Source organism: Macaca nemestrina, chromosome 14 (genome assembly GCF_043159975.1).
Source record: "Macaca nemestrina isolate mMacNem1 chromosome 14, mMacNem.hap1, whole genome shotgun sequence".
Classification (NCBI taxonomy): domain Eukaryota; kingdom Metazoa; phylum Chordata; class Mammalia; order Primates; family Cercopithecidae; genus Macaca; species Macaca nemestrina.
Genome location: NC_092138.1, coordinates 110,584,807 through 110,868,154, shown reverse-complemented (window position 1 = coordinate 110,868,154; position 283,348 = coordinate 110,584,807). Strand labels below are relative to the sequence as shown.

General features: G+C 48.8%; 6 protein-coding genes, 1 long non-coding RNA gene, 2 other non-coding genes and 1 pseudogene across 23 annotated transcripts in view; 3 read left to right on the top strand and 7 right to left on the bottom strand.

Annotated features, from left to right (window-relative positions):
- Positions 1–3,705, bottom strand: part of LOC105463990 (protein kinase N3) — a 16,824-nt gene extending 13,119 nt beyond the window's left edge. Inside the window, exons 1-4 of one of the 4 annotated variants that reach the window (XM_071078427.1) lie at positions 3,516–3,687; positions 2,300–3,357; positions 885–1,125; positions 550–695 (exon numbers count right to left, since the gene is read on the bottom strand). In XM_071078427.1, coding sequence (XP_070934528.1) covers positions 550–695; positions 885–1,125; positions 2,300–2,314 — 402 coding nt within the window. In that variant the 5' untranslated portion in view covers positions 2,315–3,357; positions 3,516–3,687. Of the gene's footprint in view, positions 1–549; positions 696–884; positions 1,126–2,299; positions 3,358–3,515 lie in introns of all 4 variants that reach the window. The other 3 variants (XM_024787420.2, XM_011711555.3, XM_011711553.3) reach the window with 3 other exon arrangements.
- Positions 3,706–10,228: 6,523 nt separating this feature from the next.
- LOC105463993 (SET nuclear proto-oncogene) lies at positions 10,229–23,706 on the bottom strand. 2 transcript variants are annotated; one of them, XM_011711556.2, is made up of 8 exons: positions 23,478–23,706; positions 15,995–16,052; positions 15,198–15,340; positions 14,451–14,554; positions 14,245–14,358; positions 12,822–12,992; positions 12,584–12,730; positions 10,229–11,986 (listed from the first exon to the last, which is right to left on the bottom strand). In XM_011711556.2, exons 1-8 carry the CDS (start codon positions 23,587–23,589, stop codon positions 11,963–11,965), a joined length of 873 nt encoding a protein of 290 aa, XP_011709858.1. In that variant the 5' UTR covers positions 23,590–23,706; the 3' UTR covers positions 10,229–11,962. The 2 variants fall into 2 exon arrangements, with proteins under 2 accessions (XP_011709858.1, XP_011709859.1); XM_011711557.3 differs by lacking the exon at positions 23,478–23,706 and adding an exon at positions 17,560–17,997.
- Positions 23,707–53,971: 30,265 nt separating this feature from the next.
- DYNC2I2 (dynein 2 intermediate chain 2) lies at positions 53,972–78,412 on the top strand. Its single transcript, XM_071078426.1, has 9 exons — positions 53,972–54,172; positions 70,804–71,052; positions 75,071–75,180; positions 75,649–75,806; positions 76,305–76,414; positions 76,814–76,983; positions 77,155–77,388; positions 77,694–77,851; positions 78,091–78,412. Exons 1-9 carry the CDS (start codon positions 53,987–53,989, stop codon positions 78,327–78,329), a joined length of 1,614 nt encoding a protein of 537 aa, XP_070934527.1. The 5' UTR covers positions 53,972–53,986; the 3' UTR covers positions 78,330–78,412.
- On the bottom strand, positions 78,410–164,379 carry LOC105463988 (spectrin alpha, non-erythrocytic 1). 9 transcript variants are annotated; one of them, XM_071078416.1, is made up of 58 exons: positions 164,259–164,379; positions 149,214–149,453; positions 146,657–146,782; positions 140,759–140,903; positions 139,904–140,046; positions 138,136–138,269; positions 137,819–137,963; positions 137,586–137,740; positions 136,845–136,980; positions 135,047–135,148; positions 133,786–133,923; positions 132,664–132,774; positions 131,695–131,772; positions 131,402–131,557; positions 130,967–131,171; positions 130,276–130,457; positions 129,720–129,963; positions 129,402–129,524; positions 128,297–128,514; positions 126,284–126,376; positions 124,738–124,872; positions 122,664–122,812; positions 121,248–121,307; positions 119,921–120,119; positions 115,291–115,395; positions 114,816–114,839; positions 113,700–113,735; positions 110,352–110,399; positions 109,538–109,629; positions 108,778–108,922; positions 108,485–108,666; positions 105,345–105,444; positions 104,999–105,196; positions 104,770–104,916; positions 104,071–104,174; positions 103,764–103,926; positions 103,349–103,363; positions 101,218–101,349; positions 100,819–100,956; positions 99,570–99,674; positions 97,232–97,440; positions 95,312–95,432; positions 94,967–95,088; positions 94,136–94,268; positions 91,819–91,917; positions 87,913–88,072; positions 87,217–87,293; positions 86,405–86,614; positions 85,713–86,009; positions 84,589–84,701; positions 84,140–84,157; positions 82,882–82,944; positions 81,702–81,756; positions 79,749–79,945; positions 79,588–79,641; positions 79,354–79,500; positions 79,120–79,267; positions 78,410–78,861 (listed from the first exon to the last, which is right to left on the bottom strand). In XM_071078416.1, exons 2-58 carry the CDS (start codon positions 149,448–149,450, stop codon positions 78,736–78,738), a joined length of 7,497 nt encoding a protein of 2,498 aa, XP_070934517.1. In that variant the 5' UTR covers positions 149,451–149,453; positions 164,259–164,379; the 3' UTR covers positions 78,410–78,735. The 9 variants fall into 9 exon arrangements, with proteins under 9 accessions (XP_070934517.1, XP_070934515.1, XP_070934519.1 ...); XM_071078414.1 differs by lacking the exon at positions 164,259–164,379 and adding an exon at positions 161,515–161,534; XM_071078418.1 differs by lacking the exons at positions 82,882–82,944; positions 164,259–164,379 and adding an exon at positions 161,515–161,534.
- A 145-nt stretch (positions 164,380–164,524) lies between these two features.
- On the top strand, positions 164,525–175,543 carry LOC139358227 (uncharacterized). Its single transcript, XR_011612884.1, has 3 exons — positions 164,525–164,588; positions 173,732–173,851; positions 174,519–175,543. It is a non-coding gene; the product is annotated as an uncharacterized lncRNA (long non-coding RNA).
- Positions 173,438–173,499, bottom strand: LOC112423516 (U7 small nuclear RNA). Its single transcript, XR_003013999.1, has one exon. It is a non-coding gene; the product is annotated as a U7 small nuclear RNA (small nuclear RNA).
- A 257-nt stretch (positions 175,544–175,800) lies between the features above and the next one.
- Positions 175,801–213,992, bottom strand: LOC105463985 (GLE1 RNA export mediator). 3 transcript variants are annotated; one of them, XM_071078425.1, is made up of 17 exons: positions 213,399–213,465; positions 212,532–212,774; positions 208,825–209,046; positions 202,319–202,429; positions 195,597–195,745; positions 195,063–195,123; positions 194,558–194,812; positions 192,377–192,608; positions 190,525–190,637; positions 190,287–190,356; positions 184,807–184,949; positions 184,516–184,706; positions 181,640–181,769; positions 180,041–180,145; positions 178,409–178,491; positions 177,778–177,841; positions 175,802–177,017 (listed from the first exon to the last, which is right to left on the bottom strand). In XM_071078425.1, exons 3-17 carry the CDS (start codon positions 209,026–209,028, stop codon positions 176,949–176,951), a joined length of 1,980 nt encoding a protein of 659 aa, XP_070934526.1. In that variant the 5' UTR covers positions 209,029–209,046; positions 212,532–212,774; positions 213,399–213,465; the 3' UTR covers positions 175,802–176,948. The 3 variants fall into 3 exon arrangements, with proteins under 3 accessions (XP_070934525.1, XP_070934526.1, XP_070934524.1); XM_071078424.1 differs by lacking the exons at positions 212,532–212,774; positions 213,399–213,465 and adding an exon at positions 212,290–212,516 and having other exon boundaries at positions 175,801–177,017; XM_071078423.1 differs by lacking the exon at positions 212,532–212,774 and having other exon boundaries at positions 213,399–213,992.
- Positions 213,993–217,730: 3,738 nt separating this feature from the next.
- Positions 217,731–264,240, bottom strand: LOC105463984 (outer dense fiber of sperm tails 2). Its single transcript, XM_071078413.1, is given in 22 exon segments — positions 217,731–218,552; positions 220,110–220,235; positions 220,677–220,839; positions 222,620–222,684; positions 222,686–222,877; positions 224,579–224,737; positions 226,457–226,561; positions 226,726–226,836; positions 230,891–231,026; positions 233,071–233,180; positions 233,657–233,842; positions 234,487–234,603; positions 235,670–235,741; positions 236,921–236,992; positions 245,733–245,864; positions 246,433–246,562; positions 248,283–248,443; positions 250,814–250,984; positions 258,630–258,755; positions 259,031–259,147; positions 260,041–260,131; positions 264,077–264,240. Coding segments are annotated over 22 exon segments (2,895 nt in total). The 3' UTR covers positions 217,731–218,363.
- On the top strand, positions 240,989–241,059 carry TRNAG-GCC (transfer RNA glycine (anticodon GCC)). The gene has a single exon. It is a non-coding gene; the product is annotated as a tRNA-Gly (tRNA).
- A 10,441-nt stretch (positions 264,241–274,681) lies between the features above and the next one.
- Positions 274,682–277,578, bottom strand: LOC105464095 (protein PAT1 homolog 1 pseudogene; annotated as a pseudogene).
- Positions 277,579–283,348: the final 5,770 nt, after the last annotated feature.

Here is a 283,348-nt window from a genome sequence, read left to right as displayed (position 1 = left end):
GGTGTCATGCCTCTCCCATCAGATCAGGGCTGGTGCTAACTCTTCCCCATCAGATCAGGGCTGGTGCTAACTCTTCCCCATTAGATCAGGGCAGGGGCTAAGCTAAGCCTCCCCCATCAGATCAGGGCAGGGGCTAAGCCTCGCCCATTAGATCAGGGCTGGTGCTAAGCTAAACCTCGCCCACTAGATCAGGACAGGGGCTAAGCTAAGCCTCCCCGATTAGATTAAGGCTAAGGTCCTGCCTCCCTCATCATATCAGGACCACAGCCAAGCCTTCTTGTCATACAAATACTGAGGCCCAGTTCCTGACATCATGCTGGGAGCTGGGACTGGGGCTGAGCTAGGATCCCATTAGACCAGGACAAGGCCTTCTGTGTCACACTAGGGGCTACAGCCATGCCTTCCTCACCCAGCTGGGGTTTGGGGCCATATTTTCCCCATCAGACTGCAGGCTAGGATGGTGTCTCCTTATGGGCTCAATGGCTGAGCTGCATTTCCCTGTCGGACCAGGGGCCAGGGTGCCCCTGCCATCAAACTGTGGGGCCTTACCTTGGGGGTGCCACTGGCACACGTGTGGGTCATGTTCTCAGCCCCCTGCTTCACCTTCAGCTCCACATGCAGCTGCCTCCGGAGAGCCTCTAGGTGCCGAGCCCTGAGCTGCTCTGCCCACGGCCGGGGTCCTGAGGCCACAGGCTCTGTGCACGGGGGTATCAAGCACATAAGTCCGTCACTCAGAGCCGATACCCCCACTGTGGCCTCTCCTCCTTCCCCGACTGATCTATGGGCAGGAAATGAGGTGGTCTCGCCACAGTGGCCAGGGCCAAGGCCAGGGGCCAGATCGGCCTGGAGCCTTCTGTCCAGAGGGGTCTCGGCTCCTCACTCACCAGCCGGGTCAGGCCCAGGGCCGGGCAGCAGGATTCGGGCATGCAGCTCCCTCAGCTCTCCATGCAGCTGCTCCAGGCGGCGGTTGGAGGACTGCAGCAGCTGCTGCACATGGCCCAAGTGGCGGCGGTCTGTGGCCACCCGCCGCAGGTTCTCCACCCCCTCCTTGATCTTCAGCTCCTTCTGGATGGCCCGCCGGATCACCTCTTTCTCATCCTCCGGGGGCCACTGGGTCGGCCCAGGCTGCAGGGCCGGTGGAAAGCAGAGGGTGGAAAGCAATCACGGGGTGCAACGGCCACCGGCAGCCTCTGCTCACTGCAGATGGAGGCGGAGGAAGGGACGGCACCCAGGACTGACAAGCACAGGGTTTGGGAAGCCTCTCTCCCTTTAGAGCTCAGGCCTGAGCCAGATGGAAACTCCGAGGCCACTCATCTAGGCCAGGCTCCTGTTCTCTGCCCGTTAGAGAAGGGTGGGGCAGGGGGGATAGTTCACACGGTACACGGGTGCCAGGTTCTATTCTAAGAGCTTTGTATAGATTACCACATCACTCCTCCCAGCAACCCCACCCAGTAGCAGCGGTCATTACCCCCATTTTCTTTTCTTTTTCTTTTTTTGTTTTTTGAGATAGAGTTTTGTTCTTGTTGCCCAGCATGGAGTGTGGTGGCACCATCTCGGTTCACCACAGCCTCTGCCTCCTGGGTTCAAGCAATTCTCCTGCCTCAGCCTCGTGAGTAGCTGGGATTATATGCACACGCCACCACCCCTGGCTAATTTTGTGTTTTTAGTAGAGACGGGGTTTCTCCATGTTGGTCAGGCTGGTCTCGAACTCCCAACCTCAGGTGATCTGCCCGCCTCAGCCTCCCAAAGTGCTGGGATTACAGGTGTGAGCCACCACGCATGGCCTATTTATTACCTCTGTTTTCTAGTGAGGAAACTGAGGCCCAGAGAGGTGAAGTAACTTGCCCACAGTCAAGACACAGAGAAGGAGAGACCACCATCTCTCAGGCCCCAGCTGCCCCTGGCAGCCCTGGGTAATCAGGCTGCTCTATGTCTGGGATCCAAAGTAGAGTCCAGGAGCCAGAAAAGCTCAACGCCGAGTAGGAGTTCACACAAAGCCATATGAGAAGGCAGCCAGGAGTCTGGGAGCCAGGGCTTGTTCCCCTAATGTCCCAATGCCACAGGTAGCAAAGCGGAGGCACGGAGAGGGACTGGGGAGATCTCCGGGTGCCCACCCACTGCTCAGCTCCTGGGAGGAAGTAGAAAGCTCTCTCACGGCTTCACCCAGGTTGGAGCCAGGAACAGGAACACCTCCTTTCCAGCCGCCAACATTTCAAACCAACCGGTGCCAAAGGTGACCTCAGGCCAGGGTAACCCACGATGCCCCGCAACACGGGTTCTTGCAGGGACCCCATCTTACCTCTCTGTGTTCCATCTTCTCCTGAGCCCAGTGGAAGGGGCCGCAACCCCAGACTCAGGGACCACCCCCCCTCCTCCCGCCCCAGACCTCAGCGGGGGCCTGCTGGCCCAGCTGTCAGAGGGCAAGGGCGAGGCTCAGGAAATCCTCTGACCGCCCTAGGCCACAGGGCCAGAGCCAAAGACCGGAGCAAACAAAGGTCCCATGGAGCTGGGGGCCCGGCCACCGGGGTCCTGAGTCACCCAGCTGCCGCTGCCGCTGCAGGGTGGAGCCCCGCAGGAAATCGGAAAATGTGTACAAGCTACGTCTGGAACAGGCGGAGGGACCTCCAGAGGAAGGGGGTGGGAAGGGGCAGACCAAGCCCCAGCCCTGAAGGCGGCTTAAGCAACTGGCTTGGGCACTCAAGGAGTCTACACGCACCCCCAAACACCCCTATGGTCCTGTCTGCCCCGGGTTGGAACTCCAACATGGACACACACACCACCTCCTTTCTGCTCTTTGCGGGGACCCACTCCTGTCCGCAAATGCCCCCCTCCCCACCACTGGCTCCGGGGCAGGACACCACCTCTCCCTCCCCAGTAGCAGACAGACACGACCTCGGTCCTCCGGGCCCACGCGCACCAGCACCTACTGCCAGCTCTGGCAGGAAACCCGGCCCCCTCCAAGTTCTAGAACCCACTATACGTACCCAAAGGTTCCCGCCCCGGGGCGGGGGAGGCCGCTCCCCTCTCATCCACGCTCCCCTCGAGCCTCGTGCGCTGCGAGAGGGACTCCCGCCACTGCCAAGCGCGCACAGACTGCGCCCCGCGCAGCGCGCACATTCTAATCCCCCCAGGCCCGTGTGGTCCCCCCTTCTCTCCCGGCTAATTCCAGTCGGCCTTGGAGCCCCACCGGGGAGAACCGACTTAAGGACACTCTGAGGACCACCCTCGTGGCACACACTGCGGACTCAGCCGTCCTCGCTCACTGGCTGGTTGAGGTACAGGCTCCGGCTCAGCCGCGGGCTAATTTGGAGACGCTGCAGGGTCCAGGAACAACCCAACCCGGAGCTCAGGTCTGCTCTGCAAGGGCGTCGCGGGGCCGGGGCCAGGGAAAGGGCAGGGAAGGGGCGCGGGTGAGGGGCGGGTTGGGGGACGCGGCCTCGGTTCGGGGCTCCGGGGCGATGACCGAGGCTTCCCCGCACCCCAGCAGCCCCGCGGGCCCCTCCCGCGCCGTTCACCTGCCGCGGCGCCCCCTCCTCCATGGCGCCGCTCCGGCCGCTTGGGGCCCTCCTCTCCGCCACTCCGGTCCCGGAAGCCGCAGCCCCTCCGCCAAGACTTTCAAACTTGAAACTTCCCGGGAAGCGGCGCCGGAGACGCGGGATCGGGCGCCCCCTCCCGAGACCCGCTGGCCCCCGGGGCCAGCACCGCCTCCTGTCCACGCCGGTCCAGCGCCGCCTCCCGTCCGCGCCGGTCCAGCGCCCCGGACCCCACGCCCGAGGTCCCGCGCTCCAGCGCCTCCCTCGGATCCAAAATGCCGCGGGATTCCGGGTCCAGCACCCGGGCTTCGGCGTCCGCAGTTCCCGCTGGGCGTGACCGCGCCGCACCCCCGGGTTGGACGCGCGGGAGGTTCATCGCCGGCGCCCAGTCCTCTGGCCTTCCCCGCCGCACGCCGGCAGGAGCCGGCCAGTTGGGGATTGGGATGGGGGATGGACAGCGCCCCCTGAAGGTCGCCGGGTCGCCCAGCCGGATTCAGCCCTTAGAGCTGGCCGGCCGCCGCCTCTAATTTTGAGCCCCTCCACAACCTAGCTCCCGCCTCTAACGCGCAGGGCCTCCTCGACCAAGCCCCTCAAGTCTCTTTGTCTCGCATGTTGTTAGTGTAATGTGGGCTAATCCAAAATTGCCCTTCTCCTCGGAGTGGGTGGCCCAGAGGAGATATTAGTCACTACAAGAACGTATACTAGGCCAGGCGCAGTGGCTCACGCCTGTAATCCCAGCAGTTTGGGAGGCCGAGGCGGACGAATCACGAGGTCAGGAGTTCAAGACCAGCCTGGCCAACATGGTGAAACCCCGTCTCTACTAAAAATAGAAAAATTAGCCTGGCGTGGTGGCGGGCGCCTGTAATCCCAGCTACTCAGGAGGCTGAGGCAGGGGAATCGCTTGTACCCGGTAAGCGGAGGTTGCAGTGAGCCGAGATCCTGCCACTGCACTCCAGCCTGGGCGACAGAGTGAGACTCCGAGACTCCGTCTCAAAAAGAAAAAAGCTTTAAAAAAGAAAGAATGTCTGCCGGGCGCGGTGGCTCACGCCTGTAATCCCAAAACTTTGGGAGGCTGAGGCGGGCGGATCACCTGTGGTCGGGAGTTCGAGACCAGCCTGAACAACACAGAGCTACCCCGTCTCTACTAAAAATACAAAAAATTAGTCGGTCATGGTGGCGCATGCCTGTAATCCCAGCTACTCAGGAGGCTGAGGCAGGAGAATGGCTTGAACCCGGGAGGCAGAGGTTGCGGTGAGCTGAGATCATGCTGTTGCACTCCAGCCTGGTCAACAAGAGCGAAACTCAGTCTCAAAAAACAAACAAACCAAACCAAACAAACAAACAAAAAAACACGTATACTTGTGGAAAAAGTAAATCCTCACCCCAAATTATGGTAAATTACAAATTACAGATGAATGAACCAGACCTCTCTTGGGCCCATCTCTTAATCAGACTGAGCTTGCTGGTTCAGCCCGTGCCACTTTTTAGGGCTTTACCCTAAAAAACCCATCCATCCACATGTGAGAAAAGACACAGCTGGTGAAATAGCCGCCATTATCTCAGCCCAAGGGAGGTGTGCTAGTCACTGCCTAGTCTACAGCAGGCCATTCAGTCCGTCCTGGCATCTTGCGTTTATGGGAGGTTGTGCCAGGACTTTGTGGAGGAGCGTCCTCCAGGAGGTGGAAAGGTGATGAAGGATCAAGTACTGACAGTGACTTGGAACAGACAGGCTCCGGTGCTCTTACTGAAGGAAGCCACATGTTGTGCTTTGCACTAATCACTTCCCTCACAATGGACTGGAAAATAAGTGAAATTGGTTGAGCCATGGACAATGCTGGGTTGTCCCGCTATGGGAAGTCAACCAAGTGGTATTGACATATAAGCAAAGGCAACCTGGCTCTGTGAAACATGCCCAGATTTAATAATCAGAGGCAAAATGTGACATTTGCACATTAGAATTGTTGAGGTCTAGACATTAACACAAGCACCTGGCACATAGTAGGTTCTTTAACATGGGGCTTGGCTGGGCATGGTGGCTCATGCCTGTAATCCCAGCACTTTGGGAGGCCGAGGACAGCAGATCACGTAAGGTCAGGAGTTCAAGACCAGCCTGACCAACATGATGAAACCCTGTCTCTACTAAAAAAATAAAAAGGCTAGCCGGGCGCAGTGGCTCACGCCTGTAATCCCAGTACTTTGGGAGGCCAAGGCAGGTGGATCACAAGGTCAGGAGTTCGAGACCAGCCTGGCCAACATGGTGAAACCCCGTCTCTACTAAAAATACAAAAAAAAAAAAAAAAAATTAGCTGGGTGTGGTGGTGGGCGCCTGTAATTCCAGCTACTAGGGAGGCTGAGGCAGGAGAATTGCTTGAACCCGGGAGGTGGAGGTTGCAGTGAGCCAGTCACGCCACTACACTCCAGCCTGAATGACAAGAGCAAAACTCCATCTCGACAACAACAACAACAAAAAAAAAGAATAAAATAAAAAATTACAGCCGGGCGCGGTAGCTCACACCTGTAATCCCAGCACTTTGGGAGGCCGAGGCGGGTGGATCACCTGAGGTCCGGAGTTCGAGACCAGCCTGACCAACATGGAGAAACCCCCGTCTCTACTAAAAATACAAATTAGTCGGTCGTGGTGGCGCATGCCTGTAATCCCAGCTACTCTGGAGGCTGAGGCAGGAGAATGGCTTGAACCTGGGAGGCAGAGGTTGCTGTGAGCCGAGATCGCGCCATTGCACTCCAGCCTGGGCAACAAGAGCAAAACTCCATCTCAAAATAATAATAATAATAATAAATAAAAAATAAAAAATTACAAAGACTAGCTGGGTGTGGTAGCTGGTAGCGCACACCTGTAGTCCCAGCTACTTGGGAGGCTGAGGCAGGCAAATCGCCTGAACCTGGGAGGCAGAGGTTGCAGCGAGCTAAGATCACGCCACTACACTCCAGCCTGGACAACAGAGCAAGATTCTGTCTTGAGAAAAATAAATACAATAATATAAAATGGGGGTCAAAGAAATGCTATTATCCATCATTTAGAAGCAAGAAGGTTGATCAAGCCCAGTGGCTCATGCCTGTAATCCTAGAACTCTGGGAGGCTGATGAGGCAGGAGGATTGCTTGAGGCCTAAGAGTTCAAGACCAACCTGGCCAACATAGTGAGACACCATCTCTTAAAAAAGCAAAATAAAGGAGTAAAAAAGCCCTCAACTTCTCACCTCAGCTGATCAAAAATCCAGGAATCCAACTAACAAGGCTTCCGCACCTTTTAGGAATTATCCAGTGGTGTAGTCAGTCCAGCCAGCTAATTAACCCTTTAAAATGTGTATTTGCGGCCGGGCGCGGTGGCTCACGCCTGTAATCCCAGCACTTTGGGAGGCCGAGACTGGCGGATCACGAGGTCAGGAGATCAAAACCATCCTGGCTCACACTGTGAAACCCCGTCTCTCCTAAAAATACAAAAAATTTAGCCGGCCGCCAGGGCGGGCGCCTGTAGTCCCAGCTACACGGGACGTTGAGGCAGGAGAATAGCGTGAACCCGGGGGGCGGAGCTTGCAGTGAGTGGAGATCGCGCCACTGTACTCCAGTCTGGGCGACAGAGTGAGACTCCGTCTCAAAAAAAAAAAAAAAAAAAAAGTATATTTGCCGTGATGGCTAAATGTTACTTCTGGAAGCCAAGAGTAATCTGAGATAACTCTCCGTAGGAGGGTGCTCACATCTCAACTCCTGGCTCATTTATCCACTCAGTGCAGGCAGGAAGCTGCATTCGATGGTTTTCCAAGTTTGGTTGGAAAGTGGCTTTTTGTTTTTGGTTTTGGTTTTTTGAGACAGAGTCTTGCTCTGTCACCCAGGCTGGAGTGCAGTGGTGCCAATTTTGGCTCACTGCAACCTCCACCTCCCAGGTCCAAGTGATTCTCGTGCCTCAGCCTCCTGAGTAGCTGGGACTATAGGCACGTGCCACCACACCCAGCTAATTTTTTATATTTTTAGTAGAGATGGGGTTTCACCTTGTTGGCCAGGCTAGTCTCGAACTCCTGACCTCATGTGATGCACCTGCCTCAGCCTCCCAAAGTGCTGGGATTACAGGTGTGGTCCACCGCACCCGACCTGGGGAGTGTTTTTCACAGGGGAGCGTTTACACAGGGAAGCCAAGTCCTGGACTGTTGGGTGAGTTTGACCAGGTAGCTGCATCTTACTTCTGATGGTGATAATACTTCATAAGACTGGAGTTCTTAGGCCGGGTGCGGTGGCTCAAGCCTGTAATCCCAGCACTTTGGGAGGCCGAGACAGGCGGATCACGAGGTCAGGAGATCGAGACCATCCTGGCTAACACGGTGAAACCCCGTCTCTACTAAAAAAATACAAAAAACTAGCTGGGCGAGGTGGCGGGCGCCTGTAGTCCCAGCTACTGGGGAGGCTGAGGCAGGAGAATGGCATAAACCCGGGAAGCAGAGCTTGCAGTGAGCTGAGATCTGGCCACTGCACTCCAGCCTGGGCAACAGAGCGAGACTCCGCCTCAAAAAAAAAAAAAAAAAAAAAAAGACTGGAATTCTTAGGAAATTAGTGTTCAGCATTCAGTGGACTGTGAATAGTGCAAACCAACTTTCTAGCCAGTTGGCCTTAAAAGACTATAACTTGCCGGGTGCGGTGGTTCACGCCTGTAATCCCAGCACTTTGGGAGGCTGAGGCAGGTGGATCACCAGAGGTCGGGAGTTCAAGACCAGCCTGACCAACATGGAGAAACCCTGTCTCTACTAAAAATACAAAATTAGCCTGGCATGGTGGCGCATGCCTGTAATCCCAGTTACTCGGGAAGTCGAGGCAGAATCGCCTGAACCGGTGCTGTGAGCGGAGATCGCGCCATTGTACTCCAGCCTGGGCAACAAGAGCAAAACTCCATCTCAAAAAACAAAAAACAAAAATTATAACTCAACTGAAAGGAACCTAAAACTTGTCAACAGACTGCATGAGGAAACATTTTCCCCCTTCCATGCATACAGCTTTTTCCTTCTCAGTGTTGCAACCAGTCAATTTTTGGTTTTTTTTCTGAGACACCATTTCAATCTATCGCCCAGGCTGGAGTGCAGTGGCATGATCTCAGCTCACTGCAACCTCTGCCTCCTGGGTTCAAACAATTCTCCTACCTCAGTCTCCCAAGTGGCTGGGATTACAGGCTCATGCCACCATGCCTGGCTAATTTTTGTACTTTTAGTAGAGTTTCACCATGTTGGCCAGGCTGATCTCAAACTTCTGACCTCATGATCTCCCCACCTCGGCCTCCCAAAGTGCTGGGATTACAGGCGTGAGACACCACACCTGGCCCTACAACCAGTCCATTTTTATCTTGGTTTGTCTGGGTAGAATCTGAGCACACAATGTCACCAACTACAGTTGGCCCATACCCTCCACTTTAGAAGTCCTTGCTATTCTGCAGCCCTTTGCCTCAGGCCTATTAAAAAGTAAACTACTGCTGCTCTGCCACCCAGGCTGAAGCACAGTGGCAAAGTCATAGCTCAGTGCAGCCTCAAACTCCTGGGCTAAGGCGATCCTCCTGCCCCTGCTTCTCAAGTAGCTAGAATTAGCCTAGTGCCACCACACCCGTTTTTTTTTTTTTTTTTTTTTTTTTTATGGTAGTGATGGGATGTCCCTGTCTTCCAGGTTGGCCTAGAGCTCCTGGGCTTACACAATGCTTCAGCCTGGGCCTCCCAAAGCACTGCAATTACAGGTATGTGCCACTGTGCCCAGCTTCTATTTTCTATTTTCAAATGTCCTTGAGAAAAGGAGCTGAGCCCGTTCTAATACACACTAAAGACCAGCCCAAGAATTCGTCTTGCAATTGGACACAAGGTATGCCGGCTACTGTGTACTAAATTTTTTGGTACATTAAGGTTGCCATTTTGCTTTCTCACAGCCTAGTTCTCTTACAGATTCACAGATATTAGGAGCACCTCAGGAGATCACAACAGTTGAGAGTGAACTACTACCTTAAAGGGCTCCCAATTTTTGACATTCCCCAAAATAAACATTATTTGTGACCTATAACCTGACAGCCCTAGAATCTCACCAGCATGTAAAATCACTAGTTGAAGTTTCACTGTTAAGTGTGTGAAAAAGTATTACAGGCTTGTGGATATTCATTCAAATGACTACAGTAGCCCCACTTATCCAAAGGAGATACATTCTAAGATGCCCCAGTGGCTGCCTGAAACCACAGGAGTACCAAGCTCCATACAATTTTTCCTATACATGCCTATAAAACTTAACTTCCAAATTAAGCACAGTTAAGAGGTTAACAGTATAGGACCATTTTGACAACTATTATATACTGTAACTGTATACATTCACACATGTAAATGTATACCATCTCAAAATATCTGAACTGCAGCTGACTATGTGTAGCTCAAGCTGCAGATAGCAGCACCCACCTTACTGGATTTTCTTGCCAGTGAAAAAGTCCTTTTGAGACTTCAAAATGAAAATGCTATACTCGCCCTCTCAGAAACTGTATCCAAGTAAGATATTTGAATTTATCCTTTACTTGTACACCGACCAGCTCAAAGCTTTCTAAACCAATGTTATACCATTAGTGCTAGCCCACGCTTCCCCAGTCACTAATGATGTGAAGACAAAAAAAATACAACTTCTAAATCCAATAGCAAGTAACATTCCTCTACAAAACAAGGAGAATGACCCCAGTCCAAAAAAAATCTTTATGTTCCTTTATTGGAGCAAGATTCCTGATCGGTATACAGTGATGTATTTACTAAACAGAGACCTGTGCAGAAATTACATACTATCCATCTAGATAGGTTGTTACACTTTTGCCTATTGATGGAATAGTTCCATTTATCAAGTTTTATACATCAAAAAGCTTTTGAATTTCACCAGACTGTCCATTAATTCACCTCTGAAAAAGTGGCATTTAATTTCAGCAACTATATTTTACAGCATTAAAAAGCTTATGCATTAGGGTGCTTCTCTGCACAATGGCATTGAGCAGACAGAGCCGAGTCCCTTATCCCACCCAGATTCACAGTCACATTTGAGAGCTTTATACCAGAGAGCAGGGACAGTTACTGCTAACCATCACAGACTTCTTACTCTGAGAGCCTATCTTCTTGGCCACATTTTATACAGCCAATGAAGACATGCCAGCAACTGTCCCATGTATAACTTTGCATTAGAGCACCAGGTCTGTTGGATGGTGGTGGCAGGCACTATTACTTTATATCCAGGTAAAAGGCCAATTTTAAAAACTGCCACTTGGAGATAAAAATCAAGGGCACAATATACCCAGAAAAGTATTGAGCAATCTGGTATCCCAAATGATGTGAACACTTTCAGAAACCAATGGTAAATTGAACCCACGTTTCCCAGCTATGGAGATATTAATACATTGATTCAAATCCCATTACTCAATCCACATAGCCCTGAGGTCATCCTGCAAAGTGCGTATCAAAAAATACGAAGTTAGGGTGACAAAGTTTGACAGTGATGTTATACAAGTCAAACCTGGAAGGTCATAGTAAGCATACCTATGCTGAGAGAAAAGCATCAAATCCTTTGTGTACACATTTAGTTTTATTGTAACAAAGCAACTTGTACACTTTTAACGTTTAAAACTGAGCATCATCTTTCCTTTCCAGTGAAACAAAAAGAAAATTTAAAAATAAACAGGAACAAAATTACAATAGAGAATGTCAATTCCAAATAAGATCCTACAGGTTCTGCTGATTCTCCCATTGAGTGGCAGGGCTCAAGTCATCATTAGGAGAGAATTTATTTTTAAAAGTGTCATCTTAAACTGCAAGGATGTCTGTCAAATATCACAATTAAACATGCCAAAGGAGAAGCCATGTTGTCAAAATGCCCACTTAACCCACCCAAACATCTCAAACCCACCCTTTGCTGACCTTCTATAACCCCATTTTTTTAAGTTTTTTTTCTTTTTTTAAACAAGAGAAAGTAGACAGATACATGTTGGTAAATGCTAACTGTCCATATTCACATAGAGACACGGTGTACTCTCTGAGCCCAATATACAGAGAAAGGAGGAAAAAAGCTAGAATTCTATGCACTACTACACAGGGGCCCGGCACCCTCCAGCCTCCAGCAGAGCGAAGGGAGCAGGGTTCTTTTTTCCCACAGAGCTCGGTGGTGTTGATTCCATACAGTTTTTGTTGAGACAGGAAGGGATAAAAATGAACTTCGAACAGAAAGGGGTAGAGACTCTTTTCCCATTGTATTCTGCTCAAGGTATTTCCCCCCAAATAAGTTGAGAACCATGGAGTAGAGAAAAGAGACCTCAAGAACAGGGTGACTGAGCACAAGAGGAAAAAAAAAAAAAAAAAAAAAAAAAAAGACTGCAACTTGCTCCCAGGGACTGGAGAAAATTTAAAAAAAGGAAGGTTGGAATCCATCAGTGTTCTATTAGTCATCTTCTCCTTCATCCTCCTGAAAGAAAAAGTGGGCAGTTAATCTTCACAATTAATGCTGAGACTTGCTTTCACATGGACCACAATGGACCCCATAGAACATATGCCCTGGGGGCACTCCAGTTTCTAAACCTGTAAGTCAGCTGCATCTGTTCGAAGGAAACACCCGTGTTGATGTTGCTTATTAGTAACTTTTCAGTTCTAACCAAATCAGGCACATTTCAGATCAAATAATCCAAAATAAAACCAACCTATCCTAATTCGACTATTCAGGAATTGTGCAGTTTGTCGAAAATATGTGAAGCTTTATTATTTCAGAGATGTCAGAATTTGACCAGCTACACTGCCTATATTGCTTAAGTACTGGCTAGAGAAAAACTAGCTTGGGTGGTCATAAGACTAACCAAAACAAACAAACAAACAAAGAAAACCCAACTAGTTAAACATTAGTACCACATGCTTATCAAACATTTCCTTAATTCTTGAACAACAAAATGGCTTATTTTTTCCACAATCAGTTCTGGTCAGTTCTACCACACTATATATACAACCCCCAAAATAACATGGTGAATTCTTTAAAGGTTATCTTTGCGGGGTTAGCCAAATTTTCTTTTACCTCTCCTTCCTCCCCTTCATCATCATCTTCATCTTCTTCACCTTCATCCTCATCCCCTTCTTCATCAATATCTTCTAATCCTTCCTCCTCTTCATCATCATCATCATCTTCTTCTCCTTCTCCTTCTTCATCATCCATATCAGGAACCTTAAAAAAACACCACAGTGTAAGGACTCGTAAGGACTCATTTTTAAACTGAGACAAGTCCAACTTTGAATAAATGAGTATTTCAACTCACCAAGTAGTACTGTAATGGGTTTGGCCAAATATCATCTTTGATGACCTCTCCTAACTCATCAGCACCTGCATCAGAATGGTCAGTAAACCAGGTAAAGAAGCTCTCTGGTTCCTCATGCTGCCTCTTCCTGCTGGCTTTATTCTGCGTTTGACTTGAACGTTTCGTCAAATCCTAAATGAATACCGGAAGAGCTTTTGATACAATCTCTCTATAACACCAAAACTCCCTATAATTTAAAAAAATTTTCCCCAAAAGCTCAGCAAAAAAAAAAAAAAAAAAAAAAAAAAAAACGCAGTATACTATATACACTATTATTATTACCTAAGAGCAATTATAAAACTGTACAGCAGGTAGAAATAGTATCAACTAAATTTGGTTTTCCATAAAATTTCTTCCACTGTAACAGCCACTAGCACAACACAGCTCAAATATCTAAATTATGTCTTACTACCTAAATACGGATGTAAATGATTTTGAGAAATGGCAAGCCATTTGAAGAGCTCAGTCACCATTGCAGAAAAAACAACAACAAAAAATTTAGTCCAGTTTTTTTTTTTTTCCTTTGAGACGGAGTCTCGCGCTGTCACCCAGGCTGGAGTGCAGTGGCCGGATCTCAGCTCACTGCAAGCTCCGCCTCCCGAGTAGCTGGGACTACAGGCGTCCGCCACCTCGGCCGGCTAGTTTTATGTATTTTTTAGTAGAGACGGGGTTTCACCATGTTAACCAGGATGGTCTCGATCTCCTGACCTCGTGATCCGCCCGTCTCGGCCTCCCAAAGTGCTGGGATTACAGGCTTGAGCCACCGCGCCCGGCCTTTTTTTTTTTTTTTTTTTTTTTTAAAAACGCAGTCTTGCTCCGTTGCCCAGGCTGGAGTGCAGTGGCACAATCTCAGCTCACTGCAAGCTCCGCCTCCCGGGTTCACACCATTCTCCTGCCTCAGCCTCCTGAGTTGCTGGGACTACAGGTGCCCCCCACCACGCCCAGCTACTTTTTTGTACTTTTAATAGAGACCATGTTTCACCATGTTAGCCAGGATGGTCTCTATCTCCTGACCTCGTGATCTGCCCACCTAAGCCTCCTAAAGTGCTGGGATTATAGGCATGAGTCACCACGCCCAGCCCCAGTTCTCAATTCTTAAACTTGGGCTAAATTTTCTCTTTTTTGTTGTTTCTTTTTTTTTGAAGATAAGGGTCTATGTTGCCCAGGATAAACTCCTAGGCTCAAGAGATCTTCCTGCCTACATCTGTAACATCTAATGAGAACTTAAACTATTCTAATATTTGGCTTCAGCACACTGGAACGTTTTATATTTTAAGGTTTTCTATTTAGCCACATTACCAACGTATCAAGCACTTGTAAGCGCTTAAAACTAAAGTGAAATAGGTAAAATGCTATTTTTGTCAAATAATTCCTCAAAGCATACCTTTCCAGATTTCCATTTGATTTCGGTGGACTTTGAAGATGGATCACCACTCTCATTCAGATGAAATTCTTTGGAGAGAACTTTATTTTCAAAGTAAGGATTTTCATCAAAATACTGAAATTGAAAGATTTGAAATATGAACAGGTCCAACCAAAGCTCACATTAAATTCCACAGTGGCAAACAAGATTAAATTAGAGATACTTACAAAATCTATTCTGTAACCTGATTTAATATCTTCAAATTCTGTCACTTCAACTCTGGTCAAATAATGCAGTGCCTCTTCGTCTTCCTCCCCAAGCAGTGCAGACACTAGGCCAGAAAATTACAGGTCAGTTGAATTTTCAACAGGCATACACTAACAACAATTTAACTGATCCCTTTAAAATTTTTCCAAACTTAGAATCTTTGGTTTTATAAACCCATTATTAACTAAAGGCAATTGCTCAATGTCAGACTGTCACTATCTTTCATCAAGCAATTAGAATATAGCTTCTCCTAAACAGAATAGAAAGCAGTAGCTGCAAGTCTTTTCCCATCTTCTGAGTTTTTTTTTTGAGACACTGTCTGGTTCTTGTCACCCTGGCTGGAGTGCAATGGTGCACAATCTCGGCTCACTGCAACCTCCCCCTCCTGGGTTCAAGCGATTCTCCTGCCTCAGCCTCCCAAGTATCGAGTAGCTGGGATTACAGGTGTGCGCTACCACGCCCAGCATATTTTTTTGTATTTTCAGTAGAGACAGGGTTTCACCGTGTTGGCCAAGCTGGTTTCCAACCTGACCTCAAATGATCCGCCCACCTCAGCCTCCCAAAGTGCTGGGATTACAGGTGTGAGCCACTGCACCCAGCCTGTCTTTGTTGCATGTGACCCAACATGTTGGACTAAGTCTTCACCAAGCTTCCTCCATTCTAAGAAACACCATTTATCCTTTAATAATGCCCTGTCCAAAACATACCTTGTGGATGGTTGACAAATGTTGTTACCCAAAAATTTGGGATTTTGGCGATCAATTCTGACCTCTTCTGAAAAAATGGTTGGCGGAGTTTGTTATATTTCTGTTCTACTTTCAAAATCTCCTCACTGGCTTGTTCATTAAGTCTGAAGCAAATGAAAAGAGATGTTGATAATGATAGTATTTAACAAATTAAAAAATTGCTTCAGATTACAGATGTGTATATTTACTTACTAGCTTTGGAACCATGCAAAATACTAAATTACAATAACCATTATCACCTAGTTTAAACACTCAAATCAAAACTAAGATGGCAATTTTGTCTGATTTATCAATAAACACTCAGTAATAATGACTATTAAGAGTGCCCAAACTCAACACTCTGGTAACATTGCGTGTATTTACTTCACCCATTCTATTTCCAGTCCCATTTCAATTGTTTCCCTCAAGCACAATTTCTAAATAAAGTGGCTAATTCCGTAACAAAGTTGTAAGGCAAGTTAGAGCAACCACTGATGCCACACTGCTAAACCATCAGAAGACCTACACTGCAATTCAGACCTACACTGCAATTTTTAGTCTTTGAAAGCAAACCCAAACCTTGTAAGGTCAATGTACTTTCATCAAACACTTTGTACAATCACTTCACCAAAAAACACTGAATCTACGTAAGTATTTCCAACCAAGTTAGAATCATTTCCCCTTTGACAGTGGATAGATTTGACCACAGCTTCAATGATTACCGGGCCATTAGACACATCTCAGAAAATTTATCCAAAGTATATTAAGAAAAATGTTACCTGTCTATTTCATTTTGTACTTCATCAATGTGTTCAATTGCTTCTTGCTGTTCTTTTTCTGCAAAAAAAAGGAGCAAAAAACTTAAAATTCTACAATAAATGTACCTAGTTTTCCAGATGTCAATACTATAATATTCCAAAAGCCATTAAAACAAAAACGCCTACTACAAAGGTAAGTGTTCCACATGTTCATGCTTGTAGCTGACAAATTTCTATTTAATTAAAAGACCATTCACAAGTCATGCTGTCTGCTGGGTTACTCAGAAATTGGTTTTCTATAGCGCCTTTTTAAAGAGTTTCACTACAACAGACCGATCCTTAAGGTTTCTACTATGAAAGATACAGAATAACCTTATTCAGAAGTCTTCACGTTTATTATTTCACATTATACACTTTCAAGAGAACAGTAGCAGCTGCTAACTAGAATATGGAAACTAAAGCCATGACAATGATACAAATTAGGCCACGACTACCACCTATCAAGGCAAAACTACCTTTCATAGAAAGTTGACGACTCTGCTATTACAATGAAGACACCAGACACGCCTACAAAGACTGGAAAGGCACCGGGCACCATCCTACACACTGGCCCTCACCTTCTCAAAGCAGGAACCCCTCCAACCCAATTCAGGCGGGCGGACCTCAGATACGGCCCCACACGACTTTGGAGCACTTACTGGGAGCAAATATTAGATCAGAAAGCAGTGAGGCACAGAAGGGAGAGGGAAAAAAGGGGGTGTGCTCTGGAATAGGTGCCCTTTTGTCCTGTAAAGACTACAACCCCCCTACAAAGCTAAGTGGGTGTGAAGGGGCCAGATCGCGCGGTTCATTTCCGGTAACCATCCCGGGATTGGCAGCCCCCCTGCCGAGAGCCTCCTTGGCAGAGGCCAGCTTTCTTAGCCATTTCCAAGACCCCCGATACACTGGTCGCGGCGCCAGGTTTCTCCGCACGCTGGTGCGACGGGGCGGCCGCCCCACGTGGGGAGTGCGCCCAGGCCGGCCAGAGCATCCTCCCGGCCGGCCAAGGCCCAGCGCGCGGCCGGCCGCGTGCTCCCCGCGCCCCCACCCAGCCCCAGCTCCAGGCAGAAGCCCCGCCGGGGCCAGCCTCTGGGCGGGGGTGCCGGGGGCGCCGCCGCGGGCCGGGCGCGAAGCGGAACCGCGCGGGAGGTCGGGCGCGGGGCCGCGTCCGGCCGCACCATGTGGCGGCGGCGGCGGCTGATGGGAGCGAGGCATCATGGCGGAGCACAATAAAGAGAGGCTTCTCGGGAGGGAGGGAGGGGGAGGAGAGCGAGGGAGGGGGGAGAGGAAGGGGGGGTCTCCTCCGCCCGCGCCGAGCAGGCCGCAGCGCCCCCGCCTCGCAGCGCCGGCCGCCGCCGCGGCGCCACCCAGGCCCCCGGCCCGGCCTCGCACAAAAAAGGGCGCCGAGTCCGCGGGCCCCAGCCGGCCGCGCCGCACCCCCCCGCCCGGCGCCCCCCGCGCGCGCCCCGGGCCCCGCCGGCGGCCTGCGGCCGGGGCGGGCGGCGAAGATGGCGGCGCGGGCCGGCCCCCAGGCTCGCTGCTCTCACCTGAGGTCTCGTCGGCCCCGTCGTGGTTGGAGTTGAGCTCCTTTTTACTGACTTTGGCCGCCGGCGCCGACATGGTGCTGCTCCGCGGTCGGGGGGGGAGCGGGGAGGGGGAGAGAAGGGAAGGCGAAGGGGGCGGGCAGGCGGCTTCCCCTCACGCCACACGCGCGGGCGCCCGCTCGGTCCGGCCGCCTCCTCCCGGCGCTCGCTCGCTCTCCCTCCCCCTCGCTCGCTCGCGCGCGCTGCCCTCGCGGCCTGACGCCGAGGGACGGGCTGGGGCGGCGTGCCGGGCCCCGGCCCGGGCTCCTGTTAGCGGAGGGGAGGCGGAGGCGGCGGCGGCGGCGGGCGGCTCGGCTCCCTCACTCGCGCTCGGCGCTCCAGCCAGCTCGCTGCTAGCTCTCCCGAGCCGCCTCCTCCTCCACCTCCTCCTACGGCGAGGGGCGGGCGCAGGGCGCAGGCGCGCCAGGCCCCGCGCGGATGCTCCGCCTCCGGCCGGGGAGGCTCGCGCCGCGGCGCCATTGGCCTGGGCGGCGGGATGAGGGGGCGGAGTTGCGGCGCGGAGACACAGGGCCGGGCGAGAGGCGGGAGGAAGGCGCGCGGCGACGCACGGCCGCCCCCCGCGCCGCGTCCCCTCCCCCGCTCTCCCCTCTCAGGCCCGACCCAGGACACTGGCGCGCGGCGGGCCGGGGGGCGGGGCCTCGCGCGGAGGCGCGGGTGCCCCGGCCGGGGCGTCACGTGGTGAGCGAGCAGTTTCCCTGCTCCACGGGGCACCGGGAGCGGGGCGCCCACCACCCCGAAAGTACAGGCCCGGCCTCGCGTGGGGGCCCCGAATTCCACCCGGCCTCTTGGCGCCTTCCACTTCGTGGAGAAAGCAGGGGGCACCCCATCCTGGATGCCAGATGGGGAACTGCCGATCGGACTCAAACTCGGGCTCGTGTGGGAAGCCCCAGGCTGTGTAGTCCGCGCGCAGGGCCATTCCTGGGTTTTAGTCCAAGCCCTGCCCAGCAAGCTTGTACCCTTGAGCAAGTCACCCTTCCTCTCTGAACCCGTTTCTGTTATGAAATGATAAACGTTACGACACTGAAGCCACATTAAACTCGAAGTCCTGTGAAGGCAGGGAGTACCACATTAGTCCGCAGTGCCCAGTGCCTGCAAGAATCAGACTGAGCGTTAAGTGCCACTTTCAGCAGCGCATGGCACGGTTATCTCACCGAGGCCCCACAACAGCCCCATGCGATAGGCGGTATTCTGTTCCCAGAGATGAAAGGGGCCAACAAGGTCTATTTGAGAGTCAAAGCTCTGCACCACTAAGGAGGGCAGAAGCATTTTGTTTAAATAATACTTTTCAAGTAATGCGGATGCCCCACACTCTGTCCCTCTAACGCCCCAAGACATGAACCACAAAAAGCCTGAAAAAACCCTGATTAGTAGCATTTGTTTGTTTTGAGACGGTAGTAGTCTTGCTCTGTCCACCAGGCTGGAGTGCAGTGGCGCAATCTCGGCTCACTGCAAGCTCCGCCTCCCGGGTTCAAGCAATTCTCCTGCCTCGGCCTCCCGAGTAACTGGGGCTACAGGCACGTGCCACCACGACTGGCTAATTTTTGTATTTTTAGTAGAGACGGATTTTCACCACCTTGGCCAGGCTGGTCTACGACCTGAGGTGACCCACCCACCTCGCCCTCCCAAAGTGCTGGGATTGCAGGTGTGAGCCACTACTCCCGGCCAGCACCATTTGTTGATTTTAGTGATACGCTGGCCAGTTTCAAATCCTGGCCACGCAGTGGCTTACTCCTGTTATCCCAACACTTTGGGAGACCAAGGCAGGAGGATCCCTTGGGTCCAGGAGTACCAGTCTTCAGGGAGCCCCAATGCAGCCACTGCACTGAAGCCTGAGTAACAGAGCAAGACCCTGTCTCTAAAACAAAAACAAAAAATACCTGAAATCTCTCTTTGGACTTTTTTTTTTTTTTTTTTGAGACGGAGTCTCGCTCTGTGGCCCAGGCTGGAGTGCAGTGGCCGGATCTCAGCTCACTGCAAGCTCCGCCTCCCGAGTTTACCCCATTCTCCTGCCTCAGCCTCCGGAGTAGCTGGGACTACAGGCGCCCACCACCTCGCCCGGCTAGTTTTTTTTTTTTTTTGTATTTTTTTAGTAGAGACGGGGTTTCACCGTGTTAGCCAGGATGGTCTCGATCTCCTGACCTAATGATCCGCCCATCTCGGCCTCCCAAAGTGCTGGGATTACAGGCTTGAGCCACCGTGCCCGGCCTCTTTGGACATTTTTAACCAGAACGTGGTGTTGGAATTCTGCCTTCCAGACTCAGACTTTACTATTGGCTCTTTTTTTTTTTTTTTTTTTTTTTTTTGAGACTCACTCTGTCTTCCAGGCTGGAGTGCAGTGGCGCCATCTCAGCTCACTGCAACCTCCATCTCCCGGGTTCAAGTGATTCTCCTGCCTCAGCCTCCTGCGTTGCTGGGATTACAGATGTGTGTCACCACGCTCTGCTAATTTTTGTATTTTTGGTAGAGAGGTTTTCACCATATTGGCCAGGCTGGTCTCAAACTCCTGACCTCAGGTGATCTGCCTGCCTCTGCCTCCCAAAGTGCTGGGATTACAGGCATGAGCCACTGTGCCCGGCCCACTATCAGCTCTTAAAGTTCAAGCAACATCTTTTATGTTCAAGACAGCGCATGTCTTAGACAGGAGGCTAAGTGAGGGCCTTAGCCTCCTGAGTATCTGGGATTACACGCGCCCACTACCACAACAAGCTAATTTTTGTATTTTTTAGTAGAGACAGGGTTTCACCATGTTGGCCAGGCTGGTCTCAAACTCCTGACCTCAGGTGATCTGCCCACCTCAGCCTCCCAAAGTGCTGGGACTACAGGCATGAGCCACCCACCGTGCCCAGCATAAACTAAACTTAGTTGCAAGTGACAGAACCAAGATTCTAAACCAAGTAGCAATGGACAAAGCCCTTACCTTAAAACAGTTTTTCTATTTTTATTTTATTATTATTATTATGAGACAGGGTCTCTCTGTCGCCCAGAACCTTGGCTCACTGCAGCCTTGACCTCCTGGGCTCTGGGGATCCTTCCACCTCAGCCTTCTGAGTAGCTGGGACCACAGGCAAGCACCACTGCCACCTTGCCTAGCTAATTTTTTATTTTATCTTTTGTACAGACGAGATATCATCATGTTGCCCAGGCTGGTCTCAAACTCCTGAGCTCAAACCATCCTTCAGCCTCAGCCTCCCAGAGCTCTGGGATTATAAGAGTGAGTCATCGCACCCCGCCTCAATTTTTTTTAATGTGACCAACAGTTAGTTAGAAGTACTTTTGACATCATGACCTAGCACACACAAAGCAAAACTTACCCTTACCAAGGGTGGTGTGATTCTAATTTCCTATTTAAAATGCAGGGCACACCCCACCAAAGTGATTTCACGACCCACTCCTGGGCTGAGTCTGTCTGAGAACACTATGCCAAGGGCTGCTGCTTCCATCCTCAAAGCCTGACCCACAGGGTCACTCCTGACCCACAACATCTCCTGAGTGCCTGATCTGCCTGTTTCCCAAGCACCTGCAGGGGTCCCAGGGAACCCTGTAATGCCTTCTGACGGGGGAGTGGGCTTTCAGTTTCCCTTTCTAGCCTCCCAACCCTCCCTGCCCCTCTTTTCCTGCCCTTCCCCACACAGTGCTTCTCAAGATAAATGTGAGGAGCACACTAGGAAGTTGAAGAGAAAGAGAAAGCAAAAGGGCCAGGGGTGTCAGTAAACACCGACGAGCTGGGGGCACACTGAGAGGTTATTCATCCACACTTAGGACTCTGCTCTCTCCCCGTCTCCAATGCCAGTAGCTCTGCATTCTGTCTCCTTGGCCTCCCCCCTCACTCAGAATTCCTCCCTCTCCTCTCTCCTCCCCTTCCTGGCCCCTCTGGTTGTTTTCTTTTGTTGTTGTTGTTCTTGTCGCCCAGGCTGGAGTGCAATGGCACGAACTCGGCTCACTGCTCACTAGGGAGTTCAAGCGATTCTCCTGCCTCAGCCCCCCAAGGGGCTGGGATTACAGGCGTGCGCCATCACGCCTGGCTAACTGTCTTTGGTAGAAATAGGGTTTAGCCATGTTGGTCAGGCTGGTCTCAAACTTCTGCCCTCAGGTGATCTGCCCACGTCGGCCTCCCAAAGTGCTGGGATTACAGGCATGAGCCACCGCACCTGGCCCCCGGCTCCCTTTGAAGAGGACAGAACCCCACCGCCAGAAACACTGGAACAGAGAGAGGCTGGCATTCCCCACAGTGCTGCAATGTCCCAGGCACAGACCAACAAATCTCCAGAGCCTGGAACATCTCCCCCTACAACACACACATCTCTTTGAGCCTCCTGTTCTGATCTGTAAAATTGGGATGTCCACAGCATACGGCTGTCAGGATAGAGAAGTGCTTGGCACAGCTCCTGGCACGCCATCAGTGCCTACTAAGCAGCAGGAGCTGTTATTTGGGTTTAGATGAACCCCCTCACACCTTTCCATCCCTTCCAGTCCTGTTAATGCTCCCAGGAAGCTCACTGGAAGGAGACTAGGAAGACTCATCCACATTTTGCTGCGCACAGTGCGCTCTAGAGCACTGATGATGTGCTAGGCGCTGTCTAGTGCTTCCCCTTAGATTTCAAATCACAGCAAGCCTGGAGATCGGTACTGTGGATCCCATTTTACAGAAGAGAAAACAAGCACAGGTTGTTTTACGTGACTCACCCAGCAAGGTAGGTTTCAAGCTGGGCAGGAGGTCTCCGCATCCCATGTGGAAGAAAAGGGTCCACACTGAGCCCTGAGGCAGGACTCTTAGTCAGTGCTTCTTCCATAAGAGTCGCCTGCCCTCAGCCAATCAAAGCTTCCTGCTTGCTTGCAGGCCCTGGGCCTATCCACACCCAGCCCACGAAGTCTCCACCACAACCCTCCCCTAGGAGCCAGACCTGATCACCAGAACAGTCAACTGTGTATCCAGCTCCAGCTATGTGTCCCAAAATGCAGCCCTCACCTCTGAGTTTAAAGGGGGGAAGGGCACGCATGAAACTGCTGGTTATAATGTAATGACAAGAGGGTAGGGCAGCCTGACTCTGGGACTCCTAACTCCCAAGTGCTGGGGCTCACACGATGCCCGCAGGAAGTGACTTTCCAGCAGAGAGCTGGAGGTGGTACACAGGTAAGGAGAGGAAAGGACAAGTGGGTATCTAGGCCCCGAGGTCAGAGGGTAGAGTCCCAGGAGGTCAAGGTGAAGGGTACCACATTGAGGGAGGCCCCCAGGTGGGGAGTCTCAGGAGTGTGAACCCAGAGAGGTCGGCGGGGACCAGGTGGGCGGGCCCCAGAAGTTTCTGAGCACCTGGAGGACGTGGGGAGGCAAGGGAGGGGTTTAAGCCGGGGAGTGGGCCACGTGATTGGCTATGCTCAGGCTGAAGGGGAGGAGGAGGAAGCTGGAAGCCAAGATGAGGAGGTGGCAGAGATTCAGGCCAGAGTTGTGGGCCGCCGTCGGCAGCAAGAACAGAGAGAGAGGTGGACAGATCTGAGAGATACTGAGGTAGAACCACCAGGAATCGGGCATTTGACTGGATGTGGGGGGTGAAGGAGGGGCCTCAGGCTGGCTGGCAGTGCCCCTTGCCAAGAAAGGGACCCCCAGAGGAGGAAGTTTGGGGGCTGGGGAGACAAGCTCAGGGGTCAGTGTTGAGTTGGGGGCAGGGATGAGCTCCCGTGCACTCCCGTTCTCCCAGTCTAGTCCCTTCTGGTTCTTCACGTAAACTTAATCCACCATCCCAGGCTTAAAACCCTTCAGGGGCGCTTAGGGGTCACATCTCAAGAGGGATTGGGGGGGAAAAAATCAGAGAGTCAATCCTTGCAAATCCCTTAAATCTCCAATAAAACTTAGCGCAGAAACATACCTCCCTTCTTCGGCAAGCCTGCAGAGGCTGATGTCTCCTCCGGTCCCAGAGCAGGCGGTGGTCTTGGTTTCTTCTTTTGAGGCAGGAGTGGAGACTGGCGTTTAGGGGCCATGCTGTTAGGGAAGTCCTAGAACCAGACCACGAGTCTCCTCACCCGTCCGGAAGCAGGCTGAACTCTGAGACTGCCCCAGGTGCCAGCGGTTTAAATCTGCACTGGAGCCGCCCTGCCTGGAAGGGATATTTACATGACAGTGGGACACACACCCCAGCCCCCTCCCCCAGCCTCATCCCACCCACCCTCCAATCAGGAGAATTTCTTTTAGTTGCTCTCTGCCTCGCTCTGCAGGGGCACTCTTGGCTTTGGGGGAGGGGGCAAGTTCTTCCTTGAAAGCAGTCCTGTGCTTTCTATACCTCCTGGTTTCATGTAAACCCCTGCAGCCTATCCCCCAGTTCGTTCCCAAACCCCCAGGTAGACAGGCCTGCCCCAACTGAGAACTTATCCTCTTTTTTTTTTTTTTCTTTGGCCTCCAGAAGATTTAAACACGTGCTGTTGCCTCACCTAAGCTTGGAACATTCCTCAGTAAACCACACCCCCACCGCCCGGTCTAGCTAACTCCTTCCTGACCTCCCTTGTCTCTGCTTGAAGGGATAGATTAATGTTGAAAAAAAGGTTTCCCAATCAAGAATTACAAAGGAATTAGATGCCTGCATTAAAAAAAAAAGAAAGGAAGAAAGAAAGAAAAGAAAGAATTACAAAGGAAGAGGGAAAAGCAGGAATCTTTGGAGGCTTGGAGTATTTATTCACTTTTCACTTGTTTTAGAAAGGGATACAAGTTAAGAGTTAGAAGAGGTTTATTTTAGCTGGGCTTGGTGGCGGGCACCTGTAATCCCAGCTACTGGGGAGGCTGAGGCAGGAAAATCACTTGAACCTGGGAGGCGGAGGTTGTAGTGAGCCGAGATTGTGCCACTGCACTCCAGCCTGGGCGACAGAGCGGGACCCTGTCTCAAAAAAAAGACTTTTTTTTTTTTTTTTTTTTTTGAGACGGAGTCTTGCTCTGTCGCCCAGGCTGGAGTGCAGTGGCCGGATCTCAGCTCACTGCAAGCTCCGCCTCCCGGGTTCACGCCATGCTCCTGCCTCAGCCTCCCGAGTAGCTGGGACTACAGGCGCCCGTCACCTCGCCTGGCTAGTTTTTTGGTTTTTTGTTTGTTTGTTTGTTTGTTTGTTTTGAGATGGAGTCTCGCTGTGTCTCCCAGGCTGGAGTGCAGTGGCGTGATCTCGGCTCACTGCAAGCTCCGCCTCTCGGGTTCACGCCATTCTCCCGCCTCAGCCTCCCAAGTAGCTGAGACTACAGGCGCCCGCCACCACGCCCGGCTAGTTTTTTGTATTTTTAGTAGAGACGGGGTTTCACCATGTTAGCCAGGATAGTCTCGATCTCCTGACCTCGTGATCCACCCGCCTCGGCCTCCCAAAGTGCTGGGATTACAGGCTTGAGCCACCGCGCCCGGCCTAGTTTTTTGTATTTTTTAGTAGAGATGGAGTTTCACCGTCTTAGCCAGGATGGTCTCGATTTCCTGACCTCGTGATCCACCCGTCTCGGCCTCCCAAAGTGCTGGGATTACAGACTTGAGCCACCGCGCCCGGCCGATTTTTTTTTTTTTTTTTAAGGCAAGGTCCCATCCTGTCTCCGAGGCTCAAGTACATTAGTGATCATGGCTCACTGCAGCCTCAACTTCCCAGGCTCAGGTGTTCCTCCCACCTCAGCCTCCTGAATAGCTGGGACTACAGATGTCGCCCTATGGGTGGCTAATTTTTTGTATTTTTAGTAGGCACAGGGTTTGGCCACGTTGCCCAGGCTGGTCTCCCAACTCATGGTCCCAAGCCAACTGCCCACCTCAACCTCCCAAAGTGCTGGTATTACAAGCACGAGCCACCACACCAGACCACAAGAATTTTTACTATTTATTTATTTATAGAAAGAGTCTCACTCTGTCGTCCAGACTAGAGTGCAGTGCCATGATCCTTGGCTCACCTCCCAGGTTCAAGCTGTTCTCTTGCCTCAGCCTCCTGAGTAGCTGGGGTTACAGGCGCCTGCCACCACGCGTGACTAATTTTTGTATTTTAAGTAGAGATGGGGTTTCACCATGTTGTTGAACTCCTGACCTCAAGTGATCCGCCTGTTTCAGCCTCCAAAGTACTGGGATTACAGGTGTGAGCCACCGCGCCCAACCCAGAAGAATTTTTAGAAAGCCACTTGTCTGGGGGTGGCAAAGGCCACTGTCATTGGGGGTCTGTCAGGGCATAAAAATGAGTAAGGCAAAATCAAAAGCACAACAGCTAATAGAAGGTAGAACGGTACAACTGCAGCAGAAAACTGCATACCACGACTACCCAAGCTGAATGTGTGCATGCTTTGTGACCCAGCAATGGTACTCCTTGCTACATCTCCAACAGATATACATAACATATTGGTACAAGAATGTTCACAGCAGCAAGATTCCTAATAGACAAACTGGAAACAATGCAAATGTCTGTACAAGGTGGAATAAATACATTGTGAGACATTCAAGGAAAGGAATGTTACAAATAAATGAAAGTAAATGGGCCGGATGCGGGAGGCTCACGCCTGTAATCCCAGCACTTTGGGAGGCCGAGGCAGGTGGATCACCTGAGGTCAGGAGTTTAAGACTAGCCTGGCCATGTGGTGAAACCCCGTCTCTACTAAAAATACAAAAATTAACCGGGAGTGGTGGCACACACCTGTAGTCCCAACTACTCGGGAGGGTGAGGCAGGAGAATCGCTTGAACCCAGGAGGCTGAGGTTGCAGTGAGCTGAGATTGCCCCACTGCACATCGGCCTGGGTGACAGTGAGACCCTGTCTCAAAAATAATCATAATAGGCCAGGCATGGTGACTCATGCCTGTAATCACAGCACTTTGGGAGGCCGGGGCGGGCAGATCACAAGGTCAGGACATTAAAACCATTCTGGCTAACACAGTGAAACTCCATCTCTACTAAAAATACAAAAAATTAGCCAGGCGTGTTGGCGGGCGACTGTAGTCCCAGCTACTCAGGAGGCTGAGGCAGGAGAATGGCGTGAACCCGGGAGGCAGAGCTTGCAGTGAGCCGAGATCGCGCCACTGGACTCCAGCCTGGGCAACAGAGCAAGACTCCGTCTCAAAAAAAAAAAAAAAAAAAAAGCTGAGGTTTCTCTGGTGGAAGAAAAGGTGGAGGATGTGCCATCACCACCCATGTCCCTCATTGCTTCCCTCTCTGCTTTTTGAGCTGCTGAGACTCTGGGCGCCTTCTAATGCATTTTTGAAAGTCACAGGTGTCTTGATTTTACAAAGGGCAAGCTGAGCCTGAGAGAAGTGATTTGCCTAAGATCATGAAGAGAATAACCAAGTTCCATTGAGAACCAGATTCGAGGATCACCTCATCATAGGGATGTGCTTGCTATCAAGCCTAAGTCTCAGTGTATACATCTGTAAAATGGATAATAATACCTGCCTCTTTGTTTTATTTATTTATTATTATTATTATTTTAATTTCTTTTTTTTTGAGACGGAGTCTCGCTCTGTCCCCCAGGCTGCAGTGCAGTGACACAATCTTGGCTCACTGCAAGCTCCACCTCCTGGGTTCACGCCATTCTCCTGCCTCAGCCTCACAAGTAGCTGGGACTTACAGGCGCCCGCCACCACACCCGGCTAATTTTTTGTACTTTTAGTAGAGACAGAGTTTCACCGTGTTAGCCAGAATGGTCTTGATCTCCTCACCTCGTAATCCACCAGCCTCGGCCTCCCAAAGTGCTGGGATTACAGGCATAAGCCACCACTCCCAGCCCTCTTTGTTTTATTATAAGATTACCTGGCAGGGCACGGTGGCTCACACCTATAATCCCAGCACTCTGGGAGGCTGAGGCAGGTTAATCACTTGAGGTCAGGAGTTTGAGGCCAGCCTGGCCAACAGGGTGAGACCCCATCTCTACTAAAATTACAAAAATTAACTGGGTGCGGTGGTGGGCACTCATAATCCCAGCTACTCAGGAAGCTGAGGCAGGATAATTGCTTGAACCTGGGAGGTGGAAGCTGCAATGAGCCAAGACCGTGCCACTGCACTCCAGCCTGGGCCATAAGAGCAAGACTCCGTCTCAAAAAAAAAAGAAAGAAAATTACCTGTGGTCTCCACACATGAGCATTGAAAATGAAAAATTAATTTTTTTGCACCTGGCCTCTTAAAAAAAAAATTAGGCTGGGCGTGGTGGCTCACACCTATAATCCCAGCACTTTGGGAGGCTGAGGTGTGCAGATCACCTGAGGTCGGGAGTTCGAGACCAGCCTGACCAACATGGAGAAACCCCATCTCTACTAAAAATACAAAATTAGCCAGGCGTGCTGCACATGCCTGTAATCCTAGCTACTCGGGAGGCTTAGGCAGGAGAATCGCTTGAACCCGGGAGGTAGAGGTTGCAGTGAGCCAAGATTGCACCACTGCACTCCAGCCTGGGCAACAAGAGCACAACTCCGTCTCAAAAAAAAAAAAAAGAAAGAAAAAGAGAAAACTGTAGCTAAGGCGAAGGGAAAAAAGCAAAGTCCAAACCCACGTGGTAGTATGTTACCATTTGTGTAAAAGAGGGGTAGATAAAAATACTTTGCCAGTATACCTTTAACACAGCTATTGAAGGATTCCCAAGAAACGAATCACATGGCTGTCCCCGGGGAAAGGACTTGGTGGTCAGAGGTGAGAGGACAAGGATAGGTGGTAGAAGTGTTACTCTACCCTGCCGTGCATTTATTTTATTTTATTTTTTTGAGATGGAGTTTCCCTCGTGTAGCCCAGGCTGGAGTGCAGCAGCATGTTCTTGGCTCACTGCAACCTTCTGCCTCCTGGGTTCAACCGATTCTCCTGTCTTAGCCTTGCGAGTAGCTGGAATTACAGGTGCCTGCCACCACGCCAAGCTAATTTCTGTATCTTTTTTTTTTTTTTTTGAGACGGAGTCTTGCTCTGTCAGCCAGGCTGGAGTACAGTGGCGCGATCTCAGCTCACTGCAAGCTCCACCTCCCGGGTTCACGCCATTCTCCTGCCTCAGCCTCCCGAGTAACTGGGACTACAGGCGCCTGCCACCACGCCCAGCTAATTTTTTGTATTTTTAGTAGAGACGGGGTTTCACCATGTTAGCCAGGATAGTCTCGATCTTCTGACTTCGTGATCTGCCCACCTTGGCCTCCCAAAGTGCTGGGATTACAGGCGTGAGCCACCGCGCCCGGCCTTTTTTTTTTTTGAGTAGAGGTGGGGTTTTCCCATATTGGCCAGGCTGGTTTTGAACTCCAGACCTCAGGTGATCCACCCACCTCGGCGTACCCAAAGTGCTGGGATTACAGGTGTGAGCCACCGTGCCTAGCCTGTGCATTTTGTTTTCTTATTTTTGCTTTTGAGATGGAGTCTCACTCTGTCACCCAGGTTGAGTGCAGTGGAGCGATCTCAGCTCACTGCAACCTCTGCCTCCTGAGTTCAAGCAATTCTCGTGTCTCAGCCTCCCTAGTAACTGGGAATATAGGCACAAGCCACCACGCCTGGCTGATTTATTGTATTTTTTGTAGAGACAGAGTTTCACTATGTTGGACAAGCTTGTCTCCAATTCTGCTCTGCATTTTGAATTTGGAGCCTTATGAACTTTTTTTTTTTTTTTTTTTGAGACAGAGTCATAGGAGTGAGCTATGGCACCTGGCCCTTTGTGAACATATGACATTAAAAATAAAACTGGCTGCCGGGCGCGGTGGCTCAAGCCTGTAATCCCAGCACTTTAGGAGGCCGAGATGGGCGGATCACGAGGTCAGGAGATCGAGACCATCCTGGCTAACCCGGTGAAACCCCGTCTCTACTAAAAATACAAGAAAATTAGCCGGGTGAGGTGGCGGGCGCCTGTAGTCCCAGCTACTTGGGAGGCTGAGGCAGGAGAATGGCGTGAAACCGGCGGGGCGGAGCTTGCAGTGAGCCGAGATCGCGCGCCACTGCACTCCAGCCTGGGGCACAGCAAGACTCCGTCTCAAAAAAAAAAAAAAAAAAAACTGGCTGGGCACAGTGGCTCACACCTGTAATCCCAGCACTTTGGGAGGCCAAGGCGGGTGGATCACGAGGTCAGGAGATTGAGACCATCCTGGCTAACACGGTAAAACCCCATCTCTACTGAAAATACAAAAAATTAGCTGGGCATGGTGGCGGGCGCCTGTAGTCCCAGCTACTCAGGAGGCTGAGGCAGGAAAATGGCGTGAGTCCGCGGGGGTGGAGCTTGCAGTGAGCGCCGAGATCGTGCCACTGCATTCCAGCCTGGGCAAAAAAGAGCTAGACTGCATCTCAAACAAACAAACAAACAAACAGAAAACAGCTGGGGCCAACTATAGTGGCTCAGGCCTGTAATCCCAGCACTTGGGGAGGCTGAGGTGGGCAGATTACTTGAAGTCAGGAGTTCGAGACCAACCTGGCCAACATGGCAAAACCCTATCTCTGCTAAAAAATACAAAAATTAGCCTGGCGTGGTGACAGGCACCTGTAGTCCCTGTCTCCAGTAGCTACTCTGGAGGCTAAGGTAGGAGAATCACTTGAACCTAGGAGGCAGAGGTAGCAGTGAGCTGAGATCTCACCACCGTACTCCAGCCTGGGTAACAGAGCAAGATTCCATCTCAAAAAAAAAAAAAATTTCAAGCACCTAAGACCTCACTTTTCCTGTTTGTTTGTTTGTTTGGACTGAGTCTCCCTCTGTCGCCCAGGTTGGAGTGTAATGGTGGGATCTCGGCTTACTGCAACCTCCGCCTCCTGGATTCAAGCGATTCTCCTGCCTCAGCCTCCTGAGTAGCTGGGATTACAGGAACCCACTAGCATGCCCAGATACTTATTGTATTTTTAGTAGAGACAAGGTTTCACCATGTTGGCCAGGTTGATCTTGAACTCTTGACCTCAGGTGATCCACTGACCTCGGCCTCCCAAGCGCTGGGATTACAGGCGTGAGCCACCGTGCCTGGCCCGTTTGTTTGTTTGTTTGTTTGTTTGTTTTTTGAGACAGAGTCTCGCTCTGTTGCCTAGGCTGGAGTGCAGTGGTGCGATCTCGGCTCACTGCAAGCTCCACCTCCCAGGTTCACGCCATTCTCCTGCCTTAGCCTCCCGAGTAGCTGGGACTACAGGTGCCCGCCACCACACCTGTATTTCTTTTTTTTTTTTTTTGTATTTTTAGTAGACACAGGGTTTCACCGAGTTAGCCAGGATGGTCTTGATCTCCTGACCTTGTGATCTGCCTGCCTTGGCCTCCCCAAGTGCTGGGATTACAGGCGCAAGCCACTGCGCCTGGCCTCGTTTGTTTTTTAATATTTTTTCTTTATTTTTAAATTGATACAGAGTCTCGGTTTATTGTCCACGCTGGAATGCAGCGGTGTGATCATAGCTTACTGCAGCCTCCACCTCCCAGGCGCTAAGTGATCCTCCCTCCTCAGCCTCCTGAGTAGCTAGGACTACGGGCATGCTCTAGCAAATCAGTTAATTTTTGTATTTTTTTGTAGAGACAGGGTCTTGCTATATTTCCCACACTGGTCTCGAACTCCTAGACTCAAGTGATCCTCCTGCTTCAGCCTCCAGGGTAGCTGGACCTGGCCCACCTTTCCTTTCCTCTCCAGCTTCTAAAGTTTGAGCTTCCTGGACTCCCAGGGGCATTACTAGGCAACTATGGCAACTCTTCCTGATTCTAGAATGGGGCTACAGGGCAGCTGGGGGCAAAGCAAAAGTCGTCCCTGCACTCCACCCAAAAGTTGACAGGCTCAGGGAGTACCAGATGTTCCATAACCCTGAGGCCAGGCTCCCTCTGGGAACCAGAAGTTTCCAAAACATTGTATTGTTTCATTATCTGTTCGCCTGTCTGCTCAGGATGGCTGTAGATAGCTACCATTTATGGAGAATCAGCTGGACCTACATGTGGCGCTGACTAAGCATTACCCTTTTGAATCCTCCCATACATCTTAATAGGATAGTATTATGCCCTTATTTTACAGTTGGGAGAATCAAACCAAATGAAGAATCAAGGCTCCACCAGGCTCGGTGGTTCATGCCTATAATCCCAGCACTTTGGGAGGCTGAGGCGGGCGGATCACCTGAGGTCAGGAGTTAGACTAGACCAGCCTGGCCAACATGGTAAAACCCTGTCTCTACTAAAAATACAAAATTGGCTGGGCATGGTGGTGCATGCCTGTAATTCCAGCTACTTGGGAGGCTGCAGCAGGAGAATCGCCGGAACCCAGGAGGTGGAGGTTGCAGTGAGCCGAGATCGCGCCACTGCACTCCACCCTGGGTTGGAAAAGCAATACCTCGTCTCAAAAATAAATAAATAATAAAGACTCAAAGACATAACTTGCCCTAAAATCAAAGGGCAAGGAGTAGAAGGGTCAAGATTCCAACACCTGTCTTTCTGGCTTCCCTGTACCAACATAGCCTTAGTGTAATGAAAACAGAGTGCTCAGGAAGGCTGACAGTGAAGCAAGGCTGGTCTCTGAGTCCCCTGGGAGACTAGCTCTGACAGGGCCCCAGGAATCTCCTAGTAGAGTTTCTCTACCATAGAGATTTGTCTTTCCTTGCCCCTCGCACTGAGCTCTGGCTCCACAGTATTCCTTAAAAAGTTTTTGGCCGGGCGCGGTGGCTCAAGCCTGTAATCCCAGCACTTTAGGAGGCCAAGACGGGCGGATCACGAGGTCAGAAGATTGAGACCATCCTGGTTAACACGGTGAAACCTCGTCTCTACTAAAAAAAATACAAAAAACTAGCCAGGCGAGGTGGCGGGCGCCTGTAGTCCCAGCTACTCGGGAGGCTGAGGCAGGAGAATGGCGTAAACCCAGGAGGCGGAGCTTGCAGTGAGCTGAGATCCGGCCACTGCACTCCAGCCTGGGCGACAGAGCGAGACTCCGTCTCAAAAAAAAAAAAAAAAAAAAAAAAGTTTTTGGCTGGGCATGGTGGCCCACACCTGGATCCCAGCACGTTAGGAGGCTGAGACAGGCAGATTACTTGAGTCCAGGAGTTTGAGACCAGCCTGCACAACATAGTTAACTCCATGCTTAGAAATTTTTTATTTTTTTTTGAGACAGAGTCTCGATCTATCTCTCAGGCTGGAGTAGAGTGGCGTGATCTCGGCTCACTGCAACCCCTGCCTCCTGGGTTCGCGCAATTCTCCTGCCTCAGCCTCCCAAGTAGCTGGGACTACAGGCACGTGCCACCACGCCCAGTTAATTTTTGTATTTTTAGTAGAGACAAGGGTGTTACCATATTGGCCAAGCTGCTCTTGAACTCCTAAACTTGTGATCCACTGGCCTTGGCCTCCCAAAGTGGTGGGATTACAGGCATGAGCGACCATGCCAGGACAAAAAAATTTTTTTTTAATTAGCTAGTGACGGCCGGGTGTTTTTAATTAGTTAACTCACACCTGTAATCCCTGCACTTTAGGAGGCTGAAGCAGGCAGATCACGAGGTCAGGAGATCAAGACCATCCTGGCTAACATGGTGAAACCCCATCTCTACTAAAAATACAAAAAATTAGCTGGGCGAGGTGGTGGGTGCCTGTAGTCCCAGCTACTTGGGAGGCTGAGGCAGGAGAATGGTGTGAACCCGGGAGGCGCAGCTTGCAGTGAGCCGAGATTGTGCCCCTGCACTCCAGCCTGGGCGACAGAGCAAGACTCCATCTCAAAAAAAAAAAAACACAAAAAAATTAGCTAGCGATGACCAGGTGTGGTGGCTCATGCCTATAATCCCAGCACTTTGGGAGGGTGAGGTAGGTGGATAACCTGAGGTTGGGAGTTCGAGACCAGCCTGACCAACATGAAGAAACCTTCGTTTCTACTGAAAATACAAAAATTAGCCAGGCGGCTGGCGCATGCCTGTAATCCCAGCTACTCAGGAGGCTGAGGCAGGAGAATTACTTGAACCTGGGAGGCAGAGGTTGCGGTGAGCCGAGATTGAGCCATTGCACTCCAGCCTGGGCAACAAGAGTGAAACTCCATCTCTAAAAACAAAACAAAACACAGCTGGGCATGGTAGCTCATGCCTGTAATCCCAGCACTTTGGGAGGCTGAGGCGGGCGGACCACGAGGTCAGGAGATGGAGACCATCCTTGCTAACATGGTGAAACCGCGTCTCTACTAAAAATACAAAAAAAATAGCCGGGCTTGATGGTGGGTGCCTATAGTCCCAGCTACTCGGGAGGCTGAGTTAGGAGAATAGTGTGAACCTGGGAGGTGGAGCTTGCAGTGAGCCGAGATCGTACCACTGCACTCCAGCCTGGGTGACAGAGTGAGACTCCATCTTGGAAAAGAAAAAGAAAAATTAGCCAGTGAGGTGGCGTGTACCTGTGGTCCCAGCTATTCAGGAGGCTGAGGAGGGAGGATCCCTTGAGTCCTGGAGGCAGAAGTTGCAGTAAGCCCAGATTGCACCACTGCACTCCAGACTGGGCGACAGAGTGAGACTCCTCGAGAACAAACAAAAAACAAAACAACTGTTTCTTACTGTATTTTTTAACCATTAACAAATTTTTTGACAACTTTTTGCCATTATGTATAAATAAGAACATTTTGTTATTGACAGCATTTTTTAATCCTGCCTTATTTTTGTTGGGTAAAAGTGCTATAATTTATTTAAGCCTCAAAGATGAAAATTTAAGCTGCTACTACTGTTTGATCATTATAAGCAACTCTGTGATAAAATCTGAGCAGCTAAGTCCTGACACAGATACATGATTGTTTCCTTAGAGTATGTTGCTAGAACTACAATTGTTAAGTGAAAAAGTATGTAAAATAAAAAGTTTTTTTTTTTGTTTTTTTGAAACAGAGTCTTGCTCTGTAGCCCAAGCTGGAGTGCAGTGGTGCGATCTCAGCTCACTGCAAGCTCCACCTCCTGGGTTCACGGTGTTCTCCTGCCTTAACCTCCTGAGTAGCCGGGACTACAGTTGCCCGCCACCACGCCCAACTAATTTTTTGTATTTTTAGTAGAGACGGAGTTTCACCGTGTTAGCCAGGATGGTTTCCATCTCCTGACCTTGTGATCCGCCTGCCTCAGCCTCCCAAAGTGCTGGGATTACAGGCGTGAGCCACCGCGCCCAGCCAATAAAAAGGGTTTTTAACATGTTCCCAAATTGTCCAGTTGCTCTTCTGTAGTGTCTGTGTATATTTCAATATATTTCATTGAACTTGGCTTCTTTCCATTTTGGCAGGTGGAAATTTTTTTCCTTTATTTTTTCTCTCCAGAAGCATAGATTTAAATTGCCCTGAATAGACACTCCTGGTAGGTGGAAAATTTTATCTCACAGCAGGTATTATTAATGAGATTAAACTTTTTTTTTTTTTTTTTTTTTGAGACGGAGTCTCACTCTGTCACCCAGGCTGGAGTGGGCCCGATCTCGGCTCACTGCAAGCTCCACCTCCCAGGTTCACACCATTCTCCTACCTCAGCCTCCCGAGTAACTGGGACTACAGGCACCCACCACCAAGCCTAGCTAATTTTTTGTATTTTTAGTAGAAACAGTGTTTCACCATATTAGCCAGGATGGTCTCAATCTCCTGACCTTGTGATCCACCTGCCTTGGCCTCCCAAAGTGCTGGGATTACAGGTGTGAGCTACCACGCCTGGCATTTTTTTTTTAGAGACAGGGTCTTAGGCTGCATGCAGTGGCTCATAACTATAATCCCAGCATTTTGGGAGGTTGAGGTGGGCACATCACCTGAGGTCAGGAGTATGAGACTAGCCTGGCCAACATGGCTAAACCCCGTCTCTACTGAAACTATAAAAATTAGCCAGGCCTGGAGAATCACAAGGTCGAGAGATCGAGACCATCCTGGCCAACGTGGTGAAACCCTGTCTCTACTAAAAATACAAAAATTAGTTGGGCGAGGTGGCGCGCACCTGTAGCCCCAGCTACTTGGGAAGCTGAGGCAGGAGAATCACTTCAACCTGGGAGGCAGAGGTTACAGTGAATCGAGATCAGTCACTGCCCTCAGTGCCACAGCCTGGTGACAGAGCGAGATTCTGTCTTGAAAAAAAAAAATTAGCCAGGCCTGGTGCATGTGCCTGTAATCCCAACTATTCGAGAGGCTGAGGCAGGAGAATTGCTTAAACCCAGGAGGCAGAGGTTGCAGTGAACTGAGATCAAGTCACTTCACTCCAACCTGGGTGACAGAGCAAGACTCTATCGCAAAAAAAAAAAAAAAAAAAAAAAGAGAGAGAGAGACAGGGTCCCACTCTATTGCCCAGGCAGGAGTGCAGGATCACAGCTCCCTGTAGTCTTGATCTCCTGGGCTCAAGTGACCCTCCGACCTCAGCCTCTCTGGTAGCTGGGACAGGTGCTCCTCACTGTGCCCAGCCGAAGTTCTTCGTGTGCTTCTTGACTGATGATGCTACTGCTTTTGTAAACTGCCCATTCATGTCAATTTGCCCAATTTTTTCTTGGAGTGTTTCTTTTTTTTGAGATGGAGTTTCACTTTTGTTGCCCAGGCTGGAGTGCAAAGGTGCAGTTTTGGCTCACTGCAACCTCTGCCTCCCAGGTTCAAGTGATTCTCCTGCCTCAGCCTCTGAAGTAGCTGGGATTACAGGCATGTGCCACCACGCCTCTCTAATTTTGTATTTTTAGTAGAGACGGGGTTTCACCATATTGCTCATGCTGGCTGGTCTCCAACTCCTGACCTCGGGTGATCCACTGCCTCGGCCTCCCAAAGTGCTGGGATTACAGGCCTGAGCCACCACACCCAGCCGCGTTTCTCTCTCTCTCTCTCTCTCTCTTTTTTTTTTTTTTTGTTGTTGTTGTTTGAGACGTAGTCTCACTCTGTTGCCAGGCTGGAGTGCAGTGGCGTGATCTTGGCTCACTGCAGCCTCCTCCTCCCAGGTTCAAGCAATTCTCCTGCTTCAGCTTTCTGAATAGCTGGGACTACAGGCATGGGCCCCCACACCCAGCTAATTTTTGTATTTTTAGTAGAGATGGGGTTTCACTATGTTGGCCAGGATGGTCTCGATCTCTTGACCTCGTGATCTGCCCTCCTCAGCCTCCCAAAGTGCTGGGATTATAGGTGTGAGCCACCGCGCCAGGCCCCTCTTTTTTTTTTTTTCTAAGATGGAGTTTCACTCTTGTTGCCCAGGCTGGGGTGATATGGCACAATCTCAGCTCACTGAAATCTCTGCCTCCCAGGTTCAAGCGATTCTCCTGCCTCAGCCTCCCGAGTAGCTGGGCTTACAGGCATGCACCACCACACTCGGCTATTTTTTTGTATTTTTCTTGGAGACGGGGTTTCTCCATGTTGGCTTGGCTGGTCTCAAACTCTCGACCTTAGGTGATCCGCCCACCTCAGCTTCCCAAGTGCTGGGATTACAGGCATGAGCCACCGCGCCCGGCCTACTTTTTATATTTTTAATAGAGACAGAGTTTCACCATGTTGGCCAGGCTGGTCCCAAACTCCTGACCTCCAGTGATCCGCCCCTTGGGCTCCCAAAGTGCTGGGATTACAGGTGTGACCCACTGGTGGTGTCCAGCCTTGTTTTTTCCTTTGAGACAGAGTCTCGCTCTGTCACCCATACTGCAGTACGGTGGCAGGATCTTGGCTTATTGCAATCTCTGCCTCCTCAGTCAAAGCAATTTTCATGCCTCAGACTCCCAAGTAGCTGGGATTACAGGTGTCCACCACCACGCCCAGTCAATTTTTGTATTTTTAGGCCAGGTGCGGTGGCTCATGCCTGAAATTTCAGCACTGTGGGAGGCCAAGACAGGTGAATCACAAGGTGAGGATTTCAAGACCTGGCTGGGCAACATAGTGAAACTCTGTCTCTACTAAAAATACAAAAAATAAGGCCGGGCACGGTGGCTCAAGCCTGTAATCCCAGCACTTTGGGAGGCCGAGGCGGGCAGATCACAAGGTCAGGAGATCGAGACCACAGTGAAACCCCGTCTCTACTAAAAATACAAAAAATTAGCCGGGCGCGGTGGTGGGCGCCTGTAGTCCCAGCTACTCAGGAGGCTGAGGTAGGAGAATGGCGGGAACCCGGGAGGCGGAGCTTGCAGTGAGCCAAGATCGTGCCACTGCACTCCAGCCTGGGCAACAGCGTGAGACTCCGTCTCAAAAAAAAAAAAAATAAAAAAATAAAAATAAAAATAAAAATAAAAATAAAAATAAAAATACAAAAAATAAGGCCAGGCGCGGTGGCTCAAGCCTGTAATCCCAGCACTTTGGGAGGCCGAGATGGGCAGATCACGAGGTCAGGAGATCGAGACCATCCTAGCTAACACGGTGAAACCCCGTATCTACTAAAAAATACAAAAAAACTAGCCAGGCAAGGTGGTGGGCGCCTGTAGTCCCAGCTACTCAGGAGGCTGAGGCAGGAGAATGGCGTGAACCCGGGAGGCGGAGCTTGCAGCAAGCTGAGATCCGGCCACTGCACTCCAGCCCAGGCGACAGAGCGAGACTCCATCTCAAAAAAAAAAAAAATATATATATATATATATATATACACACATACACATATATATATATATATATAACCGTGCATGGTGGCACACACCTGTAGTCGCAGCTACTAGAGAGGCTGAGGTAGGAGAATCCCTTGAACCCGGGGGGCAGAGGTTGCAATGAGCCAAGTTTGCACCACTTATCTCTAGCCTAGGCAACAGAGCGAGACTCCATCTCAAACAAACAAACAAACAAATTTTTGTATTTTTAGTAGAAATGGGGTTTCACTATGTTGCCCAGGCTGGTCTTGAACTCCTGACCTCAAGTGATCCACCCACCTTGGCCTCCCAAAGTGCTGGGATTACAGGCATGATCCTCTGTGTCCAGCCTTTTTCTCTTTCTTCCTTTTTTTTGTTTTGTTTTCTCTTTGAGATGAAGTTACGCTCTTGTTGCCCAGAATGGTGTGCAATAGTGCAATGTCGGCTTACTGCAACCTACGCCTCCTAGGTTCAAGCGATTCTCCTACCTCAGCCTCCCAAGTAACTGGGATTAGAGGCATGTGCCACCACGTCCGGCTAATTTTGTATTTTTAGTACAGACAGGGTTTCTCCATGTTGGTCATGCAGGTCTTGAACTCCCGACCTCAGGTGAGCTGATCGCCTCAGCCTCCTGAAGTGCTGTGACTGCAAGTGTGAGCCACCACACTGTGCCTTCTTTTTAATTTTTTTAATTTTTTTTTTTTTTTGAGACAGAGTCTCACTCTGTCACCCAGGCTGGAGTGCAGTGGCGCGATCTCGGCTCACTGCAAGCTCCGCCTCCCGGGTTCATGTCATTCTCCTGCCTTAGCCTCCCATAGCTGGGACTACAGGCGCCTGCTACCAAGCCCGGCTAATTTTTTTGTATTTTTTAATAGAGACGGGGTTTCACCGTGTTAGGCAGGATGGTCTCAATCTCCTGACCTCATGATCTGCCCGCCTCAGCCTCCCAAAGTGCTGGGATTACAGGTGTGAGCCACCGCATCCGGCCTAATTTTTATTTTTATGGCATGTAAGTTTTTTGTTGTTGATGTTGTTTGTTTTTTTGTTTTGTTTTGGTTTTGAGACAGAGTCTCACCCTGTTACCAGGCTGGAGTGCAGTGGTGTGATCTCGTGTCACTGCAACTTCCGCCTCCCGGGTTCAAGTGATTCTCCTGCCTCAGCCTCCCAAGCAACTGGGATTACAGGCCCCTGCCACCACGCCCGGCTAATTTTTGTTTTGTCTTTTTTTGTTTGGTTGGTTTTTTTTTTTTTTTTTTTTTTTTTTTTTTTTTGAGACGGAGTCTTGCTCTGTGCCCCAGGCTGGAGTGCAGTGGCGTGATCTCGGCTCACTGCAAGCTCTGCCCCCCCGGGTTCACGCCATTCTCCTGCCTCAGCCTCCCGAGTAGCTGGGACTACAGGCACCTGCCACCTCGCCCGGCTAATTTTCTTGTATTTTTAGTAGAGACGGGGTTTCACCGTATTAGCCAGGATGGTCTCGATCTCCTGACCTCGTGATCCGCCCGTCTCGGCCTCCCAAAGTGCTAGGATTACAGGCTTGAGCCACCGCGCCCGGCCTGTTTGCTTGTTTTTTGAGACGGAGTCTCACTCTGTCACCCAGGCTGGAGTGCAGTGGCACCATCTCGGCTCACTGAAAGCTCCGCCTCCCTGGTTCATGCGATTCTCCTGCCTCAGCCTCCCCAGTATCTGGAAGCAGGCACACACCACCATGCCTGGCTAATTTTTTGTACTTTTAGTAGGGATGGGGTTTCACTGTGTTAGCCAGGATGGTCTCGATCTCCTGACCTCGCGATCCGCCCTCCTCAGCCTCCCAAAGTGCTGGGATTACAGGCGTGAGACACCACGCCCGGCCAATTTTTGTATTTTTAGTAGAGATGGGTTCCACCAAATTGGCCAGGATGGTCTTGATCTCTTGTCCTCATGATCCGCCCGCCTCGGCCTTCCAAAGTGCTAGAATTATAGGTGTGAGCCACCGCGCCCAGCCTGTTCTTTTGTTTTCTGACAGACTTTTGCTGTTGTTACCCAGGCTGGAGTGCAATGGCCTGATCTTGGCTCACTGCAACCTCCAACTCCCAGGTTCAAGTGATTCTCCTGCCTCAGCCTCCCCAGTATCTGGAGGCAGGCACCACCACCCCTGGCTAATTTTATATTTTTAGTAGAGACAGGGTTTTGCCATGTTGGCCAGGCTGGTCTCAAACTCCTGACTTCAGGTGATCCACCCGCTTCAGCCTCCCGAAGTGCTGTGATTACAGGCATGAGCCACTGCACCCGGCCATATGGCAGGTTAGTTGTTATACACTCCTTAGAAGATTTTGACCTCCATATACACTGTCCTGGTAAGTATTTTATTTCTGTGTATTCAAGGCACTTGATCTTTCCTTTTTTGCTTTGTTTTGTTTTTAGACAGAGTCTCACTCTGTTTTCCATGGGTACAGTGGCATGATCTCAGCTCACTGCAACTTCCACCTCCTGGGATCAAGTGATTCTCATGCCTCAGCCTCCGGAGTAGCTGGGATTACAGGCGCATGCCACCATGCCCTGCTAATTTTTGTATTTTTAGTAGAGATGGGATTTCGCCATGTTGGCCAGGCTGGTCTCAAACTCCTGACCTTATGATCCGCCCATCTCAGCCTCCCAAAATGCTAGGATTACAGATGTGAGCCACCGCGCCCAGCCTTTTTTTTTTTTTTTTTAATGGTCTCACTCTGTTACCCAGGCTGGGGCTGGAGTGCAATGGCACAATAATCATGACTTAACAACCAAATGCAGTGGCTCATGCTATGGTGGGCGGATCACAAGGTCAGGAGATGGAGACCATCCTGGCCAAAACTGTGAAACCTGTCTCTACTAAAAATGCAAAAATGAGCTGGGCATTGTGGCCAGACACAGTGGCTCACGCCTGTAATCCCAGCACTTTGGGAGGCTGAGGCGAGCAGATTACAAGGTCAAGAGATCGAGACCATCCTGGCCAACATGGTGAAACCGCCTCTCTATTACAAATACAAAAATTGGCTGGGCATGGTGGTGCACACCTGTAGTCCCATCTACTCGGGAGGCTGAGGCAGGAGAATCACTTGAACCCAGAAGGCAGAGGTTGCAGTGAACCAAGATTGCGCCACTGCACTCCAGCCTGGCAACAGTGAGACTCCCTCTTAAAAAAAAAAAAGAAAAAGGAAGAAAGAAAAAAAAATTAGCTGTGCGTGGTGGCGAATGCCTGTAATCCCAGTAACTCGGGAAACTGAGGCAGGAGAATCGCTTGAATTAGGGAGGCGGAGGTTGCAGTGAGCTGAGATGGAGCCATTGCACTCCAGCCTGGCGTCAGAGCAAGGCTCTGTCTCAAAAAAAAAAAAAAAAAAAATAGAGGATGAGGCAGGCGGATCACAAGGTCAGGAGTTCAAGACCAGCCTGGCCAACATAATGAAACCCTGTCTCTTCTAAAAATACAAAAATTAGCCGGGTGTGGTGTCACGTGCCTGTAGTCCCAGCTACTCAGGAGGCTGAGGCAGGAGAATCACTTGAACGTGGGAGGCATAGGTTGCAGCAAGCTGAGATCACGCCACTGCACACCATCCCAGGCGACAGTGTGAGACTCCATCTCAATAAAAAATAAAAATAAATAATCACAGTTTACTGCAGCCTCAACCTCCTAGGGCTCAGGTTATCCTCCCACCTTAGCCTAGTAGCTGGCACTAAAGGCACATGTCACCACTCCTAGTTAATGTTTTTTTTTTTTGAGATGGAGTTTTGCTCTGTTGTCCAGGCTGGAGTGCAATGGCACAATCTCAGCTCACTGCAACCTCTGCCTCCCGGGTTCAAGCAATTCTCCTGCCTCAACCTCCCGTGTAGCTGGGATTGCAGGTGCCTGCCACCACACCTGGCTAATTTTTGTATTTTTCATAGAGATGGGGTTTCACGGTGTTGGCCAGGCTGGTCTCAAATTCCTGACTTCATGATCCACCCTCCTCTGCCTCCCAAAATGCTGGGATTACAGGAGTGAGTCACTGCGCCTGGCTTAATTTTTGGTTTTCTTTTTTTTTTTTTTTTTTTGAGACGGAGTCTCACTCTGTGGCCCAGGCTAGAGTGCAGTGGCCGGATCTCAGCTCACTACAAGCTCCGCCTCCCAGGTTTACACCATTCTCCTGCCTCAGCCTCCCGAGTAGCTGGGACTAGGCGCCCGCCACCTCGCCCGGCTAGTTTTTTGTATTTTTTAGTAGAGACGGGGTTTCACCGTGTTAACCAGGATGGTCTCGATCTCCTGACCTCGTGATCTGCCCATCTCGGCCTCCCAAAGTACTGAGATTACAGGCTTGAGCCACCGCGCCCGGCCTAATTTTTGGTTTTTGTAGCAACAGGGTTTTGCCATTTTGCGCAGGCTGGTCTTGAACTTCTGGGCTCAAGTGATCTATCCACCTTAGCTCCCGAAAGTGCTGGGATTATAACAGGCATGAGTCATCATGCCAGCCCTTATCTTGTTTTTTTTTTTTCCCTGAGATGGAGTCTTGCTCTGTCGCCCAGGCTGGAATGCAGTAGTATAATCTCAGGTCACTGTAACGTCCGCCTCCTGGGTTCAAGTGATTCTCCTGCCTCAGCCTCCGGAGTAGCTGGGATTATAGTCACTCACCACACCCAGCTAATTTTTGTGTTTTTTTGTAGAGATGGGGTTTCATCATTTGGTCAGGCTAGTCTTGAACTCTTGACCTCAAGTGATCCGCCCACCTTAGCCTCCCAAAGTGCTGGGATTACAGGCGTGGGCCACCATGCCCGGCATTGCCTTCATTTTTAGCATTCCAGTTTATAAACAACCTGAATTAATTTTGTAGTATGACGTGTGGATGTATTTTGGCTTTTTTTTTTTTTTTTTTTTCTGAGACAGGATCTCACTCTATCACCAAGGCTGGAGTGCAGTGGCACAATCTTGGTTCACTACAACCTCCACCTCCCAGGTTCAAGTGATTCTTATGCCTCAGCCTCCCAAATAGATGGAATTGCAGGCGCCCGCCACCACGCCCACGCCCAGCTAACATTTGTATTTTTAGTAGAGATGGGTTTTCTCCATGTTGGCCAGGCAGTTCTCGAACTGCTGACCTCAAGTGATCTGCCCACCTTAGGCTCCCAAAGTTATTTTTCCAAATTATTTGTCAATTGATCCAACGCATTTTTTTCTTTTTTCTATTTTTTTTGAGATGGAGTCTTGCTCTGTCTCTCAGGCTGGAGTGCAGTGGCAACATCAAGGCTCACTGCAACCTCCGCCTCCTGGGTTCAAGCGATTCTCCTGCCTCAGCCTCTCAAGTAGCTGGGATTACAGGCACGCACCACCATGCCTGGCTAAGTTTTGTATTTTTAGTAGAGATAGGGTTTCACCATGTTGGTCAGGCTGGTCTCGAACTCCTGACCTCATGATCCACCTGCCTCGACCTCCCAAAGTGCTGGAATTACAGGCGTGAGCTACTGGGCCCAGCCTTTTTTTTTTTTTTTTTTTTTTTTTTTTTGACACAGAGTCTCACTCTGTCGCCCAGGCTGGAGTGTAGTGGTTCAATCTTGGCTCACTGCAACCTCTGCCTCCCGAGTTCAAGCGATTTTCCTGCCTTAGCCTCCCAAGTAGGTGGGATTATGGGCTTGTGCCACCATGCCTGGCTAATTTTTGTATTTTTAGTAGAGACAGGGTTTCACCATATTGGTCAGGCTGGTCTTGAACTCCTGACCTCTGGTGATCCACCTGCCTCAGCCTCCTAATGTACTGGGATTACAGGCGGGAACCACTGCTCCTGGCCCCAATACATTTGTTTTATTTAATACATGTTAAGTACTTTTTAAGAGAAAGCCCTAGTTTAAGGTCATGGTAAATATAACGGTGAGACTAACATGACCCATCTCTGGCTGAGTAATTTTGAAATTCACAGATTTGGCCGGGCTGGCATGGTGGCTCACGCCTGTATTCCCAGCACTTTGGGAAGCCGAGGAGGGCGGTCAGGAGTTTGAGACCAGCCTGACCAACATGGTGAAATCCCGTCTCTACTAAAAATTCAAAAATTAGCTGGTCATGGTGGCGGGCGCCTGTAATCCCAGCTACTCAGGAGGCTGAGGCAGGATAATTGTTTAAACCCAGGAGGCAGAGGTTGCAGTGAAGCCAGATTGCACCAATGCAGTCCAGACTGGGTGACAGAGAGTCAGTCTATCTCTAAAAAAAAAAAAAAAAAAAGAAAAAAAAAAAGAATTTCACAGTTATAATTTTACCCAAATAACTGTTTATGTGTTATATTTTTCTTGTTTTAATTTTTATTTTTATTTATTTATTTATTTTTTTTGAGACGGAGTCTCGCTCTGTCGCCCAGGCTGGAGTGCAGTGGCCGGATCTCAGCTCACTGCAAGCTCCGCCTCCCAGGTTCACGCCATTCTCCTGCCTCAGCCTCCCGAGTAGCTGGGACTACAGGCGCCCACCACCTCGCCCGGCTAGTTTTTTGTATTTTTTTAGTAGAGACGGGGTTTCACCGTGTTAGCCAGGATGGCCTCGATCTCCTGACCTCGTGATCCGCCCGTCTCGGCCTCCCAAAGTGCTGGGATTACAGGCTTGAGCCACTGCGCCCGGCCTTTTATTTTTGTTAAAAAAAGAGATGGGATCTTGCTATATTGCCCAGGCTGGTCTCAAACTCCTGAGCTCAAGTGATCCTCCACCCTTGGCCTTCCAAAGTGCTGGGATTACAGGTGTGAGCCACCTCACCTGGCTAATGTTTTTCCAACAGAATTGGTGCTGCATGTATAATGTTGAAAAACGAAATACTGATGGGGTGCGGTGGCTCACGCCTGTAATCCCAGCACATTGGGAGGCTGAGGTGGGTGGATCACCTGAGGTCAGGAGTTCGTGACCAGCCTGGCCAACATGGTGAAACCCCCGTCTCTACTAATAATACAAAAATTAGTTGGGCGTGGTGGCAGGTGCCTGTAAAGTGAGCTACTTGGGAGGCTGAGACTGGAGAATTGCTTGAACCCACGAGGCGGAGGTTGAAGTGAGCCAGGATCGTGACATTTCACCTCAGCATGGGCGACAGAGCAAGACTCTGTCTATAAAAAAGAAAAATGGGCCGGGCGCGGTGGCTCAAGCCTGTAATCCCAGCACTTTGGGAGGCCGAGACGGGCGGATCACGAGGTCAGGAGATCGAGACCATCCTGGCTGACACAGTGAAACCCCGTCTCTACTAAAAAATACAAAAAAACTAGCCGGGCGAGGTGGCGGGCGCCTGTAGTCCCAGCTACTCGGGAGGCTGAGGCAGGAGAATGGCGTGAACCCGGGAGGCGGAGCTTCCAGTGAGCCAAGATCACGCCACTGCACTCCAGCCTGGGCGGCAGAGCGAGACTCTGTCTCAAAAAAAAAAAAAAAAAAAAAAAAGAAAAATGAAATACTGGAATTGACATATTTAGAACAATTGCCTACACAGAACCATATTCATTCTTTTAAACAATACTTACAGAGGGTCTAATATTTGTGAGGCAGCAGTGATTGTAATCAGTGCTTTGAGTAAAATACACAAAATAAGGTAATACCTCCCTAATGAGTTGGCTTTTGAACGGAGACATCAAGGGCTTGGAGGAGGCATTGTGACCATCAGGGGAAGAATATGCTAAACAGGCTGGGACTGGTGGCTCATGCCTGTAATCCCAGAACTTTGGAAGTCTGATCACCTGAGGTCAGGAGTTCAAGACAAACCTGGCCAACACGGTGAAACCCTGTTTCTACTAAAAATACAAGAAAAAATTAGCCAGGCGTGGTGACGGGCACCTATAATGCCAGCTATTCAGGAGGCTGAGGCAGGAGAATCACTTGTACCGGGGAGGCGGAGGTTGCAGTAAGCCAAGACCACACCATTGCACTCCAGCCTGGGCAAGGAGAGCAAAACTCAAAAAAAAAAAAAAAAAAAAAAAAAGGGCTGGGTGCAGTAGCTCACACTTGTAATTCCAGGTTTTTGAAAGGCCGAGGCAGATAAATCACTTGAGCCCAGAAGTTCAAGACAGCCTTGGCCACATGGCGAAACTCAGTCTCTACAAAAAACACAAAAAATTAACTGGGCATGGTGGCGTGTACCTGTAGTCCCAGCTACTAGGGAGGCTGAGCTGGGAGATCGCTTAAGCACTGGATGTTGAGGCTGCAGTGTGCCATGATGGTGCCACTGCATTCTAGCTGGGGCGACAGAGTGAGACCCTGTCTCAGAAAAAAATAAAAAAAACTGTAATAGATATGAACAAAACTTTATTGGACTACAGAAAATGGAACAAATACATCTACTTCCAGGTTAAAAGGAGCCCAAGCCCCATCTCATTCTAGCACACCGTACTCCACTGTCCTGGCAGCAGCAGGTACGGCCATCTGCGGGGGTGCTTGGCCTCAAAAACGTCCCCAGCCAGCCTGTGTCTTTGTCACTCCATGGAGCTCACACCCACTTTTCTTCCTTCCTCTCCTTCCCTAGCCCCTGCAGTAGATCAGACAGTCCTGTTTGGGGTACAGGAAACAAAGCAGGAGGGGTTTGAGGTCCCTACACTGCAGCAGAAGAAGAGGAAGGAGTGGGGCCTGACTTGACCATAAAGGATGTAAGGGCCACGTTGTTCCACTGTAATGTCAAGGAGGGGGCGGCCATTGTTCATCCCAGCCTGGGGCTCCCCCTCTGGTTTCCTATTTGTAGTTACTAGAATTAAAACAAACAAACAAACATGTATTTTCCAGGATAGATAAATAAATAATCCACTGGCAGAAATCAGGTTTAATCTGGATCATTAAGAATGAATTGGGGCCGGGCGTGGTGGCTCACGCCTGTAATCCCAGCACTTTGGGAGGCTGAGGTGGGCGGATCACGAGGTCAGGAGATAGAGGCCATCCTGGCTAACTCAGTGAAACCCTGTCTCTACTAAAAATATAAAAAAATTAGCCTGGTGTGTTGGTGGGCGCCTGTAGTCCCAGCTACTCAGGAGGCTGAGGCAGGAGAATGGCGTGAACCCGGGAGGTGGAGCTTGCTGTCAGCTGAGATGGCGCCACTGCACTCCAGCCTGGGTGACAGAGCGAGACTGTCTCAAAAAAAAAAAAAAAAAAAGAAGAAAGAAAGAAGAAAGAAAAGAAAGAAAGAAAGAAAGAAAGAAAGAAAGAAAGAAAGAAGAAAGAAAGAAAGAAAGAAAGAATTGGCCAGGATTGGTGGCTTATGCCTGTAATCCCAGCACTTTGGAGGCTGAGGTGGGTGGATCACCTGAGGTCAGGAGTTTGAGACCAGCCTGGCCAATATGGTGAAACCCCAACTCTACTAAAAATACAAAATTAGCCAGATATGGTGGCCAATGCCTGTGATCCTGGCTACTTGGGAGGCTGAGGCAGGAGAATCTCTTGATCCCAGGACGGGGAGGTTGCAGTGAGCTAAGATTGTGCCATTGAACTCTGGCCTGGGCAACAAAAGCAAAACTCTGTCTCAAAAAAAAAAAAAAATAATAATAATAATGAATTAGTGGGCCAGGCGTGGTGGATCACGCCTGTAATCCCAGCTCTTTGGGAGGCTGAGGCAAGTGGATCACCTGAGGTCAGGAGTTTGAGACCAGCCTGGCCAAACTCCATCTCTACTAAATATACAAAAATTAGCCAGGTGTGGTGGCCCACGCCTGTAGTCCCAGTTACTCAGGAGACTGAGACACAAGAATTGCTTGAACCTGTGAGGCAGAGACTCCGTCTCAAAAGGAAAAAAAAAGGCTGGGTGCGGTGGCTCATGCCTGTAGTCCCAGCACTTTGGGAGGCCAAGAGAGGTGGATCACCCGAGGTCAGGAGTTCGAGACCAGCCTGGCTAACATGGTGAAACCCCGTCTCTACTAAAATTACAAAAATTAGCGTGATGGTAGTTATCTGTAATCCCAGCTACTCGGTAGACTGACACAGGAGAATCGCTTGAACCTAGGAGGTGAAGGTTGCAGTGAGTCAATATCGCGCCACTGCACTACAGCCTGGGGGATAGAGTGAGACTGCCTGCAAAAAAAAAAAAAAAAAAAAAATTAGCCATGAATGGTAATGGGTGCCTGTAATCCCAGCTACTCGGGAGGCTGAGGCAGGGAGAATTGCTTGAACCTGGGAAGTAGGTTGCAGTGAGCCAAGATTGCACCATTGCACTCCAGCCTGGGCAACAAGAGCAAAACTCCATTTCAAACAAAACAAAACAAAACACCCAAGATTGTAACACTTGTGTTGTGGAACTATGAATATCCTGCTGCTTTACGTCTGGTATCCATCTGTAGGGCACACCAGCCTCCCAACATACAGCTCATGGGCAGATGGCACTTTCATTATGGCTACCATTGATTGAGCCCCCTTCAGATTTCAGGCTTTTTTTTTTTTTTTTTTTTTTTGAGACAGTCCTTTTTTTTCCCCCCCAAGACAGAGTCTCGCTCTGTCGCCCAGGCTGGAGTGCAGTGGCACAATCTCAGCTCACTGCAACCTCCGCCTCCTGGATTCACGTGATTGTCCTGCCTCAGCCTCCAAAGTAGCTGGGACTACGGGTACATGAAACCATGCCCGGCTACTTTTTTGTATGTTTAGTAGAGATGGGGTTTCATCGTGTTAGCCAGGGTGGTCTCGATCTTCTGACCTCATGATCCACCTGCCTCAGCCTCCCAAAGTGTTGGGATTACAGGCATGAGCCACCGAGCCTGGCAATTTTTGTATTTTTGTGGAGAAGGGGTTTCACCATGTTGGCCAGGCTGGCCTCCAACTCCTGACTTTGTGATCTGCCCGCTTCAGCCTCCCAAACTGCTAGGATTACAGGTGTGAGCCACTGTGCCCGGCCGGCCTCTTTTCAATCAAATATTCAGTCTGTCTAAGAAGAGAATCTTCCATTTCAGACTTAATAAAAGACAGTCAATGTCTGGCAGAGCTGGAAGACAAGCATTCCAGGCACAGGAAACTGCAGCGCAGAGATGGACAGGAAGGGCATAAGGTCATATGGCAGACTGCACAGAAGAGCCAAGGTTTGAAACTCCAATGCCAGACCCCTGATTTCAATTCGTGATTTTTCCTTTTTTTTTTTTTTTTGAGACGGAGTCTTGCTCTGTTGCCCCGACTGAAGTTCAATGGCACGATCTTGGCTCACTGCAACCTCCGCCTACCAGGTCCAAGCGATTCTCCTGCCTCAGCCTCCCTAGTAGCTGGGATTACAGGCGCTCACCACCATGCCCGGCTGATTTTTGTATTTTTAGTAGAGACGGGGGTTTCACCATGTTGGCCAGGTTGGTCTCGAACTCCTGACCTCAGGTGATCCGCCCACCTCAGCCTCCCAAAGTGCTGGGATTCCAGGTGTGAGCCACGGAGCCCAGACGGCTTTTTTTCAGACATTCATCCCCTGAGGATGAAGTAAGTGTGATTGTTATTAGGACCTGCTGCATGGGAGCCTCCGAAGTAGCTGGGACTAAAGGTGCCTGACACCATGCCCGGCTAATTTTTAGTTTGTCTTTTTTTGAGATGGAGTTTCACTCTTGTCGCCCAGGGTGGAGTGCAATGGCTCGATCTTGGCTCACTCCAACCTCCACTTCCCGGGTTCAAGCGATTCTCCTGCCTCAGACTCCCGAGTAGCTGAGATTACAGGCATCCGCTATTTCACCCGTCTAATTTCTGTATTTTTGTAGAGATAGGGTTTCACCGTGTTGGCCAGGCTCGTCTTGAACTCCTGACCTCAGGTGATCTGCCCACCTCGGCCTCCCAAATTGTTGGGATTACAGGCGTGAGCCACCATGCCAGGCTTTTTTGTTTCTTTTTGAGATGGAGTCTCGCTCTGTTACCCAGACTGGAGTGCAGTGGGGTAGCGATTCTCCTGCCTTGGCCTCTGGAGTAGATGGGATTACAGGCATGCACCACCACATCTGGCTAATTTTTGTATTTTTAGTAGAGACAGGGTTTCACTATGTTCGTCAGGCTGGTCTGGAACTCCTGACCTCCGGTGACCCACCTGCCTTGGCCTCCCAAATTGCTGGGATTACAGGCGTAAGCCACCGTACCCGGCTTAAATTGATTTTGTCTTAGAGACGAGGTGTCCCGATGTTGCCCAGGCTGATCTCAAACTCCTAGGTGTGAGCCACCACACCTGACCTTAATCAGTTTTTAAAAGTCCCTTTGTCGGCCGGGAGCAGTGGCTCACGCCTGTAATCCCAGCACTTTGGGAGGCCGAGGCAGGCGGATCACGAGGTCAGGAGGTCGAGACCATCCTGGCTAACGTGGTGAAACCCCGTCTCTACTAAAAAATAGAAAAAAAAAAAAAATTTAGCCGGGTGGGGTGGCGGGTGCCTGTAGTCCCAGCTACTCGGGAGGCTGAGGCAGGAGAACGGTGTGAACCCGGGAGGCGCAGCTTACAGTGAGCCGAGATCGCGCCACTGCACTCCAGCCTGGGCCACAGAGCCAGACTCCGTCTCAAAAAAAAAGAAAACAAAAAACAAAAAACAAAAAAAGGCTGGGCGTGGTGGCTCACGCCTGTAATCCCAGCACTTTAGGAGGCTGAGGCAGGCGGATCACGAGGTCAGGAGATCAAGACCATCCTGGCCAACATGGTGAAACTCCATCTCTACTAAAAATACAAAAAATTGGCCAGGCGTGGTGGCGGATGCCTGTAGTCCCAGCTACTCAGGAGGCTGAGGCAGGAGAATGGCGTGAACCCGGGAAGCGGAGCTTGCAGTGAGCCGAGATCGCGCCACTGCACTTGAGCCTGGGCGACGTAGCGAGACTCTGTCTCAAAAAAAAAAAAAAAAAAAAGTCAGGCATGGTGGCTCACGCCTGTAATCCCAGCACTTTGGGAGGCCGAGGCAGGTAGATCATGAGGTCGAGTTCAAGACCAGCCTGGCCAACATGGTGAAACCCCGTCTCTACTAAGAATACAAAAATTAGCTGGGCATGTTGTGTGTGCCTGTAATCCCAGCTACTCAGGAGGCTGAGGCAGGAGAATTGCTTGAACCCAGGGGGCAGAGGTTGCAGTGAGCTGAGATCGGGTCACTGCACTCCAGCCTGGGCAACAGAGTAAGACTACATCTAAAACAAAAAAAAAGTCCCTTTGTCTTCAGTCCACCTTTGAGGAGGGGCCTTTCTAACTGGTGGTAAACTGAGGCCTGAGGGGTGGGCTGGAGGCAGAGGCCATGAGGTGGAACGAGGGTGGGAACAGGGAGGGAATCTTGGACCCTGAAGGGATTGAATTGTGTTTTCAAATATCATCTGCTTTGGCCTGGGGAGTGGCTTAGCCTGTATTCCCAGCACTTTGGGAGGCAGAAGTGAGCATTTCACTTGAACTCAGGAGTTTGAGACCAGCCTGGGCAACATGGGGAGACCCCTCCCCCAGTCTCTACAAAAACACAAAACTTAGCTGGGGATGGTACTGCACACCTGTAGTCCCAGCTGCTTAGGAGGCTGAGGTGGGAGGATGACCTGAACCCAGAGAGGTTGAGGCTGCAGTGAGCCATGACCATACCACTACTCCAGCCTGGGTGACAGAGCCAGACCCTGTCTCAAAAAAAAAAAAAAAAAAAAAAATTTAGGCCAAGTGAGGTGGCTCACCTGAGGTCAGGAGTTTCAAAGCAGCATGGCCAACATGGTGAAACCCCATCTCAACTAAAAATACAAAAAATTGGCCAGGCGCTGTGGTGGGTGCCTGTAATCCCAGCTACTCGAGAGGCTGAGGCAGGAAAATCACGTAAGTCTGGGAGGCGGAGGTTGTAGTGAGCCGAGATAGTGCCACTGCACGCCAGCCTGGACGACAAAGCAAGAATCTGTCGCAAAAAAAACCAAACAGGCTGGGCGCAGTGGCTCAGGCCTGTAATCCCAGCACTTTGGCAGGCCAAGGCGGGCAGATCATTTGAGGTCAGGAGTTCCAGACCGGCTTGGCCAATATGATGAAACCCTTCTCTGTTAAAAATACAAAAATTAGCCTGGTGTGGTGGCATGTGCCTGTAATCCCAGCTACTTGGGAGGCTGAGGCATGAGAATCGCTTGAACTGGGGAGTGGAGGTTGCTGTGAGCCGAGATCACGCCACTGCACTCCAGCTTGGGCGACAAAGTGAGGCTCTGTGTCAAAAAAAAAAAAAAAAAAAAAATAGAAAAAAGAAAAAGAAAAAGTAGCATCTATCCTTCCAGATCATTTTTTAGAATTTTAAAAATTTTATTATTTTGTTATTATTATTATTATTTTGAGACAGGGTCTCACTCTCTTGTCTAGGCTAAAGCACAGTGTGGTTCAATCAGGTCTCTCTGCAGCCTCAACGTCCCTGACTCCAGGGATCCTCTCACCCTGGCCTCCGGAGCAGCTGGGACTACAGGTGTGTGCCACCATGCCTGGCTAAGTTTTAAATTTTTTGTAGATAGGGAGTTTTGCTATGTTCAGCCCAGGCAGTTCTCAAACTCCTGGGCTCAAGTGATCCTCTTGCCTTGGCCTTCCGAAGTGCTAGCCATCTCGTTTGGCTTATTATTATTTTTTTAGAGATAGGGTTTTGCTCTATCTCTCAGGCTGTAGTGTATTGGTGTAATCATAGCTCACTGCAGCCTCAAACTCCTGGACTCGAGGGATCCTTACACCTCAGCCTGCCGAGTAGGTGGGACTACAGGCATGTGCCACCATGCCCAGCTAAGTTTTGAAACTTTTTTTTGGTAGAGACTGGCTCTCACTATGTTGCTCAGGCTGGTTTCGAACTCCTGGCTTCAAGCGATCCTCCTGCCTTGGCCTCTCAAAGTACCGGGATTACAGGTGTGAGCCACCGCACCCAGTCTATTTGTTTATTATTTATTTTTATTGTTTTAGTCCTCAGGTTGGAATCTCCAGGGTTTTTTAATTGCGGTGGGGCGTGGGGAATGGCAGAAGGAGGCAATACTGTATCAAAAGCAATTCCTGGCCGGGCCCGGTGACTCACGCCTGTAATCTCAGCACTTTGGGAGGCTGAGGTGGGTGGATCACGAGGTCAGGAGATCGAGACCATCCTGGCTAACACGGTGAAATCCCGTCTCTATTAAAAAATACAAAAAAAAAAAAAAAAAAAAAAAAAGCAATTCCTTCCTCAGGGAGAGAATTTAATAAGAGAGGTTCTGGACTTTTTGCCCGACATACAGTAGGCACATTATTTGGTTATTTGCTTTAAATTTCGATTTAATAAGCATTTTTCTGTAGAAGACCTCATTTAGGCCTCCCAGCTTTTCTTTTTTTTTTTTTTTTTTTTTTGAGGGGACGTCTCACTCCGTTGCGGAGGCTGGAGTGCAGTGGGGCGATCCGACTCACTGCAACCTCCGCCTCCCGGGTTGAAGCGATTCTCCTGCCTTCGTCTCCTGAGTACCTGGGATTACAGGCCCGCACCACCACACCTGGCTAATTTTTATATTTTTAGTAGAGACGGGGTTTCACCATGTTGTTGGTCAGGCTGGTCTCCATCTCCTGACCTCGTGATCCGCCCGCCTCGGCTTCCCAAAGTGCTGGGATTACAGGCGTGAGCCACCGCGCCCAGCCTGGGCCTCCCAGCTTTTCAACCACATTTAATCTCCGTAGGGATATTTTTCATCATCATTCTATTGAGACAGAGACTGAGGATCAAAGGGAGATCACTTGGCTTCGAGGTGACAGCCTGTTCGAGTGGCGCGGTTCTCGGATCTTCTGGAAGCATCAGTGGCTTAGCCAGATCGGCGCCCCCAGGCCCAGAACTCGCGGGCCCGCCACGGCCGCAGGCTCCAGCCCTCGCCTGGCCTCTGCGCTTGGCCGCTCAGCGCCATCTTTGAACCTGGCACCAATGCCTCACTTCCACAGTTTTCCTCGCCTAGGAGTAGTCAGGCCTTCCTCGAGCCGGCTTTTTCTAGGGACAGGGTATGCAAAACCGGTCATGCTTCTTTCTCTGGCCAAGAAGAATCATTACTTTTCTTTCTTTCAGGCCTTGCAGGTGGCGCTGCGACCAATTCAAACATGGCGCCGCCAGCCTCACGTTCCCCGTTTCCGCTCAAGGCGGCGTAGGGGCGGAGGTCGCGCCTGGCTGCGTCGGCACGAGGGGGCGGAACCGTCTCCATGGCAACCCGCGCGCAGTCCAGGCCACTCAGCCAGGCGGGAAGCGCTGGTGTTGCGGTGCTGGCGACGGGCGGGGTTGCGAGCGGCCCGGGGCCGGGGCGGCCAGGGGCACTGCAGGACGAGACCTTGGGTGTGGCGACCGTGCCCTCGCAGTGGAGGGCTGTCCAGGGCATCCGCGGGGAGACGGTGAGGGCTCGGGCCCAGCGCGGAGAGACGCGGGCGGGAAGGCGCGGGCGCAGCGCGGCCGCCGGGCGGGTTCGGGCGTCCCACCGTTTGCCTTTATGGTTTATTCCACATAAACTGACCCTGAGGATGCTCTTGGCTCATTTTTTAACAACAAAAAGTGGAATAAAACACCTACAAGGATCCCACTTTTTTTTTTTTTTTTTTGAGACGGAGTCTCGCTCTGTAGCCCAGGCTGGAGTGCAGTGGCCGGATCTCAGCTCACTGCAAGCTCCGCCTCCGGGTTCACGCCATTCTCCTGCCTCAGCCTCCCGAGTAGCTGGGACTACAGGCGCTGCCACCTCGCCCGGCTATTTTTTGTATTTCTTAGTAGAGACGGGGTTTCACCGTGTTAGCCAGGATGGTCTCGATCTCCTGACCTCGTGATCCGCCCATCTCGGCCTCCCAAAGTGCTGGGATTACAGGCTTGAGCCACCGCGCCCGGCCGAATCCCACGTTTTGAAGGATTTTGTGTGAACTGCAGTTTTTAAGCATTTAAAACAACTTTTTTTTTTTGTTTTGTTTCGCTTTTTTTTGAGACAGGGTCTCGCTCTGCCGCCTAGGCGGGAGTGCAGTGGTGCGATCTCGGCTCACTGCAGTCTCAGCCTCCGGTGCACGAGCGATCCTCCCACCTGCGCATCCAGAGTAGCTGAGACTTAAGGCGCGCGCCACCACGGCGGCTGTTTATTATATATAGAGATGGGGTCTCCCTGTGTTTCCTTGGCTGGTTTCCAACTCCTGGGATTAAGCTGTCCCTATCTCGGCTCGCTGCAAACTCCGCCTCCCGGGTTTACACCATTCTCCTGCCCCAGCCTCCCGAGTAGCTGGGACTACAGGCGCCCGCCACCACGCCCGGCTAATTTTTTTTTTTGTATTTTTTAGTAGAGACGGGGTTTCACCGTGTTAGTCTGGATGGTCTCGATCTCCTGACCTCGTCATCCGCCCGCCTCGGCCTCCCAAAGTGCTGGGATTACAGGCGTGAGCCACCGCGCCCGGCCCAGGCTAACTTGTAAATGACCAAACTGCATCGTAAATTCTAGATAAGCCAGTTTTCCAGGTGTTTAATCAAACGCGCAGAAAAGGAGGTGCTCTCATGAGATGAAGGGCGGGGCTGCTGCGTGCTCAAGGCCTCTCCCAAGGGGTGTGTGCGGACTTGGAGTACCTGCCGTGTGCCAGGAGCTGTTCAAGGGTTGGGGACTCATCAGAAAAGAAGACAGACATCTGTCCCTCCTGGAGCTTACATGGGCAGTGGCAGGGGCTGTAATATTAACAGTATGTTTAATAAGTAAATTATGCAGTGTGTTAGAAGGTGAACAGTGCCGTGGACAAAAGAAAAAGCTGAGAGATTGGAAGGACTGGGTTGGGGATTGAGAGTGTGGTTTGCCGTGTGGACTACAGTGAGAGGGTGACATTTTAGCAAAGATTTGGAGGAGTGAGCTTGGGCTAAGTGGATACCTGGGGTAGAGTCATCGAGGGAGATGAAAAGTCAAGTGCAAAGTAGGGTGCGTGGCATTGTGCCTGTAGTCCCAGCTACTTGAGCAGCTGAGGCGGGAGGATCCCTTGAGCCCAGGAGTTCAAAGGTGCAGTGAGCTATGATTGCACCACTGTGTTCCAGCTTGGGTAACACAGTGAGAGACCCTGACTCTACAGGGGAAAAAAGATCAGTGCAAAGGCCCTAGGACAAATCTGTCTGTTTGAGGAGGCAGATGGGCCTGGAGAGGAGTGAGAGATTGCGAAGAGTGGTCCCAGGTGAGGTCAGAGAGGATAAGGTGAGGAAAGGCAGGTCAGGTGGGGCCTCTCAGTATTGTAACGACTTATGCTTTTCCTCTGAAGATGAGCAGCCTTGGGTGCTGCACATGTCCCAGAAGAGAATACTGAGGCTTAGCTTGCTGCATGAACCTGCAGAGAGCCCAGATCTTCCCCAAGGCCAGTGAGGTTTCCATGAAGTCTTATCTTGAGGACAGATTTCTTACCTTAGACCTAGAAGTCTGCACAGCTGAAGCCAGGATCTGATCTGGCTTGCAAGCACTCCCCGCTTTGCTGTGCTGCCTGGGAGCAGTTCTCAGGGAAAGCCAGGGCACTGGGTGGTTTAGTTAACTGTCTATCCTTATCACAGGTCAACTGATGATTCAGATGCACTGGCTTTTAAGCAGTACTCGGAATAGGTCTTGCTGAACATGAACTTTTTTTTTTTTTTTTTGAGACGGAGTCTCGCTCTGTCGCCCAGGCTGGAGTGCAGTGGCGCGATCTCTGCTCACTGCAAGCTCCGCCTCCCGGGTTCACGCCATTCTCCTGCCTCAGCCTCCCGAGTAGCTGGGACTACAGGCACCCGCCACCACGCCTGGCCAATTTTTTGTATTTTTAGTAGAGATGGGGTTTCACCGTGTTGGCCAGGATGGTCTCGATCTCCTGACCTCATGATCCACCCACCTCAGCCTCCCAGAGAGCTGGGATTACAGGCTTGAGCCACCGTGCCCGGCCTTGCTGAACATTTTTAGAAGACTCTAGGTTGGTGCTGGGTGTGGTGGCTCACACCTGTAATCCCAGCACTTTGGGAGGCTGAGGCTGGTGGGTCACCTGAGGTCAGGAGTTGGAGACCAGCCTGGCCAACATGGTGAAACCCCATCTCTACTAAAAGTACCAAAAATTAGCCGGATGTGGTGGTGCACACCTGTAATCCCAGCTCCTCTGGAGGCTGAGGTGGGAGAACCGCTTGAACCTGGGAGGCGAAGGTTGCAGTGAGCCGAGATTGTGCCACTGCACTCCAGCCTGGGTGACAGTGAGACTCTGTATATAAAAAAATAAATAAAAAAGTAGACTCTAGGAATCATTGATTCAGTTTAATACTTTTTTTTTTTCTTATAGAATGAGATTGAGTCCGGTTAATTTTCTTTTAGATAGCTTTAAGAATATCTAAAGTAGAATCCCAAGAAAATGATTCTAATACTTGGGTGTGAAGGCTTTCATCTGAGGATGGTTCACTTGAAACAGCCAGCTCTCTTACCTAAGGAGATTCTTTTATATGGTAAGAATGTTTCAAGGGCCAGAAGAAGGTAAGTTACTTTTTTCATCCCTTCCCTTTCTGTTGTCCCCTTCCCACTCTTCTCTTCCCTTCCCCTCCCTCCCTCCCTTCCATCCATCCATCCATCCATCCACAGGATCTTGCTCTGTCTCCCAGGTAGGAGTGCAGTAGTGTCATCTTGGCTCACTGCAACCTCCAACTTCCAGGCTCAAGCCGTCCTCTTGCCTCAGCCTCCTGTGTAGCGGGGATTACAGATACATACCACTGTGCCCAGCTAATTTTTAAATTTTTTTTTTGTGAGATGGAGCCTCTTGCCAGGCTGGAGTACAGTGGCGCCATCTCGGTCCGCCTCCTGGGTTCAAGCGATTCTCCTGCCTCAGCCTCAGTCCTGAACTGGGACTACAGGCACGCGCCACCACGCCCAGCTAATTTTTGTATTTTTTTTTTTTTTTTTGAGACGGAGTCTTGCTCTGTTGCCCAGGCTGGAGTGCAGTGGCACGATCTTGGCTCACTGCAACCTCTCCCTCCCAGGTTCAAGTGATTCTCCTGCCTCAGCCTCCTAAGTAGCTGGAACTACAGGTGCATGCCAGCATGCCTGGCTAATTTTTTGTTTTTTTTTTGGTAGAGGTGGAGTTTCACCGTGTTAGCCAGGGTAGTCTTGATTTCCTGACCTCGGCCACCCAAAGTGCTGAGATTACAGGTGTTAGCCACTGTGCTCAGTCCATTTTTTTTTAATTTTAAGTAGGGATGGGGGTTTCGCCATATTGGCCAGGTTGGTTTTGAACTCCTGACCTTTCACCATATTGGCCAGGCTGGTCTCAAACTCCTGGCCTCAAGTCATCCGCTTACCTCGGCCTCCCAAGGTATAGGTATTTTTTTTTTTTTTTTTTTTTTTTTTGAGACGGAGTCTCGCTCTGCCGCCCAGGCTGGAGTGCAGTGGCCGGATCTCAGCTCACTGCAAGCTCCGCCTCCCGGGTTTATGCCATTCTCCTGCTTCAGCCTCCCCAGTAGCTGGGGCTACAGGCGCCCGCCACCTCGCCCGGCTAGTTTTTTGTATTTTTTAGTAGAGACGGGGTTTCACCGTGTTAGCCAGGATGGTCTCGATCTCCTGACCTTGTGATCCGCCCGTCTCGGCCTCCCAAAGTGCTGGGATTACAGGCTTGAGCCACCGCGCCCGGCCAAGGTATAGGTATTACAAGCCTGAGCCACCTCGCCTGGGCTACTCTTGGTAGTTTCTTTTTGTGCGTGTGAGACAGAGTCTCGCTCTGTTGTCCAGGCTGAAGTGCAGTGGTGCAATCTCAGCTCACTGCAACCTCCACCTCCCGGTTTCAAGTGATCCTCCTGCCTCAGCCTCCTGAGAAGCTGGGACTACAGCTGCGCACCACAACGGCTGGTTAATGTTTGTATTTTTAGTAGAGATGGGGTTTCACCATGTTGGTCAGGCTGGTCTTGAACTCCTGACCTCAAGTGATCTGCCCACCTCAGCCTCCTAAAGTGCTGGAAGTACAGGTGTGAGCTACTACCCCTGGCCCTTCTGGTAGTTTTGAAGCTTAGACATCATGGGGTTACGGAAAGATAGAGGTGCATAATGTAGTTCCTCCTCCATCTCTGCCAGCTTTTTATTTCCTTCCTGTTGCTTTTCATCAACATCTCTGATCAGCTTCTCTTTGGTCCCCACTGCATCCAGCAGCTGCTTGGGCACCCCTTGTAGGCCTTCCTGGAGACAGTGAAAGATCTCATGCAGCTTCCCGACATGCTCCAAGGAGGGGGCAGAGGTGGCCATGGCACAGGCTGTGCTGAAGCAGCGACCACTGAGATTCTGGGTGCTGGGTGTGCTCCTAGCCTGGCAGAACCGCGCCCAGCCCCTCAGCCATCATGGTGACCACTGCGCTACTGCCGCCTGGTGCTTTTTGAGTTAACTTTTTCTTCTTTGTGGAGGTAATCTATGGGCCGGCGTGGTGCCTCATGCCTGTAATCCCAGCACTTTGAGAGGCTGAGGCGGGTGGATCACTTGAGGTCAGGAGTTCGAGACCAGCCTGGCCAACATGGTGAAACCCCATCTCTACTAAAAATACAAAAATGGGACTGGGCACGGTGGCTCACGCCTGTAATCCCAGCAGTTTGTGAGGCCGAGGCGGGCGGATCACCTGAGGTCGACTGGTAGTTGAAGACCAGCCTGACCAACATGGAGAAACCCTGTCTCTACTAAAAATGCAAAATTAGCCGGGCGTGGTGGCGCCTGCCTGTAATCCCAGCTACTCGGGAAGCTGAGGCGGGAGAATCGCTTGAACCCAGGAGGTGGAAGTTGCGGTGAGCCAAAATCACGCCACTGCATTCCAGACTGAGTGACAGAGTGAGACCCTGTCTTAAAAAATATATATATAGGCCGGGCGCGGTGGCTCAAGCCTGTAATCCCAGCACTTTGGGAGGCCGAGACGGGCGGATCACGAGGCCAGGAGATCGAGAGACGATCCCGGCTAACACGGTGAAACCCCGTCTCTACTAAAAAATACAAAAAAACTAGCCGGGCGAGGTGGCGGGCGCCTGTAGTCCCAGCTACTCGGGAGGCTGAGGCAGGAGAACGGCGTAAACCCGGGAGGCGGAGCTTGCAGTGAGCTGAGATCCGGCCACTGCACTCCAGCCTGGGTGACAGAGCAAGACTCCGTCTCAAAAAAAAAAAAAAAAATATATATATATATATATTTATATATATATTACTATATATAATATATATATATATTACTATATATAATATATATAACATTTGTGTATATATTATATATATATATTTTTATATATATGTAGTTTTTGGCCTGACTTGACTTTTCTTGCCACATCCCTATCTGTTTAGAGGAACGGTGTCCTGGACCTTAATTTTCGATCTGAGTTTGAGGGTGCAGATCCTTTTTATTAGTGGCTTGGCCCTGGACTAGTAACGCAGTCTGTCTTCTGTGAAGTGCGATTGTTAGGATACTTCTTATGGGATTGAATGGGACTGTTGACCAGAAAGCCAAGTGAAAGCCAGTGCTGTTCATGTGGAGTTTCTGAGTGTCAGTGACTGGCCCCACTGTCTCAGCTGAGGGGTACCTCATCCCTCTTCTCAAAGGTAGTCAACAGTGGAATGCCCTGGAAAGTGTTGAAAAATGTGAACTCCTGGGTTCTACTTGCAGTTACTGTGGCTTACTTTGCATGTGGTATGACCTGGGAATCTGGCTTTACAAAATCTCCCTAAATGATTCTAATGCATAGCGAAGTTTGAGAACCACTAGAACCACTAGTTTAACCCAGCTGCTTTCCAGTAGAGTTACTTAAAAAAAAAAAAAATTATTTATTTATTTTTGAGACAGAGTCTTGCTCTGTCATCCAGGCTGGAGTGCAATGGTGCAATCTCAGCTCACTGCAACCTCTATCTCCTGGGTTCAAGCAATTCTCCTGCCTCAGCCTCCCGAGTAGCTGGGATTACAGGCACATACCACCATGCCCAGCTAATTTTTGTAGTTTTAGTAGAGATGGGTTTCACCATATTGGTCAGGCTGGTCTTGAACTCCTGACCTTGTGATCCGCCCGCCTCAGCCTCCCAAAGTGCTGGGATTACTGGTGTGAGCCACTACACTGGCCCAGTTTTTTTTTTTTTTTTTTTTGAGATGGAGTCGCACTGTCTTCCCTAGGCTGGAGTGCAGTGGTGCAATCTCGGCTCACTGCAGTCTCTGCCTTCTGAGTTCAAGCAATTCTCCCACCTCAGCCTCCCCAGTAGCTGGAATTAGAGGCGTGTTCCACTAGGCCTGGCTATTTTTTGTATTTTTAGTAGAGACTAGGTTTCACCATGTTGGCCAGGCTGGTCTCGAACTCCTGACCTCAAATGATCCACCTCGGCCTCCCAAAGTGCTGGTGGTCTAGTTCTGTCTCCCAGCCTGGAATGCAATGATGTGATCAAAGCTCACTGCAGCCTCAAACTCTTGAGCTTAAACAATCCTCCCAGCTCTGTCTCCCGAGTAGATAGAATTACAGGTGCACACCATCACGCCTGGCTAATCTGGAAAATTTCTGTAGAGTCAGAGGTCTTGCTTTGTTACCCAGCTGGTATTGAACTCCTGGCCTCATGTGAGCCTCCCACTCAGCCTCCCAAAGTGCTGAAATTAAAGCTGTGAACCACCATGTCTGGCCCGTTTTAAGCATTTTTGAAAGTGTGCAGTTCAGAGGCATCAAGCATGATTCCAGTGCGCCATCCTCACTGCGATCTATTGAACTGTTTCCCAGTGGGGTGCATTTTTTTTTTTCGGTAGACGGAGTCTCGCTCTGTCGCCCAGGCTGGGGTGCAGTGGCGCGATCTCGGCTCACTGCAAGCTCCGCCTCCTGCGTTCACGCCATTCTCCTGCCTCAGCCTCCTGAGTAGCTGGGACTACAGGCGCCCGCCACCGCGCCCGGCTAATTTTTTTTGTATTTTCAGTAGAGACGGGGTTTCACTGTGGTCTCGATTTCCTGACCTTGTGATCTGCCCGTCTCGGCCTCCCAAAGTGCTGGGATTACAGGCGTGAGCCACCGTGCCTGGCCCAGTGGGGTGCATTTTTAACATTCAGGTCTGTCTCCCTTGATTTAGCTCCTTGAGGGCAGGGGTGAGTCTCCTGTAGTTTTCCGTGTCCCAGAGGTGCCTAGGAAATGCTGAACTGAATGGTTTCTTGTGTACTTTCACCCCCTGGCAGGCCTCTGCTCCATCCCTCTTCTGAATTCACCTCGCTGCCTACCTCTGGGCCTCTACGTGAGTGCCTTTTCTGGACTGGCTGTAGTTTCCGGCCCGGCAGATTCTCTCTCTCTCTCTCTCTTTTTTTTTTTTTTTTTGAAACGGAGTCTCCCTCTGTCGCCCAGGCTGTAGTGCAGTGGCACAATCTTGGCTTACTGCAACCTGCACCTCCTAGGTTCAAGCGATCTTCCCACCTCAGCCTCCCTAGTAGCTGTGATTACAGTCGTCTACCAACAGACTTGGCTAATTTTTCTTTCTTTTTTCTTTTTTTTGTATTTTTAGTAGAGAGAGGGCTTCACCATTTTGGTCAAGCTGGTCTCGAACTCCTGGCCTCAAATGATCTGCCTGCCTCAGCCTCCCAAAGGGCTAGGATTACAGGCCTGAGCCACCATGCCTGGCTCTGCCTGCTTGGCTTGGCTGGGCCTGGCTTGGCCCGGCCCGGCCCAGGAGATTCTCTAGCATATGGCACCCCCTGTTTGAGACGAAGTCTGGCTCTGTTGCCCAGGCTGGAGTGCGATGGCGTGATCTCAGCTCACTGCAACCTCCGCCTTACTGGTTCAAGTGATCCTCCTGCCTCAGTCTGCCGGATAGCTGGGATTACAGGCGTGTGCCACCACACCCGATTAATTTTTGTATTTTCAATAGAGGTGGGGTTTTGCCATGTTGGCCAGGGTGGTCTCGAACTCTTGGCCTCAAGTGATCCTTCTGCCTCGACCTCCCAAAGTGCTCGGATTACAGGTGCGAGCCACTGTGCGCGGCCAGTGTTCAGTTTTCATTCAGTCAGAGAAGTCAGGCTTGGGGCCTAGCTTGTGGCTTGGGTAGGAGGTTTTCCAAGAAAAGGGGTCCTGTGGGGCAGGTGGACTTTGCAGGAGGCATCTCCTCATCTTTCTGGGCCTCAGTTTCCTTCCTCTGAGAGGCAGGAGTGCTGATGTTCTGGGCTTCTCATGGCTGCAGGCTCTCTTGGGGAAGAATTGGCCTTCAGGCTGCAGAGGGACCCTGGGGCCTCAGACTCTCAAGAGGGTGGACCCTACTGGTCTTGATTTGGTAGTCACTCTTCTCTGATTCCTTCTGAGGACGTCCTGGTGTGATTACATAAAGTCTGGCCCAGCCCTTTGTACTCCCCTGAACACACCTTTTTTTTTTTTTTTTTTTTTTTTGAGACAGAGTCTCGCTCTGTTGCCCACGCTGGAGTGCAGTGGTGTGATCTCAGCTCACTGTAACCTCCACCTCCCAGGTTCAAGCAATTCTGCCTCAGCCTCCCGAGTACCTGGGATTACAGGCGTGTGCCACCACGCCTGGCTAATTTTTTGTATTTTTAGTAGAGACAGGGTTTCACCATGTTGGCCAGGATGGTCTCGATCTCCTGACCTTGTGATCCACCCGCCTTGGCCTCCCAAAGTGCTGGGATTACAGGCGTGAGCCATAGCGCCTGGTCCCTGGATACACTTTCTAGGTGTGGGAGGCTGACCCGGGGCCCAGCTTCCTCAACACTCCCCTCTGAGAGTGACCTAGGAAGCGAGGATTCTGACTCCCATGCCTCATTTCTTTCTCTGACTTCCTGGGGGCTGCTTATTGGAGCCTTACCCTCTTGCCAGTCACACACTGCCTGGCATAGTGGCAGGGTATGGACTTGGGCCTCATCCCCAAAGGGATCTCAAACCATGGGAAGCTGATTTAGGTATCCCGGAGCACAAAGAGTAATTGTGGCTTCTTACCAATTCACAGGAAATTTGCAGATGCCATATTAATGTTTGTTTTTTGAGACAGAGTTTCGCTCTTGTTGCGTAGGCTGGAGTATGATGGCGTGATCTCAGCTCACTGCAACCTCTGCCTCCCGGGTTCAAGTGATTCTTCTGCCTCAGCCTCCCAAATAGCTGGGATTACAGGTGCGCTCCACCATGCCTGGCTGATTTTTGTATTTTTAGTAGAGATTTTCACCGTGTTGGTCAGGTTAGTCTCGAACTCCTGTCCTCGTGATCAGCCCACCTGGGCTTCCCAAATTGCTGGGATTACAGGCGTCAGCCACTGTGCCCAGCTGACCTGGCTAATTTTTAAATTTTTTGTAGAGACTGGGTTTCCCCATGTTGCCTAGGCTGGTCACAAACTCTTGGACTCAAAAATAATCTACCTTCCTTGGCCTCCCAAAGTGCTGGGATTACAGACATGAGCCACTGTGCCTGGCTTAGCATAATTTGTTAGGGCCCTAGGATTTTCTGGGTATAAATGAACTTTGGCTTTTCCTTGAAGTCATCAGCTGCATTATCCCCTGACAAGAGAGTCAGCCTGTCTTTTGAAGCTTTGAAGCCAGGCATTGACTTCTTTCTAGTTTCCAAATTCCTAGATGGCATGTCCTTCCAATGTTTCATCTACTTTGAAAATCTGGGCCGGGTGTGGTGGCTCATGCCTGTAATCCCAGCACTTTGGGAGGCCCAGGTGGGCTGATCACCTGAGTTCAGGAGTTTGAGACCAGCCTGGCTGACATGGTGAATCTCTGTCTCTATTCAAAATACAAACATGGCCGGGCGCGGTGGCTCAAGTCTGTAATCCCAGCACTTTGGGAGGCTGAGACGGGTAGATCACGAGGTCAGGAGATCAAGACCATCCTGGCTAACATGGTGAAACCCCGTCTCTACTAAAAAATACAAAAAAAACTAGCCGGGTGAGGTAGCGGGTGCTTGTAGTCCCAGCTACTCAGGAGGCTGAGGCAGGAGAATGGTGTAAACCCGGGAGGCGGAGCTTGCAGTGAGCCGAGATCCGGCCACTGCCCTCCAGCCTGGGCGACAGTCAAAAAAAAAAAAAAAAATTACAAACATTAGCCAGGCATGGTGTCGGGCACCTGTAATTCCAGCTACTCGGGAGGCTGAGGCAGGAGAATTGCTAGAACCCAGGAGGCGAAGGTTGCCGAGATCACACCACTGTACTCCAGCCTGGGTGACAGAGTGAGACTCTGTCTCAAAAAAAAAAAAAAAGAAAATCTGTTTAGTGCGGCCACCTTCATCAATAATCTGAGCTAGATCTTCTGGAGAACTTGCTGCGGCTTGTCCAGCAGCACTTGCTGCTTCATCTTGTATTTGTACATTATGGAGATGGCTGCTTCCCTTAAAGCTCATGAGCCAACCTCTGCTGGCTTCCCGCTTTTCTTCTGCAGCTTCCTCACCGCTCTCAGCCTTCATGGAGTTGAAGAGAGTTAGGGCCTTGCTCTGAGTTATGGTATGTCTTAAGGAAATGTGGCTGGATTGATTTTCTATCCAGGCCACTAAACTTTATCCCTATCAGCAATATGCTGTTTCACTTCCTTATAATTTGTGTGTTCCCTGGAGTAGCACTTTTAATTTCCTTCAAGAACTTTGCGTTCACAACTTGGCTGTTTGGTGCAAGAGGCCTGGCTTCAGCCTGTCTCAGCTTTCAACATGCCCTCTTCACTAAGCTTAATCATGTCTAGCTTTTGAATTAAGAGACCTGCAACTATTCCTTTCCCTTGAACATTTAGAGGTCCCTGTAGGGATATTAATTGGCTTAGCTTTTTTTTTTTTTTTTTTTTTTTTTTAAACATGGAGTCTCAGTTTGTTGCCCAGGCCAGAGTGCGGTGGCATGATCTCGGCTCATTGCAACCTCCGCTTCTTAGGTTTAAGTGATTCTTCTGGCTCAGCCTTCCAAGTAGTTGGGACTACAGGCACCCGTAACCACGCCTGGGTAATTTTTTTTTTTTTTTTTTTTTTTTTTTTTTTTTGAGACAGAGTGTCACTCTTGTTGCCCAGGCTGGGTTCAAGCGATTCTCCTGCCTCAGCCTCCTGAGTAGCTGGGGTTGCAGGTGCACACCACCATGCCCAGCTAATTTATGTATTTTTAGTAGAGATGGGGTTTTGCTGTGTTGACTAGGCTGGTCTCGAACTCCTGACCTCAGGTGATCCGCCCGCCTTGGCCTCCCAGAGTGCTGGGATTACTGGCATAAGCCACTACGCCCACCCAATTTTTGTGTTTTTTTAGTAGAGATGGGGTTTCACCACATTGTGCAGGCTGGTCTCGAACTCCTGACCTCAGGTGATCTGCCTGCCTTGGCCTCCCAAAGTGCTGGGATTACTGGCATGAACCACCACACCTGGCCTAATTGGCTTACTTTCAATGTTGTTTTGTCTCAGGGAATAGGGAAGCCCAAGGAGAGAGAGAGATAGGGAACAGCTGGTCAGTGGAGCAGTCAAATCACACACAACATTTATCGATGAAGTTCACTGTCTCACGTGGGTGCAATTTGTGGTGCTGCAAAACAGTTATTGTAGTAACATCAAAGATCACCCATCACAAATCACTGTAACAGATATACTAAGAATGAGTAAGTTTGAAATATTGTGAGAATTGCCAAAATGTGGCAGAGGCATGAACTAAGCGCATGCTGTAGGGAAAATGGCTTGATAGGCTTGTGCAGTGCAGGGCGCCGTGATTCTTCAGTTTGTGAGGAGTGCTGTATCTGCCAAGTGTCTGAAGCGGAGTGCAGCGACACTTGGTTGGCCCAGCCTCGTGCGTGTGTGGGAGAGCACTATGGCTGGGATGCAGTTTACTGTCGTCAGGTCAGACTGTCTAGTGGCAAGTCAGGTTGGCCGGATGCGGTGGCTCACACCTATAATCCCAGTACTTTGGGAGGCCGAGGAGGGAGGATCATTTGAGCCCAGGAGTTGGAGACAAGCCTAGGTAATATAGTGAGACCCTGTCTCTATAAAAAAATTCTTTTTTTTTTTTTTTTTTTTTTTTGAGGCGGAGTCTTCACTCTGTCGCCCAGGCTGGAGTGCAGTGGCACCATCTCGGCTCACTGCAAGCTCCGCCTCCCGGGTTCGCGCCATTCTCCTGCCTCAGCCTCCGGAGTAGCTGGGACTACAGGCGCCTGCCACCGCGCCCGGCTAATTTTTTGTATTTTAGTGGAGACGGGGTTTCACCGTGTTAGCCAGGATGGTCTCGATCTACTGACCTCGTGATCCGCCCGCCTCGGCCTCCCAAAGTGCAGGGATTACAGGCGTGAGCCACCGCGCCCGGCCAAAAAAAATTTCTTTTAAAAAATCAGCCAGGTAGTCCGGGCGCGGTGGCTCAAGCCTGTAATCCCAGCACTTTGGGAGGCCGAGACGGGCGGATCATGAGGTCAGGAGATCGAGACCATCCTGGCTAACCCAGTGAAACCCCGTCTCTACTAAAAAATACAAAAACCTAGCCGGGCGAGGTGGCGGGTGCCTGTAGTCCCAGCTACTCGGGAGGCTGAGGCAGGAGAATGGCGTAAACCCGGGAGGCGGAGCTTGCAGTGAGCTGAGATCTGGCCACTGCACTCCAGCCTGGGCGACAGAGACTCCGTCTCAAAAAAAAAAAAAAAAAAAAAAGCCAGGTGTAGTTTTTTACCTGTAGTACCAGCTACTTGGGAGTCTGAGGTGGATTGCCTGAGCCCAGGAGGCAGAGGTAGATTGCAATGAGCTATGACCACTCCATTGCACTCCAGCCTGGGCAACAGAGTGAGACCCTGTCTCAAAAAAAAAAAAAAAAGGCTGCCTGGGTTCAAGTTGATCACCTTTTGCTGTGTGACCTTGGGTGAGTTCCTCAGTTTCTCTGTGCCCCAGTGCCAACATTAATAATATGAACATAGGATTTACTTCGTAGGGTGGTTGTGAGGAGGAATGAGGTGATGTGGGTGAAGCTCTTGGCACAGTGCCTGGAAGTGAGCTCTTACCAAGTGGCACTGTGGTCAGAATTGTGGCTTTCACAGAGTTTGAGATTCTCCCTTAGTCCCCTTGACTCGGCACATGCACTTTGTGATCCCCTGGCGCATTCATTCATTCCTTGATGTGTATGCTCCCTCGGCAGCCTCCTCCAGCTCTGTGGCTTCAAGTCACATGTCTGGTCAGAAGCTCTCCAGAGCTTTGTAACCTCCCCTGGGAATACTTGATGCCTCCCCGTGGGTGGCTGAGGCATCTGAGTCCAAAGCAGGCCCCACAGAACTGCCCTGTGTTCTCTGAGTGTGACCTCACATCTGGGGATGCCCTGTCCACGGGTTCTCAGTGCAGATCCCAGGGTCACACTGGATTCTCTTCTTTCCATGATTCCCAGAGTCCAACACATCTTCTTGGGCTTTACTTGCTCTGTTGCCCAGGCTGGAGTGCAGTGGCACAATCAGCAGCTCACTGCAGCCTCCACTTCCTGGGCTCAAACAATCTTCCCACTTTAGCCTTCTGAGTAGCTGGGGACTACAGGATGTGCCACCATGCCTGGCAATTTTTTTTTTTTTTTTTTTTGAGATGGAGTCTCCCTCTGTCACCCAGGCTGGAGTGCAGTGGCATGATCTTGGCTCACTGCAACCTTTGCCCCCCAAGTTCACGCGATTCTCCGGCCTCAGTCTCTCAAGTAATTGGGATTACAGGTGCCTGCCACTGTGCCCGGCCAATTTTGTATTTTTAGTAGAGACGGGGTTTCACCATCTTGGCCAGGCTGGTCTTGAACTCCTGACCTTGTGATCCACCTGCCTTGGCCTCCCAAAGTGCTGGGATTACAGGCATGAGCCACCATGCCTAGCTTCTGGCAAATTTTTAATTGTTTTGTAGGTACAGGGTTTCTCTCTGTTGCCCAGGCTGGTCTCAAACTCCTGGACTCAAGTGATCCTCTTGCCTCGGCCTCCCAAAGTGCTCGGATTACAGGTGTGAGCCACTGCGCTCAGGCAATTTTCCTCTATAACATTTTATTCTGGCCCACGACACTCCTTCCTGAAGCTTTCCACTTGGCCGGCTCCTTCGTGTCCTTCACCTCAGCTCAAATGCCTTCTCCCTAAGAGGCCACCCTCGCTGTCCCCAGACAGCCTCCCTGGCTGTTTGCTTCTGTTCTCTTGCCTCTGGATGTGCTCAGTGCTGTGTGGATTTGGTATTTCTTGTTTTTTCATCTCTCCCCACCCCTGTGTAAGCACCTGGGGCACAAGAATCTTGCACATTTTCTTTTCTGCTGTATCTTCATTACCCTGTATGCCTGGCAAGTAGATGCTCAGTAAGTAAGTTTTTTTTTTTTTTTGAGACGGAGTCTCGCTCTGTGTCCCAGGCTGGAGTGCGATCTCGGCTCACTGCAAGTTCTGCCTCCTGGGTTCACGCCATTCTCCTGCCTCAGCCTTCCCGAGTAGCTGGGACTACAGGCACCCACCACCACACCCAGCTAATTTTTTTGTATTTTTAGTAGAGACAGGGTTTCACCGTATTAGCCAGGATGGTCTCGATCTCCTGACCTCGTGATCCGCCCACCTCGGCTTCCCAAAGCGCTGGGGTTACAGGCGTGAGCCACCGTGCCTGACCTCAATAATTTTATTTTATTTTATTTTTTGAGACAGAGTCTCCCTCCATAGTCCAGGCTGGAGTGCAGTGGTGTGATCTTGGCTCACTGCAACCTCCGTCTCCCAGGTTCGAGTGATTCCCCTGCCTCAGCCTCCTGAGTAGCTAGGATTACAGGCACGCGCCACCACACCCGTCTAATTTTTTTTTTTCTTTTTTGAGATGGAGTCTCGCTCCGTTGCCTAGGCTGGAGTGCAATGGCGTGATCTCAGCTCACTGCAAGCTCCGCCTCCTGGGTTCACGCCATTCTCCTGCCTCTGCTTCCTGAGTAGCTGGGACTACAGGCACTCACCACCACGCCCGGCTAATTTTTTGTATTTTTAGTACAGATCGGGTTTCACCGTGTTAGCCAGGATGGTCTTGATCTCCAGATCTTGTGATTCACCCGCCTGCCCACCTCGGCCTCCCAAAGTGCTGGGATTACAGGCCTGAGCCACTGCGCCAGCGTTTTTTTTTTTTTGTGTGTGTGTGTGTGTGTATAAATGAATGTCTGCTTTGTGCCAAATACCGTGCAAAGTGCTGGGGATTCAAAGATCAGACAGAGTCTTATGCGAGGGGACTTGCGGTTCACTAGGACACAGACAAGCAGAGGGAATTGAGTGGCCTGTGGAGATGAGGGTGGGTACCAGTGCTGAGGCCTCTCTGTTCAGAAGAGAACTGTCCTGGTGAGTCCGGCCCCCTTCCTTCCTCCGGGCTTGCCTCCTGGCCCAGCTCGAATCCTGCATGAGATGGGAAGGAGGGAGTGTGGCAGTCCAGGGCCCTGTCATTGTCCCTTGGCCACCTGGGGGAAGCCCCTCACAGCAGCAATCATTGCTTCTGCCCAGAGAGCCTTCGTTTGGTGAAGATTGGGCATGTCTGTAAGATAGGGAGGCTGGCTTCTCCTTCCCTTTCTGATGTTTGTACCTGTGCCAGGTACAGCTAAGCAGGGGACCAGGAGTAGTAGGCGTGGTGGCAGGGTGGAGAGCAAGGCCTCTGGGGGCGGTGCTCTGCCTCCCGCCCAGCAGCTCATAGTGGATGCCGGAGCTGCCATTGCTCGCCCGGGTGCTGGGAGGGCTGCCTGCTGAGGGAGGCAGCTGGGGTGGTGTGAAGCTGGGGTGTTCATGGGCATCAGACCATGTGTCTGCCAGGGTGCTGGTGTGAGCCGACGTGGTTCTGCCTGCCCTCCATGTCTTCAGAAATGGAGCCCTCTGGCTCTTCCGAATTGTACCAAAAGTTTGGGGCAGGGTCTCACTGGCCTGTGTGGGTCCCTTGGCCAGCCCTGAATTGGTCCCTGGGGCTGAGGTGCGGACACAGTGCTCTGGTTGGCTGGCATTGATTGACTGTGGGACATAGGAGAGTCAAGGGGCCATCTCCAACCCAGACCTCCCTGAGAGAGGCCCCTAGCCGGAGACCTTCACACCTAGGAGGAGGTCCAGCAGGAGAGGCAGGCAGGGGGCTGGGCGGGGGCTGGGCGAGAACAGCCGGGTGGTGATGCTTGTTTTCACCCTCCCCCCAGAAAAGCTGCCAGACGGCCAGCATTGCCACTGCCAACGCGTCCGCCCAGGGCCGGAGTCATGTGGACGCCCAGGTGCAGACAGAGGCCCCTGTGCCCGTCAGCGTGCAGCCCCTGTCCCGGTACGACATGCCTCGGCTCGCAGCCTTTCTTCGGAGAGTGGAGGCCATGGTCATCCGAGAGCTGAACAAGAACTGGCAGAGCCACGCGTTTGATGGCTTCGAGGTGAACTGGACCGAGCAGCAGCAGATGGTAGGGGATGGGCTGGTGCAGCCTCGGGTGGAGCCCCTGCCCCACTTCTGTCTCCCGTTGTTTTCCTTCCCACAAATAACAGCCGTGCCAGTCGTCGTCACGGTCAGCAGTCACCAGGCTCTAACGTCCTGCCTGGTACTGGGCTAGGTTCCCTAAGAATAAGTCAGTGAGTCTTCACTGCTGGCCTTGAGGTAGGTTTTGTTCTGTCCACTTTACGGTTAGGGGGATGGACATCCTATGTGGAAGTAACGTCCAGGGTGAAACTGAGCAGGTGAGCAGTGGAGGCAGAGGCTGGAGCCCGGGTGGCCCGGCTGCTCTGCCTCCCCATGTATGGTACAGTGAGGGCCTTCTTTGGGCCAGGCCCAATTTAAGAATGTCTCCTGTGGTATCTTACTCACTCCTCAAAGCAACTGTATGGGGCCGGGCGCGGTGGCTCATGCCTGTCATCGCAGCGCTTGGGAGGCCGAGGTGGGCGGATCACCTGAGGTCAGGAGTTCCAGACCAGCCTGGCCAACATAGTGAAATCCCGTCTCTGCTAAAAGTACAAAAATTAGCCAGGCGTGGTGGTACACGCCTGTAGTTCCAGCTACTCGGGAGGCTGAGGCAGGAGAATTGCTTTAACCCGGGAGGTAGAGGTTGCAGTGAGCTGAGACTACACCACTGCACTCCTGCCTGGACAACAGAGCAAGACTCCTTCTGAAAAAAAGACAAAAAAAAACAACTGTATGAGGTAGTGCTATTATAATCTTCAGTTTATAGATGAGCCTGAGAGAGGCTAAGTGACTTGTCCAGGGCCACACAGCTATACCCTGGCTGAGCCAGAACTTGAACCCCAGTCTCTCTGGTTTCACTACCATGCTCCAGGTCATCTGCCCTCCAGGTACAGTCCAGAGTCATGACCCTGTAAACACTAATGGGCAGTTGGGCAGACAGCATTGGGTTTGAGATGAGGGAGCTTGTGTCTTTGTCTTTTTTTTTTGAGATGGAATCTTGCTGTTTCACCCAGGCTGGAGTGCAGTGGCATGATCTTGGCTCACTGCAACCTCCGCCTCCCAGGTCCAAGCAATTCTCCTGTAGCTGGGATTACAGGCACCCGCCACCACACCTGGCTAATTTTGTGTTTTTGGTGGAGACAGGATTTCACCATGCTGGGCAGGCTGGTTTCGAACTACTGACCTCAGGTGATCCACCTGCCTCAGCCTCCCAAAGTGCTGTGATGACAGGCGTGAGCCACCGCACCTGGCCAAAAAAATGTTTTTAGAGTTAGGGTCTTCCTGTGTTGCCCAGGCTGCACTTCAGATGGGCTCGAGATGCTCCTGCCTCAGCCTCCTGAGATGATTTTTTACAAAGTGTAAACATTTCTTGAACCAGAACACAGATCAACAAAGTGAACATTACCAGGCCTGCAAGAGCTTCCTTCTACCTCCTAGCCCACTGTATAGCCTTTTTTTTTTTTTTTTTTTTTTGAGACGGAGTCTCGCTGTGTCTCCCAGGCTGGAGTGCAGTGGCGTGATCTCGGCTCACTGCAAGCTCCGCCTCCCGGGTTCACGCCATTCTCCCGCCTCAGCCTCCCAAGTAGCTGAGACTACAGGCGCCCGCCACCACGCCCGGCTAGTTTTTTGTATTTTTAGTAGAGATGGGGTTTCACCATGTTAGCCAGGATAGTCTCGATCTCCTGACCTCGTGATCCACCCACCTCGGCCTCCCAAAGTGCTGGGATTACAGGCTTGAGCCACCGCGCCTGGCCAATGTATAGCCTTGTTTGAAAATAATGGGTTCATGCACGTTGTGGCTTGGATTGGTGCTGCATTCCTTTTTACAGCTGCATAGTGTTCCATCGACAGACCACATTCATTTAGCCACTCATCAGCTGATGGACGTTTGGGCTGTTCCCCTTTTTGGGTATTGTGAGTCATGCCCCTGTGTCCGGCGGACATGAGTTTTCATTTCTCTTGGGTCTAAACCTAGGAGTGGAGTTGCTAGTCCTGGTCTCCTGCCAGCTTGTTCTCCACAGCAGAGGCACCTCTTGCACATGCTCCAGCCCTGCCCGGGGTATGGCTGTGGAGTGGGGAGTCTTTCCAGTGGATAGTTTTTTTTTTTTTTTTTTTTTTTTTTGAGATGGAGTCTCACTCTGTTGCCAGGTTGGAGTGCAGTGGCGCGATCTCGGCTCACTGCAACCTCTACCTCCCAGGTTCATGCTTTTCTCCTGCCTCAGCCTCCCGAGTAGCTGGGACCACAGGTGCCCGCCACCACGCCTGGCTCATTGTTTTGTATTTTTAGTAGAAACGGGGTTTCACCATGTTGGCCAGGATGGTCTCGAACTCCTGACCTCGTGATCCGCCCGCCTCGGCCTCCCAAAGTGCTGGGATTACAGGTGTTGAGCCACCAGGTCCGGCCTTTTTTTTTTTTTTTTTTTTTTTTCTGAGACACGGTCTTGTTTTGTTGCTTAGGCTGGAGAGCAGCAGTGCAACCTCTGTCTCCTGGGTTCAAGTGATCCTCCCACCTCAACTTCCTGAGTAGCTGGGATTACAGGCTCTGGCCCCCATGCCCAGCTAATTTTTGTATTTTTGGTAGAGACGGGGTTTCACCATCTTGCCTGCGCTGGTCTTGAACTCCTGAGCTCAAGCTATCCTCCTGCCTCAGCCTCCCAAAGTGCTGAAATTACAGGAGCCATTGCGCCCAGCCTTCAGTGGATAGTTTCTTTATGTAGAATCATGAGGTCAACAGATCTGAAACGTCAGAGGATCTGGGAGGCTGTTTGGATTCCTGGCACACACTACTTCCTGGGCAGCTGGTGCCTACCCCTGGCTAGGCTGGTTGTCAGCCTCCTCACTTGTGGCTGTGGCCGGCTGGGAACTGAAAGCAAGATGCCAGAGCTAGACAAAAAATTGTGTGCAGCTGGGCACCGTGGCTTACGCCTGTCATCCCAGCACTTTGGGAGACCGAGGCAGGCGGATCACCTGAGGTCAGGAGTTCGAGACTAACCTGGGCAACATGGTGAAACCCCATCTTTGCTAAAAATACAAAAATTAGGCTGGGTGCAGTGGTTCATGCCTGTAATCCCAGCACTTTGGGAGGCTGAGGCAGGCGGATCACGAGGTCAGGAGATCAAGACCATCCTGGCCAACACAGTGAAGCCCCATCTCTACCAAAAATACAAAAAATTAGCCAGGCGTGGTGGTGGGTGCCTGTAGTCCCAGCTACTCCGGAGGCTGAGGCAGGAGAATGGCAGGAACCCAGGAGACGGAGGTTGCAGTGAGCAGAGACCGCACCACTGTACTCCAGCCTGGGTGACACAGCAAGACTCCATCTCTTAAAAAAAAAAAAAAAAAAAAAAAAATATATATATATATATATATATATATATATATATATATACACACACACACATACACACACACACAAACATACACCCAAAAATTAGCCGGGTGTGGTGATGCTTGCCTGTAGTCCCAACTACTTGGGAGGCTGAGGCATGAGGATCACTTGAACCTGGGAGGTGGAGGTTGCAGTGAGTGGACATTGCACCATTGCACTTCAGCCTGGACCACAGAGTGAGACTCTGTCTCAAAAAAGAAAACCAACCAACTCACCACCACCACCACCACCAAAAAATCATATGCGTGTAGCACAGTATGACGTTGGATGGTTTGCTTGACCCCTTGTCGAGTGTCCCACTCGGCCATGTTGGGCATTTTTATGCTGCTGGCAGCCATCCCTACCTTCCTGCTACAGCCCCTGAGGCTTGGAAACTGTGGAGTGCGCCTGTGAGGGCAGCTGCCGCTCTGGGCAGGAGCGCGGTCGGCCTTGCTTCTCAGGCCATGCCTTCTGGGCTGTTGGAAGCATTCTGCTGGGACAGATGTGGGGATGAACACTCCACGTTTTCCTCTAGGCCTGGCCAATGGACTTGAGGGCCTCTAGGGCCAATGTGGCCTGGCCTAGGTGGGGTTTTTGGTTAGGCAGTCACGAGGCCCTCTGCTGGTGGCTTTGGGACTCAGGGTTGGGGACGTCTCCGCAGGTGTCTTGTCTGTATACCCTGGGCTACCCTCCAGCCCAAGCGCAAGGTCTGCATGTGACCGGCATCTCCTGGAACTCCACTGGCTCCGTGGTGGCCTGTGCCTACGGCAGGTGAGTGGCAGTGGGGCGGGTGAGGGCAGCGTGCCACTCCAGGACCCTCGCTGGGCCTTGTCTCTGTAGCTGCACAGGGAAGAGTTGGTTCTAAGAGCTTGGCCATCCTGGGAGTCTCTTCTTAAGGCTTCCTGGGTGGGGGTGACAACAAGTGGCAGGAGAAGAGCAGGCAGTGGGGCTGAGTGCCAGGACCGCCCTCCCCCCTGCCCGGCGGCCCTGGGCCTGCCTGCCTCGCTGCGTCCCCATCCTGCATGGCATGGACCATCCTTGGTGCCGGGGGACCGTTTTCCAGAGAATGTCACGCCCTTGGGGTGCTAGAGTGGAGCGTGGGCCACTTCAATACCCAGAGTAGTGTCTAGTGGTGACAAGGACACAGCAAATGTGTCGAGGGCTAGTGGGGAGAGAGGTGGGGTGGGTGATAGGAGCCCCACCCAGGGGCACAGCCGGCTAAGGTGTGTCCGTGTGCAGGCTGGACCATGGGGACTGGAGCACGCTTAAGTCCTTCGTGTGTGCCTGGAACCTGGACCGGCGAGGCCTGAGTCCCCGGCAGCCGTCGGCCGTGGTGGAGGTCCCCAGCGCTGTCCTGTGTCTGGCCTTCCACCCCACGCAGCCCTCCCATGTCGCAGGTGAGCTACCTGCTGCCTCTGCCTCCTCTCCTCTCAGGACTCAGCTTCCCGCCCTGCAGAGGCACACAAGGGAGCTTTTCATGGGCCCTTTGGCCCGGAGACAGAAAGGCAGGCCCTGACCCCCTCAGCCTGGAGCCCAGGTGAAGGTCTGTGGTGAGGCCTGAGGGGGTGGAACTCGGAGGAGGAGTCTGGAAGGGGTCCACGGTCGGGGCTAGGGGGCTGTGGAGAGGCCAAAAGAGGCAGGTGCCCTTGGGAGGCCATCAGTGGTGCGGGGCAGACAACGCTGGAGGGAGCTGCCAGGTGCAGGGCAGGGGCGTCCGGCAGAGCTCCCTGGGGTACAGCAGGGGAGCTGGGGGCTAGGACTCTCCCTCTGTGGGGATGACTTCCAGCCAAGTGGCTCTGCCACGTGGCCCTGTGGGTGGGCCAGGGCGGGTGCTTGGCCAGGAAGCCAGGCTGAAGGTAGGGCTGAGCCTCTGCCCAGGCCCACTATCCCTGCAGGAGGGCTGTACAGTGGCGAGGTGCTGGTGTGGGACCTGAGCCGTCCTGAGGACCCGCTGCTGTGGCGCACAGGCCTGACGGATGACACCCACACAGACCCTGTGTCCCAGGTCAGGGCAGGGGCTGCCGGGCGGGGTGGGCCCTGAGGCAGAGCTGGGCAGAGGGCGCCCACTCTCCTAGGAAGGTCACCCGGGCGTTGGCAATTGGACAGTTGCCTCCTGCATTCTCAGAGCTCCCACAGCATGAGTCACCCCCCCTCAGGAGCCACTCCCAGGGCCCTGTGGCCATTCCCAGCCTCCTCTGCAGGCACCGAGTGAGCGGCACTGGGATTCTGGGACTGGAGAGGGCCCTGGGAACCCTCTGGGCCTGCCCCCTGGTGGGTGAGCCTGGCTCTTGGGCCTCCCTGATAATTCTTTTTTTCCTGGAAGAGAGGGAAGGTAGGGGTGGAGCGTAACACCTGGGCCAGGTGTTCCTTGTCTCCATCCTGGCCCTGCACACCGTCATCTCAGGTGGTGTGGTTGCCCGAGCCCGGGCACAGCCACCGCTTCCAGGTGCTGAGCGTGGCCACCGACGGGAAGGTGCTGCTCTGGCGCGGCGTCGGGGCGGGCCAGCTGCGGCTCACGGAGGGCTTCGCCCTGGTCATGCAGCAACTGCCACGGAGCACCAAGCTAAAGAAGGTGCGCGGGGCGCCCGGAAACTGCCTCGGCCTGCGCTGGAGAGCCTCGGGGGGCGGGAAGGTGTGGCCAGTGGGCCCGACTCGCTGTGGTCGTCCCTCCTGTTCTCTGGCTCTGTTGGGACAGTGCCATCTGATGCATTTGGCTCTGACCCTGCTGCTGCCATTTCTCCACAGCATTCCCGGGGGGGAGACCGAGGTGGGTGCCACGGCAGTGGCCTTCTCCAGCTTTGACCCTAGGCTGTTCATTCTGGGCACAGAAGGTGGCTTCCCGCTCAAGTGTTCCCTGGCAGCTGGAGAGGCAGCCCTCACGCGGATGCCCAGCTCTGTGCCCCTGCGGGCCCCGGCACAGTTTACCTTCTCCCCCCATGGTGGTCCTGTCTACTCTGTGAGCTGTTCCCCCTTCCACAGGTAGGCAGGGGAGGCCTGGGCCCGAGGCTTAGTGGGGCCAGGGCATCCCTGCGCTGCGGGTCTCTAGCCTGCCAAGCCTCATGACGAACTGCTTCAAGTGCTTGCCTTCTGCCCACCTGAGACCCTGTCCAGGTCTTTGGTGGTTTGCCCAGGCATCGTCCCTCTAAGAGAGGACCAGCTCCAGGCTCAGGGACCAGGGAGGCTCTTCATGAGCTTGGTAGCCCAGGAGGGGTCTGGTGTTGGGGGCCAGCACCACCCAGACCCCAGCACTGATTCCCTTGCCTGGCCCCCTGCATCCCATCTAGGAATCTCTTCCTGAGCGCTGGGACCGATGGGCATGTCCACCTGTACTCCATGCTGCAGGCCCCTCCCCTGACCTCGCTGCAGCTCTCCCTCAAGTATCTGTTTGCTGTGCGCTGGTCCCCAGTGCGGCCCTTGGTTTTTGCAGCTGCCTCTGGGGAAGGTAGGAAGGGGCCGCCAGGCCTGGATCTCTTTTAAGGGGTGGGTGGTCTGGCCCCTGCTTGTACCTGGGGTTCTGGGTTGGGGAAAGACTGCACGTGGGGGGTAAGGATGGCTTCCCTCCAGCAACCCAACTCAAAGCGACCGCGGCTGCACACGACAGGATTGAACCCAGGTGGTAGCCTCCTCCTTCCATGTGGTGGTCTCTAGAGTTTCTCTTACTCCATGTATCTGTCTTTCCAGGTGATGTGCTGCTGTTTGATCTCCAGAAAAGCTCCCAGAAACCCACAGTTTTGATCAAGCAAACCCAGGATGAAAGCCCTGTCTACTGTCTGGAGTTCAACAGCCAGCAGACTCAGCTCTTGGCCGCGGGCGATGCCCAGGGCACAGTAAAGGTGTGGCAGCTGAGCACAGAGTTCGTGGAACAAGGGCCCCGGGAAGCTGAGGACCTGGACCGCCTGGCAGCGGAAGTGGCCACCTGAGGGGTCCCGGAGGCGGGTGCAAGCCTTCGCTGTGCCGAGCCTTGTGTTTCTGACAACAAGCTGAATGAAGAAAAGCAAAGTTTTGGGGGAAGTCATCATTTATTTGTCTTTTACATGAAAACAGATTTGGGGAGAGGGCGGGAGAACAAGGGGAAGAGCCAGCTGCTTTGATTTTCTGAAGTCGGAATGAGGGCAGCTGCTTCAAGACGTGGATCTGGGTCCCCACAGTGACATGGTGATTGTGACTGGACCGGAAGCGGGTTAGTGAAGCACCATTTTCTACTAAGTCTTATTCCAAGCTAAGCAGGCTTAAGGTTACAGTGGAAAGTGAGAGCACACAGAGGAGCGGACATGCAGCAAGGCGACGCGGGGCAAGCAGCGAGGGGTGGGTGACCCAGGGAGTGGCTCAGTTCACAAAGAGCGAGCGGGTGAACTCCACGTAGTCAAACGCAGTGGGGAGCTCACGGCCCTTGCCGTCCACGTAGGGCTTCATGTGGGAGACGCAGTAGTCAGCTTGTTCCCGGGTCAGGTTCTACGGGGTAAGAGACCACACCTAGTGTCTGAGCCAGCTGCACCCACTTCAAACCTGACCTCCCAGGTCTCAGGATGCTGGGGGTTCAGAGCTGCTGCTACGAGCAGATCCAGGACTTCAGTCCATACTGGGTTTGATTTGTAAATGGGGAGAAAACTGTACCCAGCACAGGGCCTGTTGCCCCAGACTCGGCTCTGCCACAAATGTGGCTTTAGTTTTCCAAAGGACACCTCTTCACCCACCTCCTGAGGCCCATACCTGGTAGAGTTCCTCCTTGGTCACGTAAGGCTTTCCCTCTGAGCTGAGGGCCCGGAAGGCGCTCTCGATCTCCTCACTGGACTTGACGTTCTCGGTTTCACGGCTGATCATGAAAGCCATGTATTCTTGCAGGGAGACGTGGCCATCTCTAGGAGAGGAGGAGCAAGAGCCTGAGCAGGGAGGGGCAGGTGGGTGCTCAGGGTGCAGGCTCACAGCACCCGGCCTAAGGCTTACCTGTTTGGATCCACCGTGTCCAGGATTGCCTCGAACTCAGGGTCAGGTTCCCCTTCCTCCACCATGGGCAGGTCATAGCCCAGGGAGCGCAGGCAAGATTTGAACTCCTGATGGTTCAGCCTGCCAGACTTGTCCTTGTCAAAGTGTCTGCAGCACAAAGCCGAGGGCAGCTCAGCACACAGCCCTGCTGCCGAACACCCCCCACCCAGCCAGGGCGAGTGGGGCTGAACTCACTTAAACATCATGCTGAATTCTTTGAGGGCCTCCTCAGTGACACCTGTTGTGTTCCTGAAAGAAGAACAGAAATTAGGGAGCAGACCCTCCACACAGCAGGTGAGCATGTCTTTTCCTCCCTGGGCTCCAGGCTGAGCCTGGCCCACAGCCCTCCCGGGTACCTGGCCTGGATCTGCTGCTCCAGGTTGTGCTGCATGCGCATGCCCAGCTGGTCCAGTTGGTCCCACTGCTGGGCCAGGCCCACGGTGCTGTGCTCCGTGTACTTGTTGTCCAGGATGAGGGCCTCCTCCATGGCGGCCCCCAGGTCCTCAATCTTTTTGAGCTGACTTCTCATGGCTCGGATTTCCTGGTGTTTGCGCTGCAGGGGCGGGGAGCACAGATGCTCAGACAGGGGCCCTCAGCTCAGTCACCAGCCCAGGAGCCACTTACTGCCCTCTGGTTCCTGCTTCAGGCCTGGCCTGAGACCTCTTAAAACAAGAACATTTTAGAATAGGAATAGTGGGATGGGGTGAAGCTGAAGAAACCCCAACCACCTCAGCAGGAGGAGAGACTTTCAATGTGAGGGTTCTAAAGCAGCTGGTAGACCTGCCAGGGGGCAGTGCACACTGAGGATAAGTGCGGTGAGGACTCCAGGAAGCAATGGCCAAAGATTTTTAATTTTTTTTTGAGATGGAGTCTCACTCTGTCACCTAGGCTAGAGTGCAGTGGGGCAATCTCAGCTCACTGCAACCACCCGGGTCCAAGTGATTCTCCTGCCTCAGTCTCCTGAGTAGCTGGAATTACAGGTGCCCACCACCACACCCACCCAAATTTTTGTATTTTTAGTAGAAGTGAAGTTTCACTGCATTGACCAGGCTGGTCTTGAACTTCTAGGCTCAAGTGATCTGCCTGTCTTGGCCTACCCAAAGTTCTGGGATTACAGGCATGAGCCACCGCACCCAGCCTTATTTTTAAGACAAGGTCTTGCTACATTGCCCATGCTGGACTTGGGGCAGGTGTGGGCCACTGTGTCCAAAGACTTAATTTTTTTTCAGATGGAGTTTCGCTCTTGTCACCCAGGTTGGAGTGCAATGGCCTGATCTCGGGTCCTGCAACCTCTGCATCCCAGAATCAAGTGATTCTCTTACCTTAGCCTCCTGAGTAGCTGGGATTACAGGTGCCTGCCACCACACCCAGCTAATATTTAGTATTTTCAGTAGAGATGGGGTTTCACCATGTTGGCCAAGCTGGTCTCGAACTCCTGACTTCAAGCAATCCACCCGCCTCAGCTTCCCAAAGTGCTGGGATTACAGGCGTGAGTCACCACACCCAGCCCCAGACTTTCTTTAAAGTGAAGAGCCCTCGGTAGGGAGTGGTGGCTCACGCCTATAATCCCAGCACTTTGGGAGGCCGAGGCGGACAGATCACTGGAGATCAGGAGTTGGATGGCAACTCCATCCTGGCCAATATGGCAAAACACTGTCTCTACTAAAAACATAAAAATTAGGCCAGGTGTGGTGGCTCACGCTTAATTCCAGCACTTTGGGAGGCTAAGGCAGATAGATCACCTGAGGTCAGGAGTTTGAGACCAGTCTGCCTGGCCAACATGATGAAACCCTGTCTCTACAAAAAATACAAAAACGGCCCAGGTGTGGTGGTGGGCGCCTGTAATCCCAGCTACTTGGGAGGTTGAGGCAGGAGGATCACTTGAACCCAGGAGGTGGGAGGTTGCAATGAGCCAAGACCATGCCCACTGCACTCCAGCCTGGGCAACAAGAGTGAAACTCCATCTCAAAGGATAATTAAAAAGAAACAAATTCGCCGGGCGTGCTGGCACATCTGTAGTCCAGCTGTTTGGGAGCGGCTGAGGCAGGGGAATCGCTTGAACCCAGGAGATGGAGGTTGCAGTGAGTCAAGATCGCACCACTGCACTCCAGCCTGGGTGGCAGAATGAGACTCCATGAAGAAAGAAAGAAAAAAGGAGAGAGAGAGAAGAGCCCTAGACTGCTTTAGACCAAGGGAAAAGAGTACAATAGCACATCTGGTTCCTGACTTTAAACCAGGAAGGGAAGGGGTAGCCTGGGGGGTGGCTGGGTGAGGGGTCTCTGCTGGGCCACAGCCCCATGGGCACTTACTTTGGTAGCTTCAAGCTGGGATTCGAGGGTCCCCGACTCCTCCACCATGCAGGACCTAGACACAGAAGGACAGTAAGGAAAAGGGCCTGCTCCCAGCTGGCCGAGAGCTCAGAATGAACCTTCTCTCAGAGCAGTGCCTGGCAACCTCACATTCCTTTTAAGGGAACTGAACCTAACTGCAATTGGCCATCTTTATCTAATGGGCCCCAGGAATCCAGGGAGGGCAGGGAGCATTTCTCCCGTTTTAGAGATGGGAAGCTGCTGCCTTGGTGTGGGCTAGGGCTGAGCCCACTCGTCTTGCTCCCAAGGCCAGGATGACTCAGGAATGGAGTTTAAATTCCCCCATGGGTACAGGGCAGCTGCAAGCCTGTCTGAGCATCCTCTCTGCAGCCTTGGAGGGGATGGGACACCCTGACACCTGACAGACGGGAGACCTCAGGGCAGAGGGGAGGCTGAGAACCTGACAGCCTCCCCATAGAAACCCTGGAGTGTCCTGGCAAGGTTCCTGAGGAGGGAGCCCCATTCTAGGGGGAATGAGAGCACGACCCTGCAGACAAAGGACACAAGTGGAGTGCTGGGAGATCACAACCAACTGTGCCAAAAGGAGGGATGGCTGTGACTAAGCCCCAGATCCCGGTTTCATCCTCTAGACACAGTCAGGGAGGCAGCCTCCTCTCTAGGATCAAGTTCTGAGAGCAGATGGGCTTTGGGGAAGCTCCTTCCCAAGAGAACACAGTGCCAGGTCACAGAGGCTACCAGTAAACAAAGACGACAAACAAGTTAGGGACGTGCAAGGATGGATTCACACAGGGTGTATGGCCTTGGTGGGGTTTTAGCCCAAGCTCCCCTGTACCCACATTCGCCCCAGCCTACCCTTTTAAAACCCAGTGAGCTGGGGTTAGCTCTGCAATCTCCCCAAGTTCAGAGTGCTCTAGCAAGGCAAGGCACCAGGCTTCCTCCTACCCCAGCAGGTCAGACTCACAGTCACGCCATGTCCCCCCGGGGAAAATGCCCCCCAGGACCTGGGGGCAGGAGGCTGGGTGCCGGTGCAGTGGGAGGACAGACCCCTCCTTCCCAAGCGGCCGAGGGCGGCAGGTTAGTCAGGGTGGAGCCGCCTGGGGATGTCAAGAGTGCATCAGTAAAGCCACAGTGAGGTAAGAAGAGAAATAAGGAGAAAAACCTTCCAGACAGATCATCCCCAACTTCATACTGATAGACACGAATGACTCGACGATATGCTATGCTAGTCAAAGAAAAGAAACCAAATGAATACACCAAAGGGAGGGGAGGCAAGAGCACACTGCAACAGACATACAAGGCCCAAGCTGGCAGGGCGCAGGCAAGGGCAACCTGGTGCCTGGCGGGTACCTGGAGGCAGCAGGCCCAATGGCTCACCCCAGGCACCTCACACTAGGAATGGGCAAGAAGGGCAGGGCTTGGAAGGAGCCATAAGGTGAGGGGAGCGTGGCACCTCATGACCTCATGGAGACAAGAACAAGACCAGCAGACACAGCCATGGGGCAGGGAGGGGAGTCAGGTGGCCAGGGTGTCCTACGGGCACAGGCCGGAAACTGCGATCCCTACGTCCCCAGCTGCTCTGCCATCAGAATGTGTGGCCCGGCTGGAGGGGTCTATTTTTCTCCTGGCTGCCTATACAGGCTTGATATGCCTGTGTGCTGAGCCTCAGGAGTGCAGACTAAGCCACTCCAGTCCCACCAGCCCTGGCTTTCACAGCGGGCTTGGCAGATGACAAAGGTGACCCGCCCAGGGAGAGGCCCCAGGCTGAGCAGAGAAGCCCCCGCCGGGACTGGGTGGGACAGCTCTGCTCCTCCCTGGGGCTCCTCCCACGTCCTGTCTATCACATCATAACGGGGGCATTTTTGCCTTCTATTAGGGCGGTCAGTTCTTACCCTTCCTGACCCCAGGAAAGTCAAGTGGCAGCCTCAGCTACTTGGGAGGTGTCAGTGCCCAGCCCTTCTCAGCTGTGAACTTACTGTACCCTGCCTGAGCCCCCAACATTGCCATCTGCTTCATGCCCACTGACCACTGTTGGACACGCTGTGGAAGCAGCGCTGAGAGCCCAACAGAGCCCGGGGACTGGACAGGCGTGGGGGTTCTCAGGGCCCCTGGACTCCAGCTCTGGCCTTCGTGCTTCATCACCTTCACTACCCAAAGTGAGCCCTTGGAATCGCTCAGTGAGGCAAGGGTAGCTCCCTCTGGCTTGAAGGCTCTATCGGGGACCCGGGACCATGGGCTATGGGGCAAGGAACACGCTCCTTGTCAGGTGACGGGAAAGGTGGGAGGGGAAGTGCAGCCTGCCCTGGGCAGGAAGGCCCATCCCGGGATCCTCCACAAGCCAGGCTACAGGACAAGGGCAGAGGGGCAAGCGCACGAGACCCCACACGACAAGCCCGGAGAAGGAAGAAAACAATATTAACCCATCGAGGAGGTATGTCCTGTGGAGAGCAGATCCAAGCAGCCAGGAGACAAGGTGGTATCCGGACAACAGCAGCAATCGGGAGGTGGGGGACAGAGAGAAGACAAAAGAAAGAAAGGAAAACAAAAGCAACAACATCAGTACTCAATGCATAGACCCTGCATCGTCTGTCGCCAAATCACTGCTGGGGCTGATCACACACCCTGTGTGGCCCCACTCAATCCAGGAGCTCCAGCAACTTGGTCTCTGGGACATGCAGCACTGGGAGGCTGCTCTACCTATGCTCCCACTCCCGGCTCCAAACACGACCAGGCATTGCCAGCCCAGCTTTATTCCCAGGCTGCCTCTGGTTTTACACAAAGCACCCCCACCTCCTTGGGGCTGGAGGCTCTCCAGGGCTTAAGCATAGCAGGGACATGCTGCTGCCCCCTGGCCCCAGAGGGCTGGCACCTGGTCTCTTGGATCCACTGGTGGAAGGCATTGGCGTGCTGGGCAAACTCCTGGCGCAGCTTGTCGTTCTCCTCCTGCCGCCGCTGTTCCTTTTGCAGCTCCAGCTCCCTCTCCTGAGGGCCAAAGGGGGGCAGATGCTATGCACTGCTGTGGCAGTGACACCAGCCCCTCCTTCACAGATGGGCTCAGGATGGATGGAGGTGGCCTCCCTGCAAGGAACCTCCCCAAAGATGAGAGGGGAAGGAGGCTGGGAGACATGAGGCCGGCTCAGAGCACTTGGTAGTTCTTTCTCTGTTCCCACCCCTCAGGTGCTTCAGGAAGGGGTGGACCTGGCGGGGAAGCGACTGGCCAGTCAAGCAGGGAGTTGCTGGACTGTCAGAAATGGAAACTTCTGGCCGGGCGCGGTGGCTCACGCCTGTAATCCCAGCACTTTGGGAGGCCGAGACGGGTGGATCACGAGGTCAGGAGATCAAGACCATCCTGGCTAACACGGTGAAACCCCGTCTCTACTAAAAAATAAAAAAAAAAACTAGCCAGGCGAGGTGGCGGGCGCCTGTAGTCCCAGCTACTCGGGAGGCTGAGGCAGGAGAATGGCGTGAACCCGGGAGGCGGAGCTTGCAGTGAGCTGAGATCCGGCCACTGCACTCCAGCCTTTGAGACTCTGTCTCAAAAAAAAAAAAAAAAGGAAACTGGAAACTTCTGGCTGGGTACAGTGGCTCACACCTGTAATCCCAGCACTTTGGGAGGCCTGGGCAGGAGGACTGCTTGAGGCCAGAAGTTCCAAGACCAGCCTGGGCAACATGGCAACACCCTGTCTACAAAAATTAAAATAATTAGCCAGGCGTGGTGGCATGTGCTTGTAGTCCCAGTTATTTAAGAGGCTCAGGAAAGAGGACCACCTGAGCCTGGGAGGCTGAGGCTACAGGGAGCCATGTTGGCACCACTGCACTGCAGTCTAGGTGATAGAGACCCTGTCTCAAGAAAACAGAAAGAAATGGAAACTTCTGATGAAACCATGCTCCTTCCTCCTGCCCTGTCCTGTCGTTACTCAGTGTGGGCTCTGAGCAGGGCCCAGCAAGGGCTCTGGGAGGCCGAGCAGCTCCTGAGGGCAGCGGGAGGTGTACCTTGATGATCTTCTGTAGGTTCCTCCAGGTCTCCTCCAGGGCCTCCATGGTGAACCAGGTGTAGGGGTTGGAGGCTACACGGAAGCTCTTGATCTGGCGGTCCAGCTCGGCCAGCTGATTGAAGTCGGCCTGGGCAGAGCTGAGGGAGGAGCGGAAGGCGTCGTGGGCCTCACGCAAAGCTTTGATTTCTTCCAAGGAGTTGCAGCGCACAGGGTCTGTTAAGTCCTCCTCTGCATTTTCAAACCAGCTGTTGAAGGCAGAAGCCTTTTTGGCAAAGGTCAGGAAGAGGTCCTCCACCTGGAAGCAGAAGTGACTGAGTTAGCGGAGTCGTCAGGGCTGGACATGCCGACCCAGTGCAGGAGGTGGGGTGCGGGGCGGTTCCTGGGAATCAGAGGCGCACACAGCTCCCCTCTGCTCCTGTCTCCTGCTCCCCCTTCTTCAAGTCTTCACCAGCCTTTTTTCCCCTTCCTACCCTTTGCCCTTGTCTTCAGTCTGTCCTGTGTGCTTCTGAATGTCGATCTCACATGGCCCTCTCATTTGCCTTGGTTTTAACTGACGCCACACCCATGTTCGAAAGCTCTGCACTGAGCTCACAGCTTCCTCACGGGGGAGGGGCAGAGTTGGGCAGACAGAAGGTGGGCTTCCTTCCCTGAGCTGTGGGCCAGCTAAGCTTCACGTGGCCCCATCCTCACCTTGCGGAAGTGACTCTGAGCCTCCAGAAGCTTCTTCTTGCGGGTGGCTGAGTTGGCCAGAAGCTGGCTCCACCTTTTCATGAGGGAGGCGTGCCGGGCCTCGATGGCCTTGGACTGAACATGCTTGGCAGCAAGAAGTTGATCTTTGAGGGCAGTGATGTTGGCAATGCCTTCCTGCTGGAAGGCCTGGAGGCCAGCATCAAAAGTTTCCTGAACAAGGAGTGACAAGCCAATTTGTGGTGACTCCACAAGACTGGAACTAGCTCTTCCTAGGTGCCTCGACTCAGATGGCGCCAGCATGTCCCCCAGATGCCCAAGCCAAACTGTCTGCCTGGACACTGCTGATACTGGGTCACACACGCCCCCTTTCCTGCTCTCCTTCAGCCCGCAGATCACTGCGGCAGCCTTCTCCCACCTCCCTGACCCCAGCCTTCAGCTCTTCTGCCCCAGGGGTCCCTGCCAGCTCTGCCTAGAACACTCGCCCTGCCTCTCTCCCTGACCGTTTTCATTCACCCCTCATGATTTCGCTTAGGAGGGCTTGCCCCTTCAACCCTCGCCTGCTGAGAACTGAGGGAGTGCCCCTGCAGTGCCCATCCCATCAGCACCCAGCAGGCTGCTGCAGAGATGCCTGGTTCTGTGTTTGCTTCCCCAGTTAGTCTGGAAGCTCTCTGAGGACCAGGACAGGATCTTTATCCTGCTGATCCCCAGGGGCTAATAGAAGATAGTTAAATGCGTCAGTGAAAGACGTCCCCAGTCATCTCGCAGGAGATGCTATTTGCATACATTTCAACCAATGAAGGGGCAGGGCAGACCTGTTTGGTGAGGAGCGTCTGCACAGAAGACAGGTCTCGGCCATAGTCATCTGTCTTCAAGCTGTTCTCCTTTTCACCTAGAAAACCAAGTGTGGAAAATATACCACCCTCCTCAGTGGAGTGAGATGGATTACAAAAGAAAAAAGCCAAAACCCAGACAAACCATTTTTTGTGTACACATAAATTCCAATATTCCTAACTGCAGCCTCAGAACCCACATTAGCGGGCCCCTCCCTGCACCCAGGCCTGGCCGCCATCTGTGCCATGAGGAGCTCCTTGTAGCCTGTTCTCTAGTTCACTTGCTATTATTACAACCCAGGACTACCGAGGACACGGGGACCCCGATATCAGGACCCAGTTTCCCCTCACCCAGGAGCTGGGTGGTGCCCGACCAGGGCAGCTAGTGGTGCCTTTGCTGTGCCCACTCTGTTCATGTCATGACGTCACATTATGCCATCTCTGCTTGCAGCAGCATTTACAGGCTTTTATTAACCCTGGTGCCAGCCCAGTTCCGGCAGCTCTGGCCTCAGGACACTGTCTCCTCCTAGCTGGCAGTCAGTGGTCTACCCTGGTAGTAGGTTCTCTGCCATGCCCACAATTGATCAGTTTCTTCTCTGAAGAAGAAAACCAATGACATGGAAGGAGACAAAGAGCAGCTCTGGGAAGGCTCTTCTGGGCCTTTCCGACAGTGCTCACCGATCCAGGACTCCACCACGTCTGCCTTCCAGTTGAACTGAAGGAAGGCCGAGTTCTCATCCAGCTTCGCCTTCCTCTGGGCTGCAGCTTTCTCCAGGTCTGACACTTTCCCATTCAGGCCCTTCATCTTTGAAGATATGTTCTCCTCATGGTGATTGTTCTAGGCCATGGAGAGAGGCACACACTGGTCAGCCTCACCTGCTGTGGTTACCTGACTATGCCCTCCCTGGAAAGGCTCTAAACTTCTATAAAATGGGCCACTTGCTCCCCTGTCCACTGCTGGGTAAACAATGATAGGTGAGGCTTTTGTAAGAGCAACACAGTCAAAGGCTTCAGATGAATACACTGTACTGGCAATTCTACTTTTAGGAATTCTTTTTTTGTTTTTTGACACGGAGTTTCACTCTGTCGCCCAGGCTGGAGTGCAGTGACGTGATCTCAGCTCACTGCAACCTCCACCTCCCGGGTTCAAGAGATTCTCCTGCCTCAGCCTCCCGAGTAGCTGGGACTACGGGAGACCACCACCATGCCCAGCTAATTTTTTATTTTTAGTAGAGATGGGGTTTCACCATGTTGGCCAGGCTGGTCTCGAACTCCTGACCTCAGGTGATCTGCCCACCTCGGCCTCCCAAAGTGCTGGGATTACAGGTGTGAGCCACAGTGCCCGGCCAGTCCTAGGAATTAATTCTAAAGAAATATGGGCCAGGCACAGTGGCTAACACCTGTAATCCTAGCACTCTGGGAGGCTGAGGTACGCCAATCACTTGAGGCCAGGAGTTCAAGACCAGCCTGGCCAATATGGTGAAACCCTGTCTCTTCTAAAAAATACAAAAAAAAAAAAAAAAAGAAAAAAAGAAAAAAAGGCAGATATGGTGGCGCGCATCTGTAATTCCAGCGACCCAGGAGGCTGAGGGATAAGAACTGCTTGAACCTGGGAGGCGGAGACTGCAGTGAGCTGAGACTGTGCCACTGCACCCAGCCTGGGCAACAGAGCAAGACTGTTTCAAAAAAAAAAAAAAAAAGGAATGGGCTGAAATTTGAAGTTACAATGATATATTCACTAGTATTATTTTTGATAGAAAAAAATTGAATATTATCACTTAAAATACTACACATATAGGCCGGGCGCGGTGGCTCAAGCCTGTAATCCCAGCACTTTGGGAGGCCGAGACGGGCGGATCACGAGGTCAGGAGATCGAGACCATCCTGGCTAACACGGTGAAACCCCGTCTCTACTTAAAAAAAATACAAAAAACTAGCCGGGCGAGGTGGCGGACGCCTGTAGTCCCAGCTACTCGGGAGGCTGAGGCAGGAGAATGGCATGAACCTGGGGGGCGGAGCTTGCAGTGAGCCGAGATCAGGCCACTGCACTCCAGCCTGGGTGACAGAGCGAGACTCCATCTCAAAAAAAAAAAAAAAAAAAAAAACTACACATATAGGGCTGGGTGCAGTGGCTCACTCCTGTAATCTCAGCACGAGGCGAGAGAATCGCTTGAGCCCAGGAGTTGGAGACCAGCCTGGGCAACACAGTGAGACCCAGTCTAAAAAAAAAAAAAAAAAAAAAGAAAGAAAAGAAAAGAAGCCAGGTGTGGTGGCACCCACCTGTGGTCCCAGCTAACTAGGGAGGCTCAGGTGGGAGAACTGCTGAAACCTGGGAGGCAGAGGCTGCAATGAGCCACGATCACGTCATTACACTCCAGCCTGGGTGACAAGAGTGAGACTCCATCTCAAATAATAAAAATAAAAAAATTGGTTGGGTGCGGTAGCTCACACCTGTAATCCCAGCACTTTGAGAGGCCGAGGCAGGCGGATTATGAGGTCAGGAGTCCGAGACCTGCCTAACCAACATGGTGAAACTCTGTCCCTAATAAAAATACAAAAATTAGCCGGGAGTGGTGGTGGGCGCCTGTAACCCCAGCTACTCAGGAGGCTGAGGCAGGAGAGTCACTTGAACCCAGGAGATGGCGGTGGCAGTGAGGCAAGATTGCGCCAGTGCACTCCAGCCTGGGCGACAGAGCGAGACTCTGTCTAAAATAAATAAATAAATAAAATTAAAATAAATAAAATTTAAAAAAAATACATAAAATTAAAAAAAAAACAACATACTACAAGTCACATTAAATTTAAAGAGAAATTCTTTAACACCTGTGAAAAGGGGAAAAAGAAAAAGAAAAAAGAATTGAAAGAGAAATTCAAGGAGGAAACAGGCTGTTGCTGAGGACAAAGCAGCTGGCTCGCTGGCCGGGCACAGTGACTCACGCCTGTAATCCCAGCACTTTGGGAGGCCAAGGCGGACAGATCACCTGAGGTCGGGAGTTTGAGACCAGCCTGACCAACATGGAGAAACCCCGTCTTTACTAAAAATACAAAATTAGCTGGGCGTGGTGGCACATGCCTGTAATCCCAGCTACTAGGGAGGCGGAGGCCGGAGAATCGCTTGAACCTGGGAGGCGGAGGTTGTGGTGAGCCAAGATCGCGCCACTGCACTCTAGCCTGGGCAACAAGAGTGAAACTCTGTCTCAAAAAAAAAAAAAAAAAAAAAAGCAGCCGACTCATTGCTAGAAGGCCGAAGGACACTCACACCGGTGATCTCCTGGCTTGAAGAACTGGGAATGTTGTCTGGGTGTGTGTTGGGGGGTTAAGTGCGCAGGAAACACGTCTACATCTACACATGTATCTGAAATTAGTTTCGTGCATCTGAAATTAGTTTCGTGCTAGTTTATTTGCAGATCAGAGCAAGGAAAAAAAGCTCTCCAGTGAAATGGATTTTAGCTACATTGTTGCTGCCTATGGATCAAACCCTAGTGTCAAGGCCATGACTGCTGAGTGCAACCTCTGTGATGAGAAATCCTTCTCATGATGTGTGTGTCACAGGAGACCAAAGCTGTTAAAACCTCTGTCCTTGGCCCGATTTGGTGGCTCATGCCTGTAATCCCAGCACTTTGGGAGGCCAAGGCGGGTGGATCATAAGGTCAGGAGATCGAGACCATCCTGGGTAACATGGTGAAACCCCATCTCTACTAAAAACACACAAAAAATTAGTGGGGCGTGGTGGCGGGCGCCTGTAGTCCCAGCTACTTGGGAGGCTGAGGCAGGAGAATGGCGTGAACCCGGGAGGCGGAGCTTGCAGTGAGCCGAGATCGTGCCCCTGCACTCCAGCCTGGGCTACTCAGCAAGACTCTGTCTCAAAAAAAAAAACAAAACACCTCTGTCCTAAGGCACTCCAGGTGCGCCACTGCACCTGAGTGACTGCTGGTAAATTCCAGACCCATGGATGCACAGCCTTCAGTCTAGAGCTTCCATGTGGGAAGGATGTGGCTTCACTGTTGCTGGGAAAGCACCAAGTCCTTTTATTTTGTTTTCTCCCAAAAGGGCTGCGAATGAAGTAGATTCATTTCTAAAATGCCCTGTACAGGCTCCAGGTTTTTGATAATTAATGGAGTGATATGATCCTATTAAATGGGAATCTCTGGGGCTGTTTGATCTAGTTGGTAGCTCTATACCTGTGGAGAGAAAAGGTCTGGCAGGTAAGACACAAAGATCTAATGTGTAGTCTCTGGGTGGGGTTTTATGGGTAATTTTTATTTTATGCTTTGCTTATTTGCATTTTCTACTGTCCCTATAAAGAGATTGTACTGCTTGAGAAATAAACTAAGAGCAGCATTTGGGAGTGCCAGTGTCTCTGTTGCTTAACGCAGAAAAAATAAGCACTGCAGAATAACTTTACTGGCTTTAAAAAGGGGGAAACATCCAACTTGTCACGAAACACAGGAATGGAATTGCTACTGGTTTCCACGCAGACCTTGGTTTGAACATCCCAGGAAGTGAACTTTGGGGAACCTCTGTGGTACCAACATGTGGGTATCCCAGTGGGTGATGGAGGTCTTACCGATGGGCTGGACTCACCTTCTTAATGAGGTCTTGTCCATTGGTGCAGACGTCATTCACGCGATCTTTGTGGACGGTGAAGTCTGTCTCAAAAGCTTCATGTTTCTTCAGTAAGCCCTGGAGTAGAAGCAGCCAAGGCCCACTATTGAGAGCCTGCTATGTGTTATGGGCTAGGCCCCAGGGACAGAGAGTGACAAAACCGCTATGGTCCCTGTCAATGCACACATTACAGGCTAGCTGGGGAAGAGGACAATAAAGAGGAATATTAATAAAAAGAGAATCATAAAAGGAAGGAAAACACGAGGCAGTGAGAGTAACCAGCGGTGTTGGGACAGGCCTTGGCAGGGACAGTCTTTGGACCTTTGGGAAGGGTCAAACCCTTTGTTATCCATCAACAGTGTCTTATGGTCTCTCCCCCAAGAGGACGACAAGAATGACACAAACCAAGCTGAAGATACACACCCAAACAAAAATGACACATTTTTAAGGTTTAACTTGAACACATCTCAGAAAAGGCCTTCCAAGTCATGTCTTTTTCTTTTCGAGACAGAGTCTTGCTCTGTTGCCCAGGCTGGAGTGCAGCGGTGTGATCTCGGCTCACTGCAACCTCTGCCTCCCAGGTTCAAGTGATTCTCCTGCCTCAGGCACCCAAGTAGCTGGGATTATAGGCATGCACTACCACCCCCAGCTAATTTTCATATTTTTTAGTACAGATGGGGTTTCACCATGTTGGCCAGGTTGGTCTCCAACTCCTGACCTCAGGTGATCTGCCCGCCTCAGCCTCCCAAAGCGCTGGGATTACAGGCATGAGCCACCATGCCCGGCCCCATGTCTTTTCTTCAGTACAGTTTAAGCACTGCAGACAATGCCTTTTTCGTTGCTTCCAGGGAACTCAACTATGCAGAGGATGGGAAATGACTGACCATCTAAATTCTACCTGAATCACCCTGACCAGCGGAGGATGCTTCCTACGGTGAGGAAGGTGGCTCAGAGCTAACTCGATTCCTGGGAGTGCATACTCCTGCTTCCACATCTGGGGACAGGAATTTAGACATATCTGACCATGATGTTTTGCAGCATCTCCTTTCCAGAGGCGAATCTGTCCATCTATGCCTCTGGGCTGTCTTGGGACTTGCTTTGGCCAGAAGGCAGTGAGGATGATGTGTGAGGCTGCAGACACCCTGCAGCTCCTGCCTTTGCCTGTCTGAGTGCTGCTGAAAGAGGCTGGTCTAGCCAGCTGGAGGACAACAGGCCACGTGGAGGGGAACAGAGATGTCCAGGCTGGGTGACACTCAGGCTCAGCTGCCAGTGTGTGACTGATCTCTCAGCCCAGCCACGCTCTGCCTGAATGCAGGAGCATGAGGGACCTCCAGTGACAGCTGCAGATGCTACTGATCCACAGATCCATGGGAAATGGATAATAAGATAATGAATAAGATCTGTGGATCTTATTCTTAAAAATAAGAAATGGGTGTTGCTTTCAACCACTACATTTAGGCAGGTTGTTATGTAGCAACAGTTAACCAATTTAGGGAGTATGTGACGGGCTGAACTCTGTCCCCCTCAAGAGATGATGAAGTCCTAACTTCTGGTACCCATGAATGTGGAAAGGGGATCATTGCAAACATACTCTGCAAAGGTAAGATGAAGTCATTAGGGTGGACCCTCATCCAATACACCTGATATCCTTACAACAGCACACAGAAATGTGAATAGACACACAGAGTGATGCCAAGTGAAGACACACACAGAGGGAAGATGGCCATGTGAAGACAGGCAGAGACTACAGTGATGATGCCACATGCCAAGGGCACCTGGTGCCAACAAAAACTGGAAGAGGCAAGGAAGGATCCTCCCCTACAGGTTTGGAGAACATGGTCCTGCATCTTGATTTCAGACTTCTGGCCTCCAGAACTGAGAAGCAATAAACCTCTGTTGTCCTCAGCCACTCTGTGCCACTCCATCTGTGCCACTCCGTCTGTGGTACTCCGTCGGTGGTACTCCGTCTATGGAACTCCATCTGTGGTACTCTGCCTGTGGTACTTATTTATGGAGGCCCCAGGAAACTAAAACAAAGACCCAAGCCCACCACTGCCTGGCGAATGACAGGGCCCGGGAACCGAGACTGATAAAGCCACACCAATTGTGTCTACTGAAGGGCAATGTCCCCTAGTGTGAGATCTTGAAGGTTAAAACCAACTACTGAGGCCTTGGCTGCTGGCCCTGTGTGCTCTCCTATTAAGAGCAGGGCCCTTTAACAAACCAACAGGGAAATGATGACCAGCAGGCAGTTGCCAAGAGAGACAGCAGGTGACACCTTTGGTTTCTGTCTCACCTGGATGGCGGCAAGAGTGTCTCCATAATCTTCACTGGCCACCAGGGTCATTTTCTCATTGATCCAGGCTTCCTCCTCTTCCACATTGGCTACAAACTGCTGATATTCCAAGGACTCTTCAAGCCGCTGACCCCTAAATTACAGCAGACAGGAAGAAAATCAGCCATAATCTCCTCCAGCTTTGATTGTGATAGTTAACATATGCTTAAAAACATTCATAAAAGCCAGGCGCAGTGCCTCAGGCCTGTAATCCCAGTACTTTGGGAGGCCGAGGCGGGCGGATCATGAGGTCAGGAGACCGAGACCATCCTGGCTAACACGGTGAAACCCCGTCTCTACTAAAAATACAAAAAAATTAGCCGGGCGTGGTGGAGGGCACCTGTAGTCCCAGCTACTCGGGAGGCTGAGGCAGGACAATGATGTGAACCCGGGAGGCGGAGCCTGCAGTGAGCCGAGATTGCACCACTGCACTCCAGCCTGGGCGACGGAGAGAGACTCCGTCTCAACCAAAAAAAAAAAAAATTCACAAAAAAAGTGGGCCCTCACAATCAGTCCGTCCACGGAACACCATAAATCACCCACTCCGTGATTCCAGACTCTCATGTCTTCATTTCTGGAGAATCATGTGTGATTCTGGACTCCAGATTAACAGAATGAGACCACCTTAGCATGGCCTGTGGGAGGTGGCTCTGGAGCAAACCGACTATGGCACATGTGAGGCCAAAGGTCCAGGAGATGGTAGGAGGGCCCAGTGGACCCCACAGCTCAGAGTCTGCCCTTGGGTACTGGCCTTCCACTTGTTCCCGGGAGCTCCTGCCTCTGACTACTCACCGGGCAGATGCCAGCTGCTTCAACTCTTTCCAGTGCTCCACAAACTGCGCCAGCCGCTGCTGGATCTCCTCTTTCCCGATGGTGTTATCATCGGACAGCTTCTTGCCAGTGTCCAGGACACCCTGACAGGTAAGGACGATGAGGTTAACAGCAGGTAGCTCTGCTGGTGCCTCTGTCTTGAAGCTCCCAGGAAAAGTCCTCAACATCAAATTTGGGACTTCTCCAGGTTTGGACTGAGGGGTCATGAACACTTTAGGGACCTCAGTGAAATAAGCGCAAGGGGTTTGTCTGTCCCCTAGGGCCCACTCAAACACCTCTGCCCTCTTGGCAGAAGGCGGCCCCTACCTGAATAGCTGGCTCATGCGCGGCCAGTTCTGCCTCCAGCCGCTTGTGCTTTTTCCTCAGGTTCTGCACGCCGGTGAGGTCCCGGCCGTAGTCCTCAGAGCCCACCAGCAGCTTCTTCTCCCTGAATGAGAGACGGGGAACGGCACAGTCGGTCTCTGCACCTCCCTGCTTTCAAGTGGGGACATCAGGTCAACTGTGGACCTCACAGACATCTACTAATCTTTCTGGGAAAATCCTTGCCAGTTTTCTGGAAAACAAAAGCCTCTACTTGCCCAGTGAGTAGTGACCGAGAACCTCTGTCCATCTATGCATCTATGAGCCCTGCTGTGTGTCCAGATTCTAGAGGGTTGGGGATGCACTGGAGGATGGGAGGCACCACTGGTGCTGCCCTGAGGAGCCCTATCAAATTATATCAATATATATCAATCATGTATACTAAATATGTATCAATATGTCTGTAAATATATGAAGATATTTATTTATATATATACATACATAAACCCATATATATTTTTTGAAACAGAGTCTCATTCTGTTGCTCAGGGTACACTGCAATGGCATGATCTCTGCTCACTGCAACCTCCGCCTACCTGGTTTGAGTGATCCTCCCACCTCAGCCTCCTGAGTAGCTGGGACCACGGGTGTGCGCCACTATGCCTGGCTAATTTTTTCTATTTTTGGTAGATACGAGTTTTCACCATGTTGCCCACGCTGGTCTCAAACTCTTGGACTCAAGCGATCTTCCCACCTTGGCCTCCCAAAGTGTTGGGATTATAGGTGTGAGCCACCACGCCCAGCTATATAACATACATATTTTTTGAGACAAAGTCTTGCTCTGTCTCCCAGGATGGAGGGCAGTGGCATGATCTCGGCTCACTGAAACCTCCACTTCCCGGGTTCAAGTCATTCTCCTGCCTCAGCCTCCTGAGTAGCTGGGATTACAGGCCTGCACCACCATGCCTGGCTAATTTTTGTATTTTTATTTTTTATTTTTTTGAGACGGAGTCTTGCTCTGGAGTACAGTGGTGCAATCTCAGCTCACTGCAACCTCCGCTTCCCCGGATCAAGTGATTCTCCTGCCTCAGCCTCCCAAGTAGCTGGGACCACAGGCGCCCGCCACCACACCTGGCTAATTTTTGTATATTTAGTAGAGATGGGGTTTCACCATGTTGGCCAGGCTTGTCTTGAACTTCTGACCTCAAGTGATCTGCCCGCCTCGGCCTCCCAAAGCGCTGTGATCACAAGCGTGAGCCACTGTGCCTGGCCAGAAATGCCTTTTAAGAACAAAATCCTCTCTCTTAATTCCTTACTTCCTTAAAGCCTTCTGACCAGGAGCAGTGGCTCATGCCTATGATCACAGCACTTTGGGAGGCCGAGGTGGGTGGATCACTTAAGGTCAGGGGAGGTCAGTTTAAGACCAGCCTGGCCAACATGGTGAAACGCTGTCTCTACTAAAAATACAAAAATTAGTCAGGCATGGTGGCACTCTAGCCTGGCGACAGAGCGAGACTCCGTCTCAAAAAACAAAAGATGTTTGTTGACATGCTACGTCAACTGGAATCAGTAGACTGACATTTTGGGGGGTAGATAGAGAATAAGAAAAAAAGCAGCTCCTTCCTTGGAGAAGTGATCTTCTCCAGGAGGTCAGACACAAACTCACTAACTTTCACGGGAATCTAAAGGGCAGGGTCTAGACAGGGCCTATGTAACCAGCGTGGATCACCACCACCGCCAATCATCATCACTGTAAACTCGGAAAGCAGAAAACAGAGGCATCCCAGGAGTGAGTGGCCAAGCTGGGATCCTAGTCCAGCAGGGTTTCCAGCCTCACCACTACAGCCAGGAGATAGAAACCTTCTGCCTCAACAGTCAGCCTGTGGTTTCTGCTGCCCACTATTACAGGCCACTGAGAACACGTACTTGATCCAGGACTCCTCGTCATCCATGTCCCGGAAGAACTGGTGCAGGCGATGGGATTCATTCAGCTTGGCTCGCCGGGAGGCCGCCATGCTCTTGATCTTCTGGAAGCGCCCGTTGATGGTGTCCCTCTTGTCTTTTACTTGGGAGGTGTCAAAGGCACTGCTGGTCATCAGGCTGTCTGCCTGGCTGTTCAGGTCCTTCAGGCGATCCTGGGGCAGAGGACATAAGAGGGTCAGAAACTGGGTCTCTTACAACTATCTGCTTGAACCTAAGAACTCAGGAATTCCTTACTGAGATGTGGAGTGTTGATATTCTCAAAGTATGTTATGTGGACCTCTGGCATTTTATGAACTCAAACTATTTTCATAACATTATAAGACATTATTTGCCTTTTTTACTGTGTGGACATTTGCACTGATAGTACAAAAGCAATGGAGAAGGAGGGGACATGCTGGTGCTTTAGCTCAAATCAAGGCAGTGGCAAATTACTAGCAGAAGTGGATTCTTCACTGCCACCCACTCACAGTAAAAAAAAAAAAAATTGCTTTTTCACTTAAGAATGTACTTAAGGCAGTGAAAGTTAATTTTACTGAGTAGGCATTCTTTTGTACTTGAAAGACCAACCAACAGACAAACTATGGTCATTCAGACTTGGTATCTCACAGATACCTGGCCCAAAACAAATAAAGTGAGCCTGTCACTTCAAGTAATACTGACAGTTTGTTACTAATGATAAAATTCAAACTTCTATGAGAAAGTTAGAATTTTAGAAAACTTAAACATCCACCATCAGAAGCCTGATGGCTTCCTAATATGTGAAGATTTTTCTGATGAAATTGGTGGTATTAACAGCAATGTTTTGATATCATATAATCACATATGTCAAAATATAGAACCAACAGGCATAATATTGCTCAGTGAAGCAATATTTACCAAATGAGCCATGCATGATGTTACAAAATCATGCATAGGTAAGAGCTACATTCAAAGCCCAAGATGGACCAGTGGGTTTTAATATAAGCCAGTATAAAAAATTTACTGACAAGGTTTGAGGGGCCACTTTGCAACTCAAAAAAAGTTTTTTTTGAGACACTTTTTTTTTCTTGCTGTCATCCAGGAGTGCGGTGGTGTGATCATGATTCACTGCAGCCTTGACCTCCTGCCTGGGCTCAAGTGAACCTCCTGTCTCAGCCTCCAAACAACTGGGACTATAGGTGCGTGCCCCAACGTCTGGTTAATTTTTGTGGGTTTTTTTTTTTTTTTTGAGACGTAGTCTCACTCTGTCACCCAGGCTGGAGTGCAGTTACATGATCTCAGCGGTTCAAGCAATTCTCCTGCCTCAGCCTCCCGAGTAGCTGGGATTTACAAGCACACGCTGCCACATCTGGCTAATTTTTTATATTTTAGTAGAAACGGGGTTTCACTGTGTTGCCCAGGCTGGTCTCAAACTCCTGAGCTCAGGCAATCCGCCCACCTTGGCCTCCCAAAGTGCTAGGATTACAGGCATGACCCACCACACCCAGCCTAATTTTTGTATTTTTTTGTACAGAGTCTTATCATGTTGCCCAGGCTGGTCTTGAACTCCTGGGCTCACATGATCTGCCTGCCTCAGCCTCCCAAAGTGCTGGGATTACAGGTGTGAGCCACTGTGCCTGACCACAGCCAAGCTTTAAGAAACTACAACTTTGGTATAGTATCAAAGAAAATTATTCACACTTATCCATATCAAAATATTCCTGTCTTTTCTATCTACCTATCTGTTCAAAGCTGAATTTTCATCCACTACAAAACACGACAACCTAAATTCAGCATTTTATTTATTTATTTTTTTAGAGATGGAGTATTACTCTGCTGCCGAGGCTGGAGTGCCGTGGCTCACTGCAACCTCTGCCTCCTGGGCTCAAGCGATTATCCTGCCTCAGCTGCCCGAGTACCTGGGATTACAGGCACCCGCCACCACGCCTGGCTAATTTTTGTATTTTTAGTAGAGATGGGGTTTCACCACGTTGGCCGGGGTGGTCTCGAACTCCTCACCTCCGGTGATCCGCATGTCTGGGCCTCCCAAACTGCTGGGATTACAGCCGTAAGCCACCGCGCCAGGCCTTAAAATTTAACTTTTAATAATGGTGAATACTGACAGATAAAACCTACATAATAAAAATCTCTTAAGAGCCTCAGTAACTGTCAAGTGTATAATGATCCTGAGGCCACAACCTTTGAGAATGGCTGCTTTAAGTGAAAGAAGTCACTCTCTTTTCTCAAACATGCTAGTTTTCCTTAGGAGTCAGGCACAGCCGCGTCCCAGGCACTTGGGTCTGGCCTGCCTCCCTTTGCTTACCTCATGGGCAGATATATCTGCTTCCAGCAGTTGATGCTTTTTCAGCAGGTTATTCACAGAAGCCAGGTCTTTGCCATAATCTTCGGATGCCAGCAGGGCCTCCACCTGGCAGTGAAAACATAAAAAGGAAACGCTACTGTGTGGTGTATACTCAGTATTCTGGAAAATTCAGGATGCCCAGTGGTTATTCCAGGTCCTTGTTTGGACAGCTGAATACCTCTCCATCACAATGTGTTACTGTGATTCCTAGTCACTTTGATCAGCCTGCCCGGCCTGAGACACTGTCTCTACTCAGTCAGTCAAACCTAGACTCCAGAGTCTATTCATAGTAAATACTACAGCTAAAGGCAAAATGCACAGCAATCTTAGTTCAAGGAAACTCCCCTAGGAAAGAATCAGCAGTGTGGGCAAAGATTAATATTCAAAGGTATTCACTGCAGCTAAATATATACACCAAAAGGCTGGGAACACCTGAATGTCCAACAATATGGGAATAAATTATGGCATGGCTCTATGATAAACTTACACAATTATTCAAAAAAACATTTTTTTTTTTTTGAGATGAAGTCTTGCTCTGTCGCCCAGGCTGGAGTGCAATGGTGTGATCTCGGCTCACTGCAAACTCCACCTCCTGGGTTCAAGCGATTCTCCTGCTCAGCCTCCTGAGTAGCTGGGATTACAGGAGCACGCCACCATGCCCGGCTAATTTTTGTATTTTTAGCAGAGACAAGGTTTCACTATGTTGGTCAGGCTGGTCTCGAACTCCTGACCTCAAGTGATCCGCCTGCCTCGGCCTCCCGAAGTGCTGGGATTACAGGCGTGAGCCACCGCACCTGACTAAAACCTCTATGATATTTTTATAATCTATGCTTTCCAAACATTCTCCAAGGAGAATACATGACTGACTCTGGTTTCCTAGATGCTACTATCTTGGTTTCTATCCTGGCATAGGCTTGTTAGAGTTGCACGCTGTGTAACTATCCATATCTCTTTCTATTTGCCTTCCCTATGGACATGAGTGATCTGCAGTCCAAGTGCCACTCCAAGTCAGCTCTCTTCTCTAAATATTCACTCCCTTTGCACATCAATCCCTTACAGCATTACAGCAACTCATATGTAATAAAGGTTTCTGTCAAAAGGGGTGTCTGGTGAGCCCTGCCTTTTCATGGTTTTGGGCTCACTGATGAACCCACTGTCCCAAATGACTAGAAATTCCCCACTGGTGGGAAGAGAAACCACTCAATGTTACCTCAGACAGCCAGAAGTCAAAGTCCTTGATCCCTGTGTTGAAGTTCTGCTGCTTGTTGGCTTCTTTCAGTTTCTGGCTCTTTTCAGCTGACTTCTGCACCAAGAACTGCCACTGGTCAGCTAAGGCAGCCAGGCGGGCCTGGGGAACAGAAGGGAGCCAAAAAGAAGATGAAATCTATGAAGAATCCTCCCTCTCCTAAAGCTCGATTTGAGAACTTCTAAGAGAGGAGGGTGGAAAACACTCATAGGAGCCATTCTCACTAGCATTCCCCAACTGTAATTCAGCCTAAAGTCTTCTAATCCATTTAATTTCTTAAGACTGTAATCCAAGTTATTATATCAGGTTGATAGTGATGCTGCTCATGTTCTTCCCCGGGCACCGGGAGCTGGTGGGCCATACCTTGACAGCATCCTCACTGCCGGCGCAGGCTCCACGTTCAATGAGGGAGTTGCCCATGTCGATAACCCCACGGATCCGGTCAGCATTGGCATGCAGCTCTGCTTCAAAAGCCTGGTGCTTCTGGTGCTTGCTCTAAAAATACCAAAAATTTTTTTTTCCAAACCAGTTCCTGCTAGGTTATGTCTTTTTAGGAGGGAAGGGGTTCTCAGTGGGAGGGAGTGGCAGCAAACATAAATAACTGGGGTAAATGCCAACGTTTTTTACAGAAGGCAATTGGAATTTGTATGAAATATTTTAGGGTTCATCTCTTGGGGAGTTAACAAAGGAGAAAGGAAATGTACTAGCTCAGGAGTAGATGAGTTAGAAGTCCTTATTTTTGAGACAGGGTCTTGCTCAGTTGCCCAGGCTGGAGTGCAATGGTGCAGTCTCAGCTCACTGCAGCTTCAACCTCTTGAGCTCAAGCAATCCTCCTACCTCAGCCTCATGGGTGCATGCCACCACACCTGGCTAATTTTTCTATTTTTTGTAGAGATGGGGTTTCCTGAGCTCAAGCAATTGAGCCGCACTGGCCTCCCAAAGTTCTGGCATTACAAGCATGAGCCACCAAGCTCGGCCAAAAAATCAATTCTTGAAGTAGCTATGCTAGTTATTTGGGAGTGAAGCCCTAGAATTAAACACTTTCTAGCACTTTCCAGAAGATGGCAATGGCCAACTTCAGTTTTGAATCTGCTTGTACATCAATTTCCATCCATGGCTTTCTCCTTTTTGGAGACAGGCTCTAATGAATGAGATTCATACGGACGTTTTATCATCTAAAGCAGAAATCACCATTAAGCAAAATTCATAACATAAATTGTATTAACTAGCAAAATAATATTTGATGGTCAGTCTTATCCCTCTGTTGACAGAGGAGAAATCTACAGCTACTACAGACATTGGCTTTGTTGATTTATCTTTTGGTAGCTGTCATTAATCAAAACACTGGGATACTGTCAGAACCCAGGCTTGACTGCAAGAAGGAATTTATTTTCTGGGAAACGAAAGGGCTACGAGAAGGATGGGCTCCTGATCCTGGGTGCCTGATACGGTTTTTATGAATCCATAAAGAAACAGAAGGTACTGAAATGCTACAAGAGACAATTGCAAGGACATAGCAGCTGTGCCACAATTCTGGGAAAAAAAATTGGCTGGGTGAGAAATGCAGGGTCTCAGGGGAGAGTGTTATTTGGGGGAAAAAAAACAACAACTAAAAGGCAGTAGTGTTGGGGAATTCTGCATCAAATGTTTCATTTCAGAGGCAGCAACTGTCAAAGGATGGAGCCATCTGGCTCAATTCAACACTAACATGAAATGTCCTTGTTACGTTCTCTCACTGCCTGATCCCAAAGGCAAGAACAAAAAGGGTCTCAAACACTCAGATATCCTGACAAAAGTCCCATTCCTTTCTTCTTCTGTTCCTTGTTCTGATCACTCTTTGGTTCAAATTCCATTTATTCTCTTCTCTATCTTCATTTTTTCCACCCGCTTAAGCAACTTTGAGCTACATGTTAACTGAGAAGTCTCCTTTCACTACCTGTTGAGTAATGTCTGCTTTTATCTTAACTTCTCATTTGTATTCCTTGAAGATTTGTAAGTATTAATAGATCATACGTCTCTCTACAGTTCTCTAGCTGTTCCTGTCCTGACTGGCACCTCTGGATGCCTGAGTGGCTATGCATTAAAACCCTCACACCAGACTGGCCTCCCTTGCCTGGGCCACTGAACACCATGAGCTCATAGCAAGTCTCAGCCAAGGTCTACACAGAAAAAGCTGAAGCTGATATTCCATCTTCAAAAGGAAGCACTCCTTGAAAGAAAGTGGTCAACTACTGCCCCGCAAATCAAACACTGTACAGAATTTGCCTAAGTGATAAACTGGGGGAGAGAGGGGGGAGTAAGGCGTTGCAGGCTAATTACAACAGAGAAAGCCACATCCCACAGGGACACTTGAATGGAGTGTAATGGATGATTAGAAATGAAAAGGATGAAGAGACACCAGCAGACTTGTGACCACAATAACAATAATCTATGCAGAGGAACACAAATACTGGAGCTCATTTAACTACAACTCTTAAAAAAATTAAAAACTTACCAGCAGCTTGGAAAGCTACAAAAACAGATTAAAAGAATAAGAGTTCAGTACACTGATGTGGACACACATATCAGCTATTAAATAGAAACTCATTTTGTCATACTTCCCCGGGGAAGCTCAGCATTTGGGAACAGTAATAGAAAGGGGATTCTATAGACTTTAACAGAATATATTAAAGTAATAGAAAGGGGATTCTATAGACTACAGCAGAAACGGTTTTAATGGAGACAAATGAGGAAGGCGAATTTTAAATGGCTCTGAAACGTGAGGAGGGCTTTCCCACTGGCTTGACTTACTAAAACATTTTTCACTGACTTCCCATGGGTGCAAGGAGTTTGTTTTATAAATGCTTTAACAAAATCTACTCAATAACATAAGGCTACATCAAGAACAACACCCAGTCACTTCAGCTTACCTGGATGTTGGTGGGATCCTTGTATGACTCATCACTCGCTGTCTGCAATTTTTCACTGATCCAAGCCTCAATCTCATCCACATCCCGGCTGAACTGTTGGAGGGTTTGAGATTCTCCTAGCTTTGACCTTTTCTCAATCATCTGGGCTTTCAGACGTCGCCACCTGAAAGAGTGAAACCATGAGATCCAACAAGAACATATCTTACCGTGGAGAAGGAAGTGGGGAGATAGAACAGGACTGGGCCTTCATATGAGGGGATGTATCCTCTCAGGGCTGGTGACTATGTCAGTGCCACAGGACACCCACCTGTCCAAGACCTCATTGCGCCGGCTAGAAATGTCTCCCTTGGCATAATGGCCGGCAGCGATGAGCTGGTCGGCAAAGGCCTGCAGAGCAGCAATCTTCTCTTCCTGTCAGAAAACAAAGGTGTGAGGTCAAGGTGGGCCTGCAGCTGGGCCCTGCCTGGATTGCTGGTCTTGAGAAAAGGACAGTTATTTTGGGTGACTGAGAACTAGCTGGTGGCAGGATCAGAATACACTGACACTTTAGAAGCAAGAGTGTAAAACGCCAAAAGCAAGCTTGATTTCAGTCATTACTAGAGTATAGTTTAACTCAAGGAGTCTTCAGGTCACTTAGGTGGGGCAGGTGTTAGAATATCAGAACAAAATTAAGCTTAATAATAGGAAAATGCTATCAGATTTACAGCAAAGTGACTTATAAATCAAAGAGTCTTACATCTTCCTTGTTGTTTGTTCATGTATTCCTTTACCTACCTACACATTTGTTTTTCCTCCCTTTGATAATAAAATTTTTTTTTCCTGTGGCATCCCCATTATTAAAATCTCAGAAATATCAGAATCTATAAGTTTTAAAGATTATTTATGTACACATTTTTCTTAGACAATGCAGGTATTCCTTGGAGATATAACAGTGACTCTATAAGCCAAGAAACAGATGTCAATGAGGAAAAATCCAGACTCTGACTCCATGGTCCAGAGGCCTCACCTGGACATTAATTGCTTTGTCAAAGTCTTCATGTTTTTTGATCAGAGCCTCTACGCTGTCCAGTGAGTCTCCTTTGTCTTCGGTATTCAAGAAAGCCTCCCGGGCAGCCATCCAGTTCTCAGCTTGCTCACAGTCCCGATGGAACAGCTTTAGAGAGGGCAAGAGGCAGGTGAGAAAATGAGGCTCTTCAGCAAGGAAACGCTTGGTCAGAAAGCAGGAGCACACATACCTGCAATTCAAGGCACTGATCCAGCATCATCCTGCGCTGAACCCAGGCCTTCTCCAGGTCTGCACGCTCCTGGTCAAGAATATCAAGTTTCTGCTTGATCTCAGGGCTGGCATAGTGTCCATGAGCCAACAGCTGCTGTCCAAACTGCTCAAATGCCTGGAAAGTGCCAGCCCTGGCATCAATTTCTGTCCGGTGTTCCTGCCAAAAGGAGGGAAGGGATTAGGTAACTGGCAGCAGATGCCCACTCTGATGTCAACTATCGACTCACCACAAAAGGAGGGAATGAGGCCTCCAGGGCCCTGCAGAGCAGTCACGTCTTTGCTACTCAGCAGGCAGGTCCACCCACCTGGTGTCGCTCCAGCAACGCCTCAGCTCCGGTGACATCCTTGGCTAGCTCATCTGAGGACACCAACCCCCGTATTCCATTGATCCAAGACATGAGGTCCCTGGAAACCAGAACCCCAGAAAAATAGCTATTATATTACCTGGTAAGGAGATCTTCTGCCCAGGAAAACAGGGAATGACATAATTCTTGCCTCAGAAAGTTATCTTGGATTAATTTAATCTACTGAATGAGGCTAGGTCTTTGGGCAAAGTGTTTCAAAACTTCTTGTTCTTCTTGAGGTGTTTTTTTTTTTTTGAGATGGAGTCTCGCTCTGTCGCCCAGGCTGGAGTGCAGTAGTGCAATCTTGGCTCACTGCAAGCTCCACCTCCGCCTCCCGGGTTCACGCCACTCTCCTGCCTCAGCCTCCCGAGTAGCTGGGACTACAGGCATCTGCCACCGTTCCTGGCTAATGTTTTTGTATTTTTAGTAAAGACGGGGTTTCACCGTGTTAGCCAGAATGGTCTCGATCTCCTGACCTTGTGATCCACCCACCTCGGCCTCCCAACGTGCTGGGATTACAGGCATGAGCCACTGTGCCCAGCCATTGTTGAGTTATTTTTTTAAAAGTCTGAATTTCTTGGAGGAAAAGTCAGTAAGTTTATAATTAAGATCTTTTCACCCTCCAGAATAACAAGTTCTAGCTACAATTAAGTCTTTGATAGCTTCAAATGAAAAAGCCTTTGTTGGCCGGGCATGGTGGCTCACGCCCGTAATCCTAGCACTTTGGGAGGCTGAGGCAGGAGGATCACTTGAGCTCACAAATTCCAGACCAGCTTGGGCAATGTGGTGAAATCTTGTCTCTAAAAAAAAGAAAAAGCCTTTCTTTAGGATTAACCCTTGAAGCCCTAGGCCTGTGCATGCATTTGATCCAGTTTCTCACAGCTGTGCAAGCACAAGGGCACAAAACTGAGTGTGTAAGGTCAGATATGGTATGATTCCTTTTATATGATATGTCCAAAAGAGGCAAATCCATGGACACAGAAAGCAGATAAAGGATTCCGAGTGGGTGGGGAAGAGAGAAGAGGGGGTGATTAGTTAAGGGATGTTATTCTAGGGCAATGAAAATGTTTCAAAGCTAGAGAGGAGTGGCTGCACAACACTGTGAATCCATTAAATGTCATGGATTGCACATTTTAAAGTGGTTAATTATATGTTGTGTGGCCCTTACCTCAATAAAAAGAAAAAGAAAACTAACTGCCAACTGGGACCTCCTCCCAGAGGCCTGTGAAAGAAAGCAGCATCTGCCTACTCCCACTGCAGCAGGGGAGATGCCCCAGCTAACAGATACAAGACCACAAGTGTGCAAGTGTGTGTGTAAAATAATATTGTTAAAGAGCACAAAAAAAGACAAAACAAGTGTCTGTCCTCAATGGCTACTGTTGAACAAGTCATAAATCGCCCATCCAGTGGATTGCTGTGTAGTCATTAAAAAGGCAGTGATACAAGATTGCGGGACATTTTAAGACAACTGGCCTAGTATCCTAATGACATTAATGCCAGGTAAGACATAGGCCAGGTGAAGTGGCTCATGCTTGAAATCTCAGCACTTTGGGAGGCTGAGGCGAGAGGATCATTTGAGCCCAGGAATTTGAGACCAGCCTGGGCAACACAGTGAGACCTAGTCTCTACTAAAAATTTAAAAACTAGCCAGGTGTGGTGGTACATGCCTATGGTACCAGCTACATGGGAAGCTGATGCTGACGGATCACTTGAGCCTGGGAAGTTGAGGGTGCGGTGAGCAATGATTGGGCCACTGCACTCCAGCCTGGGCAACAGAGCCAGATCCTGTCTCAAAAAAAAAAAAAAAAAAAAAAAAAAAAAGGCCGGACATGGTGGCTCACGCCTCATCCCAGCACTTTGGGAGGCTGAGGTGAGTGGATCACCTGAGGTCAGGAGTTCAAGACCAGCCTGGACAACATGGAGAAACCCCATCTCTACTGAAAAAAAATACAAAATTAGCCGGGCTTGGTGGTGCATGCCTGTGATCCCAGCTATTCGGGAGGCTGAGGCAGGATAATCGCTTGAATCCGGGAGGCGGAGGTTGCAATGAGCCAAGATTGTGCCATTGCACTCCAGCCTGGGCAACAAGAGACACACATATATATATGTCTAGGGAAAAATATAATGTCATACGGCAAGGGGATGAGAGGGCGTACGCCTGTACTTGGATAGGAAAGCAGAGACTTGTTTTTTTTTTTTTTGAGGCAGTCTTGCTCCATCGCCCAGGCTAGAGTGCAGTGGTACGGTCTCAGCTTACTGCAACCTCCGCCTCCCGGGTTCAAGTGATTCTCCTGCCTCAGCCTCCCGAGTAGCTGGAATTACAGGTGCGTGCCACCATGCCTGGCTAATGTTTGTATTTTCAGTACAGATGGGGTTTCACCATGTTGGCCAGGCTGGTCTTGAACTCCTGACCTCGTGATCCACCTGCCTTGGCTTCCCAAAGTGCTGAGATTACAGACGTAAGCCACCATGCCTGGCTGTGGAGAATTATTTTTAACAATCTGGAATTCAGTAGTTTGACTATTTTACATTGATTACGTACTACTTTTTTCTGTTTTTAATTTTTTCTTTTTTTTTTGAGATTGAGTCTCACTCTTGTCACCCGGGCTGGAATGCAGTGGCACGATCTCGGCTCATTGCAACCTCCGCCTCTCAGATTCAAGTGATTCTCCTGCCTCAGCCTCCTGAGTAGCTGGGATTACAGGTGTCTGCCACCATGCCCAGGTAATTTTTGTACTTTTAGTAGAAACATGGTTTCGCCATGTTGGCTAGGCTGGTCTTGAACTCTTGATCTCAGGTGATCCGCCCGCCTTGGTCTCCCCAAAGTGCTGGGATTACAGGCGTGAGCCACTGTGCCCGGAGGTTTTTAATTCTTAAATTAAAATTTAAAATTTTACAATAGCCAAAGTGTTTTGCCATGTATCCCAGGCTGGTCTCCAACTTCTGAGTTCAAGCGATCCGCTTGCCTCGGCCTCCCAAAGTGCTGGGATTATAGGTGTGAGCCATTGTACCCAGATGAGCATGTGCTACTTTCACGATAAAAATGACCCCTGCAAAGAAGGCTCTACGTTCCAGAGGTCTGAGTGAACGCAGCTCCGTACCGGAAATCGCTAAGAAAGCGCTGCAGGTCGTGGGAGTCGCCCAACTTCGCCTTGCGCTGATCTGCACGTTTCCCCAGGCTGCTCCAGGCCTGGTTTAACTCTGTGCACTTTTCCTGGAGGTCCTCTGCTGACTCGGGATGGGACTGGATCAGGCGCTCTGCTGTTTCACCAAGGGAGTTTACCTATGGGAACAAAGTGGTGAATGAGCTTGCAGTAAGGGGGTGTGCTCTGCAGAACAGAAGACTTCTCTTGCTGGGGCAAAAATGCCAGAAGATGACTTTGGGTCCTCTCACCTTGTCACCGAGAGCTGCAAGGTCCCTCTCAAAGCCCTCATGCTTGCGTTGCAGGGCCTGCACACTGGCGAGATCATGTCCATAATTGTCTGTGTTTAGAGCTTGATTCTTTTCTTCAATCCATTCTTTGGTTTCATCAGCATCTCTAAAGGGGAGACACATTTACGTTAAGAAATGCTGAGTACAATTGCCTTGATTACAGGACAGACACTAAAAAAATTTTATTTATTTATTTATTTATTTATTGAGACGGAGTTTCGTTCTTGTCACCTAGGCTGGAGCACAATGCACAATCTTGGCTCACTGCAACCTCCACCCCCACCGGGTTCAAGCGATTCTCCTGCCTCAGCCTACCAAGTAGCTAGGATTACAGGCACTCGCCACCACGCCCAGTTATCTTTTTATTTTTAGTAGAGGTGGGTTTTCCCCATGTTGGTCAGGCTGGTCTCAAACTCCTGACCTCAGGTGAGCTGCCTGCCTTGGCCTCCCAAAGTGCTGGGATTACAGGCATGAGCCACCAGGCCTGGCCTAAGAAAATTTATTTAGCTGACATTTGTATATTTGTCTGTGGCTACCACCAATAACTCTAAAAAGCAAAATAATTCACTTAGCAGGATTTACTGAGCATCCACCCTGTGTCAGATGTAAACATCAACAAGAGCCAGCCGTTCCTATAGGATCTCACTCAGCAAGCTTGGGGGCTGTCAGGAACTAGCAGTCACCTGTTTCTCCCTCTCCCAGCCCAGGGTTCACCCCTCACCTGTGGAACCTCTGTACTTCATGGGCACTGCCCAAGAGCTGGCTCCGTTCCTCGGCCAGCTGCTGTAGGGACCGCCAGCGCTCATTCAGCTCCTGCAGGACAGCAAAACATCAGCTCCATTGTACCGCCTCTCGTCATGTTCCCAGTCAGACTTTGGGAAAATGACTTTGCTTGAAGGAGATGCTAGGGCACATATAATTTCCTGTTTCCAACCTTCCTCGCTGAATAAATTAGTATACAACATTCCAGTCAGAGCCAAGCCAAAACTAGCTGTGCCTGACAGCTTCAACACCCACAAACACCTGACCTAGGCATCCCCTCTGAGGCAGCAGGAGACATAGCTGACTCTTCCTTACTCTCATCTCCTAGCCTGGGGCCTGGCAGTTAGCAACTGCTTCCTAAATCACAGCTGCGTGGAGAAATCCCAGCGCTCGCTGCCTCCCAACACCCGACCAGCAGCCTCACAGGCCACAGCAGGCCTGGGAAGAGCCAGTATGCTACAGGACCTCGCACTGCAGGCGGCAAGGGAGCCACTCACTGCTTTCCTGAGACTGTGCTCCTTCTAGCTCCCTGACCTACTGGAAATCAGAGGGAAGGCGTGCTGCCTTCCCTGGCGGGCTCTTGACAGGAAAGCCACCAAGCTACCCAGCGACCATGAGCATGCTGATGTTTACTTAGGACATGCTTGGACCCAGGAGAGTGAGATATGTCACAGTTCACCCGGTTGACAAGAACAAGAGCTCTACTGTAGACAGGGAAGGAAGATAGTGGAGAAAACCAGGGGAGATTAGGGGAGCTGGTCAGTGCTTCTTACCTTGATGGAATTAAAGGTGGCCACGGTGTGAACCATCAGACGAGCAGACTAGGTAGGGAGGAAAGCAGAAGGCAAAACTAATCAAGTGCCTGGCAATTAGAGATCTGAGCTGCAAGTGTCATTGACTAGGTCCCTGTGATCAACCCAAATTACCTTAAAGGGATACTGGCAACATTCTTAACAGAGACATCAGTAGAAGTGTCAACTACTAGAAGGTCATGAAAATACCCAAAATGCACAATTAGACTCAGCTCAGTAATTAATTTTATCTGATGAAGAGTGAAAAGAGAATGGTAAAAATCACAATTCCAGCAGCTAGCTGGACAGAAAAATACCTAAAAGACTAATGATTAATATCATTTTCTTGTCTATACTACAGGAGAATATTCCAGAAAAAGAAAAAACAAACCCTAATTTAACAAATGCTGGCAGCTGAGACTATTTAACAGTCAGGAGCACTAATAATCACTTTCATTTCTAATTATAGTTATTGGGTTGCTGTTCTTTTTAACAGTATCCCCATTGAAGGGCAACGGCTTTACCAGAGGGAAAAAATAAAGCAGTGAATTAGCTTTCAACAATGTACATTTCAACAATATAGCTGTCAACAATATAGATCCTTCTAAAAATCTAAAGTCCCTTAGGGCTAGGCACGGTGGCTCACGCCTGTAATCCCAGCACTTCCGGAGGCCGAGGTGGGTGGATCACCTGAGGTTAGGAGATCAAGACCAGCCTGGCCAACATGGTGAAACCCTGTCTCTACCAAAAATATAAAAATTAGCTGGGCATGGTGGCGGGTGCCTGTAATCCCAGCTACACAGGAGGCTGAGGCGGGAGAACTGCTTGAACCCAGGAGGCAGAGGTTGCAGTGAGCTGAGATCACGCCACTGCACTCCAGCCTGGGTGAAAGAGCAAGACTCTGTCTCACAAAAAAAAAAAAAAAAAAAAAAAAAAAAGGAGGCCAAGATGGCTGAGCTTGGATGCAGACGTCCTCATGGCATCCCTAGGTGGCATTTTCAACTGGTGTGTTTATAGGAGTCAGAAGGTGGACCCACTGTCTCCGGTAAGAGGTACTGGGATTTATAAAGGTATCTAAAATAAACTTCTGAAAGAATACATATGTTATCAGAAACATTCTGCTGAGGGCGTAAGTAAGGCTGTTGCCCATTCATATAATCAATGATCAAGTTTTGCTATGTAAGAAAAGCGAAGAGTGAGAAAAGGAGAGAGAGCTGAATAGAAGGAAAAGTATACCCCCCGTGCCTGGCCCAATTAGAAACCTACTTAACAAGGAGGATAGTCAGAGCCAGTCAGGGAAGGAGGCCACAAGACACAGATCCCTCTCAGCCTAGGTCCTCAGGAGAGGTCAGACAAGGTGACTGAGCGGGTTCAAAGGTGGACATGGAAGGGTTGTTGGGGGGAGGCTTTTTGTTTTAAGGTTTTCATGCTTTCTTCATATTTCTGGGGATACACTTTTAAAAATTTTACTTTTTTTTTATCTGCTTGTCAACTCACCATTGTACTAACGAGGAGAAGACCTACTTTCTTTTTTCTTTCTTTTTTTTTTTTTTTTTTTTTTTGAGGCGGAATCTCGCTCTGTCGCCCAGGCTGGAGTGCTGTGGCCGGATCTCAGCTCACTGCAAGCTCCGCCTCCCGGGTTCCCGCCATTCTCCTGCCTCAGCCTCCCGAGTAGCTGGGACTACAGGCGCCCGCCACCTCGCCCGGCTAGTTTTTTGTATTTTTTAGTAGAGACGGGGTTTCACCGTGTTAGCCAGGATGGTCTCGATCTCCTGACCTCGTGATCCGCCCGTCTCGGCCTCCCAAAGTGCTGGGATTACAGGCTTGAGCCACTGCGCCCGGCCTCTTTTTTCTTTTTAAAACTTTTTTTGTTTTGTTTTGTTTTTTGTAGAGCCGGGGTTTCGCCATGTTGCCCAGGCTGGTCTCCAATTCCTGGGCTCATCCACCTGTCTCAGCCTCCCGCAATGCTGGGATTATAGGTGTGAGCCATCACACCTAGCCAAAAGATCTACTTTTATAAAGTCAGAATCTGCTCTCTAACTTGCCTGTAACTTAAGTGATGTATTCCTGAAGAGCTGGGTCAGGAGGGAAGATGCTAGAACTGAGACACACGCAACCAGTTACACAATCACAGCTATAAATGTATCACATAAAAAACCTCAGCCGGGACAGTAATCCCAACACTTTGGGAGGCCGAGGTGGGCGGATCACCTGAGGTCAGGAGTTTGAGACCAGCCTGGCCAATGTGGCGAAACCCTAACTCTTCTGAAAATACAAAAATTAGCAGGCATGGTGGTGCATGCCTGTAATCCCAGCTACTAGGGGGAGCTGAGGAAGGAGGATCGCTTGAATCTGGTAAGCAGAGGTTGCAGCGAGCTCAGATCATGCCACTGCATTCCAGCCTGGGCAACAGAGCTAGACTCCATCTCAAAAAAAACAAAAAACAAAAACAAAAAAAACCTTCTCCCTGGCTGGGCGCTGTGGCTCAGGCCTGTAATCTCAACACTTCGGAAGGTTGAGGCGGGTGGATCACCTGTGGTCAGGAGTTAAAGACTACCCTGGCCAACATGGCGAAACCCTGTCTCTACTAAAAACACAAAAATTAGCCAGGCATGGTGGCACATGCCTGTAGTCCCAGCTACTTGGGAGGCTGAGGCAGGAGAATTGCTTGAACTAGGGAGGCAGAGGTTGCAGTGAGCGGAGATTGCGCCACCACACTCCAGCCTGGCTGACAGGGCAAGACTCCATCACAAACAAACAAACAAACAAAACAAACACCTTTTCCCCTGTATTCTTGGTCAGGGATGGCCCATTCTGGTTAAGCCATATTCACACCTGGATTTGTCCAGAAAAATGTCTACTGTAGTGGGGAAACATCTCATTCCTCCCTTTACATCTCTGCATCGGGCATCTCTGAAGCCTTTCTTGGGCCACAGGATAGAGGCCAAGCAAATGGTGAATGAAGGCCTGCCCTCCTTTACAGGTGCAGTTGTTCTCGTGTTCACGTCATTTCCCTTTGGACTGCCTCTTACTGGTGGGACCCTGCCAACCACACAGTGCTCCCTGCTGCAGCATATGCTGCACCAACATGGGTAATCAATGCAACCTAACTGTACTGAGCATTTGACGTAGACACTCTGCTTTTGTATATTAAGCATCACATTTTAAGAGATAACAGATTCAGAAAGAAACCACCCCAAACAAGTCCAGAAATGACTAAAGACTTAAGACAAGCTGAATATTCAGAGAAAGGCACACCAGAAAAGGACACAACATATTTCATGCTCTCACAAAACTCCTGAAAACAATAATTTGCAAAAGAGTCCTTACCTTCCACGGGGAGGCTGTCTTGGGATCAGTTTCATCCTATTCAGAGAAAGAGTAATTTAGGCAGCCATGCAATTGAGCATGAAACAACAAAGCACCTGACCTTTCCAGTTAATGACTCTAGTTTCCCCCAGGGGAGATCCCAGATATTAATACACTAATCAAAACAGCATTCTCCCTCCATAGTTTGGCTGGTAACAAACTTCAAGGCTAGTTAAGAAAAATTAAGCCAACAAACAGGAGAGACAAATTCCAACTTTTTATCCAGTAGAAGAAATGGAGAGAATAAAGAAATTTAATAAGAAAACCACCAACTTTTCTTTATGTTGTACTCATAAGATTGTCTGCAAAGGGGTAATAAACAAACCTAAAGATAGCTATAGAAGAAGTTTTAGAAAACTGAAGAGATAAAGACTTTTTTTTTTTTTTTTTTTTTAAAGAGCTGCGCTTTGTGTTGCATGCCTGTTGTTCTAGATAATTGGGAGATTGAAGTGGGAGGATTGCTTGAGGCCAGGAGTTCGAGGCTGCAGTAGGCTATAACTGTAGCTGTGAAAAGCCACTGACCTCCAGTCTGGACAACAAAGCAAGACCCTATCTCTTACAAACAAAACAAACAAAAAAAAACCAACATTTTTTTGTCTTTTGAAGAATGGTAAGTAGAAATCAATTTCTGGGCCAGAAGTGGTGGCTCACGTCTGTAATCCCAGCACTCTGGGAAGCTGACGTGGGCGGATCACCTGAGGTTGGGAGTTCGAGACTAGCCTGGACAACATGGTGAAACCCCGTCTGTACTAAAAATACAAAAATTAGCTGGGTGTGATGCCACACGCCTGGAATTCCAGCTACTCAGGAAGCTGAGATGGGAGAATCGCTTGAACCTGGGAGGTGGAGGTTGCAGTGAGCCAAGATCACACCACTGCACTCTAGTCTGGGTGACAGAGTGAGACTCTGTCTCAAAAAAAAAGAAATCAATTTTTGGTGTTTTCCACAAATCTTTACACACAAAAGGCATCGGAGGTTAAGGAATAGCAATTCTGATGAAGTTCTTGGCCTGGATATTCTTACCAAAGTTTAAACCCTTCTCATGTTCAAGATCCACACACAGTACCCGAAACTTACCCTGGGCATCATGCCATACACTTCCTACAAGGAGAGAGAGAAACCAGTTTTATTATTAGAAGAAATACACGTCTCTCAAGAATACTCATTATGGTCAAACCTGGAAACACAGGAGAGAATTCCAAAAAGACAAATGGAAATGCCAGTCCAAATGTCCAGCAGAACTTCAAGTATTTATACATAAACCTTTTCTTTGAGGAACTTATGAAATTACCATTAGTTAATGGCTATATAAACATTAAATATTTAATGGACTTACGGAGAAGACAGAAGACCCCCCAGAACCAAATAGAGATGAGGGATATTGGTATAAAGAAGTTAATCAAAATGGTTTTGGTCACATAGAGGACCTGACCTACAGTCAAGCCACAATTCTGTGCTATGAAACACTGCTTGTTGGGCTATGACAGACATAGGAAGAACAAAGCTGCATCCTTACAGCAACAGAGCCTCACTCCAAGATGGAGACACCTACCTGTTGTTGCACAGCCTGCACCTCCTCTGCCATAAGACCTTCAGACTCCAGGTCTTCAGCTACCTTGTTAATGTCCTTCAACCGTGACTCATTGGCCTTCAGGTCCTTTAAAACAAAAGCCATAATAACTAAAACCCAAAATAGCAAGCCAAAGTCAAAGGAGACATCACAAACTATGGCTTGAAACTATAAGGAGTCTTCTACAAGGGCCTATTTAAAAAAAAGGGATTAAAAAAATAAGCTACGGCCAGGCATGGTGGCTTACGCCTGTAATCCCAGCACCTTGGGAGGCCAAGGTGGGCGGATCACCTGAGGTCGGGAGTTCAAGACCAGCCTAACCAACATGGAGAAACCCTTTCTCTACTAAAAGTACAAAATTAGCTGGGTGTGGGGGCCTTTGCCTGTAATCCCAGCTACTTGGGAGGCTGAGGCAGGAGAATCGCTTGATCTTGGGAGGCAGAGGTTGCGGTGAGCCGAGATCGCACCATTGCACTCCAGCCTGGGCAAGAAGAGTGAAACTCCATCTCAAAAACAAAACAAAACAAAAAGGCCGGGTGCGGTGGCTCACGCCTGTAATCCCAACACTTTGGAAGGCCAAGGTGGATCACAAGGTCAGGAGTTCAAGACCAGCCGGGCCAAGATGGTGAAACCCCGTCTCTACTAAAAATACAAAAATTAGCCGGGCACGGTGGCAGGCGCCTGTAATCCCAGCTAATCGGAAGGCTGAGGCAGGAGAATCTCTTGAACAGGTGGCGGGAGTTGGGGGGCAGAGGTTGCAGTGAGCCGAAATCGCACCACTGCACTCCATCCTGGGCAACAGAGCAAGACTCTGTCTCAAAACAAAACAGAAACAAAACAAAGAAAAAAAGCTATAAGGATCTGTTCAACAGGTATCCCTATGGATTGGTTTTCCCAGCCCTCAGATAATTATTGGACTCGAATTTACTTCATTAACTGTAGTTTTTTCGTTTTTTTGGAGACAGGGTCTCGCTGTCACCCAGGCTGGAGTGGAGTATTGCAATCATCTGCAGCCTTTACCTCCCAGGCTCAAGCAATCCTCCTACCTCAGTCTTCTCAGTAGCTTGGACTACAGGCACACACCACTATGCCCAGCAAATATTTTTATCAAATAGAGACTTTTTTAAAACCTCTTTTTGGTTTCAAAACAATGTTTTTAAAATGTGAAGAGGCCAGATGTGGTGGCTCACACCTTTAATCCCAGGACTTTGGGAGGCCAAAGCAGGAGGATTGCTTAAGGAGTTCAAGACCAGCTTGGGGCAACATAACCAAACCCCAATCTCTACAGAAATTTTTTTTTTCTTCTAATGAGACTCAGTCTCACTCTGTTGCCCAGGCTGGAGTGCAGTGGCATGATCACGGTTCACTGCAACCTCCGCCTCCTGGGTTCAAGTGACCTTCGTGCCTCAGCCTCCTGAGTAGCTGGGACTACAGCCAGGCACTACCACGCCCAGCTACTTTTTGTATTTTCAGCAGAGATGGGGTTTTACCACGTTGGCCAGGCTGGTCTTGAACTCCTGACCTCCAGTGATCCGCCTGCCTCAGCCTCCCAAAGTGCTGAGATTACAGGCATGCGCCGCTGGGCCCGGCCAGAAAAATTTTTTCAATTATAACAATGGATGTGAGGCAGGGCGCGGTGGCTCAAGCCTGTAATCCCAGCACTTTGGGAGGCCGAGATGGGCGGATCATGAGGTCTGGAGATCGAGACCATCCTGGCTAACACGGTGAAACCCCGTCTCTACTAAAAAAATACAAAAAAAACTAGCCGGGTGAGGTGGCGGGAGCCTGCAGTCCCAGCTACTCGGGAGGCTGAGGCAGGAGAATGGCGCAAACCCGGGAGGAGGAGCTTGCAGTGAGCCGAGATCCGGCCACTGCACTCCAGCCTGGGCGACAGAGCGAGACTCCATCTCCAAAAAAAATAAATAAATAAAAAATAATGGATGTGGTAGCCTACGTCCATAGTCCCAGCTACACGGGTGGCTGAGGTGGGAGGATCACTTGAGCACAGGAGTTCAAGGTTACAGTGAGCTACAATCATCCCACTGCACTCTAGCCTGTGCGAGAGAGTGAGACCCTATCTCTAAAAAATAAGTAAAAACGAGATAAAATTTTAATGCACAGTTACTATAGGAGATAGAAGCTCTTCCTCCTCATTTGAATTTTTTGTAAGAATACTTTTAAGTGAATCCCAGCACTTTGGGAGGCCGAGACGGGCGGATCACCAGGTCAGGAGATCGAGACCATCCTGGCTGACCCAGTGAAACTCCGTCTCTACTAAAAACTACAAAAACTAGCCGGGCGAGGTGGCGGGCGCCTGTAGTCCCAGCTACTCGGGAGGCTGAGGCAGGAGAATGGCGTAAACCCAGGAGGCGGAGCTTGCAATGAGCTGAGATCTGGCCACTGCACTCCAGCCTGGGCGACAGAGCGAGACTCCATCTCAAAAAAAAAAAAAAAAAAAAGAATACTTTTAAGTGGTGGAATGGATAAACAATGTGTAGTGTGCCAGTCAAATATTATTCAGCTATAAAAAGGAATGGAGTACTGACATGTGCTACAAAAAGGATGAAACTTGAAAACATTATGGGCCAGGTGCAGTGGCTCACACCTGTAATCCCAGCACTTTGGGAGGGCAAGATGGGCAGACAGCCTGAGCTCAGGAGTTCGAGACCAGACTGGGCAACATGGCGAAACCTTGTCTCTACAAAAAATACAAAAATTAGCTGAGCATAGTGGTACATAGCTATAGTCCCAGCTACTCAGGAGGCTGAGACAGGAGGATCACTTGAACCCAGGAAGCGGAGGCTGCAGTAAGCTGAGACTGGGCCACTGCACTCCAGCCTGGGCAACGGAATGCTACCTTGTCTCAAAAATAAATAAATAAAAGAAAGAAAACATAAACAAAAGAAGCCAGTCACAAAAAGTCACATGACGTGATTCCATTTATATAAATTGTCCAGAATAGGTAAATATGGAGGCAAGCAGCAGATGAGTGGCTACGTGGGCCACTGGGGTTAGGGAGAATGGCAAATGAATGCTTGATAGATATGTGGTTTTCTTCTGAAGTGATGCAAATGTTTCAGAACTAGAGGTGGTGGTTGCACAACATTGTGAATGTACTCAATACCACTGAATTGTACACTTTAAAATGGTTAGCTTTGTGAATTTACCCCAATTTTTTAAAAAAAGAGTACTTTCACATCTATTGTAGTTTAGGCTTAGAAAAGTTCTTATAACAACATGTAGAGAACAAAGTATATCCTTCCTTAAAACTAAACTAGTCCAAAAAGGTTTCAATTAAAGTCTTTTAAAAATAGCTACACAGGCCAGGCGTGGTAGCTCACTTTGGGTCAAGCTGAGGTGGGGGGATCACTTGAGGCCAGGAATTTAAGACCAGGCTGGCCAACACGGTAAAACCTCGGCTGTACTAAAAATACAAAAATTTGCCAGACGTGGTCATGCGTACCTGTAATCCCAGCTACTCGGGTGGCTGAGGCATGAGAATCACTTGAGCCTGGGAGGCGAAGTTGCAGTGACCTGATATCGAGCCACTGCACTCCAGCCTGGGCAATACAGTGAGACTCTGTCTTAAAAAAAAAAAAACTGAGGCCGGGCGCGGTGGCTCACGCCTGTAATCCCAGCACTTTGGGAGACCGAGGCAGGTGGATCACCTGAGGTCAGCAGTTTGAGACCAGCCTGACCAATATGGTGAAACCTCATCTCTACTAAAAATACAAAAACTAGCCAGGCATGGTGGCAAGCCCCTGCAGTCCCAGCTACTCGGGAGGCTGAGACAGGAGAACTGCTTGAACCTGGGAGGAGAAGGTTGCAGTGAACTGAGATCATGCCAATGAACTTCAAGCCTGGGCGACGAAAGCGTGATTCCGTCTCAAAAGAAAAAAAAATTGGAAAAAAAAAATAGCTACATAGATGATGGAATATAATCTATGTAATTTGCATTCCAGTAATTTGCAGTCAGAAATCAAGAGACTCCGGCCGGGCGCAGAAGCTCATGCCTATAATCCCAGTACTTTGGAGGCTGAGGTGGGTGGATCACCTGAAGTTAGGAGTTTGAGGCCGGCCTGGCCAACATGGTGAAACACTGTCTCTACTAAAAACACAAAAATTAGCAGGACATGGTGGCGGGCATCTGTAATCCCAGATACTTAGGAGGCTAGGGCACGGGAATCACTTGAACCCAGGAGGCAGAGGTTGCAGTGAGCTGAAGTCATACCACTGCACTCCAGTTTGGATGACAGCGAGAATCCATCTCAAAAAAAAAAAAAAAAAAAAAAAAAAATCAAGAGACTAAAATCTTTTTTTTTTTTTTTTTTTGAGACGGAGTCTTGCTCTGTAGCCCGGGCTGGAGTGCAGTGGCCGGATCTCAGCTCACTGCAAGCTCCGTCTCCCGGGTTTTAGGCCATTCTCCTGCCTCAGCCTCCGGAGTAGCTGGGACTACAGGCGCCCGCCACCTCGCCCGGCTAGTTTTTTGTACTTTTAGTAGAGACGGGGTTTCACGGTGTTAGCCAGGATGGTCTCGATCTCCTGACCTCGTGATCCGCCCATCTCGGCCTCCCAAAGTGAATTTTCAGCTGAGCTCTAAGACTGCCCATACCTTCTGGAAGTCATCAAACTTCTTCTGGAGCACCTCAACCTGCTCCAAGTCTGCGCCGACCTCCTCACTTGTCAGAGCGGCTTCCTTCTCATTGATCCATTGCTGTAGTTCATTCGCTTCACGGAACAACATAAACTTCTTGCAACTCTTCTCCAACATGCCTTTACGCTTCTCACCCAGTTCCAGAAGAGAATGATATCTGATGGAATTCAAGAGGGAGACAAGAGGGACAAAGAAGGCAGTTTGTAAATGCTGACATAAAGGCAAACCACGAAGTGTCTCCAAGATATGGATTCCAGGCTACGAGTTTGTAATGATGATGCCCTAGTAACAGAGTTATCAGATGAAGATGAGGATCCCAAGTACCCACGCCACAGCCTAAGAGATATGCACACACTGTTCACAACTAGGTGGCTAGAACAGCCAGGCACACTTATCTCCAGGCCAATTCTGCACTTATAACAACACAACCACAAATGACTGAAACCAAGCGCTTAGCACAGTAACACAGGGTTCATGCAACTACAGTGGAGAGATGAAATGAATTTGCTGGGCAGAATGTATACAGAGGGTTTTTTTTTTTGTCTTTTATAATTCTCTGAATAGCCCCCAGGCTGGGGTGAGGTGGGGGAGGTACACTGAGCTTTAAAATATCCTCATACAGGATGTTTTATCTCCATATTAGTAGGACATTTCTAAAATGATACATTCAGTTCTCAGAAAGTTTTGGCAAGTTCGGAAGGAAAATCAGGCACATTACTGAGTATCTCTGTGCCATTCTGTTACTGAAAGATTTCTTAAGAATCAAAGGATATTCTAACCCTCGGGAACTAAAACACAAAAGGCTGAAATATTATCTTTGAACATGAAAACAACAAACAATAAAAAACTAAAAGTTAAAAAAAACTAGAATCACCATCAAATCTAAGTGTCCCAAAGTGAAATAAAAAAGCAATGAGTTACCAAGAATCACAACACTTTAAGAGAAGCATATGATTTCCTTCCTACTAAGGAAAACTACAGAACAAGCCTTCAGGTTTGCTGCTGATAGTGGCTGGTCCACCACAAAAACCAACAGGAGGGGGAACCAACACCACTCTGAACACACAGCTGCACACGGAAGCAACCAATGAGATAAGCAGTCATCAACCAACACAGCTGCACCGCGACCTCTTCCCTTGTGAGGCAAAGCTGCTGCACAGACAGGCAGTTCCTCCCACCACCTCATCTTTCTGGATGAACAAAGGCCTTCAAGAGAAGCGGCAGAGGGAGAATGGACAGGGTAGCAGTGGACACTGGTGCTCTGCAAGACTCTCAGCCTACTCACAGTTCTTCCACCTGCTTCATACGCAGAGATACACTGCCGGCCTCCTTAGTTATGCGTGTCCTGCACAGAGGGGGCACAGCAAAAGCATGCACAAATTAGTGGGATTAATCCACAGGGATGAAAGGCGGCAGCTCCCACTGGTGCCATGATGGTGGATGCTTAATGTTGGGAAAATACGGACTCATTCAACAGCTCTAAGGAGCACTCTAAGCCATGAGTGAAATGACAGTAAAGAAATAACAGGAAAATTACAGGGTTAGTTCACCTTCATTTTCTTGACAGGTCTGCCATGCTTAAGGCAGATTTTCCTGTACTGAAAACACTGGTAACTTCACAGAGCAAGGTCAGGGAACAGACTGGACTACCCTTAGAAAGAAATTTTACTGAGAGCTAACAAGCAATTTAGCCATATATTTGATCTACTTTTTCCTCTTATATTTATGACCCAGACTGCTGGTAAGAATACAAACCAAGGCCGGGTACGGTGGCTCACGCCTATAATCCCAGCACTTTGGGAGGTCAAGGCGGGCAGATCATGAGGTCAGGAGTTTTAGACCAGCCTGGCCAACACAGCGAAACCCCGTCTCTACTAAAAATACAAAAATTAGCTGGGTGTGGTAGCACATGCCAGCAGTCCCAGCTACTTGGGAGGCTGAGGCAGGATATCACTTGAATCCGGGAGGTAAGGTTGCAGTAAGCCAAGATCATGCCGCTGCACTCCAGCCCGGGTGACAGAGCGAGACTCTGTCTCAAAAAAAAAAAAAAAAGAATATAAACCAAAACCTTCCATTCTTATCTCAATAATAACAGAATCTATAAGTGGACAAATAACTCTGATCTTACTGAGGATCACTGGAATCCAAAAATTCCACTATTCTACCCAAACTCTAGTGGGAATGTATTTCCTGGATACTTCTCAAGTGTCCAAAACTGCTGATTCCACTAGTGGAGTCAGAAATACCCTGAAGGAGGGACACAGGGCAATATGGGGGCTCAGCTACAGGAAAGAGAACAGAGCCATTTCATTACAAAATTCCATTCTCAGAACTCAAAGCTATGGCAGAGAGAGAAGCTCTGAAAGCAGCTTTTCAAAGTGGACAGAGCTGTAGGGGTGTAGAATCTGAATATCCAATTTCGAAAAGCATCTCGAACCAAAAGACAAATGGCAATGATTAGAAAAATTCTGTTTAGGAAAAACTCATGAACACTGGTGGAAAAAAAACAAAGCAAAATAAGTCATCAGTCAGGGATTTGAGACCCAAACAGGGAGGTCTGTGGGCTCAAAGTGGGGTGGAGACAGCAGGAGGCATGCAGGTGGGCTCCAGGAGCCTCAGGACACGCCTAAGCTTCGGCCCATGTGGAACAGAGTACGCCTGTGGGACGCCTGGTCCTTGTGGCCCCCGGTGTCATCCTTACTGATTGTCAATCTGCTCCTGCCGCAGCGCTATGCTGCCTTGCTCCTCCAGGAGATTCTCCCGGGAGGCTGACTGGGCGGGGTCCAATTTCTTCACGTAAGCAGCTGGCACAAAACCCTGACGATCGTTCACTTCCACTTTCCACCAATCCTAAAGAAAAAAGACAGAGAACTGAAAACAAATTCCTTCTCTGAGACGGAGAATCCAAGGAGGTCATGTGTGTGCACACACAAGACAGCATTAATTGTTTTAAGAGGCCCAAAACAATATTAAAGTCACTTTGCATAAGGTCTGATAATTCAGTCCCTTCCTCACCTACCACACCCACAGAGGGTCATAGGCAGAAGAGCAATGCTGCCTGCCACCAAGGCCAGACTTCTCTCCACTTAGATGCTCCAGAACTGTGCTATTTAACACTGGAGCCACCAGCCACATGTGCCCACTGAACTTTCATTGAGTTAGAACTTTTTATTTTTGAAATGGAGTCTTGCTCTATCACCAGGCTGGAGTGCAGTGGCACCATCTTGGCTCATTACAACCTCTGCCTCCCGGGTTCAAGTGATTCCCCTGCCTCAGCCTCCCAAGTAGCTGGGACTATAGGCGTGCGCCACCACGCTCAGCTAATTTTTTGTATTTTAGTAGAGACGGGGTTTCACCATGTTGGCCAGGATGGTCTCGATCTCCTGACACTGTGATCCACCCGCCTCAGCTTCCCAAAGAGCTGAGATTACAGGCGTGAACTACCACGCCTGGCTTTTTTTTTTTTTTTTTAAATATAAATAGAGATGAGGTCTCAGGCCAAGCACAGTTGCTCACACCTGTAATCCCAGCACTTTGGGAGGCTGAGGCAGGCACATCAAAAGGTCAGGAGATTGAGACCATCCTGGCTAACATGGTGAAACCCTATCTCTAATAAAAAATACAAAAAATTTGCTGGGCGTGGTGGTGGGCGCCTGTAGTCCCAGCTAGTTGGGAGGCTGAGGCAGGAGAATGGTGTGACCCCGGGAACCGGAGCTTGCAGTGAGCTGAGATCGCACCACTGCACTCCAGCCTGGGCAACAGAGCAAAACTCCATCTTAAAAAAAAAAAAAAAAAAAAAAAAATGAGGTCTTGCTATGTGCCCCAGGTTGGTCTCGAACTCCTGGGCTCAAGCGATCCTCCCGTCTAGGCCTCCCAAAGTGCTGGGATTACAGGCGTGAGCCACTATGCCCGGCCTCATCGAGTTATAATTCAATTAAATAAAACACTCAGTTGTACTAGCCATATTTTAAGGGCCCACTATCACACGTAGCTAGTAGTTACTGCAGAGGCAGCACAGACACCTTACATTTCCACCATCACGGAAAGTTCTACTGGGCAATGCTGCTTCATATAAACCAAAGCTAGACCACAAGTTGGTTTAAGTTTAAATTAGAATCAATAGAAAGATAAGAATCACAGGATTCCTCAAAGTATCATGACAAGGATAAATAAGGTGTGGGAGTGGGAATAAATTGGCTCTTAAAAATGGCCAACGACATTTCTCCAGCCTTAACTAAAACGGAAGGCAGGCCTCTTTCAGGATCAGTCAGATAATCTGTGGACGCTTCAAGGCCACCGTCAATTCAGAGTGTGTTAGGGAAGAAAGGCTGATGGACCAGGATGGATTTATTATTGTCATTATTTAGCCTGGAGAAGACAAAGCCTGCGGGGTGAGGTCACAGCTGTCTCCAATGATCTGCTGGGCTGAGATGTAGCCTGTAGTCTGGAGTAAGAACCAACAGGTCCAAGTTATACAGCAAACTTTGGCTCGACAGGTCAAGAATTCCACCTAGAGATACTCAATGGTGAAAATAAGCTATCCTTCTGAGCGTGATTATCTATGCTTCTTGCAGGTATTCAAGAAGACAGATTAACTTCTTGATCATACACAGTACCGCATAAATGTATATCATGTCGGGGACTGGTAAAGAAACTTATCTCTTTGAATTCTAAGCCTTTTCATTTCAGGGAGACACACAACCCACAGAAACCCAACTGAGCATACATGGAGGTGCTAGTGAGGAACAAACACGCAGCCACTCTCTGTGCCTTGCCTTGTTGGTGCTGTTGAGTAAGGTAAGGATATCTCCCTTCTTCATGGTGACCTCTCGGGGACTCTTCTCCTGATAGTCGTAGAGAGCCAAGACCAGCTCCTTCCCAGTCTCGTCATCCATGGGGGCCACTTGTTGCTAAAAATCCAAAGAAAGGGCAAACATTGTAAAAACAGGTCCACGCTGAGTCATCTAAGTACACAGCAGTTTCAAATGTCACCAGCTGTACCAAATTTACCAAATACACACTCATGAGAATTCTTCACTGAAGCTACCAATAAAATCTGATCCAAGAACTTTAAATTTTTGGTATCTTTAAAAAAAAAATCTCATTTTGGCTGGGCGCAGTGGCATACACCTGTAATCCCAGCACTTTGGGAGGCCAAGGCAAATCACCTGAGGTTGGGAGTTTGAGACCAGCCTGACCAACATGGAGAAACCCCATCTCTACTAAAAATACAAAATTAGCCAGGCGTGGTGCATGCCTGTAACCGCAGCAACTCGGGCTGAGGCAGGAGAATCACTTGAACCTGGGAGGTGGAGGTTGCGGTGAGCCAAGATTGTGCCACTGCACTCCAACCTGGGCAACAAGGGTGAAACTCTGCCTCCAAAAAAAAAAAAAAAAATCTCATTTTAAATTAGGGCCGGGCACGGTGGCTCATGCCCACAATCCCAGCATTTTGAGAGGCTGAGGCGGGCGGATCTTGAGGTCAGGAATTTGAGACTAGCCTGGCCAACATGGTGAAACCCCATCTCTACTAAAAATACAAAAATTAGCTAGGCGTGGTGGCGGGCACCAATAATCCCAGCTACTCAGGAGGCTGAGGCAGGATAACTGCTTCAACCTGGGAGGCACAGGTTGCACTGAGCTGAGATCGTGACACTGCACTCTAGCAAGACTTCATCTCCGCCAGGCGCGGTGGCTCACGCCTGTAATCCCAGCACTTTGGGAGGCCGAGGCGGGCAGATCACGAGGTCAGGAGATCGAGACCATCCTAGTTAACACAGTGAAACCCTGTCTCTACCAAAAATACAAAAAATCAGCCGGGCGTGGTGGCAGGCGCCTGTAGTCCCAGCTACTCAGGAGGCTGAGGCAGGAGAATGGCGTGAACCTGGGAGGCGGAGCTTGCAGTGAGCCAAGATCGCGCCACTGTACTCCATCCAGCCTGGGTGACAGAGTGAGACTCCATCTCAAAAAAGACTCCATCTCAAAAAAACAAAAAAAATTTTAGCTGGGCATGGTGGTGAACACCTGTAATCCCAGCTACTCGAGAAGCTGAGTCAGGAGAATCGCTTGAACCTGGGAGGCAGAGGTTGCAGTGAGCCGAGGTCGGCCGCTGCACTCCAGCCTGGGTGACAGAGTGAGACTTTGTCTCAGAAAAAAAAAAAAAGTCTCATTCTAAACTCTCTGTAAACCTTTGTCACAAGAGTTAATAGCAGAGTCAAATGTTGCCTATGATAGGAACATCTGTTGACAGCATCTGGATCCTTCCACTTTCCCAGCCCCCAAGGCCTCCCTCCAGTAACCCATAAACTGTTACAGGTTTACCCGGCAGGACTGTGCTTGTTCTCGCAAAGCCTGGATGCTGCTGCCATAGGCACTGAGATCTGACATCAAAGCTTCGTGTTTCTTCAGTAGAGCCTGAAACCAAAACCACACGTGGAGCACTGCACAGGGGCTGAAGCCTCCCATCCTCCACTGCCTCACCAACCTGCCATCCTGCCTCAACAGCCTTTCTCAGTTACACAATGACGTGATCACCTCCTGCCCTTCTTACAGTGCTAATACCATTTTCAAAGTTTTTCAGGTTTCCCATATTTTGGGACAATCATATATATTATGATTATAGCCTACTCATCCTGGTCTGGGCACAGCGGCTCATGCCTGTAATCCCAGCACTTTGGGAGGCTGAGGCAGGCAGACAGCTTGAGCCCAGGAGTTCAAGACCAGCCTGGGCAACATAGTGAAACCTCATCTCTACAGAAAATACAAACATCAGCCAGATGTAATGGTGCATGCCTGTATTCCAAGCTACTCAGGGGACTGAGGAGGGAAGACTGCTGAGCATAGGAGGTCAAGGCTGTAGGGAGTCGTGATCGCATCACTGTACTCCAGCCTCAGAGACAGAACGAGCGCGGTGCCACATGCCTGTAATCCCAACACTTTGGGAGGCTAAGGCAGGCAGATCACTTCAGGTCAGGAGTTCAAGACCAAACTGGCCCATGTGGTAAAACCTCATCTCTACTAAAAATACAAAAAAAATTAGCTGGGTGTGGTGGCGGGTGCCTATAATCCCAGCTACTCGGGAGGCTGAGGCAGAAGAATTGCTTGAACCCGGGAGGCAGAGGTTGCAGTGATCCGAGATTGTGCCACTGTACTTCAACCTGGATGACAGAGTGAGACTCTGTCCTAAAAAAATAAAAAAGGAAAAATTCAACTCATTCTAGTTTTTGTGAAGATTGGAAAGAGCTAGGTACAGGAACTATACCTAGACCTTTATGAATAAAATTTGAAAATTTTAGTCAAAAAACAGATAACCATAAAAAACCAAGTACATCTATGTATATATGTGTGCATGTTGGTATGTGTGCATATGTGCACATTGGTATGTACATGTGTATGCTGGTATGTTTGTAGCTACGTATATGCGTATGCGTGCATGTTGGTATGTTAGTATGTATGTAAACACACATATGGTTTCACATAGATGAAACAAGAATGGCAAATGTTAATGGTTGAAGGTGAGTGACAATCATCTTCTCTCTCCTTTAGGTATGATTAAATTTTCATAATAAAAAGTAAAAAGGCCAGGTGCGGTGGCGCAAGCTGTAATCCCAGCACTCTGGGACGCCGAGACGGGCGGATCACGAGGTTAGTAGATCAAGACCATCCTGGCTAACACGGTGAAACCCCGTCTCCACTAAAAAATACAAAAAAACTAGCCAGGCGAGGTGGCGGGTGCCTGTAGTCCCAGCTACTCGGGAGGCTGAGGCAGGAGAATGGCATAAACCCGGAAGGCGGAGCTTGCAGTGAGCCGAGATCCAGCCACTGCACTCCAGCCTGGGCGACAGAGCAAGACTCCATCTCAAAAAAAAAAAAAAGTAAAAAATGGGCCAGGAGGGGTGGCTCATTCCTATCATCCCAGCATTTTGGGAAGCCTTGGCAGGAGGATCGTTTGAGGCCAGGAGTTTGAAACCAGATGGGACAACATAGTGAGACCCTATCTCTACTAAAAATAACATTAAAATTAAAAAGCGTAGCTAGGCCTAGTGCTACCTGCCTATAGTCCCAACTACTTGGGAGGCTGAGGCAGGAGGATCGCTTGAGTCCAGGAGTTTGAGGCTGCAGTGAGCCACAATTATACCATTGCATTCCAGCCTGGGCAACAGTGAGACCCTGTCTTAAAAAAAAAAACGAAGTAAAAAATGGATTCCAAAACATCTTTAAAAACAATCATTGTGATGCACAGCTCCCATGCATCACTACTTCTCCTAACTTCCTTCTCAGTACAAGCCCTGTTCCACTTCCTTGGCAGGTAAGATGCTTCCCAAGCCTGGTTACCTCAGCAGAGTCTTCGTCCTTTCCATAGTCAGTGCTGCCCACAATGGGTTCTTTCTCCCGCATCCAGGATTCGGCCTCATTAGCATCAGCAAAGTACTGCTGGGCCTGCAGAGAGTCCTCCAGGTCCTGCCGACGCTGGGAGGCTTTGGCTTTCAGCGCTTCCCACTTTTGGTTCAGCTCGTGAAGCTTGGCCTTCACATCCTCTGCAGCAAAATGGCCTGGAAGGCGGGTAGGAAAAGAGGGTAACAAAAACTATGTTGACACATTACAGAAGGACAAAAGGAAGCTTTTCTGTGTGTTCACGGCACTTTCATTACTATGTTTTGGTGAGCTGTGCCCTTTCATAATTCCAATTTTTTTGAGAGGCTCAGGTTCTAACCCTTTAAAGGACTGTTTCATTTTTTGCCTCCTCAAACCATGACCTCTACCTAGACTCTAAGAAGCAGATACTGCAAGTTGGCATTAGTGATAGTATCATAAAGACTAGTAACAGTACCGCTGCAGCACTCAGTTACTGAGACTGGCATGTGCAGGCCCTCTTTCAGCTCTTTCCCTACTTGGTTTCACTTACTCACTACTGCGTCAGGAGAGGTGTTGTCATCCCCATTTCACAGATAAGAAATTCAGGCTCAGAGCCGGGCACGGTGGCTCACAGCTGTAATCCCAGCACTCAGAGAGGCTGAGGCAGGTGGATCATCTGAGGTCAGGAGTTCAAGACCAGCCTGACCAATATGGTGAAACCCCGTCTCTATTAAAAATACAAAAATTAGCTGGGTATGGTGGTGTGTGCCTGCAGTCCCAGCTACTTGGGAGGCTGAGAGAGGAGAACTGCTTGAGCTTGGGAGGCAGAGGTTCCAGTGAGCTGAGATCGCACCACTGCACTCCACCTTGGGTGACAGAGTGAGACTCCGTCTCAAAAAAAAAAAAAAAAAGGTAAATTCAAGCTCAGAAAGGTAAGGTCTGGTCAGGTCGTACAGTCAGTAAAGAATTGGGATGGTATTCAGCCCCAGAGCCCGGTCTGTTACGCCCACATGACCATGCCCTTGGCAAGAAGGGGAGATACAAGGAGCAGCGCCAAGCCACATCACTGATGCCAATTACTCACCTTCCTCCACCATGGCATTCCCCTTCTGTGTAACTGCTTTGATGCGTGGTTCATGTCCAGCAATTTCTGCTTGTAAGGCTTGATGTTTCTTTAGCAGATTCTGGACCCCAATCAAATCCTTACCTGAAAGCAGACACCACTCCCCAGTTATCCAACCATGAAGAGAAAAGTTAGCACTGATTTGTCATCCGTAGCTACCACCATGGTTCCAGTTCGATAATTTAAACTTGACCCTGCCCATCCTGACATGCATCCCCTCTATGCTACAACAGCATAGCCTTTCCCAAGTTGATTCCTACCTGAGGGAAACAGACTGACCTCTATTTGTAGATGCGGCAATGGGCTCTTTCTCTCGAATCCACGTCTCCTCATCCTCAACATCCCGGAAGAGCTGCTGCAACCGCAGAGAATCAGCCAGCTTCTGCTTCCGGGCAACCATGGGCTCCTTGAGTGCCTCATAGCGAGCCACGAGGGCTTCCTGTTTCTTCTTGATGTTTTCTGCATCAAAATGGCCAGCATCTTGGAACTGGCGGGCCTGAATGGTGATGCCATCAATTCGGTCCTGGCAATGTGAAAGGACAGAGCTGACATTACTTTGGGTGTGGTTTTATCGTACACAAAGAAAAGTTGATAAGGTCTTTTTCCCACCCCTAAGAGTATTCTTTCTGCTAGTTCCTTCCTTCATCTGAGGCTCCTAGAAAGCTCTAAGGGATGATATTTAATTTGAGCAGAAACACATGTAGCACAGAGTAATCTAAGAAAATCAACACATTTCATCCCTCCCAAAACTCATTTAGTCTGAAATTACTGGCTTTTCCTCCCTCCTATGGTTTCTGCATTCACTTGCCCAACCACAGCCCCCAGCTCACACTACCTGGTGAGCAGCCACATCTGCCTCTAGTAGGGCATGTTTCTTCTGGAGGTTCTGCACATTGGTAAGATCTTTGCCGTAATCATCTGAAGCCAAGTGACCTTCTACTTCATACAGCCACAATTCAATATCCTCAACATTGCGATTAAATTGCTGTTGCTGGTTGGCTTCACGAAGCTTTATTCCTATGGAAGGAAGCAAGTTTAATTTTGTATTGCTTAGCATTACCTTTCTGACGACACTGCCCATGAACAGTAGCATCTTAGTGAAGAATTATATAGATCAGAGTTTTATTCCTTCACTTACATCACAAAGGGAAAGAAAATATCAATTGCAGCCTCTGCTCTACCATCTCAAGGTTGAACTGGAAGCATTCTAACCCCCCTGAGATACAAGGACACTGGAGAATTAGTAAATGCCCTTGGCTCTCAGCTGAACTTTGATTTTCAGCAATGAGGCCCAATTCTGTTCCTTCTCACTCAGACTCCCTCACCAACCAGTATGCTCAACTACATTTACCAAACTATTATCAAGAACTTAAGCCAAGTAATTCCTACACAGGAAATTATCCCTAACGCCAAAGTCATCCACTTCACCTTACTTTAGGGGTATATGTCCCTAAAATACTTCATAGAAAGGGGTATTTAGTTCCTCAAACATGCATGTCACAATCCAATGGAACATCTTCTCTTACCTTTCAGTTCAGTGGCCTCTAGCAGTTTCTTCCACAAACTGATCACCTCATTCATACGAGCTGCTACTTCATCCTTGGCATAGTGGTTGACATCAATCAGTTTTTGGCCAGCTTTCTCCAAGGCATCAATTCGGCTCTGGTTTGCTGAGAGCTCAGCCTCAAAAGCCTGATGCTTCTGTACTTTTCCTTGTAGGTTGGATGGATCCTGCCCATAAAAGAAAGAAGGGGATTCTTTCTATCTAAACCTGAGTATGTCAAGTTCCCTTGCATTACCTTTATACTTATCTTTATGGAGGAATGTATAAAACAGTTGGCTTACATTAAGTAGTGTGGTTTTTGGAATCCCTTATTTTGTCCTTTAGCTATCATTTATTTGTGAGAGCTGTGTTTAGCTTACTAATCAAGTGCTACACAGCAACACTAATAGTACATTACTTTATAAGCTTCATCTGTGGCAGTTTTCATCTTCTCATTGACCCAACTCTTGAGCTCATCAGAATCACGGAAAAACTGCTGCAAATGGAACGAATCGGCTAGCTGGGCCCGGCGACGCATGGCTCTCTCGTGAAGGGCATTGCGGCGGCTCAACAGCTGAAAGACAAGGATCCCCTGTAAGTCTCTAGTGTTTATGCCCAAAGGGATGTCCAGTTGAAGAGACTTAACTGGAACATCTCAGAAGAGAGACCCACATACCAAAAAGGAAAAGCATGAAGAACCTACAAACTTACAGCATCTCGGCGAGTGGCCACATCTTCCATTGCATAGTGGTTGTTCTGAATTAGCTTGGTTGCAAATTCATCTAATGCCTAGGAAGGAAGATAAAAGTTATTCATTGGTAAGCACATTAGTCCTGAGCTTGGCCTCTAGAGAAAAGTAATGGCTGAACAGATCATAAAACACACCAAACTTTAACATAGGTCAAGGTTTTCACCCAAAGGTTGGTGATGACATTTTTCTCACAACTTTTCAGATTTTGCTTGATGTTATCAGTTACATATCTTAAGACTGCGCTACCTCCATTCAAGACTGGAGACACTAGTTGTGCCACCATCTCCTGGCAGGGGTCAAATACAGGTTAACAGCTTTCCAAATTCTTATTTCTAAGATGTATTTTCAATGGGAAGAGTACCTCTTTTTTTTTTGAGACTGAGTCTCGCTCTGTCGCCCAGGTTGGAGTGCAGTGGTGCGACCTCAAATCACTGCAAGCTCCGCCTCCCAGGTTCACACCATTCTCCTGCCTCAGCCTCCCCAGTAGCTGGGACTACAGGTGCCCGCCACCACGCCTGACTAATTCTTTGTATTTTTAGTAGAGACGGGGTTTCACTGTGTTAGCCAGGATGGTCTTGATCTCCTGACCTTGTGATCTGCCCGCCTCAGCCTCCCAAAGTGCTGGGATTACAGAAGTGAGCCACTGCACCCAGCCAAGAGTACCTCTTAATATTAACCCTGACCTACTTTTAATGAAGGGTACAAACTTAAAGAAGTTTGGAGGTTTCCATTAAGGAAATCATTTTTCCATAAAGTTGTATTATGTCTTCAACGAGATAGCATGTCATCCTTGTGAAAGTTTAAGCACCCACAGGAGTGCTCTGCATATGAATCCTTTCACCAAATCTGTTCAGAATCCTTCCAGGGAAAGAGACTCTGGCTTACGATAATAAGGGTCATTTGAAAGCACTGACAAGAAGGGATCTTACTGTAATCTTTTCCTCCTGGGCACTAAGGGATTTCTCAAAGTCTTCATGCTTCTTAAGAAGTGCTTCCACACTATCCAAGGAATCTCCCAAGTCTTCATTCAACAGGAACGCCTTGCCAAAGGAAACAAAGTGTTCAGAATAATGTCCTATTCCTTTGATCTTCTAAGACTGTGAAGCAAAGGGTATTTTGGCCAAAATACAAAAAGAAGGAAAGACATTTTATGGCTGTTAAACTTCTAAGATCTCTTCTAGGAAGTTTAAAGTCCTTTTGGATTTTTTTTTTTTTTTTTTGAGACGGAGTCTCGCTCTGTCGCCCGGGCTGGAGTGCAGTGGCCGGATCTCCGCTCACTGCAAGCTCCGCCTCCCAGGTTTACGTCATTCTCCTGCCTCAGCCTCCCAAGTAGCTGGGACTACAGGCGCCCGCCACCTCGCCCAGCTAGTTTTTTGTATTTTTTAGTAGAGACGGGGTTTCACCGTGTTAGCCAGGATGGTCTCGATCTCCTGACCTCGTGATCCGCCCGTCTCGGCCTCCCAAAGTGCTGGGATTACAGGCTTGAGCCACCGCGCCTGGCCAAGTCCTTTTGGATTTTTTTAAAATCAATCCAGTAAAGTCATACCATGAAATCCTTGTTCCACATTCTATTGAAACTTCTCTTACATAGCTTTTGTTGCTTCTATTAGATTTAGATGGCACATAATGCTAAAGTGTTTTTTGTGAGACAGGATCTTGGTCTACTGAACAGGCTAGAGTGTGTGGTACGATCATAGTTTGCTGTAGCCTTGAGTTCCTGGGCTCAAAGGATACTCCCATTTCAGCCTCCCAAGGTGCTGGGATTACAGGAGACAGCCACTGCACCCGGCAATGCTAAGTTCTAAGAAAAAAATCTCAAAACATTTTACATCACACTAATCTGAAAAGCTGGGGCCTTTTCTGAAGGCCTTGCAATCTCAGCAGAGAGAGATGCCGGCAGAGCCGAGAGAAGCTTCCTCAATTCCCCCTCTTCAATGGATTCAGAACTAACATGGTACCGATGTCCTAAAACAAAACAAGCACACTACCCGAGGAGACAAAATACAGGTCCTTCTTCTCCCACCACTGACAAGGCTTTGCTCACAGATTACCTCCTGCTTGCTCATCCAGTTGTCCACCTGCTCAGTGTCCCGGTAGAAGAGCTGCAGGTCCATGCACTGCTCGTACTGCTGCCTGCGCAGCTCCCACAGCTCCAGCAGCGCTGCTCTCTCCTCGGAAAGGACGGTCAGCTTGGGGGCATAGGAGACATGGTCAGGGAGATGAGGTCAGCCCCAATGCCTCCAAGGCAGACAGAACAGCTAGCCTGGAATTCCTAATCCTAGTGCTAATCTTCAGGCCTTTTTTCTGATTTGCAAAAGGGGAAAAACAACATTCATGTTGTATGTGCATGTTCAATATAAAAGGGATGGCCTATTTTAATTAATCTAGAATTAATTTATTGCCACATGATCACAAATGACTTTAGGTAAAAATAGTAAGTAAACTCCCAGGTAGAAGAAATAGGGCATCCATTTAAAAGTGAGGCAGTATAAATGGAGTAGGGACTCTCCACTGAGAAATGTCAACTGAGTGGGTGCTCTATAACATATGGAAAATAAATTCAGAAACCCCCAAGACTTTAGGCTCCGAAGCTACTAATGACAAGTCTTTGAAATGTCTTCTTTTACTCTATGTAATATTAGAAAATATAGAAATCATTATTTATCTAATGTTCCTAGGCAATTTTATACTCTGAGATACTTCAAAACTTACATACATACATATTTGATTTTACTTTCTTTTTTTTTTTAGAGACAGGTCCTCACTCTGTCACTCAAGCTGGAGTGCAGTGGTGCAAATCATAACTCATTGTAACTTTGAACTCCTGGGTTCAAGCAATTCTCTCGAGTAGCTAGGACTATACGAATGTGCCACCATGTCTGGCTAATTTATCAATTTTTTGTCAAGATGGGGTCTCACTATGTTGTTCAGGCTGGTCTCCCATTCCTAGTCTCAAGCAATCCTCCTGCCTTGGCCTCTGAAAGTGCTGGGGTCACACCACATCCGGCCTACGTATCATTTTATAAAAATGTGTTTCCTCTTTGCTGCAACTCCTAATGCAAGACTCAGCTCAATACAAAAAGTCCCTGTAAGTAGGAAACGTGCCACACATGCCCCAAATAAGGAGGACTGTCTCTCAGGAAATCAGCACACTACACATATACCTTCTTTTTAAATCTCTGCAGAAAAAGGAAAGTTTCTCACATATCATGGTGAATGCAATGTCTGGATATTTAAGGATGAATAATAGCTTTCAGAGACTTAGTGAAAGATGTAATTTGCTCCTCAAAAGCTCCATTTCTCTTCTCTTACCTTCTCCCTCACTTCATCTGAGGCGTAATGACCAGCAGCAAGCAGTGCCTGCCCAGATTCATCTGCAGATTTGAAGCTGTCTTCATGAGCATCAATTTCACCCTACAGGAGAAAAAAACAAAGCCATGATTTATGCCTAGCATCTTACAAAATGAAAACAAGGTGTTGCATTTTACATAAGCATTATAAGCCAGACTATGATATCTAAAACAAGGAACAAAATGAAAGATTAGGCCAGGTTTCCTAATACATAATCAATCTAGGTCATCAAATGTGAGAGTATCACTCACTGATGAAGTCCTTTTCCAAATGGCTTTTCAGGTCACCTGTTGTTTGTCAAGGTTCCACACATTCACATGGGTCTGAGCTCTCTTTTGTTCCAGTGCTCGGTCTTCTTTGTGCCAAATGGACTTGTTTACTATTATTTTATAGAACCTGGTAGGGTGAGTCCCTCCCTGGCCCCACCATGATCTTCAACATTGTCTCAACCTTTTTAAAATTTTTTTCTTCCAAATCAGTTTTGGAATCAGCTCATCTCATTGCAAAAAGAAACACACACATACACATATACCTGCTGAGCACTTGACTAGAACTGAATTAACTGTATATACCCTGGTGGGAATTTACACCTTCACAAAAGATCGTTCTATCTGTGCACTAGATAAATCATTCTCTCTATTCAGTTTTTATTTAATGCCTTTTAACAAAGTTTTATAGTTTTCTCCACAAATGTCTTACACACTTTTGTTAGATTTATTCCTAAGTACTTTATATTTTCTGCTCTAATAAGTAGTATTTTTAAAAATTACGTTTCTGGCCGGGCGCGGTGGCTCAAGCCTGTAATCCCAGCACTTTGGGAGGCCGAGGCGGGCGGATCACAAGGTCAGGAGATCGAGACCACAGTGAAACCCCGTCTCTACTAAAAATACAAAAAATTAGCCGGGCAAGGTGGCGGGCGCCTGTAGTCCCAGCTACTCAGGAGGCTGAGGCAGGAGAATGGCGGGAACCCGGGAGGCGGAGCTTGCAGTGAGCCTAGATCGCGCCACTGCACTCCAGCCTGGGCAACAGCGTGAGACTCTGTCTCAAAAAAAAAAAAAAAAAAAAAAAAAAAACACGTTTCTGTTGCTAGTGTAGAGAAACGTTTGACTTTCAGTTTATTGATTTTGTATCTAGCACATTAAAACCTCTCAGTTTTTTTTTTTTTTTTTTTTTGAGAGACGGAGTTTCACTCTTGTTGTCCAGGCAGTAGTAGAATAGTGCAATCATGGCTCACTGCAACCTCTGCCTCCCGGGTTCAAGCGATTCCCCTGCCTCAGACTCCTGAGTAACTGGGACTACAGGCATGTGCCACCAAGGCCAGCTAATTTTTGTACTTTTAGTAGAGACAGGGTTTCATCATGTTGGCAAGGATGGTCTTGATCTCTTGACTTTGTGATCCACCTGCCTTGGCCTTCCAAAGTGCTGGGATCATAGGCATAAGCCACTGTGCTCAGCCCAACAAATACTTTTTACATCACAAAGGATCAACGTGCCAAGTAGTAGCACTTCTATCTCGCCAGAGCTTGTCTGTTTGCTTTTATGGACCACAGTGAACTTCTTGACACTGAACTGAGTTAAGCCTCTATCAGAAGCAGGTAGACCAGGTCTCCAAAGGCAAAACCAACCACAATCCTTATGATGAGAGACACCTGTGAATAACGTGGTACCAACTCCAACTACAGGCCTCACCCAACATTGATATACTGTTGCATTATAAGCTAAAATCTTCACTTCTGGAAGATGCTAGAGATACTATTACCTTGTGCTCTTGGTGTCTATCTAGCAGGGCTTCAGCCCCAGCCACATCATTGGCAAGCTCATCTGCATTGATGAGGGCTTTCATCTCAGTCACCCAGCTGGTGAGGTCACGGAAGTCAGCAAGGAAGCGTTGAAGCCTAGGAAAAGCCAAAGGAAGACATTATGTTTCCAGCAGAGGTTCCAGGGTGGAAAATGGCCTCCCTAAAGCTCCAAATTCTATGTTCTCAAATGTCTAACAAATTATACAAACTCTAGTTCTGGGAAATATGAAATTCTACCAATCTAGACTGTGAAGGAAAGCAAGAGAAGGCTGAAATCAACGCTTTAAAACTTAGGTTCTGTCCATCACTATAAAGCCCCAATCCTGTCCCACATTTCCAACTTCCTTGTTATTCCCAGGTTCAACCCTTGGCTAGTAAGAAGCATTCTTTTCCTTTCCAATCTGGTTGTAATAAGGTATTTAATGTGATACTCAGATACTTAAGGGGATATTTCCATTCTATCAGTCATAATGCAGTGATGCAGAATAGAAGAATTTATGAAGTTGTAAATAGCATACACATACTACACATGATACAGTTGCCAGTCTCCAAACAGAGAGAACATAGGTAAGAAGTGATTTGCATTGGTACGTGATACCTGACACTTCCACAGAACACAGAACAGACCCTTAACTCTGCTATTCCTGCTTCCTAAAAAGAAGTTAAATGATACTGGTTAAGACCTGGAGCATCATTTGCACCTGTATGAATCATTGAGCCGTGCATGTCTCTCTGCCGCCAAGGTGCGGATCTGCTCCCAGTTTGTAATCAGTTCCTCTCGCTTCACTTGAATCTGTGTTGCACTCAGAGGGTGGGACTGTTGCAGGCGGTCAGCCTCAGCACACAGGGCTTTGACCTAGAAATGAACTCCGTCAGAACTATTCTCCTGACCCTTGGTAACTTATTTACAGAATCAGCTGCTTGTAAAACCCACCTTGTCTTCTAGAGCAGCAAGATCTCTCTCTAGACCCTCGTGCTTCCGAAGCAGAGCCTGAACACTTGCCAGGTCTCGGCCAAAATCATCAGAGGCCATTAACTGCTCCTTTTCCTTAATCCAACTGATAGTCTCATCCACATCCCTACAGAACAAAGGCACCAGTTAATCCACAGCAATGACATCTCCCTAGAACTAGGAACACTCCATGGGACCAAGGCCCAGTCAGCCCTGACAGCTCACCAGCACATGCCCTGTGCTTCACAACTCCCCTCCAGGTTGAGGCCCATTCCCCAAAGCCCACTCTGGCTTGACACCTGTTAAAGCGCTGAACTTCAGCTGCCCCAAAGAGCTTCCCCTGCCTCTGCAGAGCCAAGCCCTTCAGCCGCTGCCAGGCTGCATTGACTTCATCCTGCTTAGTCTTGATCAGTTCCTCCTCAGGGTGCTGCTCCTAAACAAGGAAGAGAAGAGACTGGATTTGTACACAACTTCTGGCTTCTCCAACTAGTTACCCTGGGGTTGGTTCCTTGACGTATCTTAGCAAATCACCACTCTGATGTTAATAAATAGTTTGGCTGTAACTTTGTGGTAGCTTTATCCATGTACTCATCTACCCTAACTGCTTGAAAATTTGGTATTTCAGATGTTCATGAGGCTGTTAAGCATTCTTGTACATAAACATAATTTTCAGGGCTTAAGAGTTTGTTCCTGGCTTTAGACTGAAGACATTTCTTTTTTTCTTTTTTGAGACAGGGTCTTGCTATGTTACCCAGGCTGGTCTCAAGTGATCCCGTCTTGTCAGCCTGGGTCTGGGTAGAGTAGCTGGGTCTACAGGCAGATGCCACTGCATCCAGCTTAGAGACATTTCTTTAAAAGTATCCTTCCCTACCAACCACATTTTGGTGTTTTTAAAAATACGATATAAAGTAATAAAGTGAAGCATTCAGGGTTCTTGTGTTTTTTTTTTTTTTGAAACGGAGTCTCGCTCTGTCGCCCAGGCTGGAGTGCGGTGGTGCAATCTCCACTCACTGCAAGCTCCGCCTCCTGGGTTCACGCCATTCTCCTGCCTCAGCCTCCCGTGTGGCTGGGACTACAGGCGCCTGCCACCGTGCCCGGCTAATTTTTGTATTTTTAGTAGAGACGGGGTTTCACCGTGTTAGCCAGGATGGTCTCGATCTCCTGACCTCATGATCCGCCCATCTCGGCCTCCCAAAGTGCTGGGATTACAGGCGTGAGCCACCGCGCCCGGCCGCATTCAGGGTTCTTGAATCCATTTGGGATACCATGGGTTTGGCCTGACTACTCTTCTCAAGCTCAACCGTAGGAAAGCCTAGGGTTTGGAAAGGTAACACATCTGTCACTGTGGAAGGGTGAGATATTTCTGAGGAATGCCGGGTATTCTTTCTCTTAATCATAGACCAGAAAAAGGAAACAAGTACCAGCCTGTAAGCAGATTTATACATTTAAAATTTGTACCCCCCCAAATCAAATTTCCCTAAAAGTAAAAACTCTCAGGTTCTGAGTACTTGATGTCCATGGAACCCTTTGGACTCAGAGTGGAAGCAGCTTACAGGATTGTACACGTGGGCACTGGGGAAGGGTTATCATTCCCTCTTCACAGGCTCCAGCGCCAGAGTGGAGAGCCTATTCACGACAAGGTTCTCTCAGGCTCCCAGGAGAGCCCAGGGAAGCTTCAAGTAAAAAAGGAAGGCAAGAGCCCTAAGGCATTGGTGGACATCTGCCAATACTAACTTAGCATTCACCACCACACCCTCGTCTGAGAAACCCTGAGACCTAGCTTCAGCAGCCCAATAAAAGCTTCACCCAGCCCTACCCAGAAGTGGGTGGAGGAAACAGATCACATGAACTCTGCCCTTCCTGCCAAAGGCAACACATTAAAAAGCATCTTCCACTTTAGGACTAATCAGTATTGTGCCTTATACAGCTAAACAAAACGCTTTAGACATGCTTACAAAAACTTGCTCAATCAAAAATTAGGAGACCAATCATCAAAATTTTCTCCTGAATATACTAAACAGTTAACATAATAATGTTGTGAGAAACACACAGCACTTTGCTATTTACCTGTATGAGTTTGGCAGCAAATTGGTTCACTTCATTAACTCTTTCTTCATGAGCAGCCATATCTGTTTGAAACTCTTCAAATTTCTTCTGTAAAACCTCTACATGCTCCAGATCCTGGCCCAGCTCTTCAGAAGTAACAATTGCTTCCTATTCAGGGACCATAAGAGAGCCAGAGTCACCAACCAACATTTGTTTTTTTTGTTGTTGTTGTTTTTGTTTTTTTTGTTTTTTGAGACGGAGTCTCGCTCTGTCCCCGGGCTGGAGTGCAGTGGCCGGATCTCAGCTCACTGCAAGCTCCGCCTCCCGGGTTTACGCCATTCTCCTGCCTCAGTCTCCCAAGTAGCTGGGACTACAGGCGCCCGCCACGTCGCCCGGCTAGCTTTTTGTATTTTTTAGTAGAGACGGGGTTTCACCCTGTTAGCCAGGATGGTCTCGATCTCCTGACCTTGTGATCCGCCCGTCTCGGCCTCCCAAAGTGCTGGGATTACAGGCTTGAGCCACCGCGCCCGGCCTCCAACATTTGTTAACAATGGCTTCCAGAAGCATGAAACAGACACATTAGGGATGGAGCCATGTTAGCTTTAATGGATACGGTTTTCTCTGTGGTTTGTGATTTTAGTTCCTCCCATAGAAAGTTAACAGGCTGAGCTCAGAGCATTTCTGTCTCAGCGACTCCAGGCTTCAGAGTTACAGAATAGCGCATACACCCAGAGAGCAGCTGGAGAGACAGCAATCCCACTTCCACCCTTTCCCTTAAAATGGCCATATCTGTGCTAACACTGGGTCTCGCTACAGATCACAGAGGAGTCTCTTCCTTTCTCTGAGTAAGGCTTAGCAAACCTTTCTTCTCAAAACGTGCCTTGTCATTGATCCAGTCCATCACGTCCTCACATTCCCGTAAGTACTGCACCAACTTCTGGGCCTGCAGCAGTTTGATTCCTTTCTCTCGCATCTTCTCCAGAAGTAATTCCCACTGGCGGTGCAGCTCCATCAAACGGGTCTGAAAGTTTCAAATCAGAGTTTTAATCAGATCACAAGTGGCTCTGTGGGATCTGGCTCTGACAAGTTAGAGACTTTATGGAGCTCTGAATAAAAATATTTTTAAAAGATAATCCCTAAACTGAGAGGAAATAGTAAATTTAACTGGGAGTAGGGAAAAGTCCACAGTTCAGACTGGTTTGGTGGTCTTCAAGTTACAAGTAGGTAGATTTACTCTAGTTTACATCAGGAAAATCATTATCATTTATATTATTAATAATATCTTTATATTTCATTTATTTATGATATATTTATATTGTAAAGTTACATATATTTTAGTATTACATAATAGTTAATAGGTACACAATTGATACTATTAATAATTATTATTAAATTATTAGAGTGGAATTCCTAATCCAGAAGACTACTGGGGAAGGAAAAATGAGGAATTAATGTGTAAACTGAGCTGAAATTACTGAAGGATGTATTCCAAATTCATGCAGATAAAAAAAAAAAAAAAAGAAGAGGTCCTATAGGCATCATCAATGTAAAAATTATGAGGTGCAACAGGAAAATCTTGTTATAAAAGTAGAAAAGGGGAGGCTGGGCGCAGTGGCACTTTGGGAGGCTGAGGCAGGTGGATCACGAGGTCAGGAGTTCGAGACCAGCCTGGCCAGCATGGTGAAACCCTGTCCCTACTAAAAGTACAAAAATGAGCCGGGTGTGGTGGCACGCACCTGTAATCCCAGCTACTCGGAAGGCTGAGGCAGGAGAATCGCTTGACCCCAGGGAGGTAGAGCTTTCAGTGAGTAGTGATTGTGCCACTGCACTCCAGTCTGGGCGACAGAGCGAGACTCCGTCTCAAAAAAAAAGTAGAAAAGGAGGGGGTGCAGTGGCTCACTCCTGTAATCCCAGCACTTTGGAAGGCTGAGGTGGGCAGATCACGAGGTCAGGAGTTCGAGACCAGCCTGGCCAACACGGTGAAACTTCTACTAAAGTCTCTACTAAAAATATACAAATTAGCCGGGCGTGGTGGCACACACCTCTAATCCCAGCTACTTGGAAGGTTGAGGCAGGAGAATTGCTTGAATCTGGGAGGTGGAGGTTGCAGTGAGCTAAGATTGTGCCACTGCACTCTAGCTCTGGGCAACAGAGCAAGAATCCATCTCGGGGAGAAAAAAAAAAAATAGTAGAAAAGATGGGGTCCTGAAAAGTCATCAGCTATCAAAAAGGATTCCTGATAGAAAAAATTTTGAACCTTCTGTGAAAAGACAGTATGCAGTACATCTCAAGTGAGGTTTATTTCAAACTTCACCCAAGTGACAGCCACAGGATCAAACATACTCAGCTCCCAGCATCTTTGGGTTCTCATAACACAGGCCCAGTAAGGACTTATCAAGCATTGGAGGAAACTGGTAATCAATGCAAGATTAGATGATGCATTCTGGTATTCCAATCCAACCTCAATGCCTTGATTATGCCTACCCAAGATACTGGGAGTTTCTGTACAACACTGACAGACATAAGTAAAACAAACAAAGAGATTTAAACACTAACAGAAAAGAAGTCTGGGATCCACCCATGATTGAGATATCACTCCTAGCAAAATGAAAACTTGAAAACCATGGGACAGTCAACATGGGTGGATTCTCTTAGAAACAAGTATGAATGTTTTACTTGAAAGGAGAAAGCAGCAGAGGAATACATGCTCACACAATTCACTTCCACCACTGTTGGTAAAACTGTGACCCCACCACTGAGAAAGAAGTGAAAGGCACTCCAAAGCAAGGGGGCAAAGGCAACCGACAGCAAGTCAATACTCCACCTACTCGGATGTGGGACCCGATGTGGGTGGCGGTGACTATGGGGCGCCACGCTGTCCGGTATGGTGTGAAAGTCTAAACCAGTGACAGACAGGTTATCCAGGACACAGACATGCCCTCACACGCCACCCACCTTCCTCTACTACCACTGCCTGCCAAACTAAGTAATGAGTTAGGAGACCAAATAAATGACCAAGCCAAGATCACCATAGTAACTGTGAGCATGAAAGTAAAGATGAAATGAGAGCTCCTGCTCAAATTAAAAATGAGGCCACAGAAGACTAGAGAAAATCCTCTCACATTCAAGTCAACTGTCCATCTCACATATTTCATTTTTACACCCTCAAGGAAAGAACTAGGGCAAGGCCTGTCCCAGTACTGGAACCATTTTCCCATTGCTGATGTGTCTGATCTTGTAAATACTGCAGGTAAGAGAGTCCAGCTTCACAGCCTTAATATTATTTGAGAGTGTGAGTGGGCAGGGAGGCAGGTGCGCTTCATAAACATGTGGAAAGCTGATGGGGTGGAGAAGCAAGCCTGGTTCTGACTCAGGTGGATTTCTCAATAGGGACATAAGCAAGCAACAGGAGCCTTCAGAGAAGTAGATGGTGGAAACATTAAGCAAAGAAGACAGGAATGAAGTACAGGTCGGAAAAACAAAGCACACAGGCTGGGTGCAGTCGCTCACACCTGTAATCCCAGCACTTTGGGAGGCCGAGGCAGGTGGATTGCTTCAGCTCCAGAGTTCAAGACCAGCCTGGGCAACATGGCAAGACCCCTATCTCTACTAAAAATACAAAAAAATAGCTCAGCATGGTGGTGCGTTCCTGTGGTCCCAGCTACTCGGGAGGCTGAGGTGGGTGAACCGCTTGAGCCTGGGGGAAGGAGGTTGCAGCTAGCTGAGATTGTGCCACTGTACTCCAGCTTGGGTGACAGAGCAAGACCCTGTCTCAAAAAATAATAATAATAATAATAAATTAAAATTAAAAAAAATAGTGATGACTGGACAAAGAAGGGGACAGAGGAAATTCCAGTTCAGTCATCTATCAACTGTATGACTTTGGGCAAGTTACTGAAATTCTCTGAGACTCAGTTTCTACTCTCACATAATAGGGAAATAATGGCCACTTTGCACACTTACTGTGAAGATTAGAGGTTAACAAAGTATCTATACATAAATAGCTCCTAATACCTACTCAACAAACTATATTTAATAAGTTTTTTTAAATTACTTTTTTTTTTTTTTTTTTTTTTTACTTTTTTCAGACAGAGTTTCGTTCTTGTTGCCCAAGCCAGAGTACAATGGCTGGATCTCAGCTCATCGCAACCTCTGCCTCTTGGGTTCAAGCGATTCTCGTGCTTCAGCCTCCCAAGTAGCTGGGATTACAGGCACACACCACCAAACCCGGCTAATTTTTTGTATTTTTAGTAGAAACAGGTTTTTACCATGTTAGCCAGGCTGGTCTCAAACTCCTGACCTCAGATGATTTGCCCATCTCAGCCTCCCAAAGTGCTGGGATTACAGGTATGAGCCACACTGTGCCAGGCCTTTTTTTTTTTTTTTTCCCCCCAGGCAGTCTTGCTCTGTTGCCTAGGCTGAAATCCAGTGGTGCAATCATGGCTCACTGTAGCCTTGACCTCCCAGGCTCAAGTGATCCTCCCACCTCAACCTCCCCAGCAGCTGGGACTACAGGTGTGCACCACCACGCCCCGCTGATTTTTTAATTTTTTTGTAGAGACGAGGTCTCACTATGTTGCCCAGGCTGGTTTTGAACTCCTGAACTCAAGTGAGCCTCTTGCCTCAGCCTTGGCCTCCCAAAGTTCTGGGATTACAGGTGTGAGCCACCACGCCTGGCCAGTTAACAGTATTGTTAATGTTGCTTTAATAAGCTGTCCAGGCCAGGCGTGGTGGCTCACGCCTGTAATCCCAGCACTTTGGGAGGCCAAGGCGGGCAGATTACCTGAGGTCGGGAGTTCGAGACCAGCTTGACCAATATGGAGAAACCCCATCTCTACTAAAAATACAAAATTAGCTGGCTGTGGTGGCACAGCACATGCCTGTAATCCTAGTTACTCAGGAGGCTGAGGCAGGAGAATCACTTGAAACTGGGAGGTGGAGGTTGCAGTGAGCCAGGATTACGCCATTGCACTCCAGCCTGGGTAACAAGAGTAAAACACCATCTCAAAAAAATAAAAAAAAAAATAATAATAATAATAAATCATCTGGGCTGGCCACGATGGCTCATACCTGTAATCCCAGCACTTCGGGAGGCCGAGGCGGGCAGATCACCTGAGGTCAGAAGTTCAAGACCAACCTGGTCAACATGGTGAAACCCCATCTCTACTAAATAAACAAAAATTAGCCGGGTATGGTGGTAGGCACCTGTAATCCCAGCTACTTGGGAGACTGAAGCAGGAGAATCGCTTGAACCTGGGAGGCAGAGGTTGCATTGAGCCGAGATCTTGCCATTCTGCTCCAGCTTGGGCAACAAGAGCAAAACTTCGTCTCAATAAACAAATAAATAAATAGGCTGTCTAAACAGGGCAGAGGGTACTAATAGACATAAATAAAGTCAGCTTTGGGTCCTCCTCCCTTCCCCCTTGATTAATTACTGAAGCCAAACACTTGATATCTGTCTAATGTTCCGATCTATAAGCTGGTTACATATTCTACTACAGAGGTGCCTCATTCACTCTGGGAAAACAACTTCTATCCCTGGATAGAATAATAAGACATACTGATCTCATTTACTCTAAGACTGTATATAAAATAGTGGGAAGATGGGCAGATAAATATCTGTATTTAATTGCAGACACATACTACATTGCCCAAATGGGTTAAATGTTATTAAATGTCATATGATATTTGGAATTCACTTTTATTTCCTATTTACAGTCATCATTATTAGTAATAGTTAATAATTATTCATCATACATCTCAGGGCTAATTGTAAGTCTTTAATATGAGACTGCAGAGTACTGCCAAGCAAACGTGAGAAAACAAATATTTATTGTTGAAAATGAGTAGACTGGATCCTCAGTGAAAGAATCCTCCACACAGTTATCAAGGAAGAGTGGGGGACAAAACAGTTCTAGCTGGGGCTTAAGGGTACAGCTTTCATTTACATCTTCAGGACTGCTTTGACAGGTAAAATACTAGAAAAGGGTGGGCCTCAAGCAATGTGGGTTTGGATGACAAAGAACCAAAAAGAACACACAGCTAGACATGATGTGTATCAAAGATAGATAAGTGCATCCACTTATAAGAAACTCAATGTGCACACCTCACTGTCAAGAGGTTTGTTTTCCCTTAATATCTTCATACTAGAAATGTGAAACGAAGCAGAGAAACATCAGTTACTACCTCAGCCCCAATAAATTGTCACTAAAATCAGCCAGACCAAAGAGTTCGAGGACTCCTGCCTCAAAGTCAGTCCCATCACCACGGTCGTTGACCAATAGGTGCCACAAATCGTTCCTTAGAGCTGGAGCTTTAACAGGCTTGCTGCCTAGACCTCAGTAAACCCCTCCCAGGGCAAGCCGAGATTCAAGACAACAAGCTTTCCCACAGATAACCTTCTTCATAGTGTCTGTGACTGTTTCTATTTATCTTTATATTCGAGTCCTTAAATTTGCCAGTTTCACTAATATGCTCTCCCATCTCATTGCCATTTACAAATGTTAAATTTATAGTTTTCTTTAAAGTATAATCACATTCTAATTTGCTCTACAAAAGGAATATTAATTTCCTCACTGAGTATACAAATCCTTGCTTATATTCATGTTGTCATATTACAAAGGCAGGATTTGGGTAACTTCTTAAGGAGACTTCATAAATTCTTTTAAAAGCTGGAAAAGTCTATCTTTTTGGGAACCCAAACTGACATGTATGCACGAATCTACAATGCTCCACCCAGATGAAACCGCCACACCACAAGCTACTCATACTCACCCGTATGGTTTCAGATGCAAAATGCCCTTCTGAGATCATCAGGTTTCCAGTTTCATCCAGCTTAACAATGGCTCCTGAATTGGCCTGCACTTCAGCTTCAAAGGCTTGATGCTTCTGAAGCTTTCCCTGTTGGTGGACCTTGAAGTGAGCCTCAGATGCAACCACAGAGCATCAGCATTTTGTACCCCCCTGTTCCTTCCCTCCTCAATCCTGCTCCCTCTAGTTAGGGACACATCATTTGGCACCTCGCCCATTCTCTACCTGCTCAATTCCTCAAATACTGACTGCATTTCTCCTGGCCCTCTGAAAGCCTGGCCAGTGAGGGCCATCAATGGTCCTCACTCGTTGTTGAGAACTAACATTGTCAGTGGAAGATGCTACAAAATATCCCATTAATAATTTTTTTTTTTTTTTGCTATCAGAAAATGAGCCTTTATGTGAACATCTGGTCCCTGCTAGAAATACAGAACTAATACTAACAGTTTTCTCAACATTCAGTGTGTACTCTTGAAAAATCCATCCATATTCACTCACACATGAGACTTTCTTTCACTTGCTTTAGAGGCCAGACTCTTTGACCCCGCCTACACTCCATTTCTCAATACCTCTTTTTCATCAAATACTAAGATGGGAAGGGGCCTGCCAGGCAGGGATTGTACCTAAAGCAGTGTTCTTCATTCTCTTCTTAGGTTACTGTAGTCAATTTTTTATAGTTAAAAAATCCATGGGCCCAACTACTGTTCTACTTGCTACCAAAGCAATTTTCTTTAAAAATCTTTCACCAAGGCCGGGCGTGGTGGCTCAAGCCTGTAATCCCAGCACTTTGGGAGGCTGAGATGGGCGGATCACAAGGTCAGGAGATCGAGACCATCCTGGCTAACACAGTGAAACCCCATCTCTACTAAAAATACAAAAAACTAGCCGGGCGAGGTGGCGGGCGCCTGTAGTCCCAGCTACTCGGGAGGCTGAGGCAGGAGAATGGCGTAAACCCGGGAGGCAGAGCTTGCAGTGAGCTGAGATCCGGCCACTGCACTCCAGCCCCAGCGGCAGAGCGAGACTCTGTCTCAAAAAAAAAAAAAAAAAGGCCGGGCGCGGTGGCTCAAGCCTGTAATCCCAGCACTTTGGGAGGCCGAGACGGGCGGATCACGAGGTCAGGAGATCGAGACCATCCTGGCTGACATGGTGAAACCCCGTCTCTACTTTAAAAATACAAAAAATAACTAGCCGGGCGAGGTGGCGGGCGCCTGTAGTCCCAGCTACTCGGGAGGCTGAGGCAGGAGAATGGCGTGAACCCGGGAGGCGGAGCTTGCAGTGAGCTGAGATCCGGCCACTGCACTCCAGCCTGGGCAGCAGAGCGAGACTCTGTCTCAACAACAACAAAAAAAATCTTTCACCAAAATAAGTAAGAAGAAAGGCTTTCCCTTTTTACAAAAAAAGTTCTGGTTGGGCACAGTGGCTCACGCCTGTAAATCCCAGCACTTTGGGAGGCTGAGGCGGGTGGATCACCTGAGGTCAGGAGTTTGAGACCTGCCTGGCAAACATGATGAAATCCTGTTTCTACTAAGGATACAAAAAATTAGCCGGGCGTGGTGGCACATGCCTACAATCCCAGCTACTCAGGAGGCTGAGGCAGGAGAATCGCTTGAATCTGGGAGGCGGAGGTTGCAGCGAGCTGAGACTGCACCATTGCACTCCAGCTTGGGCAACAAGAGCAAAATTCCATCTCAAAAAAAAAAAAAAAAAAAGAGTTTTAAATATATAATTTACATACCATAAGATTCACGCTTTGCTTTTGGTAAGATTTACCAAGTCTCTGAAAGGGACTCAAAAATGTAAGTATTTATTTTTTTGATATCTGACTCCAGAATAACTATAAATTTTTGCCAGCAACAACACTGTTATGCCTTTCTCAAAAACTCATTCCAGGCCAGGTGCAGTGGATCATGCCTGTAATCCCAGCACTTTGGGAGGCCAAGGTGGGCAGATCACCTGAGGTCAGGAGTTCAAGACCAGCCTGGCCAACATGACGAAACCCTATCTCTACTACAAATATAAGAATTAGCTGGGTAAGGTGGCAGGCACCTGTAATCCCAGCTACTTGGGAGGCTGAGGCTGGAGAATCACTTGAACCTGGGAGGTGGAGGTTGCAGTGAGCCGAGATCATATCATTGCACTCCAGTCTGGGCAACGTGAGTGAAACTCCGTCTCAGAAAACAAAAACAAAAACAAAAACAAAAACAAAACAAAACAAAAACCTCATTCCAAGAGATTAACCCAGAACTTTCCCGAAAAATGTTTAAAGATCACCAGTAGTATCAAGGCAGAGGTTTGAGAACCATCAGTCTAAAGCATTCAGAAAAGACAATTAATACCCGTAAGATTCCACATTCACCCTCACTAATACAATACGGGAAAACTGAGTTTGTCCTTCCTTATTATATTCTTCTTCTTGTCCAATCTCTCAAGGTCATAATTAAGTAACTTTCCTTGTCTGATTTTTGGGTAAGAACATTTGGGCTCTTGAATTTTGGCAGGAATCCCAGGAGATCAGATGTACCTGCAAGTTGGTTGGGTCTTTATAATTCTCATCAGATGCAATCTGAAGTTTTTCCTGTATCCATTTCTCCAGCTCTTCAGCATCTCTTTGAAAGAACTGGAATCGATAGGAATCTTCCAACTTCTGACGCCTAAGGGTTGAGAGTTCCTTGAAGCGGTGGTATCGGTCTAGGACCTGCTGCCGCCTCTCCTGGATGTCCTCTGCTGTTTCCAGCACTTTGACCCCACTTGGGTCCATTTTCTGAAATGACAAAATGCCCTGAGATAAGTACCAATAGGCACCAAAAGAGATAAAAAGAAATTAGCCTCTCTGAAGGAAAGAAAAAATTATCACGTAAACCCAGCAGACAAATGAATTAAGAAGACAGCTCCTTCTTAGGAACAATGAAGCCCAGACCTTATTCCTTTATTAAAAATGGCCATCCATTCCCCTGCAACATCTACCTACATAGGGCCCTCAGAAGATGCCTAACCCACGCATGGCAAGGAAACCAAGTGAAAACTATGAATGGGAGAACTATGGTTTGTGCTGTCAATTCTACAAAGGATTCAAGGATTCAGAGGAAACAGCAATTGTGGTATTCAAATAATTGTTGATAAGTCCATTCAGAATTCCTTTCAGGCAGGGCGTGTGGTGGTTCATGCTTGTAATCCCAACACTTTGGGAGGCCAAAGTGGCAGACTGCTTGACTCCAGGAGTTCAAGAGCAGCCTGGGCAACAAGGTGAAACACCACCTCTACTAAAAATACAAAAAAATAGCTGAGCATGGTGCTGTGTGCCTATGGTACCAGCTACTCAGGAGGCTAAGGCAGGAGGATCCCCTGAGCCCAGGAGTTCAAGACTGCAGCAAGCCATCATTGCACCACTGCACTCCGGGCTGGGTAACAAAACAAAACAAAACCGAAGACAAAGAATATGCCATTTTATCCTCTAACTAATTAAGGAACACAGAAGAAAATATAGATTAATGCCAAAAAGCTTCCGAATTTGTCAGTAACATGTGACCTCACACTAGCCACCTTCCCTCTCCATGCCTCAATTTCCTACAGTGACTAAAATGTCAGGAAAAACGACATGGTCTCAAGTCTCTTCGAACTTTAAAATTACAGTCTATAGAGAGGTGTCCGGGTTCAGTAAGGAAGCAGAACAGATAAGCCTGCTGGTCCCTTCCAGCTATTGTTCTACAATGTATAAAAGATATAAAATTGTGTTACCCTGGAAACATCTGGGAGTTCTTTCCTTTATCCTGTTGCCTATCCCAAGACAGAAATAAAAGGGTGAGTTGGCTAAGAGTTAGGAATGAAACCTGTCAAGAGTGCTGCCCCATATCCACCTAGCAGGTAAACAGCAAGAGATGGCTGAGGTCAGAGTTTCCAGCTAGTGCCCCAGCTCTGTAGGGATTCAAGCAGTTCTCATTGGTGGTAGGAAGGCACTATCTGTGCCTGATCAGCTCTGAAGACTGCCTTTCTAAGAGACCGCCTTCCTGGAGAAGTGTAGATGAGCTGATTTTAGTCATATCACCATTCCTTTAAATTATTCTCGGCCGGGCGCGGTGGCTCACGCCTGTAATCCCAGCACTTTGGGAGGCCGAGACAGGCGGATCACGAGGTCAGGAGATTGAGACAATCCTGGCTAACACGGTGAAACCCCGTCTCTACGAAAAATACAAAAAATTAGCCGGGCACGGTGGTGGGCGCCTGTAGTCCCAGCTACACGGGAGGCTGAGGCAGGAGAATGGCATGAACCCGGGAGGCAGAGTTTGCAGTGAGTGGAGATCGTGCCACTGCACTCCAGCCTGGGTGACAGAGCGAGACTCCATCTCAAAAATAAATAAATAAATAAAAATAAATTATTCTCTACATATCAACTCTGTATTTTTGTTGTATTATTGTTTTTCCACAGTCCAAAATTTTTTATACTCTAAAAGGAGACATTCTTCGCCATGCCACTCCCAAACCTTTCATGGCTCCTTTCTTTTTTTTTTGTTTGAGACGGCATCTTGCTCAGTCACCAGGCTGGAGTGCAATGGCATCATCTCGGCTCACTGCCCTCTGCCTTCAGGGTTCAAGTAATTCTCCTGCCTCAGCCTCCCGAGTAGCTGGGACTACAGGCCCGCACCACCATGGCCGGCTAATTTTTGTATTTTTAGTAGAGATGGGGTTTCACCATGTTGGCCAGACTGGTCTCGATCTCTTGACCTCATGATCTGCCCGCCTCGGCCTCCTAAAGGGCTGGGATTACAGGCGTGAGCCACCGCGCCCAACCTATGGCTTTCTTCTGACAGAGGAAAGAACTCACCTCTTGAGCATGACCTTCACAAACTGGCCCAACACGCCTGCCTGGTATTATCTCTCACCCATGCCCCCTACCCTTGTGGTGGACAGAAGTATTCTTTCTGCTCCAAAATGCGTAATTCCCTTTAAAACCCCAAGCATGTGCACACGCTTCCTTTGTCTAGAATATTCTATGACTCTTCTTTGCCTAGATAGCACTTATTTATTTATATCTCAACACCCAGCTGAAATGGGTAAACTGCAGGATCCTGACTCTTTACTAAACTGTAAGCAATGTTCCTGCCTTCCCTCCTTCTCAGATGTAATCACTTTTCTCTTCAAATTTGCAAAGCACTTGTACATATATCCTAAGGCATGATTACACCGAACAACCTAATCTTTGTATCCCTGATTTTTATTTATTTATTTATTTTTGAGACAGGGCCTTACTTTGCTGCTGCCCAGGATGGAGTGCAATCACGGGTCACTGCAACCTCAACCTCCCCAGTTCAAGTGAACCTTCCACCTCAGCCTCCCAAGTAGCTGTGACTATGGGTCCACACCACCATGACTGGTTAATTTTTTTTTTTTTTGAGACGGACTCTTGCTCTGTCTCCAGGTTAGAGTGCAGTGGCACGATCTTGGCTCATTGCAACCTCCACCTCCCAGGTTCAAGCAATTCTCCTGCCTCAGTCTCCCAAGTAGCTGGGATTATAGGCGCCCATCATGGTGACTGGTTAATTTTTGTATTTTTAGTAGAGACAGGATTTCATTATGTTGGCCAGGCTGGTCTTGAACTCCTGACCTCGTGATCCACCCGCCCTGGCCTCCCAAAGTGCTGGGATTACAGGCGTGAGCCACCACGCACAGCCATGACTGGCTAATTTTTAAATTTTTTTTGTAGAGATAGGGTTTTGCTATGTTGCCTAGGATGGTCTTGAACTCCTGGGCTCAAATGATCCTCCCACCTCGGTCTTCCAAAGTGCTAAGATTATAGGTGTAAGCCACCATGTCCGGCCCTGTATCCCTGATTTCTAGCATACAGAGGTCATTAAGAAATGTTGGTTAAATAGGCCGGGCGCCATGGTTCACATCTGCAATCCCAGCACTTTGGGAGGCTGAGGTGGGCAGACTGCTTGAGCCCAGAAATTTGAGAACAGCCTAGGTAATATGGCTAAACCCTGGCTCTTAAAAAAAAGTATCCAGGCATGGTGGCAGGTGCTGTAGTCGCACCACTGCACTCCAGCCTGGGTGACAGAATGAGACCCTGTCCCAAAAAAAAAAAAAAAAAAAAAAAAGAAATGTTGGTTGAATAAATAATCAAGTCCATGCTGAGTGTTGCAGCTGCTGTGCAGCAGCAGACCTGAATTCATTTGTAAGGGGGAGGGAGAGAGCTCCATAATGAATCTTTCAGTTCCCATATTGTAAAATTGGAATTCTATCCAGTTAAGTGCTAGATTCATGACAAGAATGACAAATAAAGAATGTGCTGACTAAAGCTACACAACTAGGTGTCAACCTAATGACTAAATCGGAATTACCAATCTTGGATTGACCACATGGCAGTATACTCTGAGAAAGTGGCTGGTTTTTATTTTTTTGTTTGCTTTTTAGGCAGGGTCTCACTCTGTTGCCCAGGCTGGAGTGCAGTGATACAATCTTGGCTCACTACAACCTTGCCTCTTAGGCTCCAGTGATCCTCCCATCTCAGCCTCCTAAGTAGCTAGGGCTACAGGCGGGTGCCACCACACCTGGATAATTTTTATATTTTTTGTACAAACGGGGTTACACCACGTTGCCCAGGCTAGTCTCGAACTCCTGGACTCAAGTGATCCACCCACCTCAGTCTCCCAAAGTGCTGGGATTACAGCTGTGAGCCACTGCACTGGCCTATTTTCTACTCTTAAAACAGACGTCAAGTCCTTAAAACTAAAAACTGGGGGTGACCTTGAAAATCTTAATGTGTGCTCAGAGCGTTTCTGTAATAATATTTAATGATAACAGGCAGTTCTAGTTTACACTGCTGCCCTAAGTCTGTCAGCCTATTTTGGAGAAGGTTGATTTCTGATGAGGATCCTGACAAGGATCACTATCATCACACTTACTAGAAGGTAAACATGACTTCACTCAGTCACCTTCCAGTTGTCTCCTCCAGCTGTATCTCACATCAAACTCCCTCACCAACCCCAATTACAGGCCCTGGACAGGGTCCATTTGAAAGCTCAAAAAGTTCCCTTTCTCAGGAGTGCGCTCTTCTCTCCCACTCCCAACCCTACCATCTGACATCATACAGATCTCGGCTGGGCGCGGTGGCTAACGCCTGTAATCCTAGCACTTTGGGAAGCCGAGGCAGGTGGATCACAAGGTCAGGAGCTTGAGACCAGCCTGGCCAACATGGTGAAACCATATCTCTACTAAAAATACAAAAATTAGCCAGGTGTGGTAGCATGCGCCTGTAGTCCCAGCTACTTTGGGCTGAGGCAGAAGAATCACTTGAACTTGGGAGGCGGAGGTTGTGATGAGCCAAGATTGCGCCACTGCACTCCAGCCTCTTAAAAAAATATATAAAAAACAAATCATATAGATCTCTCAGAGTCCAAAGCAAATGCCTCGTCCTCTATGAAGTCTTTCTGAATCAGAAGTCTCCACTCCCTGACCACCCACCCCTATCATTCACCTTACAACACTGCCACATTCTGCCATGAAATTATCATGTTCTCCCTACCACATTCATAAGTTCTTTAAGGAACAATAAAGAAGATCATATTTTACTCCTACTGTCTGGGCGCAGAACTCACGACTTGGCACATATTATAGATCCAATTATATTCAGAGCTTGGAAATAAACTGCCATCGTTTTATTTTTTTTATTTATTTTTTTTTTTTGAGACGGAGTCTTGCTCTGTAGCCCGGGCTGGAGTGCAGTGGCTGGATCTCAGCTCACTGCAAGCTCCGCCTCCCGGGTTTACGCCATTCTCCTGCCTCAACCTCCCGAGTAGCTGGGACTACAGGCGCCCGCCACCTCGCCCGGCTAGTTTTTTGTATTTTTAGTAGAGACGGGGTTTCACGGTGTTAGCCAGGATGGTCTCGATCTCCTGACCTCATGATCCGCCCGTCTCGGCCTCCCAAAGTGCTGGGATTACAGGCTTGAGCCACCGTGCCCGGCCAATCGTTTTATAATTAAGTAGTCGGGAGACAGGTAATCTAGCAAGCAAGCTGCAAAGCCCAGGGTGACCTGGGATCCTCCGGTTCCCAGAATATGGCACACTAGAACCAGTGATTCTTAACATGATTAGAGTTGACATACTCTTTTTTTCACCTCGCCTGGCTAATTTTTTGTATTTTTAGTAGAGATGGAGTTTCACCGTATTAGCCAGGATGGTCTCAATCTCTTGACCTCGTGATCCGCCCACCTTGGCCTCCCAAAGAGCTGGGATTACAGGCATGAGCCACCCTGCCCGGTCTTTTTTTTTTTTTTTTTGAGACGGAATTTCACTCTGTCGCCAGGCTGGAGTGCGATGGCGCGATCTCGGCTCGCAGCAACCTCGACCTCCAGGGTCAAGCGATTATCCCGCCTCAGTCTCCCAAGTAGCTGGGACTACAATTACACACCACCATGCTCAGCTAATTTTTGCATGTCTTTTCTTTTTAGTAGACACAAGCTTTCACTATGTTGGCCAGGACGATCTTGATCTCTTGACCTCGTGGTCCACCCGCCTCGGCCTCCCATAGGGCTGGGATTACAGGTGTGAGTCACCACACTTGGCCGACATATTATTTATTGATGGCTGTTTGGTTATTTATTAGTTCCTTTCACTCTTTTTTTTTTTTTTTTTTTTTTGAGATGGAGTTTTACTCTGTCGCCCAGGCTGGAATGCAGTGATGCTAGCTGGGCTCACAGCAACATCCGCCTCCAAGGTTCAAGTGATTCTCCCGCCTCAGCCTCCCCAGTAGTTGGGATTACAGGCACCTGCCACCACGCCCAACTAATTTTTGTACTTTTGTAGAGACTGTGTTTCACCATATTGGCCAGACTGGTCTTGAACTGACCTCAGGCGATCCACCCGCCTCGGCCTCCCAAAGTGCTGGGATTACAGACGTGAGCCACAGCGCCCGGCCTTCACTCCCTCTTTATTAGTTCCTTTTCATATCCCCACTTTGGAGTGAAAAAACAGTGAGGCAGACGTGGTGGCTTACACCTGTAATCCCAATACTTTGGGAGGCCGAGGAGGGCGGATCACCTGAGGTCAGGAGTTTGAGACCAGCCTGGCCAACATGGTAAAACTCTGTCTCTACTAAAAATACCAAAATTAGCTGGGTGTGGTGGCACATGCCTGTAGTCCCATCTACTCAGGAGACTGGAGCTGGATAATCGCTTGAGCCTAGGAGGCGGAGTTTGCAGTGAGCCAAGATCAAGCCCCTGCACCCCAGTCTGGGTGACAGAGCTAGACTCCGTGTCAAAAAAAAAAAAAAAAAAGGTGGGTGCCATGGCTCACACCTGTAATCCTACCACTTTGAGGCCGAAGGGGGTGGATTGCCTGAGTTCAGGAGTTCGAGACCAGCCTGAGCAACATGGTGGAACCCCATCTCTACTAAAAATACAAAAATTAGCCAGGCATAGTGGTGCACACCTGTAGTACCAGCTACCTGGGAGGCTGAGGCAGGAGAATCGCTTGAACCCGGGAGGCGGAGGTTGCAGTTAGCCAAGATCGCGCCACTGCACTCTAGCCTGGGCGACAAAAAAGCAAGAGTCCGTCTCAAAAAACAAAAACAAAAACAAAAAACAGTCAAAATTATTTAAGACTGAGTCTTAGTAAACAATTAGGGTTAGACTCATTTATTTATATATTTCCTTTGTTCTCAACCCTCAGGCAACAGTTAAGATGGAAAAACATTGAGAAATTATGCGTCTGGCCGGGCACGGTGGCTCACGCCTGTAATCCCAGCACTTTGGGAGGCCGAGACGGGCGGATCATGAGGTCAGGAGATCGAGACCATCCTGGCTAACACGGTGAAACCCCGTCTCTACTAAAAAATACAAAAAACTAGCCGGGCGCAGTGGCGGGCGCCTGTAGTCCCAGCTACTCGGGAGGCTGAGGCAGGAGAATGGCGTGAACCCGGGAGGCGGAGCTTGCAGTGAGCTGAGATCCGGCCACTGCACTCCAGCCTGGGCGACAGAGCGAGACTCCGTCTCAAAAAAAAAAAAAAAAAGAGAAATTATGCGTCTAATTTGTTTGCTTACAAAATATTCTTTTTTTTTTTGAGACGGAGTCTCACGCTGTTGCCCAGGCTGGAGTGCAGTGGCGCGATCTCGGCTCAGTCTCCACCTCCTTGACTAAAGCAATCCTCCTGCCTCAGCCTCCCAAGTAGCTGGAATTACAGGTGCCCACTACCATGCCTGGCTAACTTTTGTATTTTTAGTAGAGATGGGGTTTCACCTGTTGGCCAGGCAGCTATCTATAACACCTGATCTCAAGTGAACTGCCCACCTCGGCTTCCCAAAGTGCTGGGATTACAGGCGTTAGCCACTGTACCCAGCCTACAGCCACAGAAAGGTTTTAAAAGCAGGGAGGTGGCCTGACTAGCTTTTTTTTTTTTTTTTGAGACGGAGTCTCACGCTGTTGCCCAGGCTGGAGTGCAGTGGCGCGATCTCGGCTCACTGCAAGCTCCGCCTCCTGGGTTCACGCCATTCTCCTGCCTCAGCCTCCTGAGTAGCTAGGACTACAGGCGCCCGCCACCGCGCCCGGCTAATTTTTTGTATTTTTAGTAGAGACGGGGTTTCACTGTGGTCTCGATCTCCTGACCTCGTGATCCACCCGCCTCGGCCTCCCAAAGTGCTGGGATTACAGGCTTGAGCCACCGCGCCCGGCCATCAAAATATTCTTGTAAAGAAATTTTCCGGCCGGGCGCGGTGGCTCAAGCCTGTAATCCCAGCACTTTGGGAGGCCGAGGCGGGTGGATCACGAGGTCAAGAGATCGAGACTATCCTGGCTAACATGGTGAAACCCCGTCTCTACTAAAAAATACAAAAAACTAGCCGGGCGTGGTGGCGGGCGCCTGTAGTCTCAGCTACTTGGGAGGCTGAGGCGGGAGAATGGCGTGAATCCGGGAGGCGGAGCTTGCAGTGAGCCGAGATCACGCCACTGCACTCCAGCCTGGGAGACACAGCGAGACTCCGTCTCAAAAAAAAAAAAAAAAAAAGAAATTTTCCAGGGAAGGTATAGCTACACATGGAACAATAACGACACTGTACACGAGCTCCTGAAAGAGATGGAAGTCTCCAGGATTCGAGTGTACGGTGCTGTTCTGCCTCCTATCACAGGAGTCACTGCATTTCTAAAATTCTTTACTGCTACGGAAATTAAGAAATCACATTTGGGAGCATCCCTTTATGATGAGAAGAAAATCTCCATCATAATATTGCAAAGGTTCCACCTGAGCAAGTCCCCCTGCTTGGGCCCAGCTTGCTGATTTGATCCTACCAATCCAGAGAGACAGTTCAGCAAGGCCCCGCTGAAATTAACCAACCTAAAAGGCCCTCTTTGTCACCCCAGTGAAGTAGAACAAGTCAATTCTATACCAAGTGCTTTGGTCAGGCAATAATGGACTTTTCTTTCCTGCAGTAGATCAGCTGACGTCAGTAGGTGGGAGGTCTGCCAAGCCACAACAGGCTGTCTCTGGGGAGCTGGGTATCTGAAAGTCACCAATGTGCTCCCACTGCAGTCAGCATTCAGTATTTTCACTTGTGCAATTACAGGAGACACCAAAAAAGATTATGGGTAAGAGTTTCGCCGCTCTTAACCTGATAGGGCGCTGTCTCTTGTTTACACGAGTTCCAGTTTCTTTTTGCTCCTAAAAGGATCATTTCTGCAGACTACATTAAACACAGGAGAATTCTCATAAATATCATTAAGAATTCCTGCCATCCAAAGGTGCCACAACCTTTTACCGGAAACTGTCAGAGTTACTGAAATGTCAACTCTGCCTGGGCGCGCCACATTCCTTCCACAACTGAGGCTGCATGCTGCAAGCACCCCACCCCTTCCCTGGCATATGCAGCAGACTGATAAGGCCGACTTCACAGAGAATGTTCCAGGCTGTTCCCAGCCATATGGGATTAACGCCTTTTGAGAGCGCCAGAAAGGAAAAATCTGGGAAACGTGCCATTAAAAAACAAACTCCAATCTTACTAGCCTATCTATCAGTTCCACTAACTGCCTAAAAACCACAACAGAGACGACTTCCTAGGAATGCAATCAACTGACTGCTTATCTCAAAGGAGCCGGCTGTCTTTGATTTTGCCAATCAAGTCCGTTCACATGGAGACTGAAGGAGGGGAAATAAAGTGCTAAGTATATTCTCTACATGTTTAAGGACAACTTCCCATTTAAGGTAACTTAAAAAAAAAGGTATATATTTGCAAAATATTATTAGAGAAGACTGAAGACATAGGCTACAAATGCTGCAATGCAGCAAACGTTAGCTGCATCATTCAGCAAGTAATGTGAATCTCAGGGGGATAAAACAGGAATTACAACCATGTCCTCTATTGTAATAAATAAAATGAACTTGTCAGCATTCTTACAATACTGCCAGATCTCAGAAGAGTGGGGTCTAAAGATATGAATCTTGGTTAGAAATTTCTAATTTAATCCAAAGATACAGCATGCTTCAGAATGATCCATATCAAACACAAACTTATACACAATATCAACTGAAAATGGATTCCTACAAAAGAGATTAGACCTGAATATCTTTGTCTTCTTGATGAATGTCAAGAGACAGCTGTTTCAGGCAGTTCTTGGTATTTGGGGAATTTTCACGTCTCAAATAAAAATTTGGGGGTATTTGGGGGCATAAAATTTGGGGGTATAAAAAATTGGGGGTATTTATGGGATATATAGCTATATCCCCTTGTATAGGCAGAGGCAGTGGGTGGGAATCACACTGCGTTAAGCAATACAAAAGACTGCAGATACAAACATTTTCGAACCAAAGGTCAAATGCTTTGGACTCTGTAAACCTGGCACCTGCAGTGAATGGTTTAGGATGCCCTCACGCAGACCTTAGTAGAAGAATTCGGCAGAGTTTCTCTATGGAATCCCAAAAGAGAGAATCATAGCGAGACTGAAAGGAGTCTCTATTAAAAACAAAGCATTGGGATTGCCATTCTTTCAGCAAGCTGAATGTACTGGATGTAAGAGGCGCTTGGAATACTACAAAATGAATTCTGATTCTCAGGCAGGACACCACTAGACATACAGTTTTGCAAGAAAGGGATTTTTAGGGACTAACAGGATGAACGGTCATTTGGTCATTTGGTTATGGAAAAATTCATAATCATCATCCAAAGCAAAAGGTCACAGAAATCATTCATCAGTTGTTTTTGTTGCTTAGTCAGAACCCAAATGTGCAGAACCGACAATGTCTTTTTTCTGTGGCTTAGGATGCCAGCCTAACACTAAATTTTAGATTTGCAAAGCAAGAGAACTATATCCATGGATGTGGAAGGGCTTCCCTAAGAACAAACCACCAAATAATTGATTAGCACTCATAAAATTGTATACCAGTTGATTCTCAGGTCAAACAAAATTAACTCAAAACCAGCTTAGCTGCAGATTTTAGTGGCAGATTTGATGGTAAGCAGAGAGGTCAATAATACATAAAGGATGACTGAACACCATAAATAAAAACAAGTATTTTTGCTTAAACCACATTCCAAATCAGGATTGTGGATCAGCATGTCAGCTTTCAAACTGATTAATTCATTTCAACTTGTTAGCGCAATTGTGCAGAGGTGAGCAGGGACTTAGCTTTAAGAAAGCAAAAGATTCATACTGCATTGCATCAAAATCCAGAAATGCAGAGCAATATTGAGAAAACTTACTTCTGAACGCTTCCCAAATACTATCTTGCTGCTACTTACCTTTTAACCTGCAAAATTCAGATGAGAGGTATTTAAGTTCCTTATTGTTACTATGACTCAAAACAGGAAATGGTTACAATGTGGCCCATTTTTATAAACCTCATTTAAATAAATAACTCATCCGATTTATAAAAAGGCCTGCCTTGGATTTATCACCTATAATCACTAGAAATTTCCAAGGTTTATATTTCTTATTTTGAGATATCAAGATACTGAATTTTTTTTTTAAAAGGTCCAATTTAGAAAACAAAGACTGTACACAAATAAAACAAATAAAGAGAGCTGTTTATTTACTTATTTTTTTGAGACGGAGTCTTGCACTGTCCCTGGGCTGGAGTGCAATGGTGCAATCTCGGCTGATTGCAACCTCCACCTCCAAGGTTAAAGCGATTCTCCTGCCTCAGCTTCCCCAGTAGCTGGGATTACAGGGGCCCGCCACCACACCCGGCTAATGTATTTGTATTTTTAGTAGAGACGGGGTTTCACTATGCTGGCCAGGCTGGTCTCGAACTCCTGACCTCATCATCTGCCCGCCTTGGCCTCCCAAAGCACTGGGATTACAGGCATGAGCCACCACACCCTGAAAAGGGAAGCTCTATTTTATTATAGAAATTGTGGTGGAAGAAGTCAATGGAACAGGAAACAAGCCCAAGTTTACAATATTTGTCAAATTTTAAAAACAATTTTTACTATGTATTTTTCAGATTATTTTTTCCAAATATCTAGGATAATCTGTTTTGCCCCTTGGTTCTTAAAAACCAAGTAGCCACCAATAAAAAGTCAGCAAACACTACATGCAAACACCATAATGGTGATAAGAAATTAATATATTCATGCCTTAAAGAGAGAGAGGTTAAAGAAAAAAAAAAAAAAAAGGGAAGGCTTTGAAAATTTTCAAGTAAATTTACTAATACTTCTGATAATTTAACACCAAAAAAACCCCAAACAAATCCTAAACAATTTGTTTAACAGAAACATCATGCAGGCAGGGTTTTTTCCCCCCTTTCTTTGGTTCATTCAACCTCTTTGACACAAATATGCCTTCACTGCAAGCCAGGCAAAACCAAAAAGGCAACCCGTTTTCTGCATGCTGGTCAAATACCTGTACTCTGCGTTTACGAAACGATGACAACATGATGGAGGAATGTGGAGTCTAAAGAGGGAGGGGGAAGAGCAAGATAACAAGCTTCTAAGGGCAAATGGAACAAAATTATGAAGAAAACAGATATTTAAAAACATACGAATACAGATTAAAAATCCAACTTCAGATATTTTCTCAGTGTCTTCTCTCTGACATTCTGTATAGCGTCTAAATCCCACAAGGGATTTAAAATGTGGAAAGAAAACCAAGGTTCCCAGGTCTTGGCAGTTACTATCTGGATATGCTGCACTGGTCAAGTCTCACTCTCTTTTGGGTCTCAATTTCCCCACTTGTCAAAGTAATAATACTGAATATACTTTTTCAAACTAAACACGCCCTCCTCCTGAGGATCCCAGGACAAGATGATTCCTAAATCCCCTTCCATTCAGCAATAAAAGAGCATGACTGCATGAAATTATCACAAAGTAGAACTCAAGCCACAAAGATCTGACTTGGGCCTAGCTTGCCAGTACACTTACTTCACAAAATACTATTTCCTGTTCAAAATTGGTACAAGAGGAATATGCAAAAAAGGTGGAAGAGAGGTGATGGTTCACAGCACAGCTGCTCCAGTCAAGTGGCCCCAAGTGATGAACTATGCGGTCCTCCTCCTCCTCCGCATTCCTGGAGTCAGCATTTGCCACTAGGGCGTTGCATTCTACAGTACAGCCGCAGCTGATAATGCTGCAACAGACCTGAGTGCCTAACTAGCGGGATCCTTGCATAGCCCACGGAGGACTGATTACAAAGGCAGGCCAGCCTTGAACACATTATCCATTCTTAGTGTAGATTCCGCAGTGACAGGACATGGGGGACTATTCCTGAGATCCACTTTTCAGGATGTGCAGTTGACCCCCCACTTTGGATGAAGGCAGGTAAGAAAAAAGCAGAAAAAACTTTAACCCAGGGAACCAAAAGACATACTTAAAACGGCTCTCCCCATGTCCACCTCTTCATCAGATTGCTTGACAGGCTTACACTGTAGCCTATGACATATCCAATTTCTCCAATTATTAGATGGCTACAAAACACACTGCCAAGACCAAAGCGTATCAGAGAATCAGTTACTAGGCTGATGGTTTGCCATAAGAACTGCTTCACACTTGTCCAGGATGAAGCAAATCCTCCTTTCCAGTTTCTCCATCTAGGTCCCTGGATACCAGTTAACACACTTTGAGGCTCCCTTTGAGTAATTATTGGCCCAGTTACTGAAAAAGGTTTATTGCTAATTTCCTGCACAGAGGCCCTTACTGCAGCACTTCTTTCTCCCCGTAGCACATATTAAACTTTGACTTCAATTTGACCTTTCAAAATCTAAGACATTAGCTAGCTGCAATGAAAGGGAAAATAAATGACTAGTTAAGGAGTCGGAACCTTGGCTCAATGGCTTCATATAGCTGAGTGTTCCTGCTGCTATTCCCAAGATTTTCTGTTTCCTGGCTCCAAGACACCCCCACCCTTCCATCTTTGATACATTCTGTTTTACTTAAGGCCAATTGCTATGACGACGCAATTTCTCAACACATTATGAAAATACTTCATATGGCCTCTCTCCTGTTATTCCCGAACAGCCATGATGGTTAAGTTTTTCTAAAATACCATGATGAAGACAGAACAAAGGGCTTAAATATTTTAGGATCTATTATATAAAAGAGATCTGATTAGATGTTGTAACAGTTCAATCATCATCTCAACCCAGCCTTCTGAGCTATTCAGGCTTTTCATTTAAGACATATTCAACTCTTAACTTTAACAAGGCGCTTATTTAAAATATATTTTACTCCAGTACATGAAAGGGACTTTTTAAAGCGATGTTCTATGGGAAGCGTCTAATCAAATTCTCAGGGATAGCTTTCAAACAAAAGACTGTTCTATCATTCAACACTGGTATGGTAGAATTTTGGACACTGTATCTCGACTCGAAAGACCCAGTTCCAGGAAACACACACACACACACACACACACACACACACACGAACTCCAAGCTATTAAGTTATTTGATTTGACCCTCATACCATACAAGCACCGCATCTACCTATTATTTACAAGCAAATCACAACTGGGAAGAAAGAAAAATGTTTATTACAAGGAAAGAAAAGGAGACGGCCAGTCTCAGACCCTTCTGCGTTCAAAGAGACGGCAGAGATTCGCCAGGCAGGATGAAATTAAGGTCAGAGAGCCGTTTACGCTACGCTCGGGCTCCCCGAGCTCTTCCTCCCTCCACGGCTGGCCGGCATTACTGGTGCCATTCGGAAGAACGAGCTGCAGAAGTCGCTCCCGGCCGAGGGAAGGGACCGGGGGCGGTGCGGGGAGCGTTCTGCAGGGAGGCGGCTGGCGAAGATCCCGACGAGGGAGCCCCCACCCACCTGCCGCAGCCGGATGGGGCAGGGCAGGGCCGCGCCGCAGCCAGGCTTGGGGGTGGCGGGGAGGGACCCGGCGGCCTCGCGCCCCCTCCCCCCCGTCAGTGACATTCCAGCGGCGGCGCCGAACGTCCGCCCGGCTGCTCCTCCGCAGCCCACGCGCCACAAAAGAGGCGGCAGAGGCTCCCCCGGCACCTCAGCCGAATGGAGGCAGCGCCGCGGCCCGCCCGACTCACCTGTCCGCGCGCCGGCCCCGCCCCGCCTTAAGGGCTGCCCAGCTCCCGCCCGGGGGTCGGCTGCCCGGGGCCCCGCTCCCTCCCGGAGCTCCCCGACTGCCCCTCTCACCGGCTCTCGTGGGGTGAGGGGCGTGGGTGCGTCGGGCCGAGGGGGTGCTGAAGGACCGAGGAGCCTCCGCGGCCTCCGCTCCGCGCCGTTCACTCCGCAGCGGGTAGTGGCGGCGACGCGCGCGCCCCGCCTTTTTTATAGGCAGCTACGCGCGCTCCCGCGGCGAGCGGGCGCGAGCGCAAGGGGAAGCGCCCCGGCGCTGCGCGAGGGGCGGGGGAGCGCGCCGGCGGAGCAAAGGGGGCGGCGCTCCCGCCGGCTCACCGCCCGGCCGCCCGGCGGAAAGGGCCGAGCGATCCCGGAAGGAGCCGAAGCGGCGATACGGGGGAAGAGGTGAGCGAGGGGCGGGCCGCGGGAGGATGGGGAAATGGGGCGCGCGCAAGGGGTGAGGGGTGATGGTGCAGTGAGGTCACTGACTACGCCCTGGCCGACAGAGACGCTCCCGCCTCACCTCCCTCCGCGCAACTTGCGCCCCGCCACCGCCCGCCCTGCGGACAGTCGTCTGCACTGCACCCCTCCGCCCTGGGAGCTCTTCCAGGACTGCGGAGAAGGGCGGGGCGGGGGGTATCGCTGCAGTCTGGCTGGGATGCTGCGCGCCCCGGCCGGAAAAACGCCCAGTCCCAAAGGGTGAGATCACCCGAGTGCGTCTCTTCTTCCTGCTCACTTTCCCGAGGAGGAGGCTGGCGCTGGGGACCCTAGTCACCCTACTTCGGTGGGGGCTGGGGTCAAGAAGACGCAGATGATTTGGGGCCCCGGGTTTGAAGAGGCGGTGAGAGGAAAAGGCCAAATCTGAATCAGAAAAAAAATTAAGTCGACTAATTTGCGGCATAAAGCTGTTATTCTGGAATTTGGAGAGTTAATTTCTTACATTCTTGGATATTATGGGGGAGGGAAACGGCAGCGGCAAAATAATAATTTCTTATATTCCTGCAGCAAAAGCTTTCTCACAGGTCGCCAGTAGAATAGGGCATATTCATCCTATTTCATAAACAAGACATTAAGGTTGCAAATGGAAGGTTCTGACTGCTGAGATGGAAATCCTAGCCCTTCAATTGCTAGCTGCCTGACCTGGGCCAAGAGACATAGCCTACATGAGCATTATGTAAGAGTGCCCATTTGTAAAATAGGAAAATATCTCATCAAATTATTGCAAAGATTAAGAAATGAAAAGGTAACACGAAATACTTCGCATAGTGCCTAGTACACAAGGAAAGTTCAATTAATTGTGCCAGAAAGAACCTTAATGAATAGGAAAGGGAGGCATTTTGATGCGGGTGGCTGCTGGGGTGCAGACAGAGAAAAATAAGATTCTCAGAATTTCTGATCCTTAAAGTCCTAGCAGTTTGAGGGCCTGGCTCTCAACTCTGTAGCCAGAAGCCCTGGATTAGGAAGCGCTTTCCCTATCCCCATTCCGGTGACAGCTGGGCCGCAGCCATCGGGAGTAACACCCAGATCATTCCTGTGCAGTCAGGCAGAAGGGGAGCTCTGCAGCTCAGGAAGGCTTCAGCCTCCTGGTTACTAAGCAGCTCTCCTCTTTAAATAAATACAAAGTCATTGGGCACTGCACCAGAACCTGGGCCCAGACCTGGCCCTGAGCTTCCTGGTCCTCTGCAGTTTGGCTTCTTTCCCCATGCGCGGGACCTGCAATACGGTTTCTAAGCTGCCCTGGCTGTAGCCATGATACTGAGGAAAAATTTCCCTACCCACTCACTCCATTGGAGTGGTGAGAAAAGGAGTGGCCACACCCCAGAAGCTGCTTTAGAGAATCTGTGTAGGAAAAACGTAGGAGCTGAGAGGCATTTCCTGCAATCTTCTATGTAGAGAAAGCTGGGCTGGGCAGCTCCTCCCTGGGGTTTGCATTTCTGGGAACAGCTGATGGTATCCGTGGCCTCTTCTCCAGCAGGTTGCAGTAAAATGTTTAATCAGGTATTCAGCTCTGGGTACAAAATGGCTTACACAATTGTAGCTCCCTAAAATTTCCAAGAGCTTCTGCTCCAGCAAAGAAAGCACCTCGGGACTGAGGGGCAGGAGCTATTAAAAAGGGAGGGTTTTTCTATTAAATCGCCCTGGCTCCATAGTGAACTGGGGGTTTTGCTGCTTTTGCTGGATGCAAAACGAATTGGAGACCTAAGAGAGAGCTCTGTATTGATAGAGAAACTAAAATCTTGTTTGATCCTTTGTCTGATCCGAGACATGGCCAAGAAACAGTATCCCCAGCACTCTCCACCTCCCACCCACTCACCCTGCCTTCTCTGCACTTGGCACTTGAAATGAGCCATTTAAAAAGCCATTCTTCACTGTTCTGCTGTCTGCCTACCTCACCTCCCACCAGTTTCACCATATGCCTAACACCCTAGTAGGTGTGGAAAGCTGGGGGAAAAAACAACAACAAAAAAGCACAGGACAGTGTAACGGCTTTGTAACCAATCAACTCCATGTTCTCAGTCACACCCCTCCTGGCCTCCTAAAAAGCAGAGGGTTGGACTCAATTCTCAACTCCTTTTTCTAGTTTCAGCAGTCCTCAGAAGGTTTGACAGGCACCCTAAGCTTAAGCATCTAGATAGTCCCAAAACTTTTTCAGGTTGTTGAAAAGGTCAACTGTTGGAAAACACACTAATTGTAGTGATGTGTCCATATGCTCCAGCCAGGGAAAGTCACTTGCCCACTCTCCCTGGGAGAGAGCCCTTCCCCTCCCCTCTCCTCCACACCCCATCTCACCCCCTGCAAAGATAACGGGCAAGCACTTCCACTGTGTTTCCTCCCTAGAAGGGAGCTGATTGGGAAGAGTCATGCTGGTCAGTGGACTGCACTTCCCATGTGACATTCTGCAGTGTCAGAACTGGCAAGAAATAACACAGATCTTCAAAACACAGTGCCTGGATGAACCTTGAAGGCATTATGCTAAGTGAAATACGCCAGACACATAATGATGAATATTGTATGACAATTCCACTTATATCAGAGCCCTAAAATTGTCAGATTCACAGAGACAGAAAAAACTGTTGTTACCAGGGGCTGAGGGGAGGGAGGAATGGGTTATTATTGTTTAGTGGGTACAGTTTCCATCTGGGATGGTGAAAGAGAGTTCTGGAGAGGATGGTGGTGATGGTTGCATAACACTGTGACTGTACATAATGCCACAAAACTGTACACTTAAAAATGGTTAGGCTGGGCATGGTGGCTCCCACCTGTAATCCCAGCACTTTGGGAGGCCCAGGCGAGCGGATCACTTGAGTCACTCCGTCTCAAATAAAAGAATAAAAAGTTTAACTTTTATGTTCTATATATTTTACTACAATCAAAAAATAAAGTGAAACACAAGCCACTGCTTCTAAAATCAAGCACTATATTAGAGAAGCAGCCTGATAGGCTCTGGGAGTGTGGCCTTGCCAGGGTTTAAGACTCCAGGTGACAGTAGAAATATAAATTCCTCCCTCCCCTCCCCTAATCCAACCTCCTAATCTGGCTCCAGTCATTTCACATCTGTTCCCCTGCAGGGCTGCCTGCTAGGCCTGGTCAGTCTGTGTCCCTCCTGCTTACTTTGAACCCACTACTACAGTTAGTTTCACAAACCACGTCAAACCTTCTCAACAAGTTTCAGTCACTTCCCAATGCCTATGGAATAGGCCGAACTTTGCAGCCTCCACAATCTTGTTCCAATTTACCTTTTCACAGCATCGTTCCCTACAGTTCTTCTCTACTGGTCTGAGGTTAGCCTATTGCAAAACATATTCTCTCTTCAACTCCATGCTTTTGTGAACAATTTTTTCCTCCAATTAGAACATCCCTTCCCAACACTCATGCCTCCTTTCTACCTGAAAATCTTACCCATTTCGAGTATACGTAAGTAGAACTTTTCTGGAAGAGCAGTTTGGCAATGTGGATCAAAATATAAAATTTGCATGCCATTTGACCCAGCAATGTTAGTTACATCTAGAAATCTGCCTTAAGCAGGACAAGATGCATTTTCATTCAGGACAGGTGTGGTGGCTCACACCTGCAGTCCCAGCACTTTGGGAGTCCGAGACAGGTGGCTCACTTGAGTCCAGGAGTTTAAGACCAGCTTGGGCACCATGGCAAAACCCCGTCTCTACAAAAAAATGCGAAATTAGCCAGATGTGGTGGCATGTGCCTATAGTCCCAGCTACTCAGGAGGCTGTGGGAGGATCACCTAAGTGCAGGAGGTCAAGGCTGCAGTGGGCCATGACTGTGCCACTGCATTCCAGCCCAGGCAATAGAGTGAGACCCTGTCTCAAAAAAAAAAGTGTTAATAATTATTTTAAAAATTTGGCATAACCTAGTCACCAAGTGAAAAATGGTTAATTATGATTCATAAATTCAAGACTATATCCATGATATAATACTTATTGACTTGAGAAAATATTTGAGTTGCTACTGAATTTTAGGTTACATGAATGGTACTCAGTCTATTTAAGTAAGAATTATAGGCTGGGTGCGGTGGCTCATGCCTGCAATCCCAGCACTTTGGGAGGCTAAGGAGGGTGGATCACCTGAGGTCAGGAGTTTGAGACTAGCCTGACCAACATGGTGAAACCTCATCTCTAGACTAGAATTTCAACCCCACCTTTCCTGGGTTTCTAGCTTGCAGATGGCAGACTGTGGGACTTCTCAGTCTCCATAATCTCATGAATAAATTCCTCATAATTAAATCTCATCATATCCCTGTCTATCCATCCATCCATCTCCTATTGGTCTGTTTCTCTGGGGACCCTAATACAGCAAATTTCCATATGCCTGTCACCCAGCTCCAACAATTATCAACATTCTGCCATTCTCGTTTGTTTTTTTTGAGACTGAGTCTCACTCTTGTTGCCCAAGCTGGAGTGCAATAGCACGATCTCAGCTCACTGCAACCTCTGCCTCCCGGGTTCAAGTGATTCTCCTGCCTCAGCCTCCCGAGTAGCTGGGATTACAAGTGTCCACCACCACGCCCAGCTAATTTTTTTGGTATTTTTAGTAGAGACAGGGCTTCACCATGTTGGCCAAGCTGGTCTTGAGCTCCTGACTTCAGGTGATCTGCCCGCCTCGGCCTCCCAAAGTGCTGGGATTACAGGCATGAGCCACCAGACCTGGCCCATTCTGCCATTCTTATTTCATTGATTACTTACCTACTTCACTTTTAACATAGTATTTCCAGGCCAGGCGCAGTGGCTCACACCTGTAATCCTAGTACTTTGGGAGGCTGAGGTGGGCAAATCACAAGGTCAAGAGATGGAGACCATCCTGGCCGACACGGTGAAACCCCATCTCTACTAAAAATACAAAAATTAGCTGGGTGTAGTGGCACACATCTGTAGTCCCAGCTACTCGGGAGGCTGAGGCAGGAGGATCGCTTGAACCCAGGAGATGGAGGTTGCAGTGAGCTGAGATCGCACCACTGCACTCCAGCCTGGCGACAGAGCAAGACTCCGTCTAAAAAAAAACCAAAAAACAAAAAAACACATATTATTTCCCAAACTTATTTGACTGCCAAACCCTTTTTTTGCACCCTGCAGAAAAGTACTCTGGGATTTAAACTATCAGCTGACTGGCTCTCAGGCCTTTGGACTTAGACTAGATGAAATAAGTCTATCCTCTGCACTCCTATAACTTTTAGGTCAACCCTTCAAGTGCTCCAGGTGCTTAAATCACATTCTCGATGGAATTAAAATTCTGCCTTCAAGTCACCTCTCTTGAAAACCTGTTTATGGCCGGGCGCGGTGGCTCAAGCCTGTAATCCCAGCACTTTGGGAGGCCGAGGCGGGCGGATCACAAGGTCAGGAGATCGAGACCATCCTGGCTAACACAATGAAACCCCGTCTCCACTAAAAATACAAAAAAAAAAAAAAATTAGCCGGGCGTGGTGGCGGCGCCTGTAGTCCCAGCTACTCGGGAGGCTGAGGCAGGAGAATGGCGGGAACCCGGGAGGCGGAGCTTGCAGTGAGCCGAGATGGCGCCACTGCACTCCAGCCTGGGCGACAGAGCGAGACTCCGCCTCAAAAAAAAAAAAAAAAAAAAAAAAAAAGAAAACCTGTTTAGGCCGGGCGCGGGGGCTCAAGCCTGTAATCCCAGCACTTTGGGAGGCCGAGGCGGGCGGATCACAAGGTCAGGAGATCGAGACCACAGTGAAACCCCGTCTCTACTAAAAATACAAAAAATTAGCCGGGCGCGGTGGCGGGCGCCTGTAGTCCCAGCTACTCAGGAGGCTGAGGCAGGAGAATGGCGGGAACCCGGGAGGCGGAGCTTGCAGTGAGCCGAGATCGCGCCACTGCACTCCAGCCTGGGCAACAGCGTGACACTCCGTCTCAAAAAAAAAAAAAAAAAAAAAAAAGAAAACCTGTTTAGAGTCAACATTCCATCCTTGCTACAGGTTGATGACTTCAAGGTAACCTTAGTCACCAGGGTCCTGTTTTCAGCGTTGTAGGTGTCAGAGCTTGATCTTGTCACCTCATCAGAATTGTAAGCATGTTTTTTTGCAGGGCGAAAAGAGGCGTATCTTTTAATTTTGAAATAGTTTCCAATTTACAGAAAAGTTACAAGAATACTGGAAAGAAATCCCATATACCCTTCACCCAGATTCCCCCATTTGTCAACCTTTGACCACGGTTGCTTTATTATTCTATGTTTAAATATATATACACACATACAGCTGTCTACATACACATAGACATACACACGTGTATACATATATATGTATACACATAGATATCCCCCTCCCACCAATCATTTGAAAATAAGTTTCTGGCTGGGTGTGGTGGCTCACGCCTATAATCCCAGCACTCTGGGAGGCTGAGGTGAGCAGATCACCTGAAGGCAGGAGTTCAAGACCAGCCTGGCCAACATGGTGGAACCCCATCTCTACTAAAAATACAAAAATTAGCTAGGCATGGTGGCATGTGCCTGTAATCCTAGCTACTCACGAGGCTGAGGCAGGAGAATCGCTTGAACCCGGGAGGCAGAGGTTGCAGTGAGCCAAGATCACACTACTGCACTCTAGCCTGGGCAACAGAGCTAGACTCTGTTTCAAAAAAATAAATAAGTTGCAGACATCATGCCCCTCAGGGCATATTTTCCAAGAATAAGAACACTCATTTTCATAACCACAGTACAATGATTAAAGTCAAGAGATGCATGTTGACACAGTACTATTATCTAATATATAGGCCTTATTCAAGTTTTGCCTATTGTTCCAATGTCCTTTATAGCAAAAAACACACCCACAGAAATATCTTTATTTTTGGTGCAGGTTCCAATCTAGGATCACATGCTGTACTGAGTATAAATATCCTGAAAGAGCTAAAAGAAAAAAAAGTTCTTGAATACATCCATCTGGAAAAAACTGATTTTTTTTTTTTTAGCGACGGACTCTTGCTCTGTCGCCCAGGCTGGAGTGCAGTGGTGCGATCTTGGCTCACTGCAAGCTCCGCCTCCTGGGTTCACGCCATTCTCCTGCCTCAGCCTCCCGAGTAGCTGGGACTACAGGTGCCCACCACCAAGCCCAGCTAATTTTTTTTTGTATTTTTAGTGGAGACAGGGTTTCACCATGTTAGCCAGGATGGGCTCCATCTCCTGACCTTGTGATCCACCCGCCTCGGCGGATCCCAAAGTGCTGGGATTACAGGCATGAGTCACCGCGCCCGGCCAGCTGTTTTTGTTTCTTTTTTTTTTTTTTTTTTTTTTTTTTTGAGACGGAGTCTCGCTCTGTCGCCCAGGCTGGAGTGCAGTGGCGCGATCTCGGCTCACTGCAAGCTCCGCCTCCCGGGTTCACGCCATTCTCCTGCCTCAGCCTCCCGAGTAGCTGGGACTACAGGCGCCCACAACCGCGCCCGGCTAATTTTTTTTTTGTATTTTTAGTAGAGACGGGGTTTCACCGTGGTCTCGATCTCCTGACCTTGTGATCCGCCCGCCTCGGCCTCCCAAAGCGCTGGGATTACAGGTGTGAGCCACCGCGCCTGGCCGTTTCTTTTTTTAAGAGATGGGGTCTCACTGTATTGCCCAGGCTGGTCTCAAACTCCTGGGCTCAGGTAATCTTCCTGCCTTGGCCTCCCAAGTCGCTGGGATTGCAGGTGTGAACCACTGCACCTGGCTTAATCTACTTTCTGTAGGCCCACAGGAAATCTAATGTCAGGAATTCATTAGGCAGGATGAAGAAAAGTGAAGGGGATTACCAGGTGTGATATAAGGCACTTGTAAGAAGCTCTGTGGCTCTTAATGGAGCTTTTGGTTTTCTTGACACTGAGACAGAAGATGTCCAAGCCTAACTATGTCACTGCTGTCATCATAGAAAGCTTGAGAAGTAGGGGAAAGCTTCTAGCACATGGGTGGGAAATCGTCAGAAATCCATTCTTCTATGTAAGGGATGTGTAGTTTCTGTCCTATTGGAATTTTTAATTTGTCATCAGATTTGCTGTAGTATGGGACAATAATGTGACAAAAACATGGATCCTCAGCCTGATAATGAGGTCAAATTTGAAAGCAAGAAAGACACGTGAGTACTTGAATTAAAACCGAAGGCAGTCCTTAGTATTCTACTGTAAGGAATCTGATGCTACTCCCCATCAGGAGCTGCATCTCTCATCTAGTAATCATTATCTCTATCCGTGAGTATCAAAACCCTGGCCTCCTAGTGCTCTCCTTTCTTGGTTTACCATTGAAATCCATTAGGAATACCAGCATCAAATGACATATGCAAGACCACTAACCACTAGAGGAAGAATATTCAAATAATTCAAAAATCATAAGAGGTATTTAATATTTTTTTAATTTTTTTATTTAAAATTTTAAAAATTTATAATAGAGATGGGGTCTCAGTATGTTGCCCAGGCTGGTCTTGAACTCCTGAGCTTGAGCAATCCTCCCGCCTTGGCCTCCCGAAGTGCTATGGTTACAGGCATGAGCCACCATGCCCAGCCTAAGTGGTATTTTCCATGAAGTCATACAAATTCAAAGTGGAAGAGAACTTATAGATCATCCCATCCAGCGATTTTTCATTTTGTTTATGACAGATGAACTTTTCCGTACATAATCTTACATGGAACCACAATATATCGTACAGCACATAAAACAAAAAGGCTGTGGCAGAGAGGATGCCAGAGCTCCATTAGGACCCCTAAATGGTTGTGCAAAATATGAGCTGCACAACTCTGGGAGGTACCATCCACCTCCATCATAATTTTGTTTTTTAAAGCTTTCCAGTGAAGATCAGAAAACCTGCTAGACAAATTCTGAAAGAACAATAACACTCATAGATTTGTACAGTTATTAACAGGGCAATCGTCCAATAGAGGATGGTAGTATCTTGAGGGAAAAGGGATGCCTTTTGGAAATTTGCTTTAAGCCTCTATATGTTGACTGGCTACAGGGCTGAGCCCCATTCACTTAACATCCCCCTCTCCTGAAGTCATTGCTTCCCAACCTATTCCCTGTCACGGTACCTAGAAAATGATGCCTTTTTTTTTTTCTCTTTTCTTTTTCAGAGAGTCTTCCTCTGTTGTCTAGGCTGGAGTACAGTGGCGTAATCTCGGCTCACTGCAACCTCCGCCTCCTGGGTTCAAGTGATTCTCCTGCTTCAGCCTCCGGAGTAGCTGGGATTACAGGTGTGCTCCACCACGCCCAGCTAATTTTTGTATTTTTAGTAGAGATGGGGTTTCACCATGTTGGCCAGGCTGGTCTCAAACTCCTGACCTTGTGATCCACCAGCTTTGGCCTCCCGAAGTGCTGAGATTACAGGTGTGAGCCACCACACCCAGCTGAATGATTCCTTTTTTTTTTTTTTGAGATGGAGTCTCGCTCTGTCGCCCAGGCTGAAGTGCAGTGGCCGGATCTCAGCTCACTGCAAGCTCCGCCTCCCAGGTTCACGCCATTCTCCTGCCTCAGCCTCCCAAGTAGCTGGGACTACAGGCCCTCCCAACCCCCCTGGCTAGTTTTTTGTATTTTTTAGTAGAGATGGGGTTTCACCATGTTAGCCAGGATGGTCTCGATCTCCTGACCTTGTGATCCACCCATCTCGGCCTCCGTAAGTGCTGGGATTACAGGCTTGAGCCACCGCGCCTGACCCTAAAATGATTCCATTCTAACACAAAGGTAGGGGGAGGAAATGTGAATGGAACAGGTCGTGGGGGTTCACCCACCACAGGCCCTGTCTGGGAGGGCTAATGAGATCAGCATGCCAAGGCACACCAGCTGGGAAACTCTTCCCTAAGGAAGTGCTATCAAGCATAGTTTGAAAACTACAGTGACATGTCCAATTCTTTTGTTTCACAGGTGGAGATACTGAGGTTCAGAGCAGGTGAAGGACGTACCCAAGGCCAAAAAACCTGAAAGCGATTTGAGCTGGGTCTCCTGATTCCCTCCCCAGTGTTCATACTGTCTACCTTATTTATTTATTTATTTATTTATTTGAGACAGGGTCTTGCTCTGTCACCCAGGCTGGAGTGCAGTGGCATGATCACACCTCACAGCACCCTCGACCTCCCAAGCTCAAGTGATCTGCCCACCTCAGCCTCCCGAGTAGTTAGGACCACAGACATGTGCCACCATGCCTGAAAAATTTTAAAAGTTTTTTTTTTTGTTGTTTGAGACAGAGTCTTGCTCTGTTACCCAGGCTGGAGTGCAGCAGTGTGATCTCGGCTCACTGCAGCCTCTGCCTCCCGGGTTCCAGCAATTCTCCTGCCTCAGCTGCCTCCTGGGTAGCTGGGATTACAGGCACACACCACCACGCCCAGCTAATTTTTGTATTTTTAGTAGAGACAGGATTTCGCCACGTTGGCTAGGCTGGTCTCGAACTTCTGACCTCAGGTGATCTGCCTGCCTCAGCCTCCCAAAGTGCTGGGATTATAGACGTGAGCCACCGTGCCCAGCCGAAAAAATTTTTTTTAGACATGGGGGGGTCTCACTATGTTGCCCAGGCTGGTCTTGAATTTCTGGACTTAAACAATCCTCCCACTTCAGCCTCCCAAAGTGTTGGGACTGTGGGCATGAGCCATTAAGCACGGCCCACTGTGTCTTTCAAAGACTTTAGTATACTTTCACATCTCTTGCTAGATAAAATAGGGTCAGTTATTAGTACATAATTCCAAAAAAGGAAATGACAGAAAAAGAATATTACCAAGGTGTAGGTCAAGAAGACAAAAAGGAATAAATACATACTGCTCTCTACCTGGACTTGTTTTTTTTTTTTTTTTTGAGAGGGAGTCTCGCTCTGTCGCCCAGGCTGGGATGCAGTGGCCGGATCTCAGCTTACTGCAAGCTCCGCCTCCCGGGTTCCCGCCATTTTCCTGCCTCAGCCTCCCAAGTAGCTGGGACTACAGGCGCCCGCCACCTCGCCCGGCTAGTTTTTTGTATTTTTTTTAGTAGAGACGGGGTTTCACCTTGTTAGCCAGGATGGTCTCGATCTCCTGACCTCGTGATCCGCCTGTCTCGGCCTCCCAAAGTGCTGGGATTACAGGCTTGAGCCACCGCGCCCGGCCTCTACCTGGACTTGTATACTACCATGCCCCTAATGATTTATATAGCTCAGGGCAGAGGAAATTGATCATATTGAACCAATATATCAGCAATGGGTTTTTTAAAAAACCAAGCTTTATTATTTATTTATTTTTTTGGCACCATAATTAACAATTCATAGAATGGGTCACTTCAGGCTACTCAAGAGTACCAGCGAACACTCCCCCACAAACACACCCTGCCACAAGACATTTAGCACAGAGGAACAGATCCATGGCCACTGCCTTTGCAGTATCAAAGAGAAACAGTCTTTCCACAAAACAAATCTCAACTCTTATCTGAACAGCCAATCTCTGAATTTTTGTAGTGGCTTTAGTCAGGCATATTTATCATCATATTAGCGGTGTTCAATTCCTGCCCAACATGTTTGTTTGATCCCAACTCAATGCTTATGGATGCTCAGCTCATGTTTAATGTTGCAAGCCCCATCTTAATTCAAACTGAAAAGAAACAAAACAAAAACAAAACCAAAAAAGGTACCTGCGTGGTTCATGCATCCCTGGCCATCCAGGGACCAACTTCCAAATTAGGACGACAAAGAGTTCCCCTTAGTTCCATATGACATGTGTTTCCAGTCCTAATCCCAGATGCTAATCTAGCCAGAGTGTCATCTGGGCCTTAGTCCATGTGTATATCACATACTTCCTCTGGCTTTAGAATGACTTCACCAGCTGAGAAAGGCAAAACAACCATAACCCAGACTTGCATGTAAGTATCTGGCCTCAACTATTAACTAATACTTAAAAGGGAACCTTATGAGCCTTAGCTCTTTCTGGAAATGCATCTGAACAGGGGTGAGGGTGGGTAGGTGGGTGCAAATGGTGGGCTCCCTCCAGTTCAGAGTGCATTTGTTAAGGTATTGCCAACTTTCTGAAAGACACTAGAGACAAAGAAGGGAGGAGACCAAGTGCTAAACACCTTTTATCACTTTTGCAAAAAAACAAGAAAGGCCAATTCCATTTATTTTATCATGTGGATCTCTTAAGGAACTACCAAATCTACTAAGGGACCTCCAAGAATTTTGTGACGCATGAAAATCTCCTCTCCTAGTCACAAGGTATAAATACATAAAAATACATATTGGCAAATTTCTGAATCTGACATGACTTCTCCCAAATACAGGTGTCTTCAGTTCCTTTATTATTGCCTCTTTGCAGCATAATGGTGATGGTAGGTGATGGAGTGACATCAGGAGCGCCAGAAGGAGGAAGTCAGAAAGCCCTTGGGGACAGGAATGTCCTTGTGTTGCAAACATTTCTGGTCAGGGAAAGATGAAGAAAACAGAATGAGTTTCTGATAACAGTGTTCCCAACACTTAATGGTTAAAAGAAGCTTTCAGGGACACCATATTTCAGCCCTATGGAACAGTGAACAAAAAGGAAAAAGCCAGTAAGACCGATGGTTCTGTATAAGATGTCCACTTCTGCATGAACTGCCACAGACAACAAATGAAATGCTCTTATTATTCCTGTCCCACTCTTGTCTCCCTACAGCCTAAGCTCATCTTTCACAATCACTGTTTTCACAGTCGAGCTTTGAGAAGCTGAAAAGTCAGCAGGCTATCTTGGCAAACCCACGATGGCGTTCTAAATTCTTTGTCAAAATTAACGTTTTACAATTTCTTGGCACTTGGAAGTAGGGGAAGAGTCCAACTGAAAGTGCAGTTTGTTCTCATGGAGAAAATTGACGACACTTACCAATTCCCCAGACCTGAGACTAAGACAAGAACTTTGGCCAACATGCAAAAAAACATATTCATGAGAGAAGATACATTCAATATATTTTATTCATCTCAGCAGAGCTTTCTCACAGGCAGTATGGAGAATCATACATATAAAGAAGAGGAAATGGCAGCCCTTACTCCAAAGGTTAAGAGGGAATTAGGCACAAAAAGAAGGGTTTGGAAGAACTAAGGAAGAGAGTGCAATCAGAGCATCTGCAGGTCCAAGACTTGTTAGACACAGGTGCATTCCAGCCCAACAACAGTGTGGGACATGTTGGTCTAAGGGCATCTTACCTCCAAGAACTGCTTGAGGCGTATGAAGGAACCCATCTGTCCTGAGCTTGTGATAGCTTCAATTCTACAGGGAGAGAAAGACACATGAATCACACCTATGATATACACCTATCTTTTGGAAGCGGTGTCTCACTCTGTCACCTAGGCTGGAGTGCAGTGCAGTAGTGCGATCATAGCTGAGGCCTTGAACTCCTGGGCTCAAGCGATCCTCCTATCTCAGCTTCCCTAGTAGCTGGGACTATAGATGCATGTCATCATGCCTGGCTAATTTTTTATTTTGTAGAGATGGGGGTCTTGCTATATTGCCCAGGCTGGTTTTGAACACCTGGGCTCAAGTGATCCTCCTGCTGTGGCCTCCCAAAGAGCTGCAATTATAGGCATAAGCCACTGTGACCAGTCCCTAATTTGTATTTTTGTTTAGGCAATGATATTTAAGACAGACTCTCATTAAGTTTCAAAAGCATTTATTCAAATATCAACGAGAGGGACTGGAGTAGGAAGATGTCATACTTAGTACAGGTGTTTTTAACTTGAATCAAAACCAGCAGGTAATAGCACCCTTGGGTATCTGAGGCCTGGTTATGAGTTTTCCTTACTTAATCCCCTGTTGTCTGCTCAACAAGCCCGATACCTGGGAAAGTAGTCCTCTTTGATAAGAATTAGCATCTTCCAGAACTGAACCTGGTATTGCTTCATGAGGGCATTCCCACACACCTAGAGGGAAAGACAGACACTGTCAGAGCAGAGAATGAAAATTCACACTCACAGGACAGATTCATAAAGCACAATCAGCCCTTCATCTTTCACACCTATCAAAAATTTCAGCCACAATGCCACTGAACTTGCTAAAAGGGAATAAATGGAAACACCCAACTTTCTTCTAAAGCATTTCTCTTTATATGGCAATACCTCCATTTAACCAATCAGGTCTTAACGAACTACTCTTCTTTTCCTCTAATGAATGGAAGCCTTCCTAAAGGTATGGTATACCTCCCAAACTTAGTAAGGAGAGTATACAGAATACCACTTGTGTTCTCAAATGATATAGGATCATTGTTCATTGTTCATGTATGGTGACTTCAGGAGCTTTTTATTATTATTATTTTTTAATAGGGTCTCACTGTGTCACCCAGGCTAGAGGACACTGGCATGATCACAGCTCACTGTAGCCTCAACCTCCCTGGGCTCAGGTGATCCTCCAACCTCAGCCTCCCCAGTAGCTGGGACCACAGGCACACGCCACCATACCCAGCTAATTTTTGGACTTTTTTTGTAGACATAGGGTTTCACCATGTTGCCCTGGCTGGTCTTGAACTCCAGAGCTCAAGTGATCCGCCTGCCTTGGCCTCCCAAAGGCTGTCAGCCACTGCACCTGGCTGACTTCGGGAGCTATTAAGGTAACTAGGAACTATTGGCACTATAGGTCAAATGGTTCCACATTTGTTATGGCATGTACCCCAAGCCTTTCTTCTATAAGAAGTATCTTCTTGGCTGAGTGCAATGGCTCACTTCTGTAATCTCAACACTTTGGCAGGGTAAGATGGGAGGATCGCTTGAGCCCAAGAGTTTGAGGCTACAGTGAGGTATGATCGCACTACTGCACTCCAGCCTGGGTGATAGAGTAAGATCCTGTTCAAGCGATTCTGCTGCTTCAGCCCCTCTAGTAGCTGGGATTACAGGCATGTGCTACCACGCCCAACTGATTTTTGTATTTTTATTAAGAGACGGGGTTTCACCATGTTGGACAGGCTGGTCTCGAACTCGTGACTTCAGGTAATCCACCTGCCTCAGCCTCCCAAAGTGCTGGGATTACAGGTGTGGGCCACTGTGCCCAGCATTTTTTTGGTACTTTTAGTACAGACAGGGTTTCAATATGCTGACCAGGCTGGGCTCGAACTCCTAATCCCATGTGATCCGCCCACCTTGGTCTCCCAAAGTGCTGGGATTACAGGTGTGATCCACTGCACCTGGTCTGGGAGTCACTTCTATATCCCTAAAACAAATTCCTCTTTTCACTTTTGCTAGAATGTACAATTTTCTGTTCTTTAAAATGAAAAAAATCCAGAGAAGCCAAGTAAATATAGTATGGAATAAAAGTGAAAGCAAGGTTTGTCTACAGCTTAGGAAAAATGTATGACGCTGGAACCTCATGCTGTTTTACTATCAGGCCCAATTGCTATGCTGTTTCCCCATTCATGTCACCCAGTGGATCAAGGCTACCTCAACCACTGGCCTTCTCTTGTGTGATAACTGAGTTACGTACCTCCAGGAAGTCAAAGAGGAGGGTGGCTGTCACATCTGACAAGGGCTCCATGTTTAAGATCTGTGCCAACCAGCGCCATCCATGATTTAAGCCATGAGGGTGAATCTGGGAGGAGAGAAGTTTGGTTATCATTGATCTCCTTTTGTTTACAAATCTAAACTCCCAATGTATCATCCAGCCATCACCAAGTGGAAATGAACCCCAGATCATCCAACCCTAGCACCTGCCACAGGGCAGAAATAACACAAACTAAACAAATTATGTTTTTCTTTTATATTTTTGAGACAGGGTCTCATTTTGTCGTCCAGGTTGGAGTGCTGTAATGCGATCATGGATCACTGCAGCCTTCACCTCTTGGGCTCAAGTGATTCTTCCACCTCAGTCTCCCAAGTAGCTGGGACTACAGGCATGCACATGCCACCATGCTCAGCTAATTTTTTTGTATTTTATTTAGAGACATGGTTTCCACCTTGTTGCCCAGGCTGGTCTCAAACTCCTGGAGTCAAGTGATCCACCTGCCTTGGCTTCCCAAAGTGCTGGGATTATAGGCGTGAATCCACCTCGCCCGGCCTTCTATTTTTAAATGTTTCAATACATTGGTTCCCACACATTCTTTTTTCTTTTTTGGCACAGAGTTTCACTCTTGTTGCCCAGGCTGGAGTGCAATGGCACGATCTCAGCTCATTGCAACCTCTGTCTCCCGGGTTCAAGCGATTCTCGTGCCTCAGCCTCCCAAGTAGCTGGAATTACAGGCACCCACCACCATGCCCAGCTAATTTTTGTATTTTTAGTAGAGATGGGGTTTCACCATGTTGGCCAGGCTGGTTTTGAACTCCTGACCTTAGGTGATCCACCCACCTCAGCCTCCCAAAGTGCGACGATATCAGGCATGAAGCCACCTCGCCTTCTGTTTTTTAATGTTTCAATACATTGGTTCCCACACATTCTTTATAGGCTCCCTTCAATATGCATGCGTCAGCTTCAGTTTCAGGCATTCCATAGGCCAACAATTAGCCTTGTTGACATTTTATTTATTATTCTTGGTACCTTTAGCACAGAACCTGGGACCCAGCAGGCATACAATAAAAACTTGGATTTAATCAACTTCTATTTTTTCTCTTTAGGTCTCCATGACTATTACCTTCTCTGTCCCTCTAATCTGTATTCCCTGAGAAATTAACTGGGCTGGCAAGTCAAAGCCCTGAACCCCAGCTGCAGCTTTCTGAGCTTGATCTGTCTGTCCATCTGTGAAGTAAGGGATGTGATCTAGATGGCTTCTAAGGTCTCAACTAGTTCTAAGATGACAATTTCTTGCTCATTCCTCTTGTAAGAAAATCTTCTAACCTTAATGACTGATTTATAACAGACTCTCCTCTGGTAGACTCTGTTACAAAACCAGCTCTTTAAAGTACCAGGTGATCCAAGAAAGTTCCCTAATAATCAATATTCAGTCCTCTACAGAATACCCATCAAACTGCCATATAGTTTATCCTTTAACTAGAGTGGCTCTCTGAAAGAAGGCCAACATTTCCTGTGGGAGGAATACACATGGACTGTGGTCTAACCTCTCATTATTGACAGTAAGCCTCTTTTACTTACCTCCTGTCGGTTTCCATATGGCCACCGGAGCTGGATGATGGCAGCATAGAGACGGATCATCCCTGACATGCGTTTTAGAAAGTTGTCTTGCTGCTCCACTTTGGAATCCTTTACTTGGTAGCCAAGCATCCTATACGGGAAGAAAAAATTTGGCCAGGCATGGTGGCTCACGCCTGTAATCCCAGCACTTTGGGAGGCCGAGGTGGGCAGATCACTTGAGGCCAGGAGATAGAGACTAGCCTGGCCAACGTGGTGAAACCCCATCTCTACTAAAAATACAAAAATTAACTGGGTATAGTGGTGCACGCCTGTTGTCCCAGCTCATTGGGAGGCTGAGGTACAAGAATTGCTTGAACCTGGGAGGTGGAAGTGCAGTGAGTCGAGACTGCATCACTGCACTCCAGCCTGGGTAACAGTGAGACTGTGTCTCAAAAAAAAGAAAAAAGAAAAAAAGAAAAAATTCACTGGGACAAGGCCAAAATAAGGGTGACAAATTAGAGAGAATTTTTTTTTTTTTTGAAACAGTGTCTCTGTCGCCCAGGCTGGAGTACAAGTGGTATGATCAAGGCGCATTGCAAACTTCACCTCCCAGGTTCAAGTGATCCTCCCACCTCAGCCTCCCAAGTAGCTAGGACCATAGGCACGTGCCACCACAGCTGGCTAATTTTTTTTTTTTTTTTTGAGATGGAATTTCGCTCTTGTCACCCAGGCTAGAGAACAATGGCATGATCTCCGCTCACCGCAACCTCCGCCTCCCGAGTTCAAGCGGGTTCTTCTGCCTCTGCCTCTGCCTCCTGAGTAGCTGGGATTAAGGCACCTGCCACCACACCTGGCTAATTTTTGTATTTTTAGTAGAGACAGGGTTTCACCATGTTGGCCAGGCTGGTCTTGAACTACTGACCTCAGGTGATCCGCCCACATCAGCCTCCCAAAGTGCTGGGATTACAGGCATGAGCCACCATGCCTGGCCTTTTTTTTTTTTTTTTTTTGAGACAGAGTTTCACTCTTGTCGCCCAGGCTGGAGTGCAATGGCATGATCTCGGCTCAGTGCAACCTCCACCTCCCGGGTACAAGCGATTTTCCTGCCTCAGCCTCCTGAGTGGCTGGGATTATAGGCACCTGCCACCATGCCCAGAGAGTTTTTTGTATTTTTAGTAGAGACGGGGTTTCACCATGTTGGCCAGGCTGGTCTCAAACTCTTGGCCTCAGGTGATCTGCCCGCTTTGGCGGCCTTGGCTTCCCAAAGTGCTGGGATTACAGGCGTGAGCCACTGCGCCCAGCCAACACCTGGCTAATTTTGTAGAGACAGGGTCTCACTATGTTACCCAGGCTGGTCTTGAAGTCCTGGGCTCAAGCGATCCTTCTGCTTCAGCCTCCCAAATTGTTGTTTTTTGTTTTTTGGTTTTTTTTGAGACAGAGTCTCGCTCTGTTGCCCAGGCTGGAGTGCAATGGCGCAATCTCGGCTCACTGCAAGCTCCGCCTCCCAGGTTTACGCCATTCTCTTGCCTCAGCCTCCCGAGTAGGTGGGACTACAGGCGACCGCCACCTCGCCCGGCTAGTTTTTTTTTATATTTTTTAGTAGAGACAGGGTTTCACCGTGTTAGCCAGGATGGTCTCGATCTCCTGACCTCTTGTGATCCACCCGTCTCGGCCTCCCAAAGTGCTGGGATTACAGGCTTGAGCCACCGCGCCCGGCCCCAAATTGTTAATTACAGGCATGAGGCACTGCACCTGGCCCAGAGATTACTTTTTATGGCTAAAAAGTAACAACATATTATTACACTCAGCATTACTATTAATATTACATATTATTACATCTGTAGAATACTCTGTTTACCAAGCACTCACATCCATCATCAAATCTGGGCTTCATATAAGCCATGAGGTAAATTCACAGGAGGTAATAGATGTCATTACACTCATTTAAAAATCAGGAAAAGATGCTCAAAAAGACTAAATGATTTGTCTGCTTTTGCAAAGCTATTAAATGACAAAGCAGGGATAAAATTCCAAGACCCCAGTATCCTTTCCACTAAACTACATTGATTATTGGCACCTAAGTTCACAAATGCCAAAGGCTTTCCAGTTTACATAAAAGACTATGTATATATATTTTTTCTTCCTTTTTTTTTTTTTTTTTTTTTTTTTGTTGTTGAGACGGAGTCTCGCTCTGTCACCCAGGCTGGAGTGCAGTGGCCGGATCTCAGCTCACTGCAAGCTCCGCCTCCCAGGTTTACGCCATTCTCCTGCCTCAGCCTCCCAAGGAGGTGGGACTACAGGCGCCCGCCACCTTGACTGGCTAGTTTTTTTTTGTATTTTTTTAGTACAGACAGGGTTTCACTGTGTTAACCAGGATGGTCTCGATCTCCTGACCTCGTGATCCGCCCGTCTTGGCCTCCCAAAGTGCTGGGATTACAGGTTTGAGCCACCGCGCCAGGCCTTTTTCTTCCTTTTTAAGACACAGTCTTGCTGTGTCACCCAGGCTGCAGTGTACTGGTGCAATCTGGGCTCATTGCAACCTCCGCCTCCTGGGTTCAAGCAATTCTCATGCCTTAGCTTCCTGAGTAGCTGGGACTACAGGCGTACACCACCACACCTGGCTAATTTTTTTGTATTTTTAGTAGAGATGGCGTTTCTTCATGTTGCCCAGGCTGGTCTCAAACTCCTGAGTTCAGGCAATCCGCCCAGCTTGGCCTCCCAAAGTGTTGGGATTACAGGCGTGAGCCACCGCATCTGGCCGAAAGACATTATATTTCTGATAGAACATTCAAGGTACGTAATAGGAGCTGTAAGAAGGAGGGAAAAACAAATTCCAATTCTATTTATATTTCATTAATCACTCTAGGGATAGTGAGTAGGGAGAAAAACAACTTTACCTCTGATAGTCTTCCAAAGCCATTCCCTCCTTGAAAGTGGGATAGAAAGGAACAGAGTAAGGACACTTCTTATGTAGATGAGCAAGAATGAGGTCCCCCACTCTGGGGTGGAGCTCCCAGATCCCAGATGCCACAACTGCGATGGGGAATGCTGCTTCATGGTGAGAGGCCACTTCCTCCTCGCCTTGTTTCTGAGAACATAGAGGTGGGTACAATTTTAATACCAGAGAAAGGCTGAAATCTTGTATACCAGCCTCTTCTTCCCATACCTCTAGCAACAAGGTTTCTCACCACAAATTTCTCTGCCAGTTTGTATTGAACAAAGTCCAGCCCCTGTGGGTTAAGTGTGACAGACACAGAGCGCCCACCAGATTGAACAGGTTTTCCAGAGAGCAGGCTGTGGATCTTGTCAAAGATCTCCTTCAGTTTTGAGCCTGAGCATGATAGAAAGAAATTAAAAGATACAACCACAGATCAATCTCTTTTTCTTTTTTTTTTTTTGGGACAGTCTCGCTCTATCACCCAGGCTGGAGTGCAGTGGCACAATCTTGGCTCATTGCAAACTCCACCTCCCAAGTTCAAGCAACTCTCATGCCTCAGCCTCCTGGGCTAATTTTTGTATTTTTTTTTTTTTCTTTTTTTAGTAGAAACGGATTTCACGATGTTGGCCAGGCTGGTCTCCAACTGCTAACCTCAAGTGATCCGCCTGCTTTGGCCTCCCAAAGTGCTGGGATTACAGGCGTGAGCCACCATGCCCAGCCTGTTTCATCACTGTAATTACAAAGCATCTACAAAAACCCAGCTGTGCCTGCCCTACAGAAATGAAGGGATAAAGAGTATCCCTTACTGTACACATAAAATGAAGGGATAAACAGTATAGAAAGAGGTGTTACATTTTGTTACAGACCCCATGGGCTGTGGTTGGTATCTCTAGAGGAGTTAGTCACATCTCTAGGAAAAACCTTCTAAAGGATCTGCCCAGCTTATGATGATATTCCCCCTTCTCTGGGACTTGCCTTCCTCTATCCTCAGAGACACAGAAGTGGATTTGTAACAGCTATATTTGTACCAAAGATTCTGTGTGCTCCACCCCCACACCAGCTAGTTAGATTAGAGGCAGTCAAGCTAAGCCAGTCAGTCAAGCAAGAGTCACTTCCTTGAGGTAGCTGGCCCTGTGTCACATACACTCACAGGCAGTGGGGCTGTGTACCTGCCATGAAGACCAAAGAACGGCAATGTAAAATAAGAATGGAGATGTAGAGAGGGCAGAGGAAATGAGAGATGAAAAAATAACTAAAGTTTCTAGCTCCTGAGACCTCAGCTCATTCCTGCCATTGGGTTGTATAAAATATTTATCTTTCCAATAAATGCTTTTTTTTTTTTTTTTTTTTTTTTGCTTAAGCAGATCTGGGCCAGTACTTTGGGAGGCTGAGGCAGGCAGATCACTTGTGGTCAGGAGTTCGAGACCAGCCTGACCAACATGGTGATACCTCGTCTCTACTAAAAATACAAAAATTAGCCAAGTGTGGGGGCGGGCACTTGTAATCCCAGCTACTTGGGGAGGCTGAGGCAGGAGAATCGCTTGAACCCAGGAAGCGTAGGTTACAGTGAGCCAAGATTGTGCCATTGCACTCCAGCCTGCGTGACAGAGCGAGACTCCATCTCAAAAAAAAAAAAAAAAAAGCAGATCTGAATTACTTTACGTTACCTGAAGTCCTGAAGTCAATGTTTTAATTAATATAGCATCTCCAGTTGAGAAACACCCTGCCATGTTCCTAATCACTTCAAGAAATGTCACAAAAGTTTCAGAAATCTCTTTCAGTTCTCTTATTAAAAAAATATTTTAAAAAGTCAACCATGTGGACCCCACTGGCTGAATGCCCCATCTCGCCCCTCTCCATACCTCTCTAGGTAGGAAGTTAGTTAGTTATCTTCCAACCCTAGACCGACATGGCCTCCCCACGCCACACCAACATCATGTCCTTATTCAAGATTTCTTCTAATTCTAACCACTCATGGACATCCACCTTTTTTTTTTTTTTTTTTTTTGAGACGGAGTCTCGCTGTGTCTCCCAGGCTGGAGTGCAGTGGCGTGATCTGGGCTCACTGCAAGCTCCGCCTCCCGGGTTCACACCATTCTCCTGCCTCAGCCTCCCAAGTAGCTGGGACTACAGGCGCCCGCCACCACGCCTGGCTAGTTTTTTGTATTTTTAGTAGAGACGGGGTTTCACCACGTTAGCCAGGATAGTCTCGATCTCCTGACCTCGTGATCCACCCGCCTTGGCTTCCCAAAGTGCTGGGATTACAGGCTTGAGCCACCGCGCCCGGCCTTTTTTTTTTTTTTTTTAAAGAGATGAAGTCTCACCCTGTCGCCCAGGCTGGAGTGCAGTGGTTCAATGTCACCTCACTGCAACCTCTACCTTCTGGGTTCAAGCGATTCTTCCACCTCAGCCTCCCAAGTAGCTGGGACTACAGGCGCATGCCACCACACCTGGCTAATTTTTGTATTTTTAGTAGATACAGGGTTTCAGCATGTTGGCCAGCCTGATCTCAAACTTCTGACCTCAAGTGATCTGTCTGCCTCATCCTCCCAAAATGCTGGGATTACAGGCGTGAGCCACCACACCCGGCGACATCCACTTTTTTTTTTTTTTTTTTGAGATGAAGTCTCACTGTCAACCAGGCTGGAGTGCAATGGCATGATCTTGGCTTACTGCAACCTCTGCCTCCCAGGTTCAAGTGATTTTCCTGCCTCAGCCTCCTGAGTAGCTGGGATTACAGGCGCCTGCCACCACATCTGGCTAATTTTTGTATTTTAGTAGAGACAGGATTTCAACACATTGGCCAGGCTGGTCTCGAACTCCTGACCTCCAATGATTCACCCACCTCAGCCACCCAAAGTGCTGGGACTACAAGTGTGAGCCACGGGGCCCAGCTGACATCCACCCTTTTTTTTTGAGACAGAGTTTCGCTCTTTTTGCCCGGACTGAAGTGCAATGGCATGATCTCAGATCACCACAACCTCTGCCTCCTGGGTTCAAGAGATTCTCCTGCCTCAGCCTCCCAAGTATCTGGGATTACAGGCATGTGCCACCATGCCCAGCTAATTTTGTATTTTTAGTAGAGACAGGGTTTCTCCATGTTGGTCAGGCTGATCTCGAACTCCTGACCTTGTGATCCACCCACCTCGGCCTCCCAAAGTGCTGGGATTACAGGCAGGAGCCACCGTGCCCAGCCCACCTTTTTAAAAAAGACAGCAATTAGGTGATCTTTCTCTCCTATTCATTAAACGTTTACTGAGCACTAACTCTAGAGCATGTTCTGTGTCTGGCTGGAACACAAGATCTTAAAGGGCTTACAGTCATGATGGAGACAAAGGGAGACTCAGGAAATGTGTAGAAAAATTTTAAAAGGCAAAGTTATAGACTAATTCGATGTGGTGAGTGAAAGAGAGGCAGCAGTCATAAAGATGACTCCCAGGTTTCCAGCTAAGATTACTGAGTAGATAATGGTGCTACTGATTACTCAGAGAAAACAGGAGTCAAAGAGGGCTAAGGAAGATGATGGGTATGGATTTGAACACATTAAACTTGAGGCAGCTAAGAGACATATAGGCAGAGATGTCCCTCAGGTAGCTGAAGCTGGAGAATCTGAAGTTCAGAAGAAAGGAATAAACCAGAGGTAGGTTTGGGAGTCATCAGCATTCAGGTAATGTTTGAAGCCCTGTAAGTAGAGAGAATTAAAAGAACTGCGGGATAAGAGCAGATCCCTAGGAATCAACTACAATTAGAGTGGGGTAGAAGACTGAGAAACCCACAAAGGGAAGAGAGAGAGAGGAAAGTAATGGGGAGGGAGGGAGGCAGGAGAAGAACCTGGAAGTAATGGCGCCATGGAGGTCAAAGGAGTAGAGTTCCACAGAGAAAGCAGCAACAGTGCCAAACGGAAACCTGAGGAAGATCAGCAAACACTTAGAAGACATAGGATCAAGGGAAACTCATGTTAGGATGTGAGGAGCTCACGCATATTTAAAGGCTGAGAGAGAGAAGCCTATAAAAAGGATGTAATCACAGAAAACAGGAAAGGTAATAAACAATGAGGCAAAGTCTGACAGGAGACAGGAAGGAAAGGGAACAAGGGCAGAGGTGGAAGGGTAAGCGCAGCAGCAAGGACACCTCATCTAGTGACACGGGAGACTAAGAGGTAAATGTCACTGTGCAGTGGTGGAAGGGGCTCTGAGGAGCTTACACTGGATGTCTCTATTTTCCTGATGAAGGAGGTACTGACCCTGTCTGCGGTCAACTGAGGGGAACTGGGAATGGCCGTTGAGGTATAGAGTGGCTGTCCAGTCAACCTCTCCTGCTTTGCTGTTGCTATCAAAGGACACAGCACTTTAAATTCCAAAAAGTGATACATTATTTATTTATATCTTGCCCTGTTCCAGAAAGAATTTCAGGTAGCAAAGTCATATGTAAGTTTTGTCAGACTGCCTATCAAGGGCAGGAACTGAAATTTTCCTATGCTTTACAGGCAATGAAAAGTGAAATCGGGGAACAGAACCCATGATGAGTCAGAGGAGTGTTCCAGTTGCACACACACTCCCCAGCCACCTGGCAGCTCAGTCTATAATCTAGAGGCTTCCACATCTACAGCTCCATACAAATGAACCTCTGGTTCTAAAGAAAAGTTTTTTCCTTTTCTGGTTCTCACTTTCTAAACCTCAGTCTCTGGAGAGAAAAAGAAGGAGTCCTTGAGGATGAACAAGGCGAGCTTGGAGTAATTTGGAAAAGCTAATGTTGTAGAACAGAAGCACAGTCTGCAAGTCGCAGCCTAGGTTCCCTCCCTTACTGATGTTTTCAGCAGTAACCTGCAACTTCAAAGCTAAGAGCCATCCTAATAATTTACCATAGAAGGTAGCTTATTAAAAATGAGTTAAAAAGGCCGGGAGCAGTGACTCACGCCTGTAATCCCAGCACTTTGGAAGGCCGAGGCGGGCAGATCACGAGGTCAGGAGATCGAGACCATCCTGGATAACATGGTGAAACCCCATCTCTACTAAAAATACAAAAAATTAGCTGGGCGTAGTGGTGGCCACCTATAGTCCCAGTTACTCGGGAGGCTGAAGCAGGAGAATGGCATGAACCCAGAAGGCAGAGCTTGCAGTAAGCCGACATAGCGCCACTGCACTCCAGCCTGGGCAACAGAGTAAGACTCTGTCTGCAAAAAAAAAAAAAAAAAAAAAAAAAGAAAGAAAAGAAAAAAAGAGTCAACAAACATATCATGATTTTTTTTTTTTTTTTTTTTCCCTTTTGAGACAGAGTCTCTGTCACCCAGGCTGGAGCACAGTGGCATGATCTTGGCTCACTGCAACCTCTGCCTCCTGGGTTCAAGCGATTCTCCTGCCTCAGCCTCCTGAGTAACTGGGATTATAGGTGAGAGCCACTATACCCGGCTAATATTTGTATTTTTAGTAGAGATGGGGTTTCGCTATGTTGGTCAAGCTGGTCTCCAACTCCAGACCTCGTGATCCGCCCGCCCCAGCCTCCCAAACTCCTGGGATTACAGGCGTGAGCCACCGCACCCGGCCATGACTACCTTCTATGTGTTAAAGAGGAAACCAGAGAAACAAGATGTATGTAACTTATATGTACCCAATCCAACTGTAAACATTTGTTTGAATATACTTTTATAGGAATCTTACAGATAAATAGATTTGGAGTCTGAAAAATAATACAATGAAGTGAAAGGTCATGTTCTTAACCCCTCTGACCAACCTGCAATGGTAGAGATTTGGCTCACTGGGATGGTAGCAGCCTTCTGGAGGTCCATCTTTATCTTTTTGGCCTGCCAGAAGAGAACAGTGAGAAGGCAGACAGTGTTCTGAAGAGCTGAGTAGATGTCACTTAGAATCAGGTAAAGTGATATGCCAGCTACATTCCTTTGGGACACGAAGTGCTCATTCTCTGAGAACCATCAAGCCCACAAAATTACTGCCATATACCTCTCCCCTACCTGACTGTCCTTGCTGTTAGTCAGGCCCTCAAAGGTCAACACACACTGCATGGAAGCATCCTGCAGCTGCTGGTACCACTGCATTGTAATGTCTTGTACCTTCACCTGGAGGTCTGAGAAATAAAAGAGAGGTTTTAGTGATAGCTAGTACTTACTGAACACGTAATATGAGGCAGGCACTGTTATAATCACTTTATGTATGCACTAACTGCTTTAACTGTCACAATAACTATGAAATAGATACTATTATTATCTCCAGTTTATAGAAAAAGAAACAGGCACAAAAAGTTAAGTGATTTGCCATGGTCGCATTACTACTAAGTAGAAAAATTAAGGCTGGGCGTGGTGACCCACACCTGTAATTCCAGTACTCCAGGAGGCCAAGACAGGCCCAGGAGCTTGAGACCAGCTTGTGCAACATGGTGAAATCCCATCTCTACAAAAAATACACAAATTAGCCAGGCAGGATGGCACATGCCTGTAGTCCCAGCTACTTGGGAGGCTGAGTGGGGAGGATCACTTGAGCCTGGGAGGGTGAGGCTACAGTGAGCCGTAATCACACCACTGCACTCCTCTAGCCTGGGTGACAGAGTGAGACCCCTATCTCAAACAAACAAACAAACCAACAAACAAAACGCCAGGCGCAGTGGCTCACGCCTATAATCCCAGCATTTTGGGAGGCCAATGCTGGCGGATCACCTGAGGTCTGGAGTTCAAGACCAGCCTGACCAACATGGAAAAACCCCGTCTCTACTAAAAATACAAAAAAATTAGCCGGGCGTGGTGGCACATGCCTGTAATCTCAGCTACTCGGGAGGCTGAGGCAGGAGAATTGCTTGAACCTGGGAGGTAGAGGTTGCAGTGAGCTGAGATCGTGCCATTGCACTCTAGCCTGGGCAACAAGAGCAAAACCTCATCTCAAAAAAAACAAAAACAAAAACACCAAAAAAGAAAAACTAGACTCCCAAGCCGGGTGCGGTGGCTCATGCCTGTAATCCTAGCACTTGAGGAGGCCAAGGCGAGTGGATCATGAGGTCAGGAGTTCGAGACCAGCCTGGCCAACATGGTGAAATCCCATCTTTACTAAAACTACAAAAATTAGCCGGGTACAGTGGCAGGCACCGGTAATCCCAGCTACTTGGGAGGCTGAGGCAGGAGAATTGCTTGAATCCGGGAGGCAGAGGTTGCAGAGAGCCGAGATTACGTCACTACAATCCAGCCTGGGCAACAAGAGCGAATCTCCATCCCCACCGCAAAAGAAACAAAAAAACAAAAACTAGACTCCCACTGATCTGGCTCCAGAGTCAGCACTCTCAAACACTATGGTACACTGATTCTTTTTCTTTTTTTGAGATGGAGTCTCACTCTATCACCAGGTTGGAGTACAGTGGCACGATCTCAGCTCGCCGCAACCTCCGTCTCCTGGGTCAAGCAATTCTCCTGCCTCCGTCTCCCGAGTAGCTGGGACTATAGGTGCGCGCCACCATGCCCAGCTAATTTTTGTATATTTGGTAGAGATGGAGTTTCGTCATGTTGGCCAGGCTGGTCTCAAACTCCTGACCCCTTATACGTATTACACAAACACATATCTGCGAGCATTTATTTAAAATACTCAGCAGCAGCAATAATTGAAATAATGTTATCTGCTAGAGTTATACAGAATTTCAAGTCCTAATGAAAGTGTTGGAATCTTAAATCAGACTCCAGATCAACCACAACTGAATGAAATACAGTACGTAAAATTCTGGTTAACTGTCCTACAGTTTAACACAACATTCAACACATGCTCTTGTTTCTCTTCAGATTTGAGACTTACAATGAGTTAAAGGACCATATCCATACCAAAACCCACCTTCATTCTGTTTCCCTCCTGGGCCCTGGCTGGTAGCTGGGGGCTCTTTGTGGGCTTCTGGTCCCTGCTGCATCTGTGCCTCTTGCAGCTTTACCTGGGCCTCCTCTTCATCCTGCCTCCTTTTGTCTTCGCAGGCTCTGGTGATCTCCTGCCCCAAGTTCATAAGGAGGTCCCGCATTTCCTGCAGAGCTCGCTCAGCCTCAGCTTGGCTCTCTGCTGTAGGACAGCCACTCTGTCAGAGTGACGGAGATGGTGCTTAGTGGTCATTCCCCAGGTAAATCATACCTCACACAAGTCAATAAATTTCCTACAATTGAAATTGTTGCACCAATGGAGTATCCACATTCAACAAGTTGATACTGCTTTCCCTGTTCTCTTAAAGGTATTAATAATTCCAACTTACTACCATATCCACAGTTTCTAAGTATAATTTTTTCTGTATTCTCAGCAACAAGGGCCAGCATAATTTTTTTTAAAAGTTTGTGACAATATGTTAGACAAAAATAATACTGTTTTATTATAATTATTTTTTGAGACAATTTCTGTTGCCCAGGTTGGAGTGCAGTGGCAGGATCTTGGTCACTGCAACCTTTGCCTCCCAGGTTCAAGTGTTGCTCATGCCTCAGCTTCCCAAGTAGCTGGGATTACAGGTGTGCATCACCACACCCAGCTACCCAGCTACTTTTTCTATTTTTAGAGTTTCACCATGTTGGCTGAAACCTACTGGTCTCGAACTCCTAGCCTCAAGTGATCTGAGAATCACTTGAACCTGGGAGGCAGAGGTTGAAGTGAGCCATGATCATACCACTGCACTCCAGCCTGGGCAAGAATGTGAGACCCTGTCTCAAAAAAAAAAAAAAAAAAAAGCAAAGCAAAGAAACAGGGCAGGTATAGTGGCTCACACCTGTAATCCCAATATTTTGGGAGGCTAAGGTGGGAGGATCACTTGAGCCCAAGAGTTCAAGACCAGCCTGGGAAACATAGTGAGATCCCTGTTTCTAACTTAAAAAAAAAACAAAACCAAAAAAGTTTGGCATGGTGGCTCACACCTGTAGTCTCAGCAGTTTGGGAGGCCGAGGTAGGGGGATCACTTGAGCCCAGGAGTTCGAGACCAGCCTGGGCAACACGGCAAAACCCTGTCTCTACAAAAGAATACAAAAATTAGCAGGACATGGTGGTATGCGCCTGTAGTCCCAGCTACTCAGGAGGCTGAGGTGGAAGGATCACTTCAGCCCGGGAGGCAGAGGTTGCATGAGCTGAGACTGTGTCACTGCACTCCAGCCTGGGTGACAAAGGGGGACCCTGCTGCAAAAAAAAAAAAAAAAAGAGAGAGATTCCAGAATAAGCAGGTATAAAAATAAAGAAATAAACAAAAAAAACAAAATAAAATGTTAACAGTGGTTACGTCTAGGTAAAGAGATATGGAGATGTTTGGTATTTCCCCCATTAAGTAATGTTTGGTATTTCCCCCATTAAGCAGATAGCAGATATTCCTTTTTTTTTTTGAGACGGAGTCTCGCTCTGTTGCTGGAGTGTAGTGGCACTATCTTGGCTCACTGCAAATTCCGCCTCCCGGGTTCACACCATTCTCCTGCCTCAGCCTCCCCAGTGGCTGGGATTACAGGCATCCGCCACCACGCCCAGCTAATTTTTTGTATTTTTTAGTAGAGACAGGGTTTCACACTGTGTTATCCAGGATAGTCTCGATCTCCTGACCTTGTGATCTGCCAGCCTTGGCCTCCCAAAGTGCTGGGATTACAGGTATGAGCCACCACTCCCAGCTGCAGATATTACTTTTTTTTTTTTTTGAGACAGAGTCTTGTTCTGTCGCCCGGGCTGGAGTGCAGTGGCGGGATCTCAGCTCACTGCAAGCTCCGCCTCCCGGGTTTACGCCATTCTCCTGCCTCAGCCTCCCAAGTAGCTGGGACTACAGGCGCCCGCCACCTCGCCCGGCCAGTTTTTTGTATTTTTTAGTAGAGACGGGGTTTCACCATGTTAGCCAGGATAGTCTCGATCTCCTGACCTCATGATCCGCCCGCCTCGGCCTCCCAAAGTGCTGGGATTACAGGCTTGAGCCACCGCGCCCGGCCCCAGATATTACTTTTTAAGTCAGAAAGTAATTTTGCTTTTAAAGTCTTCCATTTCAAAGACAGCAAAGAGTCACTCTGAAGCCACCCTCACCTCTGAAGAGGCCCGGATGATCCCTGAGATGAGGCTGCACAGCTGGTTGCCTCGGGTCTGGAAGGCAGCCAGGTCGACCTTAAGCAGGCCTTTGTGCTGCTCAGAAGCATCCAGCTGCTGGCTGAGCTGCAGCATCTCCTCCTGCAGAGCATAGAGGGCCCGCAGGCGGACCTGGCCTTCTTCCTTCCGAAGCCGCTCCAGTTCCGCTTGCTTCACGCGCTGCTGCTCCGCCTCCCGCAGCTTCAGGTTGAGAATCTGTAGAAAAGGGCTGCGTGACTTTTCTCTGAGGGGCTCCTGGGTTTCTTCTTTCCACAATCCTCAAATTCTATGTGGGCTACATATTTTCACAGATGGGCTCAGAGCAGGAAGAGGACATCCCAAGATTAGCCACACACAGGCATAATATGGCCAGATCCTCCACGGTTGCCATCTGCCAAAACCTGGCTCTCCAGGCAGGTTACAGACAGACACCAAAATACCCACACCAATTCTGCCAGGCTCTGACCTTTGCTCTGTGACGGTGCTCAGCTTTTAGCTTCTCTTGGTGTCCCAAGGCTTCTCTGGAGCTGCATGAAAAATGGCAGGGAGGAATAGTCAGGGATACTTCCTAAAATTGTTTTTCTTTCTTTTCTTTCTTTATTCTCTTTCTCTTTTCTCTCTCTCTTCCTTTTCTCTCCCTCTCCCTGCCCTCCCTTCCCTTTTTCTCAGAGATGTGGTCTCGTTATGTTGCCCAGGCTGGACTCACCACACTCCTGGACTCAAGCAATCCTCCTGCCTCAGCCTCCCTAGTAACTGAGACTACAGTTGTGTTCTACCATGCCTGTAAAATTGTTTTACCTCTCCTAAAAGCCTCCCTCTGTGTTACTTTGGTTGTCTTTCCAAGTTTGGTCTTCTTTCCAGGTTATAAACATCTCTGCCTATTTTACCTTGATATTTAAGGACTCAGAAGTTGTTCAATTCTTTCCTCTTGGAATTCCTTTTGGGAAAGAGTTCCAGTTGAACACATCAACATTCCCAGGCATAATTCAGGGAGACTCACCTCTTCTCCATTACTTCCCGCAAGTCCTGGTATTCCTTATGCTGCTTCAGTTCCTTCCATTCATCAAACCGCTTCAGTTGTTCAGATGCCATCTCCGAGAGGGCTCGCACCTTCCTCTCCTGCTCCTCCTGCCATTGCCTCAGGCCCTCCTGAAAAGGTTGTTTTTTTTTTGAGATGGAGTCTCTCTCTATCACCAGGCTGGAGTACAGTGGCATGATCTCGGCTCACTGCAACCTCAGACTCACGGGTTCAAGCGATTCTCCTGTCTCAGCTCCCCAAGTAGCTGGGACTACAGGTGCCTGCCACCACGCCCAGCTAATTTTTGTATTTTTAGTAGAGACAGGGTTTCACCATGTTGGCCAGGATGGTCTCAATCTCCTGACCTTGCGATCCGCCTGCCTCGGCCTCCTAAGTGCTGAGATTACAGGCGTGAGACACCGCGCCTGGCCAAAAAGGTTTAACACCTGCTCTCTGGAGCTCCTTCAACTATCAAAATTTGAAGTGTCTATATCCTTTGACACTTTTCCATTTCAGGAATTTATCCTGAGGAAATGCCTGTATGTGTGTGCAAAGATATATGTACAAGAATGCTCACTGGAACCCTGTTGATAACAGCAATAAATTTAAAACCACTTAACTGGGGAATGATGACACATATTATAGTACAGTCATACTGCAGAATACTACGCAGCCCTTAAAGATGACAAGATGCCAGCTGGCATGGAGATATGTCAAAATCTATTGTTAAGACATTATGTTATTTTATTTTAAAACATAATTATATTTTGTTTATTTTTGAGACACGGTCTCACCCTGTCATGCAGGCTGGAGTGCAGTGGCACAATTATAGCTCACAGCAGCCTTAAACTCCTGAGCTCAAGGGATCATCCCAACTCAGCCACCTGAGTAGCTGGGACTAAAGGTGCCTACTACCACACAGGATTAATTTTAAATATTTTATAGAGTCAGGGTCTCACTATATTGCCCAGGATGGTCTAGAGCTCCCGACCTCAAGCTATCCTCCCATCTTGGCCTCCCAAACTGCTGGGATTATAGGCATGAGCCACTGTACCCAGTCTTAAAACTTATTTTAAAGCTTCCAGTGAAAGAAGGCAAATTGAAAACAAGCATATATATTCTCCCCTCTGGGACTCTGTTAAAGTGAGAATTGGAAAGAAAAAAAGACATAACACCACATAGAGCATGAGAGAGGTCACCAGTAGGGAAAAACGTTCTACATACTTCTGGAAAACAGCAGAGAAGTGGCCAGGTGCACTGGCTGAGATCTGTAATCCCAGCACTTGAAGAGGCCAAAGCGGGAGGATCACTTGAGCCCAGCAGTTCGAGACCAGCCTGGGCAACAGAGAGACCCCGTCTCTACTAAAAATTTTAAAATTATCTGGGTCTGGTGGTGCACACCTGCAGTCCCAGTTATTTAGAAAGTAGGGAGAGCTGAGGTGGGAGGAATGCCTGAGCCCAGGAAGTCAAGGCTGCAGGGAGCAGTGATTGCACCACTGTATTCCAGCCTGGGCAATGGAGCGAGATCCTGTCTTTAAAAAAAAAAAAATAGTGGAAAAGCAATAAATGATAGAGCAGAGCTGAGAAAACCCAAGGATGGACAGACACACACACACACACACACACACACACACACACCCCCCAACACACGCACGTACGTACGTACGTAAGCAGGCAATGCCTCACGGGAGCAGAAAGCCAATCTACCAGCCGAACTTCAGTGTCTCAAGACTGGGAAATGCCATGACTCATACAGGTGGGCCTCATGGGGCTGAAAACAGAGCTACTGGCTGAATGTTTGTAGACAAAACAGTCAACTCCTGCTCTCTTCCGCTAGTGATTAGATCAAAACAGCCAAAAGCCAGGCATTTGTGCTATTACGATTTGATTTATATATATATATATATACACATATATATATAGCTTTGTTTGTTTTGTTTTGGAGATAGAGTCTCGCACTGTCGCCCAGGCTGGAGTGCACTGGCACGATCTCGGTTCACTGCAACCTCTGCCTCCCAGGTTCAAGTGATTCTCCTGCCTCAGCCTCCCAAGTAGCTGAGACTACACACATGTGCCACCACGCCCAGCTAATTTTTGTATTTTTAGTAGAGACAGGGTTTCACAATGTTGGCCAGAATGGTCTCAATCTCTTGATCCTCCTGCCTCAGCCTCCCAAAGTGCTTGGATTACAGGCGTGAGCCACAGGTGCCCAGCTTTTTTTTCTCTTTTTTTTTTTGGAGTCTCACTCTGTCGCCCAGGCTAGAGTGTAGTGGTGCAATCTCGGCTCACTACAACCTCCACCTCCTGGGTTCCACCAATTCTCCTCCCTTAGCCTCCCGAGTAGCTGGGACTACAGGTGCCTGCCACCATGCCTGGCTAATTTTTGTATTTTTAGTAGAGACGGGGTTTCACTCTGTTGGCCAGGCTGGTCTCGAACTCCTGACCTCGTGATCTACCCACCTCGGCCTCACTAAGTGCTGGGATTACACGTGCAAGCCACCGTGCCCAGCTATTTTATTTTTATTTTTCATTTTTTGGAGACGGAGTCTCAACTGTGTCACCCAGGCTGGATGGAGTACAGTGGTACGATTTCGGCTCACTGCAATCTCCGCCTCCCAGGTTCAAGCAATTCTCCGGCCTCAGCCTCCCCGAGTAGTTACAGGCATGCACCACTATGCCTGGCTAATTTTTGTATTTTTAGTACAGACAGGGTTTTATCGTGTTGGCCAGGCTGGTCTCAAACTCCTGACCTCAAGTGATCTGCCTGCCTCGGCCTCCCAAAGTGCTGGGATTACAGGTGTGAGCCACCGCGCCCGGCCTGTGCTATAATGATTTTAAAACAGATCTGCAAATTGTCTGACAATCCTCACATCCCCTCTACTTCAACCTGAGCAGGTTACCCTGACTAATAGAATGTGGAAAAAAAAAATAGGCCAGGCACAGTGGCTCACACCTGTAATACCAGCACTTTGGGAGGCCGAGGCAGGAGGATCATGAGGTCAAGAGATCAAGATCATCCTGGCCAACACGGTGAAACCTTGTCTCTACTAAAAATACAAAAATTAGCTGGGCATGATGGCGCATGCCTGTAGTCCCAGCTACTCAGGAGGCTGAGGCAGGAGAATCACTAGAACCCAGGAGGCAGAGGTTGCAGTGAGCTGAGATTGTGCCACTGCGCTCCAGCCTGGCGACAGAGCGAGACACCATCTCAAAAAAAAAAAAAAACATTAGGTTACATGACTTCTGAGATTCGGTTAAAAAGGCTTTGCAGCTTTGCCAGTATCTCTTAGGATGCTTGCTCTTGGAACCTAACCACCATGCAATGAGGGAGCCCAGGCCCGATGGAGAGGGTAGGAGTTCCAGCCAACAGCTAACCTCAACTACCAGACTGGTAAATGATGAAGTCTTTGAGATGACTCTAGCTTCAGCCATTGAAACCACAATAAATCCCAAATGAAAACGACCTGAGCCCAGACATCCCCCAGAAACACAAAAGACAGTAATGAATGCCAGTTATTGTTTTAAGCCACAAGGTAATGAATACTGCTAGCCAAAAAAAAAATGGAGCGTTCTTCTTCAAAAGAAAATGAATAAACTGGCCGGGCGCGGTGGCTCAAACCTGTAATCCCAGCACTTTGGGAGGCCAAGACGGGCGGATCACGAGGTCAGGAGATCAAGACCATCCTGGCTAACACAATGAAACCCCGTCTCTACTAAAAATACAAAAAAAAAATTAGCTGGGCGAGGTGGCGGCGCCTGTAGTCCCAGCTACTCGGGAGGCTGAGGCAGGAGAATGGCGTGAACCCGGGAGGCAGAGCTTGCAGTGAGCCGAGATCGCGCCACTGCACTCCAGCCTGGGCGATAGAGCGAGACTCCGTCTCAAAAAAAAAAAAAAAAAAAAAAAAAAGAAAATGAATAAACTGTCCAGAAATAGCTAATCTGTTAGTATGGCAGCTAGTAATCCAAAACAATATGCTGGCACTTAGGAAGTCCTAAAACTTAATAATCTTGTTTCTGATTATTCCCCCTTGAATCTCTGATCTGATTACTAGCAATAAGGATCTTTAGATAATTGAGGAATCTCTATATCCTAAAAGGGATCAAGATGAACAAATAAAAAACAATGAATCCAGAAGAACATGTATATCAAGGAACACAAGTGAATCTGAAAAAGAGCTCTCAGTATAAGAAATGAGAATAAGATGCTCTGAAAAAGGAACAAGTGGAGAATGCAAAAAAACTCATGAAAATTAGACATCATAAATACATATGTATTTTTTCAATTAACAGGTGGAGGATAAAATACAGAAATCTTCTAGAAAACAAAACAAAAAGACAAAAGGAAAATGAAAGTAAGAATCAGACATATAGAGGATTAATTTAGGCAATGGAGAGGTGAACTAATCAAGGGGGAAAATTTCCAAAAATGCAGGAAATAAATCTTTGATATCTGCATATCTCTGATATGCAGAATTAGTCATTTCTCACCATCTCCATTGCTACCACCCTACTCCAAGCAACCACCATCTTTCACCCAGATAACAACAACATTCCAAATTTTTTTTTTTCTTTGAGATGGAGTCTTGCTCTGTCACCCAGGTTGGAGTGCAGTGGCCTGATCTCGGCTCACTGCAAGCTCCACCTCCAGGGTTCACGCCATTCTCCTTCCTCAGCCTCCCGAGTAGCTGGGACTACAGGGGCCTGCCACCACGCCAGGCTACTGTTTTGTATTTTTAATAGAGATGGGGTTTCACCATGTTAGCCAGGATGGTCTCGATCTCCTGACCTCATGATCTGCCCTCCTCGGCCTCCCAAAGTGCTGGGATTACAGGCGTGAGCCACCACGCCCAGCCCCAAATATTTTACCTATTTCTCTGTTTACTTCTGTCTCTCTCCGCCACAATATAAGCTCTATGTCTACAATGTTTACTGCTTTATCTAGACCTAGAACAGCATCTAGCACATAGGTGCTCAGCAAATATTTATTGACTCAATGACCAATGAGCAAGATGCTAGAAGACTTTCATTTTCTTTTTCTTTTTTTTTTGAGATAAACTATTGCTCTGTTGCCCAGGCTGGAGTGCAGTGGCACAATTTTGGCTCATTGCCACCTCTGCCTCTCGGGTTCAAGCAATTTTCCTGCCTCAGCCTCCCGAGTAGCTGGGATTATAGGCATGCACCACCGTGTCTGGCTAATTTTTGTATTTTTAGTAGAGATGGGGTTTCGCCACGTTGGCCAGGCCAGTCTCGAACTCCTGATCTCAGGTGATCCACCTGCCTCACCCTCCCAAAGTGCTGGGATTACGGGCATGAGCCACCGCGCCTGGCCAAGACTTTCATTTTCTAAATTCCTGTACTCTGAAACATTTTTACAAAATCATGTATTGCTTTCCTAATTAAAAAAAATAATACAGGCTGGGCGCAGTGGCTTATGCCTGTAATCCCAACACTTTGGGAGGCCAAGGTGGGTGGATCACCTGAGGTCAAGCGTTCGAGATCATCCTGGCCAACATGGTGAAACCCCATCTCTACTAAAAAATACAAAAATTAGCCAGGCGTGGTGGTGGACGCCTATAATCTCAGCTACTTGGGAAGCTCAGGCAGAATTGCTGGAACCCAGGAGGTGGAGGTGGTAGTGAGTCGAGATCACACCACTGCACTCCAACCCGGGTCGACAAGAGCGAGACGCTGTCTCAAAAAAACAAAAACAAAAAACAGGCTGGGCATGGTGGCTCTCACCTGTAATACCAGCACTTTGGGAAACCAAAGCAGGTGGATCACAGAGGTCAGGAGATCGAGACCATCCTGGCTAACATGGTGAAACCCCGTCTCTACTAAAAATACAAAAAATTAGCTGGGCGTGGTAGTGGGAGCCCGTAGTCCCAGCTACTCAGGAGGCCGAGGCAGGAGAATGGCATGAACCTGGGAGGCGGAGCTTGCAGCGAGCTGAGATTGCGCTGCTGCACTCCAGCCTGAGCGACAGAGCAAGACTCCGTCTCAAAAAAAAAAAAACCAAAAACAGAAACAAAAACATAATCAAATAAATTAATTAAAATAGTGCTGCTATTTTTTCAAGAGGCTAAGGTCCTGACTGGGCACAGTGGCTCATGCCTGTAATCCCAGCACTTTGGGAGGCTGAGGCGGGTGGATCACCTGAGGTCAGAAGTTTGAGATCAGCCTGACCAACATAGTGAAACCCCGTTTCTAGTAAATACAAAATAAAGTGGTTGGGTGTGGTGGCGCAAGCCTGTAATCCTAGCTACTTGGGAGGCTGAGTCAGGAGAATAGCCTGAACCTGGGAGGCAGAGGTTGCAGTGAGCCAAGATTGTACCACTGGAGTCTAGCCTGGGCAACAAGAGCAAAAATTCCATGTCAAAAAAAAGAAAAAAAAAGCTAAAGTCCCATCTTCTCAGTATAAGCTTATCTAACAACCCCAGACCATTTCCAAATTTTGGAGAAGTAAATGGAAGCCAGAAAAGGCTAAATAATTTTCCCAAAGTCACATATAAAATAAAACAACCAGGATCTGAAAGCAGACTTGACTTCAGAGCACTCACTCCTGACCTCTACATTACACTACCCCCCGAACTAAACAGTAGGTGGGAAGGGTGAGTAGCATACAGTGCACATTCCTATGCCCTGAGGAACTGCAGCTAAATGTGGCTCGCAGGATCAAGCCTGCCTTCCTTCACGGGTTCACTTACTGCTCCTTTCATTCTGTGTGCCAGTTCGTACATTCGGATGCAGCCTTCCACTTTGATCCCCCGTGAGGATTGAAGTACCATAGATTCTGTGTGCTGGGACTCATCTTTGCCCTATATGAGTAGAAAATGGAAAAATAATTAAGTTTTTAATATGGTAAGCTTTAATAAGTTTTTAATTGGTGTTATCTCTTCTAGACAAAGACCACATCCCAACTTATGAACAACCACCAATAACAACAGCAAAAAAAAAAATTTAGGTCAGAGCCAGTGTGCTTTTCATGGATGACACTGACTTTGTTCTAATTGTTTTCTTTAACAAATTGATGTTTGCTACTTTGGGTGATTTTTTGGGTTTTTCTATGTTTTTCTGGCTGCTTATTTGTTTTACTCTGCACAGAAAATGTTTCCCCTTTCTTCGGATCAGTGTCCATTTGTCCTGGGATGGTTTGGATGGAATATCCCCAACCCACATCCCTAAGCTTCCACCCTCCTGGCTTCAGGAGAAAGCTGGCTATCAAAGTACTCTATCCTCAGGACTGGCGCGGTGGCCCACGCCTGTAATTCCAGTACTTTGGGAGGCAGAGGTGGGCAGATCACAAGGTCAGGAGTTTGAGACCATCCTGACAAACATGGTGAAACCCCGTCTTTACTAAAAAGACAAAAAGTAGCCGGGCGGGGTGGCAGGTGCCTATAATCCCAACTACTAAGGAGGCTGAGGCAGGAGAATCCCTTGAACCCAGGAGACAGAGGTTGCCTCAGCCTCCCGAGTAGCTGGGACTGCAGGCGCCCGCCACCATGCCCGGCTAATTTTTTATATTTTTAGTAGAGATGGTGTTTCACCATGTTAGCCAGGATGGTCTTGATCTCTTGACCTCGTGATCCACCCGCCTTGGCCTCCCAAAGTGCTGGGATTACAGGCGTGAGCCACCATGCCCCGCCTTCTTTTTTTTTTTTTTTTTTTTGAGACAGGGTCTTACTCTATCACCCCTGCTAGAGAATACAGTGGCGCTACCTAGGCTCACTGCAACCACAACCTTCCAGGCTCAAGGATCCTCTCACCTCAGCCTTCTGAGTAGCTGGGACTGTAGGCATGAGCCACCATGTTCAGGTAATTTTTTTGTAGAAATGGGGTTTCCCCATGTTGCCCAGGCTGGTCTCGAATGCTGGAGCTCAAGTGTTCCACCTGCCTTGGCCTTCCAAAGTGCTGGGATTTCACACCCAGCTTTTTTATTTTCATTAACATATCTGACATGGATATCTCTGAACTTTTCTGATGAAGCTATATGGGAATGCTAACCTAAGAATATGTTGAGTCCAGAGCTACCAGCAGCCATCTTGCCACCTAGTCTATCTTAACAATGAAACCAATAATTGAGAAATGGAGAGGCAAAGCCCTGAGTTTAGGTTATTAGATTGAGTCAAAAATAACATCAATCCTATGTGGGGGAGATGTTTGAAAAATAATAATAAATAATGTCAAGCAGAAACATGCAGAATGTAGATTTTCCCAGATCTAAGTGATTCCAAATGCACTGCTAGACTTCCTAGTTATATGAATTAAAACTTCCCTTAGTCCCTTAAGCCAAACTGGGTTTTCTAATGTAAATACCAAAAATTCCTAAATAATGTGACAATCCATTACATAAAACCATTTAAGAATTTATTAGGCCAGGCGCAGTGGCTCCAAAAATTACGGAATTTTATACGTGAAAATGACCTCAGGCTGGGCACGGTGGCTCATGCCTGTAATCCCAGCATGTTGGAAGGCCAAGGCGGGTGGATCACCTGTGGTCAGGAGTTTGAGACTAGCCTGGCCAACATGGTGAAACCCTGTCTCTATTAAAAATACAAAATTAGCCAGGCATGGTGGCGCATGCCTGTAATCCCAGCTACTCAAGAGGCTGAGGCAGGAGAATCATTTGAACCCGGGTTGCAGTGAGTCAAGATCGTGCCATTGCACTCCAGCCTCGGCGACAAAAGCGAAACTCCGTATCAAAAAAATAAAGACCTCAGCAATTTGGCCCAGAATGAGATTTACAGATAAAGAAACTGAAGTCCACTGATCCTGCCAGTATTGTAGCATGCCCAGATTAGAATCTGCTGCCAACAAGCTGCTCATGAAAATACTTTTTTTTTTTTTTTTTGAGATGGAGTCTCACTCTGTCGCCCAGGCTGGAGTGCAGTGGCGCGATCTTGGCTCACTGCAAGCTCCGCCTCCCGGGTTTACGCCATTCTCCTGCCTCAGCCTCCTGAGTAGCTGGGACTACAGGCGCCCGCCACCTTGCCCAGCTAGTTTTTTGTTTTTTTTTAGTAGAGACAGGTTTTCACTGTGTTTGCCAAGATGGTCTCAATCTCCTGACCTCGTGATCCGCCCCTCTCGGCCTCCCAAAGTGCTGGGATTACAGGCTTGAGCCACTGCGCCCAGCCGAAAATACTTTTTAAAAAATCTTAATTTTTAAATAATTGATATTCACAGAAAGTTGCAAAAATACATACAGGAGGCTCCTATGCACTTTTCACCCAGTTTCCCTCAATAGTAACGTCTTTCATAAATACAATAAAGTAACAAAACCAGTAAATTGATATTGGTACAATCCACAGAGCTTATTCAGATTTCACCAGTTTTAAAGGCATTCATTTGTTTTTATGTACAGTTCTATGTAATTTCATAACACATAGATTCATGTAAACACCACCACACTCAAGATACAAAGCTGTTCTATCACCACCAACCCCCCCATGTCACACCTATCATTATAGTCACACCACTTCCTCCCCCATCCCTTATCTCTAAGCTATTCTCCTTCTCTATAGTTCTGCTAATTCAGGAATGTTAAAGAAATAAATCTTCACCTAGGCTGGGCAGGTGGCTCACGCCTGTAATCCCAGCACTTTGGGAGGCTGAGGCGGGCAGATCACCTGAGGTCAGGAGTTCAAGACCAGCTTTGCCAACATGGTGAAACCCCGTCTCTACTAAAAGTACAAAAATTAGCCGGGCGTGGTGGCAGGCGCCTATAATCCCAGCCACTCAGGAGGCTGAGGCAGGAGAATCACTTGAACCCGGGAGGCAGAGGTTGCAATGAGCCGAGTTCGCGCCACTGCACTCCAGCCTGGGGGACAAGAGCGAGACTTCGTCTCAAAAATAAATAAATAAATAAATAAAAAATAAATAAATAAATAAATCTTTACCCAGCCCTAGATTCTGGTTATGTTTTAGTTCTAAAAAGCTTACAGTTTTTTTTTTTACATTTAAGTCCACGATCACTTTGAGTTAATTTTTTTTTTTTTTTTTTTTTGAGACGGAGTCTCACGCTGTTGCCCAGGCTGGAGTGCAGTGGCGCGATCTCGGCTCACTGCAAGCTCCGCCTCCCGGGTTCCCGCCATTCTCCTGCCTCAGCCTCCTGAGTAGCTGGGACTACAGGCGCCCGCCACCGCGCCCGGCTAATTTTTTGTATTTTTAGTAGAGACGGGGTTTCACTGTGGTCTCGATCTCCTGACCTTGTGATCCGCCCGCCTCGGCCTCCCAAAGTGCTGGGATTACAGGCTTGAGCCACCGCGCCCGGCCGAGTTAATTTTTATATAAGATATGACATCTAGGCCGGGCGCGGTGGCTCAAGCCTGTAATCCCAGCACTTTGGGAGGCCGAGACGGGCGGATCACGAGGTCAGGAGATCGAGACCATCCTGGCTAACACCGTGAAACCCCGTCTCTACTAAAAATACAAAAAACTAGCCGGGCGAGGTGGCGGGCGCCTGTAGTCCCAGCTACTCCGGAGGCTGAGGCAGGAGAATGGCCTAAACCCGGGAGGCGGAGCTTGCAGTGAGCTGAGATCCGGCCAGTGCACTCCAGCCCGGGCTACAGAGCAAGACTCCGTCTCAAAAAAAAAAAAGATATGACATCTAGGTGGAGGTTCATTTTATTCCCTAAGATGTTCAGTTGCTAAAAATACATATTTTAAAGTACCTAGACCTTTTCTGGCAATAACAACAACAACAAAATAAATAAATATGTGTGTATATATACATATATATAAATATATATATACAAATATATATAAATATAAAAATATATATATACAAATATATATATATATATATATTTTTTTTTTTGAGACTGAATCTTGCTGTTACCCAGGCTGGAGTGCAATGGCGTGATCTCAGCTCACTGCAACCTCTGTCTCTCGGGTTCAAGCAATTCTAATGCCTCAGTCTCCCAAGTAGCTGGGATTACAGGCGTGCGCCATGATGTTGGGCTAATTTTGTACTTTTAGTAGAAACGGGGTTTCACCATGGTCAAGCTAGTCTCGAACTACTGACTTCAAGTGATCCACCTGCCTCAGCCTCCCAAAGTGTTGGGATTACAGGTGTGAGCCACCACACCTGGCCACAAAGAATATTTTTTAAAGACTAATATTTTAAAAGATGAATTACTAGATAGAAAAATATACACTTTCTATGTAAAAACAAACAAACAAATAAACAAAAAACTGGCCAGGCACAGTGGCTCACAACTGTAATCCCAGCACTTTGGGAGGCTGAGGTGGGCGGATCACCTGAGGTCAGTAGTTTGAGACCAGCCTGGACAACATGGCAAAACCCTGTCTCTACTAAAAATACAAAAATTAGCCAGGCGTGGTGGCACACACCTGTAATCCCAGCTACTCGGCAGGCTGAGGCAAAAGAATCGCTTGAACCCGGGAGGCAAAGGTTGCAGTAAGCCGAGACCATGCCACTGTACTCGAGCCTGGGTGACAGAGCTAGATTCCATCTTTAAAAAAAAAAAAAAAAAAAAAAAAAGAGGCCAGACGTGGTGGTTCACCTGTAATCCCAGCACTTTGGGGGGCTGAGGCGGGTGGATCATGAGGTCAGGAGTTCGAAACCAGTCTGACCCACGTGGTGAAACCCCGTCTCTATTAAAAATACAAAAATTAGCCAGGCGTAGTAGCACCTGTAATCCCAGCTACTCAGGAGGCTGAGGCAGGAGAATTGCTTGAACCCGGGAGGTGGAGATTGCGGTGAGCCGAGATGGCGCCACTGCACTCCAGCCTGGGTGACAGAGCGAGACTCTGTCTCAAATAAAAAAAAAAGGCTGGGTGTGGTGGCTCATGCCTGTAATCCCAGCACTTTGGGAGGCCCAGGTGGGTGGATCACAAGGTCAGGAGTTTGAGACTAGCCAGGCCAATCTGGTGAAACACCATGTCTACTAACAATACAAACATTAGCCAGGCATGATAGCAGGTGCCTGTAATCCCAGCCACTCAGGAGGCTGAGGCAGGAGAATCGCTTGAAGCCAGGAGGTGGAGGTTGCAGTGAGCTGAGATTGCGTCACTGCACTCCAGCCGTGGGACAGAGCAAGACTTTGTCTCAAAAAAAAGAAAAAAAGGAAAAAGAAAATAGCGAAGTATGGTGGTATCCAGTCCCAGCTATTTGGGAGGCTGAGACAGAAGGGTGGATTGAGCCTGGGAGGTGGAGGCTGCAGTGAGCCATGTTCATGCCACTGCACTCCATCCTGGGTGACAGAGACAGACCTCAGCTCAAAAAAAAAGGGGGGCGGTGAAGAGGAAGACATGTTCACATATATTTGCATATACACAAATTATCTCTATATAAAAAAATAATTTTAAAAAACCTCCAAAATTTAACTTTTTTTTTGAGGTAGGGACTCACTCTGTTGCCTAGGCTGGAGTACAACGGCTTGGTCACAGCTCACTATAGTCTCAAACTCCTAGGCTCAAGCGATCCTCCCATCTCAACGTCCTAAGTAGCTAGGACTACAAGCTCGAGCCACCATGCCTAGCAAATTTTTAAGTTTTTTGGAGAGACAAGGTCTCACTATGTTGCCCTGGCTGGTCTTGAACTCCTGGGCTCAAGCAATCCTCTTGTCTTGGCCTTCCAAAGCACTGGAATTATGGACATGAGCCACTGTGTTGGGTTCCATTTAACTTTTTTTTTTTTGAGTTTAAGAGTGGAGGTTTAATAGGCAAGATTAAGAGAAAGGAAAACAGTTCTCTCTCTAGTGAGAGAGAGGGGACTTCTGAGAGGAAATGGCCCCAGTTCAGCATTTTTAAGTGGGAGAAATAAAAAAACAAAGGCAGGGACAAAACAGAACCAGGAATAGTGTAAAATCTCCTACAGAACCAATCAGAGAAGACATGTAAACTTTAAGAGCAGGTATACATTTCACTGTAAGCCTTCTTCCAGCAGATAACACAAAAAGGGAGACCATATCAGTTAAACAGATGCAGCGTTCATCAGAAAAAAAAAAGAATCCAATTGCTCATGAAATTAGTTATACTATTCTGGGTACTAAGAATAGAGGGGATTTTTCTCCCTCTGGGACTGTCTAAAGAGAACACTGAATGATGCTGTCAACATGGTCTCTACAAACAGCTACAACAATGAGCAATCATTATTTTCCCCAGGGCATGGGCACTGTCATATGACAATATTAAACATTTTGACTTTGCAGCCACCATGTCTTTTGTCTTAAGCTGATCACAACCTTACCTTGGTTCCATCTGGTGTTGCAGGGGAGGCTGGGGAAAAGGCGGAGCTTGTGTCAGGAGATTTGGGAACAAACGAGGGTTGGTCTAGGGCTGAAGCCGACGCAGAGGATGGCAAAGTCTCAGAAAGAGGTTGGTTCTCCTGCATATGGGGTAGGACGTGCTCTACCACCCATCCAGAATAAGAAGATAGCTTGGGAAGAGACATACATTCTTCTAAAACATCCTAGAGAGGAGAAGAGGGTTAAGCTCAACTTGCACGTCAACTGATCTCAGTATAATCCACTACATGCCTTACTGAACATCTAAGAAGGCCTAAATAAATAAACATCAAAGACCCAAAGTAATGTTTTAACAATCAGATGAAAAGAAAGTACAGTGGTTTCTTGATAATGACCTTGACTACTATCCTTCTAATGAAAATCAGACTAAATAACTTGTTAACTACAGAAAAAGGGACAATGCACAGATTGCCATTAAAGTGTACGTGAAAACAATCTAAAGCACTGAACAGAACACAAGAGGAATTCTGAAGTAAGCTACTGTATACACAATCAGTAGAATGTCAGTCACTTAATAATGGGGGTAAGTTCTGAGAAACATGGTGTTAGGTGATCTTGTCATTGTGCGAACATGGTAAAGCATACTTACACAAACCTAGATGTACATATTTTTTCATTTTTGAAATTAATTACTTTTGAGACAGGGTCTCACTGTTACCCAGGCTGGAGTGCAGTGACCCAATTATGGCTCCCTGTAGCCTGACCTCCTGGGCTCAAGCTATCCTCCCACCTCGACCAGTCTCCCCAGCAGCTGAGAGTACAGGCATGCGCTAATATATTCAGCTAATTATTTTTTCATTTTTTGTAGAGATGGAGTCTTGGTATGTTGCCCAGGCTGGTCTTTTTTTTTTTTTTGAGATGGAGTTTCGCTCCTGTTGCTCAGGCTGGAGTGCAATGGCACGATCGTGGCTCACCGCAACCTCCGCCTCCCCTGCCTCCCAGGTTCAAGTGATTCTCCTGCCTCAGCCTCCCGAGTAGCTGGGATTACAGACACACGCCACCATGCCTGGCTAATTTTGTACTTTTAGAAGATACAGGGTTTTTCCATGTTGGTCAGGCTGGTCTCGAACTCTTGACCTCAGGAAATCCGCCTGCCTCGGCCTCCCAAAGTACTGGGATTACAGGCGTGAGCCACCCTGCGCCCAACCATTTTTTTTTTTTTTTTTTTTTGAGATGGAGTCTTGCTCTTTCACCCAGGCTGGAGTGCAGTGGCACGATCTCAGCTCATTGCCACCTCCACCTCCCAGGTTCAAGCAATTCTCCTGTTTCAGCCTCCCGAGCAGTTGGGATTACTAGCACCCACCACCACTCCCAGCTAATTTTTGTATTATTATAAAAATTAGAGACGGGGTTTCATCACATTGGCCAGGCTGGTCTCGAACTCCTGACCTCAGGTGATCCGCCCACCTCAGCCTCCCAAAGTGCTGGGATTACAGGCGTGAGCCACCACGCCCAGCCATTCTTTTTTCTTTTTCTTTTTTTTTTTTTTGAGACAGGGTCTCATTCTGTTTCCCAGGCTGGAGTGCAGTGGCACGATCACATATCATGCAGCCTCAAATTTCATGCTCAGGTAATACTCCCACCTCAGCCTCTCAAGGAGCAGGGACTATAGGCACCCACCACCACACCTGGTTTTTTTTTTTTTTTTGAGATGGAGTTTCGCTCTTGTTGCCCAGGCTGGAGTGCAACGGTGCAATCTCGGCTCATCGCAACCTCCGCCTCCCAGGTTCAAGCGATTCTCCTATCTCAGCCTCCCAAGTAGCTGGGATTACAGGCATGCGCTACCATGCCCAGCTAATTTTGTATTTTTAGTAGAGACGGGGTTTCTCCATGTTGGTCAGGCTGGTCTCCAACTCCTGACCTCAGGTGATCCGCCCTCCTCGGCCTCCCAAAGTGCTGGGATTACAGGCATGAGCCACCACACCCGGCACACCTGGTTAATTTTTTTGTATTTTTTGTAGTGGTGAGGTTTCTCCACGTTGCCCAGGCTGGTCTCGAACTTCTGGGCTCAAGTGATCTGCCCACCTTGGCTTACCAAAGTGCTGGGACTGCAGGTTTGAGACACCAAGCCTGGCCCAGCTTGAACTGGCCTCAAGTAATCGTCCCGCCTCAGCCTCCCAAAGTGTTGGGATTATGGGCATGAGTCACCACACCCAGCCTAATAATTTTTTAAAAAATGGAAATAGATATGGATATGTGTGTATACATCCTTAGTAGTAATAATGATCATATCTAGTACCAGATCTTGGTTTGTAAATATAATTTTAAATCAAAGGAAACCAGGGGTCTCTGCAGAAAAGGTAAGTTCCAGAGTTGGAGGTAGAAAAATATAAGATGAGCCTGGAACATCTTTGTATGAGAAAATAAGTACTGATTACGTATGATATAATAAATAAATGAAAAAACCAGAGTAGTTGGGAGATTGCTACAACGAGCTAAAGTAAACTGATTGAGCAAATAAGTAAACATATTGAGAATAACAGAAGCCAAACTTCTCACTGCTAGGTAACATATTTACAAAGATGGATGGGGTAAGATTAGATAGAAAGAAATGTGAAGTGCTGGGTTGGAAGTGGCATTTATCAGTATGAAGTCATGGTTTTATAATATATATGTACACACAAATAGTTATAGATAATACATAAATGTGTATGTGGTGATATGTGTACATATTTAGAGATGTATTATTTCCTAGCTCTATCTACTGAGAAGGCCTAGAAGCAATGGTACCCAATCAAGAATCTCAACATACTAAACTCCCAGAACTTGGTCTGTAAATACAGCACCACCCTCCACTTCAAAAGAATCAGCCTCTTTGGAGAAATAGCTGATTCCAGGGTTGAGACAGGGAAACTTGCACCTGGGACACCTTTTTGTGCCAAAAAGTAAAGAAATGTCAATGAAAGATGGAAACATGTCAAAGGAACACAGGAGCCAACTTAATGAGTCGCCCAGTAGCCAAATCTGGGACATTTTTCTTTTTAATTCTTATGAATACATAATCGTTGTACATATTTACAACGTTACTTTTTTTTTTTTTGAGACACAGTCTCACTCTGTTGCCCAGGCTTGAGTGCAGCAGCACAATCTCGGCTCACTGCAATCTCTGCCTCCCGGGTTCAAGCAATTCTCACGCCTCAGTCTCTGGAGTAGCTGGGATTACAGGCATGCACCACCATGCTCGGCTAATTTTTTTATTTTCAGTAGAGATGGGGTTTCACCATGTTGGCTAGGCTGGTCTCGAACTCTTGACCTCAAGTGATCCATCCCCCTCGGCCTCCCAAAGTGCTAGGATTACGGGCCTGAGCCACCACGCCCAGCCTTGCCTGTGATATTTTGATACAAGCTTACAAAATCTGGGATATTTAAAATAAAATAAATAATAAAAGTAATGGATTACAACTCACTGAATAAAACAGAAATCCATGAGTCCATACCAATATAACTAAACAACAGAGAAAAGAAAGCATCTCCTGACGGTGGAACGCCAACTAACAAATGCAGAAGGAGTAGTGGATATAAAGAAACAGGATCTGGCAACGTCATAGAGGTGATCGATTCATGTGGAAAACATCAATGAATGCTAAAGCCATGGAGGATGAAGGTTTGCCCAGAAAAAGGATACTGGTGTAATCTCCACAATACTTACCAACAATTACTAAGGGAAAAATGACGAATTTAAACAGAAAGACCAGGCAGATAACAACGTAACCAGGTGATCAAGATTAGCATCACCAGTGTTGGGATGGGTTGACATCTGTGTGCCTCCTGAGAAAGCCATGGCATCATTTCTGTAGTATTCCTGCCAAGACTGCTTAACCTTGGTCTGGTGGTTTGAAAGCACCTATGCTGGCAGTCAACCTACAGAATGTAAGGTCTGTATTTTTCAAAACTGTCAACAACATAAAAGACAGGAGAATATTTTAGGATTGTTTCCCAAGAAGTCTGAGGATGCAGAACAACGTCTTATCTGTAGCTAACTAGCAGCGACTCGGGAATGGGAGCTCTGCCTTAACTCTCCGCATCCTTCCACTTCTAGTGTAGAGCTTTGCAAACACTAGGTACAGTGACCACGCCCCCATTCACTTTCCAGGTCTGCCAAATCAATCTAGAAATTTGGTTATTTCACTGGCAGCAACGGATTAGGTCGTGTCAATCGTTCGTCGCAAAATCTAGAGCTCCCAGCACATGAGACACGCAGTAAGTTAACTGAGCCTGGGCCAAGATTGCTTTGACAACAGCAGAGCGGAGAAGGCGCCCAACTGGCGGAGGGTAGCAATGAAGCCTTCAGAGCGCGGGGCACCTGTGAAGTCAGGGGAGCTCCCCGAAACGCTAAAATAGGCTGGAGAGGACAGAAACCCCAGGACAGAAGGATGTACACACAGAAGTCAAGAAATAAATGCAGGTTGTTAGGCTGCACGGGTTCCCGGAAGCAGAACGTGCCAAGGGCTAGGGAGGAGAAGGGTTCGGTCGCGAGCGGCCGGAAGGGCCTACGTCCTCCGAGGCCACCGCTCACCTCGCCCCGCAGCAGCCAGTCGCGGTAGTAGCAAAGGCGACCTTTGTCGGAACTGCGTAGAGCCTGCAAGGTCTCCCAGCAGCGACCCTCAGACGGCATGGTAGGATCCGGGGCAGCTTCTCTGAGGCGCCGCTTCTGACCAAACAAGCCCTCGAATCAGCCGCCGGGAAGGCCGCTCAGGCTTCCGCTTCCGGGGCGCGAGCGCAACACAGCCCCGCCCCTAACGGCTGCGTGCCCCGCCTCCGGCAACGCTCCCGCCCTCCCGCCAGTGCGCCTGCGCGCAGGAATTGCCTGTGACTGCAAGTTCTGCGGAGGTAAGCACCAGCTCCCAATCCCCGGGGCTGCAGAAAATTGGTATGTGCCTTGAGAATGTGCAGAAACTGGAATCCTCTTACGCTGCTCATGGGAATGTAAAATGAAGCACCTGCTGTGGAAGACAGTCTGGCAGTTCCTCAAAAGGTTAAACAATTACCATTTGACCCAGCAATTCTCCTAGGTAAATATATGTATAAAAAAATACACCAAAGAAATGAAACCTATGCATATACAAAAACTTGTCCATGAATGTTCACAAGCAGTGTTATTCATAATAGCCAAAAAGTGAAAGCAACCCAAATGTCCATCCATTGGTGAATGGATAAATAAAATATAGTACTATGTGTGCAGTTCCCGAGTTCCCCGCTTTCTGTGCACTGACCAAGTATCAGAGTGCCTTGATCGCCCTGTGACCCAGCCAGTTGCAAGTTTTTTCCTGCAGACTTGCAACCAAATACGGGCCTTGCATATCCCCAGGCACTAATAAGGATATCTAAGTTGTTGCCCAAAACGCTGAAACTGACCCGCCTTTAGCCAAATTCCATAAACCCTCATATAAACTCCACACCCTGACCCCTCGCTGGGGATGTACCTAGGTGAAACACCTCTTCTCTCTCGCTATCCGTTGCAAGAATTGCTGCAGCCCACTCTGTAAGTTTCCCTAATAAATGTTTTGGGTTTAGTGCTCCTTTTTTGAGACAGAGTCTTGCTTTGTCCCCCAGGCTGGAGTAGTGGCTCCATCTCGGCTCACTGCAAGCTCCACCTCCTGGGTTCAAGCGATTCTCCTGCCTCAGCTTCCCGTGTAGCTGGGACTACAGGCGCCTGCCACCACGCCCAGCTAATTTTTGTATTTTTAGCAGAGATGGGGTTTCACCACGTTGGTCAGGCTGGTGTCAAACTCCTGACCTCAGCTGATCCACCCACCTCGACCTCCCAAAGCACCGGGATTACAGGCATGAGCCACTGCGCCAGGCCATAGTGCTTCTTTGGAGTCCCAACCAGCCCTGTTTGGCAGGAGGAAACACTATCTACATAATGGAATGTTATTTGGCCATAAAAATAAAGTACTGATGGTACACTGAAACATCAATCTTGAAAGCATTATGCTGAGATAAGCCAGTCATGAATGGTCACGTTAGACAATTCCATTTATGTGAAATGTCCAGAAGAGACAAATCTATAGAGCCAGAGAAGCTTTATGACTAGTTGCCAGGGGCTGCGGGAGGGGAATGGGGACTGACTGCTAATGGGTATGGGGTTTCTTTTTGGGAGTGATGAAATTGGTTGGCTGGGCGCGGTGGCTCACAACTGTAATCCCAGCACTTTGGAAGGCCCAGGCAGGCGGATCACCTGAGGTCATGAGTTTGAGACGAGCCTGGGCAACATGGCAAAACCCTGTCTCTACAAAAAATACAAAAATTAGCCGGGCACAGTGCCATGCACCTATAGTCCCAGAGGCTGATGCAGGAGGATCCCTTGAACCTGGGAGGCAGAGGCTGCAGTGAGCCGAGATGGTGCCACTGCACTGCAGCCTGGGTGACGGAGTGAGACTCCATTTCGAAAAAAGAAAAAACTAGGTCTAGAATTAGATAATGGTGATGGCTGCACAACTTGGTGAATATACCACAAACCACTGAATTATATATACACTTTATCTTTTCAAGACAGAATCTCGCCACGTTGCCCAGGCAAGAGTGCAGTGGCATGATCTTGGATCACTGCAACCTCCACTTCCTGGGTTCAAGTGATTCTCCTGCTTCAGCCTCTCAAGTAGCTGGGACTACAGGCGTCCACCACCACTCCCGGCTAGTTTTTGTATTTTTAGTAGAGACAGGGTTTCACCATGTTGGCCAGGCTGGTCTCAAACTCCTGACCTCAGGTGATCCACCCACCTCGGCCTCCTAAAGTGCTGGGATTACAGGTGTGAGTGACCATGCTTAGCCTATATATACACTTTAAAAGGGTGAACTCTAGGCCAGGTATAGTGGCTGATGCTCGTAATCCCAGCAGTTTGGGAGGCCAAGGTAGGATTACTTGAGCCCAGGAGTCTGAGACCAACCTGGGCAACATGATGAGATCTGCCTCTACCAAAAAAAAATCAAAAATTAGCCAGGCATGGTGGTGTGCACCTGTGGTCCCAGCTACTCAGAAGGCTGAGGCAGGAGGATCCCTTAAACTCAGGAGGTTGAGGCTGTAGTGAGCCATGATTATGCCACTGCACCAGCTTGGATGACAGAGGGAGACCCTGTTTCAGAAAAATAAAAGGAGTGAATTTTATGTGAATTATATCTCAATAAAAATAGAATGAGTCACAGTTGTCCAGAGATGGCTCTAACTGGGACCCCAGACTTTCTGACCCTTCCATTGTCCACCACCTTGTGAGATCTCAGTTTGAGATAGGAAAGATTCTCTCTGGAGTATGAGCAATGTGAACATTTTTCATTTTCTGAGTTTTTTAAAATTCCCTGGACTTCTTGTAATAAAAATATTTTAAAAAGAAAAATTGTTGGAAGAGTCCCAGCAAGGGACTCCAAGAGAGGTGTTGCTCACACCAGAGTTACAGAGTAGTGCCCTGCACTGGGGTTTTCTTTAGTTTGGCAAAAATAATAATGAGTTATACAGATATATATACATGTTGGTGGAAGTCTGTCAATTGTCCTTTCTTGGGAAGGCCTTTCACCTATTATAAGTTCATGTCCATTTACGTTAAGAGTGTGAAAATGAGCTTGGTTTTTTGGCAATGGTAGCTAGAACTACCTTTGTTGGAAAATCTGAAAGCTGGAAACTATAAATATCCTCAAAATTTGGTGGAGAAAAGAGATTTCTGGTCTTTGAAATCCAGATGCCTAGGTGGGTTCAAGAACACAGAGAAGGCTGGGTGCAGTGGCTCACACCTCTAATCCCAGCACTTTGGGGGGCCAAAGTGAAACGTTCGCTTGAGCCCAGGAATTCAAGACCAACCTGGGCAATGTGGTGACATCTGTCTCTACAAAAAATAGTAAAATTAGTTGGGCATGGTGGCATACACTTGTGCTCTCAGCTACTGTGGAGACTGAGGTGGGAAGATTGCTTGAGCTGGGGAAGTCAAGGCTGCAGTGAGCCATGTTCCCGCTATTGCACTCAGTGTGGGTGACAGAGACTCTGTCTCCAGAAGAAAAAAGAACACAGAAGAAATTCTCTAGAGTTGAGTTAGAGTGGCTGAGAGGTGAGAAGACTGGACCAGCCAGGCTAATACTAGCTAGAATCAGAAGGGCAGAGGTTAGCACGGTACGAACAAAAATGGTGAACAAAAATGGCCCAGATTCTTATTCAGAAACCAATTCACATTTTAAAAACATATACTGGGCCGGGTGCGGTGGCTCAAGCCTGTAATCCCAGCACTTTGGGAGGCCGAGATGGGCGGATCACGAGGTCAGGAGATCGAGAGACGATCCCGGCTAACACGATGAAACCCCGTCTCTACTAAAAAATACAAAAAAATAGCTGGGCGAGGTGGCGGGCGCCTGTAGTCCCAGCTACTCGGGAGGCTGAGGCAGGAGAATGGCGTAAACTCGGGAGGTGGAGCTTGCAGTGAGCTGAGATCCGGCCACTGCACTCCAGCCTGGGTGACAGAGCAAGACTCCGTCTCAAAAAAAAAAAAAAAAAAAAAAAATATATATATATATATATGCTGTACACTATCCCATCCTCTTCCTAACAGCTGAAGTGATCTACCCTAAAACACCAAGCGATCCTTCTTACAGTTTGTTCCCTCCTGACAGTTCACTGATTATAATGTGAAAGCACCAACCTGAGCTAAAATGAAATGAAAGCCCGATGTTTCAGGCACCAAGTACTTTAAAAATGTCTGCTGGCTCTCATGCAGCATTTTACTTAATCATTTTTTAGACGAGGGATGAGGAGTGGTTGGGTAAAGGAAATCATCAAATGGAGCCTTAAATAACTGATTATAAAAGCTTTTTGCAAAATCACACAAATATTTCAAGAATAAATGCATTCTGGAGATACAAACCAGGCAAAAAGAAACAAAAATCAATGAAATTGGCATTACACTTGTAAAAGGCCAAATAGACACAAGCCCTCGAGGGTCTATTTTGAAGTGCTTGGGGGCAAGTGGCCTCAAAGAAACTTGGGAGTGAGAGGTTTGCACTGAGCTTGGGAAGGGAGCCTTGGGAAAACACCACACTTGTGAAATCAGGAAAAAAAAAAAAAAAGCAAGTGATGGTGCTCACAGCCCAAGACGACCTCCTGCTGGTTTAGGTCAGAGAAAACCTGAGAGAGAGATTCCTAAAACAATGAGGGTTGTAAGGGGACTGGTGGAAAAAATCCAGTGGAAATATTTTCTCAGGAAAGAGGGGAGCAAAGTCATGGTAAGTTAAAATCTGGTACCCTAATGCAGTAGTAAACTTAAGGCCTGTTGAGGAAATTTTAAAACTTCCATCAGGTGACTGTATCAGGGAGGAGAAAACCAAGTGCTTCCTGCTTCACCTTCTGCTGCTTCTGGGACTTTTCTAGAGCTAGTACCTAAGGACAAGACCCTGAACCCATTTTATCACTGGGAGAGGAAAACCACCAGGCTTCCCAGCTATGGCTTGGCAACTCCGGAGTTCCCGCGGCTTCCTTCAGGGCTCCAGGCCCTGATAGGTGGCCTCAGGCAGGAGGAGATCGGGAGCGGATGGGAGAGCTGGTCAGGAAGGTGGTATAGGGACCATCCCCAAACACGTTGGCGTATGATGATTTGAGGAACTGGACGTAGTTCTGCATGCTGCGGTTGGTGCTCTCGGACTGCTCCAGGCGATCTTTCAGGTCTTGCAGCCGGCTCTGGTAGCGGCGATCCGCCTATGAGGAGAAACACAGCATGGGTCTGCTGTGCAGTGTTCAAAATAGAAGTCCATGGAGACATAGGGACTTTCTTAGGAGTTGCCAGGGGGTTGGGGGAGGCGAGTGCGGAGTGACTTCTAATGGGTATGGGGTTTCTTTCTGAAAATATTTTTTTTTTTTTTTTTTTTTTTGAGACGGAGTCTCGCTATGTCGCCCAGAGTGGAGTGCAGTGGCCGGATCTCAGCTCACTGCAAGCTCCGCCTCCCGGGTTTTTACGCCATTCTCCTGCCTCAGCCTCCCGAGTAGCCGGGACTACAGGCGCCCACCACCTCGCCCGGCTAGTTTTTTGTATTTTTTAGTAGAGACGGGGTTTCACCGTGTTAGCCAGGATGGTCTCGAACTCCTGACCTCGTGATCCACCCGTCTCGGCCTCCCAAAGTGCTGGGATTACAGGCTTGAGCCACCGCGCCCGGCCTCTTTCTGAAAATATTCTAAGGCCAGACACAGTGCCTCATGCCTATAATACCAACACTTCGGGAGGCCAGGACAGAATCATCACCTGAGCCTGGGAGTTCAAGACCAGCATGGGGCCGGGTGTGGTGGCTCACGCCTGTAATCCCAGCACTTGGGGAGGCCAAGGTGGGCAGATCACAAGGTCAGGAGATCGAGACCATCCTGGCTAACACGGTGAAACCCCATCTCTACTAAAAATACAAAAAATTAGCCGGGCGTGGTGGCGGGCGCCTGTAGTCCCAGCTACTCGGGAGGCTGAGGCAGGAGAATGGCGTGAACCCAGGAGGCGGAGTTTGCAGTGAGCCGAGATCGTGCCATGGCACTGCTACTGCACTCCAGCCTGGGTGAGAGCGAGACTCCATCTCAAAAAAAAAAAAAAAAGACCAGCACATGGGCAACATAGTGAAACTCTATCTCTACAAAAAATATAAAAATTAGCTGGGTGTGATGGTGTGTGCCTATAGTCCTACCTACTCAGGAGGCTGGGGTGGGAGGACTGCTTGATCCCAGAAGTTTGGAGCTGCAGTGAGCTATGACAGCACCACTGCACTCTAGCCTGGGTGACAGAGTGAAACTCGATCTAAAAAAAAGAAAAGAGTCTGGGTGCAGTGGTTCATGCCTGTAATCCCAGCACTTTGGGAGGCCAAGGTGGGCAGATCATTTGAGATTACGAGTTGAAGACCAGCCTGGCCAACATGGCGAAACCCCATCTCTACTAAAAATACACACAAAAAAGTAGCCAGGGATGGTGGCACATGCTTGTAATCCCGGCTACTCGGGAGTCTGAGGGTGGGGTGGGGATCATATGAACCAAGGAGGTGCAGGTTGCAGTGAGCCGAGATCGTACCACTGCACTCCAGCCTGCATGACACATGGAGACTCTGTCTCTAAATAAATAAATATCTACCCAGGATATCCTGACGGGATAGGAAAGTGATTGGAGAAAAATGAAACCATGTCATATTCACAAAAACAGTAACAACAAAACACCTTGGCCCACAGGCCCCACAGAAGCTAGCTTTGCTGCCCACTCTCCTAGCCCGGCCCACCAGCCTGACTCACATCGTCACGGCTCCGTCGCAGCTGGCTCAGTTCAGTTTTGGTTCTGCTCAGCTGAGTCTCAAGGTCCAGGATTTTGTTCTGGGCTGCTCGCTCCTTGGACAGCGCGTGCTCCTTGGTTTGTTCCACCTGCACATTCAAAGGCCCAGACATGAGGCTGGTTTACTGGACATGGGGAACACTTGGCAAAGAGAAGGCTGGGCCCTTCCCACTATCTGGTCTCACAGACAGCACTTGCACATCATTGTGGACTGTGTTCTCTAGAACGTTGGGGCAGGAACTAACTACGGGGACTATGCCTGCCACCCAGCTTTGCCTGCCCTTTCCCAATGCTCCAGGAGTCACCACCTAAGATGTGGTAAGCCTATGTGAGGCTCAAGAGGGTAGTGAGTAAATGAGCAATCATCAGATATCAAGCACTGAGCCCTCTACAGTGAAAATGTGATCCTTACAACTAATTCATGAAGCGGGTACAACTGTGTGCCCATTTTTCAGATGGAGAAATAGGCTGAGAGGTTAGGTGATTTGTCCAAGGTCACAGAGCTAGTCACTCATGAAATCGGAACTGACCTGCCTCCTCGCATCTTCAATGGCGCTCTCCAACTGCCTTGCCAGGGTCCCACATTCGCGTGTTTTCTCCTCCAGCCGCAGCTGAGACTGGTGGATTGCCTCCTCCCTCTTGGCAATCACCTGTAGGAACTCGATATTCTGGGCACTGGTCGCCTCCAGTTTCCTAAGTGGAAGCACTCAGTCAGATCCTGGGCATACCCCAACCTGTCATGTTCCACCCCGCCAGGGGGCTGCCAGCCTCTCCTGGACTGGGGATCTCATCATGCCAAGAATCTCCAAGGAGCCACAGGAATAAGCCAAAGAAATCTGCAGATCAGCAAGGTGGCCAAAGAACCGTGCAGCTGGAGCAACTGGTTAGAGAACAGAGTGAAGGGTGGGAACGCAAGCAGAGACTGACCGTGGACTGTGTTAAGTGTGGATAGCATCACATGGAACACAGCAACTTGCAGCTCAGAAAAATGGCACCACTATTATCCCCACTTTAGAGATGAAGAGACCGAGCCTCAGAGAGGGGAATTCATTGGCCTGAATTCAGCACAGCTGGCAAGTCTGTAACCAAAACCCAAGCCCTCAACTTCTGCTGTTCACTGCTGCCTCCCACAGCAAAGGGACTTCAGCTACACCACTCAACATCTTGTGTGACCAGCCATAGGGCAGCTGTGGCCATCCTGATATACACACACTGTCCTCAGTGCACTTCCAGGATGCCTTCCAATTTAAGGAGCTCTGCAGGGCCTGCAGGATCTAGCTGCATTTCCAAGGCCGGGAGGGCAGAGCAGAGGTGGAGCCTGGAAGGAGCCCACTTGGTTGTAGCCTCTTTGCAAGTGCACTGGCCCCCTGGGGCACTTAGGGCCTCCTAGACCTCAGGCACCTTCACCTCTGAAACTAAGGCTGGGACCAGGGCTGGGGGACTCTTGCTCACCTCTTACAGATGCTCATATAAGCTCTCAAGGAAGACAGTCACGGGTCTAAGTCATGCTTTGCCAGGTACCAACAGTGTGATGCTGGGAAAGTCACTTAACTCCTCCCCAAGCTCAGTTTCCTCATATTTAAAATTGGGATAATACCAGCTAACTAATAACATATGCTAAACTATACTGAGCGCTCCTCTATGCCAGGTAACATGCTAGGATCTTTACCAGGATTGTATCATTGAAGACTCACACTACCACCATGAAAAGATTATTATCAGCCAGGTGTGGTGGCTCCCGCCTGTACTCCCAGCACTCTAGGAGGCCTAGGTGGGTGGATCGCTTGAGCCCAGCAGTTCAGGAGCAGCCTGGGCAACACGGCAAAACCCCTTCTCTACAAAAAATACAAAAATTAGCCAGGCGTGGTGGCGTACGTCTGTAGTCCTAGCTACTTGGGAGGTTGTGGCAGGAGAATCGCTTGAGCCAAGGAGGTCGAGGTTGCAGTGAGCTGAGATTGCACCACTGCACTGGAGCCTGGGTGACAGAGTGAGATGATTGATTGATTGATTGATTGATTGACTGATAGACAGATAGACAGATAGATATAGATAAATTAACTCTACCTTGATCCTTTCCTCAAAAAGAGGAAATTGAGCTTCAAAGGAATTAAATGATTTGCTCAAGATCACAATGACGGTAAGTGGCAGAGCTGGGCCCCAAGGCCAGGGCTTCTGATTCCCAAAGCTGTACCCTTCACCTCTGACTGCCTCCAACAATCCGTAAATAACAGAGAAGGGTCAGATCAGAAAGGTCTTTGGAAGGGTGACTGGCAAGAAAGGGCAGAAAAGAGTGGGGAAGTGGCCCCACCACAGTATACTGGCTGCTGCATTCAAACTGGGCCCTGCTGGCATGCTTGGACCAGGCATGCCTTTTGGGACAGGTGGTGCCTACAGGTGGGCTGATCCTGATCACGCTGTCATGGAGTGTCTCCCCAGGCTGAGAGGCCCCCTTGCTCTCTCCCACAATGCTTACCACTGAAAAGGAAGCAGCTTTTCCTCTGAGGTCTGCCTAGTACCTTCCAGGGCCTTGAGTCCCTCAAACACTTCCGCACACTAAGCAAAAAACAGCTAAGTGGCTGAAAGTCTCAGGTCCTAGGAAGAGGACAGAGATGGGACCAAGTGCCTCTAACCTCTCCAGTTCATCCACCTTCAGACTCAGCTGTTTATTTTCCTTCTGGGAAGCCTGATGTTTCTCTCTCGCCATCTCCAGCTTGTCCCCCTGGTGTTCGATCTAAAATGACAGGAACACAGACTGGTTTACAAAGGAATTTCCCGCTAGAGCCCTCCCCTCTCCCTATGACCTGTTGTCCACACCCAGGAAAGGGGCACAGTGCCCTCAGCAGGCGTCCAAGTCTCAATGCACAACCTAGAGGAGAAAGGACAGCAGGGATAGGTTAGGCCCAACTCCAAAGACAAAAGGCTGTCCCCACAGTGGGAGAAACCAGGTTTGATGCTAAAGAATGACAAAGATGCTTTCTTGATCAGGGGAGGCCACTCAGAGAGGCCCAGCTAGGATCCAGGAAAGACATGAGAAGGCAGAAACAGCTGACAGGGCTAACTGGCCCATACAAACCAACCAGAGAGCTTTACCTGTTATGTTGCTGGTACTATTGATCTCAACCTCCTCTTAACTGGGGACAAGTGCAGGCAAGACCACAGGAAATCTGTCAATCCTTTTGAGTTGGCAAGTTTGAGAATGTACCCAGACCCAGAGGACTGCTTTATGCAGAAGCCTCAGCTATCAGGGCTAAAAGGCCCGGAGAATGCTCAGGTTCAACGGAGAAGGCAGGCACTGTAAGGTTACAGTACTGAGAACATGGGGTTGGGAACCGGACAGAGCTGGCTGGGTTCCAATCCCTGCTTACTAAGTACTAGCTCTGTGATGGTAGGGAATTACTTTTCTCTATGCCTTGGGCTGCTTTCTGTAAAATGGGGGAAATAACACATGCACCTCACAAAGTTCCTGATGGAATTAAATGAGAGAATGCAGGAACACAGAAGAGGTGCTCAAAAAATGGTAGCTCCTTTTCTAATTATCACAAGTACACATGTCAGGAGAGGGGAAGGGGCCAGCTGGGCACGGTGGCTCACACCTGTAATCCTAGTACTTTGGGAGGCTGAGGCGGGCGGATCACGAGATCAGGAGATGGAGACCATCCTGGCTAACACGGTGAAACCCCGTCTCTACTAAAAATACAAAAAATTAGCTGGGCGTTGTGGCGGGCGCCTGTAGTCCCAGCTACTCGGGAGGCTAAGGCAGGAGAATGGCATGAACCTGGGAGGCGGAGCGTGCAGTAAGCTGAGATCGCGCCACTGCACTCCAGCCTAGGCGACAGAGCGATACTCCGTCTCAAAAAAAAAAAAAAAAAGTGTGGGGAAGGGGCCTTGCCCAAGGTCATGCTGCAAATGGGTGGTATATAAGTTCTTGGACACTGTAGGCAGTAGGCATGGTTCTAGTAACCCAGAGACAGACTGCTTCTGGGAGAAAGAGACTGCTTGCTTCTTTCAGGACAGAATCTCAGGCAGTGAATGTTAAGAGTCAGGAGAAGCAGCTGAAGCAAGAGCAAGAGAAAAAGAAATTCTACAGCTCGGTGTCTGCTGGCACCTCCCAGCTGTGGGTGTGGAGCTGAGGACAGCAGCAGAGCATACAGGCAGAGGCAGGCAAAGGCAGCAGTCTTGGGTGGGGGCAACAGCAGGAGGGCCCAGTGACTCCACGCAAGTGACGGCTCCTATAACTACAATCACTTTGTGCAAACACATGGCATTTGGCACACCAGACTTTTATTTCACAGCACTGATGATAGCTCACTCCTTTTAAAAAGCGGCAGCCAAGAAAAAGGAAGTAGTCCTCCCTTGGGGGGCGTGCAGCTCATCTTGGTATGCGGGCCCCTGCTCGGGTCAGTTCGTGGGACCCTTTCTGCCAGTCCCTTACCCGGCTGCGCAGGTCTGATATGATGGCTGTGAGGTCGATGTTCTTCCGCTCATAGCCCTGCAGTTGGTCTTGGCACTCAGCCAGCTTCGCCTCCGTGATCTTCAGGATGTCAGGGAGCTGCTGCAGGTCAGCCAGCTGAGACTGGAACTGCCTTCGTGCCTGAAGCAGGAAGGAAAGACCCACAGTTGGGAAAGGCCTGGCTCCTAGTGGAGCCAGGCAGAGTCCTTTAGAGTTAGGGCAGGGCTGACACAGTCCCCAGTGGAGGATCCTGCAAAATCCACAGCAGAAGTGTGGCCTACACTCCCTGCTGGCCACTGAGCAGGTGGCTTGCCATTCACTTAGTTATCCAATAACAATGGCAACCACACAGTAAACACCAAGACCCAGGCATTGCACCAGGGGCTCTGCACACTTGCTCATTTAATTCAGACAATCTGTAAAACAGGTGATGCTGTCCTCATATAAGGATAGTAAGGATCAAGAGAGCTAAGTCATTTGCCCAAGGTCATTCAGCTACAAACTGGTAAACACAGGATTAAAGTCTAGTCTAACTCCAAGCCAAGCACAGTGGCTCACGCCTGTAATCTCAGCACTCTGGAAAGCCAAGGGGGGCAGATCATTTGAGGTCAGGAGTTTGACACCACGCTGGCCAACATGGAGAAACCCCGTCTCTACTAAAAATATAAAAATTAGCTGGGAGTGGTGGCATATGCCTGTAGTCCCAGCTACTTGGGACACTGAAGCAGGAGAATCGCTTGAACCTGGGAAGTGGAGGTTGCAGTGAGCTGAGATCATGCCATTGCACTCCAGCCTGGGCCACTGCACTCCAGCCTGGGCCACTGCACTCCAGCCTGGGTGACACAGCAAGACTCAGTCTCAAAAAAAAAAAAAAATTTAAAAAGTCTAGTCTAACTCTAAAGCCCCTAGGAAAGCAGTCACAATGCTACAGGTCAGAGGGAAAGGTGAGAAATATCTGGTCTCAGTCCATCCTTGTACTTAACATGGAGACTGAGGATCAGAGAGGAGCTTGACTTGCTCCTCTCTGATTATGAAACAAATTAGTGGCTAAGCCTGGACTTAGCCCAAGGTAACCATTAAGATAATCCCCCTGCTCCAATCAGCCAAACCATCTGCAGAAGAATAAGGCTTTTTGGGAAGAGGATGGGAGACATATTTTCTGGTTGGTACAAAATAAAGACACCATGTAGAACGAAATAGGCATGCCAAAGACCTGGCATAACTGTAGATTTCTGTCTACTTGGATGCTCCAAGCAGGAATTTTTTTTTTTTTTTGAGACAGAGTTTTACTCCTGTTGCCCAGGCTGGAGTGCAATGGCACGATCTCGGCTCACTGCATCCTCCGCCTCCCGGGTGCAAGCGATTCTCCTGCCTCAGTCTCCCAAGTAGTTGGGATTACAGGCATGTGCCACCATGCTCAGCTAATTTTGGTATTTTAGTAGAGACAGAGTGTTCCGCCATGTTGGTCAAGCTGGTTTTGAACTCCCGACCTCAGTTGGCCTGCCTGCCTCAGTCTCCCAAAGTGCTGGGATTACAGGTGTGAGCCACTGCGCCCGGCCAGGAGGGTTTTTGTTGTTGTTATTGTTTTAAGGAAATTGAAAAGGAGATAGAAGAAAACCAAGAGGAAAAAAAAAAAAAAAAAGACAAAGCAGCAGCATGAGAGAGAGAAGAGAGGAGACAAGAAAGAGACAGAGGAGAGAGAGACACGGGTAGAGCAGATGAGTCCACCAATGAGAAAATGAGCTCATCTTTGTTGCCCAAATCAGGTAGGGTCAAAGGCAAACGAGAGGAACACACTCACAGTCATTGAGTTAGATACGGAATTGGGTAGGAGAAGAAAGCAAGGAAGGAAAGCAGTACCGCCTCAATCTCTTTGTTCATCTCATCTTTAAGGATCTTGTTCTCTTTGTCACAGCGTTCTAGCTGGGCAGCTACTTCATCAGCCTCCAATCTGGTCTTCATCACCTAAGGACCAACAACACGGTGGTTCATCTTAGGCAGAGCCACGTTTTGGTGAAAACCATCTTCCATACCCAACCCTTCCTGGGATTGGCCTGGTAGGGAGCCCCCAGTCTGATGGGGGCAGGGTGGGCACTGCTTGGAAGGGCCAGGGCCCCAGTGAGGCCTACCTGACTCTTATAGTTGTCAATCATCCCCTCATAGTTCTTCACTGAGGCCTTCAGCTGCTGGACCTCGAGGTGTGCCTGGTTGAGCTTGTCCTCCATTGGAGCAAAGCTGGCCTAGAAGGGATGGCTCATGAGTAACCCACAGGAAGGTTCTGCAACAGGTGGACCTCCTACCCTCAACTCTATCCAAGGAACCAGCAAAGGAAAGGCCCCCTACTCTAACCCACAAAGCACTTTGCCTGAGAGAAGCACCGAGAAACAGGTAAGACTCCTAATGTTACCACCTCAGGTGAATAGAGATGCAAATAAATTACTTCTGTTTTTTCTTATTCCAAAAGCAATATATAATCATTAAAGAAAATGGAGATAAAACCAATACACACTAATCCTAATGCTTAATGACTTGGGATATAGCTTTACATCTATAGCTGCATAACTTTTTCGTTTCTGTCAAAAAGAATGAGACTATACTATACTTACTGCTATTGTAACATACTTTTTCCCCGCCATGGGATCTGCCAGGTTACATGTAACATACTTTTTGTTTAAATTTGTTATTTATTTATTTATTTATGAGACAGAGTCTCGCTCTGTCACCCAGGCTGGAGTGCAGTGGCCCGATCTCAGCTCACTACAACCTCTGCCCCAGAGTTCAAGCAATTCTCCTGCCTCAGCTTCCCGAGTAGCTGGGGCTACAGGCATCCACCACTACGCCTGGCTAATTTTTATATTTTTAGTAGAGACAGGGTTTCACCATATTGGCCAGGCTCGTCTTGAACTCCTGACCTTGTGATCTACCCGCCTCCGCCTCCCAAAGTGCTGGGATTACACGCGTGGGCCACCGCGCCCGGCTGTTTATTTATTTTTGAGGTGGAGTCTCGCTCTGTCGCCCAGGCTGGAGTGCAAAGACACAATCTCAGTTCAATGCAACCTCTACCTCCCAGGTTCAAGCTATTCTCCTGCCTCAGCCTCCTGAGTAGCTGGGATTACAGGCACACACTACCATACCCGGCTAATTTTTTATATTTTTGGTAGAGATGGGGTTTTACCATGTTGGCCAGGCTGATATCAAACTCCTGAACTCACGTGATCTGCCTGCCTTGGCCTCCCAAAGTGCTGAGATTATAGGCGTGAGCCACCATGTCCAGCCGTAACATACTTTATAAATTAACAATATGTTGTGGGCTGGGTGCGGTGGCTCATGCCTGTAATCCCAGCACTTTGGGAGGCCAAGGTGGTAGGACCACGAGGTCAGGAGTTCGAGACCAGCCTGGCTAATCCTGTGAAGCCGGGTCTCTACTAAAAATACAAAAATCAGCCAGATGTGCTGGCGTGCGCCTGTAGTCCCAGCTACTTGGGAGGCTGAGGCAGAAGAATCGCTTGAACCTGGGAGGTGGAGGTTGGTTGCAGCGAGCCGAGATAGCACGACTGCACTCCAGCCTGGGCGACACAGTGAGACTCTGTCTCAAAAAAAAAAAAAAAAAAAAAAATTACGTTGTGATTTTCTCTCAAGTCAATAAATGTCCTCTGAACTTACAATGCAGGTGGGAAATTTAAATAAAATAAATGTCTTCCTGTAACCCAAATACTCATCTTAGATGGAACAATAAAAAATGGTGTATCAAATGAATAAAATAAGTAGTAGTCACTTAAAAGAGAGATAAAGCTCAAAAATCCAACCTTAACAGATGTCTGTAAATATGGTTAAATCAGAAAAGCAAGTGACAGAATAATGGATGGATGAGTGGATGTGTATGTGCTTGATTATGTTAGTACTGGGGGAAAATCTAGAAAAATACATGTTCATGGCTAGTGGAGATCTTCACATCTATATCACGTTTCTGTAATGTTTTGAACTTTTACTATGAGCATATTTAACTTTTATAATCATACTAGGAAAGGCCAGGCGTGGTGGCTCACGTCTGTAATCCCAACACTTTGGGAGGCCGAAGCAGGTGAATTATTTGAGGTCAGGAGTTCGAGACCAGCCTGACCAACGTGGTGAAACCCTGTCTCTACTAAAAATACAAAAAATTAGCTGGGCATAGTGGCGGACGCCTGTAATCCCAGCTACTTGGGAGGCTGAGGCAGGAGAATCGCTTGATCCCGGAAGATGGAGGTTGCAGTGAGCCAAGATCGTGCCACTTCACTCCAGCCTGGGCAGCAGAGCAAGACTCAGTCTCAAAAAAAAACAAAAAAAATTATATTAGGAAAATATACTTATACAAACATCATTTTGAAGGGCCACAATGTAATACACTACACAGATGCACCATACTATAACTAATCCCCTAAATAATTGTTGGCTTTTAAAATTTTTTTGTAGAAATGGGGTCTTGCTGGGGTTGCCCAGGCTGGTCTAGAACTCCTGGCCTCAAGCAGTCCTCCCGCATTGGGATTACATGTGTGAGCCACCATGGCTGCCCTCCTAAATAACTGTTAAGACTCACATGTTACTTTTAATGTATCTGACAATTGCACTATATAATGAGATACTAGTACACTCCTACCAGAGTAGCTAACATAAAATAGACACTCAGTACCAAGCATTGCCAAGGAGGCCAGAGCGACTGTTATCCTTTTACTCACCACTGACAGGTGTGGAGATTTGTTCAACTACTTTACTATTCACTAACATCTACCAATAACTACTTTACTACTTAGTAACATGCTTTACTATTCAGTGACATCTACCAAATATAGACTTATGCACACCCAGCGATGACCTAGCAGTTCTACTTCAGGGTATATAGACAATAAAGACGCACCAAATGTGTACACCTAAAGACATACAAAGATGTTCACAGCAACACTATGGAAACCCAAATGTCCACTGACAGTAGAATGGACAAATATACTGTGGTGTATTCATATAACGGCATACCCTAGAGGGCTGAGGATGAATAAACTGCTACAAACAATGGGGCTGGCTCAGCAAACTTGCAGAGTAGAAGCCAGGCCCGAGGGTATTCAAACTACTCAAATCTCTAAAGTTAAAAGCAGGCAACTAACTTGTGGTGACAGGAGATGGGCTAGCAGTTACCTTTACAGGGGTATTAGTAACAAGAAAGGTCACTAGGGTGCAGGCAAGGTTCAATCAGAGTGACTGATAGATAAAGTATATTCACTTTATGAAAATTCTAGGATCTGTGTACTTTTCCATACGTTATTCTCCCTTACAATCAATCTTAACAAGAAAAAACAAAATCAGTGAAAAAATAAAGCTAGATATTATTGCCCAGATCAACAAAAAACCAAGATAAAACCTCTCTCTGAAATGTCAACCTCTGCTCAGGTGCCCCTCGCCCCGGCAGGCTGAAAGGAGGGTATGGTGAGGTTAAGAGCTAGGGCTCCAGAGTCAGACTCGGGTTCAAATCTCAACTCCGATACTTCCTAGGGCAAAATCTTGACAAGAAACTTGACCTCTCTCTCGGCCTCGGTTTCCTTATTCTCATTTCTTTTTTTTTTTTTTCGCCCAGGCTGGAGTGCAGTGGCGCGATCTCAGCTCACCGCAACCTCCACTTCCCAGGCTCAAGAAAATTCTCCTGCCTCAGCCTCCTGAGTAGCTGGGATTACAGGCACACGCCACCATGCCCAGCTAACTGTTTTTGTATTTTTAGTAGAGATAGGGTTTCACTATGTTGGCCAGGCTGGTCTTGACCTCCTGACCTCAGGTGATCTGCCTGCCTCAGCCTCCCAAAGTGCTGGGATTACAGACGTGAGTCACCACGCCCCGCCCCTTATTCTCATTTAATGGAGATAATCATCACGTTACTGGCAGATTGTTTTCCAGGCTGGAGTGCAGCAGTGCGATCTTGGCTCACTGCAGCCTCAACCTCCCAGGCTCAAGCAATTCTCCCACCTCAGCCTCCTGAGTAGCTGGGATTATAGGCACATGACTCCACGCCTGGCTACTTTTTGTATGTTTTGTAGAGACAGAATTTCGCCATGTTGCCCATAGCTGGTTTCAAACTCCTAGGCTCAAGTGATCCTCCTGCCTTGGCCTCCCAAAGTGCTGGGATTACAGGCCTAAGCCACCACGCCTGGTCAAATCCAGGCTTTTCTGACTCCGTCTTAGTCCAATGCCCCCAGGCCCACTTAAGACAAGACCTGGTCATCAGCTCACTGGGCCCCACCCAGATGCCTGGTCCCCAGCTCTCACGCGAACCTTCAGTCTCTCATTCTCCAGCTTGAATGCGGAATACTCAGCAGTCTGACGGTGTAGTCTCTCCACCAGGCTATCCCGGTCTTCCCGCATCTTCTCCTCCAAGGTTTGTTGTTGGTTTACGAGATCTGTTACCCGGCTGGAAGATCACAAGGTGAAAGCAGACAGAGACAATCAATTACACAGGTTCTAAAGAACCCAGGTCATTGTGTGGTGAGGGACCAAGTGTTCTCACCACTCAACATACTGCCTGCCTGCTCCCCAATCTCCATACTGAGAAGCAACTCTGCTGCCCTGCCTTGGCATTGCTGCTGTGGCACTCCCATGCCTGTCGCACCTCCGAACAACGTCCGTTAAGATGTGTCTCCCATACCTCCCCTTCCAACAAACCATCTACAATTCAACAACAAGCAATGACTTATTAAGAGAAGTGTGGGCTGGGTGTGGTGGCTCACACCTGTAGTCCCAGGGCTTTGGGAGGCCAAGGCGGGAGGACTGCTTGAGCCTAGCAGTTGAAGGTTGCAGTGAGCTATGCTGGTGCCACTGCACTATAGCCTGGGTGAAAGAGCAAGACTTTGTCTCCACTTTAAAAATAAGAGAGAGAGAGGGATGTGTACCCATCTTGATCCTCTCATGAGACCAAGACACTCTTTGAAGGCAAGGACCCTTCCCAACTCCCTACGACACCTCCCTGAATCTCTCTGCCTATCAGGTCTTGGTGTTAGGACGGACTCTTCTGGAATCCCATCCTGGACTCCCAGGCTGGTGGGCAGGGATTATCACCTAGGCATTCCTCTCCAGCCAGGCCCTGAGCACCCTGGGCTTTTGTGCCCCCAGCAGGGGGCTGGTGCCATGATTGGCTCGTTCACATATGAATACCCACCTAGCACAGGCAGGAACAGCAATGAGTGTGGTGTGGGAAAAAGGCACAAATAGAGAGAAAGACGCCAACTTAGGAGCCAGCTGCCCGCCCCACCCCCAGTCCCTTCTGCTCCCTGCTGCTCCCTCAGTCACTCAGCAAAGCTATCATCAGTCAAAGAGCAGAGACTGTGGCCTCAAGAGGAGCCCTGGGGCTCACAGGAGCTTACTCCTCTATCTTGACCACAGACCCATCAAAAAACTTTTGCACAATACGTGCTCTCAGTATTGACCAATTACAGTCCACCACTGAACACTGACCAGGCCCAAGCAAACACGTCAGTTTGCTGGCAACTCAAGTTCACCCGGCAAACTCCTACTCACACTTAACTCAGTTCAGACATCTTGTCCCTGACTCCTCCCCTGTACCATGTATGCTTCTGTCTTAGGTATCTATGTTCTCCTACTAGACAGAGAACTCCCTAAGGACAGCAGCTGGCATACAGCCTGGCACATAGTGGGTTCTCAGAACATGTTTGCTAAGTTGAGGTGAATATAGTAAGAGACTTTCCCGACCTGGGAGATTAAATGAGCTCCCCCATGACCTATCCTTAGTCCAGGGAGTCCGTGCCTCTTGTAGCCCTATCTCCTCTACAGAGTAGAGGGCAAGGCATGCATTTGTCTTCTTACTGCTATAACCCTGATGGCCAGCACACAGCAGCTTGGTATACGGTAGATGCTCAATACACATTTTTCCAATAAATGAAGGAACAAATGAGAATGATGGAATGGTCGCTGCTCACAGTTCGCCAGTGGCAAGAAAGGTGTCAGCTCAGTCACTTGCAACGTGGGGCCACTTTTGCCCCCTACTCCCATGCCACACCACTGACCTACTGACTGGCAGGCACTGGCAAACAGCTGCTGTCCCTGGGCAGACAACAGAGAGAAGACACTTGGGTCACCATCTGCCCCATTCCCCAAGAATAGGAATGAGGACACCAGGGTGCCCATTTCAAATGCTGTGTAGACTGGAACAGGCTCAGGCCCACGTGCTGAAGTCAGACTCACACCTCTGTGAGCAGAGACCCGGCCCCTACCCAGTGCCTAACAGTAGGGTAGGACCCCAGGACTAGGGCCAGAGCCTGCACCCCAGCTCCAACCAGAAAGCCCAGCTCAGGGCTGCCCACATCACAGCCCAGTGCAGCCCCCAGCCCGGACAGTACAAACAGCAGTCATGTGGCCTTCCCTGAGCCACCAGGCTCCTCCCACCTGCACACCCAAGTCCCTCAACAGCCCCATGTTCCCTCTCCTACTCTAAGACGTACTCATTCAGGACAATAATTTCCAGCTCGAGGTCTCCCTTGTCTTTTACGACTTGGTTGTAGCGGCTTCTCCAGGACTCCAGAGTGGATAAAGCTTCAGCGACATAAAGATCCTGGGAACACGGGACAACAGCGCCTGTCAGCCTAGTGTCAGTGCTGAGGCTGCCAGGAGCTGGGAGCAGGCTCATCCTAGGTGGTTTCTCACCCTGGTAACCTAAACCTCATTCTGGAATTCACCTTTCTAGGGGGCGCTGGGACTGACAGTGGGAGCTCAGTTAGTGCTCCCAGATTTCTAGCAATCAAATGTGTCCTGTTTGTAAATCCTTCCTTGACCATCATTCTCACCCACAAAGTTGACATGGCTGAACTCTCCTACAAAGCCTCCAATCATCTCCAGCCACCCACCCATCCAGCTTTTACCCATTTGATCCCCTTAACTCCCTCTCCCTCCTCCCCAGTCATCTATCCTTTCCACCACTACCATCCCTCATCCACCCACCCCTCCACTACCCATCTGGCCAACCACCCCTCTGCTATCACACAGCCCTCCACAGGGCAGGTGAGGAGCTGGGCACCCCAGGCCTGTGACCTTGTCGGCGAGTTGCACGTGCAGCTGCTCGGCGTACTCCTCGCTCTTCTCGGCTCGCTCCTTCTGGGCGCGGATGGCCTTCTTCAAGCTCTCTTTGTCTCGGTCTCCCTTCTGCTTCAACTCCTTCAGCTGCTCCATGATGGCCTCCACTTCTGCCTTGTGCTGATTCCCACTGCGCTCCAGATTCTGGAAGGGGGAAGGGTTGGGACAGAGAGGGAGAAGAGAGACAAGGAGGTTGTGGGAAGGCAAAGCAGAGGGTGAAGGAGAAAGAGAGGAAAAGGCAAGAGCAAAGAGGAAACGAGGAAGACAGAAAACAGATGCTCAGCTGTGTAAGAGGCTCCCCTAACTCGGACCAGAGACATGGTCCCTCCCAGCTCCCACGATACCTCCCTGGATCTCTCAGCCCATGGGGTCTTGATATTAGCTCAGAACTGCTCTGGAATCCTTCCCTGAACTCCCAGCCTTGTGTTCAGAGAGAATTCCTTGGTCACTCAGCAGATGTATGACCTCAGAGGACCCCTGGGCTACAAAGAGACCATCCCTTTCTCTTGGGTAATTAGGAGAACTGAGGGCCTAGGGGATTAAGTGATAGGCCTGGGGACATGGCACACAACCCCGTCACTGCTGGGAAGGATGCCCAACACCTCCGGGTCTCTGTCCATTGCTCTTGCCACTGTCCTAGAATGTCTCTGAGGCCTGAGTATTTTGTCATCAGCTGTCTCAGAAACCTTTGGAGGCACACTTCCTGAGTGTGATACCTGGGCCAGGCCACCACCATCAAATTGGCAGGCCTTGCCTCCTCTTTCCCCACTTGTGGGGCCAGTAGGTACCTTGATCTGCATGCACAGGCGACTGTTCTCAGCTTCTTTGGACCGAAGCTGTGCCTGCAAATGCCCACGCATGGACTCCATGGATTTAGAAAGCTCAGAGGCTGTCTTTGCTTGAGCCTGTGGAGAGACAGAGAAAGTGATGGAGGCACAATATTTTTTTTTTGTTTTTTTCAGACGGAGTCTCGCTCTGTTTCCCAGGCTGGAGTGCAGTGGCGCAATCTCGGCTCGCTGGAACCTCCACCTCTTGGGCTCCAGCAATTCTTCCGCCTCAGCCTCCTGAGTCGCTGGAGTTATAGGCACATGCCATCAAACCCAACTAGTTTTTTGTATTTTTAGTAGAGACAGGGTTTCACCACGTTGGCCAGACTGGTCTCGATCTCCTGACCTCAAGTGATCCACCCTCCTCGGCCTCCCAAAGTGCTAGGATTACAGGCATGAGCCACCGTGCCTGGTCAACAATCTTTTTTTTTTTTTTTTGAATCAGGGTATCACTCTGTTGCCAAGGCTAGAGTGCAGTGGCATGACCACGACTCATTGCAGCCTCAGTCTCCCAGGCTCAAGTGATCCTCCCATCTCAGCATCCAGAATAGCTGGAACTACAGGTGCATGCCACCACACCTGATGATTTTTTAAAATTTTTATTTTTATTTTGCAGAGATGGGGTCTCTCTGTGTTGCCCAGGATGGTCTCGAACTCCTGGCCTCAATCAATCCTCCTGCATTGGCCTCCCAAATTGCTAGGGAGAGGCCTAGGCTGGTCTCAAAAAAAGTGCCAGACATGAGCCACTGCACCCGGCCCAAAGGCAGGATTTGAACCCAGCTCTCTGCATATCCATTATGTTCTACTGGCTCATAAAAATGCACAACTGCGGCTGGGCGCAGTGGCTCATGCCTGTAATCCCAGCACTTTGGGAGGCCGAGGCAGACAGATCACGAGGTCAAGAAATCAAGACCATTCTGGCCAACATGGTGAAACCCCATCTCTACTAAAAATACAAAAATTAGCTCGGCATGGTGGCGCACACCTGTAGTCCCAGCTACCTGGGAGGCTGAGGCAGGAGAATCGCTCAAACCTGGGAGGCAGAGGTTGCAGTGAGCTGAGATTGCGCCAGTGCACTCCAGCCTGGCAACAGAGCAAGACTCCGTCTCAAAAAAAGAAAAAGCACAACTGCTGGGGACAATACCTTCTCACATTGTATTTCCTGAAGGAGCTCTTCCACCTCCTTGTCCTTGTCTTGCAGCAGTAACAGCAGGCGCTGGAAGAGAACAAAAGCTGTCAGGTGCCTCCTGGGGAGGGCAAAGAGGCCCAGCCCAGGGAGGGCAAAGAGGCCCAGCCCAGGGAGGACAGAGACTTCTGAGTGCCTGGCCACTGGGGCCCAAAGTCCTATGTATATTGGCCCATGTCAGAGATCCTGGCAGGAAGCACCTAACACATGCATTAAAAAAATTTTTTTAAACAATGAACATGTATTTATTTTACAATTTAAGAACAGTAATGTTAATTGTAGAAAACATTGAGAACACACCAAAAAACTCCTCCAAAGAAACCCCGTAACCCCCCATGTAGAAATAACTAGTTAATGAATATTAAAAGTCATATACTCAGCACCCTTTAAAAAAAAAAAAGTCATATGCCTACTTTGTTCCATAGCCTAAAATCTCATTTTGACCACAATGTGATTAAATCTTCTGCATCTTTCGAAAGAGCTGCTTGATGTTTCAAGTTACTGACGTATATCATAACTTAACAAGGGTTCTTGAGCTGGGAATGCATTATCGCCAAGCTTGCTGCATCTCCACTCCTTCCTTGACTAAGCATCAGAAGAAACAGGCCACACCTTGGGAAACTGGGCCTCCATCTCCCTCCCCTCTCTTGGAGACTTACAAAAGCATTAATACAGCAGACACTCCAAAAAAGTCTTGGAGAAAGCTGTTGAACTTTATGTTCAGGCCAGCCTATGGTTTCCCAAATTTAACTGGCTATGGAACCTCCCCTTTGGTTTCTTTCACTCATTAACATCTCAAGGAACTTAGGGTTCCATGAATAGACTTTGAAACATGCTGCTTTGGGAGAGACTCCTAGAATTAGGATTACTGGGTCCAAAGGTGTGTGCTTTTTGATGGCTTTCAATCCATAATACAAATAAGGAAATCCAGCTTTAACAGACAAGGATGATTTACAAATCCAACATCATTATTACCTGCCCTCATGTTGGTGTCCAGCTTTGTGGTTCAAGGTCTCAAGTAACTAACTACACAAGCCTATCAGAACAGGCAGGACAGGAGGACATCAGCCCATTTTACGGATCATGAAACTAAGACCCAGCGAAATGCTCCAGCCCTCCTGCCTTGATCCAAGCACCTCTACACTTTGTAGTGGAACAACACCCTTGCCACCTGTACCCACTAGAGTAGACAGGGGGAGCCTTAGATACCGCTTTCTCTGAGTCGGCCTCCGCCAGCCGTTTCAGTAGTGCTCCTTGTTGCTCCATTAGTCTTTCAGAATCCTTCAAAGAAAGGCAAAGGAAAAGGTCAAGTCACTAAGCAATAAACCCAGATGTCTACATTTTATTGATTCTTTACCTTTTCCAAAAATTGTATTTTTTTTTTTGAGTCTTACTCTGTTGCCCAGGCTGGAGTGCAGTGATGCAGTCACAGCTCACTGCAGCCTGGTCCTTCTGGGCTCAAGCCATCCTCCCATCTCAGCCGACCTAGTAGCTGGAACCACAAGTATGCACTACCATGCCTGACTTTTTAAACATTATTATTATTTGTAGAGTTGGAGGGTATCTCTGTTTGCCCAGGCTGATCTTGAACTCCTGGGTTCAAACTATCTGCCTGCTTTGGCCTCCCCAAGTGCCAGGATAACAGGTGTGAGCCACGACACCTGGCCCAAAAAGCTGTATTTCTAATTTGAAAAGTAATAGGTGAATATATTCTCACTATGAAATACTGAATGCTAATAAAGCTACAGTTCCTCCTGTACCCACCTCCAAACCCTACTCTACTACTATTAGTTTGAGGAATATCCTTCCCATCCTTTTTCTCTGCATCTACAGAGAGAAATACTGTATTTCTCTGTATTGAAAATACTTTACAGAATTCAATATTATATTCAAATCCTGTTTCTCTGTAATGAAACAGTATTTTGCTACATCAAGAGAAATACTGTTTTTCTCTGGGGGAAGCGGGAAGGGATTCAAGTGTAACTTTTTTTTTTTTTTTTTTTGAGACGGAGTCTCGCTTTGTCGCCCAGGCTGGAGTGCAGTGGCCGGATCTCAGCTCACTGCAAGCTCCGCCTCCCGGGTTTACGCCATTCTCCTGCCTCAGCCTCCCGAGTAGCTGGGACTACAGGCGCCCGCCACCTCGCCCGCCTAGTTTTTTGTATTTTTAGTAGAGACGGGGTTTCACCATATTAGCCAGGATGGTCTCGATCTCCTGACCTCGTGATCCGCCCGTCTCGGCCTCCCAAAGTGCTGGGATTACAGGCTTGAGCCACCGCGCCCGGCCTCAAGTGTAACTTTAGGAAAATAATACCATATTGTATTTATGTGTTACTTAATTTTTTTAAATTTTTTTATTTTTTAGAGACAAAGTCTCACTCTTGTACCCCAGGCTGGAGTGAAATGGCACGATGGCACGATCTCGGCTCACTGCAACCTCCGCCTCTCGGGTTCAAGCGATTCTTCTGCCTCAGCCTCCCGAGTAGTTGGGATTACAGATAACTGCCACCATGCCTGGCTAATTTTTGTATTTTTAGCAGAGACAGGGTTTCACCATATTGGCCAGGCTGGTCTCAAACTCCTGACCTCAGGCGATCCGCCTGCCTTGGCCTCCCAAAGTTCTGGGATTATAGGCGTGAGCCACTGTGCCCAGCCGTTACTTAATTTTTAAGAACAGCTTTATTGAGATATAAATTTGAACACCATTTAAAGTGTACAGCATGGTGACTATAATTAATCATGTATTATATACTTGAAGTCTGCTAGGAGATCTTAAGTGTTCTCACCACACACAAAAAAAGATAACCATGTGACGTGATGGATGTGTGAATTAGCTTGATTGAGGTAGTCACTTTACAATGCATATGGGCATCAAATCATCATGATGAACATCTTAAAATATATACGACTTCTGTTTGTCAAATATACCTCAATAAAGCTAGAAGAAAAAATAAAGTGTACAATTAAATGACTTCGGTATATTCCATTATTAATTTTTAAAAATTGTGGTAAAATATATGTAACATTAAACTTGTCATTTTAACCTTCTTATTTCTTTTAGAGACACAGTCTGGCTCTGTCACCCAAGCTGGAGTACATGTTGTGATCATGGATCATAGCTCACTGCAACCTTGAAATCCTGGACTCAAGTGATCCTCCCACCTCAGCCTCCTCAGTAGCTGGGAACACAGGTGTGCGCCACCACACCTGGCTAACCATTTTTAAGCGTACAATTCAGTGGCATTCAGTACATTCATCATACTTACAACCATCACCACTATCTAGCTCCACAACATTTTCATCATCCGAAAAACAAACCCTACACCATTAAGCAGCCATTCCCATTCCCTCCCACTCCTGCCCCTAGCAACCACTGATCTGCTTTCTGTCTCTAATGTGCCATGGCATGTTGAACCTCTCCCTGTCTCTAATATGCCATTGCCATTTTTAAACTCTCCCCACAACCTCTGGACAATGAGGCTGTTCCCATGTTTTGCAACTACAAACACTGCAGCAATAGATGTTGCTGGGCATATACAAAGTGCCTCTCTAGGGATACCAAGAAGAGGAATGGCCAGGTCAGAAGGTCTGAGATTTGTGGCTGAAATGCCTTGCAAAATGCCTGCACCAATTCGCCGGGCTACAAGCAGGACATGGGAGGACTCGCTTCCCTGCACTCACCAGCACCAGGCAGCAGCCAACCTCTGCCTCTGTTGCCAGTATCTGCCAATAGCACTCCTGCGAAATGGTTTCATTTGCACTTTTCTAATTACCAGTGAGGATTAGCATCCTCTCACATGAGTCATTTGGGTTTACTCTAGACTGAACTTCCTGCTCCCACCCTGGCCCATTTTCTCACTGGGCTGTGTCTTTGTGACTGTCCCTATTTTTCCTTGGCACCTGAACAAAGTATCCCTTGAGGGAGGGACATCTTGTTCACCCTCTTTCCCTCTCAGACCCACAGATCCCCTTCATGAGCCAAGAGAAAAGGGCTCTCTGGTTCCCAAAGTTTCCTGGGGACCTAGCAACTGATAAAAGACAGTATTATGGTTTCTCTGGCAACAAGAGGCAAAGAACATGGGACAAAAGGCTTGGCCACAGATGCAGAACCTGAGGCTGTTCTCACTGCCCTCCAGGCCTCCCCTGGGGCACTGAAACCACTGCCCAAATCTTCTGCCATCCTATGTGCATGAACTCACCGAAGCCCCTACTCTAACAGCCATGCACTATCACCACTCCCATCCCACAGAGGAGGAGACCGAGTCTGGAAGAAGTGAAGGCAAGTGAGGCCACACAGCTGGAAGGGGCAGCACTGGGCCCTAAGCTGATTCGGACTCCAGAGCCAGAGCAGTTCCCCACCACACTGAGCACTCCCCAGCAAACACCGAGACGGTGAGGCAGCCCTGAGCACAGGCAGGCGCCAAGGAGCTGAGCCTGGACTAAGCAGGAAACACCACTTTTGGGTGGGAATTCAAATTAGCTGACCCTTCATCTCCAATTGAAGATGGGACTCCAGGATGATAGAAGCTACAAAATCAAAAAAGGAGAAAACTGGCTAGAGCAAGAGGCTTTTTTTTTTTCCCCCCTTTTGGAGATGGAGTCTCACTCTTGTCACCCAGGCTGGAGAGCAGTGGTGTGATCTTAGCTCACTGTAACCTCTGCCTCCCGGGCTCAAGCGATTCTCCTGCCTCAGCCTCCCGAGTAGGTGGGACTACAGGAGCGTACCACCATGCCAGTGAATTTTTTCTATTTTAGTAAAGATGGGGTTTCACTGTGTTGCCTAGGCTGGTCTCAAACTCCTGAGCTCAGGCAATCTGCCCACCTCAGCCTCCCAAAGTGCTAGGATCACAGGCGTGAGCCACCACACCCGGCTTTTTTCCCTTTTTGAGATAGTGTCTGGTTCTGTCATCCAGGCTGGAGTGCAGCACTTTCAGAAGCCAAGGCAGACAGATCACTTGAGGTCAGGAGTTCAAGACCAGCCTGGCCAACATAGCAAAACCCTATCTTTACTAAAAGTACAAAAAATAAGCCAGGCATGGTGATGCACTCCTGTAATCCCAGCTACTCGGGAAGTTGAGGCAGGAGAATCGCTTGAACCCGGAAGGTAGAGGATGCAGTGAGCCGAGACTATGCCACTTCGGCCTGGGTGACAGAGCGAGACTTTGTATCAAAACAAACAAAAAAATTAATAAAGTTTCCCTCTGAGGGGAGGGAGACAAGGTTATTGCAAAATGACACACAAAAGGGATTCAACTATGTAGACACTCATTTTAAAAGCTAGCATGGGTGGTTCAGTGGTAGAATTCTCGCCTGCCATGCAGGAGACCTGGGTTCGATTCCCGGCCCATGCAGCATGCCCTCCCATTTTGGCCGGGCGCAGTGGGTCAAGCCTGTAATCCCAGCACTTTGGGAGGCCAAGACGAGTAGATGACGAGATCACAAGATCAAGACCATCCTGGCTAACACGGTGAAACCCCGTCTCTACTAAAAAAAAAAAAATACAAAAAACTAGGCGGGCGAGGTGGCGGGCGCCTGTAGTCCCAGCTACTCGGGAGGCTGAGGCAGGAGAATGGCGTGAACCCAGGAGGCGGAGCTTGCAGTGAGCTGAGATCCGGCCACTGCACTCCAGCCTGGGCGACAGAGCGAGACTCCGTCTCAAAAAAAAAAAAAAAAAAAAAGCTGGTAGTGAGTGGCCGGGTGCAACGGTTCATGCCTGTAATCCCAGCACTTTGGGAGGCTGAGGCAGGTGGATCACCTGAAGTCAGGAGTTTGAGACCACGCTGGACAACATGATGAAACCCCATCTCAACTGAAAATACAAAAATTAGCCGGGTTTGAGACCTGTAATCCCAGCGGCTCAGGAGGCTGAGGTGGGAGAATCTCTTGAATCCGTGACGGGGAGGTTGCAGTGAGCCGAGATTGCACCACTGCACTCCAGCTGGGGCAACAGAGCCAGACTCCATCTCAAAAAAAAAAAAGCTGGGCAGTGAGTATACCACTTTACGTTACTTGTTTTACATACATATGTAATTTTTTTTTTAGATACTTTCACTGTGTCACTCAGCCTGAGTGACACAATCACAGCTCACTGTAGCCTTGACCTCCAGGGCTCAAGAGATCCTCCCACCTCAGCCTCCCGAAGAGCTAGGACCAAAGGTGTGCGCCACCACACCTGGCTAAATTTAAAATGTTTTGTACAGATGAGGTCTCACTGTGTGGCCCAGGCTGGTCTCAAACTCCTGGCCTCAAGCAATTCTCCCACCTCGGCCTCTCAGACTGTGGGGATTACAGACGTGAGCCACAACACTCGGCCTTATTTTATATATTAGTGGGTTTTTTTTTTGAGACAGAGTCTCGCTCTGTCACCCAGGCTGGGGTATAGTGGTACGATCTAGGCTCACTGCAACTTCCCCCTCCTGGGTTCAAGCAATTCTCCTGCCTCAGCCTCCTGATTAGTTGGGATTACTGGTGCCCACCACATTTTTGTATTTTTAGTAGAGACAGGGTTTCACCATGTTGGCCAGGCTGATCTCGAACTCTTGACCTCATATGTTCCACCTGCCTCGGCCTCTCAAAAGTGCTGAGATTACAGGCATGAGCCACTGCACCCAGCCAATATATTAATTTTTAAAGATAAGGCTGGGCGTGGTGGTGCATGCCTGTAATCCCAGCACTTTGGGAGGCGGAGGCAGGCAGACTGTTTGAGCTCAGGAGTTCAAGACCAGCCTGGGCAACACGGTGAAACCTCATCTCTACTAAAAATACAAAAATTATCTGGGCATGGTGGTATGCACCTGTAATCCCAGCTACTCAGGAGGCTGAAGCAGGAGGATTGCTTGAACCCAGCAGGTGGAAGTTTCAGTGAGCCGAGATCGTGTCACTGCACTCCAGCGCAGGTGACAGAGCAAGACTCTGTCTCAAGAAAAAAAAATAATAAATAAAGATAAAAATAAGGTTGACAATGTTTAAAAAAAAAAAACAGGGCTTGGCGTGGTGGCCCATGCCTGTAATTACAGCACTTTGGGAGGCCGAAGCAGTTGGATCACCTGAGGTCAGGAGTTCAAGACCAGCCTGACCAATATGATGAAACGCCGTCTCTACTAAAACTACAAAAAGTAGCTGGGTGTGGTGGCATGCACCTGTAATCCCAGCTACTAGGGAGGTTGAGACAGGAAGATCACTTGAACCCAGTTAGTGGAGGTTGCAGTGAGCCAAGATTACACCATTGCACTCCAGCCTGGGCAACAAGAGCAAAACTCGTTCTCAAAAAAAAAAAAAAAAAAGCAAAAATAAGAAAAATGTCACCATTTCATTAGTACTGGCATTTTGAGACTATTGTCATCTCTTTGCTTTGAACCAAACAGGAAGACAACCGTTTATACTGTCAGTCTTTTCTGAAATATTTGCTAATATATTATTCACCAAGATACGGAATCAACCTAAGTGTCCATCAACAGATGAATGAAGAAAACACAGTAGAGATACACAATGGAATACTACTGAGTCTTCAAATAGGAAATCCTTTCACAACATACAAAAAAACTAGAGGACATTATACTCAGTGAAATAAACCAGGCACAGAAAGACCACATGACTTCATTTGTATGTGGAACTTAAAGAAGTCGAACTTGGCCGGGCGCGGTAGCTCACACCTGTAATCCTAGCACTTTGGGAGGCTGAGGCGGGCGAATGACAAGGTCAAGAGATCGAGACCAGCCTGGCCAACATGGCAAAACCCCGTCTCAGGCCGGGCGCGGTGGCTCAAGCCTGTAATCCCAGCACTTTGGGAGGCCGAGACGGGCGGATCACAAGGTCAGGAGATCGAGACCATCCTGGCTAACATGGTGAAACCCCGTCTCTACTAAAAATACAAAAAACTAGCCGGGCGAGGTGGCGGGCGCCTGTAGTCCCAGCTACTCCGGAGGCTGAGGCAGGAGAATGGCGTGAACCCGGGAGGCGGAGCTTGCAGTGAGCTGAGACCCGGCCACTGCACTCCAGCCTGGGCGACAGAGCGAGACTCCGTCTCAAAAAAAAAAAAAAAAAAAAAAAACAAAAAAAAACCCCGTCTCTACTAAAAATACAAAAATTAGCCAGGCATGGTGGTGCACGCCTGTAGTCCCAGCTACTTGGGAGGCCGAAGCAGGAGAATCACTTGAACCCGGGAGGTGGAGGTTGCAGTGAACCAAGATCGTGCCACTGCACTCCAGCCTGGGTGACAAAGCAAGACTGCATCTCAAAAAAGAAAAAAAAAAGAAGTCGAATTCACAGAAGCAGAAAATGCTGGTTGCCAGAGATGGAATTGGGGGGCATTGGGGAAATATTGGTCAAAGGATGTAAGATTTCAGTTAGACAAGGAGAAATTGTTCAACATGGTGACTATAGTTACTGATCCATATACTTGAAAATTGCTAAGAGAACATTTTAAGTGTTTTCACCACAAATATCTTAGTATGTGAGGCAATGCATATGTTGATTACCTTGATTTAGCCATTCTACATTGTGTACATGTCAAAACATGTTGTACATCATTAATTTTTATTTGACAATCAAAATAAGAAAAGAAATACAGTCATCCCTTGGTATTCATGGAGGACTGGTTCTAGAACATTCTGTGGATACCAAAATCCAAAGATGCTCTAATCCCTGATATAAAATGGCACAGTATTTGTATATACCTATGTACCTCCTCCCGTATACTTTAAATCATCTCTAGATTATTTATAATACCTCATACAAGGTAAACGCTATGTAAATAGTTGTTATATGATTCAGGGAATGATATCAAGAAAAACAGTCTATAGGAGTTCAGTAAATATGTAATTTTTTTCAAATATCTTCAATCCAAATTGGCTGAATCCACGAATGTGGAACCCATAGATACAGAGGGTCGACTGTATTTGCTAACATATAATGTTCAGACAACTTTTTTTTTTTTTTAAAGAAAAGTCTCGCTCTTGTCCCGCAGACTGGATTACAATGGCACAATCTCAGCTCACTGCGACCTCCACATCGTGGGTTCAAGCAATTCTGTGGCCTAAGCCTCCTGAGTAGCTGGGATTACAGGCGTCTGTCACCACGCCAGGCTCATTTTTGTATTTTTCAAGTAGAGATGAGGTTTCACCACGTTGGCCAGGCAGGTCTCGAACTCCTGACCTCAGGTGATCCGCCTGCCTTGGTCTCCCAAAGTGCTGGGATTACAGGCATGAGCCACTGCACCCAGCCCAGACAACGTTCTTTTTTGAGATGGCGTCTCGCTCTGTCACCCAGGCTGGAGTGGAGTGGCTCAATCTCAGCTCACTGCAACCTCTGCCTCCTGGGTTCAAGCAATTCTCCTGCTTCAGCCTCCCGAGTAGCTGAGATTACTGGCGCCCACCACCACACCTGGCTGGCTAATTTTTTTTTTTTCCCATGATGGAATCTCATTCTGTCACCCAGGCTGGAGTGCAGTGGCACGATCTCAGCTCACTGCAACCTCCGCCTCCCGGGTTCAAGCAATTCTCCTGCCTCAACCTACGAAGTAGCTGGGATTACAGGCACATGCCACCATACCTGGCTAATTTTTGTTTTTTTTTAGTAGAGACGGAGTTTCACCATGTTGGCCAGGCTGTTCTCAAACTCCTGACCTCAAGTAATCCACCATGCCCAGCCTCAGAGAACATATTTTAAGAAAACAAAATGAGACCACACAATGTGTGTCTGCCAGCCATTAATCATTCTCCTACCGAATAAAAAGCTCAAGTCTAGAACTCTCTTTCCTTTGCCCTGGGCTGAACCCCTCCCTGACTCCCCACTGCCCCTCTCCTGACTTTCAAGGTCATTCCAGTGCTTCCTGGCTCGGATTCAACACCATCTAAGACGGTACTTGTCTACTGGGGGCTGAGCACTTCATGTGAATGATTTCATTACATCTCTCTAAGGCCCTCTCAGGTTGGGCACCAATCTTACTTTCTTTTTACAGACAAAGAGAAAGGCTTAGAGGACGGGCATGCGGGACTGGAGGGACAGAGCTGGACCCCAAGCTCACCTCTTTGCAGTGCTGTTCCCTCAGGAGGTCTCGGAGGGTGCGGTTGGTCTCCTCAAATGTGCTCAGCTTCTGCAGGAGAAGTTCCTTCTGCCTTGTCAGGGTGTTGATGTCCGTGCAGGTCATTTGTTTCTCCTGGAAGACAAGCAGGCAGTCTTACAGATGCAGGGGAAGAAGGGAAGAAGCAGGCCCCATGGGCACTCAAGAGGGCTGGGTGCCAGAAAGCCCAGACAAGGAGAAACAGGCTGTGTACGGTGCCAAGGTGATCAAGGGCAGGCTTCCTGGAGGCGGTGGACCTAAAGGGACAAGCAGGAGCTAAGCCTGCTCCGAGCAAAGGTGGAGAAAGGGGTGGGAGGGCTCAGTGCAGGTGAGCACAGTCAGGGCAGACTTCCTGGAGGAAGCAAAGCAGGATGACAAGACCTGGTGGCTGATACTTGCAGGAATCAACCACATGCCTTGACTCACTGTGATCCCAGGTGACCCATGATGAGGTCTCCTTAGAGGCCCTGGTGACCAGAGGTCATCTTCAAGGGTCAAGGACTGGGAAGTGAGAGTGGTTGGTGGAGGCCTAGTTAAGCATGCCCTCCCCCAGCCTAAAGATGTCATAAAGTCTGCCTGATGACGCGTAAAGACCCTGCCCAGCCTGCAGCTGCCCCCTCCCTGGGCCAGTTCCATGGCTGGGGTCCTCCCACCTGCCACCTACCGTTTTCAGCTTCCCGATGGTATCCTTCAAGGCCATGACCTGCTTGGCAGCCGCAGCCCCATCCATTTCGGCCTCCACCAGCTTGGACATGAGGCACTCCTTCTCCTGTTGTAGGTGTTTCTTCTGAAGTCTGGGGCCAGAAAGACAGGGCTCTGTGAGCCCTCCCAGGCCCCCGCATGCCCAGAGCTCCAAGGCTTGCCTCACAATGCCCTAGGGGGCTCACCTCTGGTCAGGGAAAAGTGGGGGAGGGGGCAGGGACAGCCCTTCTGGCCTGGGTGGCCTTCAGAAAGGAGCAGGGCCAGAAGTTACATCTGCCTAGGCACCAGACCAGGGCCTCCACACCAGGAGACATTAACTACCTGTGGCCTTCTTTCTCTCAAACAGCCACCAGTGTCACGCCTCCTACCCACCATCTTCAGATATGCTTTTGAGCCCTTCTACCTCTTCTCTACACTGGAGCCAAAGCTAGTCAGGCCGGCCGGGCGCGGTGGCTCAAGCCTGTAATCCCAGCACTTTGGGAGGCCGAGGCGGGCAGATCACAAGGTCAGGAGATCGAGACCACAGTGAAACCCCGTCTCTACTAAAAATACAAAAAATTAGCCGGGCGCGGTGGCGGGCGCCTGTAGTCCTAGCTACTCAGGAGGCTGAGGCAGGAGAATGGCGTGAACCCAGGAGGCGGAGCTTGCAGTGAGCCGAGATCGCGCCACTGCACTCCAGCCTGGGCAACAGGGTGAGACTCCGTCTCAAAAAAAAAAAAAAAAAAAAAAAGCTAGTCAGGCCACCTCCCTGCTTTTAAAACCTTTCTGTGGCTGTAGGCTGGGTACAGTGGCTAACGCCTGTAATCCCAGCACTTTGGGAAGCCGAGGTGGGCAGTTCACTTGAGATCAGGTGTTATAGATAGCCGCCTGGCCAACAGGTGAAACCCCATCTCTACTAAAAATACAAAAGTTAGCCAGGCATGGTAGTGGGCACCTGTAATTCCAGCTACTTGGGAGGCTGAGGCAGGAGGATTGCTTTAGTCAAGGAGGTGGAGACTGCAGTGAGCCAAGATCACACCACTGCACTCTAGCCTGGATGACAGAGTGAGACTCCATCTCAAAAATTTTGAGACACCTCCCAGGATCAAGCAATTCTCCTGCCTCAGCCTCCCGAGTAGCTAGGATTATAGGCACCCGCCACCAAGCCCAGCTAATTTTTTGTAATTTTAGTAGAGACGGGGTTTCGCCATGTTGGCCAGGCTGGTCTTGAACTCCTGACCTCGTGATTCACCTGCCTTGGCCTCCCAAAGGGCTGGGATTACAGGCGTGAGCCACCGCGCCTGGCTAAATAACTAACTAAAATAAATCCTTTCCATGGCTTCCAAATGCCCTCAATGGAAATGCCTCCAAGTGGCTGCTGAGAGCTGACCCCCTGCCAACCTGTGTGGCCCCCTGATCCTCTGCCCACCCACTCTGGCCTGCTTTCCATTTCTCAGCTACAAATACCTTCCCACCTTGGGGCCTTCGCCTAAGAAGTTCCCACTGAGTAGCGTGCTTTCTTCCCCAGCACCCACCTGCCGAACACTTAACCATCCTGCAGGACGCCCCTTAAATATCACTCGTTCCAGAAAGAGTTCCCTGCTACCCAGCCCCACACCGCAATCCACAGGGTCCTCCCTTTCCCTCATAGTACAAATCATAAGCACAATCAGGTAATTAACTGTAATTAACTGTGTGACTGTTGAACAGGCTCCAGGGCACAGGCACAGTGCCTATGCCCACCCCCTCCGTTGCTTTCCATTATTGCCCAGCGCTCAGGGCAGCCTAGCAGGGAGGAATAGATCAGCGGGGGCAGGGCAGGCGCCGCCTTACATGGTGTAGTCCTTCTCCTCCTTCATGCGCTCGATGTTGTGCCTCAGCACCGTGTTCTCATGTTCAGTCTCGGCCAGTTCATGGGCCACCTCCTCCAGCTCTTCCTTTCGCTCCTCCAGGAACCTTTTGGCCATCTGGCGCTCACCCTTCTGCATTTTGACCTGTGCAGGGGGACCCAGGCAGGAGCCACTGAGGGGAGGTCCTTCCTCTATGCCACATTGCTAAGCTTAATGCACTGGACGAAAATAAGGCCCTGGCCGGGCATGGTAGCTCACGCCTGTAATCCCAGCACTTTGGGAGGCCAAGGTGGGTGGATCACTTGAGGTCAGGAGTTCAAGACCAGCCCGAGCAACATGGTGAAACCCTGTCTCTACTAAAAATTAGCCAGATGTGGTGGCGCGTGCCTATGATCCCAGCTACTCTGGAAGCTGAGGCAGGATGGAATCACCTGAACCTGGGAGCCAGAGGTTGCAGTGAGCCGAGATCGTGCCCACTGCACTCCAGCCTGGGCGACAAGAGCGAGACTCCCTCTCAAAAATAAATTAAATTAATTAATTAATTAATTAATTAAATAAGGGGCCCTCCAATTGAGAACTACACAGGCTGCGTGCCAGGGCCTTATGGGTGCAATCTCAGTTAACTGACATGAAGACTGACTCTCCTGGGATTCACCTGCCTTGGCCTCCCAAAGGGCTGGGATTACAGGTGTGAGCCACCGCGCCTGGCTAAATAAATTAACTAAAATAAATCCTTTCCATAGCTTCCAAATGCCCTCAATGGAAATGCCTCAAAGTGGCTGCAATGCTGATTCTCTTTTTGTAGACGAGGAAGCTCAGTAGAGAGAGCCCCAGTGACTTGTGGGTTGGGAACGAAGCCAGGTTGCAAACCGTGGTTTGGCTGGCACACCATAGGAGGAGAGACATCACAACAAGGCTCCTGCACTTTGAGTTATAGGGGAAGACGGGCTTTTTTGTTTTTTCTTTTGAGATAGGGTCTCGCTCTGTCATCCAGGCTGGAGTGCAGTGGCACGATCTCAGCTCACTGCAACCTCCGCCTCCCAGGTTCAACAGATTCTCGTGCCTTAGCCTCCCAAGTAGCTAAGATTACTGGCGTGTGCCAACATGCCCAGCAAATTTCTGTATTTTTAGTAGAGACGGGTTTCACCACGTTGGCCAGGCTGGTCTTGAACTCCTAACCTCAAGTGATCTGCCCTCCTCAGTCTTCCAAAGTACTGGGATTATAGGCGTGAGCCACCGCACCCGGCCAAGAAGGGCCTATTGCCAGGCAGCCTGCCCTAGGTTCTCCAGGTTTTCTGGACCTCAAGTACCGGGTGGAGGATGAAAGACACAGGTTGTGTTAGCAGTGAAGACATATGTTGAGACAGCAATCCAAGCCCAAGGCCTGGATTTTAATGACAACTCTGCCAACTTCCTAGTTGGGGACCTTGGACTTCCAGGTTCTATTTCCAATTTCATTGCCACATCCCACCCCAAGAGACAGCACAGCAACTGAGGACACACTTCCTTGGCCTCTTTGGGGCTTTGTTTTTGTTAATTTTTTTTTTTTTTTTTTTTTTTTTGAGACAGAGTCTCTGTTGCCCAGGTTAAGTGCAATTGTGCGTCTTGGCTCACTGCAATCTGGCTTCTGGGTTCGAGCGATTCTACCACCTCAGCCTCCTGAGTAGCTGAGATTACAGGAACACGCCACCATGCCCGCTAACTTTTGTTTGTATTTTTAGTAGAGATGGGGTTTCACCATGTTGGTCAGGCTGGTCTTGAATTCCTGACCTCAGGTGATCCACCTGCCTCAGCCACCCAAAGTGCTGGGATTACAGGCGTGAGCCACCACGCCCAGCCTGTTTTTGTTAAACTTTATATAAAGTGGAAGGCATAGGCCCTAGTTTCCCAGGTGTTTCATCTCTATAATGAAGACAAAACCACCACTGGCTTCACATGCTGTTTTAAAAAGTCAGATCAGGCCGGGCGCGGTGGCTCAAGCCTGTAATCCCAGCATTTTGGGAGGCCGAGACGGGCGGATCACGAGGTCAGGAGATCGAGACCATCCTGGCTAACACGGTGAAACCCCTCTCTACTAAAAAATACAAAAAAGTAGCCGGGTGAGGTGGCGGGCGCCTGTAGTCCCAGCTACTCGGGAGGCTGAGGCAGGAGAATGGCGTAAACCTGGGAGGCGGAGCTTGCAGTGAGCTGAGATCCGGCCACTGCACCCCAGCCTGGGCGGCAGAGCAAGACTCCGTCTCAAAAAAAAAAAAAAAAAAAAAAAAAAGTCAGATCAGACCACCCATGTAGAGCACCAGGACAGCTACATGCTCAATAGAGAGGGCCCTTGTTGGTGGGATGGGATCCCATGCTGCCCCAGCTACCTCCCCGGGCAGGCACCTGAAGCCCAGGACAACCCTGCAGAGGAGATCAGAAGGCCTGCAGAGGCAGGCTGAGGGACCAGGCAGGAAATCCACCTGGGTGCTCCTGCACATCCTCAGGGTACTAGCTATCCCAGCCCCCTACCTCCCTCACCTCAGACTTGAGACAACCAACCGCATTCATTAGACTATCAATCTTCTTATCATAACGGTTCATTTTACAGTGACCTGAGTCATCATCTTCTGTAGAGAGGTCACTTAACCGCATCACTGAGACCAGCTTTTCTGAAGATGGTGGCGTGATCTCCAGGCAATGAGGTGGATTCTGATGTAGAAGAGGGAGAAACAAATGAACTCAGAGGGCAGAACCTTGACCATGAGTTCCACCACTGGAGGCTTATTTACTGATTAGACGGGAAAAGCTGTAACAGCTAACTTGGGGGCCCCAGGAAGAACCATACTCTGAACCCTCGTGATGGAACATTACCTATCCATGTTTAAATGATGGTGTTGGAGAATTCCCAACATCAAAATTAAAAGTTTGGGTTACAATGTTATGTTTAAAATAAAGAACATAGGCTGGATATCCTGTAAAGTCAGTATTTTGGTAGGCCAAGGCGGGAAGCCAAAACCAGCCTCAGCAACATAGCGAGAACTTGTCTCTACAAAAGTAAAAAACATTAGCTGGCGCTGGGCACAGTGGCTCACACCTGCAATCCCAGCGCTTTGGGAGGCCAAGGCGGGTGGATGACCAGAGGTCAGGAGTTCGAGACCAGCCTGACCAACATGGTGAAACCCCGTCTCTACTAAAATACAAAATTAGCCAGACATGGTGGTGCATGCCTGTAATCTCAGCTACTCAGGAGGCTGAGGCTGGAGAATCGCTTGAAACCGGGAGGTGGAGGTTGCAGTGAACCGAGATCGCGCCATTGCACTCCAACCTGGGCAACAAGAACGAAACTCCATCTCAAAAAAAAAAAATCAGGTGGGTGTAGTGGTGCATGCCTGTGGTCCCAACTACTCAGGAGGCTGAGGCAGGGGATTCCTTGAGTCCAGGAGTTCAAGACTGCAGTGAGCTATGATAGCACCACTGCATGCCAGCCTGGGTGACAGAGAGAAACCCTGTCTCTAACAATGACAAGACTAATAAAGAAATGATATAACAAATCAGCAAAAATATTAATACCCAAAGTTGGCAAAAGTTTAGGGCAATACTTTTTTTTATACCTAGAATAGAAATGAAATATGTCAAAAGTCTTTTAAATGAATATGAATACCTGATAGTGGATTAGTTACAAAGGTACATTAATCTGCTGAAAAGGTATTTTAGAAACAAGTGGGTAAATTTGAAAAAGGACCAGATATTGTATGATATCAAGAAATGCTCTTAGGAGTAATCATTGTTATTTTGATGATATAGAAAAATATTATAAATGCACATGGTACAATACCTGGAAAATACTTTTTTAAATACGTCAGTATAAAAAAATATTTTAGCTTTGGGAGGCCGAGGCGGGTGGATCAGGAGGTCAAGAGATCGAGACCATCCTGGCCAACATGGTGAAACCCCATCTCTACTAAAAATACAAAAATTAGCTGGGCGTGGCGGCGCGCACCTGTAATCCCAGCTACTTGGAAGGCTGAGGCAGGAGAATCGCTTGAACCTGGGAGGCGGAGGTTGCAGTGAGCCAAGATTGCACCACTGCACTCCAGCCTGGCAACAGAGCGAGACTCCATCTCAAGAAAAAAATAAAAATAAAAATAATTAAAAAAATATTTTAGGGGCCAGGCACAGTGCACACCTGTAATCCCAGCACTTTGGGAGGCTGAGGCGGGCGGATGACGCCCGAGCTGCGCATGGTAGCAGGCACCTGTAGTCCCAGCTTTTTAAATATTTTTAAAAATATTTTTAAATGCATGTATGCTTCAGGAAACTTTATGCAAAGCTGTAAACACTTTTTTTTTTTTTTTTTGAGACAGGGTCTCACTCCATCACCTAGGCTGGAGTACAGTGATGCGATCTCGGCTCACTGCAACCTCCGCCTCCCAGGTTCAAGCGATTCTCCTGCCTCAGCCTCCCGACTAGCTGGGATTGCAGGTGCCTTCCACCATGCCCGGCTGATTTTTGTATTTTTAGTAGAGATGGGGTTTCACCATGTTGGCCAGGCTGTTCTCGAACTCCTGACCTCAAGTGATCTGCCTGTTTCAGTCTCTCAAAGTGCTGGGATTACAGGAGTGAGCCACCGTGCCTGGCCATATATTGCTTTTTTTTTTTTGCTTTTTTTTTTTTTTTGGAGACAGAGTTTTGCTCTTGTTGCCCAGGCTAGAGTGCAATGGCACAATCTTGGCTCACTGCAAACTCTGCCTCCTGGGTTCATCAAGCGATTCTCCTGCCTCAGCCTCCCAAGTGGCTGGGATTACAGGTACCCACCACCATACCCAGATAATTTTTGTATTTTTAGTAGAGGTTGGGTTTCACCATGTTGGCCAGGCTGGTCTTGAACGCCTGATAAGCCCACCTCGGCCTCCCAAAGTGCTGGGATTTCAGGTATGAGCCACCACATCCAGCTATATATATATATTGCTTTTAGAAGAAAAGAAGTTACTTTTAATACTTAAAAGGACAAAAATAGGAAAATGTATAAACAGTGATGTGCCACGTAACATTTCAGTCAGCAATGGACGCATATATGACAGTGATCCCAAAATACCGTATTTTTACCGTATATGACAGTGGTCCCAAAACACTGTATTTTTACCGTACCTTTTCTATATTTACTATGTTTCAATATGTAAATACTTACCATTGTGTTACAGTTGCCTACAGTATTCTGTATGGCATCATGCTGCAGAGGTCTGCAGCCTAGGAGCAATAGGCTACACCACACAGCCCAGGTGTGGAGCAGGCTCTAGCAATCTCAGTTTGTGTAAGTACACTCTATGATGTTTGCACAATGATGAAAGTGCCTAACAACACGTTTCTCAGAATATATCCCCATTGTTTTTTTTTTTTTTTTTTTTTAGAAGGACTCTCGCTCTGTCGCCCAGGCTGGAGTGCAGTGGCCGGATCTCAGCTCACTGCAAGCTCCGCCTCCCGGGTTCCCGCCATTCTCCTGCCTCAGCCTCCCGAGTAGCTGGGAGTTTACAGGCGCCGCCACCTCGCCCGGCTAATTTTTTGTGTTTTTAGTAGAGACGGGGTTTCGCTGTGTTAGCCAGGATGGTCTCGATCTCCTGACCTTGTGATCCGCCCGTCTCGGCCTCCCAAAGTGCTGGGATTACAGGCTTGAGCCACCGCGCCCGGCCATCCCCATTGTTAATTGATACATGACTATTTTTTAAAATGACAAAAAATACATATATAGGAGACAGTGTGACTAGTTACTCCTTGTGATTGGGAGGCAGTGACATAGATAAAAGCCAGGGGCAGCTTCTAGGATGCTGGGTGATCATTACACAGGTAACTTCAGTTTGTGAAAATTCATGGAGCAATACACTTCTGATGGGTGTACGTCCCTGCACTTTTCCATTTTTTTTTTTTTTTTGAGATGGGGTCTCACTCTGTCAACCAGCCTGGAGTGCAGTAGCACAATTTTGGTTCACTGCAACCTCCGCCTCCCAGGATCAAGCGATCCTTACACCTCAGCCTCCCAAGTAGCTGGGACCACAGGCGCACACCACCACACCAGACTCATTTTTTGTATTTTTGGTAGACGTATGGTTCATCACATTGTCTAAGCTGGTCTCCAACTCCTGAGCTCAGGTGAACCGCCTGCCTCAGCCTCCCAAAGTGCTGGGATTACAGGCGTGAGACACCAGGCCCGGCCCATCCCCTTTTCATTTTTCCTTTTTTTTTTTTTTTTTTTTTTGAGATGGAGACTCACTTTGTTGCCCAGGCTACAGTGCAGGGGCGTGATCCTGGCTCCCTGCAACCTCCGCCTCATAGGCTCAAGCGATTCTCCTGCCTCAGCCTTCTGTGCAGCTGGGATTAGTGGCGCTGACCACCACGCGAGGGTAAATTTTGTATTTTTAGTAGAGACGGGGTTTCGCCATGTTGGCTAGGCTGGTCTCGAACTCCTGACCTCAGGTGATCTGCCTGCCTCGGCCTCCCAAAGTGCTGGGATTACAGGAGTGAGCCATTGCTCCCGGGCCTGTACTTTTCAACAAGAAGTTTTTGAAACTTAACAGCAGCCAGATTTGAGTAGAACTTTTTTTTTTTTTTTGAGATGGAGTCTCGCTCTGTTGCCAGGCTGGAGTGCAGTGGCGCAATCTCAGCTCAGTGTAACCTCTGCCTAAAGAGTTCAAGCAGTTCTCCTGCCTCAGCCTCCCAAGTGGCTGGGACTACAGGCACATGCCACCATGCCCAGCTACTTTTTGTATTTTTAGTTGAGATGGGGTTTCACCATGTTGGCCAGGATGGTCTCAGTCTCTTGACCTCATGATTTGCCTGCCTTGGCCTCCCACAGTGCTGGGATTACAAATGTGAGCCACCACGCCCGGCTGATCACTTTTAGTAACAGAGGCAAGAAAAAAACCTAGACCTTCTTTCTTCCAAAGATGATCTTATATTCCAGGAGTTGTAAGATATCAAACAAGAACCCCACATGCATACAGCAGCTTTTGGTCTTCATTTCCGTATCTTCCCCAAACTTCCACCTCCAGGGGCTGTTCACCTTCCGTCCATGATGGACAGGGTTGAGTTAGGGCCTCTCAGGGTCACAGGAAGCCACTTGAAAATAGAAAGGGGCAGACAGACCCAAGAATGAAAGCAGAAAAGACAGCTACTGTTTCAGCTGCCGAGAGAACCTGGGCAGGCCACCTCTCTGGGACCTTCCATCTCTAGGATTTGGGGCTGGAAGTGGCATTATGCTTTCCAGAGGGGATTATTACCCCTAGCAATCCATGTCAACAGGAAAATTTTTCATAGCAGCATCTCTGTGATGTGTACTTTGAAAACTACCAAGGAGGCCAGGCACAGTGGTTCACGCCTATAATCCCAGCACTTTAGGAGGCCAAGGCGAGCAGATCACTTGACATCAGGAGTTCAAGACCAGCCTGGCAAACATGGTGAAACCCCATCTCTACAAAAAATACAAAAACTAGCTGGGTGTGGTAGTGCATGCCTGAGTCCCAGCTAACTCAGGAGGCTGAGGCAGGAGAATCACTTGAACCCGGGAGATGGAGGTTGCAGTGAGCCAAGATCATGTCACTGCACTCTAGCCTGGGCAACAGAACAAGACTCTGTCTCAAAAAAACAAAAACAGAAAAACAAAAACTACCAAGGCTTTTTACTTTTTTAAAAGGCATTTTTGGGCCGGGCACAATGGCTCACGCCTGTAATCCCAGCACTTTGGGAGGCCGAGGCAGGCGGATCACCGGGTCAGGAGATCGAGACCATCCTGGCTAACATGGTGAAACCCCATCTCTACTAAAAATACAAAAAATTAGCCTGGTGTGGTGGCGGGCACCTGTAGTCCCAGCTACTCAGAAGGCTGAGGCAGGAGAATGGCGTGAACCTGGGAGATGGAGCTTGTAGTGAACCGAGATCACACCACTGCACTCCAGCCTGGGCGACAAAGCGAGACTCTGTCTCAGAAAAAAAAAAAAAAAGAGAAAAGAAAAATTAGCTGGGCATGGTGGCGCACACCTGTAGTCCCAGTTACTCAGGAGGCTGAGGCAGAAGAATCGCTTGAACCTGGGAAGTAGAGGTTGCAGTGAGCCGAGTTCATGCCACTGCACACCAGACTGGAAGACAGAGCAAGGCTCTGTCTCAAAAAAAAAAAAGAAGGCATTTTTGGCTGTGCGTGGTGGTGGCTCACGCCTGTAATCCCAGCACTCTGGGAGGCTAAGGTGGGCGGGTTACTTGAGGTCAGGAGTTCGAGACCAGCCTGGCCAACATAGCAAAACCCTGTCTCTACTAAAAATACAAAAATTAGCCAGGTGTGGTGATGCATGCCTGTAATCCCAACAACTCAGGAGGCTGAGGCAGGAGAATCGCTTGTACCCAGGAGGTAGAGATCGCGCCACTGCACTCCAGCCTGGGTGACAAAATGAGACTCTGTCTCAAAAAGTAAATAAATAAATAAAAACAAAGTATTAAACCTTGCCATACCTCAGAGGCAATCACTGCTTACCACTACTTGCATATTCTCCCAGAAAACGTTCTGTACATATAAATATATGTGTTTATACATGGACACAGACGCCCCTTTTCTTCACAAATAAGGCCGGCCAAATGTTATATGTTGTGCATCTCCATGCTTCATTATCATGCATAAATACCTGTCTCAATCTTTTTGTTCCTGAGACAGGGTCCTGTTCTGTAACCCAGGCTGCAGTGCAGTGGCATAATCACAGCATACTGAAGTCTCAGCCTCCCCACCCCAAGTAACTAGGAGGACTACAGGTGCGTGCCACCACACTCAGCTAATTTTTTATCTTTTGTAGAGGCAGAATCTCGTCGTGTTGCCCAGGCTGGTCTTGAACTCCTAGGCTCAAGTGATCCTCCTGCCCTGGCCTCCCAAAGTGCTGAGATCACAGGTATAAGCCACGGCAACCAGCCTCTACCTCAGTCTTTGCACGGCTGCATGGTATTCCATTGTATGGATGTATCATATTTCTCTTTTGTTTGAGACAGGGTCTCACTGTGTCACACAGGCTATGCAGTGGCATGATCATGGCTCACTGGAGCCTTAACCTCCAGTTAAGTGATCCTCCCACCTCAGCCTTCTGAGTAGCTGGAACTATAAGTGCATGCCACCACGCCCAACTAATTTTTTTATTTTTTGTAGAGATAGGATCTCACTATGTTGCCCAGGCTGATCTCAAAACTCCTGGGCCCAAGCGATCCTCCCTCCTGGGCCTCCTAAAAGTGTTGGGATTACAGGCGTGAGCCCACCACACCCAGTCGGATGTATTATAATTTAACCAACACTCTCCTGATGGACATTTAGGTTGCTTCCAATTTTTCTGTTACAAATGACGCTATAGCAAAAAATCTACAAAAAATCCCTGTACTTGTAATCCCAGCACTTTGGGAGGCTGAGGCAGGCAGATCATGAGGTCAGGAGATCGAGACCATCCTGGCTAACACAGTGAAAACCTGTCTCTACTACAAAAAAAAAAATCAGGCCAGGCGCGGTGGCTCACGCCTGTAATCCCAGCACTTTGGGAGGCCGAGACGGGCGGATCACGAGGTCAGGAGATCGAGACCATCCTGGCTAACATGGTGAAACCCCGTCTCTACTAAAAAATACAAAAAACTAGCCGGGCGAGGTGGCGGGCGCCTATAGTCCCAGCTACTCGGGAGGCTGAGGCAGGAGAATGGCGTGAACCTGGGAGGCGGAGCTTGCAGTGAGCTGAGATCCGGCCACTGCACTCCAGCCTGGGTGACAGAGCGAGACTCCGTCTCAAAAAAAAAAAAAAAAATTAGCCGGGCGTGGTGGTGGGTGCCTGTAGTCCCAGCTACTCGGGAGGCTGAGGCAGGAGAATCACTTGAACCTGGGAGGCGGAGGTTGCAGTGAGCCAAGATCATGCCACTGCATTCCAGCCTCGGCAACAGAGCAAGGCTCTGTCTCGAAAAAAAAAAAGAAAGAAAGAAAGAAAAGAAAAGACAAGACAAGACATGACATGTGATGTGGCTCCTCACATGCAAAGCAGAGAGGCTAAGAGCACTGCCTCTAGAAAGAATCTTAACTCCAGCTCTGCTACCTTCTCTGTGACTCTGGGAAAATCACTGCTCTCTGAGGCCTGGTTCCTCATCTCTGCACTGGGACCGCAGGACTTCCCACACAGCAGTGTCATAAGAACTCAAGAAGATTATTCACACAGTTTCAGGGTTTAGCAAGGCCCTCAGTAAATGGGGTCTGCTAGGACATTCCAGTAGCTACAGCTGACCCTGAATCATACCGAGGCTGAGGCCTGCTAGGATCTGAGCAGTCCGAGAAGAAAAGCCTGGGCAAGGGTGAGCCTACCTCCCACTTGCATCCCACGGGCCGGGCAGATGATTTTCCAGGGGGCATCCAAGGTACCTTGGTTTTCACCCGGACACTCCGCCGCACATTCACAGTGTCCCCTTTCATTCCTCGCTTGTGAGATTTCTGTGGAAAGGGACAAATCCAGGGTCACTTCCACACCCAGCTGGCCATGGTGCCATGCTAGTGACATCCCTCTCCAACTGGCAGAGTTCCTCTTCTGACTAATGTTACTGCTGCTGCTCCTGGATGACAGGCCTGCCTACCTTCTAACCAGGAAACCGGCCTCCGAAAGAGTGTGTTTGTCTCCCAAACCTTTGGAGTCACAGTGCGAGGAGGCTGGGCTTAGCAGGATCACCCAGATCCACAGCTGCTACCTCACCCCACTGGCATGCTCCTACCTGGCTGCTGGTCGCTGATGGTTTCGGGAGTTTTTTTATGTGGACGTGGACAGGGGTGTTCTCATCCACGTGAACATGTAAGGGGGGAGTTGAAGAGCGGTCCTTCATGGTTGGCTTCTGGCAGGTGGGGGAGGACAACACAAAAATGGTTGATCTGTGGATGAGTAAACTGGGCATAAAAACGGAGCTCACAGCCTCTGGGGGCCACCAAAAAGCCTAGCCAGCAAGCGAGCAGGACAGCTACCAACTACTGGCATGCAGGCAGGCAGCAAGGCGGGAGTATCATTCAGCAGGTTCCTGCAGAGATTCCAGCAGAAGACCACCAGGGAGATTCTGGTCCACTCAAGAGAGGGTCTGCAAGACCCACTCGTTCTAGAACAGATCCCAGACGCAGGCCCCAGGGTCCTCAGGGCTGGATCTCCTCTAAACCTGCTGGAATGCACAGCTCCTCCTTGGATTTAGTGAAGCACAGCGGAAAGCAGGTGGATCCTTCTACACAGTGATCTCAAGTGGGCATGCAGATTGGCGTGGGAAACACACAAAATGCTCAGGGTGCAGAATAAATCAGACAGCAGGCAGACCAAAGACCATGAAAACAGAAAGCTGGAGGAAATCCTAAGGATGAGAAGGTTGTCTAGATTCTAAAGAAAACATGAGCAAGGCAGAACCGCAGCTACAAACCCCTCAACCACCACCAGCTCTTATCCTTCCCCCCATTCTTTAAACTTTTTTTTTCTCGTCTTTTTCTTTTCCTTTCTTTATTTTAAAAATCTCAAGATTTTAGGATTTGGCTGGAAGAATACGTCTAAGACAATTTCCTCACACCCGGCAGCCTTACCACAGACAAAAATGATCGTAATTAAAAATCAGCAGGCTATGCATAACAGCACCTAGCAGAGCAACTGGGCGACGATGGTGCCCAGCAGGGTAAGGCATCTCCTGGAAATGGTGTGCAGAAGCATTTTTAGCAGGGTGACCAAAGAGGGCTGCTACGTGAGTGCATCACCTACCGTTACAGTTACACTGGGTGCGCCACAAGGTGCTCTCAAGACCTTTTTCTGCGTGAGACTCGTTACTCCGTTCTTCCCACACGATGGAAACCTGCACCCAGGCACAAGAACCAGATTGTAAGCAGAAAACTAGGGCTCTCTTATGTTTTAGATTTCATGAAATTGTACACTGACTATGGTAGCTAACATGTTCAAGGCTAGGAAAACCAGCGTGGAATTCCTTGACTCCCCTGAGATGAGCACCAGATGTGCATGAGAGCCCAGCAGTGGGATGGAAATAGGGTGACGGGCATTTGCAAGCTGGACTTGTAACATATCGTCACATCACATGTATTATGACCCTTACTGAAAAGCCAGGCTGACAGCCTGTCAGATGACAAAAAGCAAGCAGCACATGAACACAGCCAAGGTGCTGGTTTGGCTGAGGGTAGAAGCACCCAGGACAGTACCTGGAGCAGAAGCGGCCCTGGAGAAAGATGGAGTGAGTGAATGACAAAAATAGAGCATTAGTGGCCACAAGCCACGGCTCATGCCTGTAATTCCAACACTTTTGGAGGCCAAGGCAGGCAGATTGCTTGAGCCCAGGAGTTTGAGACCAGCCTGGGCAACATGGCAAGACCCCATCTCTACAAAACATACAAAAATTAGCTGGGCGTGGTGGCACGTGTCTATAGTCCCAGCTACTTGGGAGGCTGAGGTGGGAGAATCACTTAAGCCTGGGAGGTGGAAGCTGCAGTAAGCCACGACCGCGCCACTGCACTCCAGCCTAGGTGGCAGAGGGAGATCCTGTTTCAAAACAACAACAAAAAAGAAAAAGAATTTTTTTCAAAAAGCATTAGGCTCAGGCACGAGAAGTCACTGTAACGCACACTCATCAAATTAAGGCTCAAATAGTCCCCTAAGAGAATAAAAAAGCATCTGTTTCCCAAAATATTCCACTTCCCATCCTTTAAGCTCCTAAGCAGCAGGGGATTTTTTTTTTAATGCCATGTGTAATTCACATTGCTTACACATATACTGTACAGCCCCATCACCAGATCTGCAAAGACAGAAAAAAAAAAAAAAAAAAACAGAGAGAGCAAAAGTTTAAAAGTTTAATTTGCTCCAAAAATCTTTCAGCAGTACATCCAAGAACTCCAGGACTTGGAATTACCATCTGATCCATCTCACTGCCCTTTTTGTTTTTGTTTTTGTTTTGAGATGGAGTCTCACTCTGTCGCCCAGGATGGAGTGCGGTGGCCCAATCTTTGCTCACTGCAAGCTCCGCCTCCCAGGTTCAAGCAATTCTCCAGTTCTCCTGCCCCAGCCTCCTAAGTAGCTGGGATTACAGGCGTGTGCCACCATGCCCAGCAAATTTTTTATATTTCTAGTAGAGACAGGGTTTCACCATGTTGGTCAGGCTGGTCTTGAACTCCTGACTTCAGGTGATTCGCCCACCTCGGCCTCTCAAAGTGCTAGGATTGCACAGGCATGAGCCACCGCACCTGGCCCCCAAAGTGGGGAGAGATCAGAGAGGCTGAGCAACCAGGGGGTGGCGGGGAGGGTGGGGCAGAGACGGGGCGGTCCCAAATTATCATCCTGCCCTCTCTACAAGTACTTGAGGAAAATAATGCAATATCAAAATGCAAGGAAAAAATACTTGAGCACTGTAGTATGCGTTTTGCTGTATGTGTATTACATCCTGATTTTAAAAAGAGGCAATGGCCAGGCGTGGTGGCTCAAGCCTGTAATCCCAGTACTTTGGGAGGCCGAGACGGGCGGATCTCCAGGTCAGGAGATCGAGACCATCCTCGCTAACACGGTGAAACCCCGTCTCTACTAAAAAATACAAAAAAACTAGCCGGTTGGCCGGGCGCGGTGGCTCAAGCCTGTAATCCCAGCACTTTGGGAGGCCGAGGTGGGCGGATCACAAGGTCAGGAGATCGAGACCACAGTGAAACCCCGTCTCTACTAAAAAAAAATACAAAAAATTAGCCGGGCGCGGTGGCGGGCGCCTGTAGTCTCAGCTACTCAGGAGGCTGAGGCAGGAGAATGGCGGGAACCCGGGAGGCAGAGCTTGCAGTGAGCCGAGATCGCGCCACTGCACTCCAGCCTGGGCAACAGCGTGAGACTCCGTCTCAAAAAAAAAAAAAAAAAAAAAAAAAAAAAAAAAAAAAAAAAAACTAGCCGGGCGAGGTGGCGGGCGCCTGTAGTCCCAGCTACTCGGGAGGCTGAGGCAGGAGAATGGCATAAACCTGGGAGGCGGAGCTTGCAGTGAACTGAGATCCAGCCACTGCACTCCAGCCTGGGCGACAGAGCGAGACTCTTGTCTCAAAAAAAAAAAAAAAAAAAGAGGGAATATGTATATATATACAGAGAGAGAGACAGAGAGAGCGCTCTACTGATCCTTTAGCCAAGGAATACCAAAACTGAGAAGACAGGCTTTTTTCCCTCATCATTCAGAACATTGTTCACATAAAGCCAACAGTTTTGGGAAATCTCTCAGTGGGTTTCCTGTCAAACCACCTGGATTCCATCATCTTGCTAACTGCCACATCCACCTCCGACATGTTATTTACACCTCAACTCCCTTCAAAAAGGCTCTGAACCTAGTACTCTATGAAGACAACAAGAGTGACCCTGTTTGCTTCCAGGAAGCTGTGACATTTGGGGAGGGAAGGAGCCAGGGAGGTAGAGCTGAGATTGTGTATACATTTCGTTCCCCCTTCCCTTTAAAAATGATTTTTAAATGTTTTGGTCCAGACTTTCAGCAAACACAATGAGGAAGCTGGAAGCCTCAGGCGAGCCTGCCCTGGGGGACCCCTGGCCACCTTTCCCTGCCCTCGGGCGCAGGCGCCTCCCACATCGGCAGTACCTGGGGGAGCCGCCTGAGGATGAGGCAGACATGGCTAGGCATCAAAGCCGCAAAGGTGGGCAATTGGGTCAGCAGGCTCTGCTCAGGGGGACCCAGAGGGGCGGGCTTGTCAATGAGCCTCTCAAGGGGCCCGGCATCAAACGTCCTCTCTGAGGGGAGAAGGGTGGAAGCTTTGGGGTTGGCAGTTGGATGAAAACTTGGGAGGCGCTCCTCTACTGTCCAAGTCGCACAGCAACTGTCCTGCCAAAGTAGGGGGAGATAGGAGAGGCTGAGCGACCTGGGGGCAGAGGGGAGGAAGGGGAGGGGACGGGGCAGAACGGCCAGGGAAAAGTACCACCGCGCCCGGGCCCCACGCGGAGGACGGCCGGTGGCTACCGGGGGAAACCTGAGGCGCCGGCGGACGTGCGGAGAGGGCAAGTGAGAACCGCTCGGCCCCAAGTGGGCCCCAAGTGGGCCCCAGAGGGCCGGAACCGCGCAGGGAGCAGCGGGGATGCTGGGGCGGGGTCGGACAACTGTCTCCTAGGAGAAGGGGCGTTCCCGGAAGAACAGGTGCCCGAGAGGACCAATAGTGTTTGAAAGAGGGAGGCGCGGAGCCCGGGCGCCCTGCCGCGAGGGAAAACCGAACAACCGAGTTCTAAGCAGGTTAGACATCGGGCTGGGAGGGGGCGGGCGGGACCCCCGCGGGCGAGGGCCCTGGCGACCCGGAGACGGTGCCCGGGGGACAGCGCTGCCTACGGAGGGCCGGCAAGTGACTGCCGTGTGGAGGCCCGCGGAGAGGACGAGGCAGTCGGGGCGAGGCCGCCGGCGGGCAGCAGAGCGAGGGACAGCCTCTGTCGGCGGAGAGAAGAGACGGCCACCCACCAGCAGGCAGGAGGATACCGGTTTCTGCCCATAGAGAGAAAGGTGAAGCCCTGCCCGCAGGCGGCAGAAGAGGGGCAGAGCCCCGCGGTAGCCAGGAGAGGAAGGAGGCGGCCGGCCGCCCGTTAGCGGGAGGAGGAGAGGTCCCGTGCCGGTGGGCGTGGCGGGGGCCCAGGTTCTGACAGGAGGGGGACGAGCGCGACGCGGCGGGGAACGCAGGACCCGACGGCCCCGCGGGGCCGACAGCGCCGGGGGTACGAAGGCGACGGTCTCGCCCGCGGTGCCCCGGAGCGCGCTGGATCCCGCCTGCCGGCGGCCTCTCACCAGGAGCGACACGGCTGAGCCCAGAAACGCCGCCTTATGAAGTCGTTGAAGTCGGAGGCCAGGGTCGTGCCATGGAGACGCCGCGGCGGATGCAGTCTGGCTCTGGCGGCGGCTCCTCCCGGCTTCCGCCTCCTTTTCCGACACCCGGTCGGCAGCTCGCCCATTGGCCAGTTCAAACCCCCCCGGGAGCTGCTTGGGCTTCGCCATCGAGGCCCAGCCCCTAGCGTCACAGAGATGCCCCGCCCCGCCAGAAGCACCGCCCACTTCCGGGCCAAGCGTCCCGTCACCAAGGAGACGTGCGACCCGTCCAGCAGGCCTGGCCTGGTCTCGCCCCCAATTCAAGGGCTTTCCCGCTCGGCCCTGTTTCCCCTGCCTTGGGTCCTCCCAGATTCCCCTCACTCAAAGGAGCGTACGGTTCCGACGCGCTCCCCTTGGTACCCACCAGGAAACTAGGCTCACAGAGGACCCACGGAACACGTTATTGGGAGCTGCACACTGCCTCCGAAAATCCAGCCCTGCCCCTAGTCCACTGTTAGTGCAGAGATGGAATCGGCTTCTGCGCATTCCCCGGCCTCTCTCCCCTGCCCACATCGCCTCTGTCTTGGGCCCAACAGGAAAAAGGGTCGGCATTCCCCTTGCGCTTCACTACCCTCCTGCACTCTGTTTTTGTTTTTTTTTTTTTTTTTTTTGAGACGGAGTCTCTCTGTCGCCCAGGCTGGGGTGCAGTGGCGCGATCTCGGCCCAGTGCAACCTCCGCCTCCCGGGTTCACGCCACTCTCCTGCCTCAGCCTCCCGAGTACCTGGGACTACAGGCGCCCGCCACGCCCGGGTTTTTTTTTTTTTTTTTTTTTTTTTTTTTTGTATTTTTAGTAGAGACGGGGTTTCACCATGTTAGGCGGGATGGTCTCGATCTCCTGACCTCATGATCCGCCCGCCTCGGCTTTCCAAAGTGCTAGGATTACAGGCGTGAGCCACCGCGCCCGCCCGGCCTACTACCCTCCTGCACTCTCCATGCCGCTCTGTGTACAGACCTATTCTGATGAGGTCCTTGCTGGTCCGCCATCTTCTCAATTATGCTTCGCTGTCAGCCAGTCAGGGGAGGTCTGTCACGTGGCTCATAATGCCGCCCTGGAATCTGGGAGACCTGAACAACCTCCGAGCCAACTGGGCCACAGTCCCTTGACCTTTCTCCGGTGACCCCGCAGCACCTTAGCCACACACCTCCAGGGTCACACAAGTTTTTCACCTGCAATCCTAAAGTCAAACTCGCAAACAAAACCTGCTTTTCTGCCTCACTTTCACAGTATACTGCATACTGAATTTGTTCTGTAATGTCAGGGAGCTCCCCTATTCTTTGGTCCATTTATTGTCTCTCTGTCGAATAATTGACAGATTTCCTAATCCTCATTGTAACCCAACCTTTTAAGACTCTGCGGTGGCTCACGCCTGTAATCCCAGCACTTTGGGAGGCTGAGGCAAGCGGATCACCTAAGGTCAGAAGTTCAAGACCAGACTGCCCAACATAGTGAAACCCCATCTCTACTAAAAATACAAAAATTAACCGGGCGTGGTGGTGTGTGCCTGTAATCCCAGCTACTAGGGAGGCGGAGGCAGGGAGAACTGCTTGAACCTGGAAGGCAGAGGTTGCAGTGAGCCAAAATCACCACTGCACTTCAGCCTGGGTGACAGAGCGAGACTCTGTCTCAAAAAAAGAAATACAGGTTCAAGGAAAAGAGGACAGGAAAAGGAGGTCCCAGTCCTCCTGGGGCAGGCAGGAGATGGTTCCCAGAGGTGACAGTATTGGAACTGAGCCATGAAAGATGAGTGGAAGTTCGCCAAACAAGCAGCAAAGGGAATTCTAAGCAGAGAGCAGTAGGTACGCAGTTACCACATGCAGGTACAAGAGAACACAGCATCTTCTATGAAGCATCATTACTGCAGTCCGTTGAAGTGTTACAGGGCCAGTGATGAGAGAAATCCTGCCAAAGTCAGCAGGACCAGACTATGCAGCGTCTGGTAGTCCAGCCTAAGGTGTTGGACTTCATCCCTCAGAAGCCTGGAAAGTCATGAGAGGGTTTTCAGTATTTCACTCTAGGTTGGGTGCTGTGGCTCACACCTGTAATCCCAGCACTTTGGGAGGCTGAGGCAGGTGGATCACTTGAGGTCAGGAACTCGAGACCAGCCTGGCCAACACGGTGAAACCTCGTATCTACTAAAAATACAAAAATTAGCTGGGCGTGGCAGCCGGCGCCTATAGTCCCAGCCACTCAGGAGGCTGAGGCAGGAGAATCACTTAAACCCAGGAGGTAGAGGTTACAGTGAGCCAAGATCGCACCACTGCACTCCAACCTGGGCAACAGAGCGCAACTCATCTCAAAAAAAAAAAAGTGGCCGAGCGCAGAGTGGCTCACGCCTGTAATGCTAGCACTTTGGCACTTTGGGAGGCTGAGGCGGGCAGATCACCAGATCACCTGAGGTCAGGAGTTCCAGACCAGCCTGGCTGACATGTGGAAACCTCATCTCTACTAAAAATACAAAAATTATCCAGGCGCGGTGGTGCATGCCTGTAATCCCAGCTACTCGGGAGGCTGAGGCAGGAGAATTGCATGAGCCTGGAAGGCAGAGGTTGCAGTGAGCCAAGATTGCAACACTGCACTCCACCCTGGAGGATAGAGTGAGACTCCATCTCCAAAAATGCGGAGCATGGATTGGAAAGACAAGAAAGCATGTAGAGAGAGGAGGCCTTTGCAATATTAACTGTAAACGAAATTTGCTGGGGAGGGGGGTGGTAGGCATGGTGGCTCATGCCTGTAATCCCAGCACTTTGGGAGACTGAGGTGGGAGGATTACCTGAGTTCCGGAGTTTGAGACCAGCCTGAGTAACATGGGGAGGCCCCATCACTTAAAAAAAGAAAAAAAAAAAAAAGGGTGGGGGGCTGGGCACAGTGTCTCATGTCTGTAATCCCAGCACTTTGGGAGGCCAAGGCGGGCAGATGACTTGAGGTCAGGAGTTCCAGACCAGCCTGGCCAACAGGCGAAACCCCATCTCTACTAAAAACACAAAAAAATTAGCCAGGCATGGTAACGGGCACCTGTAATCCCAGCTACTCAGGAGGCTGGGTTCTGATCAAACCCAGAAGGCGGAGGTTGCAGTGAGCAGGGATCCCACCACTGCACTCCAGCCTGGACCACAGAATGAGACTCCGTCTCAAAAAAACAAAAAAAAAAATTGTCAGGCATGGTCGCTCACGCCTGTAATCTCAGCACTTTTGGAGGCTGAGGTGGGAGGATTGCTTGAAACCTGGAGTTTGAAATCAGCCTGGGCAACATAGGGAGACACCATCTCTACAAAACATTTTTAAAAATTAGCCAGGCATGGTGGCACGTGCCTGTAGTTCCAGCTATTCGGGAGGCTGAGGTGGGAGGGTCGCTTGAGCCTGGGAGTTCGAGACTGCAGTGAGCCATGATTGTGCCACTGTACTCAAGCCTGGGTGAAATAGTGAGACTCTATCTCAAAAAATAAACATCAATAAATAAACATAAATACACACATATTTTTATACATATATATACACACACACACATATATATATAACATACCCAGACTAGAGTGCAGTGGCATGATTATAACTCACTGCAGCCTCAAGCTCCTGAGCTCGAACGATCCTCCCTCCTCAGCCTCTTGAGTAGCTAACACTGCTGATGCGGGTCACCAAGCCCGGCTAATTTTTTTTTTTTTTTTTTTTTTTTTTTTGAGACAGTCTCACTATGTTTCCCAGGCTGGTCTCAAGCTCCTGGTCTCAAGTGATTCTCCCACCTCCCGAGGAGGTGCATCAGTCTCCCAAGTAGCTAGGATTACAAGCACAAGCCACTGCACCTGGTTGCTCTATCACTGCCTGGTGGCCACCCCAATGTCCCCACTGGACCGTGGACTCCTTGTGGACTAGGGTGATATCACAGTCATTTCTGTATCTCCAATAGCCAAACCAACCTGTATACGGTGGACAATCAACAAAAAAAGTTGTTGAATGAATGTATGGATTAATAATACTAATATGCCACCTAGCACATTAAGTGGGAGGGAGGTAGCATTCCAGAGAATGCCCTGGGTACCCCTTGCAGACCTCACCCCCTCGCTGTAGGAGAGGATGTTAGCCAAACAGCATCCCAGCTCCCAGTCCTCCCGTGAGCCATCAGTCAGGAACAGCTTCAGCCTCTTGGAGGTGAGCACGGAGCAGTCAGGAAAGGTGGACAGGGGTCGGGGGAGCCCAGGCTGGGCCCCGCTTCCCTGGGTCACCTGGAGTAAATATCACTATCAGTGGTTCTCAAACCAGAGTCACAGGCTTGTTAAAACACATTACAGGAACCAATTCTCTAAAAGTATCTGATTCAATAGGTTTGAGATGGGGCCAGAAAATTTGCATTTCTTTTTTTTTTTTTTTTTTTTTTTTTTTTTTTTTTTTTTTTTTGAGACGGAGTCTCGCTCTGTCGCCCAGGCTGGAGTGCAGTGGCCGGGTCTCAGCTCACTGCAAGCTCCGCCTCCCGGGTTCACGCCATTCTCCTGCCTCAGCCTCCCGAGTAGCTGGGACTACAGGCGCCCGCCACCTCGCCCGGCTAGTTTTTTGTATTTTTAGTAGAGACGGGGTTTCACCATGTTAGCCAGGATGGTCTCGATCTCCTGACCTTGTGATCCGCCCGTCTCGGCCTCCCAAAGTGCTGGGATTACAGGCTTGAGCCACCGCGCCCGGCTGCATTTCTTTTTGTTGTTGTTGTTGTTGTTGTTGTTTTTGAGACAGAGTTTTGCTCTTGTGGCCAGGCTGGAGTGCAGTGGTGTGATCTCAGCTCACTGCAACCTCCGCACTCCCGGGTTCAAGCGATTCTCCTGCCTCAGCCTCCTGAGCATCTGGGATTACAGGCGCCTGCCACCACGCCTGGCTAATTTTTTGTATTTTTAGTACAGACGGGGTTTCATCATATTGGCCAGGCTGGTTTCAAACTCCTGACCTCAGGTGATCCACCCGCCTCAGCCTCCCGAAGTCCGGGGATTACAAGAGTGAGCCACTGTGCTCGGCCGAAAATTTGCATTTCTAATAGATGTCCAGGTGATGCTGGTGCTACTGGCCAAGGATCACACTTGGAGAACCACAGAATTCACCAGACCCACAGGCCACCCCGAAGCTCCAAGTCTGTCTGATATCTGCAACCCCCACCTCCCCGGTCCCCATGGAGAGTTGAGAGGAACTCGTGCTTTGGTAAAAGCAGATGGTTTACACAGAAACATCCAGGAGTATGTGCGTTTCAGAAAATAAGGGCAACCTGAGAAATTCCCTTGCCCCAAACACACAAACCACCTCAAACCAGAAACAGGGTTGATCCTCCACTCATCTCTAGAGTGTCCACTTCAGGAGCACAGGGGCTGGGCCTGGGCCAGGATCTCCAGCCCCTGCAACTGTGGGAACCCTCTAGGCCAAGTTCAGATGCTGCCTCCTCCCTGAGGCCTGCTGTGGCTCCCGCTTCTCAGGATGCTTTGATGGCTTCCTCCTGGGTATGGGTCCCAATATCCCTGCTGTGGGCACTCGTGTGTGTGTGGAAATCTTGTGCCACCTCCTGTTGGGTGCTCTCTTCAGGCAAGGGCCACTTCCTCATGTCCCACAGAACCTAGCCAAAATAGATCCTCTGAGAGTTTCACTTTAAAAGTTCAATGAAGGATCAAACTTTAAAGACTTCTTTTGGGGAGCCAGGTACAGTGCGGCTCATGCCTGTAATCCTAACACTTTAGGAGATGAGGCGGGCTTGAGCCCAGGAGTTCAAGACCAGCCTGGAAACATGGTGTCTCTACAAAAAACACAAAACTTGAAGCCAGATGCGGTGGCTCATGCCTATAATCCCAGCACTTTGGGAGGCCCAGGCGGGTAGATCATGAGGTCAGGAGATTGAGACCATCCTGACTAACATGGTGAAACCCTGTCTCTACTAAAAATACAACAAAATTAGCCGGGCGTGGTGGCAGGTGCCTGTAGTCCGGGTTACTCGGCAGACTGAGGCAAGAGAATGGTGTGAACCCAGGAGGTGAAGCTTGCAGCGAGTTGAGATTGCGCCACTGCACTCCAGCCTGGGCAAAAGAGCAACACAAAAAAAAAAAAAAAAAAAAAAAAAAAGACAAGAAATCTTGCCAAAAGGGTTAGGCCAGTTTATACCCAATCAACAGTTTCTTCTTCTTCTTTTTTTTTTTTTTTTTCAGATGTTAACTGCTGTTTTATTATTATTATTTATTAATTAGAGACAGGGTCTTGCTATGTTGCCCAGGCTGGTCACAACTCCTGAGCTCAAGCAATCCTCCCGCTTCAGTCTCCCAAAGTGCTGGGATTACAGGAATGAGCCACTGCACTGACCTATTAACTGCTGTGAACCTTTTAATGTCCTCCTTGCTGACTTTTCAAGGCAAATGAAAATATTTTTCACTTAAATCAACTCATGTTACACTTAGTATTCAACAACCTTTTTCTCTGATTTAACATGGCACAGGTACAGCTGTCTTTCCGTGTTGGAACCCCAACCAACAGTTTCTGAGAATGCATGAACTCACCCAGGGTTTACTGTTACAAACAACAGGAGGGATTTTGCCAGTCTTTCAAGCAACAAATATGCCCTCTGCTAGACAAACTATCCCCGCGTACAGAAAACTGAAAGTCTCTCAATTCTCTTTAAGAGATTAGTTTCTTTGTATTGTTTTGTTTTGTTTTGTTTGAGAAAGGGTCTCGCTTTTTCACCCAAAGTAGATAGGAGAATTGCTAGAACCTGAGAGGCAGAGGTTACAATGAGCTGAGATGGCACCACTGTACTCCAGCCTGGGTGACAGAGCAAGACTCTGTCTCAGAAAGAAAAAAAAAAAAAAGGAAATGTATTGTCTGGCAGTTCTGGAGGCTGGAGTTCAAGATCAAGGTGTCTGCAGGGCTGTGCTCCTTCTGAAGGTGCCAGGGAAGGATGTATTGCCAACTTTGTTCTAACTTCTGGTGGTTCCCTGGCAGCATAACTCCAACCTCCATCTGGTGTTGTGTGTGTGTGCCTGTGTCCAAATTTCCCCTTTTTGTAAGGACATTAGATATACTGGATTAGGGACCCACTCTACTTCAGTAGGGCCCCATCTTAACGGATTACATTTATGATAACCCTATATCCAAATGAGTGGCCGGGCACAGCGGCTCACAGCTGTAATCCCAGGACTTTCGGGAGGCGGAGGCGGGCAGATCATGAGCTCAGGAGTTCAAGACCAGCCTGGCCAACACGGCGAAACCCCGTCTCTACTAAAATTACAAAAATTAGCTGGGCATGGTGGCATGCACCTGTAGTCCTAGCTACTTAAGGAGGCTGAGGCAGGAGAATTGCTTGAACCAGGAGGTGGAGGTTGCAGTGACCCAAGATCGTGCCACTGCACTCCAGCCTGGGCAACAGAGCTAGACTTTGTCTCAAAGAAACAAACCAAAACAAAGTAAGGTCCCATTCTGAGGTACTAGGGGTAAGAACTTCGACACATGAATTCAGGGAGGATGCAATTCAACCCGTAACAGAATGTGTAAGTTTAGTTTAAGGATCTATAATAAAATAAACACTGACATAGCCAGGACGCAGCTTAAGAAAGAAAAGAGGCGGCCGGGCGTGGTGGCTCAAGCCTGTAATCCCAGCACTTTGGGAGGCCGAGACGGGCGGATCACAAGGTCAGGAGATCGAGACCATCCTGGCTAACACGGTGAAACCCCGTCTCTACTAAAAAATACAAAAAAAATAGCCGGGCGAGGTGGCAGGCACCTGTAGTCCCAGCTACTCGGGAGGCTGAGGCAGGAGAATGGCGTAAACCCTGGAGGCAGAGCTTGCAGTGAGCTGAGATCTAGCCACTGCACTCCAGCCTGGGCGACAGAGCGAGACTCCGTCTCAAAAAAAAAAAAAAAAGAAAAGAAAAGAGGCGGCTGGGCGTGGTGGCTCAAGCCTGTAATCCCAGCACTTTGGGAGGCCCAGACGGGCGGATCACGAGGTCAGGAAATCGAGATCATTCTGGCTAACCCGGTGAAACCCCGTCTCTACTAAAAAATACAAAAAACTAGCCGGGCGAGGTGGCGGGTGCCTGTAGTCCCAGCTACTCGGGAGGCTGAGGCAGGAGAATGGCGTAAACCCGGGAGGCGGACCTTGCAGTGAGCTGAGATCCGGCCACTGCACTCCAGCCTGGGCGACAGAGCGAGACTCTGCCTCAAAAAAAAAAAAAAAAAAAGAAAGAAAGAAAGAGGCTGGGCGCAGTGGCTCAAGCCTGTAATCCCAGAACTTTGGGAGGTCAAGGAGGGCAGATCACTTGAGTTCAGGAGTTTGAGACCAGCCTGGCCAACATGGTGAAACCCCCGTCTCTACTTAAAAAAAACACAAAAATTAGCCGAGCGTGGTGGCAAATGCCTGTAGTCCCAGCTATTCGGGAAGCTGAGGCAGGAGAATCGCTTGAACCCAGGAGGCGAAGGTTGCAGTGAGCCAAGATGGCATCACTGCACTCCAGCCTGGGCGACATAGCAAGACTCTGTCTCAAAAAAAAAAAAAAAAAAAAAAAAGAGAAGAGATTAAAAAATCATTTCAGGCTGGATGTAGTAGTACACACCTATAGTCTTAGCACTTTGGGAGCCAAGGAGGGCGGATCACTTGAGCCCGGGAGTTCAAGACCAGTCTAGGCAGCATAATGAGACTTCGTCTCTACAAAAAAATTAAATAAAAAACCCAGCCGTTACGGTGTGTGCCTGTGGTCCCAGCTACTTGGGAGGCTGAGGTAGGAAGATCACCTGAGACTGGGGAGGTGGAGGCTACAGTGAGCTGTGATCAAGCCACTGCATTCCTGCCTGGGTGATAGAATGATACTGTCTCAAAAAGAAAAAAATTTTTTTTCTTTTTTTTTTTTTCTTTTTTTTTTGTGAGACAGAGTCTCGCTTAGTCGCCCAGGCTGGAGTGCAGTGGCGCGATCTCGGCTCACTGCAAGCTCCGCCTCCCGGGTTCACGCCATTCTCCTGCCTCAGCCTCCCGAGTAGCTGGGACTACAGGCGCCCGCCGCCTCGCCCGGCTAATTTTTTGCATTTTTAGTAGAGACGGGGTTTCACAGTGTTAGCCAGGATGGTCTCGATCTCCTGACCTTGTGATCCACCCGCCTCGGCCTCCCAAAGTGCTGGGATTACAGGCGTGAGCCACCGCGCCCGGCCAATTTTTTTTCTTTTTGAGACAGAGTTTTGCTCTTGTTGCCCAGGCTGGAGTGCAATGGCGCATGCAATCTCGGCTCACCACAACCACCACCTCCCAGGTTGAAGCAATTCTCCTGCCTCAGCCTCCCAAGTGGCTGGCATTACAGGCATGCGCCACCACGCCTGGCTAATTTTGTATTTTTAGTAGAGACGGGGTTTCTCCATGTTGGTCAGGCTGGTCTCGAACTCCTGACCTCAGGTGATCCGCCCACCTCGGCCTCCTGAGGTGCTGGGATTACAGGCGTGAGCCACCAAGCCCGGCCTAAAAAGGTCCAAATTTTATATCACCTGCAGCGGTGAATAAAGGTTCTCACTATTAGTAGCCATCAATAATTTCTTAAGAGACTACCATTACAAAGCCTATTTCTCCTGATAACAAGTTATCAGAAATTGTGTGTAGCTGTTTCAAACATGAAACCTGACATAAAAAGTTATTTTCATAGAAGCGAGCTCACATTTCACATGTATTTATTTAGCTACAGTGTCTCATTCTGTCACCCAGGCTGGAGTGCAGTGGTGTGATCATAGCCCACAGCAGCCTTGAACTCCTGGGTTAAAATGATCCTCCCACCTCAGCCTCTCAAGTAGCTGGGACTATAGGTGCACACCACCACACTCGGCTATTTTTAACTTATTTATTCATTTATTTATTTTGAGACGGAGTCTCGCTCTGTCACATAGGCTGGAGTGCACTGGTGCAATTTCGGCTCACTGCAACCTCCGCATCCCAGGTTCAAGCGATTCTCCTGCCTCAGCCTCCCAAGTAGCCGGGATTACACGTATGCACCACCATGTCTAGTTAATTTTTGTATTTTTAGTAGAGATGGGGTTTCACTATGTTAGCCAGGCTGGTCTCGAACTCCCGATCTCAAGTGATCCGCCCGCCTCAGCCTCCCAAAGTGCTGGCATTACAAGAGTGAGCCAGGGTGCCTCGCCCCTGTGCGTCCTTCTTGATAAGGAAAGGGAGGTTCCTGGCTGTTATCAGGAGAATGTCAGTTGCTTGCTCTGTGGAGAGGAAAGGAAGAATACAGGCAACCGTTCTCTTCCCTTTTCGGATACACATGATCTGCACAAAGTGGTCATCACTAGGCCTCTCTTGTCCAGGCAATTTCCTCCTTAACTTGTCATACATGCTACACATTTTGTGCTTTCCCTCATCCATTCTAGCTTCAGGCAATAATGACTTTCATAGTCCTTCGCATCAAGGAGTAATCTGTAGGTTTTCTCAATTATGACAGGGTTTTGTTTGTTTGTGTGAGATGGAGTCTCCCTCTGTCGCCAGGCTGGAGTGCAATGGCATGATCTTGGCTCACTGCAACCTCCACCTCCCAGGTTCAAGCGATTCTCCTGCCTCAGCCTCCCGAGTAGCTGGGACTACAGGCGCCCGCCACCACGCCCGGCTAATTTTTGTATTTTTAGTAGAGACGGGGTTTCACCGTGTTAGCCAGGATGGTCTCGATCTCTTGACCTCACGATCTGCCCGCCTCAGCCTCCCAAAGTTCAGGGATTACAGGTTTGAGCCACTGCGCTCAGCCATGACAAGGATTTTCTCCTCTTGTCTCGAACTTTTCTTCTGTCTCATTATCCTCACTCCAAGATGTCACAAGAGCATCAGTCATTTTTTGCTGATTATTTACACTAGAAACAGTCAGCTTTCCGAAAGTGCCCGCAAATTGCACTGGATTATAGGCGTGCTCAGGTTTGGCCAACTGAGGGGTGATGAGCTTGGTGCACTCCTTTTTAGGGCCATCACCTTATTTTTCTTCAGCAGCTGACAGTTTTTCCAAGTAATTCTGGTAATAAAAATCTTCCAGGTAGGGATCAGTGGTTTGCAATTGCATCATCTGGATTTTAGGGACCCAATCCTTTTCCCGCTGCAACATGAGATTGGCATATGGATCCTTTCAGAGATTATCTTGATGAGTGTTCCATTGACTTCCTCTATCTCCTGCACCATTGAGATTCTGATGCTGATTTCTATTCTGTTGCTGTCTCTGATGCAAGAGTCAACAATGCTGTGGATGAAAGTGAGTTGTGTCCAGTATAAACATTGGGGCCTGAGATCTTAGGCTTTGCAGGTGGAGTCCTGGGCCAGGAGGGTGCTGCCGTGGAGGTGGTGCAGCAGGAGTGGAGCACTAAAGAAGGCACAGAAGCCTGGTGCTGGGGGAAGCATCTGCCCACTGGCCCTTGTAGTAACTTGGGATTCATGGCAGCAAACAGACTACCAACAAATCCAGGGACCCATGCGAACTGGCTGGGAGACATACATCCAGGCTGTAGCGGGACACAGCAGAGCTGACTTGGAGATGTCCTGTCACCATAGGGAGCAGGATAATGCGGTGGCATTGGGGGCTGAACATGGACAGGCTTGGGACACAGAAAGTGTTGGGCGAGGCCGGGCGCGGTGGCTCAAGCCTGTAATCCCAGCACTTTGGGAGGCCGAGGCGGGCGGATCACAAGGTCAGGAGATCGAGACCACAGTGAAACCCCGTCTCTACTAAAAATACAAAAAAAAATTAGCCGGGCGCGGTGGCGGGCGCCTGTAGTCCCAGCTACTCAGGAGGCTGAGGCAGGAGAATGGCGGGAACCCGGGAGGCGGAGCTTGCAGTGAGCCGAGATCGCGCCACTGCACTTCAGCCTGGGCAACAGCGTGAGACTCCGTCTCAAAAAAAAAAAAAAAAAAAGAAAGTGTTGGGCGAGACTGGGTACAGTCATCTGCTTAGGTGGGGCGCCTATGGGGACAGCTCTAACAGGAGGACTGCCAATGATAGATGAAGTTGACCGCCTCGGTAACGCATGTTCAGAAAGGTCCTGATCATCTTCTGGACCCTGGGGGCCTCTGAGGCAAGGCACATTCTGATACAGACACTGTAGGCACTTCCTGAGTGAGCAGTAGTCTTTGGATTACCCTCAGAACTTCAGATTCATCCCAGATCCTGGAATTCAGACTTCCTGGTTGGGGTTATAAAACTGGCCTGGTTTGCACTGTCCTCATGATTGCCGGAACTTCTAGTTCATTTTCAGTCACCATCTTACTGAGCCTTTCTACTAGATTCTCCTCATGGTCACCCAACAAATCCATTTCATGCCTCTCTCCATTGCCTTTTTGTTCAATAACTGCCACTGGTTGCTTTTCTTCCAGTTCAGCCAGGCACTCATGTGCTTCCTGCCAATGATCATCAGTTGCACCTGACCCAAATGTATTATCACTGAATTGATCAATTTCCTCATCTTCTTTTCCCAGGCCCTGAAATGCATCTTCAACTTCATCCACAGGACAATCCTCCAAAGACTCTTGGGGAGGGAGGGAGTGGGGAGAAAAGTAGGAAAGAGAGGGAAGAAGCACTGACTCCCCGGGCTGGGGTCCTCCACCAACTCAGGACCTCTGGCCGCTGCCATACCCTCAGTTGCAATTATATTTAAAGACTTGGGCCAGCTGGGCGCGGTGGCTCACGCCTGTAATCCCAGCACTTTGGGACTCCGAGGCGGGAGGATCACCTGAGGTCAGGAGTTCGAGACCAGCCTGGCCAACACAGTGAAACCATTTCTCTACTAAAAATACAAAAATTAGCTGAGCGTGGTGGCACATGCCTGTAATCCCAGCTACTCCAGAGGCTGAGCCAGGAAAATCGCTTGAACCCAGGAGGCAGAGGTTACAGTGAGTCGAAATCGCGCCACTGCACTCCAGCCTGGGTGACAAAGCAAGATTCTGTCTCAAAAAACAAAAAAAAAAAAAGACGGGCCAGGCACAGTGGCTCATGCCTGTAATCCCAGCACTGTGGGAGGCCAAGGTGGGTGTATCACTTGAGGTCAGAAGTTTGAAACCAGCCTGGTCAACATGGTGAAACTCCATCTCTACTAAAAATACCAAAAAAAAAAAAAAAAAAAACTTAGCCAGGAGTGGTGGCACATGCCTGTATTCCCAGCCACTTGGGAGGCTGAGGTGGGAGGATTGCTTGAACCGGGAGGCAGAGGTTGCAGTGAGCTGAAACTGCACCACTGCACCCCAGCCTGGGCAACTGAGCAAGCTTCCATCTCAAAAAAAAAAAAAAAAAAAAAAAAAGTTGTCACAGATGCCAGTAGGAGAACAGGTTAGTTGCAAATGGATGGGAGGTATTCAAATTTGTGAAGATGGAGCTGGGGAACTACTCCCAGGAGAGATGCACACCAGCCTCCTCCTTCCTGGGCCAGCTGCACCTTGGGCACACAGGACCAGAACTCCTCTAGCAGGAGGTCCATGGGTCCCCTGTCCAAGACAAGCAGTGGCGCCCTCTGCAGCTGACTGCTTAAGTGGATGTCCAGGGTGTGGACCCCCACCTTGGCCCAGCCAGCTCATCAGAACAACATGTTCACTTTCCACAGGAACCATGGACATAAAATAGAATCCTGCCCCACACAGGCCACCATAGGCCCTGCCCAGCTGCCCCAAAGAGGGTGGTAATCAACATTTATTGGCTCACTTGCCAATAAATCACACTGAGTGTCCTTGACACACTGCTGCAGAGGAGGCTGAGCCCAGCCTGGTTCTGAGGATGAGTCTGCTTGGCCTGTTGATAATCTCACCTCCTTGTCAATGATTGTCAACACTTGGTTCAGAAATGGACACGTGACTCTATTTGGGCCGATGTGGAGAGGCTGGCTGGGGTTCTTTCTTCAAAAGCATCTAGAAGTGACTCTTTTTTTTTTTTTTTTTGAGATGGAGTCTCGCTCTGTCACCCAGGCTGGAGTGCAGTGGTGCAATCTCGGCTCACTTCAAGCTCCGCCTGCTGAGTTCACGCCATTCTCCCCCTCAACCTCCCAAGTAGCTGGGACTACAGGCACCCGCTACCACGCCCAGCTAAATTTTGCTTTTGTATTTTTAGTAGAGACGGGGTTTCACCGTGTTAGCCAAGATGGTCTCCATCTCCAGACCTTGTGATCCATCCACCTCGGCCTCCTGAAGTGCTGGGGTTACAAGTGTGAGCCACCACACCCAGCCTAGAAGTGACTCTTTTTTTTTTTTTTTTTTTTTTTTTTGAGACGGAGTCTCGCTCTGTCGCCCAGGCTGGAGTGCAGTGGCCGGATCTCAGCTCGCTGCAAGCTCCGCCTCCTGGGTTTATGCCATTCTCCTGCCTCAGCCTCCCGAGTAGCTGGGACTACAGGCACCCGCCACCTCGCCCGGCTAGTTTTTTGTATTTTTTAGTAGAGACGGGGTTTCACCGTGTTAGCCAGGATGGTCTCGATCTCCTGACCTCGTGATCCGCCTGTCTCGGCCTCCCAAAGTGCTGGGATTACAGGCTTGAGCCACCGCGCCCAGCTGAAGTGACTCTTTTTTTTGAGATGGAGTCTCACTCTGTCACCCAAACTGGAGTGCAGTGGCTCGATCTTGGTTCACTGCAACCTCTGCCTCTTGGGTTCAAGCGATTCTCCTGCCTCAGCCGGAGTAGCTGAGATTACAGGTGAGTAGCTGAGATTACAGGTGCCCACCACCATGCCCAGCTAATTTCAGTATTTTTAGTAGAGATGGGGTTTCCCTATGTTGGCCAGGCTGGTCTCAAACTCCTGACCTCCAGTGATCCATCCACCTCAGTCTCCCAAAGTGCTGGGATTACAGCTTTGCACTCTGTGTTATGTCAGCCTGTACATGGTCTTCTTAAGCCAGTTTGAGTTGGTTCCTTACAGCAAAAAGCATCCTTACTCATGGCTCTGGGACAATCAGAAGACCAGATAATCAAATACCATTCACTGTGCCTTACCTGCATTCTACAAAGTAATATTGTCCTCACTTGAAGATGGAGAAATGAAGGTTCAGAGAGGCTAAGTAACATGCCCAAGGTCACACATTCCCCACGCCATGTCAGGACTACAGCCCACGTGGGACCCACTCCAGATTCCATGTTCTTTATCCTGGCAACATGCCAGCAAAGGAGGACGCAAAAGAACGTTAAAAGCAGACAAAGGAGCTCAGGAAACTCCGCAGTTTGGGGCACTCAGCAAAGGGGCCAATAGCCCCTGACTTCAGCAGACAGGGAGCCAGAAGCACTTACAATTGGAGTTTACAAGGGAAGGTACTACTTGCTACTTAAAAAGTCAGGGAACAGATTTCTATAAAAGCCATCGCCGGCCGGGCGCGGTGGCTCACGCCTGTAATCCCAGCACTTTGGGAGGCCGAGACGGGCGGATCACGAGGTCAGGAGATCGAGACCATCCTGACTAACACGGTGAAACCCCGTCTCTACTAAAAATACAAAAATTAGCCGGGCGCGGTGGCGGGCGCCTGTAGTCCCAGCTACTCGGGAGGCTGAGGCAGGAGAATGGCGGGAACCCGGGAAGGCGGAGCTTGCAGTGAGTGGAGATCGCGCCACTGCACTCCAATCTGGGCGACAGAGCGAGACTCCGTCTCAAAAAAAAAAAAAAAAAAAAGCCATCGCCTTGGCAAGGCGTGGTGGCTCACATCAGTAATCCCAGCACTTTGGGAGGTCAAGGTGGGGGGAATTGCTTGAGCTCAGGAGTTCAAGACCAGCCTGGCCAACCTGGTGAAACCCAGTCTCCAATAAAAGTTCAAAAATTAGGGGGACGTGGTGTCTCACACCTGTAATCTCAACTACTTGGGAGACTAAGGCAGGAGAATCACTTGAACCCAAGAGGTGGAGGTTGCAGTAAGCTGAGATCCTGCTACTGCACTACAGCCTGGGTGACAGAGAGAGACTCGTCTCAAAACAAAACAAAACACCAGCCTGGGTGTGGTGGCTCACACCTGTAATCCCAGAACTTTAGGAGGCTGAGGCAGGAGGATTGTTTGAGCTCGGGATTCAAGACCAGCCTGGGTAATATACCGAGATCTCACCTCTACAAAAAATTTAAAAATTAGCCAGGGTGGTGGCAAGGGCCTGTAGATCCAGCTACTTGGGAGGCTGAGGCAGGAGGATCAGTTGAGCCCAGGAGGTCAAGGCTGCAATGAGCTGTGGTACAGAGTACAGAGCACCACTGTACTCTGGCGAGTACATCACTGCCTGGGTGACAGAGTAAGACAGAGCGATACTCTGTCTCAAAAATAAATAAATAAAAATAAAAAAGGCCAGGTGCAGTGGCTCATGCCTGTAATCACAGCACTTTAGGAGGCTGAGGCAGGAAGATCACTTGAGCTCAGGAGTTTGAGACCAGCCTGGGCAACATAGTGAGAACTGTGTCTCTACCAAAAAAAAAAAAAGAGGGAGAGAGAGTAAAAAACGTCAGGCCTCACCCATAGCCTACTAAATCAGAACCTTCAGAGAATTGGGAGGGGGCAGGAATGTGTCTTTTAACAGGTTCCCTGGGTAACTGGTGGAGGAGTATACAGCTTGAAGGGTTCCAAGCTTCTATCTCCAGCCCAGACTAGGGCCCTGAATTTCAGACTTGTGTATCCAACTACTTACCTGACATATCCTTTTGGATCTCAATTTTTATTTTTTCTTTTTGAGACAGTCTTAGTCAGTCACTCGGGCTGGAGTACAATTGCACAATCACAGCTCACTGCAACCTCCGCCTCTGGGTTCAAGCAATTCTCCTACCACAGGTGCCCACCACCACTCTCACCTAATTTTTTTTTTTTTTTTTTTTTTTTGGAGACGGAGTCTCGCTCTGTCACCCAGGCTGGAGTGCAGTGGCCGGATCTCAGCTCACTGCAAGCTCCGCCTCCCGGGTCTACGCCATTCTCCTGCCTCAGCCTCCCGAGTAGCTGGGACTACAGGCGCCCGCCACCTCGCCCGGCTAGTTTTTGTATTTTTTAGTAGAGACGGGGTTTCACTGTGTTAGCCAGGATGGTCTCGATCTCCTGACCTCGTGATCCGCCCGTCTCGGCCTCCCAAAGTGCTGGGATTACAGGCTTGAGCCACCGCGCCCGGCCATTTTTTTTTTTTTTAAACTAAGTTTCACTCTTGTTGCCCAGGCGGGAATGCAGTGATGCGATCTAGGCTCCCTGTAGCCTCTGCCTCCCAGGTTCAGGCAATTCTCCTGCCTCAGCCTCCCAAGTAGCTGGGATTACAGGCGCCCACCACCATCCCTGGCTAATTTTTGTATTTTTAGTAGAGACAGTGTTTAACCCTCTTGGCCAGGCTGGTCCTAAACTCCTGACCTCGTGATCCACCTGCCTCAGCCTCCCAAAGTGGTGGGATTACAAGCGTGAGCCACCCCGCCCAGTGAAGTCTTCTGTTTTTGAGATGGAGTCTCACTGTCGCCCAGGCTGGAGTGCAGTGGCGCAAGCTCAGCTCACTGCAACCTCCACCTCCCGGGTTCAAGCAATTCTCCTGCTTCAGTCTCCCGAGTAGCTGGCATTATAGGCACCCGCTACCATATCTGGCTAATTTTTGTATTTTTAATAGAGACATGATTTCCCCGTGTTGGCCAGGCTGGTCTCAAACTCCTGACCTCCAGTGATCCATCTGCTTAGGCCTTCCAAAGCGCTAGGATTACAGGCGTGAGTGACTATGCCTGGCCCACTCCTGCGTCTTTGTTCAGTTGTTAACTTCTTAGATCTTATTTTGTATCTCCCCCCTCCTCATTTTTCTCTATAGCAATTCACACCCTCTAATCTTTCCTTGTTTTTGTCTGTATCCCTCATTAGGATGTCAGTTTTGGTTGGGTGTGGTGACAGAAGGTGACAGAATGAGACTCTGTCACAAAAAAAGAAAAAGGGGGCCGGGCGCGGTGGCTCAAGCCTGTAATCCCAGCACTTTGGGAGGCCGAGATGGGCGGATCACGAGGTCAGGAGATCGAGACCATCCTGGCTAACACGGTGAAACCCCGTCTCTACTAAAAAATACAAAAAAAAAAAAACTAGCTGGGCGTGGTGGCGGGCGCCTGTAGTCCCAGCTACACGGGAGGCTGAGGCAGGAGAATGGCGTGAACCCGGGAGGCGGAGCGTGCAGTGAGCTGAGATCTGGCCACTGCACTCCAGCCCGGGCGACAGAGCAAGACTCCGTCTCAAAAAAAAAAAAAAAAAAGAAAAAGAAGAATGCCAGCTTAATGAGGTCAGGAGTTTTTGTCAGTTTCATTCACTGCTGAATCCCCAGAGCCTGATCGTGGCCCATGGGAGGTGCTTAATAAAGGTTAACAAATGAATGAAGGGGACACCTGGAGCCTGGAGAGAAGTGAGTTGCTCAAGGTCATAGCCATCAAGAATGAATGGCGGCCGGGCGCGGTGGCTCAAGCCTGTAATCCCAGCACTTTGGGAGGCCGAGACGGGCGGATCACGAGGTCAGGAGATCGAGACCATCCTGGTGAACACGGTGAAACCCCGTCTCTACTAAAAAATACAAAAAAAACTAGCCGGGCGAGGTGGCGGGCACCTGTAGTCCCAGCTACTCGGGAGGCTGAGGCAGGAGAATGGCGGGAACCCGGGAGGCGGAGCTTGCAGTGAGCTGAGATCCGGCCACAGCACTCCAGCCTGGGTGACAGAGCAAGACTCCGTCTCAAAAAAAAAAAAAAAAAAAGAATGAATGGCTTTCATCTTAGAACGAATAAAGCACCGAGTCCACAGCTCCGGCCCAAGGTCCTTCTTACAGCCGTGCCAGGTATTGGACCTCACGCCCAGGACAGAGCCAAGGGATATGCCAACTTCAGGGAGTGCCTCTTGGACTCTACCAAGACCAGGGTGCTTACACAACCAAGTCCGGGGACCGCCATGAAAGAGGAGCAGTAACAGGGAGCCTGGAGATATCGGTGCCACAGTCCTGCATGGGTGGAGGCTAAGGCAGCCGTGGCCAAGGCGAGGAGCCATCTCCCCTCCCACCCCTCCGGCTGCCTGAGTGCAGGCATGACAGACAGTGGCTGGGCCCAGAAGCCCGACCCTCTGGGGGTGGGGGAGAGGCTTGCAGTTCCCATCAGCTGCTGCGGGTCGCCCCAGCACCAAGGGGAGCCTCACTATGGCCCACGCTCCCTTCCTGGTGTTGACCCCAACCCAGCAGGGAGCATCCTGTCCAAGTACAGGCTCTGCCTCCTTGCGCCCTCTGGTGGCCACACTGGTTAGCGCCAGAGGGGAACCCAGGATCTC

Excerpts from the sequence above, each read along its gene's own strand:
- LOC105463993 (XM_011711556.2), bottom strand. The coding sequence starts at position 23,589 with ATGGCCCCTAAACGCCAGTCTCCACTCCTGCCTCAAAAGAAGAAACCA. Across the intron at positions 15,341-15,994 it reads GTACAAAATGAAATAGACAG|ACTTAATGAACAAGCCAGTG; the intron begins GTAACATTTTTC and ends CATTTGCTTCAG. Across the intron at positions 12,731-12,821 it reads ACCCATTACAGTACTACTTG|GTTCCTGATATGGATGATGA; the intron begins GTGAGTTGAAAT and ends TGTTTTTTTAAG.
- DYNC2I2 (XM_071078426.1), top strand. The coding sequence starts at position 53,987 with ATGGCAACCCGCGCGCAGTCCAGGCCACTCAGCCAGGCGGGAAGCGCT. Across the intron at positions 75,807-76,304 it reads GCAGCCCTCCCATGTCGCAG|GAGGGCTGTACAGTGGCGAG; the intron begins GTGAGCTACCTG and ends CTATCCCTGCAG. Across the intron at positions 77,389-77,693 it reads AGCTGTTCCCCCTTCCACAG|GAATCTCTTCCTGAGCGCTG; the intron begins GTAGGCAGGGGA and ends CATCCCATCTAG.
- LOC105463988 (XM_071078416.1), bottom strand. The coding sequence starts at position 149,450 with ATGGACCCAAGTGGGGTCAAAGTGCTGGAAACAGCAGAGGACATCCAG. Across the intron at positions 137,741-137,818 it reads TTGCTGCTCTAGAAGACAAG|GTCAAAGCCCTGTGTGCTGA; the intron begins GTGGGTTTTACA and ends GTTCATTTCTAG. Across the intron at positions 79,501-79,587 it reads GAATTCAGCATGATGTTTAA|ACACTTTGACAAGGACAAGT; the intron begins GTGAGTTCAGCC and ends TTTGTGCTGCAG.
- LOC105463985 (XM_071078423.1), bottom strand. The coding sequence starts at position 213,497 with ATGCCGTCTGAGGGTCGCTGCTGGGAGACCTTGCAGGCTCTACGCAGT. Across the intron at positions 194,813-195,062 it reads AGCACCGTCACAGAGCAAAG|ATTCTCAACCTGAAGCTGCG; the intron begins GTCAGAGCCTGG and ends CCTTTTCTACAG. Across the intron at positions 190,638-192,376 it reads AGGAGGGAAACAGAATGAAG|ACCTCCAGGTGAAGGTACAA; the intron begins GTGGGTTTTGGT and ends TTTATTTCTCAG.